Source organism: Dermacentor variabilis, chromosome 6 (assembly GCF_050947875.1).
Source record: "Dermacentor variabilis isolate Ectoservices chromosome 6, ASM5094787v1, whole genome shotgun sequence".
Lineage (NCBI taxonomy): Eukaryota > Metazoa > Arthropoda > Arachnida > Ixodida > Ixodidae > Dermacentor > Dermacentor variabilis.
This window is the reverse complement of record NC_134573.1, coordinates 77,420,805-77,709,162: the sequence shown is the minus strand read 5'-3', so window position 1 is coordinate 77,709,162 and position 288,358 is coordinate 77,420,805. Positions and strand designations below refer to the sequence as shown.

The following is a 288,358-nucleotide window of genomic DNA, read 5'->3' as shown; positions in this document are numbered from 1 at the left end:
GCTTCTCGAGATTCAAGGCATTAAACACACTATGTATGGTGACGATATAACTATGTGGGGCACAGGAGGCAATGATGGTCAGGTTGAAGGAGCCTTACAGGAGGCAATAGACACTATCAAAACCTATCTCGAACCCACCAGTCTCAGATGCTGCCCTTTGAAGTCGGAACTCTTACTGTATAGTCCCAAGAAACGCAATCCGAGGCCAAAGGGGTGGTCATCGTTAGAAGACAGACACATTAACCTATATACAAGAAACGGTTGCCGCATACCTAGAGTTGATTCAGTCAAAGTCTTGGGCATGATCGTTGAGTCAGGGGGTACAAATGGCAAGACTATCCTCAAGCTAATTGCTAAAACTGAAAGTGCTGTTTGTTTAGCTAGGAAGGTACCAAATCGGCATCATGGACTCAAGGATGATAATCTCATTCGACTACTGCATGCCTTCGTTCTGTGCCACTTTACATACGTGGCAGCCATGCATCCGTGGAAACGGGCAGAGGGGATAAATTGAATGCACAGCTTAGGAAGGTTGCTAAGTGGTTTCTCGGGTTACCCGTATACACTTGTACAGAGCGCTTAATGCAGCTTGGCATTCATAGTACTCTTGACGAGATTGCAGAGGCCCAGGAGCGCGCACAGCTAACTCGCCTCATGCACTACAACGAAAGCAGGGAGGTCCATATTGCAGGAACTTGGATTTCACCCCGATATAGAGTCGCGGAGGAGTTCTCTGACGTTCCTCCGTCGATTCGTGAGAACATTACGGTCGCGCCCATACCTAGGAACATGCACCCTGATCCTAATCGCGGTAGAAGGAGGGCAATGGCGGCCAACCTCCTTTGGCAAATACACAGTGATCAGTGACAGGTAAGCTTTGTGGATGCCGCTTCTTGTAAGGGACGTCGGGCGTTCACCATCATCACTGTCGGCAAGGAATCACCAATGCTGCCTCGGTTCGGACAAGGGACTCCGAAATTGCTGAACAAATCGCTATTGCACTAGCCCTGCTGGATAGCTCACGGGATGTCATCTATGATGATTCAAGGTCTGTTGTCAGAGCATTTGAAAAAGGCACCGTTTCCAAATAGGCCCTCAGACTTCTTGGGGGCATGGCAATTGCGCACCACTTCATTTATTGGTCTCCCGCACATCAGGGTCAGATAAGGGGTGGTCCTCCCAACCTCAACGAGTCGGCTCACGGGACTGCGCGCTAACTTGCCCACCGTGCTACCCCTGACCAATCGGAAGTCGACTCCCCAGAGAACAGGGACACGCCCTCCACCTACAATGAGCTTACAGCATTACTATCTCAGCCATACAACCTACTTCGTTCTTCATCCGCGGCTCAATAGAGCTCAAGCACTAACGCTCCGTCTACTACAAACGAACACGTATACCAATCCGTCGCTAATACATAAAATATATCCGGATACTTACACCGATTGTACATGCCGCCATTGTGGAGAAATATCCACGTTAGAAAACGGTGTGCCCGGTCAAGCTCTATCATCGATAACAGTTCGGCCCGATGGGAGGCGGTTCTCCGCAGCCCTCTTCTGGCGGACCAACTCTGGGCTGTCCAGCCGGCCTACGATGCGGCGGAGAGGCTCAGCCTTCAGTTTCCCACGCGGGAGCAGCCCGCATCGTGAAGACTCACGATCTGCAGGATTTCAATTAAGTTTTACCGTGCCATACAACATCCGAGTAGAACCACCTACCAACATCATTGGCGCTTACTAACACTTTCGAAGAATTTAAGAAACGGTTAGAGAATCTGTATTCTGTTAGTTAAATTGTGTATTGAAGCTGTTGTTTGTTATGTTGTTTATAAACGTCGATATTACGTTGTGTTATGCATTGTTGCTGCAGTACCTTTGTAACTGGTTTTTCACAATTACTTGATCGTTCGTGACGTATACCGAATCATTTTCATGTCGTTACTTGTATATCTTTGAGTATGTGTATGCACGTGTTCCGAAGTTTTATATTCCTCTTTTTTGTACTGTACCACACCCCTCAATAATTCTCCTGTGACCGTGAGGGTGCCTGGAATAAATAAATAAATAAATAAATAAATGTGCAACAACTTTCCAAAGACAATTATTCTGCTGTGGACATATATATTGGCTGACGGCGACAAACATTTGACAAAGTTAACGGCGTCTTGACAAATAATTAAGGCAGTATTTGTAAGCGGAATGACAGTGATCGTCCAAATATTATAAATATGGAACACATAATTTTCCAACATGTTAGCTGAGGGTCCTCCTGTCGACAAGCTAGGACAACGAACAGCTTGAATGTGCCTGTAGACCCTCATACGGCAGCAGTCAATCTAATGTTGGCATACAGCATAAAGAACACTTCCTAATACTCGTACAGTTACGATACTTGTATAAAAAAGCAATACAGAATCAATTAGCATGCTTAAGAAGCAATCATAAGTATTTTTCTCGTTCCACTGAACCAGAAAAATGCAGTGTCAATACAACTGACAGACAGCAAATAATCTGAAAAGGGGAACTAAATTTATATATTTATTCTTACATACAGAATATGCTCCATTTTGTTTATATGTACTGTCTGGTACTTAGTTAAAAGTGAAATAAACGTGGATTTCATTGACTTGATGTGGTCATCAGTACGCCTGTACGGTACGAACCACGTGTCCTGGCTCTGCATACGTACGTCACCTTGCTGTCCTTCTTCCGTTAAGCCATGCATCCTAAACATTAAAGCAATGACTTCCTTCAATCCTCGTTGCGAAGGCGTCCTGTCCACCTACGCGCTATGCTGCTATTCTTTTCGAAAAGCTTCGCGAACTGGTTCGAACTGATTCGAGCGCCTTCGCGGCTACTGCGAGCCACAGCTACGCACTGCTGTCTCACAGCTTTGTCTGCCAAGCATGCGATGCCGCGCCTACTCACGTCCCTCCAGCTTCCTGGAAGCGACAAAATATTGCACCGCGGCTCGTCTCTCGGTTGTGTTATTCTTCGCCTCCGCAAATGCTTCTGGCCCGACGGCGTTGAACGCTCGGACGCGTCCTGGACAGCACTTCCCCCTTGCTCTCATTGTTACCGTGCAGAGCTCCCCAATCTGCACCTTTCACCTTCTACCTCGCCGCGAAACACCCGAAACTTTGAACAACAGAGAATGCGGCGTCTGCAATAGGGTCGTCCGCTTTTCTCAAAGCCAGCACTTCTTTCTTTCTTTGTCACCCCTGCACCGTCTCAAGCACTAAAGACGCGCGACTCTGCTCCATTAGGGAGCGTTCACGGCCAATTTTCGGCTTTTGGGCTACCGCGGGCACCGCGTCAATCTTGTCTTTAGAGGCCTGCCCCAAGCCGCAGATCCTCGCTGTGCATGTTGACCGCCCCAAGAAGGACGGTACAAAGTTATGCACCGGGCGTTCCGCACAACAACGGGTTCTGGCCCGCCAAGCCCTTTTAGGACGAATGGAGATGCGATCAAAAGTTGCGGGGTTTGCCAGAACGTAAGCCGTAAATTGTCCGTCTCTCCGGCTACCAGTCCGCCAATTGTATATCTATGTCGCCGTAAGAGAGCGGTGAGCGGGAGATCTACAGTGGGACTGAAAAAAGTATTGAGAATGCTCAAAATAATTGGACTTGGTAAGCGTGCTTCGCCTAGGCAACCAGCACATTTTGAGAACTCACGAACAATACGGACCCAGTTTGTTACGCAATATCATGACCGGCGAAATAACAACGCCTAAATATATACTCTAACCAGTGAAAAATGTGTCACAAGAAGAAGAAGGTTCGAAGTGCTACAAACAGGGGGTGAACAAGGGAGACCTTGAACGTTACTTCCTGACAAAGACTAGTCACGTGCTCGAAACGTGACCGCCAGGATGCTGCTTCGCTTGTTCGCGCAATGTTGGTAAGTTAAATACCGAACAGGCGCGTGGGAAGACTAAGTACGCAACACAAAGGAACCGCAAATAACGTTAAAAGAAAGCACGATGTGCTCAAGAGATCGTCGCCTGGCATGATTCCTTGTAAGTGTTTGCGGGATTTCGATACCAGATTGCATGTGTTAATAATATTGTACAGCCAGCCAATTGGAAGGTGACACGTGGCACTTACATCAAAAGACTACAAGAGCAAAAGGCGAGCAGCGCTATCTTGGCCAAGGTTCGCCCAATAGAAAGCACTTTAGCCCACATTTTATCTCAATAGGAATACTTGTTTCAATCTGTCGCAATTTCTAAAAGTATGCTGAAGAGCTTATTAGTGAGCCATCTGAATGCATCAAAGCTCATGTTCTAAAAAGATATTGTGGCAAAACTCATCTCACGATCACTGTCTACGGTAATGCTAATAGCAGTCGAGCAATGTAGTGACAGGCCATATTTCTGAAGTAACATTTATTTAAGATGCTTGGTAATCTGACCCTTTTGCTGTAAGTACTCAGATATCATCTTCTTTTGATATATGGCACTGGCTGACCAAGGTCGCCCGTGAGCATGGAAGCATGATGACTACTGTATACCGATGCAGTGACGATGGAATGACGTAGGAATCAGATCGATGGAACGACAAATGCTTATAACGACGACGGCATGGCAGCAGTGAGAGGTCGATTTTTCAATTACGACGATGGTATAATGACGGCATAGTGACGAAGCTGACACGAGGATAATGAGATCGCCCTGGCTGCATGACAACGACGGCGTTTAGATGGTGGTATGACGATAACCGGACGAAGCGTGAATGACGAAAGACTTTATGCGATAACGGTGTGAAAACGGGTGCACGATAGCACGTGTGTGACGAGGACTCAACGATGACGTTGACTTGAGAAAGGTGACATAATCACGACTGAATGACGACAGCATGATTGCGGTAGAATGACGAAGAAGGAATGACGTCGATGTATCGACGAAGATGGTATGACGACAACGGCATGACGACATAGGGATGACGTTATTGAAATGATAACGATGTTGAAACGACAGCTTGACGACGATGGCGTGATGAGAGTCAGATGTCAAAGTTACAATGATCACCATGGGACGACCGCGACGATGGTATGGCCACGAATGCACGATGACGATACAGTGACGACGATGGAATAATTACATGAAGACAATAGGATGACGACGAGTGTATGATGACAATGAAATGACGATGACTGCATCATGAACCCTGTATGACAATGATGGTGTGTTGACGACGGCATAACGAGAGTTGGTTGAACAAGGTTGGAGTGACGATGATGTCATCACCACCAGGGCATTCTGAAAATGGTAGTAATAGCGACTGTCTGACGATGACAGCTTGACAAGGGCGGCATTATCACGAATGAATGACGAAAGTATAATTACAATACAATGGCGAAGAAAAGTTGCCATCGATAGAACGACGACGATGGTATGACGACAATTGAGGGGAGAGCGTTACTGAACTGATGACAATGATAAATTGACATTGTGACAATGGTTACATGACGACGGCTGTGTGGCGACGATGGCTTGATTACAACGGCACGACGAGAGTCGGATGACAAAGCTGGAATGACGACGATGCAATGACCACGATGGCATCAAAATCCCGAATACGCACCTATAGTGGCCCAAGCTATTAGACATTATGCACCACTGGGTAGGAGTAGAAGGCGTGACGACATGTCGAAAGTGAGATCATGAAGCTGGAATGACGACAACAGAACGATTATGACGGCATCTCGACTAGAACTACCTACATATTGTTACGCTAAAGCTACAGGAAGAACGGTGGAAGAGGAGAACGAAGTGCGCTTGTCTTTGCAGCGGCTCGGTGTCGGCGCGGCCCCTTTTCCTCAATTCATCTTTAAAGAAACGCACCCCATCGTAACAGCTTTGGTGGAGGTGCTGGGTAAAACAAAGGCGCCCCCGAAGAACGACGACGAACCGCCCGCAGAAGCGCAATCCGTGGAGCTCCGCCGAAGCCGCCGAATTGCCGGTCTGCCATCACAGATGGCTTCCGACGGCGACAACCCGCCACCTTATTCCAGCTACCCATGGCAGCCCTACATCGAATCACGAACCTTCGCCAGAAAAGCCGGGGAAGACGTGGACGGGTGGTTCAGGTTTTACCAACGCGCAAGTCGGTTCAATGGCTGGAATGCCACCGCCCAGCTTAACAACGTTGCCTTCTTCCTCAAGGGAACCTCGTCTGTGTGGCTTGAAAACCACGATGAAAGCATGACGACGTGAGAAAACTTCGTAGACGATATCAGGGAGTGCTTTGGAGATCCGGCAGCTAAATATAAGCGTATAGAGCAAACCCTAACGCAGCGATCCCAAGTTCCCGGTGAAACCTGCACGACGTACGTCCAGGAAGTGCCGAAGTTGTGCAATGCCCTGGACCCTGAGGTGACAGAAGAGCACAAAGTTGGTCATCTTTTAGAAGGGATCGCCGAAAACGTGTACCAGTTCCTCATCGGAAAAGACAGTCTGGACTCCGTAAATGACGTCATTCGGCACTATAGCTGTCGTACATTTGAAGTCTTGAAAGCTCGGCGTATCGCACCAAGGTTCGGCCGCCTTGCCAACGTAACTAATGACGGCAGTGTTGACGGGGTCCCAGCTCCTACGACGTTATGTCAGTTATTCGGGAAGTGGTGCGCGAAGAGCTTGACCGACGTGAGGCGGCTTCCCGCTCGACTCGGCGGGCTCGAGCGCCCTTTTCTCACAGCGACTTCCGTGAGACGTCTATCAACGCCGCCTCCGTAGACGCCCACAACTTCGCTCCTTGTCCAAGGGCGCCAAACCTTCTATCAACGGGCATCCCAGTTATCAGTTGTACGACGGTTACTCACCTAGACCACCTGCAGTTTCTCAAGAGTGGGACGGCCGTGCCAGTTATCCTGCTACTGATAATTTCGGTGCGTCCCGAGAGCGCCCCATCTGCTTCCAATGCGATATTCGTGGTCATGTCGCCAGATTTTGTCCTCATCGCCGTCGCACGTCACCACCGTCCCATGAGCGACCACGCACTTTTTACCGGCGTAGCAATCGGCACGGTGACGGGACACGCTGGCCTTCTGACTCCGAAAGCAAGACAAACCACCACGCGAATTACCGTAGCAACTCACCAGCTTCTGTGCGGAGCTTGACGCCGCAACCTTCACGCTAGTGCAGGTCTCCATTTCCACGACGACGTCTCCCGCCACCGCCGCCGGGAAACTAGGCGGCGCGACCAGTGGATGTGAGGTCGCCAGTCATCATCAACTACACGCCCCTATGCCTCTGCCAGTCACCACGTGTCATAACAAGATTCGTGTTTCAGTGTACAATGTTGTACAATCCCGAAAACACGGGGCTGACGACGGTGTCCCTGAAGACTCGTCGCCTTTTTTAAAAATGATCAACAAGTCACTGTCTTCAGAGAAGCGTCAAGTCCTGGTCTGCGTCCTTAGCAAACATGCGTCATTATTTGATTTCACGCAGAACGCTAACAAAGTTCGCGTTCCAACTACGTGGGCTCGCCACAGAATCGACACGAGGTCCGCGCATCCCATCAGGCAAAAGCCTCACCGCATGTCTGCGTCAGAGCGCAAGATCATCGCTCAACAAGTCGACGACATGCTAGCCAAGGGCGCTATCCAAGATACCTCTAGCCCTTGGGCTGCGCCGCTCATCCTCGTGAAGGAGAAAGATGGGTCCTGGAGGTCTTGTGGCGACTACCGGCGTCTAAATTCTGTGACGAAAAAGGATGTGTATCCACTTCCCCGGATCGATGACGTTATCGACTTCCTTCATTCCGCATCTTACTTTTCATCTCTAGACCTGCGATCGGGCTACTGGTAGATACCCATGCATTCGACTGACAAAGAGAGCCGCTTTGTGACCCCATACGGCTTGTTTGAATTCAACGTCCTGCCGTTTGGTTTGTGCAAAGCGCTTGCAACATTTTAAAGGTTTATGGACACGGTACTGCGCGGCCTGAAAGGGGAGGTTTGTTTGTGTTATCTAGGCGACGTCGTCATTTTTAGCCGCACTTTTGCAGAGCACAACCATTGACAGGACGTTGTTCTGACGTGCCTTGAACAAGCTTCCATTACCCTCAACTCCAAGAAATGCCACTTTGGCCAACGAGAGGCGCTAGTACTTGGACATCTAGTGTACAAGCAGGGGGTGCGCCCAGACCCACAGAAGGTAGCTGCAGTTAGCGGCTTTAAACAACCGCAGTCACAACGCGAGCTGAGGAGCTTCTTGGGTCGTTGCTCGTACTTCTGACGTATTGTGCCGAACTTTGCCGATATTTGACTTCATTGCTGTGCAAGCATAACCCTTTCACCTGCACAAAAGATGACGATTCCTCGTTTCGTCAACTGATGTTCCTGCTCTCTTCCGGACCAATACTTCGCCATTTTGACCCCTCTCCCACAACAGAATTGCACACGAACGCCAGTGGAATCGGCCTCGGCGCTGTCTTCGTCCAGCGTTTTGGTGACGCCGAGCATGTCATTGCCTATGCCAGCCGTTCGTTGAGCAAGGCCGAACAGAATTACACCGTCACTGAGCCACAGTGTCTCGCTGTCGTCTTTGCAGTCCAGAAGTTCCGCCAATATCTCTACGGGCGCCACTTCATGATCGTTACTGATCACCATTTACTATGTTGGTTGGTTGGTCTCCGCTACCAGTCTGGCCGCGCCTTGCTCGATGGGCGCTACGTTTGCAAGAATTTGACTTCGCAGTCCGTTACAAGAGTGGCAGACATCATGCGGACGCCGACTGTCTTTCCAGGCTCCCTCTACCAACAGTGCATGTGACGCCGACAGTTTCAGTGAGTTTCTGGCCCCAATCGACAACATTCTTTTTCCCGACCTGGCCACTTTCCGGTAAGAGCAGCGTGATGACCGCAGCCTGGATCCTCAGCTGCTCAACCAATAGGTAAAAATAGCTTTGCCATTCAAGATGGCCTGCTCTACAAGAATAATTATGCGGCTGATGGCGCCCGCCTCCTCTTAGTGGTCCGTAAGCATTTGAGAAACCACGTGCTCCGTGCTATGCACGACGACTCGACCGCCGGGCACCTAGGTTTTACCAGAACATACCACCGCATTCAGGGCCGATTCTACTGGACTAGTATGCGACGGGATATAGAAAAGTATGTGGTCAGTTGCAGCAAGTGCCAGCAGTTAAAGTTCCTTAATACTGCTTCGGTCGGACTCCTTCACCCTGTAGCGCCACCACCATCTCCTTTCGAAATGGTAGGAGTGGACCTTCTCGGCCCGTTCCCGCGCTCAACATATATATAGTCTCAACGTATATAGTCTGCGTCGAGCATCTGACGCGTTATGCTGAAACAGCAGTGATGCCAACGGCCACGGCTCTTGATGTTTCGAGCTTCCTCCTGTCCTCCGTTATACTGCGTCATGGACCCCCTCGAGTTATTGTGAGCGATTGTGGTCGCCAGTTCGTGGCCGACGTAGTCGAAGGGCTGTTGCGTCTCTGTGCTTGCCAATTTTGCCACGCGACCCCGTATCACTCGCAGACAAATGGTCTCGTCGAACGCACTCACAGAACTTTGACCAACATGCTTTAAATCTACGTCGATTCCAGGCACAAGAAATGGGTTGATATCTTGCATTTTATCACATGTGCCTACAAAACTGCAATGCATGAAAATACCGGCTTCAGTCCTTTCTTCTTTATGTCAGACTACCCCGCAGCTTCCCTGACACCATCCCACTTTTTACTCCTCATGCGGACTCTTCTATTGCCCAGATTTTCTGCCGCGCTGAGGAAGCACGCCGCATAGCTCCGTACGTTGGCATCCCAGGACCGCTCCAAGATCAGCTATGATTCATGACATAAGAATGTGTCGTACGACAAAGGGGACATAGTATGGCTTTGGACGCCACTTCGCAAGCGCGGCCTGTGCCAGAAGTTTCTGGCTCGTTACACCGGGTCTTTCGTCACACCAATCGCCCAAGTGATGTGACCTATTCGATTGCTCGTCTCGTTTCTAATGGCTACCGGTCTAAGAAGCCGCAGCTTGCTGACGTCACCCGCCTGAAACGCTGTCATTCCCGTGACTCCGAGTGGACGTAACAGTTACTCGCCCTGTGGGCTTCGTCTGTGAAGGGAGGAGTGTTACGCTAAAGCTACAGGGAGAACGGAAGAAGAGAGAAGCGAAGTGCGCTTGTCTTTGCCGCGGTTCGGTGTCGGCGCAGCCCCTTTTCATCATTCATCTTTGAATAAATGTACCCCTCGTAACAATATAGTGACCCAATCAGGTAGACAACTTCGACCACTGGGTTGGCGTAAGAGGATGGACGGACGGACGAATGGATGGATGGATGGATAGACCTTTGCACTTAAAAACATATGGCGTGGTTTTGCTAATTCGTGGCAGCACAGTGAAGTTTGCTGTTCATCCATCACGGGACAATACAGGCGATTGTGGCATTTTAGAGTTCTGGATAGCCACACGAAGACGATGCCCGAACCTCCGCACACTCGGCCGAATCGCAAATACGCCAGAAATCACATTCTGGGGTATTAAGTGCCAAAACCACAATTTATTTATGAGGCACGTATCTACGCCGTAGAAAACAAAACGAACACATGCAAGGTTGCCAGATAAAACTTGAATGCGCCCCTCTTGTCGTAAAATACCTTACGGTTGTCTTTTTTTTTCTTTTTTAGCCTTCAACTTTGTTGCTGGATACCCGCGTGCAGAGGTGCGGTCGTCACCACATTAGAGTGATTAATTCTCTTTCCCCCATTCTCATTTCAACAAAAGCGATAAAAATAAAAAAGCAAGAGCTCTCCGGCATCGAAAGGGCGTACGCACACGTGTAAGCGCCCAACGGGAAAAGTAAGCCTCAGAAAAGAGCGGCGGCAAGCGGGACAAATGACTCGACAAATCTGCGGCTCCGCCAATGGCATGGCGAACAACGCCCGGGGAGTGTGGACATCGCCGCTGTGCCCCAGTGGAGACGAACGACACAAAAGGGTGTCGGTCAGTCTCGACTCGTTGCCCACGGGGGTCGCGCGGATCCCCCAAACCAGACAAAGAAAGAGAGAGAGAGCGAAGAATTCAAAAGAACGGGTCCCCTCGCGTGAGTTTTGTGGACCGTTTCCTCCCTCTCTCTCTCTCTCTCTCTCTCTCTCTCTCTCTCTCTCTCTTTCGTATGCCGTGAAAAAAAAAGGAATGAGAGTCCTCCCACAAGGCACGGATCTGCAGCAAGCCGCGCTAAATCGGGGCGGGATAAAATGGAGCTGCATGAGGCGATGAAAAGGCAAATGGAGCTTGGAACGCCGGTCGAATGAAGCTGCGTGACCGAGGAGAAGGAAAAAAATCGGGGCCCAGCAGCAGCTCCTCATGGCGAGGACTTCGTCTGTGTTAAGTCCCAAAGGCAAGCCCCGGAGTCTATTGACGGTGTCCCCTTTCACAACTCCGAAGCCGCCGCCCGCCGTCTGGCACCGGGTGCCGCATATATACGCTCGGCTTGGCTCGACAGTTGCCCTGGCTTTATGCTGCTACTGGCTGGCTTTGAGAGGCGCGAGCAGGGTGAAGCTATATCGTCGTGTGCGTTGAGGAGAGCGATGGCGTTGCCTCGCGAAGCGCGGGAAAGCGGCAACAACAGAAGCCACTCGACGACAATAGTGTGCCGCATATCGAGAGAGACAGAGGGAAGCAAACGATAACCAGTAGAAAAAAAGAGGGTGAAACGCACGAAACGAGACGAGAAATTAAAGAAAAAAGAAAACGTAGGAAATACGGCTGTTGCCGTTTAAGGAGACGTGTGGTACTTGGTGAAGCAACTTAGGGTCTCTGTTGAAGATTTCTTGTTTTATTATTTTTTTTTCGGCAAATGCCTATAAACCACGAGTGGGGCATTCGATGACTGCCCTAACTTATAGCTTCCATTGCCACACTTTCTACGGCATTTATTTTTTCTCGCATGCCACAGAAACGCCAGCTATGGGCAGACAGCCACTCGTTGCTGTGGGTGTCGTGCAAGACTGTGACGACGGATCTCCTCGGTATCTGTGGGCTCTGGAATGGACTGCGCGCCCACACAAATTAGGAAGCGTTTCTAGGTCGCACGCTATCAAATTAGTTGTCACCGGAGCGCTATAGATGTTAACCTACTTCCTAACCTATGAAATTCGCCTATGAAATTGTTTGCTCGCGATAGTACAAAACGTCAAAGAATTTGTTGTAAAGTATTGCGACCCTATTATGTGGTAGAGTGCCATTCACGCTATTTGACGCTGGTGCTCTCACTTGATATTCCACTGAAGAAGTGAAATCATTTGCGTGAGCTAGTTGATATTTGGTGAGGAGCCAGATGAATTCACAGAGCTCGCATAACGACAGTTTATTGGAAGTAAAGCTATTGACTAACGAAGCCTAATGTAGAAAAGCTAAAATCACACGCGCTTCCCGACTGTGATGTTGCATTCGTTCTCCTGCTGACTACGGCCTTGCCAACAAACCCGAGCGAGCCGTCACTCCTAGCAACTACCTCAGTATCCCTTGAAAATCCCAAATCTACCGTGTATTCTGGGGACAAACAGTACTTTAATGTACACTCCCAGAAAGAAAAGGTCGTATTAATTACTACTTAGTTATTGCACTATTTTCTGCCTTGGTACAACTGCACTTGGTAACGGCAGACTGAATAACATTACTGACGAAAAAAAGGTAGTCGGTGTTTCTAATGGCCTCAGCCACCATTTTCAAACGCAGTTAGCGCCACCGGATATGAAGTTTCAAGCATATATAACACATACACCGGACCCCCTCTGGCATACTGCGGAGTGGGTCCGGTAAACGAGCTGCTCCATCAGCTGTCCGAATTTCCCGTCCGTGTTGACCATCTGCAGAGCGTTTGTTGACCTTCATTTCATACCATTTTTTTACTCACACTCATCCGTATATAATGATGACTGAGGAAGACTGAAACTTCCTCGCTGCTTTCATCAATATCATTTTTGACGTCCGTGAAGAAATTCAGAGTTGACGCCAAAACATATAACTTCTTTCGATATTCACCCGGGTTGCTACGCGGCATAATGTGCAACTGAAGTTATATCTGAGCTCGGAGGGCCCGTTTAATTCAGATATACTGCAAGAGGGAGTTGCGAAACGCATTTTCCATGAGCTCGCGAGGCGTCAGGCTCGTAACTTCCCGGGTATATTTTCCCGGATTGTATTTGACACAGGGCGTGTCTAAAGTAGATGATAGGCGTCGGCTGCAGGCTCGAGAGCGGAGAATTTCGGACACTGCACGTTTCTTTTTTAGGGTGATAAACCCAGGCCCAAATGATGGCTGCGGAAGGACCACCCCTCCGTGAAATTTCCGCGAGGCGCCTTTTCTGCACCCGCAAAAGAGCTATATCTGTTCTTGCAGTTCTTCTATACGTAAAGCTCTCGGGTAAGCTATGGCATAAAATTAGGTAAACATGAGGCAAATTGTGATCGCGTACACTAACGCTGTCGTTCTCTATGCATCCATTCCGAACTATACGGCTTTTGCAGCAACCACCGATAAGATCTTTTTTATCCGCCATGCGGCAGCAGTGTGTTCTTGAGCCCACAAAATTTCCGGTCACGCACTTTTGGCAGTCAAGTTAGCGAAGGAAAAAGAGTTATTTTGTTCCATAGTATACTACAGGCCCATGTCCTGGATCAGCTCATACATCAGGAACGTCGATATCATCTATGCAGCTCTCGTATTGCACTTAGCTGTAAAATTCACTCATAAATCATTCACCGAGCGCTAGCTGGAGAGCCCTATATATTTATAAGCTATTGTAGCTTGGGTTAATTCGAAGGCCTTAATCGCAAGTTTTTCGGAAACTCTGTAAACATGAAAAGGGTCGCTGTATTGTATTCCGCGCGCACGTCCTCAGGTGCGGCCTCAGTGTCACCACTTCCAAGCATGCTAGTCAATGAAGCGGATCTAGTTAGTTTTCTCATTAGTTTTTTTTTTTCATGTATAAAAAACGAATGAATTAACATTGCGGATATTTCCGTATACGCTTATGTCATGTGGTTCCGCTGTGTGTTTGTGCTGGCGGCACGTTCAAGCAGACAATCGATAATTATTTGATACGTTCACGTAAGATGACAGAAAGAACATGTACAGGTGCGGTCATGGACTAACAATTTCAATTCAACGCTTATATCACACAAGCTCATACAGCCCGGTAAACTATCTATCTGTAGCAGCAAGGACCGTAGCTTGAACCCTGGGAACGTGCAATAGATTTTTATTCGCGAAGGTTCTTCATTGGCCTCTCAGACGCCCTTCTTAGGCGTGAATCAGTTTATATCGCTGGCTTCGCCGTTGTTATCAGACTCATTATTATCGCAACACTAAGCATGTTTTTCTTTTTTTTTTTTGCGTGCCTACAACCTCCTAACCCTCTCTGTTTCGTCCCGTGTATAGAGCGTATTGGTTCGTGCTTCGCTCACAATTCAAAGCAAAGCCTCTATAGCAAAAAAAAAGGGAAAAGAAAGAAGAAAAAGAAAATAAAGAGCGCAGAGAAAACCAGCATGCGGAGGTGAGCAAGATGGCCAGATACGATAGAGAGTCGGTACGAATAGAGATTCCCGGAACGATATAAACAGCTGTCGCGCGCTCTCGGTGCATAAGCCAGTGTGCGCGGCTAAAGAGAACGATCAGGTTTCCCGACCCTGCGCGCCCACCACGCGACCGAATCGCTCGTTTCAGGCTCTGTGATGTCGCCGACAGCAACACGAACGTCGACGTGCGACAAAGTTGCGGAGTCGTCGTGTTATCCCTCCATATGTGAACGCGAAAAGTGTGGCGAGGTTAGTTGCCGTTGGGAAGTGATAACATCAGTTTTCTTACTTCCTCTCCCACTGCCTTTTGTTGCACTGCACTGGCTTATTTTTTTGTTTTATTTTTTTTTTAGATGCTGTACTTCCCATTGTGTATCCCGCGGTTGCTCCTTCTACTGCGTGCGCTTATCAGTGCTTTCTTTTTTTCGTATTTTAATTTCTACATTGACTAGAGCTGGCGGCTTGGACGCCCGTCTTCTGAAAACGACCTCCGCAGGAAGCCCCTCTGTAAGCGTGAAGCGCAGTTCTGGCCCTGGACTTGAGAAGGCGCTGGGCCTGAATCATTCAGCCAATCAGCGGGTCAATCAATTTTTATCGTAAATACTGCAGTAGTGGTACATTGATGAACATCCCAGGAGGAGATGCCTGGTAAACAAACACCCCAGAAAAAACCTCTTGTATGAAAACAATAAAGAAAAGCAATATAGCAAACAAGTCAGTTATTTTAGCCAGCTGTTAGCAGTTGCAAAAACAGACTCAAAATTTGAGTGCCTATACCATGTAAATCTTCATGAAACGCAGAGCTATACAAAAAATATTTATGGGGTTTTAAGGTTCGAAACGGCAATCTGATTATGAGGCACGCCGTGCTGAGCGATTTCGGATTAATTTCGACCACCTGGCGTTCTTCAACGTGCCGGTAAAGAAGACGGTGGGACGCAGCAGCTAACTAATGAACAAAATCAATTTTACGTAAAGTTTAAATACTTGAACATGGATTATTTCTTTATTTTCTTACTAATCGCGAACTAGTTCACTGTTGTTGCTAACTTTGCCTCTGCACTGTCTGACGTCACCCCCGGTGTACCTCAAGGCAGTGTACTCGGACCTCTTCTCTTTTTAATTTACGTTAACGACTTACCGAACAATATATCATCTTCTGTACGAATATTTGCTGACGACTGCATGCATACCGTTCGATTAACTGTTCCGCTGACCACGCGGCACTCCAAAATAAGCTTGCACTTATCAGTGATTGGTGTGCTACGTGGATCATGTCCCTAAACGTGTGGAAGTGCAAAGTAGCTTCCTTTTCTCAAAAAACTGCTAACTCTCACTTTTCTTATCATTTGGGTTCTAACATAGTTGACCGCACCACAGAACATAAGTACTATGGAGTGCTCCTTACGCACAATCTTTCAAGGACTAAACACATCACCTCCATTTCAGCTAACACTTCCAGATCATTAGGATTTCTGCGCCGCAACTGAAGAACTACACCTTCACCACTAAGAAAATTAGCGTACATAACAATTTTTTTATTGAAATGAATATTAGGAGAGGTTGGCGCCTTTATGGTGGCACCGGCTACTCCTTGTCACTTGGCAAAGGAAACAAATTTGCGTAAAAAGGGAGAATAGCGACACGAAATATGGCACTCACTAGAACACTGGATGAGTAAAAAATATACAGTCCAACAGTACATCAGTCGCAAAGTTCTGCGCATTAGTTCAGTCCACGTACGCATATATGAAGTCAGATATTTTGTACAGCCAAAACACGCAACACATGTAATGCACTGCAAGTACAGAACAGAATTATACATATTGCGTAAAAGTTGCGATCACAACATAAACCAATCATGAACCACGAACAACGTTTGTGTTACTCATTTAGCATATTCGGATCATCTGATACCTAATATTTTCCCAAAATGTTGGTATCCTCTAAAAACTTTTTTCGGAGCAAGAAGCGCTCTTTTTTGAAGGCCCGCAGTTGGCCATGGGCCAAGTATCTTTTTTAGAGAGAATGGTCTTCTGTCTAATATCAACAAATTTGCTTGTAGTACTCTTCTTTGTGGATCGTATTTCGTGCACTCGAGGAGAAGGTGATGCACATCTTCGTCTGGATGGCCACAAGAACACTGCGGACTAGAGACACGTTTTATCCTGTACAAGAAGTGTTTTGTAAATGCAGTACCAAAACGCAGGCGGTGTGCCAATGTTTCAAATTTTCTGTTGTCTCTTAGATTTTCCGGCATTGATAAGTTTATACATGGGTCTATTAAGTATAACTCCGAGTTTTTAGTTTGCTGATCAAACCAGGTAGCTTTGCTAAGGCGACAAGAAATCTGTCTCAGGAGCAGACGGACTTCACTACGCAATAGGGGAAGATTGGTTGTCTCCGCGTTATTGTGCGCCCGATTGGCAGCTGCGTCCACTGCAGTATTACCAGGTATATTGCAGTGCCCAGGTATCCACTGGAATGCAATTACGTGGTTCATTGCCCTTGCTTTTGTAAGTTCTTTGAGTGTCTCATACAATAGCAAAGTGTTCAAAGAATTTTTCTTATTTCTCTGTAGTAATGCGAGAGCGGCTTGCGAATCGCTAAAGATAACCCATTTTTTGCGAATGTTTTTCTGATGTTATGAAACGCAAAGCACACAGGATTGCAAACAGTTCTGCCACGGTGGAAGATGTCTCTCGGGATAATTTAAATGTTCGCTCTAGCGCTAAATATGGAAGGACGAATGCTGAAGTCGAGGAAATTTTATTACACGAACCATCTGTATAAACGTGGATGTATACTGGGGATATAAGGAGCTAATTTGGAAGAGTGCCAGTTGTTGTGCGGCTACTATGAACATGTCTCTTTTAGATATAATCCCGTCGACCGATAATTCTATTTTAGGACATGTTAACATCCAGGGAGGGTAACAAACATCCACTTTGCATATTTCAAATCTTGGTAATAATGCTTTATGTTCACCAACATCGTGAATATTGCTTTTGTTTCCTTCGGTAAGCGCGAGCTTTAATGGATGCTTCTCGTGTTGGGTTAAGATGCGATAAATATGTCGGCATGTTTCAACAGTTTGTATGACTGGAAATGGTGGGTGGCGAGCTTCAGGTAGCCTGCAGAACCCCAAGACACACTCGCAGCCCTCTTGCCAGTAAACGATGAAGACGTTCCTCAGAAGTTTTCGATAAACCATGGAGAATGGGTGCCGAGTAAGCGATTCTTTCTTTTAAGTATAAACCCCGTGCAAGCGATCTTGCACGCGACAGCGACAAGCGACGCGATGGAGATGGCTGTCGCGTTCGCTCGTCGCCTACAAGTTGCACCCCATGCGAGCGATGACTTCAAGCGACGTCTCCCCAGTGTTGCCGGTATGAGGGCAGCAATATAGGCGCCGAAACTAGCGTGACGCGTGCTTTTTTAAACTTAAGTTGGTGTATTTTACTGTAAAAAGCAGCATTAATATTTCTGAAAGTCTTGCAGTAGGTTCTTATCCTTGCACGTATAAATATTCAATCGTTTGCTCGTTCCGTGCGACAATCGGAAGTACTGGAGTTATGTATATCCAGTTCCGGCTTTGCGCTATTGGCTAGTCGGTCATAGCACTTCCGGGCGACGAGCGACGAATTCTAGATTTGCAGAACCGAGCGATCGCGCGACAAGACCAAGCGATCTGTTCACGCGACGGCCCGATCCGTCGCTCGAAGCCGTCGCTCGTCGCTGTCGCGCACAAAATCGCGCTCATGGGGTTTAGGGTTTATGAGTGCGTTATGAACTTGTAGTAGGGAAGAGACTGATCCCCCCCACGTTGTGCCAGCGAGTCGCCGAAGTACGTTTATTATGCATTAGTCTGCTTTTCAATTGCGCGGATGTGTGAAGCCCATGTTAGCTGGCGGTCAAGAATAACTCCAAGAAAGTTATGCTCTTTCACAAATATCGAAGTTTGCCCATTAAGCGTAAGTTGGAAATTATTCAGCTGTCGTCTAGTGAAAGGAAGTACGGCTGTCTTTGCGTATGAAAGACTCATGCCTCTTTCTTTTAAAAAGGTGTCGATACTATCAAGACCCTCTTGCAGCGTTGTTTGAATGTCTCGTATATGTGATCCAGAGGCCCATATGCAGATGTCATCTGCGTGCAGCGAATACTGTAGACCAGACGGGAGTTTCTGTGGCAAGGCTGCCATGACACAGTTGAATAAAAACGGACTGAGAACACTACCCTGCGGAACGCCCTGCGTGATGCTGTGATAATTACTCCCTCCTTCCATTGTTTCCACAAATATTTTTCTGTCTTTCAAGAAATTTGATACCCATCGCAGTGCTCGACCGTGTAAGCCAAGCTCTAACATACCAGCAAGGATGTGTAGTGACTTACAGTGTCGAATGCTCTTTGAATGTCTAAAAATACTGCTACTGTCACGTTTCTGCAACTACGTTCATGTTCGACGCATGTGGCAATGTCCAATACTGAATCCATTGTACACCGATTTTGTCGAAAACCGGTCATGTAATTGGAAAACACGTTTGTTTGTTCACACCACGATTGCAGTCGACTGTCTATCATCTTCTCCATTAGTTTGGAAAAACAGCTTGTGAGACTGACGGGTCGGTAGGAGCCAAGACAAAGGGGAGTCTTTCCTGGTTTTAGTACTGGAATTACCCGGGCTAATTTCCATGAATCTGGAAGAGTCTCTCTTATCCAGATATCATAAAATATCTCCAAAAGAGCCATTCTTCCTACTGGACCTAGGTTCTTTAACATCATATACGTGACACCATCTGGGCCTGCGGTTGTCTTTGTACGGCATGACGAAAGAGCACATTTCAATTCATTTAGACTAAACTCACAGTCAAGTTGAGGATGTTGGGACATAAAGCACGCCCGAACTTTCTGTTCTGCTAGTGTTGTCGAACTTGTAAATTGTAGGCAAGTAAACGGAATTCCTGGCCTGGTTATAAGTTGACAGAATTCGTCAGCAACAGATGTTTCCGGAGTGCTTCGAGCTACGGCAAGGGCTCGGAAGGGATAGCTCTGGGTAACTGGACCACTAAAAGATCGGGCAACTGACCATATTCTGGGAACTGGAGTAAACGGAGACAACGACGCGCAGCATTCTCGCCACCTTCTCGTACCTAATTTTTGTAAGCGTCTGCGCGAAGTTGACCGAACTTTCTGTGCCATCTTGTAGTCATCCAGCTTTCCACTGCGGCATAAAGCCCGCTCTGCGCGTCTTCTAATTGCTCATATTCGTGACATTCATATTCCCCGTCGACTGCAGCGTATTCATTTGGAACAATGACTTGCTTTGTGCAGATCTCGTAAGACTCACACAATATATTTGCAAAACTTTGAAAGCTTGGATTTTCGCCCAATTAGTTACTTAAATGGTGACGAAAACTTTGCCAATTAGTATATTTTGAGTAGCGCCGGGTCCCCTCACTCCGTATGAGGCGATGTTTTACCAGGATCGGAAAATGATCACTACCGTGCGTTTCTATGTGCGTTGACCATTCAACGCCATCAAGAAGGTCTTGTGAGCAAAGTGTAAGATCTACACAGCTTGAGTAACTAAACCCCCGCAAGAACGTTGGATAGCTGTCATTTAACACGATCAGATTACCTTTTTATGCGGCAGACTCTATAATGCTTCTACGGGAATCGTTATAGTCACTGCCCCAGATGACTTTGTGTGCGTTGAAGTCCCCAGAAACCAGCACATGTGAGTTTGCGATACCAAAGACATTCATCAAGCTGTCTACTGATATTTTGCTAGCACATTGTAGATAAACACTGATCGATCACTGTTATGCTTGTATTTCTAAAAGATATCTTGCATGCTACGAACTCCGGTATATTTAATTCGCTCGACTGTATTAAATAGGAGGGCAGGTCCTTTCTCACGCATAACATCGCTCTGCTACTTGCAGCAATGCGCGATGATTTGTATATAACATAGTTCGAAAGACGAAAGTCATCTCTTACGCCTGCCTCCTGTATGCATAAAACAGGAAAGTTATTGTTGAACTAGTAGTTTGCGAAAATCAGCTGACTTATTTCGAAGGCTATTAGCATTCCACTGAAATACGAAAACATTGTTGTAACGATTATTCATTGTAAGCCTGCCGTGGAGCTGTTAATGGTTGTGGAAGCACCAACGATTCCATAGAAAGCAGTGCTTTTACCTCTGGTAGGTTGTTTGCTTGTGGAGTGGCACTTATAATTGCACGCAGAGCTGTGAATAGCATGGGCAGGGTCATCTGGTCTACGGGTAAAGACGCGTAATCACCAAACGACGCGGAAGCTCCATGCGAGCTCGAAGCAGGTCGCTGAATAGTTGACTGAGATGGTCGCTGGGATTACTGGTGTGGTTGAGGCGAATGCTGAGGTAGTCGCTCAGATGTTTGATGAGGTTGCTGTGTCAGTGGCTGAGGGCGTTGCTGAGAAGGTCGGCGAATTTCACTCGAAGCCTGGGCAAGATGAGTAGCATTCTCTGAAGGTGCATCATGCCGCTCGCTGTGAGAACGTTGTCGACCTGAGCGCTTTAGAGCTGCAGAATAGTTCATATGGACCCCTTGCTCTTTTTCTTTGTTAGGAGTTTGAGGCGCGTATCTTACATCATCAAGGTTGGGTGGGGGCGCGTTACGAGGAGGCATCCTTCCGTCTTTTAACTCATGTCTGCGTAACCTTGAGGCAGCTCTGCTCTGGGGGCAACTGGAGTAGGAAGCTGTATGGTTTCCGCCACAGTTGGCACACTTTGGCTGACACACAGACTTGCACCCTGAATGGTTGTGGTCTTCTGAGCATATCTTGCAGCGACGCTGACTGCGGCAGTTCTTCGATAGATGTCCAAATCTCTGGCAGTTGTAGCATCTTAGAGCTGGACCATGATATTCTTCTACGGGGTGACTCGTGAAACCTAAATGCACTCGTTGCGGCATTGGTTTGTCTTCTCTGAAATGGAGGATGGCGGTTCTCAGAGGGCGTGATTCAACCGCTCCGTCTTCTTGGCGATTGTAGCGTGCCTTACGACGGGCAGATGTTACGCCAAAGTCCTTCAGGAAGTCAACCAGTTCTTTCGTATACTCAACCGGCACATGATGTATCTTGCCAACATTCTTGGTATAAGACGCCGGAATGAATGGCTTGACTTCCAAACTAGCCACTTCGCTCATCGACAGTAGATGTCTTGCAGATGAGACTGAAGTAACGTTGACAGAGAAACTTCCATCTCTTCACGCGGGAAGACTGCACTTTTTCCTTTGCCGCGGAGACAATTTTCGACGCAGCGCGGTTTGCATTCACTTGCCAGAAGTTGCGTCCTTCCTGTGAGGGTCGAAAAACAACTGGAATTCCCTCAGGCCGCTTCTTTTTATATGTTACCAAGGAGAACGGCGTTTCATCGCAGTCTATGTCTTCATCTTCACTTAGATCATAGGTAGATGTTTTGTCGTCGTCAACCCGTGGTTTCCCGGCTTCACTTTCGCTTGTCTCAGCCATATTCCCTGAAGGTGCGCTGGAAGGTAGGGCAGCGTTGAAAACTAGCGTTGCCGGCTTGATGACATTAGGCGCGTGTTGTGGCACTTCCGAGTGCGGCGCCGATTCCGCGGCACTCATGCGCCTATAGGAACGCGCTATCGGACATATGGCTCGTGCCGGAGTTCTTTGCTGCCTAGCGCCGTGGTATACGCGTAGATGCGCTGCGGAGCGCAGCCAAACCACGCGATATTGTGCGTGATCTTCAGCACACAGGAATCCCGCGGGATGTCTGTTCTCCCTGGACAACAATGAACTCTCAATACAGCACCGATTCTTCGAAGAAAACGGAAAATAATATCTCACCGAAGAAGCAGCGGCCGCTCGGAGGGACTATTGTACGGCCACAAATTGAGTACGTCTCTTGTATATGGTCTTCTCATCCAAAATAACTCATCAAACTCCTGGAGAGCATCCAGAATAGAGCGAGCCGTTTCACTAAAAAAAATTATAGTAACCAGTCAAGTGTAACCCAAATAAAAGTTTATCTTTCGCTGCAACCACTAACTACTCGTCGTTATATTGCCCTTCTATTACTGTTTCATAGATTCATCCACACAGTTGGCCTAACCTTACCAAACCTGAAGAAAGCATCCTCGACGTCACAAAGACTAAACAGTTCAGCTACATCCGAATCTATGGCAACACACACGCTTTTAATTTTTCAGCTTTGCCCCGTGCGGTCCGTTTATGGAACGTTCTACCAGATAACATCGCTTGCCAATCTAAACACAGTGCATTTCGCAATCTACTAATCGATCAATATACCGTTTCAACTGTCTAAACACGTCTTGCCTTTTATTAATGTCTTTCCTGCATTTTTCTACAAGTTAATAAAAGAACTTCAGTGGTCCTAACTTTTTACTATATTTACTACTGTATAAGATGCAAAAACATTTATATTCTTATTATGGTATTATGTTATTGTTTACCGCTTATTGTTATTGAACTACATATTGTATTTGCGAATGAATTATTTTCCATGTTGTGTGCATATTCCTTTCATTATAGATGTTTCTTTTTTCCCGATTCCATACTAATATGTTACCGTATTTCCCCCCTTACGCAATGCCTTCTCGAAGGCCTGTAAGGTACATGTAGATAAACAAATAAATAAATAATTAAATAAATAAATAAATAAATAAATAAATTTCTAGCGTAGGAAAACTGTAACAAAATTTCAAAAAAATACTGCACTTTCTTTAATTTCTTTTCATGTTTTGGATGTTTACAGGAGTACCGGAAGAAAAGTTCTTCACGCCACATACGCCAGAGCAGCGGGGCAGAGCAACAGCAACGCGGTAGCAACGGTGATTGATTCGAACCTACGCGAGATCACCAGCGCGTCACTACAAGGCCGTACGATAGTCGAGGCTGAAGAAGAGGCCATCGCTCTAGCGGCAGCGGAGGGATATCAGTCTAAACGGTCTCTAACAATCCTTACAGACTCACAAGCGGCGTGCCGCAACTACCTACGCGGCAGAATAGGGCACGGAGCGCTCCGCACACTCCGCTCCGGAGACCGCATAACACAACGACAACCAAAAGAAGAACCAATTAGGCATACGATATTATGGACGCCGGAACACACGGAAGTGGCAGGGAACCAGGAGGCGGACAGTATAGCTCGAGGGTACACTTATTACCTAGCATCCAACGTAGGCGACCTCGAGGGGACCGAACCTGTACCCCAAGACCATTCGGCGATACTAAATTACTACAAGGGCTGCAGAAAGCGGTATCCATCGCCGCACAACTCCCTTAGCAGAGAGGACTCTGTCGCGTGGAGGCAGCTACAAACGGGCTCGTACCAGAACCTAAACGTACTCAACAAAATGCATCCCACACTGTATCACATAACGTGGGCATGCCAGAAGATAGACGTGGTATCCGTTATACCAAACCCGAGTGCGGAGCAATGGAATGGAGTGCTCTCCAGCGATCGCCGGGTCGACCAAGAAGGTCTCATTCGGCGAGCACAACTGGCAGCAGCATCCAGCGGAGCCCTGGACTAGGGGCAACCGACCGTTGTGCAAGAAGATGGACGAAGCCATCTGAAGACCGCAGAAGACCAGCGAATCTAGAGCTAATAAAACTTTTCACTCACTCACTCACGTGCATTAAACAATCACTAGTAGGCGAGTACACAAAAAAATAGAAAGGACTACGAAAAGTGAAATATAGTACAATAATCCGCTGAGGCAGGCACAGTGGGTGCCCAGTGGGCACTGGCATGGGCAACATTGCATGCGAAGAGAAAGCTTCAAATCGAATGCCAAAACGAGGGAATTGCGGTTCAGACGTGTTAAATGAAACCCGTGCGACGCAATACAGGCTTGCCATTCGTGATGGGCAAGTGCACGGACATAATTTCTCCTCCTCAAACCAAAGTGCTGTTTTCAATTCGCACGTCCTCGCATTTGTACACGTTCCCGCCATATTTCCCTTTTCCAACATAGTAGCTGGGACTAAGACATTCAACAAACTTTACCAAAAACACTGAAATCAACCAAAGAGTTTATATGCAGCTCTTAATCTAAAACAGCTTTGTCATGCTGAGGCCATCTGTTTCCGAACGAGTTAAGACAAAACACACAAAAAAGTTCAGCACACAAAAGAAGATATCTTGAAAGTACGTTATTTCTCGCGCTGCCTTGTAACAAGCCGCAAGGTTAAGCCAGGCTAATGAGTAGAGCTGCATGTATAGGCTATTCATACATGTGCACTCCCAGAACAGCAATACAAGTTGTTGTAAAGATGTGACATTAACAAGAATAAAATATTCGTACTAAACAGAATATTTTCAAAAGTCATAGACCTGCGCGGCACAAGCAGCACAGTGACAGTGTAACCTGGAGGAACGCCTGCATAGGAGTTCCATTTTCGGCAGCACGCACTATAGAGGGCTCGTACCTTGCGGGGAGGCGCCGTAACGTGTAGCGAAGAGAACACACAGGCATCGAGACAAGGCGGCTCACATGTCACATACCTTGACCCCTACTTTGCGATACGATGCTGCTGCTGTTGCTGCTGATGATTTACCTTCATTTGCATCCTCTTTGAAACGAGGTGGTGACTAATAGTCACCTAGCCTGCTGAGTTGACCAAGTCCAGCTAAATGCAACATGCAACTGCTATACATGCGGGGATACTTGGCAGAATAAAACGCAACCGAAATGCAATATTTGCACGCATCGATGCTACGCGGTGCGCAGGTCATGTTGTGACAAGTGATGCTGCCACCGCTGCTGCTGCTGCTGATGATTTAATGGCATCCCCTTTGACACGGCCGTTGACAAGCTGCCACCCAGCCTGGATGATTTATTCAGCTATGCTATTCAGGGGTGGAACTGCCCAAAGTCATCTTGTAGCAATTTTTGGAACAAGTAAAGTTGCATGTTGGAGCAGTTTGGAGCAGACAAAATTGCATATTGGAGCAATTCAGAGCGGATAAAATTTCATTTTGAAGGAATTCGGAGCAGGCCAATCTGAATTTCGGTTGAGTAATGGAATATGGCAGCGTACTTCGAAACCATGACGGAACACGGAATAAACCAACACGAACGCTGTATTGCAACTGCCTTAAGCAACGCGTTGAGCTGAATTTTGTAGCAGATTACCCTGATGCTCAAACCATCTACTGCATGCAAATTTGGTAATAGTGCCCGTAGATTTTTAATTAGTAGTAGCAATCACAAAAAACATGCATTCTGCGATAGCGAGTTCAAAATTTCCAAAAATAACTCAAGTCATTTTTATAAATATATCCTTCCTTAATATCTAGACAGTGTGGCTGGAGGGCCTGGGAATGAGCTTCACCAACAGACCGTACGGAAAAGCCAGATTTATGAACTGCTGTGGGTTTACAAAAATATATTTCTGCATAAGAGAAATAGTTTCGCCTTGACGCGAGCCAATCAGAACGCGGGGCAGTAGAAGTGCACTTTGTAGCTATAATGTACTAGTGTACTAGAATATGGAAGAGTGGGTCGACCGGTGGCGCGGCGCATGCTTTCCCGTAAAGCCGAAAACATCCGTGGCATTGCGATCTAACTATATATTCCCGCGCCGATGCTCATGATGATAGCGGGAAATGTTCTCAGAGTATGCAGTCCAGTCTACGCGGTAACAATTTCTAGGTCACCATATGCGTCACCGCAGACCCAGAGAGCTACAATCGACTCTGGGCCGGCATGACGTAAAATTCCAATCTGTTTTTATTGCAAGTCCACCATTAGCCCTTCGTGATAGGTCAAAATGACCCAGGCCTCATCCCTATGCGCGCAAACAAACAAACAAAAAACAGGCTGGAATATTTTTGCGTTACACCGGCCCTGGGGACAGAGACGCCCACCCGCTGAACCCGATGCAGCACACGCCTCCATAAAGCAGGATACTTTTGCATTGCACGAAATGAAAGCTTTGGCCGGCATTTCAATTCCATAATTTAATCAGTGCTACACCTTTGTATGTAAGCAGATGTACCACCACGAACAAACGAAATGTGAATAAAAAAATCGCAAAGTGGAACACGTTTCATAAGTATTAACTTGTTGGCGTGATCTCACGCCGCTACTTATCCGGCCGGTCGACAAAGGTGGCATAAGCTTGAAGCAAAAATTATGCCGAAATTACATATTGGCTAATACAGATACGAAAGAATACGTTCTAGCTAGCCCCAACTTGTTTAACTACCATATAGCCCCATACTTTATCATTCTCTTTCTAGGTATGGGTTTATGAGGTCGTTTCACTCTACGGTAGAAATAATTGTACGAGGGCACTATCAGCATAAATTAAAACGCAAACCATTCCGAGACTGTTCCAAGGCGTTATTTCGTTTACAGTTTAGGTGAAACTGAGAACATTTGTAATAGTGGCTTAATTCAGACTTCGAAACGTATACGTGGCACTGCTCCACGTTTGGAAACTAGCTATCCGTGAACGTGAATTCCTTTTCGAGCTCACTATAGGGCAGCAAAAACGTCCCAAAAAATTTTTTTCTGATGTTTTCGGTGCTTTATAGTGAGTCTGAAAAAAATAAATGCACGTGCTTCACTGCCCCAAAAGCTGAAATCGCTGCAGGCACGCCGAAAATAGCTCTGAAGACCTACCAGTACACTTATTAGGCGTATTGCAGCTCCTACTTCGACAGGAGATGGCGGGTGCCTGCGTGTGCAATGAAGGCATACATACCGTGTCCTTTGACAGTTGCCCCTTTACACTCCTGGTATGCTTCACCGCCATACATTGCACATGCTTGACCGCGTTACATTTCTGTAATGCGGCGAAGCTGACTTCCTAAAATGGGGATTATTCAACATGGCAGGCTTTCTGCGCTTCGAAGGTATCGGTGGGGATAACAAAGATGGAGTCGGCGCCACTGCTGACAGCGGCACATTCTTTCAATGAAAACAAATGCAGCGAACAACGAGAAGCTTAGTAGCGAACGTCTGAAGCAGCTAGGCCTACTAGCGTTCCCGCGATGGTGGCTGCCAGCGAATCGGCGTGCGAGCAACTGCCGCATAATCCAAACGTCAGTGGCTTCGAGTATAACTGTTTCTGACTTGCAGTCACGGCGAAACAGTTGGGAAAATCAGACGGCGAAAAGTTTTCCGTCCGAAATTCCAGACGTTCGCACACATTGACTCTATGGGGCAGGTGGCGGTTCCGCGAAGGCGTCCGAATTATCGGGTATGTTTTCTAAAAAGAAAAATTGGTCGTTGACTGTAATTATACATAAAATGCGGTCGTTACGACTAGTGTTTCTATTCACGCTAACGGCACAAGAGCAAAACCAGAAGTCACAGTGCCAACAAGATAATGAAGCGCTGCCAACAAGATAATGAAGCACTGGACGTGAGGGGAAAACAGTTTTAAAATGTACTAGCTCGCTCGCAGCGCCCTGAGTACATACTTTTCGTTGTTTCGCGCCTTAGCTAGGGAGCGCCTCATCCCTAGCTCCGGCCCGACAGCAGTTCCGACTAGCAGTTCAGCTAGTTCCGACAGCAGCGACGACAGACTATAGCGTGGCCGCGTGCGCGCCGGTCAACTTGACGGCAGCGCCGAAAGGTCCAGTGTCATGAGCGCGAAAATTAGGAGAAATTGTGCCGGAGGCGCCGTCGCACGGTGGGCGGGGAGGTAAAAGGCTACACCCATGCTCTCGCTGTTCCGCTGCCACTGTCGGAGCATACATGGCGAAGCCGTTCTGGCGCAACCGTGACGCAATTATTTCGGTCAAATTTCTCTGTTTACATGCGGAGTTTGCCGCAGGAATTGGCGTTTGTATAAAAAATAGCGCAGTTGGCGCAGGAGTCTCGCCCCTATATTGCATCGATGTCGTTTCAGGAGACATTTTCGGTCCGTGGCACTTCCCTCGGTTAAGCAGTGCTCATAAATGTTTGGTCGCTATTTAGAGTAATTATTCATCGCACTAGAGTCTCTCCACTTAGCCTGTTTCTAATAGTTTAAAGAGTTATACGGATAGTGTTCGCATGAACGTTCTGCTTCTCTTTCTTTCTTCTTCGGCACTGCAGTAGGAAGCGCTGCACAACTGGCTGGAATACACGTCAAGTGTCCTTCGCCAATGGTCACGTGCCCCCAAACGACGCCGCGCCAAATCGCGGCTGCTTTCGTCGGCGCATGAAGCTTTCCCGTGCACAGAAATTCCGTGACTACACGAACAAGAAAATATTTAAGAACTCTTGTAGAAACCTGCGCTGGCTCCGCTACCGAGCCGATTGAGGATGTGTCCGCTTGGCTTCTGTTTTCTTTTTTCTTTTTTTTTCAGTTTTGCAGCCAAGCTGACAGCGCGTCGCTCATCTGTGAGAGGTGCACTTATCGAAAATGCCAAATCAACGCAGTTCTCTATAGTGACTACATCAGCCTGTGAAAATTAAGCGGAGAGGATCGTAAGTGACACTTGTTGGCTAAAACTACGTAACGTGCACATCTGTTCAAATCATGCTTTTCCTTCTCCCCCAACGGCCGGGAAACGCGACGTTATAACGCAGAAGAACTTTATTGCTAGGCCTTCAGGCCGTGGGATAAAAGTTCTCTTCAGGGTTCAGTTCTCTTTGGGTTCTCTTCGGCAGGCATACGAGAACCACTTCCAACTGCTCCAAAATTCATGTCGTCGGGAACTCACACCGGACAACGTAGCTCGGCCGAGTTTGCTGCTAAGTCGACGCCATGTGTCCAACCAAAAATCTACGCCGGAGCCGTAGCAGAGCGACGATCTTCAAGCGGGATAAACAAAGAACTCATTGCCATTGCAGACGGTGCCGCCGCAGGCTTACAAGTCGTCGCAACAGCCATTGAAGAGACACTACAGAGAACAATGTGTTGAGCTGTAACAATAATCTACGTCTCTACAATAGCCAACATACTCTTGCCGAAACAGGAGACTTGGAAAGGCAAGAAAAGAATGAAAGACTGGTGACGCCGCCGCCTTCAAGTAAACGCGTTTGTTGCAGTCGTTTTTATTTCGATAGCAATTATATAGACACTCCAGGCGCATTTCTGCCGTCGCCACCGGCGTCGCCGTGAGGTTCCGTATAAGTGATAGCTTGCGAGGGTGAGCCGGCGAACGCACTTCAATCACGCGTTGGCGAGCGAGGAATGCGGCCCGGATGCGTACCCTCTCCTGTGGCGCGCGAGACAGAGGTGCGAGACGAGGGAGGAGGGAGCGTTCTTCTCCGGTGGCTGTTACGGTGCCTCGATGCCCTCCTCGTCCGCCGCTCCGTACGGAGTGGACACAACCGCGGCGTCTACTACGGCGTTGACACGCGAATCGCGGACGGCGTAGTAGACGCCTTTGGCAGACGCCGTAGGGACGCGTCGCCGGCGCTCGTGTATCTTGAAAGCGGTCTGGGACGTCGCTAAAGTGCGCGCTCGCGCGGGCCTCATCTTCAAAGCGATCTGCGATGTCTGCATAGTGCGCGTAGTGCCGGTAGCTTCGTATGCCCTGTGCATTCGACGGTTCGTACGCGAAGAGACATGCACAGAGATCAATTGGCTCGCGGTCACTACCGCGATTCCTAACTCCAGCGTTTCCACAGACAGTTTCCGCTGTCATCGAGCGATGTGTGTTCTTGTTTACCTGAGCGCGTGTGACACCGTGCTGGTTAATTTAGTCAAAACATGTTGAAGGGCTAGTTGGTCTGAATACATGATAGAATGTGTAAGCGCGACTGAACAAGGACGTACAAAGAAGCAGACACACAAAAAAAGCGCTGTATCCGTGTGTCTGTTTCTACGTCCTCGTAGAGTGAACGTTACACATTCTATCAGTGTTAATTTCGTTAGTAATGGATTGTTTACAAGTTTATACGGCCGATAAGATTTCTTACTTCATGCAGCTATCTACTAATCTGATATCGCAATCGGTACTTCGCCTTTCCAGCGGAACTGCAAATTTATTTATTTATTATTTTTCTGGATGAGGATGGGCTACACTCTCTTCCAAATGAGTCATAGACTCAACCTGGCGAGTTTCGAAAAGTAATGCCGAAACCGCTTCCATTCTGCTTCAAGTGTGCCCAGCAAGCCTCGACAGAGGTCCCCGTTCAGGCTGCCCCGCCGCAGACGCCGATTTGCCGGGTGCCGCCGTCGGCATCAGCCCGGACGGTTGTGGTGCATGGCGACCACCGCTCCAGCTCGGACCCACCACCGGGCAGCGCATCGCAAACCGACACCATCGGCTCCACCATAGCAGCAGCAGGTCACCGCTGCTACTTTCACACGGCACACTACGCCAGCTAAGCTTCTGCGACGAAAACCCGACGAGGCTAGAAGCCGCACCATCTCGCCGCTGGCGCTGCACCCGAGAAGGTTGTGGCAGATTGCCTCGCAACCTGCCCCGCTGTAGCATCAGACACCACACCATCAATTCCACAGACCATGACCACTTTCCGTCCTCAGCAGTCGTTCATGTGGCCTAATCGCTCTCAAATTATTAGGCACAGTGAGGAACCGGCTGCTCTCACTCTAAACCTTCTACCACTCCAGACTTCCGACGGGTCCGCGGTCCACGGTAACGAGATACTTACTGACCTTCCGTTGCCACATCTGCGGTTCTCAGGGCAGCCATTGACCGGAGGCACGGTCCTTCGCGCCATGCTCAGCGACATCTTGCTCAAAGAAGCCGAACCGACCAACATAGCAAAGATGCTTATCGAAGATCTTGTCGTGCGGCCTAAGTTTATACATACCCATCAGACACGCGGGAGACAGGTTTCTGCGCAGATGCAGCTGTGCCCTGTTTGGAACATTTAACAACACAATTTAAGATTAAGAATTTTAAGCAGCTCACAGCCCGAAGGAGCGCAGGGGTTCTATGACGAATCCCACGTAGTTGTAAGCTTCGATTTAATTTCGAGATCATTCGGCACCAGCAATTAGGGTGGGGAAGCCCTACCATTACTTGTAAAAATAATCTTCTAATATTGCAGAAAGCTGCGATGAGAACTATAATTAACGTACCTTTTACATCACACATGAGTTCTCTTTTCTCAAAATGCGATATCATGGAAGTAGAAAAAATATATGAGTTTCGTATTCTTAAGTCCTATAAAATTCAGGTAAAACAAAGCAATATCTTGCTTAGACACATCGCAAAACTACATGGAAATCCCGCAAATTACCCGACACCATGCCCTGAACATTGGCACGTTCCACACCCGCGCAGAAATTATGGATTTCAAGCACTTAGTCACGCGTTACCACATATTTTAAATAAGTTTAAAATCACGCAACAAAATATAAGCACCTTTTTTTTTTTTCTTGTAAAAGCATGCGAGAACTTTTTTCTTCTGATGCAATATAGTATTGCTTGAGAAAGTGCCATTTTAACAAAGCTAAAATTGTACTAATAATAAATGCCTCGTATTGTTGTATTATCACTTTTGTTACCACACTGTACTACTTTTTACTGATTTTTCTAACGTCACTGTAATTATTTGTTGTCCAATCAGTGCACTTTGTGTTTTTTGCCCTGCGCTGCCAAGTACTCAAGGGCTATGGGAGCTTTGTCAAGCTGCTATTTAGCGGCTTTTACTCCCATATGCTTGAAACATGCTTGTTGGAAATCAGTTCAAATTAAAAAAAAAATCAAATGCATGGTGTTTTTTTTTTTTTTGCGTCCTCACAATCATGAGGCCGCAGCAGTAGGGTTTTGAACCTGTAACCTAGTGGAACTTTTAAACGTTTGTCTCTCAACAAAATTAATTGTTACAGGCACATTATTGGCCTTCTGGAAAATTGCGACTGCAGCAATAGCATACGGGGCGCTTTCCCATTTAAAAGGGGAAAAATAATATTTGTCTCCCATTGTGCTTATAAAGGAAAAATGAGGCAATATCCATTGGCTTCACTGATAGCTAGAATATTATAATTTGCGCGAGCGAGCTATTGACTGACCTTCAACTGGGAAACGACTAGGCAAACTACAAAACGGCCAATCTGATACCTTCCGATAATTCCGAATGCAACTAGCCCATGGGCGTGATTCAGTAGCGACGCCTTCCACTCGATTCTATGCTATTTTATCATCCACCGCTCACAGCTGGCTAATTTCATTGATGACGCGGGCGGAGCGTCGCTCTGACCACTGAAGAAGCGCGAAAGGAATAGAATCGACAAGGGCATCATTACAAATCGCGCCAAGTATCCATATGTCTTCTTGCGATGAGCTGTAACCGCGTTCTGCGGATATAACTGTCTGGTACCGTGAATGCACCAATCAAAGTCCGCCCAACGCGCGATCATGTCACGGTAGGTTTTAGCGTCTACCACACCCGCGCTCAAGCAGTTTGTCGGAAGAAAACGAGCGCAGAGTCATTGGCAGAGCACCCGAATAATAGCGCAACGAGATTAAAGCATACGTAGAACCAAATGCCGGACTATAGTCGAGGGCCGCCGAGACTCAGAGGTAACGTCCGTGACGTGTTGGGCCAATTTCGAAGGCAAGGAACAGAGAAAGAGCCATGGAAGAAGTAAAGAACTAGAAGGGAGTGGGACGCGATAAAATTGAACCAATAGAGAGTCCGCACAACACTTCGTCGTTGAACGTGGCTGCTACGCTATACATAGCCGCATTCAACGCATGCTTCTTCGAAAAGACGCGTGCCACAGCAACGCGGCTGTCGCACTCGCATGCTGCGACGAAGGGGATGCATTCATACGTCTCAATAAACCTCCCGCAAGTTGCACAAGCCTATCGGGAGAAAATGTGCGCGGAGCGGTTGGCAAAGCACCCGAAAAAGAGGGCGCGACGATTAACACAATAGTCCGGAAACCGAGGGCCGAATCCTTTGAGCCATGCGTTGAGCGTGGAGTCGACTTTTCGAGGGAGAAAAAAGCGAAGGCTGCGTTAGCGAGGCAGTCGCGCCATATACTTCGCTCCGTTTTGCAACGTGCCGCACGAGACAGATTGTCCGCGCCAGCTGATATGTCACGAAATAATAACCCGTATAGAGCTCCGCTCAAATTTCTCATTAGGGAGTATCGTAATCGTAGGTGAATTTTTAGCGCTGGCCTCAAAGCAACATGTAGTTATGTGTATAGTTCAACTTAATCTTTTTCTATATCATGTCACGGCTAAGAAAGTGAAAAGTATTATTCGTTAGGAAAAAGAAAATAATTTTGTGCTGCAGTGCTTCCAAGTATGCGGCATAAACTATTTCTTTTGTAATTTCTCTGCTTTTGAATGCAAGCTCTTTTTTTTTTACTATGTTCTGCTTATTGTTTCTTTCAGTGTATCCTATGGGCTCTCGGTATTCAGTATTTTCGGATGAAGACTTTCAAGTGGTGAAGACTGCTGGCTTTATCACGCTTCTTTCAACTTTTCTTGTCAGTGTGGCGTGCGCCGTTGTTAAGTTAAATGAATAAAATGACTTTGTATCTATCACTATGCCTCTGCGTTTTCATTTGGTATGGCCATTTACTGAGCCCTCTGGACCAAGGTTCAAGAGTATGCTCTGTGAAGCAGGAAGTGCATGCTGTAGTTTTAACCCTGAATTTTTAACTTTGTGGGTGAAAAACATGTCGCTTCAGTTAATAAATAAAGTATTTTCACTGGGCGCAACGAACGCCTAGGTCTTTAAAATGTCCCGAACGCGCACTCAAAAGATCCTCGAATGCTCTTGTGAGGACGTGCTGGGGCCGGAGAAATGGACTTGATAGGAAAGTTTTGAGCTTCACGTGGGGACGTCCTAAGGATGTCCAAACGTACTCGCTTGAACGTCCTTAGGATGTCCTGAGAATGTCATTGGGTAGTCTGGGTAACCTGGAGATCGCGAAAGGTAGTGCGTGGGTGACGCGTGGGCGCTGTTCCCAGCAGCCGCCACATACAGAGCTTCCAGACGACGCGCGCTACTCTGGCGCCATCTCGTAGCCATCGTCGCCGCACTACGCTTTTCTTCTCATGTTTTCGTCATACTTTCTTCCTCCGCTTTCCTCCTCGCGTCTTTCATCTTCCACAGCACTCCGCGTTCGCTCTCTCTATCATTCGCTGTGCTCGTTCTCTCGGTTACGCCGACACCGACGCTCGACGCAGGAACGGGCGCCTACATAGAGGCCAAACTACACACGCGCGCGAGTGTGCGCGAAAGCTAGCGCCCGCGCATGTGCAAATGGTACAGAACAGATTGTGCGCGTCGAAGCTCGGCGCTAGCACAGCTATCTAATAATCTACACAAGCTATGAAATAGCGTTGTCCAACGGCGGCACCCATGGCTCCCGCTTCAGTTTGAATTCTCGTGGTGGCTATGTTCTCACTTGCGTTGATTGCTAGTAACTATTGAAATGAGATCCCGCTTTCTCTAAACTCATCTGAAAAGCCAGTTATGAGCACATGGCGCGTCCAATTTCTGAGATCGTTCTGTGATTCCGGCGCCCGTAGGCTTAGCGAGACGCGTCCGCATAGCAACAGAATGGTTGCTAATGAATTGTCTTGGCTTGGGCATTTTTGGCACGAGGCACCAGATGGCGCCCTGTCTTCTAACGTCTTCCTTGCATTTGTGTTCCCGTGCGTTAAAGTCTTCAAGGGACGCACACGGTAACTTCCCGCAAATGTGCTTGCGTTTAACGTAGCATCGTGAGCAATATGAGCGGAAACACGCGAACGCGTGGCAAATAGCCTCGAAACCGAATCAGAGCGATACGCGGATGGCGCTGCCGAAAACAGAGGGGAAAGGGGTACGCTCTTCCGCTGTTGGCACTCCCACCGCGCCTGCGTTTGTCGAAAACGGCAGCTTACGGCATTTCACTGGTCGCCGATAGCCGATAATACGGTTACGTGCACAGGGCCCTATAACGTAAAACTATTCCAATGTGTTTTTTATTCCAATCTCCTGACGACAAATTTGCGTAACCGCCGACGCAAGCACCGGGCGGTCACCTGCCGGGTTCTCTGAACAGACCAATCAAACGCTCTCCTCGTTCATGGGAGGTCACTTTTGTTTGCTTGAAAAACGGAATAACGTTGCCTACACTGAGCGGCTTTTCTTATCTAATTAGCTCACAAGAGGCGAGGAGCACGCTCAAGTGGAGAGGTCTTCAATAGGGCGAGCCACTGCACTGAAAATCGATAACCGGATGAAGAGGGTGGTGCCGGCGTCTGCGATTGGTCCGATTTCCCTTACTTAGCTTGCGGTGGCTCGTCGACAATCGCGGCGGCATGCAACGGAAGCTTAAAAATGACGCTAAAACGTATATTTTCAGCAAAGGAGAGTTGGCAGAACGAGGTCGTAAACGGGCCGAAAGTGCTAGAAAATGTTACACGGCCACGTAGAAAGTTTTATTACACGCAAATAAACCCATGCTCTTCGACAGGTGCGAGTGTGCCTGAGCGATCGGCGGCAGCCGTCTTCTATTCCTTTCGGAACGGGGCAGCCTGCGGCTATTCAGAAGAAAATTCAGTTTTGTTCGGCATATTAATGTATCTTTATCCCGTACACGTCACTTTGCCGCGGTGAGTTTTTGCGGTTTTGCGACGTCGCGTGAGAGGCAGGTGAAGTGGGCGCAGCCCGAAAACCTTTGGCCAATGGCCGAGGGCTAATGGCGAAGAGGCGTCGAATCAGAAATAACAATTTTTCTTTCGTTCGGTCAAATCATGCATAATCCGTGTGTACACGTTATATCAGACGGGGAGCTATCGCGGTTTTCGTGACGTCGCGTGACAGACAGGTGAAAGGGCGGTGGTCCAAAAAGTTTTTGAACAATCGCGCAAGGCTGATTGCAAAATTGGAATAGAAAAGTTTGGAATAGTTTTACGTTATAGCGCCCCAGTAACTTAAAGTGGGGCCTTTTTTTCAGTCATGTTTCTCTTTGTTTTTTTAAAGCTCTTAGGCGCCCGTTCCTGCATTTAGCGTAAGGTATTTTCAGATATACCCCTATAGGACCCGATGGATATCTCATGGAGCGCATCGTGTCACGCATTCCAGACAGACGGTCAAATTTCCCAGGGAAGTAGCCCTCGAAAGTTTACGCCTCGAAACAGTGCTGCTATTGGACACCCTTCGGTGCACAATATTACCAGTAACCACAATATCAAACAACTTTATCACTGTGCGCTGGCGATGCGAAGTTCTGCACTTTGTATATGGAGACGCATGGTGGGAGTGCAAATAGTTATTAGAACAGCGTCCTCCTTTTATTGTGAAAGCAACACTGCTCGCACTTTCGGCCCATCGGTGGTCGTGGCGCCTCCTTACACAGCTGCGCGTCACGTGACCATGTGACGTCACGCCAGACCGAGAGACGGGGCCCCAGCTCGCGGAATCGATGGTGGACGCGAAGCCTTGCGCGCCGCTGCTGCGGCGCTACCGAGAGAGGGCGCTCGCTGGTGTGACGTCACGCCAGACCGAGAGACGGGGCCCCAGCTCGCGGCATCGATGGTGGAGGCGAAGCCTTGCGCGCCGCTGCTGCGGCGCTACCGAGAGAGGGCGCTTGCTTGTGTGACGTCACGCTAGGAGGATAAATGGGGCTACAGCTCGGCTCCTCGCAGTGGTCGGCGCGCTGCCTTGCGCTATGTCGGATGATGTATAGCCATAAGTTTAACAACGGGCAACCGTGTCCACACCATCAGCCGAACCAAGGCGCAGCCAAGGGTATTGCTTTCGCAATCTTAACCAAGCTAAGCCTTCAGCCAATTTTTTCACTTTGTTTCCGATGGCGGCCGCCACGTATAGCCCACTGCAGTGTTCGAGGCTATATGACACGCGCTCCTTTGTTCCCGCTCACATTGCTCACTATAGTACGTGTAGTTTAGCCTTAAGAGCTGTGCTCTAAAATGCTGGATTTCTTGGGCGTTTGCAACAGCGCTTTTTTTAATAAAAACAACGCTGAAAGGCACTTGCGGTATAGCGAAAAGGTTAAGATCAACGTTGCAGTGGCGTTAAGCCATCGAGAAACGATGACCAGAAACGTTGAAATCGTCACGTTGAAACTGTGCACTTTCGCGGCCAGTCCCAAAAATGTCACAAACCTGTGGAGAGCAGCTTAGGTGGCATTACTCTGCTGTCGCAGAGATGCCGTGGGTGCCAGCACCCGTTCCATAACCGGCACAAACAGCTCCGCGGCAAAGTCGCGCGAAGCTGTTGGATTCAGTGTGTAATTAATGCAGATTCTGTGCACGCTTTTCGCTAAGTGAAAACATGTACTAAGGCGTCTATTTCTTTCCCGTACAAACTTGCGTTCTACTTTCTACCATCCTGAGAAAAACAAGAGCGGCTTACCCGCTGTCCGCTGCAATGTTTTTTCTTCAAAGCTGCACTCAATTGGCTGGGACTGGCTTGGTTTGACCTTTCAAATCAAGATTGCCAGTGTGCAAGACTGGGAAGAAAATGGGCGCTTGGTCGCCCTAGCTTGGTCGTTGACATCGCTGGATACTTTGTTGGTGCACTCTTTCATTGCCTACCACAACGCGGGCACTCACAATAATACAAGTCACAAAAAATGGTTCAAGCATAATGAGAAGGAATCAAGACCAGTTGATCAGAGTTCAACCCCAAGTATAAAAAAACATCATAAGCTCCATGGCCTAGCCACTACGTGACATAAAGCACATAACCTAATTTTTTGTTCATCAACCGAAACAACCGTAAAATTTCAATTCCATCGTCTCTTATAACTGAACACTAAATGTCCTCAAAGCGTCTTCTAGTGGACGTACTTTGAACAATCAGACATCCTTAATAGTCCCGCAAAGAGGCTTTCGGGATGAACCGGTGAATGTTGTCTTGAGGACGTACCGAGAGAGTAAAACATCTTTATTAATAATATTTGAATGGCGAGAGCAGTGTGGGAGGAACCCTCAGTCCAGGGTCCCTAAGATGATTCCGGCGATGTTTCGAGCCCGTTGTATCACAGCTCGGAGGACCTCGGGAGGTCCGAGCACATCGTAAAAACTGTAAGGACGCTTGTACTATTTGAGGACGTCGAGTATTGTCCGGGTGCCTTGGCTAACATTTCAGCAAATTGAAGTGCTTAATGCGAAAAGAACAATTATGTAAGAATTGATATCTCGTCCCACCTTATAGGGTATTTTAGGTATATTAGTTTATCAAAATCCCTGTGACCTGATAGAGCTTCGAACTTTGACAGAGTAAGAGTATTACGGTTCTATAGCAACTGCAGTTTTTGTGCATATTTCTGCGCACTTACTGATATCGGCAAAAGAATCTGGGCGTATGCGGTTTGAAGGAGAGGGCATATGGTACTCTAATTATGGCCGCAAGAGCGACGCTAAAAAGAGGGATTAAGAGGAAGCTTTAGCTAGGAGTGAACTCCGATGCTGCTTGTTCAAATATATGTAAAACACAGAAATGCTTTCATGAGAAAACCCTAAAACTGATATGAATGAAATTTGTTGGATTTGAGGAAAGAACTGGAATTCTAGTGATTCTAAGAAGCGCAATTTTTATTTGGGGTGTGGAATCTTTTACGAAAATTCTCAAAAATTGCTAGGCTAAGAAAAATTGAAGCACGAAGTTTATAAATCCGTAACTAATAGTAAAAAACAAATATCGCAGTTCTGTAAACTGCATCTGATAGAGCATCGCAAGCAGACCGATAGATATGTGAATTTACAGATTACATAAAACTGTCACAATGTTTAGAAGTGGTTTTGCAAAATTCCTACTGACATACTATTGGAAAATTTCACGGCGATGTTCCATATGTCAAGTTTGTCCACTTTAGATTTATTATTAGGTGAAGTGTAAAGAAATGTGCAATCTGAAATGTGCAATCGTTATTTATTGAGTTAGACGTGTAAGCTTAATAGCCTCGTTTAAATTGTCTTTCCATTTTCAATTTCTTTACGGCAAATCTGACGGCCCCAATAAAAATCGGCTTGTTACAGTCACTAGGATATCACTTTTTTTTGTTTTAAATACAAGAAACCGCGTCGAAATCGGGGCACTTGGTTACCGAGAAACCCAATTTCCGCGTTGTCATGCATATTGATTTAAGACAAACATTCTACTGGCGACACGGTAGCCGTGTTATACATACATACATACATACATACATACATACATACATACATACATACATACATACATACATACATACATACATACATACATACATACATACATACATACATACATACATACATACATACATACATACATACATACATACATACATACATACATACATACATACATACATACATACATACATACATACATACATACATACATACATACATACACACACGGGGGGGGGTCGGTAAGCTGGTCGAGCCTCAGCCTTCCCTCGCCCCCCGGCCAGTGGAAAAAAAGAAAAATTTCCGCCTCTGCATACCACAGTCAACATCCCTTTCTGCGTGAAACAGAAAATACAGAGGATCATACCTCATCCATAAGTTCAAGGCATTGTAACCAACAGCCTTTAACGTTTCAAAGGGAGCTTTAGGATGTATTCGCTATACCAAATTTCAAACTATAGGTAGCAACACATAGTTATTTTTCACTGGGTTGCGTACTCTTTATTTTTTTTATTGGGTTGTCAATTATATTCCAGCCTCCCCTTTCTCCCACTCATTCCTTTCGTTCTTTATTTATATATTTATTCTTTTTTCTCACGAGCACCATTTTCTGCCGCTACTTTTATTCTCTTTTTTCAGAGAGACGATCCTTCACTGAATTCCAGTGGAGCAAGTATTCGCTTCTCGGTCGTCCAGGCCCCTTCCACGAAATGAGGAACCCACAGTTACACGTCAACCGGCTGACACACGGCGCTACCTCACAATCCTCCACCGACGTTCAGTAGCACAACGTTCTTTTCAATTCTATTTCAACACACCCTCGGTCATCGCATCACGCCCCCCGTCTTACCCTCTCCCACCTTTAGAAGAACCGTATATCTATACATATATACTGTGCCGAGGATGCATATGTCGAATTGAAAAAGACAAGTGCGCTTGTTGGAACGTTGGCTCCTGCTTTCACCTTTTCCCCGTTGTGCTCCATCGTCTTGAATTCCCATCTCCCGCATTTCCCGTGTTACTCAACACATAGTCTCACGCAAAAAATTGACAGTCACTTTAGCCTACGCCAAAGAAGGTGAATGCGAAAGCCGGCGCACCCAAGAGACATTCATTCGATTACTTGCCATTCTCATTCGAATGCGCGATTACTTCTTATTACTTGTTTTCTCCCCCCAAAGGTTGTGGGACCGAGTTCTGTAATTAGCTGTGCCTTAATAAACTTCGCCCTAATTACCACAAAGGACGTGGGTTCAAGTGCCTGAATTAAGTCTATCTTAATTATTTGCTTTTACGTGCAAGCGTGAGTGGCTAGCCCGTAAAATAGGTGGTGTTAACGCGATGGCGTTAAGGGCCCCGTTTCGCAGAAGACCCGGCGACGGCGTCCAACGTCGTTCCGGAACAAATAATTTCGGACCACGCATATTCAACCACGCAGGCCCTTCATGTAGCGCAATGAAGTTGCTGAATTAATTGAATTTCTCAAGGTAAAACACGTCAGAAAAATCGTAAAGTACGACTCGCACAGAACCTACCGACATGATAGCGTCGAATTGTAATTTGAACATACAAGAAAACATAATTCCGTTACACGGAAACTCAAAACACAAACCGCTTTTCCAGCTTTCATACCTTTCATAGAGCGGCCATGGCCTCCGAGATCTTCGCGCGCCGGCGTGCGCAAATCTCAAAGGCCATAACGCGGCGAGCCCGGTTCCTTGCAAGATGACGCTCGCCTCCGCCGAGCCGTGGTCCAAGAAATACTCAAGAAAGTGGATGGGGAAACGGCGCCTCGGTTAGAGCATCGCACGCGTAATGCGAAGACGTGGGATTGTTCTCCACCAGCGGCAAGTTGCTTTTTCATTCACTTTCGTTGCCATTAATTTATCATTTCTTTAACTCAATTAGTAAGTAGAAGTAATTTCCCCTACGTTGTTCTTGGTGTCTTTGTTTACTTCTCATGATACGATTAATAAAAGAATCGGCTCCTTGGTTAACCCCCTTTGTTCTCGTTCTTACATAACGAGGGCCTCGAGATGCCTTCACGTAGCATGTGCGGGTTTATTGACCAGTTGCCTTCACCCAGAAAGATTACGTATACGTTACGCCTGCGGCAAAAAGGATTTTCCACATCCGCCGCCAAAGTTTGTGAGTGGTGGCGCTGGCTAACACTCCCAAGGTTAGTTCTTGTAGTAACACATAAATACCCAAGAAAGTGGATGAGGAAACGGTGCCGCGGTAGCTCAGTTGGCCAGAGCATCTCACGCTTTAATACGAAAATGTGGGATCGTTCCCCACCTGCGGCAAGGTGTTTTTTTCATCCACCTTCATTGTCATTAATTTATCATCTCTTTAATTCAGTTAGTAAGTACAAGTAATTTCCGCTATGTTGTTCTTAATGTCCTTGTTTGTTGGCATCTCATGACCAGAAAGGAAAGGGCTACTTTTGAACCAAAAACTACCTTTTGTCATGCCTTACTTGCATTGTCTATCCCAAACCATTAAGAAGGCTGCAGAAATATGTGGGAGTCGCGTCGTTTTTTCAGCGCCTTGCAAACTTAAGAAAGTGTGTCCACTACTGACTAATGCAAAAAATGAGTGTAGCTCATGCAAGAAGAACCATCATGCAAGAAGAACCATCACTAAATGCATCTCTAATGTTATCTACGAGCTGCTTCTGTTGTGCGGCCGGTCCTACATGGGTCAAACTGCCCGCTGTTTCAATGAGCGTGCACAGGAACGTGAGCCTTCCATGCGCACCGGCACAGGCAGTAATCTTCCCTTGCAATGCAAGAGACTCGTCAGCAAAAGCTGTTTGCCGTACGGTATCTGGAACACATTAAATTCCTTTCAAAGGCAAAATTAAAAACAGAAAGAGAAGTCATCGAGGCATTCCACATCGCTAGGGGTGACAACTGCATTAGCTCACCTTCTATATCACTATCAAGGAAGGAAATGAAATTTTCAGATTAAGACTACCCCACGCTCTTAAAGCACACGTGGCCTTGCTATTTTTCATCACTGCCTCGTGCACCACTTCACCACGATTGTTCCTTGATTTTCTATTTTGTGGAACCTTATAGATTCCCTTCCTTCACGAAATAAAGCCAGTTCGAAGTCTGCGCTTTGTGTGTCCGTCTATGTTTTTCTTCACGTCCTGTCTTCTTCGCACAGTTTCAAATTTTGTTGGATCTACGAACCGACTAGCCCATCAACATGCCTTACTTTAATTAGCACTAGGGGCAACGACAACGCAATAATTTGAGGATAAAGATCGTCGAGCGTCCTTCATAGTCTTTAAACTAACACTTTGAACACAAAGTCCGACACGCATATGCCTGAAATTGCGCTACTGAAATGTTTGCTATTAATGGATAACGAAAGAATGTATGAAAAATCACCCCCGCTTACTATTCAAGAATACGTTGGGTATGCATTGGGATGTGGTTATTTGCGGCACTATATTGCACTCTGTTAAAGAGAGTGCTTCTCCTTACCACCGTGCCTTAACCGTACGCGGAAGCAAACCGGCACTTCGAGCGCCTCTTCCTCAAGCAACGCGTTCGGAACCCCGTGCAGAGCCTGCCGCCGCCTCTGATGGCAGACGCAGCGACCAGAGGCGCAGCGTTCCCTTTACCACCACGCCATCATGCGGTACTGAACGGTACTACTTCGTCGGCGGTACTACCATACGGTCCGACGGCGCGTTTGCGCGCGGGCTTTATCTTGAAAGCGATCTGCTTTCGGGGAACAGTATAATAATAATAATATATGGGGTTTTACGTGCCAAAACCACTTTCTGATTATGAGGCACGCCGTAGTGGGGGACTCCGGAAATTTTGACCACCTGGGGTTCTTTAACCTGCACCTAAATCTAAGTACACGGGTGTTTTCGCATTTCGCCCCCATCGAAATGCGGCCGCCGTGGCCGGGATTCGATCCCGCGACCTCGTGCTCAGCAGCCTAACACCATAGCCACTGAGCAACCACGGCGGGTAGGGAACAGTATAGGAGGGCACACGGCTCGTATAGCTTTGCATGCGCTTCCTCACCACTCAGTTTGCGTTGAAGCGATAGACAGCACGAAGATCACTTCGCTCGCTGCTGCTGCCGAGATTCCTCACGCGAGCGTTTTGACAGCGAGTGTCCGTGGACATCGAGTGTGAAGTGTTCTGGTTTGCCTGTGCGCGCTGACGTTATGTTACCTAACATAGATAGTAAAGGAATGTGTTCTACAGCGGCTGCTGCTGCGTGTAGCGCGGCTGCGCGAGCCCTGTCTTGAACATCTTCTGCAATGCGGACAGCGTAGGCGTCTAGGCGCACCGAGGACCGATAGCAACGTGCGCGCTATATCTAGCACCCATACGCTAGCGCGTCACTGAAATGTCACTGTAATTTTTTGCAAGAAAACGTAACTGGCCAGCTCTTTGAATCGGCGATGTTTGTCTGAGGCCGTGAAACATTGCATACGGCACTAAAGTTGTTCTTCTATCACCATAGTTGCTCATAATTTGCCTGCATTCTTTACAAAGTTATTCGTCGGAATTTTGAGAATGACTGATATCATGAAACAAAACACCGACATGTATTTTATGTTAAATCTTCTCAAACTGAAATTTTAAAAGTACGAAACAAAAGTCATTGCCCAAACAATCCGCATACAGAGGGTTAACCAGAGAAGCTGAAACGTGCGGCCCCGGTGTCTATCACTGGGTTAATCCCAACGGTTCCTTAAATGACGGCTTGGTAGGCTGCCGGATCTTCGCTACGCAGTTGTCCGGGCTGCAGCATCACCATAGCGTCGGCGAACTCGTTCCCCGTTCTGCTCGCGGCGTCGCTGGTCGAAAGCTGCCTGTTTTAAGGAGCACGTATGACGCGTGGCCTACCCATTTCGGAGCCGGAGAGAAACTTCTGCACGTGTGCTCAGGTTAGAAGAAGGGCCACGACGTCACAACTAGCGCAGCTAATCCAGCACCATGGACCTAGATAGCACAAGGCCTTTTCACTCCGATCCATGACATTATGTTATCTGGCCCGACTGTCACAGTTTATATAATGGAGCTGCTCCCTAGTGGGGAAGTGTGATTTTGACATCGCCGCTTTCATCACGCCAGCGTTGTCAATGGAAATTTCGGGCGAGGTGGTGTGGCACCATGAATCGGAGTAAATAGGCCTGTGCTATCGGTGGCTAGTCGCACGCCTCTCTTTCTCTCTCTCTCTCTCTCTCTCTCTCTCTCTCTCTGTTTTCGCGCACACGCATGAGGTTGCGCCGGAGTTTTCGGCGTATAGGCGGCCAACAGACGGACAGACAAATAGGCTAGCCATATACAGCTTCGCCATGGCTTAGCTGTGATAACAGAAGAGCGGCCCACGAAAGATGCCGCGTTTCTACCAATAAGCTCGCCTTCGTGCATAGCGTTCGCCGCCAGCGTTTCCCAGCAAATAACACGGTTACATAGGCGATTCCTCAAGCCAGCCTTTTCATAGCGAGTGTCCGCGGTCATCGCGTGTGAAGCGTTCATGTTTGCCTGTGCGTGCTCACACCATGGTATGTAATCTAGGTAGTAAGTGAATGTATAGAACAGGGTGCCCTATATACTCCGGCGGCTCCTGCACATGGCGCGGCTGCACGAGCCTTACCCTAAATACAATCTGCTATGCGAACAGTGCAGCCATCTAGGCACACCGAAGCTCGATAGTGTCGTGTGCGCTATATCAACCACGCGCTTGCGCGTTGCCCGCGTTCGCGAAGTAAAACGTCACTGTACTTTTTTTTTTTGCATGATGAGCGGGATCGGAGCCAGCTTTGGAAGAAGACGACGACGAACGCGCGAGCAGGGGCACGAGCGCGTGTCTGCGTGAGGCGAGCCCACGTGACTTTCTGTACCGCATACCGAGTTTTCCAGACGATCGGGGGCTTTCGCGTAAGGCTTTCGTCTTAATAATTACTAAAGAGAACCATGGCGCTAGTGCCTACGGGAGCTGCTATCGGGGCGGTTCAGCCAGCGTGGAAGTTGTGGGAAGTACATGAATTTGCCTAAACAGCATTCTTCTTGCTTTAAATGTATCTTCGAATTTGTAAATTCGTCGTTTTCAACAAAGTATACTGTATAATAAATAATTAAGCAACCATTATTAAAATGATCCGCAGGCAGGATTCGAGCACAGGTCCTCTAGCACAGAGCCCCGACATTGAAACCATTACGCCACGGACGCAAGCATCGAAAAACGGCATAGAACGCCATACCGAATTGTTTGCGGGCAACCCAGCGCCTTGAGACGCTTGGCGCGTTTTAATTTGGACACTTCGTGCAACAGGTTGAGGCGCTATTAGTAGCGATTGTGCGTGTTCGCAGAGTATTCTACAGACGTGGAAGGAAAAGGCCCCCAAATAAGTAAACTTTTACACTCAGTGGTGTGCTTCAGTTGTCTTCTTTAAAGCTCGCCTGGTAGCCCACATTCATATTTTTACAGCGAAGCTGTTAATGGCTAGGTTCTGGGAAAGTTGCGTACATCTATCGAGCCGTGTAGAACGCGCCTTTAGAGTTTATAGTACGGCGTTATCGGCGCGCGAGCGATCGTCGCTTGACGCCGGGCGCGTCGGAGTAAAGCGCAATATTGTATCCATCAATAGTTGCGCTTCTTTCTGTCCTGTCATTTCTGTAACGACGTTATCAGTTGTACTTTGGCCGCACCATGGGCAGGACACGTATTGTTCTCTCCGAAGAAAAACAGCGTGCCCTGAAGGAACGGCAATCAGCTCTAACAGAAGCGTGAATGGGCCGGTGGTTCGCGCCCACCGAGTATCTGTTCCCTCACGGAGAAAGAACAGCGTGCCCGTCTAGACTGTCGGCGGCAGCAACAGCGGGAATATGTGCGGCGACGGCCGGACAGAATGACTGACGACGAGCGGGTCGCCGACGCCAAACTAATGCGGTGCGCTCGCCGGCATAGAGTTTCATACAAAATTAATATAGGGAACTCTGGCGCTAGTGTCTTACGGGAGCTGGAGAGTGGTTGTACCGGCATGGGAATTACGGGAAGTACATGGATTTGCCTAAACTTCGCCCTTCTGATTTCAAACGGCTTTGTGACTTTGTAAACTCGTCATCTTAAACAATTTACTGCGTAATAAATAATTAAATAAATATAATTAAAGTTGTCCGACGGCAGGATTCGAGCACAGGGAACTCTAGCACAGAAGCCTGATATTGAAACCATGAAGTCACAGACGAATGTATCGACAAGCGAACGAGACGCCCTAATGAAATTACCGCGGGCATTCCAGTGCCTTGGTAGCCTTGAGATGCTTGGCGCGTTTCGATTTGGCTGCTTCGACAAGTTTAATGGTTGCAATTAGTTGCGATTGTGCGTGTTCGCAGCGTGCTCTGCACTTCGAAGAGTATAGATTGCTCCGAAATATACGATAATGAAGCCATATAAAGCGTAACAAACAAAGCCGCAAGAACTTCCGAATCCACAAGCACGAAGATGAGACAAATCCATGTACTTCCCATCATTCCCATGGTGGTACAACGAGCATACCGCGCCAGAGTTCCCTCTAGTAATTATTGTATGAAACTCTATGCACGCCGGGACCCAGAATACCGTGAGGCCGATAACGCCCGCCACCGACGTGGCTACAATCCAGCCGAACGTTTCCCGTGAGCCTCGTCACCTTCCGAGGCTCAACATCGGCGACTGGTCGCGCCTCGCCTTCGCTTTATGTGCATATGGCGTTTGACGCACGGCAATGAACAGTTCGTCATGAAGGGACCCACATAGACAGCTTAGCTGGTCATCCACCTTGACAGAGTGGAATGGCAATGAATTCTTTTTACAGCTCTGCTGGTGGCCCATGTTCGCACAGGGGAACGGCTGTTTGTAAGCACTAGAGTGAAGAAGAAGAAAAAGAAGCAATCAAACGCGCACGCCAAGGCAGCGGATGATTATCACTTACCTTACCACTTCCAGTGCCTCGCTACCTATCGTAAACTGCTGTTCTCTTCCGAGACTGTTAAACATTACTTTAGTTTTCTGCAGATTAATTTTTAGACCCACACTTCTGTTTTGCCTGCCCAGGTCAGTGAGCATCCATTGGGATTGGTCGCCTGTGTTACTAAGCAAGGCGATATCATCATCGAATTGCAAGTTATTAAGGTATTCTCCATTAATTCTTATCCCCAATTCTTCCCAATCCAGGTCTCTGAATACCTCCTGTAAACATGCTGTGAAAAGCTTTGGAGAGATCGTATCTCCCTGCCTGACGCCTTTCTTTATTGGGATTTCGTTGCTTTCTTTATGGAGGACTATACGGTGGCTGTGGAGCCGCTGTAGATATCTATCAGTATGTTTACGTACGGCTCGTCTACACCCTGATTCCGTAATGCCTCCATGACTGCTGAGGTTTCGACTGAATCAAACGCTTTCTCGTAATCAATGAAAGCTGTATATAAGGATTGGTTATATTCCACACATTTCTCTATGACCTGATTGATAGTGTGAATATGGTCTATTGTTGAGTAGCCTTTATGGAATCCTGCCTGCCTCTTTGGTTGACAGAAGACTAAGGTGTTCCTGATTCTATTTGCGATTGTCTTAGTAAATACTTTGTAGACAACGGTTAGAAATGTAGTGGTTTATGTAGTATAATGTAGTAGTAGTAATAGTGGTGGTTTATTGTGGGAAATGGCGCCTATTCCTGCCGGCCAATAGGGAACACGGTGAAGCGTCAGGGAAGGCGAAGTGGGAAATAAAGATGAGAGGAAGGGTAGCAAAGGAGGAGCAGCAGGAATCTCGTCCGTTCACGGAGGTGGCCGGCGGGGTGCGGGAGCTCATGGGTAGGTGCGATCCCGATCGCCTCCACAACCTCCAAGAGGCTGTGGTGGGCTCGTAGGTGGGGAGGTGACGGGAACAGCGACGCATGCATATTTAAACGCGGAATAAAACGCCTTTAGGAATTTACCTCGTGCAAGCCAGCCCTTTGAGATGTTAATTTGGCGCGGATAGTCGCGAATTGTAGCAAAAATTATTAAAAGTGAGCGCGTTCTTTTATCTGATGATGGCACTGGACGGCCAGACGCGTTCGTCGCCTAAATTTACGTCCACACTAGCGACAAAAACGCTCGCGACACGCCGCGCGCGGCTGTTGCGAACGACAAGATTCTCGAAAAGCGGCAGCAAGGCGCGGCAACTGCTCCAATGGGTGTCACATTGTTCGCGGCAGCCGCAAAGCGAGCCCCAATCCGAAGCAGTTGTTATTATTATTATTATTATTATTATTATTATTATTATTATTATTATTATTATTATTATTATTATTATTATTATTATTATTATTATTATTATTATTATTATTATTATTATTTAATGGTATCTCCTTTGAAACGGGCGGTGACAAATAGCCACCTATAGCCTGCTTGATTTATTCAGGTATGTTATATACATGTTTTTGTCTAGCATGTTTGTATAGATCTTAATTTTCTCTTTCCCCATTCAAAATATACATTGCACCTCTACCCATGACTGCAAGAGATCAGGTCGTATCCATTTCTTTCCTGTTTTTTTTTTACATATACTCTAAACGTCTCTTGCTTAGCTCGACTGATGACCGGTTGACGCTTCCGTCAACTTTAAACCCAAACGCTTCTGAAAGGTGCACGTTACCTGCGGTACTATCTGGGTGAATCTCTTCATATTCCATTAGGATGTGCTGAGTGGTCTCCGCATTTTTGCTGCAGCATGCACATACCTCATCTATTTCCGAATATTTGCTCCAGTATGTTTTTGTCCTCAGGCAACCGGCTCTAACCTCAAATAGCAAGGCGCTTCCATTTCTGTTATGGCACAGATTTTCCCTTCTAATTTCTTTCTTCTCATTCTTGTAAACCTCCATGCTCATTTTTCTTTCTATGTTGGGCATCCAATTATTAGTCTCCGTTCCTCTCGCTTTCTTTCTGATGGTTCCTGCTTCTCTAGTTACCATTTCAATTACCTTGTGCTTGGTTGCCAATTTTCTTGACGTCTGCGCCCATTCTGTGTCCACGCTTTTCAAGTACAGATACTTCTGCACTTTAGGTGCCCATTCATTTTGATCCATGTTCCTGAACCTTTCTTGAAAACTCATTTTGCTCTGTGCTTCTCTGACTTCAAAAGAGGCCCACCCCTCGTCACTCTGCTCTGCCTCATTTGTGGTTTTACTGTGGGCTCCCGAAGAAAGCCGGCCTACCGATCTTTGGTTAACTTCCAGCTCCGACAAGCTATCGGATTTTAAGCATGGAATAGCGTTTGCGAACATTAGCGCTGACACCATGATTCCTTTCCAGATCTCACACAATATTTCCTTATTGTGGCCCCACAGTACTCTGTGTTTCATTATTTCTGCATTCCGCCTCCCCTTGTATTTTCATATTATCTGGGTAGGTGCTTGAGTAAGTCTTTCGTTCGTTTATGTATAGGCCAAGGTATTATTTATATTACTTGACTATGGCTATGACTTCCTGTTGAATTAGCACCACGTAATTACCGATTTCTATGTGCTAAACTTGAGGCCAAGATTTGTCTCTGCATTGCCACAGGTATTCGCAGGTGTATGTAAATCACTTTTTTTTGTCCGCTAGTAGCACTATGTCATCCGCATACATCAGTTCAGGGAGCTCCTGTTGCACCTTTTGTCCCTTACGCATGTAGGATAAATCAAACCCTAATTCGCTGCTTTCCAGTTGTCTTTCTATGCCCTCAAGATAAAGCGTGAACAACAATGAAGACAGAGGACATCCTTGCCTCACTCCTTGGTGAATTCCCATCACTTCATTACCTTTTGGACCGTCCTATACAACTTGTACTCGTTTGTCTATATATGTCTCCCTTAGCATCTCCACGAAATCGTCCTCTATCTCTTCGTGCTTAAGAATATCCCATAACAATTCCCTGTCTACGTTGTGATAGGCTCCTTTACTATCTAGAAATGCTATCGACAAAGGTATATTCTGAGCTACTTAAATCTCTATGCACCCTGTTAGTACAAACATATGATCCTCTAAGCGTCTGCCTGGCCTGAACCTATTCTGCAGTTTCCCTAGCGCATCATTTCTCTCCACTCACTTCGACAGTTCCAATCTTATGGCTTGTATTGCCATTCTATATATCACAGACGTTATACTGTAACTGGCCTGTACGAGCTCGTCTTACGCTTATAAGCCTTTGCCTTCGTAGATAACGTTCATCTTCCATTCACGCCATCCAACCGGAATTTTCTTCGTTATAATCACTTGCTCTATGACATCGTATATAGATTGCCTTGCTCTGTGGACCGATGTTTTTTGATTAGCTGTATTGGGATTTCATCGGGTCCAACTGCCGTGTTATTAGGGAAATTTTCTTTTTTTTTCAGTAAAAGCTTTCTATGTTAAATTTCGGTCTCTCATGCTTCTCTGCTGTTGCTGGATCTGTTTGAGACTGAACAAGGCTTTTTTCCGTGCCGAAGTTATACCAAATAACGTCTGTGATATACCGCAGTGCATCGTCTCCTTCCCAGGTGTTACCATCTTAATCCCTTATAGCCGCTTATGAGTTTTTAGTTGGAGCTGCGAGTGTTCTTACAGGGTTCCAGAATCTTTTTGGGTCACCTTTGTTTCTTTTTCGAATCTTATGCACCCAACGATCACTTGCGCCTTTAATTTTCTCTTGTACGAGCCCACTCACCACCACGCAGTTGTGCCGCGCAGTTGTGGCATCACCTGCCTCGCAAGCAAGAAATCATAAAGTATGGCCTCTGAGATCGAGCAGCGACACGCACGCCGTAAAATCTCAGAGGCCGTGTCCAGCCAATAAGGCCATATTTGTTAAGCCTTCCCATACCGCTGTCGAGACGCCGAGAAAGAAGTGGCTTCGCAACGGAACCTTTTTTGTAGACAGTCCGCGCGTGTGCCTGTTTGTATGACAAATGCAACGCCGATTTCAAGGACGAGGAACTGCACGCAAAACAAGGAGCTGTGCGCCTGGCCCTCAATGTCCTTTTACCGCCAGATCGGACGCACCCAAAACCTTTTCGTTCGCTGTCTGGCACATCGGCGTCGAACAAGTAAAGAACAAATTATTATTACGCAGTCTTAACAGTATTACGCAGTCTAACAGTATTAAACATTAGTATTAGTTCTTCGTCCCCAGTAGCTCTCCTCGTCCGTATCCGACATGCCTGAGCGTGGCCGGCAGTGGCGAAAAAATGCACAGACACCTCCGATGAAGACGAAATCGGCTGAACGGAACGCGCGCTTTCACGAGAAATAACGAATGGAACGAGACTACTCGGGACGCCAAGCGTCGCTGCCGCGTCCTGGAAAACGCGATTGTGAACTTGGCTGCGCACAGCTGCCACGCAGACGCTCTGTCGCGCAAGATCTTGTCGCTAGTGCGGACGTTCGCTGTGCGTCTAGAGTCGTGTACTGCGGCGCTGTGGCGCGTTTCTACAATAGGTCGAGGAGGTCGTGTCTTGTGATTCAACGTTTACAATGCTTAGCCAAAGTTATTTCTCTGCCCAGCGGGCCATAGTGGCTTAGGGACACGTTCTTAAATAAAATCTGCTTTCTTATCGCATAGCACCATTATGAATCTTTCTTTTTTTGCCACGTGAAAGCTTCGTGTACTACGATCCTCACAGTGCGTGTGATCTCCGCAGTTTTAAAATGATAAGCATTTCTTTGCCTAGTCAGTACCTATAGGTAAAACGCGAGGCCGTGCAAGGTCGTGCAAATTTGACGTCACCGATGCGTGCTCACCCCCATGCGCCCGCTCGCACACCACTACTGGCTTGGCGCCTCTTCTCCTAGCTCCACTCGTCGATATGGGCGTGCGCGTCACAAATGGATGCGGCTCGGTTGCGCTAGCTGCGCTATGTCTCGTGTAGCCCTCCACTTGCAGATACAGCAATTGGCCCACGAGAGTATCGAGCTCTAAAAGCTCTGCACAGACTACAGAGGTATTCGATGCATACCAACGTGGCAAGGCAGGAGGCGAAGTGACGGGCCAGCGAGATAACCGCGGCCGTGGAGCGTGAGCACGAATAGAAGCAACGTGCGACCGAAGAACAGCGGCACGCCAAAAGAACAGCCGCTGAACAGGCCGCCGAGACCGAACGGAGTGGAGCACCTCCTCTTGCGGGGCGCAGACGCCCGCTTTCAAAGGAACTTCGTCGAAGAAGAATTTGGTGTGGCACGTAAGTGACTGCGACCGCCTCTGGTTCTGACCGTACGTTGTCAGGATGTTTCAGTCCGCGGATTTGGCGGTCTTCGAGCGAGATTTTCCCTGGGAGGACGCGAATTCGTTCGGGATTTACGCCACGTGCAAGCAAGAAATCTTTCGCATTGACTTAGTTAATGGTAAAGGATAGTTTCTGACGTGTTTTCTTTTTCATGCGAGGCATTCGTTAGCCTCATTCTTGGCACCTTGCAGCAGGTAAGTAGCTATAGGCAAGTTCCTGTCTCGCCTCGCTTTTATAAAACGAAAGTAATGTTGGACTGGCGGTGGAATCGAGTCTCTGCCGTCGAGCACAGCAGCCCAATCCCATAACCATTAGACCGCGATCGTGCAAATTCTTCTCTCTTTCCAGAGCCAGCCAGCTTTTTGAAACGCTTGGCGCGCCTTGGGTATGTGGAAGTGGGCATGTAGCTGGAAGTGAGAACATTCTTGGCCAATCCTGCAGAGGGGTTATGTGCCACTGGTAGGTGTCAAGATAGATAAGCAGTACAAGAGGAGACACGTGTAGAAGTCGGGAGTGGCGGTGGTAACAAATCTATTTGCTTTTAAGAATACGATCACCCCTTGACCGAAGTCATTAGGACGAAAGGGAAAGGGGTGAAGAGGCGTAGGGTAAAAAATAAGGTATCCGAGATTGCTTTCCCGAATGTAACGGCAACGAGAGCAGCGGAGTCTGGAGAGTGAAGTAGAGAGCAAAACGAGACAAGAGCATGCATTGAGCGAGGAGGGACGAGCTAGATACAAGTAAAAAAAAAAAAGAAGCATACGTGAGGATATTTCAGTAACCACCAGAAAAAGCTTCGCTTAATCGCCGGGTCCCGAATATGAGTGGAATACGCTGTTATTTCTTTATTTTTTACTAGGAAAGGTACATAAATAACACTTTACGAACACACATCGTTCATCGGCGAGTTCTCCGCCATGGTTACATGTGCTCTGCGTGAAGATGTCGAAGAGAAAGAAGCGCCAGCGAAGCTCGTGCAGCCAGAGCGCGCGTGCTCGTCGGAAACCGCCAGGAAGAACGTCCCAGCCGAAGCCTCCGTCGGCCTGGGCGATCGGCACCCGACTGCTTCCCTCTCGGAAAACGGTAAGTGCTTCGACTCTCGTTGAGACAAGCAGTGCATTGACGCTCTGGCGTTGGGCCTTCGGCGTCGTCAAGCTGCACAGCAGCCAGCGTAGCTCCAATATCTACTGCACGCGAGTGCCAGCCCGATCACGCATCATTCGGCGCAGGCCAAACACCTAACAGCGCCCGTGCCTCAGCTGGAATGTTCGCGCGTGTACCATTCCATCGGTCGCGGCTCTAAGGACAGCCTGTAATCCAAACCACGCGAGCGCTCTCTCGCGGTTTTCATTGCGGGCGAACGTTAGACCTTGCGTCAGGCCCCGACGAACGCTTCCTTGTAGCGAGCCGCAGTTAGCCCTTCTATTTTCCCACTTCTCTTAACAGGCACCGAACGATAATTTAAGCAATTCTGATTTCATCGTAGCTTCTCGCTATTGGTCCAAGAATGGCGACAGCCTAAGGATTCGTACAGAGCTCCGCCCTTAAAATCGAACTGCGGCTCCGCGTTCCAAAACAATGTTCCCGAGAGACGTCTACGGCTGCTGAAACATGCTCGCCTCCGCCATGGCCCCGTGGGAAAAGGTGAACGTAACTGTAATGCAATGTTTTTTATTTCCGCCACATCACATGATTGTTGGGGCCCGGAGTAAAATCTGTCGTAATGGCAGGTTGACGAAGCAAGGGTATAGGCCGATTCTGACATGATTTTGATATTCTCTCTCAATTGGAGAACGGTCAAGTTGCCGCTGCATACTTTGGCTTCCCCCGAATATATAGTGCGCTTACAACTTAATCGCGCCTGCGCAATCACTTGCATGCGTGGCTGCTTGTGGCCAAGGAGAGCTAACTTCGAGCTTGTTTACTCGCAGTTTTACGCTACAAATAGTTTGGTATACCGCCCTGAACGTAGCACAAAACGTCAGATTAAGCCCAAACCGTTCAACAGAAAAATAAACTTCGCGTCTGCAGGAAACAAAAGCGTATGTTTTTTTTTTTAATTCATAGATCGAACCCGATGCCACCAACTTTGTAGTGCTGCAACTCTCACACAAGGCAGATAACTATGCAAAGACACTTGCCCAGGGACCACCGATAATCGGTAAATTCAGCGACACGAGAGGGACTCTTTGTTGGTCTAGATTGTACTGCGTCACCTTGCGAAAATTGGCGCCGCAAAAGGCGAGGCATAATCCTTTTGTTCTGGCTTTTTTGAGGGTGTGTGTTCTTCAAATATGAGAGACAAGATTTCGAAACTGCATTAGAACGGAGTACTCAACGCAGGGCGCAGCTATAAACCGTGCTTTCTGGTTGCGCGTGACATTATGTAGGACTCATTTCTCTGAGAAGCCCCAACTCTTGTTTCTGGATGTACGTGCACAAACCTTGAGAGTACAGAGACGAGAATGACAGCTTACCGCATTAAAACTAAACGCCAACTCGAGGTGGTCACCGTGTCCACTCTTTTCGTCAAGTTCACCTTTAAAGAAAAAAAAAGAAAGATCGAGTCGCCACAGTTAGTTCTGCCTATTTCAATGAATGTGGTTTCCTCTATTAACTTACGGTGAACATCCGTTGAACGGCATTACCTTGCGGCTCTTTTTCAGTCCGCTTCTTGCCGAGCACCATTCTTCGCGGTTTTCAAGTACATTATAAAAAAACGTTTACTCCCTGTGAGGCGTGTCTTGCCTACAAACAATATGATCATCGTCGGTATTTCTTGTGTTTCTTTTTTTTTTTAACTCTGCGATCGCTACTTTCATGTCAAGAATATGGCACGGTGACGACGCGCGTGATGTCTGTGACCTGGAACTGCATGGCGATCAGGCTTAACGAAGGGAAAAACGCAGTCAAGATAGATGACGGGTATTGTTTGGGGACAAAATAAGCTCGCTAAGGCTTCATTTTTTTAGCCTCTAGGGCACTGTAACCATACTAAGGTGACTTATCTCCATGCTTCGGCCTTTCTGGTCTCAGTCAGTCGACGTCATAGCCTTGCCTGGGGTGGTATCCTGGACATTGCCGCATTTTTGCCATACTTTCGAATTCTCCATCTCTGGTCGGGTCGGCCCATAGGGCCGTAGACGGTCTGTCTGATTGGCTCACAACACCGCCGTCGCGGAACCCGTTGGTTTCCGCTTATCAATCTTCTGGTTCTTTAACGAGCGCCTTTCTCCTTCGCGGCATAGCGCACTGACAGCGAGAGCCGGCGCGAAGCACGTTCATTCAACCCTAGCAATCCTTAAACCGCGCCGAAAGCCTTTGCTTCCTGATGTGCGCGTCCTTCAGTGAAGCCATGGAAATCTGCTAGATTACAAACGGTGGACGCAGTAGAAGTTAGACATGGAGTTATGGCTAGAGTGCGCAGCTCGAGACGCGTAAACGCTGCCGCTATTTATTTCCTTCACCATGGCGCAACCTCTTTGTGAGAATCAGTCGACGTCCTTGCGAACGCGCAGACATTATCAGCCCATTCCCTAATTCTTAAGTTTTCACAGTAAAAAAGAAAGAAAACGGCGCACACAGCACAAGCGCACCCATTGTGTCCCCTATTTTAACGCAAAAAAAGTAGTCGATCACCACGCAGCGCTTACAAGTGCGTGAATGTGTCGTTCTCTGTAATACGAGCGAATGCCAAACCAGCTTTTAATCCACTGTGCTTGCGCATAAGGTGGGGCGTTATCAACATGACGCCCTGCCCATTAACATGATTCACCGAATGGACTTACGGGCTATAGCAAACCGATGGGCTAATGAGGTGCCGTACCTCTGTCTTCTGTCGTTTCGCGAGCTGTAGTTGCGAGCAAGAAATGTTTGCTATCCCTCAGTACTTTCATTACTGAGGGTCTCTCTCTCCTTCTTTTCTGTGCCAGAGCCCTACTCCAGCGGGTTCCGATGGACTACAAACCGGAATCTGCGCTGGTAAACAACGGCCCTTCGACAGTGCGGAGGATCCGCTCCATGCCATCGCTCCACCTTCCTTGCACGCGGAGCGAAGATAATCCCATTTGCATGTTGGTGCGTAGGATCGGCTCGTACAACGAAGCCCTGTGGTACGCGGGACTCGAGCTGAAGGAGGAAAAAGACAAAGGTGTGGGCGAGCTGACGCTCGGTGTCGCCGAAGATAGCCAGCACGAGCTGCCGTGGAAATCGTCAGGCATCCAGAGCGAGACCATCGCGGTCAGCGTACTCGCCAACCTGCTTTCCCTCCACAGATGCATAGTGGCCGTCGATCTCAACCACGTCATAGCGAAACGACCATTTCTGCTCAACTGGCTGCAGTACGGGCGCGGTGTGAGGAGCCTGACCGTCCGAGGAACGCCGCAGTACGACGAGAATGTGATAAAGGCCGTGGTGAACGTCCTCAACCCCCTGGACCGGCACATGACGCCGCTTTTCGAGCAGTATTACACCTACTCCGTGCGGAGGCCCACGCTCGTAGTGCCGCCGCCGCAAAATGGCCGCGCCACACTGACCACCTTGGACGTTGCGGACCTGGACATGAGCGGTCCCCGCGCCAGTCAATTCATCATCATGCTCCGTGACAACAGGACCATCACCGAACTGGCAGTGGGAGCCTGTGCGTTCACCTATGGCGGAACTGACCTGTCCGACGGATTTCGCAAGTACTTGGCACAGGAAGACTCGGTGCTTAAGAAGCTCACCATCAGAACGACCGATATCAGCAAGCAAGCGCTGCGGTCACTGGTGAAAGCCATCGCCGCCATGACCAGCCTGGAGGAGCTGGTCGCCGACATGGACCTCTACAACGTCGAGGACAAGTCGCTCTTCGCCGATATCGTGGCTCGGAACAAGACGTTGCGCGCGTTGAGCATCATCTGGTTCAGGCCTTGCGTCGTGACAAGCATTCTGCACGATGTAGAGCTCCCCGTTGGCAACGCCGGCAAAAGGATCAAGCCCTGGCTCATAACGCTGCCCGAAATCACGACACTGTCGTCGCTCACCATTGACCTCCTCGGCTTCACTGAGTACGAGTGCTGTGCATTCTTTCGAGCTCTCGCGCGCAACACGTCACTGAGGAGGGTCACCGTGGGACACCTTCCTGCACGAGGTTCCCTCAAGAAGATCTGCCGCACGATCAGGGAGTCCAGAATGGCTGATAGAGTGATCATCGTAGACGTCCACTTGACCTTCGAGAACCTCGCCATGCTTCCAGAATGCCCGGAGGTCAAGTCGGTGAAAGTCAGCTCTCTCCATCTGATCGAGCGGGACCACTTCTACAGGGCCTTCAACGACGTCCTGGTAGCCTGCCGCACACTAATGACGCTTCATGTGTGCGTGCACTCCCACTTCTTCGACCACGCTCTCCAAACAGCGATGGCCGCTTACGTCGCCGGTGCGACCGCCCTCCGAGACTTCGAGCTCCACGTCTATGCAGACACGCAGGAACGGGAGCTGGAAGACCTGCACGTTTCCGAGGGCCCCGAAAGCCCGCTTGCGAAGGCCCTTTCGGCACACCCCAGCCTTGTGAGAATAGTGTTGAGGGAAGTGCGCCTGAACGAGCACGACTCTCGGTCGTTCGCCGAGGCAGTCCTCGGCAGCACGAGCCTCACTAAAGTGACGTTCGCGGCGCTCGGCGACAGAGGCAACGAGGCCTTCCTAAGCTTTGTGATGCCGCGCATCGAGAGAAACTACAACCTGCTGCAGCTGAGCCTTCCCGGATGCGCAGATCGCGACGGCGAGCTCATGTTCATCCGAAACATCACGAGGCGCAATTACAGTCTCGTAACAAGGGCAGCCCGTTTCGTGATGGGCGAGCAGGACGTCTACTGCGCACGCGCCGTCGAGCTGGTGTCGGGCCACGCGTCGCTCGTGGATATGGTTAGCGAAAGGGCGGCCGTCGAAGCCGTCGAAGCGGCGGCGATGATTAGACGAGCCCTGGGCCTGCCGTGCCTGACGAGCCTGAGCGGCTTCATGAAGATGGCCGGGGTTGTCAGGCACCGCGTCGAGTGCTTCGGCGGACGGGGCCGCACGCTGGACCAACTGAACGAGGACTGCTGGCTGCACATCAGGAAGTATCTAAAGGTGGTTGACATCGTGCACAGGAAGCGGTGAGCAAGGAGAGGCTTGGACAAAAAAAAAGAGGTGACGGGCCAAGTCCTTGCTCCTTTTATATTGCCGGCACCTACAGCATGGAGCCTATTTCTATGCTATAGGGCCCGGCAGGTGTTGCAAAACATAAGGCGCAAATAAACATGTGCTGCTTTGTTGAAAAGCTTTGATTCTCGTTAGATAAATGAATATTCCGGCTAAGAGCGTTTGGGCAACGTGCAAGTGCGTATGTAACTGTAAACAGCGACGTGCACGGGACCACCGGCCATGTGCGGCTGAGTAAAGGAAGTGACAAGTCGTATCCATTATACGGCGCGATACATAGCTATTTTGCTGGCGTGCTCACACGGTACCAGCGGCTCTGGTAACCCTCTTTTCTGCCTCCGATCATCGCCAAGCTCCGATTGCATCTTGTCGCTGGCGAGGAAGGCCTGCAACTAAGGCACTGGCATGCAAGCACAGTGGCGTAGCAATGCGGGGGGGGGGGGGGGGGGGGGCGTGGGCCCCGGGTGCAAGGGGCCAGTGGGGGGTGTCTATGTCTGAAGACACCCGGAAATTGTCGATATCCTCGCCTCCCTCGACTACACCCAAGGGGGGGGGAGGGTGACACAAGACCAATGGGCCCCGGGTGCCATGACGACGTAGCTATGCCACTGTGCAAGCATCAGCGATATGCCTTTTAAATTCTCGTTGCACGCTGGCATGTGCTTCCAGAATTTGCACAAATCCTGCTCGCCTACAATTTGAAATCCTACAAGTAACGCCGGAAGAAGTAAAGAAAGTCTTGGGATCTGTGCAAAGGGGGAAGGCAGCTGGGGAGGATCAGGTAACAGCAGATTTATTGAATGATGGTGGGCAGATTGTTCTAGAAAAACTGGCCACCCTGTATACGCAATGACTCATGACTTCGAGCGAACCGGAATCTTGGAAGTACGCTAACATAATCCTAATCCATAAGAAAGGGGACGCCAAAGACTTGACAAATTATAGACCGATCAGCTTAATGTCCGTTGCCTACAAAGTATTTACGAAGGTAGTCACAAATAGAATCAGGAACACCTTAGTCTTCTGTCAACCAAAGGCTACTCAACAATAGACCATATTCACACTATCAATCAGGTCATAGAGAAATGTGCGGAATATAACCAACCCTTATATATAGCTTTCATTGATTACGAGAAAGCGTTTGATTCAGTCGAAACTTCAGCAGTCATGAAGGCATTACGAAATCAGGGTGATGAGCCATATGTAAAAATACTGGAAGATATCTATAGCGGCTCCACAGCCACCGTAGTCCTCCATAAAGAAAGCAACAAAATCCCAATAAAGAAAGGCGTCAGACAGGGAGATACGATCTCTCCAATGCTATTCACAGCATGTTTATAGGAGGTATTCAGAGACCTGGAGTTGGAAGGATTGGGGATAAAAGTTGATGGAGAATACCTTAGTAACTTGCGATTCCCTGATGGTATTGCTTTGCTTAGTAACACAGGCGACCTATTTCAATGCATGCTCACTGACCTGGAGAGGCAAAGCAGAAGGGTGGGTCTAAAAATTAATCTGCAGAAAACTAAAGTAACGTTTAACAGTCTCGGAAGAGAACAGCAGCTTACGATAAGTAGTGAGGCACTGGAAGTGGTAAGGGAATACATCTACTTAGAACAGGTACTGACCGCGGATCCGGATCATGAGACTGAAATAATCAGAAGAATAAGAATGGGCTGGGGTGCATTTGGCAAGCATTCTCAGATCATGAACAGCAGGTTGCCATTATCCCTCAAGAGAAAAGTGTATAACAGCTGTGTCTTACCAGTACTCACGTACGGGGCAGAAACCTGGAGGCTTACGAAAAGGGTTCTGCTTAAATTGAAGACGACGCAACGAGCTATGGAAAGAATTATAGGTGTAACGTTAAGGGATAAGAAAGGATCAGATTGTTTGAGGGAACAAACGCGAATTGATGACATCTTATTTGAAATCAAGAAAAAGAAATGGGCATGGGCAGGACATGTAATGAGGAGGGAAAATAACCGATGGTCATTAAGGGTTACGGACTGTATTCCAAGGAAAGGGAAGCGTAGCAGGGAGCGGCAGAAAGTTAAGTGGGTGGATGAGATTAAGAAGTTTGCAGGTACAACATGGCCACAATTAGTATATGACCGCGGTAGTTGGAGAAGTGGGCGTAACCAGGATGATGATGATGATTGTGATGATGATGATGATGCACGCCTACTTAGAAGGGCCGGGCCCAGAAGGAGTGCTATGAAAGGAGGATAAAACGCAAGGAATAAATTGCTAAGGAAAATAGAAGACTGCAGTCGAGGTGTACAGGACAAGACAAGGTCGTCCGCATCCGATTGTTCAAAGGATACCACTTCTTAGTTTCTGCTTTTCTAGGTTTCACGGCACGACACCCCCCCCCCCCCCTTAGTGGTTATGCGCCATATGCGAGGTTATCACCATCGTCATCATCATCAAAGTTCCTCACGCTGCCCATGCGCTGCTAACGCAAAGGTGTGGCCTTAGGTTGGTTGATTTGTCCTAAGCGAAAGAAGAAATTGAACACGGTGTGGAAGCCGTGTCCGCTTCTACAGTCTCCCGGGTCGTGAAAAAGCTGACAAGTGTCGAGACTAGAAAGCTTGCGACTGCAAACAGCAATCCAACTAGCCATGTAAAGAAACAATGTAGTGAAGAAAGAGGCACAGAGAAGCGGGCGCATGCGGCTTAAGTCATCATGAGGACTACAAAAGGACGGAGAGCAAGCTATTGAAAATTTCAGAATTGGCTTCACCAAGATGCACTGCCACTAAGGAATAGGACCTTTCTTTCCTACTGATTATACAGAGTCCGACGATAGCGCATTTAATAAGAACTGTTGTGCATTTGCCCGCGCTTCCTCTATTAGCGACATGGCAGCATCCGTAAGCCACCGCAGGGAACAGGAACTGATTCACCTTGAACCAGTTCACGAAGTTCATGACGAACTGAACAGCCTTGTGGCATTTTTGATCTACGCTGGGTGTCTTAACTGTGATGTTGAATGCAGCTCCTCGAATGTGATGGATGCATTTAACGTGGTTCATTTAGTAATAACAATAGGGGAGATTCGAAATTCATAGCGATCTGGCAACACTGGTCACGTCCGCCATTTCTTCGGAGGCGTATATCTGCAAGCATGGAGAGAGAGGGGGGGGGGACATAAATATGGAGGTAAGAAATAAACTTTAGGAGAGAGCACGTCACGCTACCAGCCTTAGCAAGCGACGGCTCCGCGAAGATATGCTTCTCGCTTTTTCGCTCGAAGTATCGGCCCAACACGTGACCACTGAGAGACAGCGTATTGGACGAGAACGTTTGCTTCCCGGTAGTTTTTATTCGACGCGCACTTGTTCGGTTGCGCTACCGTAGCTCTATACTCGCAGAGCGGCAGCACTACAACCTGCCGCGTGCTCATCAAGCCCTTCTTCCCAACTGGTATTGCTATTTCGCTCTGTAGAGCAAACACAGGTTTAACGATTATTGAAGGGGACCTGCCAGCACCTAAAAAACTCGCCGTAAAGAAAGCTGGCACAGATGTCGGCCTTGGCTATAATGCTCTATTGTTTCACGTTGACCACATTCAGCACTGGCCTTGCACTATCGGAGCGCACGCAGCGGGCCTGCATACTGTAGCTATAAAATAATTTCTTTCTTTCTTTACTTTTTTTTATATCCAGCGAAAATTGACAAAGAGCTGCAGTAGTGCTGTCTCTGTATGCCGCAGTATATCAGCCGCATCGGAGGAAGCGCAAAAGTAAAATGTCATTCTTGAATGCCAACACTTTTTTGAAAAAGAAAGGCGACATTGGAACTCTCGTTTGGGTGCGAAAAAATATCTTATTATTAAGGCGAAAGCCTTAAGCGACTCATACCCCGATGGTCTTTTTACGTAATTTCCCCTCTTTGACTGCTGCAGTACGTGTTCTTTTTTACCCTGTTCTTCACCACCAGGCTTCACACGGTAGGTTCCTGTGAAGGAACCTTCCGTGTATACATGGTATATATGGGCTCGCTGTGCGTATGCTCCTCCCAGCCGTGAACATAAACTTTAGTACACCTGCAATCGGATATTTTACAATAAAACGAATTCGCGGTAACAATGTGTCATCATTTATTGGTCTTCGACTGCTCTGCATAAACTTAACCTGATGCCTGCAGATGTCCCCACAAGCACATTAATTAATTAATTAATTAATGAACGAATTTGTTATCACCAACCAACGAACGCCCCCAGCTATCAAAGAGACACGAAACTAAGCATCTGGCTGACTCACAAAGCCGTGCACATAAAGAAAACGTTCTCTCCGTAACTTGTGTTCGTGCATGGCTCTCAGCTCATTTCTACGCCACCTTGATCTTACGGTTCGAACAATAGGCTCACGATTTTCTAAGCGAACGAGCCCCGGATCTCGCAAAACCACACGAACGCTGCATTCATTAAACGGGTCAGGAACCTACGTTAAAGGAAGAAAGCACTATAAATCGAGATTAATTTACTTTGCCGTACCGAAAGCATTAGAAAATAAGAAAGACAATAGCGCAAGGTGTACACCTCCTAGCGGTTAATTCTCCCTTCAAGTATACACACGCTCTTCAATACGCGCCAGACCTGTTCGACAATGCAGAATCCCAATTGTCTGCGTTAAACCGCACACTTTAATAAAAGGTTACCCGAGGATACATTTAAACTCGGCGTCACCATTCCTTCTCTCGCAACACCCGAAAAATATGCGTATAACGCTCATGTAACTTCAAAAATAATCCACGCGTACACATTGAACGTACCACGAAGATCGTGCAGGCATGACGTGCCCGGCACGATATTGCCATAGAAAAGTCAGTGCCCTTTCACTTTGTGAAGAAGAATGACCAGCGAAGCTGTGTATGTGGGCCCCTTAATGGAGAACTGCATCTCCGCCGCGGGTCGACCCCGCATTGCACTATTTTCGGGCTCGGCCCACGAATGGGAAGTTTTGTGTCTATAGATGAACGCGATCCTGGGGGAACTAGCGCCTAACAGCAGCGCTGTAATTCGCTTTAAAATTCGTTACGTGTTTGTGATAATTAATTAATGATCAATAATTAATTATTACGACGACGAACGCGAGAGCACTAGCACGAGCGCGTTCGCGCGGTAGCGCCAAGGTGCGCCAACGAACCAGCTGTGGAAGACGACGCTGGAGCCAATCGTGATGATGACAATAGCTTTGCGTTAACACACGGATACGATCCTGGAGAGAGTGGCCCTTAACAGCTACGCTGTGAAAATGAGAACGGGAGCGTGACGACTGGATGCATGGGCGCACGCATGCAACAAAGCCAGCTTCGAACTTCTGAGCGAACCTCGGCGGCACAAAGAAAAGCTGGTAGACTCGGATGACCTATTTCAACCCTTAACTCAATTACTCCAAACACTATCGTTAGGACGCAGTTTTCTTTCTCTTTCTTTTCTTTTTTTTCCTCCATTTTCTTTTTCGCGTCCCCTACCCAGCTGGACTTGCCTTGAATGTTGCGTTGACCCAACACGCCGCTCCCGCGCATGTTTAGGACACCGTCTGAAGAGTCCAAGACGAATGCTAAACCTCGCTATCACCGCGCAGTCTCTCGGGACATTGGGGGAAATTAAGGGGAAGCTTTAGCTCGAGCCCAACTCTGACGCGGCCTATTCAGATACATGTAAAACGCAGAAACGCTTTTCTGAGATAAACCCCGGACCGATTTTAATGAAATGTGTTACATTTGCGAGAGAAAGTTAAATTACAGAGACTGTTGAAAGCGGAATTCCTATTTAGAACTGAATGTTGTTAAAATAATTTTCGAAAATACGAAAGATCGAAAAAAAAAAATAGAAGCACGAAGTCCACAAATCGATAGCTCTGCATCAAGAACAGATATCGCGATTCTGTGAGCGGCATCCATAAGATCATTCAAAGCGGGCAAATTCTATATGTCATTTTATATGTTACGTGGATTCGTTACGCTTTGTACTAAGGTGCTGCAAAAACTGTATTTTCATAATATTAAATTTTTGGAGGTTCGATCATGTCTGGCATATCAATTTTGTCCGCTTTAGATGTACGATTAGTTGAAATTCACAGAATTGTGGTATCAGTTTTCATTGCTGAGTTACAGAAGCGTAAACCTGATAGTTTCGTTTTCTGAAAGCTTTCGAGATTTGTCAATTCTTAACAAATAATTCACGGCATAAATAAAATATTCGAAACCAACGGTCACTATATTTAACTTTTTCTTTTAAATGCAACAAACCTTGTCAAATTTGGTGCAGTGGTTGCCGAGAAAAACGAATTCTCATTTTACATGTATTTCGATAGGCCCACCCGAGCTAAGGCTTCCTCTTAAAGGATCTCTCTTTCGCTCTGGTGCGAAGTAAAACAAAAAACATGCAGACATTTGGTTTGTTAGCTTTAATTCGTCTTTTCAAGCAACATACTACACATATAGCAGATGTTGCATTGAACAATTCTCTAAGCCACGTGTCCCCCCGAGCGACGTCACATTACAAACACGTGTACGTAGGCGCACTAGCACGTGTCGGTGGTGGTGGTGGTGGTGGTAGTGGTAAAAACTTTAATTCGTCAACGTAAAATTATTTGAGATTACACGTGGGAAGTCTTGATGGCTTCGTGAAGTGGCCGTGAGACCGGGTCTTACGGCAACTTCTAAAGCCAGGGTCACGGCTCATTCTCCGGCTTGGAGCGCGGTGGCCGCGAGGAGAAGGGAAAACGGCGTTCGGTTTGAAATTTCAGCCCTCTCTCTTTTAATCCCATCTACCGCACCCTGCTGGCGCTGAGCCCTGCTCCCACATGGGTTGCAGAAATACTGCTAGCCTTTCCTCATTCCCCACAAGAACCACTTCTCTCAGCTCTTTCCGCGCCGTGTAGCGATGCAACACTTTGCAGACGCGATCGTTATCGCGCAATGCGTGCTCTGCGCTTGTCAGCTCAGCATTGCCAGACCTGGTGAAGGGCCCTTTAAGGATAATGGCTGCATAACGCTTTCGAGCGCTTGCTTAAGGAATTTTCGCGAGGGCAGTACTTTTTCAACGCACATTTACCTACGTACGGTGGACATCAGTCTTCTTGTTTTTTTTTTTCGTTTTCGCAGAGTTTCACCGCAGTGACTTTTGTACAGTACAGTTTTCGTATGACAGCAGGCTTGACTCTCCGATTTCGGTAAAATTCTTGCAACGCTCGCGAGCACGTTCTCGAACTGACGGGGCTCTGCTCCGCATGAACTTCATTTGCACTTCGCTTCTCCAGGAAGCGCAGGACGTGTTTCGAATGATGTTCTAAATAACACTTTGCAATGCGGTGAACGCGGTTTAAATCGTGGATCTTGGGACCTAGAAGAGGTTCGACGTAATGCCCACGCATTTATTTCACATTTAACGCTAAATCACCGCAGGATTTTTTTTTTCTTTATCACATGGTGAGGCTGAAGCTCAGGAAAAGGAGGTCATCACGACGATAACGGAAGCGTGACGACAACTTCCGACGTAGCAGCAAGGAGGGACGTCTGCGACAAGCCCACTTTCGAACTTTTTCGAAAGCAAATCTGATTGTGTGCACACGTAGTGTGTTGTGTGGCGTAAAGAAAATCTGGCAGACTGCATGCAGCCCGTTAAATCAATTACTGAGAACAGTATTGTTAGGAGGCATTTCCTCGCGACCTCTATTCCTTTCCCTGCCTTCTTCTTTCTAGCTGCTGCACCATCAACTGCAGCATCTGCTGCCCGACTCTTTCGAAGAGTATACGCATCCGAACCTGCTTGTCGGGCGTTTGTCTTTTCGGCCCTCGGGGTGCTATACTGTCAGAGTCTGCCGTAGTGCCTAATTCGCAGTCTTCTAGTATACTTATTGGCCCCTAAGGCTACTACGGCCTACGGCGTTTCCGATTGGCTCAAAACGCCAAGATGGCGGAATGCGACACCTTCGGTTAGCCGATGCCATGGAAGAAAGCAAAAAAGTTCCGACAAAGCCCATCTCACGATGACTGTCGACGTTAATGTGATAAGAATTCAGTCTATAGCGACACGCCGTGTCCTTGAAGACACCTTTATTTACAATTTCTAGCGGTCGCTCAGACATTATCATCGCTACGACACGCACTGAAGCCACAATCGTCCCATTATGCTATGATACGTGCTCGCGAGGTTCGGCCATGGCCATGGCGACATGCCGACGATGCACTGACGACGATGGAATGACGGCAACGGGGCCACAATTCTGGAACGGTGATGATAGTATAACGACAGCTGCGCGACGATGACGACGATGGCATGAAGACAATGGGATGACGATGACTGTATGACGACGATATGACGGGAATTGGATGACGACGAAGCTGGAATGATGACAATGGAACGACCAGTGCGGCATCAAGACGACGTTTATGACAACGGTGGAACGAACAACGAATGAGGTTAAGGTGGTAAATGTAGAGGGGGCGGGGACGGGGGCAATGGGGGCAGCACAGAAGGAATTTCGGGGGGAAGGGCAGTACCCATTCGCCCCTCGTAGGGCCGCCTCTAAGGGACATCGTATTTAGATAACACATGCCCCCCTCCCCGCCCCCTCTGCATTTACCACCTTAATGTAACCAGTCATAAGATATCTTCCCGCATCTACAACTAAAATGGAGAATGCGGGCCTCTTCTAAGTAAATACTCAGGACTTGGAAGAACGATGCCCAGTAGGGAAGAAAGGATTCGTACAATGTTGGTGTGGGACGAGAAAAGAAGAAAAAAAAATTCGGCTGTGCGCTGATGCTCGTTGTCAATGCGGTGTGCTGCCACACACACAAAAGAAAAACCTTGCCATCGGATCGGGAGATGGAGCGCCGCAGGCATGCAGGAATTCCTGCATGCAGCAGCCCGGGAAGTAGAAAAGTATTTACTCTCTCTTTTATTGCAATTACAATTATAATGGACACCACGCGCATTCCTGATGTCTTCGTCGGCGTCGCCATGAGGTTCCGTATAAAATTCAAGGGCGATAAAATCGTCACCGCGTGCCGTATGCTGTATGCACGATTGAACACGTGCAAGGGCGAGCCGGCGATCGCGGCTAAATCTCACTCATGCTAGCGAGGAAAGCGGGGAGGAAGCGCGCTGTCTTCCGTCGCGCGCAAAGCTCGGCGGGGAGGATAGGGATTGGGGGCGCCTTCTACCCCGGGCTGCCCGAGCAGCCGTGCGCGCCTGCCAGGGCCGCTGTATCTTGATTAATTCTTGAAGACCATCTGCAACAGGGACAGAGCGCGCCGCGCTGTGGTTTCGCGGCTTAGTTCGTGTTGATGCGAGTCGCAGCACGATGGTCAATTCGCTCGCTGCTGCTGCTGCGCTTCCTCACTCCAGCGTTTTGACAGCAAGTTTCCGCGGTCATCGAATGATATGTGTTCACGTTTGCTTGTGTGCGCACGACAGCGAGCTTGTTCAGTTAGTATACCTGTGTTTAGAAGTTTATACGGTCGATAAAACCCCCATCCTTATGTCGCATGGCTAGCTGTCCACTAATTTGCTTAAAAATTTATAAATAATTTTAAATAACCAATGAACGAAATACGAAAACCAAAACAGGTAGCTCCGCTCCGAGTGGCCCCGCTAAGCCGAAGCGGAGCGCGGGCGATTTTCCCGTTTTAGTTATACTGCAGTGTACTAGAATCTAGTACACTGTAGTGTACTAGATTCTTGTGCCGATGCTGTAGCCCGGGCACAAGAACAGACTCGTGCAGCCGAGCGCAAGCAGCAACTGCGTACAGAGGATCCGGCAGCCTACCAAGCCGTCCTTTAATGAACTGTTGGGACTAACCAGAGATAAACACCGGGGCCACAGTTTTCAGCTTCGCTGCAGGTTAACCATATCTGTACGGAGTGCTTGAGCGGTGATTTTTCTTACATGCGATTGGTTTCCGAAGCCTTCCCGCTTAACTGACCGACCTGCGAGTGATGACAATGGCCACCACAACATCAATAATAATAATAATAATAATAATAATAATAATAATAATAATAATAATAATAATAATAATAATAATAATAATAATAATAATAATAATAATAATAATAATAATAATAACATATACTCTATCTATTTTGTGTGCCTAAGAAAAACCGGAGGTCTGGATACTGGCGCAAAGATAAAAAAATATGAAAAGGTAGAACCACGGCCAAACGCTAAGGATAAAAAGTGGAATAGAAAACACACAAAAAAAGATCAAGATAAGCAGGTACGCGCATACGGTACAACAATCAAGCATTACTTGAAAATTACATTAAATGCAATAAAAGAACAAGGACAATATTGGTAAATAATAATAATGTTTCAAAACTGGCATAAATCCACTGTGGGCACCTATTACTCGACGCTATACATTTTTTTCGTTTCTTTCTTCTTTTTATTTCTGCGTGATGGCAACAAAATTGCAAACCGGTTTTCTGCCGCGCCTTAGTGAAGGACGACGTTCGCCAAGGGCTCGACCAGACACACGTGCATCAGCAACGCGGTTTCACGTGACGCATATGAATAGCAACGGCCGCATTTGTAGCGCGAAACGTTCAGCAGAGTGGCGCAGTGGAAGCGTGCTGGGCCCATAACCCAGAGGTCCGTGGATCGAAACCACGCTCTGCTAAATTTTTTTTTCTTCGCTAATTTTTTTCCTTTTTTTTCTTAATCTTATCGCATCAAGAACCGATGCATTTCTGATGTCTTTGGTATTGCGCAGCAAATTTAACACACTGCGACCCTTGGCGCACGCGCGATAGCGTATACCGCAATTTGTTTTTTTCGAAAGCCCCCAGTGTCCAATACGTTGCAAACATATTTAATTTCATTTAGTTGCGCCGGAAGCTGCTTTACACCTGCGTCCACCTCGTGTTGTGGTTGAAGGACTGTTGAGGGCGTAATAAGATAACATTTGGGAACGACACGGGCCTGTGTGACAGACGTTGCCGTTCCGAAACGTTGTTCTGTTGCGTGCAGCGTGCAACCGAGCCTTCACGATGCATCCATGCAGGTTCAGTTATTTAAACGAACTGTTTTTCACGGGGAACCTTAACCGCGGTCATCGTGAAACGCGGTTAGCGCGGTTGCACGGCAGGCCAAACTGCGGTTAGGCCGCTAACCGCGGTTGACCGTCAACCGAGCTTGGCAACCTCGGTTTAGTGTAACCGACATTACAGTGAAGTATTCTAGTACACTGTACCGACGTTTCGGAAACTGGCAAAATGGCGGACGGTACTTCTCCCGAGCGCTGCGCTGGCGCTTCCCAGATGTCTTTCCAAAGAGCGTATCATTTGGCCTGACGCGGCAACTGAGGCAGTGATACGCATTTGGCAAGATAATCTGGCCGCTCTGCGCTCAAGTGTAGTCGAAACGCGCGCCCCTAACAGAGATGACGGCTACGGACGAATTTCAATATTTAGGAACAGCGCAATAAAACTGGACAAGTGAGACACACACAAACGCTGTGCATGTGTTTGTGTGCGTCTCACTTTCTTGTCCAGTTTGATGGCGCTGCTTTTAAAGTTACAACTTCAGTATTTTTAACATGTACTTTTTTGTGATAATTTGTGCAACGTGAAATCGCAGTGTACTTGCATTATCACCTGAAAGCACTGCTTTTCTTGCTTTGTATACCTTTTTTTTTTTTGCAAATGCAAGCGTATAGTTCCAGAGTGCATGCGCGTAAAGTTGTACTCCCTTTAATTATGTAAGCAATGTTTGTTTTGAAACATTCACTTCTTCATTAAGATTCTTTTTTTTACCTTTTCGTTCAGTGGACTTAATTTCATTTTATATTTACCCATTTGTGACCCTTAATTCTGACTTTTTATATAGTTGTCTGTAAACTGAGAGCACGAGTATGCAAGAAACTGAGAGCACGAGTATCGAAAATAACCTACATGTGCAAAACGCTGTTACGGTTTTTAGAGCCAAGCTCTAAGCGCGACTATAAGTTCGGAAACGTTATATAATGTTTGCTCTCACAGTTCTTTTGGAATAAAAATTTATCACGCAATGTGAGAAACGTTTGGACTGATGTGCAAATATATTCTGGAGCCTCCGGGTTATTTGGGAGATAAATTAAAATTTCGGCCGGCTTAAAGGCGGTACATGAAACACTTAAAAAGTTGCCGCTTTCATGGAAGGACCAAAGACGGCAGCAATTTCATACTTGGAGAAAACAAGAACCATGCTATATATAAGTGTCGGTACCAAAAGTTTGAAGTGCGTAAATTAATTATGTTCCTTGAGGGTAATTACTGAATACTCGTTTTCTCAAAATTTTCACGTGTTGTACGAGGCGCATAGTGAATTGTGTTATAGGTTCTCTGATCTGACCAAGCACTCGTGCGCACAGGCTCTGTGACGTCATTGAGAAAAAGGGGCAAAAAACGGCTGTGTAAGAAACACGGGGCTTTTTGGCTAAGTGGCTACATCGGAGTGGCGTCGGTCTTTCGCTCGCATCACCGCTCGCAGCGGACACGACATGTAGTTCACTTTCCTGGTATTTTCGGTGAACTATGCTAGGCACGTTGTTTCATTTTGTTGAAATGGGAATCATGTTGTGCGTTACGAGAGATAAGTGTTTAATATGAGTACCTTAATCACAGTCTTTGTAGAAGATAACCTGTTAGCGTTCCATAGTGTCACACAGCCGTTATCCCCGATATATCCGAGAGTCCCAAGAGAACTGTACAGGGCGTTTCGTCTAAGGCGGGCCAAACATAAAAGAATCCACGAGTGAGTTACGATAATGCTCGTATTATCATTGTTCATGGAGCCCTTGTGCAAGTCAATGTACTTTCTTTTTGTATGAGCTTAGGTAATTAACGATAATTAATTAAATACTTTTTGAAGTATTGATTCAAATGCAAAATCTTTAACACAGAAGTTGTAGAACATATTGAGAAATATCGAAGTAATTTCCTGCCGTGCTGATAGCTGCTGTGGTTTTAATTTGTTCAAGGCTGCAAGAAGAAGCGCGCGATATTTGAAAAGAAATACCACGTGACTAGCGCAAAGACATTAGTGCCTTCAAACACGCTATCAACAAAGTATCGACTCAACACGTAGAACCGGATGCATGAATAGGTCGCAAGCAAAAAAAAAAAAAAAAAGAACTGATAGGCGAAGGTCCCACCTGTCGCTTAAGAGGAAGCTTTAGCTCGGGTGCTCCTATCTAGATACATGTAAAAGGAGAATTCGTTTTTCTCGGCAACCACTGCACCAAATTTGACAAGTTTTGCTGCATTTAAAAGAAAAACTTAATATCTAGTGACTGTTGGTTTCGAATTTTTGAGTTAGGTCATCAATTTTTTATTAAAAATTGGCAAAAATTGAAAATTTACAAAAAACGAAACTATCAAGTTTACAACTCTGTAACTCAACAACAAAAATGATTATATAATTACTCGATTGCATTTAATAGTACATCTAAAGCGGACAAAATTGATATGTCACTCATGAATCTAGAAAAATTTAGTAATATGGAAACACAGCTTTTGCAGAACCCTTGTAACCAACGTAACAAATTCAACTATGATGTAAAATTACATATCAAATTTGTCCGCTTTGAAAGATCTATTGGATGCCGTTTACAGAACTGCGATATCTATTTTAGATGCAGAGCTATGAATTTGTAAACAACATATTCTATTTTTTTTTTCAAACTGTCGAATATATAAAAATCATTTTAACAAATTTCAAGCCCTAAATCGACATTCGGCTTCCAACAGTCACTAGAATTTAACTTTCTCTCTCAAATGCAACAAATTTCATTAAAATCGGTCCAAGGGTTGTCTCAGAAAAACGTTTTTGCGTTTTACATGTATTTGAATAGGCGGCATTGGAGTTGGACCCGAGCTAAAGCTTCCTCTTAAGCAAAATTACACCCTTTTGCCACACAACGATAATCGTCGTCTGTCTTCTCCGCGTTTCCTTTCTTTAACGCGGCGAGCCCGGTACTTCCAAGTGACGAAAGGCATGCCCGTTATCAGCAAGACAGAGCATTCTCCACAGGAAAGTAGCGAGCGCAACATTTTCAAGGAAGTAAACGCAAGCAAGACAGATGACGATTATCGTTGTGTGGCAAATATACACCCCAAAGGGTCCACATTATTGTTGTGGAACAAGATAAACCCCAAAGGGTGCAAATGTTTCTAAGAGTGTAAGAACAGTTTACACCCTCTGGCGTGCCCCTGCTGCCACACAACGATAATCGTCATGTGCCTTGATGCGTTTCCTTCCTTTAACGCTGCGAGCCCGGAACTTTCCAGTAACGAACGGCACGCGCGTTATCAGAAGGGGCACTCCAAAGGGTGTAAACTGTTCTTAGAGTGCGTTCTGCTTATGCAGCCCCCCAAAATTGACGTCCCAGCAGTTACCATCACGAAAAATATTTATTTAGACATTTCTTAAGGCTTTAAATCTTGTACATTTCATATTTCGCGTTTAAATTATTACCTTAAAGTTGATTAATTAATTACTGTTAAATAATTACTTAAGCTCATAGTAAAATATACCCTGAGTTGCTCAACAGGACAGCGAACACTACTATGTTGGTTGTATTTTCGTAACTCATACGCGGATTTTTTTTTTTTTAAGTTTTGCTCGACTTAGCTGTAGTACCCTGTATATATGATACTCAGCTCAAATTCGGTGAAAATGAAGGAGTAGGGGGTATTTTAAGTGTCATGTGTGACAAAACTTTAACTTTACTGGCTTAGCTATACTTTACTCAGTTCAGTTACTGAGCTCAGTTACTTTACTGGATTCACTGCAAATCTTTACTGAACTTTAATGGTATTTTCGTGCATTACACGAGTTTGGTAGTTGCCTCCTCCGTGTCAATCCCCGGTGAAATAAGCGAGCCACCTATTAATGTGTCTGCAAAAAAAAAAGTTCAGCATGTCTGGGTTCACCGCGGCTTTTTTCCAATGCATTATCTATTCAAGTGCTTCGGAGCGTAATAAAAAGGTATGCTTTACGACAGACAAAATTTTGCCCACGGCCAGCATAATTGCCGGGATAAGACTTAAAATGGGGCAGATACGTGTGCATCAGATGCAGTCTTTGAAAAAAGATGTCCGATATGGGGCTGACGGGCTGGAGTTTCGAACGCCCCGTGGCGCGACCTGGAGGCGGTCTACGAAGTTTATTTATTTATTTTGCAACGGGGGTGTTCGCCTAATAGCACTAGCTCCAGGTTGCAGCGGTAGGCTTAAAACAGGTGGCAAGCAAGCACTCCTCGTCGTCTTCTTCTCATCCACTAGCACCATGCCCAGTGCCCAGTGCCTTCAGTACAATTTATTTAAGTTTGCTGGGTAGTACGGAAAATACCCCGTCCTGTAGAGCAGCACGGGTCTCGCGCGTTTTGTGCTTTATATCGAGTTTTGTGCGTCGCTCTCGCACTCGAAAAGTGTTCGACACGTACGTGTGGCGTAGTGCGCTGCCGAATGCAGCACAGGTCGTGGAATGCGGGCACTTTTTGTCCGACAAACCGCGCGGACCCGGCGAGTTGGTGGCAAACTCTAGGCGAGACACTAGGGGGAGCAGCGCGCGGTCCCCAAGCATGTAATGGTGCGTGATGAATTGTCACGAGGGTAATATGGGCCTGGCACGCTGGAATGTTCAACACACTGTGCGACGAGTCGGTGGCCAGCGACAGAATTGGCTCGGTAGTCTGCAAGTCTCAGCTCTCCGCTTTGAGTTACGCTGTCACCGCGCTCTATACAGCCGGTTTCGCTTGCTTTGTGTGTGTGTGTTCAGGGTTAATTTCCTGTTTTATTTTGGTGTTCAGCTATCGGAAAAGGCAATTGCGTTCGCTGAGAGTAGTCTGTGGATCATCTCGTCGAGAGTGCGCCCTATGTTAGCTTAACCATGAAAATATGCAGTCGTCCCTTAAGGTGGATGCGGATGATATTTTGATTAGAAAACTACCACGCACAATAATTTACAGGACCTAAAGAAATTTCTAATGGTGAAGCGGCCCACCCAATCAAGTGAACGTTCATATAGTGTGGCTGAAAACGCGCTGCTGAGAGAACAATTAAGCGAAAGAAAATCGATGCACTGACTTGGCGCAGGGAGTCAGTTGCGGCAATAAGATGAGGAATCAACTGTACATAAAGAGCGGTGTTTAAACAGCCGTTTAAAGAGTGGTGTTTAAACAGTAACATATAAAACATTATATGTTACTGTAAACAAATGAATGACAATAAACTGTCAACGAAAGTGGTGCTGCGTCATCGTTCTTTCTCCGAAACAAAAAAAAAAAAAAAACTACTGCGCGCCAGCGCTAAGGCTACACACACTAATTCACAGTACTTACTGATCGCCATGTCTGGAAATGCGCGTTTGCTGCATGAGCATGCATGTGGGCGGCAGTCTCAGCATCAGCACACGCCAGAGCCGGTCACGCTAAGTCACGGTGCTGACGCCAGGAGCCTATTAATTTCATTAGTTCACTAATTCATTGGTATTACACCACGGTTCTGAGTTGGCACGCGCTTAAAAGAAACTACACAAAGAAATTGAACGGAGGGATTAGCAGCCAGCGTATGTCTGCCGCTCTCCCGTGCTTACTGATGGCGGCGTGGCGATGCCAGTCACCTAATTAGGCCGGCAATGGTGCTGTCGCTCTTCGCACACTGCAGCGGTCTGCCGTTGCAGCTCGGCATCGCGCTATGCTTGATCGGCACACGCATTTAAAGCGGCCGCGCACCGAAACGGCGTCTGCGACTTCTCGTGCGCAGTGTTTGGATTCGGCACATCGCTTTGCTTCCTTGGTGACCGAAGACATGCTACAAAGCCTCCCATATGCACGAAATTCTCTGAAATTCCTAACGCAGCGCAGCTTACGCGAACAGATATATCGCGGCGCCATGTGTGCTCACCAGCAGGGGACCGCGTTTTGCATACTATCACTCTAAGAAAAGTTTGCACCATGTTTGCACCCTTTGGAGTGTATCTCTGCCACACAACGATAATCGTCATCAGCCTTGATGCGTTTCCTTTCTTGAAAACGCCGCGCCCGCTACTTTCCTGTCGGGAGTGCTATGTCATGCTGATAACGCGCATGCCGTTCGTTACCGTTACTGGAAAGTGCCGGGCTCGCAGCGTTAAAGATAGGAAACGCGTCGAGGCAGATGGCGATTATTGTTGTGTGGCAGATATACACCCCAAAGGGTGCAACGTTTTTTTAGAGTGTACCCGAAAACGTATAAGCGCGGCATGGAGCGCTCTGTTCACGCATGGATGGATGTTATAAGCGTCCCCTATGGAACAGGGCGGTGGGTTACGCCACCAAGCTCTTGCTATTATACTACTTAATGTCATACCTGGTTTAAAAAAGAAACAGTGGACTTTCAGCGGAGTTTCCGCAGCGGCGAGTAGGCAACTTGCTATAGGCCCATCAGCATGGCCCTTAATGTCCCGATCGAACTCTACACTAACTTTATATAAGGCAGCGACAGGAAGCTTAACGAGTGCACTATGCAGCCCGAAATCTTAACGTCTCTGGTTTAATTAGGAGCACTGATAATAATAAAATAGGCTGATAATGATAATTACTTAACCCTTGTTTTTTTTTTTTTCACCTTACTGTACGTCACACCAAGCTTGACTGGCTAACAAGCACTTTCGCCGAAGTGACTGTAGAAACGAAATACGTTTTTTCATGTTGACATATAGCTGCTTTCATATTAGTGATTTGATATTTTTTTATCACATTGTACAATATGTACATACCGTAGTTTCCTTCGTCCTATTCTATCTTCTCTTCTTATACTGTGGCCGTCCTATATTCCAGCGCAGTTAGGAGCATTGAAAATAATTACTGAACCTTCTCCTTTTCCTTAATTTGATGTATTATAAGAAATTCATACTAGGCATTTTCAGTGAACTCAGTGAGGCAGCTTACTCATTTTTTTAAAATGGTGTCATTCATTCGTGACATGCAAGAAAAGTTTGTGGGTTAATAATGGCTTTTGTCATAACTTAAGTATGCAAGCACTCTGAGGCTTATATAAGTGGGTCGTACGTACAGCGTAGAATTTAGCCCGCTGCCCTTGGAGTACTGTGCATGTCACTGAGATGAAATTTAGTAAAAATTTGGATGAAATTACAGCCAATGTTTGCAAAGTAAAATGTGTGCGGAAAAATTACTGCCTCTGCAAAAAAAGAATTTGTTAACTGCTCGAAAGCATTATATACGGGCAAGGTTTCAAACGGGCGAGTCATATGCCGCGAATTCGGGTAACGCTTTCAAGTGGGTGGTTTGATGAAATAGAATTACATCAAACCAAATACAAACCAAAAACAAATACAAAAGCTTTGCTGGAAATTGACTTGAGATTCTGCAAGGTTGCAGAGGCCTATGTACTTTTGCGTAAGTGTTTGCATTAATGTGTCTATCACATTACGGGCTTCTCGCACCATTTTGTAGTTAGCTGCATGGTGGATGGAGATGAATAATTTTATGGCCATAAGGCACTTAACCCAAGGACAGAATGTCTGTTTCTCCCAGTTCTCTTATTTCATAAAGTTAAGCCAACCTACACCAATCACCTGGTATCACTCCAAGTAAAGCTGTACCAAGTAGATCCAGCTTACCATAATAAGAACTCCATGGAGCTTTAACTATATATATTCATTTATTAACCATGTGTGTATTTAGTCTGTAGATTCAACAGAGGGCTTTCCATACCTATTTCTCGTGCAATCATTGCCATATGTATCATTAACGTTACATGCACACAATCGCAATGAAAGCCACGAGTTTTAACGCTTTCTCTGTAGTGTGGCTCTTTGACCATTTCAATGAGGAGTTTGGATTGAAGACGAGAACTCTGGAGTTGGTTTGGGCATCTCTGTGCAAGGACACACATACCTAGAGATCTCACAAGTATAAATGGGTTACAACAGCAGCACACCTACCGTGCATAGCATTAAGACAGAATAAAAAGTTGAGCAGGATTGTTGCAGTCCCTTTATGCTAGGTGTACAAAGTGCCCGCATTCTTATCACATAAAATGCTGCCTATCACATAAAACTTAAAAAATAACTCTGCCATCAGACCCGCCGCGGTGGCTTAGCGGCTATGGTGTTGCCCTGCTAAGCACGAGGTAGTCGGATCATGTTCCGACTTGTCTCAGCTAACATTAGCCAAGCCATTAAAAATTCTGTGACATGAGTGAATGGTGCTCGATCATGTCTTCAACTGTAAGGATAATTTTTATGTATCTTTTGCTAACTGTATAAAATCATTTTGACAAGTTATTAACTTTTGTTTAATTAAGGGCATGAGTTCCCATGGGAAATCTGTTATTGCATCCTGAAATGTCCCATTCAGCCATTTTCAGTGTCCTATGTCCTGTGTAATAATTCCCTCTGCAATGCCATATCAGCGTTGCAGGCACTGTAGTGCTTTTTTAAGGACCCTATTGCATCTTCGTGCAAGAAATTGCAGAGCTTCTCAACAGTGCCCAGTGAAGAGACCATATTCATCATATTTCAATGGCTGTCTGGTAACTGTGGAATGGTTGGCAATGAACTCGCTGACAGTGAGACAAGATCAGCCTTCGAATTTTATCCAATTAGGCAGATAGCTATTACATAAAAATTACTGGGGAGGCGGATGGATATTGATGATCCAGCACTGTTGGTCCCATAACTGTATAGTATTTGGTGTCAGTGCAAGTTCTTTTTTTATTTTTTGGTTCAAAGCTTGGCTAACGTTAGCTCGGGCCACAGCCTTAACTGGGACACCCTGTGTATGCAGTGCCGATAGTCAGCAGCAATCAGCAGTGAAGCAGGACATGATCACAACATTTTATTGAATACTTAGCAAACGCTTAACTGAAGAAAAAATGCACATGACAGAAAAATGAACAAGCAGGTGAGGGAATAACAGTTCTGATACAGAACAGCTGCACATACCAGCAGCCCTTTTATTTTTATGGCTGCAACAAGCAATAAGCGACTTTGGTAGAACCCTTGTACAACATCCATATAGCCCTGTATTATGCACAAAGTCTTTACACATACACTAGAAAGCTGTAGAGCTATATTGTGGGGACTTTCTTTCTAAACTCTACCGCCTTGCCTTTTTGCTCCTTACCACTTGCTTCTTGAACAGAGTAAGATGAACGTAAAAGGACCTCGAAAATCTGTTAGTTTAGATTGCCACATTTGCACTGAATTTATAGCAAAATACATGTACATGTGCATGTACATACGTGTACATGTACATACTCGTGTACATGTATACAACAGTGGTCCATTTGCTGACGCTTACCGATCAATCCTTCTGCTCATTCAGGAGGTAAATGGTGAACGAAGTAAGGGACTTTCTCAACTTGTATAATACTGCGTTTGTAAGTTGCCCCCTGTGCTTCCTACTCAATAAGCTTCATCACAGCTATTCATTACAGATCCTAGAAGCATTTTTCGGGACAGTTCTAGCCCAATATAGTTATTTAGTTGTTGAAGTGCAATGTCACAGTGCTGTACACTGTTTTAAATGGGTGCAAACATGCCAGGACTGTGGCCAAATAATGAAATGCTTTGGCTAAATTTAGACAAAAAATTTATAGGCTGTCTAAAGGCAAAACACTGTTATTGAATGACGGAGCATTATTCAGCCTAAGTTATCTACACTGTAAGTGAGCTCAGGGAACTGGATGCCCTTGTGCAACATCTGCAACTCTCCTGCTGCAGAATAATTCGGAAGAACCCAATTTTGCATTGGGAATTCTTTCACGAAATTTCGTGAAGTCTTGCTATCCCTCATATCTGAACAGAAATTAATATTTGACAATCTCGAACAGTGAAATCACAAATCCAATAGGAAGGACTTTCCAATTCATATTTGAAATTTCATATATTTGCACACCCTTATTGTAAATTTTTAATGTGCACTCTTTTTTTTTTACAATATTCAGCAATTTTCGTAAGGTATTACTGGCCTAAATTAAACATACGCTCTAAAACTTCAGCCTAACTTTTTTTCTTCTTATAGGTAGTAAAATAAAATGGCCTTCATTAAAATTGGTTCAGCGGATGATAAACAAAATTATTACTCAGTTCCTATGCATTTAGATAAGAACTCATAGGCTAAAGGGTCCCAATACTTGGGCATGCTAGACGGTTGTGTGAAAGGACAGAGAATGATCAGCAGTGTGTAATTGGCAAATCTTTCTTGTTTCCTCTCTAAAACGAACAGCCAATTTTCTTTCTTGATTGGCTCATATGAGACGTAGCTTTTGCTACATCGTTTACAGCTGGCAAGACACTTCTAAGTTATACAATGCAGCTAGCCTCTTTATTAAAGGGCAAGCGCAGAGAAGACAACCCAACTGCTCACAAATCAAAATCACAATTAGTTACCCGACAGTACTCCGAGAAGTAGTAACGTACATCCTGCAAAGCTGTTTGCACACTTTCACTGTTATTGACTCGCAACAAACTTGCAACTAAATTTTCCATTATGCACGTGACATCGAATTGCCCTGGTAGAGCAAAATCAACTTCACCTTTCGTGCCTCTCGGCTACCACGTATTCATCTAAGTAGGCTTCTTGGCAAGAGTGTAATTGGAAGCAACAGAAACGTAGCGGCAGACAGCAACGGTAAACATGGAAAGCAATGCACACAATACAGCAACCCAATAATGTGTACCCTTTCCTCTTCTTGCCCCTTGGGTGAGAGGGATGGCATTTATGGCAACCAATTTCAAGAAATTCGACAAGTTCTGGGAACTACAGACATCTGCATTCAATATTGTCGAATACTTGTCTTCAAAGGATTTTACAAACGATGAAATGCACATCCGAGGCCCCAATTAGAATGTGCTCACATCTGGCCAGCCCTGCTACGGCTGTTGCTGCTTAACAAGTTATTTAAACCTAGAGAACCAAACCCACTGTCATCTTAACATGCCGACGACGCAGTATTATGATACCCTGTGATGGCATGTAAGGCAACATTTGCTGAGAGCTCAGTGAAGAGAAATTGAGGTATATCACTTCACAGATAATGTGTGCCTTCTTTTTTGAGCAAGCGAGAGGCCGTTGTCCCTTCTGTCATTTTGGGTTTGTGATGTGGTTCTCACTCAATTTCAATACAGTTTATCAAAAACTGTTTTGGGCCGAAAAGAAAGGCATGACACAGGTGCACCCTTTGTCTTCGATAAGAAATAGTCGCAAAGGCACGAGACGGCCAGAAGAAACCTCTAAACAAATTCAGCGAACTAAAGAACAAACGTGAAAGCTTCGTGCATCACGGCTGTAACGATGACAGCAGTGCGGTAGCAGTACATGAGGTACAGACGGTACCAAAAGTTTGTGCACTGCAGAATCTGAGAAAAAGCCTAATATTTCTGCAGCCCTAATTCCAGCTTGTACTAGAAAATGTGAAAAATCTTGGTTTAGCACAAGTTTACATGCTACGCCCACAAACCACTCCCAAATTCAATGTGTTGTCCCATATTCTGTAAGCTTTCGCTGTTGACTGTATACCTGACAGACCACGGCAGTTTGTAGTGTCACAATGAAAACAGCGCCTAAAAAGAATGAGGATCGAAGAAGAGGAAGAGAGGACCCATAAGCCTACAGACAACTGAATGTACGAGTTCGACCTTTTCTTGTCTTAGACCCCCGTTTGCTTAGTGTGCCCATGTTCATTATTAAATAGTACCAGCTGTATCAAGTCACCAGGCTTCTTAAGTTTGTTTGTATAGGGTATCTTGCTGTGCTTTAATGTACTACACATTTCAGAAAGCCTGTGTGCAATAAATAATCATGACTGCTCCTTCAAGCGTTTGCAAGATGCTAGCGCTAACTACGCAAAATGACACAGCATGATGCAGGTGTTTAACTAAACCATGAGGATTGGCACTGACGAATGCCTGTGCCTCAGCTAGTCATAAAGGAGTAGAACTTAAACATGCAAAGGCCAGCAAAGCTGATGACCATGTAGAGGACCACAAGCATCATTAGGCGACTGAAAGCGGTGTCATCAGGGTTCAGAAGAAATGAAGAGAATGGTGTACAGATGGGATTTGAGTAGTACGGTACTGGCAATGTGTCTGTGTTGTATTCTAGTAGCCTTGTTTTGGGGCTCATGGCATTTATTGTGTGTGCCGTGTAAGGCGTGTATCGGCCCACCCAACAACTTGACACTTTGGGAAGTTGAGGATCAACCGCACCAAAATAAAACCGTGATAAGTGGGATTATCTTGGCAAGTGGATGTGTTTATTTTTCTCTTTGACTCTGCCGCTTCGCTATAATGCTTTAGCAGTGAAGCAGTGTACTAACATTCCAGGAATGACTCAAAGGTCTGACCAGGTCAACAATCAGGTGACCACTTAGAAAGCATAATCAGACTATAGTTCAAAGTTTGACGAAAGCTCGTCAGGCGAGGTGATACGTTGTCATATAAACTGGAACTCGCCTAAGGTTCAAAAGGAAATCAAACAAAAAATGACGTTTCGAGACCGCCACGGGTCCCTTGTTCACAATGGAGATAAGCGCAAGAGGGGGCGATTATTTGTGTGTTAGGTGGCGTAGAGTGCACATGTATATCTCGGGGAGATTACCCCGTGCCCGTTTACTGTATTTACTTGCATAATGATCGCACCGCTGAATTTCGTCGTCAAAATTTGATTTTTAAAAATTTTCCCATGTAATTATCACATCCCAAACTTGCTGCAGCAACATGTTGTGTGCCAAGTCTAGCTAATAATGATCGCGCTTACCAACTGTCGAATGCTACGCAAACGACTCTTCAAGACAAACCAGGCGGTCTGCACGCACCAAACATTCTTAAGCAGATGCCCCACTTCATTCCTTTCATCCCTTTCCGCACTTCCATGAGAAAAAAAAAAAAAAAGCTACGACCAAACTTGCCTTTATTATGTGTAGGCTTTATAATGGTTGTGGTCAACAACAAAAAAGGCGCCTTTCAATTCTTCTCATCTGCAATTGTCTGCATTCATGGGCACGCAACAAATCGCGAGCAGCAACGATAGTAGCCACATTTACACTGATAAATTAGAAGTGTACCCTATTTATACGCCAACGCTTGTAACACAGCTAAGATATTCGCCCACCCTTAGTGGAAACGTGCTGCATTAGGATAGTAGTGAAGACAAATGCCACAGTTTCTGCAGCATGCCCGCCATGTGTTTCTATGTCACTGGCACCTAAGCATGCCCACCTGTTTCTGTCCCCTCAAAGTGGACATGGCTACGCTATTGCTGCAAACTTGTCGATATTAACAATATTATTAATTACTGATATGGAAGAAACTGTTTCAATGCACGTAATGTAATCACGAGAAGAAAAATATCGCGTTCGGCGCGTTCAGCTTGCTCCGCCGACAGCCATCTTTGTTTTGGTGTCCCACACTACATACAACGGCAGTCGTTGACCAGGTGTCATCCCGCAGAAAACACGGAAGTGAAAAAAAAGCATTTTTTTTCTTCTTGTGGAAAATTTAACCGGCATAATGATCGCACCCCTGAATTTGCGTCAATTTTTTTTACAGAAAAGTGCGATCATTATACGAATAAATATGGTAATCGCTTTTCTAGACGTTTGAATATGTAAAAATTAGAAGAGTAATCTTGAAGATAGGCACATCTCTATCGTGATTATGCTCAATATTACAATTTACAAACCGTTGATTGCACCAGCAATCTACGGTTTGCCGAAAGTTCACAAACCCGAGGTCCCCTTCAGGCCAATAGTTGACTTCACATGCTCTCCATTATATGAATTATCCGGCTATCTGCCCGATGTCCTACACCCCTTTGTAGGATGCACACCCACTTAAGTCAAGGATTCCGCACATTTCTTTGAACTTGTAAGAGCTTGCAAGAACTTGTTGAACTGTCGATGACGATGATTTGATGGTCTCTTTTGATGTAAAGTCAATGTTTGCTTGCGTGCTAGTCGATTATGTAGTCCAAGGTTGCAAGGAACTTCTCGGGAAGGACGCTTCACTACCTCGACGAACGCCATTTGAAGCGCAAGACTTACGCCGCCTCCTGGATTTCTGCATCAACCACACATATTTTGTGTTTAATGAAGAATTTTACAAGCGGCAGTTCGGAACAGAAATGGGAGCTTCCATTTCTGTCGCCTGTGCAAACATTGCCCTAGAGCCACTTTAAGATATTGCGATGACCTCCTATAAGACAGCTCCAAAATTTTTGCCCGATACATAGATGACTGCTTTTGTGTAATTCGCCGCCAAGACGTGCTACTTTTCCTTGAGCATCTGAACTTTTTGAACCAAGTATCCAGTTCCCCATAGAAGAAGAAAAAAATGGACAGATTGCCTTTTTCGATGTCCTCATACCACGTTCAGCCAAGGGCATTACAACCAGTGTGTATTGGAAGCTGACTCGCATGGGGAAATACCCGAGGTTTGACTCTGCGCAGCCTATAGGACAGAAACACTCCATTACAGGTTCACTCTTCTCTCGCGCATAGCGCATCTGCTCCAAGCTTGGACCGCACAAGCGAGAGCTAGCCGTGGTAAGGAAGGACCTCTCCAATAGCTACCCAGCACAGCTCCTGAGGACTCAAGAATTGCGGTCTTCAGTTGCTAACCATGCAAGGGTACAAGAAAAAGAGAAGCAGAAACAGGCGGCTGGATGGATGGATGGAAACAACTTTATTCTGAATCCGGCAAATTTGATGACCCGGGCTCAGGTCTCCCATGAGGGGACTTCGAGGCCTTGCCTCGTCGCCGCCTCTCGGGCTTGCTGGACAGCCCACTCTTGTGTCTTGAGGTTGGAGCTGCGCAGAGCGGCGGCCCACTTCGACGCAAGAGCCTCCGGAGCTACTGCCATTGTAGCTGATGTAACCCGACACTCCCACAACATGTGTGACAGCGTCGCTCTAGTGTCCTGACATAATTTGCAAAGAGCATTCGGGTATTGCGCGGGGAAAATGTGCTGCAATCGCACCGGACTGGGGAATGTTTGTGTTTGCAATTGTCGCCAGATGACTGCCTGGCGACGTAGGGGCTGTCCCCTACGTGCAAGGCATCAGTGAGGCACTGGCAAGAGTTTTTGGCACATACAGCATAAAAATCGCACTTGTGCCAACAAACAAGGTTAGACAGAAGCTCGTACATGTAAAAGACTTTTTGGAAAGGTTGAGATTTCCAGGGGTAATCTACAAGATTACGTGCAGGAGTTGCGATGCATCCTACATAGGTGAAACTGGGAATTTTAAGATGATTCAGCAGCACCAGAACGATGTCAGGAAGGGCAATGCAAGTTCAATCGCCTTGGCAGATCATTACATGAATCCTAACCACATCATCGATTTGGATGCTGCGAGCATAATCGCAACAGAGGAGCGCCTATCTTCAAGACTACTCTTAGAATCTTTACATACTCAAACGACTGACATGGGGTAATCTCCCCGAGATATACATGTGCACTCTGTGCCACCTAACACATAAATCTTCAACACACTCATCTTCTTTGTGAACAAGGGACCCGTAGCAGTCTCAAAACTTCATTTTATGTTTTATTTCCTTTTGAACCTTAGGCGAGTGCCATTTTATTTGGCAAAAATAATCGCACAATAAAACACACTCATCTTCTTTGTGAACAAGGGACCCGTAGCAGTCTCAAAACTTCATTTTATGTTTTATTTCCTTTTGAACCTTAGGCGAGTGCCATTTTATTTGGCAAAAATAATCGGACTATACATGCACAGTTAAGCAGTAATTCGTTAAAATCTCGTTAGATTGGTGTCCCTGCAGATTGCTATTACTGGTAGGTGCCAAAGGATCTGTGGACATGAGAACACACAAATAGCTTTATTACCCCCTTGCACATTACAATTATTATAATTACAGACCATCTATTTTTTTTTTTTGCCAAGAGTGACAAAAAAAGAACTGAAAAAGGCAAGCTAATTTTTTTTCATGTTCAGCTTTAAGCACACAGGTAGGGGGGAGAAAAAAAGTCTATGTTTGGCTTTTCACTTTTATGGAGTGCTTAGGCCTTCCTTAACAATAATAAGTGGCCCACATGTTTTTCTGCATTTCGATTGAGCCAAAAGGACCAGATTTTTTTGAAACCAGGTGACAAGCAGCAACACCCTCTTTCTTTAGACTTTGCACAACCTGGCAATCATTCATATTTCTTCCATGCGTAAATCATTTCCAAAACTGAAACTGGCAATTCCTCATTTCTCTGAGCTTAGCAGGTTTTCAAAAAGTCGTCTGGCAACCTAAAGGCACACATTGCGGTTTACTGAATACGGCTGGCTGGAGCGCACTGAAAACTGTGTTCCTTGGAATGGAGATGCTCAAAACGGCCACCTTTCATTGCTCTCATTCAACGAAGGCTGCATGATCGGAGTTAACATCCAGAAGGCATTTGGCATGATGCCAGGGTACAACACTGTGATGTGGTTGGGTGAGATGGACTGTCGCCGACTGTATTTTGCCATGAGAGAGGCAGAGGGCTTGACAGAACAAGCCAGGTAAATGAGAAGACAAGCAAGGAAATGCAAAGCAGACTCTGGCAATGACTATATGACTGGTGGCTATTAGGCGAATGGTTCAGTGCATTTCATTAAAAAAAAAAAAAAAATTAGGTCAACCTGTTTTTTTTTTGTCTTTGAGCCTCAATATTTCGAAATGATTTTTTTTTTTACATTTGCCCCATTATTATAAAAACTAAAAATGACAGAAGGCTGATATTTAACCAGCACAAAGTAGGCAGCAATGCACAGCTGCTGAACTAGAATGGTCCATTTATATTCAACAGTTCATTTTTCCTGAACTGTTTTCGCTGGAAAAAACGACAAAAGCTTACTGTGTTTGTAAGAAATTGGGAAACTTTTAATCTTTGACAAATAATCTTAGTTCTAGTTCTACTGCAAAAAGACATAATCGCGAATAAAATGAAACAAACACGAATAACTATATGCAATAGTTACTGAGAAAATGGGTCTTAAATAAGGCTCAAAATACATGGGAGGTATAGGGCCTACCCTGTGCCCTTAAATAAAAATTTTGGTAGGTATACAAATGAAACTTAGGAAGCGACTGTAAATGCAAATATATACAATTGTAGTCGGTGATTACACACACTTGAGGTTGTATCACATGCAAGCATCATGTTTTTACTGCTGGATTGGCATCGGTGAGACTAAAACATCAAACTTGCTTCTGTGTATAGTAAATACTGCGGCCCTACTTAAATTGACCACAGCACAACCCCAGCTATGCATTTAGGGCATGTTGGGACTGAAGCCACAGTTGAAGCCAGAGCTGAAGCCACAGCCGGAGCCACAACTGATGCAGCAGCCAGTGCCACAGCTGGAGCCCCAGTCACATCAAAGGAAACAGCACAACATGGTACTGTGAACACTGCTGACTCCTGATAAATTGCCAGAAGAAGACCGGCAAGTGGTTGTGGTGTTTCGGTCCCTCAAAAATACCCTTCGTATACTCTAAAGGAAGTTGCATATTCCGTCAGGATGAAGTGAAGTACCAGTGCTGCATGCTCTTAATCCAGTGCTTGCAAGTCACAAGTGAGCCCCCATGACTCACCCGCAACCTCTTATTCCACTATGACCACTGGCCTTCGGGCCTTCCCAGATGTATTCAACGCACATCCCCAGTTATGGGATTTTGGTGTTCCTTTCTCTTTTCCCCTTTCTGTTCCTCCTTTCCCTTACCCCCCAGCATAGGTAGCAAACCGGACGCTCGTCTGGTTGACCTCCCTGCCTTTCCTCTCTTTGTCATCTCTCTCTCTTAGGGCATGTTTATAGACAATAATTCTTTAATAGTAAAAACAAACAACTGGCAGTAGTGAGACACTAGTGAGACAGTAGTGAGACTGGGAAATCAATGACAGTCATGTAATTAGTCACTGAAAGACACAGGCAACCTTTTGCATGTACGAAATCCATAAAGAAAAGAAAGGAAGGACCGAAATTAAGTCTTTTAATAAAAACCAACAGAAGTGAGCTGAACTCTTAAAACCAAAATTAAAATTCAGACCTGTAAACCTTATTTATAGACAGCAATAAAGATTCGACATCAGTAAATGTTACAGGAATGAAATAGACTAGCGCCAGCTGCCTACTACCTAACAATACTACTAATAATAATTGCATAATAGCTAACAAAGAAACCGTCCGGAGCTCTCTGTAGGCAATGACTGCTATCCTGCTTGCCGACTCTTCAAGCAAAGCAAAAAAAGAAAAATGCATCTATGCATATATTTCTGTTAGTGAGACATGGCACTGCCCAGGTATTACTGGGAAATCAATGACAGTCATGTAATTAGTCACTGAAATACATAGGCAACCTTTTGCATGTACAAAATGAATAAAAAAAAAGAAAGCTCCAAAATTAAGTCTTAATAAAAACCAACAAAAGTGAGCTTAATTCTCAAAAACAAAATTAAAATTCGGACCTGTGCCCTCTTAAAAAGTTTACACCCGTTGAGTCGTATCTTGTCCCACAACAATAATTGGCATCTGTCTTGCCTGCATGTCCTTTCTTTAATGCTGCGAGCACGGCACTTCCAAGTTGCGAACGGAATGCACATTATCAGCTTGACACAGCGTTTTCGAGACAGGGAAGTAGCGAGCACCGAGTATTCAAGAAAGGAAATGCAAGCAAGGCAGATGACGATTATTGTTGTGGGACAAGATAAGCCCCAAAGGGTGTGAACTTTTTTTATGAGTGTAAACCTTATTCATAGACAGCTATAAAAAGATGACATCAGCAATTGTGACAGGAATAAAATAGACTAGCACCAGTTGCCAAATAGCTAATAAATGCTACTAATAATAGTTGCGTAATAGCTAACACAAATACCGCCCAGAGCTCTCTGTAGGCAATGGCTGCTACCCTGCTTGCTGGTCTTTCAAGCAAAGCAAAAAAAAAAAAAAAGCATCTATGCATATTTCTCTGTGGAGACGATGGGGGAGCCACTTAAGCAGTAGAGTGGGATAAGAAGTTGCAAGGAGTAGACAATATAATGAGTAGATGAATACATAGGGAGTTGATAAGGTTAACAAACATGGAGCCTAATTGATTACTCTAAATGCTGCAGGTTTTTCAGGAAAAAATAGGCAAATATAGAGATAAGAGAACAGGGCCTAAAAGTTCATGCACATTGGGGATGCAAATGAACTGAAACGTCCAGTGCTCTGCTTCCGTAGTCTCCCAGTTCACTTGACTATGAAAACGGCAGTGATCTTAGAGGCTGTGTAGTCAATGTAGCCAAAGCTATGTGGCCAATGATGTACAACTCAGTTGCTCCTGATTTATCATACATTCCTGAGCTGCTGGAACACATGTACGAGACCAAGTTGGCAATGTTCTACATTAACATGTGCAGCAGTGCAGCTTTTGTAAACATGAAGAAATGAATGTGCGCCTTCCAGATTGCTATAGATGCTGCAACTGCTCACTTTTTCCTTAATATGCGAAGGCTGGACAGCATGGAAAATTCAAGCAAAGAGGAAAATGAGCAATGTCCTATTCACCACGAAAGCTAGGTGAAAGCTTTTTAAGAGTGCACACTCTAATATGCTTGCTTTTATGGATAGCTACACATAAATCTTTGTCTCACTAAATCACTTCGGAAACCAGCATGCAGGTTGGTAGCAACTGCCTACAAAGTTTGCTAGGCCAAGTTCTGAAAAAAGCATGGGCAACAGTCTTTACCTAATCGTCATGTCAGCAGCATTTTCACAACACTGGCTTCCTGTGTGGTCACATGACTGCAAGTGCTTTCAAACTGCCATAGCATGTCTAACCATGTCTATTGCTAACCGTACCTAACCATGTCAGGTCATTTTTTTTCTTGGTGAAAATTAGGTGCACTGGAATGTGGCAGCAAACACTATCGACATTGCAAATGCATCCAGTGGGATGTGGATCTGCTCATTTCACGCACTGTCCCCGAGCAGGGAAGAGCTGCATGTTGTCTCGGCAAAGAGCATAAGGTGCCATCTGCAATCTTTTTGGAAGCCTCGTGCAATTCAAGAAGCCTCCAAATGCAAAAGTCCCGAGCTGCAGAGAGCGCACATAAAAAAAAAAAAAGCACACGAATGCAGGAACTCTAAACGTACAAGTACACAACACTTGGTGCACTGTTTTAAAGACACAGTATACCATTCATAGCTCTTCTGATGACTCTGTACACACCAAGGTTGCTTGTAGCAAGCTTCCTTTGACTGGTCGCAAAGCACGCAAACTTGGGAACCATTAGCGTCTACACTTGCGAAGACACGGCGGTGACTCATCCCTTGGACAGTAGGCGCAGCCCTATGCGGCGGCGATCTCTCTCAATGTTGAGGACACGCACAGTGACACGGTCACCCAGAGCGACCGTGTGGCCGTTCATCTGGCTGACGTGGATGAGTCCATCGGTGCCTACACCAATGTCAACGAAGGCGCCAAAGTTGGTGCAGTTCTTGACCTTTCCTGTGAGCTCGAGGCCTGCATGCACTTCGTCAAGGGAGAGGACCCCGCTCTTGAACAGCGGTTGATGTTGCTCTGTCCACACAAGGGAAGAACAAGGTCAGAGAGAGGTCAGAGGTCCACAAGGTCAGAGAGAGAGAGAGAGAGAGAGAGAGAGGAAGACACGCATAAGGAAAAGCAGAGAAGTCAGCCTGAGGTAAAATTCCTCTAGCCTGCAGCTCTGCTCACAAGGAAGGGGAGAAAAAAAGGACGCATGAGGAAGCGATGATGAGAAGAGACAATAGGGTGCAATTATATACACGCTCATCTCTGAAGGGCCCATTCAGAGCCTTGAAGCTAAACCCATATTACTAAAGAATTGGGTTCAGTTACACATCACTGAACGATGTGTTATCAACGGGTGCTAACAACGATGCCAATGATTGCCGTTCACAGTGATACTGGGGACAAGCAACAAGTGTGTCCTTCACTGCCTTAGTCACTTTGTATAAACTACATTTTCCTAAGTCTGTGAGTTGGATGCGATAAATATACAGTCAACTTCCGTTAAATTCAATACTGATGGGAGCAACGAAATTGATAGAGTTATCCGGTGGGCCAAATTAAACAAGGGGCCTAAGAAACACCAAAACACACCGCTGATTCATTTGGCAGTATTTGCCCAATTCTAACACACCTCTGAATCAAACGCACACCAGCTTTCTATGTGTCCAAAGTAAAAAATAATGTAGAAGTAACATTAAAGTAGCTAAACAAATTAGAAATCTAATGTGCACTTGATATATTTAGCAAGAAAAATGGGGAAGAGTCTAATATGTGTTGCACAATGGTAGACAGCTTACGTAAATATCTCGAAAAATATCTACAGAGATTTCATAGCTATCCTAATCCTGCACAAGAAAAGTAGGAAGATACCTATAAAGAAAGTGGTCAGACAAGGAGACACAATCTCTCTAATGCTATTCACTGCATGGTTGGAAGAAGTCTTCAAGCTATTAAACTGGAAAGGCTTAGGAGTAAGGATCGACGGCGAATATCTCAGCAACCTTCGGTTTGCTGATGACATTGTTCTATTCAGCAACAATGCAGACGAGTTACATCAAATGATTGAGGACCTTAATAGAGAGAGTGTAAGAGTGGGGTTGAAGATTGTTATGCAGAAGACAAAGATAACGTGAATAGCCAGGCAAGGGAACAAGAGTTCAGGATCGCCAGTCAACCTCTAGAACCTGTGAAGGGGTATGTTTACCTAGGTCATTTAATCACAGGGAACCCTGATCATGAGCAGGAAATTCATAGAAGAATAAAAATGGCTTGAATCACATAGAGCAGACATTGTCAGCTCCTGACTGGAAACTTACCATTATCATTCAAAAGGAAGGTGTACAATCAGTGCATTTTACCGGTGCTGACATATGGGGCACAGACGTGGAGTTTGACAAAGAACCTTAAACACAAGTTAAAGACCGTGCAAAGAGTGACGGAACGAAGAATACTAGGCATTACGTTAAGAGACAAAAAGAGAGCGGTTTGGAGCAGAAAGCAAACGAGTATTGCTGATATTCTAATTGACATTAAGAGACAAAAATGGAGCTGGGCAGGTCACACAAAGCACAAGATAGATAACTGGTGGACCATGAGGGTTACAGAATGGGTGCCAAGAGAAGGGAAGCGCAGTCGAGAACGGCAGAAGACTAGGTGGGGCGATGAAATTAGAAAATTCGTGGGCGCTAGTTGGAATCTGTTGGCGCAGGACAGGGGCAACTGGAGATCGCAGGGAGAAGCCTTCGTCCTGCAGTGGACATAAAATAGGCTGATGGTGATGACGAACCAGTCTTTCTAAAATCAGCTTCGCCGCAACACAGTTGTGTTATGCAGTAAAGTAGACAAAGACCACATGCTGCTTGGTTTTGGTTTTGTATCGGAGCAGCACTGCGCAAGCAATTCTCAGTGAATCTTTTTTTTTTTTTTTTAAAGAGGAAGGTGTGCATTAAAATCGGGTAAATACAGTCAAATGCCTTTATAACGAAGTGCTCAGGACCTTCAAAATCCTTTGCTATACAGGTAATTTCATTGTATAGGGAGCACATCACATTGTTCCGCTCACAATAAAGCAGGCTAAGCACCTTCATCTGAATATGAATTCAGGAGTGACTTCTTGAAACAAGTTGCCAAGTTTTTTATGCACACATTGTGCGACAGAATGCGCGACTTCTGCCAAACTTCTTGCATTAAGGTTCGCAGCATGCTCTGCACTGAAACGCAGGAGCTAGACAAAGTAAATCTGCCAATCCTCAAAACGTTGCTGTCGCCTCCCTCACCGCCAAAATTTTTTGCTCATTTACAGAATCTTCATCACTGTGCCTTCGTTGACATTCATGTTCTTTCCGCCACAGATGGCTTGAAGACATTGGCAGTCGTCAAGCATGATTACATAATTAGTGTGGTACCATGGAGAAATATTAAACAGGCTTCTTTCTATCTGTAAGGGACTGCAATGCAAGGGGAGGGGATTGAAAGCAGCTAGACTGGGAGTGTGAAAACAAACACTGCCTATCGTCTTGCTGGCATGCAATTTTGCGGGTGGCACGGGATCAGACATTGCAGGAATATCATGTAGCTATTGTTACCAGTGACATTAGTTAAAATTTAAAGTGAAATTCTAGGGTTTTACGTGTCAAAACCATGACCTGATTATGAGGCATGCCGAAGTGGGGGATGCCGGATAAAAACTTCATCACTTGCTTCGTCACGTGCATGTAAATCTAAGCACAGGAGTGTTGCTCATCAAAATTCTGCCACCGGGACCAGTATCGAACCCTCGACCTCAAGCTAAGCAGTGCAAGGCCATAGTTAACATCCAGAATATGCTGTGTCAAGATGTTCTTGCTGAAAATTCTATTGTTTTTTTGTTACCAGTCTACATACTTGAGCTGCAAGTGGAGAAATATTAGCTTCGGTGTAACTGATATTATCTTGAATCCGGCATTTTCGGTTTCAGTATAGCAGTAGAATACTCATTTAATAAAGCATCACAAATGTAATTTTATATTTACTTCATTATATCAGTGTTCATTGTAAACACACACCAGGCCTCTGCAATATACCAACTAGGCCTGCATGATTCACTTAGGCTTCCACAATGTTCTGATCACAATAACTAAGAATGTCCTGCTTTTTGTTCTCGTATCTGTGTTTGCTAGTTGTGCCTCCTCCATGAGTGCTTACAAATTTCCCCGTATTTGTATCATGTCAGCATCATCTAGCACCCCTCTTTTTTCTTCAGGTCATTAACTTTCTATTTAGCTTACTGCACGAAGATGAACTAAGTGATGTTCATCAGCTGGTAACTATCCTACGATCAGCTGGTGCAAGGACATAAGGTCTTTTTCAGCACCCTTTGAACATACCAGGAAGTCAACAGGTGTCAAAATGATTCAGAAGCTCCCCCTGTTCTGCAATACTGAATGTGACTTAAGGCTTGCAGACTCACCATTGTAGCCACAGAGTGCAGTTACACACTTCATAACTGCGGCTTCAACTTACATCACAACTCACCTGAGCGGATGTCGTACTCAACGCTGTGTTGTAATGCATCCACGATAAGCTGCATGGTGGCTATGCTCCCGCCAAGGAGGTTGACGAAGTGGTTGACGCCTGTGCAAAGAAAAAAAACAACAACAACAGATATAACTGGACCGGCATCTGGTTAACGGGCAGCTGTGAAGGCATGCTGTTCAACACTTGACTGTTTGACGTCAGTAAAAAAATATGTAGAGGCCCATGCAAAGGAGGGCTTCAGCTGCTATCAAAATTATGATAGCTGGCCTGAAGGTTATGATGATGACAACAATGATGACAATGGCAGCAACGATGACTGCACCCTCTTGAGTCAACAATGAGCCCATAACAGTTGATTGACTGATTCAAAAAGTAAGACGTGGGGCCATAGGAGACGTCACAGCAGAGGGTTCCAGATTAATTTTGACCCCATGAGTTTCTTTAACATGCACCTAAATCTAAGTACACAAGCATTTCAGTATTTCACCTGTCAAAATGCAGGCATCTTGGCCAGAGATTAAACCTGTAACTTCCTGACCAATAAAAGTGAGTACTGAGGTTTTCGACTAAACTGTTGTGATGGATATGATATTACAACACTCAGTCACACCGACTGACACTTGGCCTCGCCAACTATTAGTGCCACTTCATCCCTCACTGCGCCAATATACTGCAGCCTCTCTATGGCCTCAAGACACCCAATACTCCCGTGGCTTGGAACGACACCGCTGACTGCGCGTTAAGAGGCATCAAAGGCAGTGTGACGCTCCTCGTGCACCCCAAATGCGACGCCCCAACATCTGTCATGGTTGACGCATCGGATACTGCTGTCGGCACAGTCTTGCAGCAGTTTGTTGCTGGTGCTTGGCAGCCGATCACTTTCTTTTCCAAGGACTTTGTGCCCCCTGAGCACCGCTACAGTAGCTTCAGCCGAGAGCTGCTCGCCATCTATTTGGCTGTGAAGCACTTTCAATATTTTCTTGAGGGACATTATTTCCATGTCCTTACCAACCATAAACCACTGACTTCTGCACTAGTGTCCAGCAGCACCTCCCATGCACCCCGCAAAATCAGACCAGCTCACCTATACTTCTGAATACACCAGCAACATTTGTCGCGTCAACGGAAAATCCAACGCCATTGCCAATGCGCTTTCTGGTGCCACCAACCATGCAACGGATCACGGCCAACTGGTCATTGACTTCACAGCCACGGCTGCCGCCCAGAGTGTCAATGACGAGCTCCAGCTGCTTCGCACAAGCAGTACTTCTCTGGTGTTTGAAGATATCTTGCTTCCTCACTGTGACATGCCCTCGTTTGTGATACATTCAGTGGACGTCCTCATCCCTGTGTGCCTCACCCATACCGCCACGCCATCTGTGATTCCCTCCATTGTTTGGCTCATCCTGGCATTTGAGCAACACAGCGACTCATCCTTTCTCGTCATGTGTGGCACAATAACAACGTAGACGTTCGTTGCTGGTCGTGCCCCTGCCTCAACTGCCAACAGTCTAAAGTGCATCACAACACTGCGACTCCTCTTGGCACATTCCTGTCCGCAGACACCCACTTCAGCCATTTGCACACCAATATTGACAGGTTCACCAGATGGCCTGAAGCGATGCCCCTCCTGGAAATAACGGTGAAGTGGATAGCTCGAGCACTCATCATGCTCAGCTACTACGGTGTCCCTTCCACCATTACGACTGACCGTGGTCGTCAATTCGACTCAACATTGTTCGCTAATCTCCCTTGGCTACTTGGCATCAATCACATCAAGACTACCTCTTACCACCTGATATCCAATGGGATCATCGAACACTTTCACTGCCAATTGAAGGCTTCACTCACTGCTTCGGCTTTTCTTTCATCATGGACCAAGCGCCTTCCTTTCGTTATGCTTTGCATCTTCATCGCTCTTCGCAGTGACTCTTCCACCAGCGTCTCTGAGCTTACGTTTGGTACCACTCCGCGCCCCTGGCGAATTCTTCAACGACTCGCCTACTGTACCTGCAAACGTTTTCGACTCTGCCTACCGTCTATGCAGCACGATACGTACTGTTGTTCTCGCCCCCAACAATGAAGTTCTTCTCGGCGTGTATACTTCAACCCTGGCCTGAACAACTGCACACGTCTTTGTGCACCACAACGTTTTGTGCACCACGACGCTTTGTGTCCTCCCTTATGGCCCCCGTATGACGGTCTGCTCAAAGTACTCAAGCGTGCACCTAAACACTTTCTATTGCTCACCAACGGCCGGGAAGATACAGTCTCCATTGACCATCTGAACCCTGCCTACTTGGACTCTGATGATTTAGCCAATCCTGGTGTCACATTCCCTCCTGACCAGGCCAGTCCTACTCGCCACGCGCATTTCGCACCATCACCATCCACCCTTCACCATTTGTGCAGCTCACGGCTTCCTCGCTAGAAGGGGGGCCCTGTAGCGAACTACTATGTGCCACAATCGTTCAGTCACAAAAGATGACGAGGACACGCCCAGCACGCTGCCGGTGCGCGAGCAGTGGAACCGGCGGGATCAGGCTTCCATCCGATTGAGTGGGCTTGGCTAAAAATATAATTTGTGGACACCAGGCACCAGCGTCTCTCTGGTTTTTCTTCACCCACAACGGGCATCATGTGAGCATGCAAAACAAAGCGTACTCACCATGTTTGGTTGTCTCTTGCCGGACTTTCTCGATGAAGTGTGGCTTCCCTATGGCCTCCTTGTTGAGCCCCAAATGGGAGATGAAGCTGGGTGAGGGGAGGAAATCAAAGAGAGCGGGAAGCATAAGTGGTGCGGTTGTATCCAGTCACGATGCAACAGTGGTCCACAGGCACATGCAGCACTTGGCAAGTGCAAAGCATGTAAAACTGCATACTGGGGCAAGCTTGTCGTGCTCCCCAAACAGTAAAAGAACTTAGCAACAATTAAAGGTAATTGATTAGTGGGATCCAATGTCCTGGAGTAAATACGAGCTTTGAGACATATCGTAGTGAAGGCTGCAGATCCATTTTGACCTCCTAGCGTATTTAAGTGCATCTAAATCCAAGTACACAAGCATTCTTGCATTTCACCAGCACAGAAATGTGACTGCCATGGCTGGGAATTCAACTCATGACCTCATGCTTGACGCTCAGAGCCACAGCCAATAAGCCAAGTGAGTGGGTTGGTGATGAAGAGAAGGAGCATGGTGACTATCATATCCAAAGCTGCCCGCTAAATTAACATTTTACTGCAAAGAAAGGAAACGTAGGTGAGTTGTCAAGTAATCTATCTATTTCTTGAGTGATTGGCACCCTGACTTTCCTGCTGCATACCCATGTTGATGGGGCAATGGCGCCCTCTCTCTGCGTTCCTCATAACTAGGGAGGGAGTTACTCCTATGGCCCTCAGCGTCGCCATCACACAATGCTTTCACTGCTTGACATGATCAACACACACCGGGATACAAATGCAATAAGCCATCACATCACCAGTTTCAAACTACACTTTTGCATCTATTACCAAATCCAGGTTACTATTCTTTCTACTGAAGACTGTAGTTCAGGCAAACAACTACACCACAAACACTGAATAACAACTAAATGCTGTTACAGAAAGCTGTAGCCATTTCATAAAGGCCAGCTGCGACAATATTCACTTTCACTTCAATTGTTTATGAATTCCACTACTATCTATGGTACATACTATCAAAGCAATTTTTGGCAAAGCTGCAGGGTTGGCAATTGTCATTGTTCTTACCAACAGCCTTTAAATAGCAACTTAACAGATGACACTTGCTCCTGGTGGCTAATGGTGTGGTCTCCGCCTCATGGTGCTCCACAGGGAGTCACCTAGACCGCCACACAGGTCCAAGGATCTGAGCTCCTCAGAGGGGACGAACAGCTCAGCTGCATATGTTACATGTGCCCGAAACATACGCACGTTCGGTCTTCTTTGGGAGTGAATCAAAGCACCACAAGGAGAAAGCCCAGAGTACAAGGAAGGCATTTATTAGATGACTACCTTGGCGTTGACTAACTGTTACACCCTATTGGCATGGTGTGTGTGAGCCGGAGCTCCTACAAATCAAGGGTGGCACAACAGTATCAGAGAACGCTGTAACATGCCACTATATGGGAGGTTGGCTCCCGATGACCGTGCTACCAGGGCAATGTTCCTTGAGCTCGGTATAGCCTCCAAGGGCGACCCACCGCAGTATGACCCTGCATGTGAAGCAAGCCATCTCTCTTTGGCCTAGCCTCCAGAACAGGAGCAGTGAATAGATGTGCATCAGCATCGCGTCCAGGGCCTTCGCCAAGGTCGGCTAACAAAAGGCAGACCAATTGCGTGAGCCCCTGGTCCATTTGGTGGGGGCAGACAGCAGCAAGTGTTTTACGGTCCTCCAGCTGTATGGCACCCTCCGAGGAAAAAGAGAGTGACAGCGGTGGCCTGCGCGTGCAAAGTTCGAAAGAGACTTTGCCGCGACACCACCCCTATGCCCAAAACATGCTGGGCTATGGCGCCGCAACGAAATGGACAAGTGCAATCCCCACGCTTTCTCCTCCTAAAATGCCCCCCCTACTGGTGTGACATAGGCAGACCAGCTGGCCACATGCAAACCTCAGCTCAGCCCAAATTAATGGTTAATAATTCTCTTTAAACACTGTCACGCATGTTCAAAACAAACCATGGAAAAATAACCACCGATGCATAAAAACATGACAAGGAGTCATTTCATAACACTGCATCAAACACAATATTCTTATTGCGTCCCAAATCAAGTATACACAAAAGAAAAAAAAAAGTAATACAGAAACGGCAGAGACGACAATAATGCTCATCCCCTACAATAAAACAGTGAATACTACCTATGGCTACACACACACACACAAACGCGCACAAGTTTTAGGGGTTACTCCTCAGAAAAAGTAAATAAAACAAAAGTTAGGAAGCTCTCCCGGAGGTCCGGCATCGTTATAAGTAAACTACAGATAATGAGTACATCTCAGATGAGTGCAATTGATAAGGTCAAAAAAAAAAAAAAAAGAAAAAATGAAGCAAAGAGCACAAAAAACAATACTCACGGGAGGGAGTCCCGTATGGTTATGTCCGCGCAAGCGCTCCCCCACCCCCTCCTTTCGTGCAACACCCAGTCATGGCCACGAGAGTACCCCCGAAAAGCGCATTAGTTCCTCAGTATGGCGTTGTGGTTCAGGAGACTCTCCGCAGCACATCAGTTCCGCCTCGATGCATGGCGCTGCACTCCCTCTGACAGCCAGGGTCGATGCACCAACCATAGCAGCGAACGCGTGATTTTCCTGTATATGCCATTTGCACAGGGCCACCAAATCGGAGTCCGCCAGACAAGCGCGCTTTGGGGCCGGATCTTTTTTGCCAGTAGCAGCCTCAAAAAGGGCTCTTTGCCAAGCCTGGTGCACAGATCCTGCGTAGCTTGATGTAAACCGGCATGCCACGAATTCAACATCAGCGGACACCGTCTAGAAGCAGAAACTGTGTCGCTGCCAAGCCGTTCCCTTTGGTTACTGTGTGCCTGCGGAATGGATGGGGTGCCAGGCTCATCACATCACGATCCCGGCCAACTCGCCTCTGCATGTACTCTTCATGGCATGCTGCATGCAGAAGGCAAAGGCTGGCGCCCCATCTCGCTCGCAGGTCCAAGTTGCTACGCTTCTTAAATCCTCACCGAGTGCTCGTCTTGTCCGGCTGGTGGTTGTTTCTAGATGACTGCTTTTGCCGAGCTGCCGGGCCAACATCCACCAGGTCCTGGTGCGGGCCAAGCTTCTCCTTCTTCACAGTTTTTGGATGCTGTAAAGCGGGAGTCGCCGTGCGGTAGCCGTTCGCGTCCAGCCATGGATGCTCGTGATCTTTGCCCCACAAAGCCGGGGAACAAGTCCGCGCTTACAACGCACAAGAGTAGCGGCAGGGCGACTTCCCAAAAAACTTGGGAAGCTTCCCCTTCACCTGTACCCCTCGGCGGCCTCGGCTTCCGCCCCCGGAGTGCACACTACATACACCGCAAAACACGCACACAAACTGTGGTCCGAAGTCCCGCTTGAAGGAACTGGCCCAAAACAGCCGGCACAGGCTTATCCCGTTGCTCGCTGACATCATGAAGCAGTAGCACATCCCCAGTTCTCAAAATCCCTTCATCAAGCTTCTCCCTCACTGCGCGCATGGTATCGCCTTCCCCTAACTGGCACCAGCTAGGCGCGTCAGAGCACACGGAGCGGGCCGGAGGAGGCGCGGACGTGGCACTCTGTATGCATGGCGGCTCGGAGTGCTCGGAACCACGATCTGCCGCGGTGGTCATCAGGCATGCGCAATCAGCAGGGGATAATGAGCATGGCGTGCACCGAGGACCTTGTGCACGGTGCACATGCCGTGAGCGTAACATGAGACCACAAAGTAGGGGGCGCAGTGGTCCTCTGGCGTGCGCAAAGAAAGAGAGGTGGTCTGTGCGCACAGAGTTCGAAAGCGACTTCGCCGCGTTGCGGCCCCTATACCCAAAACATGCTGCGCTGTGGCACCACAACGAAATAAATGGACAAACGCAAATCTCACGGTGGATATAACATTTATCCGAGAATGTCTCCTGCTCTGGCACTGCCCAATCTCAGAGGTCGTATCCGGGCGCCGCTGCCATTCTGGTTCCGCACAATTCCCAGCGAGAGCTAATGGGGCCACTGCCTTTTTGAGTTTTTCTGGTACCCAGCAAATATATTCGTGTGAGTTTTAGTGAAAGTCACTCCTATATTAAATGTAAAAAACTGCACAAAGGCCAGTCCATATGTACACTATTAGAGTGAGTGATGAAATGTTTTTATTAAATAAATGTAAATTAATAAAGAATGAAAGAGAATATGTACCTATAGAATGACAAAGTTTGTTTATAAGTGGCCCCAAGGCTTAGGCAATAAATGAATTTATAAAGCTCGTTGCCCCTTTTAAAACTAAGGAAGCTCGTGCAGATGGACTCAGTGTTTGACGTACATCTTTCTTTATAGATATTGCTGCACGATAGAGGCACGGTACCTGGAGGGCATGCCGCCACGGGCAGCCAATGCTTGGCCCTGCCACCAAATGTACTACTTCAACTGTGGCACAGTTTGAAGGCCACATGTGGGACACATTGGCTGTTTTATCGCTGCTAAAGCTAGGCTTCCTGAATGGCCTGCAATTTAGTTGCTGTTGGTTTCTAATCAAGGTGGCTGCGCTATAAATGAAGCTAGTTTTTCTTTTTAACTGAGGTAGACCACAATGAGAAACTGGATCAGCCATAGTTAGTGTGTAACTATGGTATCACATGAGGGCAGCGAAACTCACTGTTCAGCAAGTGTGTATGATTCCGGATGAATGACAGTCATGTCGAGCGGATTGAAAGAGCCGCCGCCGCCGCCTTTCGCGGACTTGGAAGACTGTGCCGTCGTCTCTTGACTGCTGCGAGAAGGACGAAAAAGCACATTTGAAACCATGGTGATTACTGCATCCATACATATTTTCACTTTTACTAGGACGAGAAGGCTCATTACAGGTTCTGGCATGAGCTGCGTCAAAAGTGCAGTCAAGCCTGCATGAAACGCAGCCCCAACTGAATAATGCAAGAGTGCAATGCATATGTAAAACAATAAAGAGAAATAAAAGGTTAAATAAAATAAAAGTAAAAATAAAAGTAAAAGTAGAAAGCGCTGACTGGTCAAGTTCGAATTATCCAGTAAAAGTCAACTTTAGAATTGAAATAATGAGCACGAGGTCGCGGGATCGAATCCCGGCCACGGCGGCCGCATTTCGATGGGGGCGAAATGCGAAAACACCCGTGTGCTTAGATTTAGGTGCATGTTAAAGAACCCCAGGTGGTCAAAATTTCCGGAGTCCTCCACTACGGCGTGCCTCATAATCAGGAAGTAGTTTTGGCACGTAAAACCCCAAATATTATTATTATTATTTAGAATTGAAATAATGAAAGTTTGGGCCCAGAGAGATGCATGGACTCCAACTAGGACCTTCAGCTATGATCGAATTAACCAAAAAGCTAATTAACAGGAGTCGAATTAACAGAAGTCTACTGTGTAACGATGACCGAAATTTTGGACAACTTACAGCCAGTCGTTCAATAAATCAGACTCTGCCTGCATGAGTTGAGCAGAAATGACGACATTTTGGATCTGAAATGGCACCGGCTTAGCCGCAGCATGGTTATCGGCCATGTTTCTGGTGCCTCCTTAAAACCGAAAGTAACGAAACCTAGTTGATTTAGCTCTGACAGTGCCCAAACCGTAAGACAAGCCACGCCTGGCAGGCTTAACTGTAAAGCTGCATTGTCATGCCAGTTCAACTGATGCTGCTTCCACGCATCTAGCATTTGTTCACTCACATTACAGTAAAACCTCATTAATGCATACCTGGTGGAAGCGTGGCATAACTACGCACTAAAAGGCAGTACATAACCTCCAAGTACAAATTTACATCTTTTGATGTTTGGTGCACCAGTACCAATGAAGAAATAAATTCGATGCCACAGTAAATCTTGCCAAAATATTCACTAAAGTGGACTCTCTTTAAACGGAACCTCAAAGGACCAGGGAAATTGATGCCATTTATCAGGAGCTCCATTTACTGAGAGACAAAGGTGAATACAAATGCATGAATACAAAATGAACCAGCTATGAGGATGGTGTTCCGTTTAAGCGGCAATTCCGATTAAGCAATTTCCGTTTATCGAGATTCTGCTGCATATGAGGTGTTTTTTTCCTTCTTTCCACAGCGCTGAAAAATTCTACCTTTCTTGCATGACCATGTGATAGCGCGAAGGCGAGCAGCATTTCGAAAATTCAACGGGAATGTGGAACGCAGTGGCAAAGTGGACGACTTGTCCGGCTTTCGCCAAAGCGCTTGTGCGTGTTTGCACTAAAACGATCTGCTATTCAGCGAAAACGGCGCTGCTTCATTGAAGTGTGGCAACTGCTGCTACGTGGTGCCAGTCATCCCATGTAACTGACGTGCATTGCATTTCCTACTAAGTGAACGCCGTCATGGAAGTATGCTTGCTGTATTGCACGCGCATGTTTGCCGGCAGACCGCAGCATCTGTGCAGTCATCTGTCTTCGTGCTTGCACCACTCCTGGCCTAGTACCCGTGCAAAGTGTATCTTGCTAAGCCAACGCTGCAGCAGGCTGCTTTCATTTCTGCAAGCAACACGCGTCTGAAGTGGTCCCGCGCATAGAGGCGGTTGAGAACGGCAGCATGTTTGGGTTATCACCTATCAAAAGCCTGCAATACATTTATCACGGCGCTATATACTACACCACATATGCTGCCAAGCAGATCGATAAAAATGCTTATCACGATAGCATTGGCAGTGATAAGTCATACTGGTGCTTATATTCTTTGGCGAGGCCACCATCACTGCCATTGCGCTGAAGCCGGAGTTATCAGGGTGGACCGGTCCCTACACTTTCCAAAAAGGCAGATCATCTTTCACGGCACAGCATGGCGCACTTTTTCTTGCTAACTACTTGTGGAATAAAGCCACTTGTTCTCTGATATTCTGGACTCACGATTCTTCAGACCTTTAGGTGGTCCCAGTCGAGTCAAAGTTATCGGTCAGTGACTGCATTACAAAACATGACCTCATAACAAAGAATGTAACGTCCTTGCACTCAACTGCAATACCATTTGCATTCTGTTGACGTAAACACAAACAGGAAAAATCAATGGCTGTGTGCACAGATGATTGCTTTTAAAGAGCTGGTTCTCGCTGGTGCAGTACCACTGCACCAGTCAGAATGTTACTAGCTACAGTTTCAGTGCAGCAATAGTTATATGCTCAAAACTGTGTTTGCAGAGTCCGTATGTCTGTATCCTTTCCGTTATGCCATTGCTCTTGTGCTAGTATTGCTATCGTCATCGTGTTGTCGTCATCAGACTATCTCCTCAGCTTCATCTTCAGAATGTGGTAAAGAACAAAACTTAATGACCATCGCCAGCGGGAATCGAACTCACACTCCTGCAGCAATGTGCACGTGAAAGCCCTGTGTGCCAACCACTGAGTTAAAAGGCAACGTTCACATTTCGTAGTTTATGCAAAATATTGTAGACCGACCAAGAATTTAAATTTTTTTAAATTATGGTGTTTTACGTGCCAAAACCACTTTCTGATTATCAGGCACGCCGTAGCAGGGGACTCTGGAAATTTGGATCACCTGGGGTTCTTTAACATGCATTTAAATCTAAGTACACGGGTGCTTTCATGTTTCGCCCCCATCGAAATGTGGCCGCCGTGGCCGGGATTCGATCCTGCGACCTCATGCTTAGCAGCCCAACACCATAGCCACTAAGCAACGACAGCGGGTGACCAAGAATTGTGGTATCTATGTGTGCTTTTTTCGAGGCAACAGCAGATAACGCTGTAGTGTAGCGAACGAAGATAACGATCTGCGCATCGCAATGTATATGTTTTCTTCATGAGATGATGCCAGTGCCTGCTGTGACAACCTGCTACTGTTGCAGTGAGCGAGTTTCAGGGTGAAGGAACTGCTGAAGTCTGTAGATTTTCTTTTCCTTTTTTTTTTACTGTGCAATCAAACAAATATTAATGGAAACATTTAGAGAACGACTCCTCCAATTTTTCTTTTTCTTTTGTACGTCTGACATCTGGACAAATGCCAGATGCAAGCATAATACCGTATTTACTCGCATATAACCCGCACCAAAAATTGAAAAAATGTGTTTAAAAAGTGGGGGTGCGGGTAATACGCGAATATTCCGGAGAAGGGGGGCTCGGCGGGTCGGCTTCACGGCAACGCGCGGCCTGCCGTGCAGAGTCCGCATCCCCATCGACATCAACGTGTGTTGCAGTGCATATTAATATTGCACCAACCTTTTGACCACCGAAGGCCAGTATGGACTGAAAGAAGACCACGTGGAAGCGGAGACCATGGAGCATATCGTTTTGCGGTGCAGAACACTTCGTCCGGACATTGCCGAAGACGCGGCGATAGATATAGAGGGTGCCCTGGGATTTGCAGGGGAGGACGGACGTGTGGATGAGAGAAGGGTAGTGGTGACAAAGAGTAGGTTGGAAGATTGGTGCAAAAGGGGCTAGGGACGAGTGAGTCTATAAAAGAGGGACAAATTACAGTTCACAATACGAACAAAATTACGGGGGAAAAAAAAGGGGGGAATCCTAGGCTAGGGGGCGCAAGCCACCACCGTTACAAAGGGCCACGCGTTTCGCATGCTTTGCATACGCTTTGTTCAGACGTTGATGGGCCTTGAGTAAGGTGCCGTTTCTTGTACGCCCAGTTTGCACAGTTCGCCAGCCTTGTCTAGGCATCATGAGTGTGTCTTGGCGGCAATCATTCACGGCGAAGGAGAAACTCAGGATCGTCGCCGCTGCTGAACAAATCGGCAACAGAGCTGCTGCGAGAAAGAACGATGTCGACGAATCTTGCATTCGCGACTGGCGGAAGAAAAAAGACTCTCTCGAAGCTGCGAACAAGGACAGGCGAGCGTTTCGCGGCCCGAAGACTGGCGCGTACCCTCACCTCGAGACGCAGCTTGCAAAATTCATCGAGGAGCAGAGGAGTCGTGGCCACGCTGTGTCTACAGAGATGGCGCAGATGCAAGCCCTGAAGCTGGCCCGGGAAATGCACATTCCACGCGAGTTTCATGCGAGCCGCGGATGGCTGCAGCGCTTTATGGCCAGGCATGGATTTTCGATGCGGCGGCGAACTACCATGTGCCAGCGGCTTCCCAACGCTTACGAGGAGAAGCTGCTCAACTTTCAACGTTACGTCATCGGACTGAGGAAAGAGCGCAACTACTTGCTATCTCAGCTGGGAAATGCTGACCAAACGCCAGTATATTTCGAGATGCCTATGGACACGACCCTGGAAAAAAAGGGCGCAAAATCTGTTAGTGTGCTGACTGGCGGCAACACCAAGCTGCGCTGCACAGTGATGTTGTGTGCTTTGGCCGACGGCACCAAACTGCGCCCGTATGTAATATTCAAGCGCAAGACTCTACCGAGTACACCACTTCCCCCAGGAATTGTTGTGCGAGTGGAAGATAACTCGTGGATGAACAGTGACCTCGTCATTGACTGGATTCAAGCAATCTGGGAAAAAAGACCAGGTGCCTTGTTGGCACGCCGTTCGATGCTGGTGCTGGATTCGTTCCGAGGCCACTGCACTGACGCGGTGAAAGCTCGCCTCGCTGACAACGGCACAGACCTTGTCGTAATACCTGGCGGCATGACTTCCATGCTCCAACCACTCGACGTGTGCATCAATAAGCCTTTCAAGGCTCACGTGAAGCGGCTATATGCCCAGTGGATGGCCGATGGCCTTTACGCCCTTACGCCGACGGGACGCGTGCGAAGGCCAGATATTGCACTGCTGTGCCAGTGGATCGTAGATGCATGGGGGATGATCCCGGCCGACATGGTACGCAAGAGTTTCAAGAAGTGTGCCATAAGCAACAGCCTAGATGGTACCGAAGATGATTACGTCTTTGAGAGCGGCGATGAAGCCTCAGACGGCAGCAGTGAGAGTGGCGACGATTGACAATTGAACGACAGCACTGACAACGTTGCGGCAGTCGTTTTCAAATATATTTGTTTTGAAAACTAAAATGGTGACTGTTTGCTCAGTTGTAACTTCCTAGTCCTCATTTTTTCAGGTAAGTGTGCGGGTTATACGCGAGGATATTTTTTTTTATTTCATGGGGTTCAAAGTTAGGGGTGCGGGTTATATGCAAGGGCGGGTTATACGCGAGTAAATACGGTATTTGAAGAAGAAAAAAAAAAACGCACTACGTGAACAACACTGGAATTGGATACAGGATCCCTGTGCAACAGTCACAAGCACAGGCACAGAACGAGAAAACAACCGCACCACTCCTACCCTCAAGCAAACTAGAGCTTTGACATGCTTGGCATTCGCGTCGCGTCACATAGCAAAAATTTGCTCATAAAAGTGAAAGCACGGCAGTTTCTTTTATCATTCCCTGTGGCTGCTAGGGCTTTGAGACACCCTGTGACACCACTTTACGAATTGCCCCAGGCCGGCGGCAGAAAGAATGCGCTTGGCACTACCCATTACATAACACTGCTGTAGACCACAAAAGCGAGACACACGGTTACGATAATCCATGATCGCATCGATATCCACTATGGTTCTGGCAAACAGTAGTTTTGTTTTGACTCGGTGTGTGTGTCAACCGTTTGCTTTCTAAACTGTGTAGTCGCCATCCACAACCACGTCGACAGAGACTGTGCTTTCTTCCACACTTGTTGCAGTAAACAGTATAGTTTCGTTTTGACTATGTGTGTGTGTTGACCTTCAGAACCGCAAAGTTGCCGTCTATGATCACGTCAATAGCGGCCACGGTTTTGTCCGCAGTGATTGCGGCAAACCGTAGTTTCATTTTGACTCAGTGCAAAGCTGTCGAGAATGAAGAGCACAGGCTATATCGCAATGAGCGGATGAAATGTTGGCGACCAGCTCACTAGAGAAGAAATAATTTGGATGTGCGCATGGTAGTGAAAAGTGTATAAGGAAGTTGCGAGGCCTTCGCCACTGAGAGTTCTAATCAGTCACGAGATGATGAGAATTGCAGCTTCCGCACTGCTTTTGTGCTGAATAAAAACAGAATTTGCTGATTCATTCATTAAATAAAAGCGTGTTGACATAGTAAGCATTTATTTGTTCGTTTGATGCCTTCGATTATTCGACATTTGGCTAATTCAGACATCTTTTGCAGATCCATGACATCTAAATGAACAAGGCTTTACTGCAGTACTATCTCTTTCTTATAAAGATGTACATCTTCTTTGTCTCACTTTGTTGGAGATAAGTGATTAACAGTGGTAGAACAAAGATTGTACGTGAAGCCAACGTTTTGCTGAAATCGTCTGAAGCCTAGTATAATGGTAAGTTGCAAGAGCACTGAAGAGATGCACTCACTTTAGTAATGGCAATTAACTGTTAAAGAGATGCTTAACATTTTGAGCTGTTTTTTTATATATTCAAGCCTGCTCAACACAGTTTTTTCATCTTACGAACGAAATTGTGTAGCTAATCTTTGCTAGCTCTGATCGATGGAGAACTTCATTTTTAATGATTTAATTACCCGTGAAAGTGATTTGCATGCAATATTGCATTACACTGACAGCCACTGCACAGACTGGCTTTTAGATATCTTTTGTTGCAAGATACGTATACAGGCTGCGCGAGGAATTTGAAAACATGCCTTTGAATTGCTATAGACACTAACATCCTAACTCTACCTGCTTATGTGCCAACTTCGTTTCCGCTAACCCCTCCGTCAGTATCTAGCACATCTATATCAGGCTGGCAGCTTCCAGTCTGACACAAGCTGCATACATTTCAGGGTGCTTGCCATACATGTATGTCACTGCTTATACGTCCCACATAGTTTCTGATGTACGATACATCTACGGTATCAACATTTATGTTTGCTATTTTGCACATATTTGACACCGCTGATTGTTGAGAGTTGCTGCCATACCTAAGCAGTTGGCCAAAGTCGTGTGAAATTGCGTTTCCACTCACCTGCACGCGCAACGCTATCCAACAGCATATAACGCTCAGAAAACTCGTTCACGTGGGCATGCGCATGTCAACTGTTAACTCCAAGGCAAGCATGGAAGAGTTGCTATTGTTTTTTTATGGCTGCTGCTATCATGTTTTCGGTAGCTTGGATACTAATAGCTTTGCGGGCAGATGAAATTCAGAGATACTAATAATTTCATTTTCTTTCTTTGCCCTTGGTTGCGGTTTGCATATTTTCCGCACACTGTGGTGTGCGCAGTTGCGATTTCGGTAAGGCCACGCATGGTGCCTCTGTCCACAGAGACTGCTCAAGTGTTTCTTCTTCCGACTCATTTATGATGCATTTGTTCTTCTGATGAAACATGTTTTTGCGGCAACCACTGGATAGTTATAAATTTTGCTAGACATTTCGCCAGACCTTTCACTGTAGAGCATACTTATAATATGTTTCCAATATTTCCCTCTAATATGTTTTCCAAGGGACTTTAAGAAAAAGCTCAACACCTGGGAAATGCATGGCACTAACATGTTAAAATCATGTGAATGTGTGAATGAAAATCATGTGAACATTCAAACAAAAACATTATGCATGGCTCAGCCTCCGAAGGATTTACCTTCTCAAAATGTGGACTCGACGGAGACCGCCTAAAAGTCTGAAATATTGGAGTCAGCAGAGAACGAGGGATTTATTCCTGAAGTGGCCGGGAAAGGTTTGTTGTATTTTCAGATCATCACATTCAGGCATACCTAATCTTTCACAAGATTTAGTGTGGCTAGCATTGCTGGCACAGTGCCAAGCACATTGCCTTATGAGTGCCAGGATCGCTGGCGCTCGTCGACGGGTTCGATACTATGAAGCTGATCACGGAGGCTTTACTTTTGACACACATGGCAGCTGCATGGCCACCATTATCCACCATGCTGGCTCTCTGATAGGCTGCTAAGAGGTCACGTATGTTGAAATTTATGCTGGGAAGGGGAATATTGCAAAACACAATTTTGCATTTTCATCAAGATGATGAAACGTGAGGTGAGGCTGCACACTTTTTCAAATAATACTTTCTGGTCCTTAGTAGCTATATATATTGTAATGTTAGCATTTTAAAAAAGGAAGTGTGAACGGTAGCATGCAGAAGCCTGTGCAATGCATCTGCGATTCTGCGAATATGTGGTGGTGGTCCACGAGGGCAGCAATGTCAGCTTGTAGGTTGGCTAAAGGAATGTCACTTGCTCTGCCACAATTTGCAGTGTGACGAGTTGCACAAGATATGCTAATGAGTCGGTCGCCATAGGCAATGGTGGCTAAGAGACACTGTATCGCCACACCTTTCCTGTCGTTTTTGGCAGCAAGAACATTTTTGATAAAAATTTGTGCTCATAGCGTTTGCACTGCTCTTGGGTGGTGTTGGCATTTGTGTACTGAGCCCTCCCTTCTTTAAAGACATGTTTAGTTGAAAAATCCTGGTTTAAAATTACAAACCTTCTGCAACTTTTGGCACTTTTCACTGCTGCATTTCTATTCAAATCAAGATTAATGACTTTTCACATCACCAGAGGTTATGACAACTGCTTTTAATTTATTAAAGAAAAAAAAATGTTCGCAAAGCGGTGCCTTGGAATTTCCTCCCGCGGTTAAGGCGGTGCAAGTAAGCAGTGAAGTGAGTGAGAGATGGCAGCACTGATGCTTGCATCGTGCAAGCAGATACCTGTTGTACGCGCATCGCTATCAATGATAATCCACTACTTCTCAAACAGCAAAGTCGGGCTGAGTCACTCATGTTTCACGAGAGAGCGATAACGCAGACATGCACTCATCACCACTGACCTGTCGCCTATGCTGATGCAAGGTAGAAAACGAGAGCGTTGGTGCCACTTATGATGACTCAATGCGTTTCTCGGAGACAGACATCATGGCTAATGAAGCAGATGACGGAAGCGAGAGCCACTTTTGACGGACTGATTGTGCGCTGTGAGCTAGCTGCTTTATTTTTACTGAAGCAAAAAACTGTTTTGCTTTATCAAGAATGTTACTTTCATTGCCTCCATTTCAATTTCTTGGGCAAAACGTCAAGTTTGTGTCACATTACGAAGCAAATCAGAGCCATGAGTGCCTTTTGAAGTGCGCTGCCCATACGACAAGCCTCGAAGAAAATGACGGAATGCCCAAAATAAAGCCTTGGTATCTTTGAAAGTGATTGTCTCATAATACTGTTCAACTTTGTCAACGCGTTGCTGTGCCCAAATATGCTTGCCTATGACCGAGTCGGTCACAACCATTGTGACGCTGTCACTCCATATAGATGAAAGTAAAGTCAATGCATACACCAAATCTGCATCCTCTGGCAACATAACTGAACAGGACCGTGTTGCGATAGCGAAGTGATTGTGGGTGTCTTGCAACAGTGATTGTCTGGCTCCTCCCTCACGTAATCGCTGCCCTCGCTGGTGCTGACATCGAGGGTGGAGTTGGCACCACTTGAAACTGCTTGAAGAAGTCACCCACAATCGTGTTATTTAACATGCAAATGAAACACGCTCGATGCACAGAACTCGCACAACAAATGGAGAATGTAGCCGATGCAGCCTTTCAACACTTAGTGGCCAGGCTTGACTTGTCCTGCCCCGTTTGGGTGCATTCAACGACTACTGGATCGACTAGGCTTAGCTAGTTGCAATTTCAAGGAGGAGCTGGTGACATGGCTGGCAAACATGCTGGCGATGCATTAAAACTAAAACCCAGCATTTTTTTATTGCTTCTGTGGCCAAATTGGCACACCATCGGGCAGATGGAGTCCTAATATTGTGCTGTATGCTGTAAGGTGTCAAAATTTAGGAAATTTACACCGAGAACACACCTGCCATGACCGTGGTGTGCTAAAAGTGCACATTGATGGTGGTCGGACGTGCACAGCTACAGCCTACGCTCGTTACAACAGACCCGCATATAACAGACGTCTGGATATAACACACCACATTTCAGCCTTAGTTTGTTCTACCTATTTTATTAATGCAACGAAGTTCGCTTTTAACAGACTGCGCTACAACGGAGTATCGGTTACAGTGGATGAAATAAGCAGCAATTTTTGTCAAAATCGGGTGTACACGACGGACTTTTGCCGTGTTCACACGGGCTAGCAACTGACTTGCGAGGGTCAGCCGACGATCGCCGCTCAATATCTTGTGCGCAAGGGAAGGAGGAAAGCGAGGCGGAAGCACGCCGTCCCTTGCGCGCTAGGCACGAGGGGGAGGCGAGGGTAAGAGGGGGGTTATACTCCGGTGGCAGCTGTTAAAGCACGGCAGCACGGGTGCCGTATGTTGAAAGCAATCTGCTGGATGGATGGATGTTATGAACATCTCCTTTGGAATTAGGCGGTGGGTCGCGCCATCAAGCTCTTGTTATTTTATTGCCTAATGTCCTATCTATGTAAAAAGAAAAAAGAAAAGGAAAAACGATATAGACAAAGTGTATGCCCAAGCGGGCGCCATATCTTGAAAGCGATCTGCGATGTGGACAAAGTGCGTCCAGTGCCAGTAGCTTCGTATGTGCTGTGTTTTCGACGTTTGGTTCGCGTTGAAACGAGAGCCAGCACGAAGGTCAAATAGTTCGCTGCTGCTGACGCACTTATCTTGCTTAATTTGCTATCGCAATCGATGCTTGGCCTTTCGGATGAAACAAACTTTTTTGTTTCTTTTTTACTTTGTACGTTCGCAATTCACTCTTTGCAATAAAGTTGTTAGACATTGCGACGAAAGTTTCGGAAGTGAGGTGTCTTGAATATTACGGACTTTGGATAAAACGAACGTTTCTTGTCAGATCATCAGGGTCCGTTATAACGAGAGACGACTGTATAGGGTGTCTAGTGTGCTTGACGATTTTCTTCCAGATTTTTTTACATTAAAGATGGTACAATTGTCATTTCTTTTGCAATTATGCACCAAAGTCGCAATGTATTACGCGGGAATCTTGTAGGAACGACAACTTATCAAAGAGGATTCAAATACATAGGTGCCTATGAGCTCCTTTTCCCGGGCCCGTGCTTTAGCGACATTATACCTGGGAAAACGTATGTACAAGGAATATATCAGCGGAGTTCTGCTGCATACTGGTGGTGTGAGTAAAGCGTTTCTTTTTTAAAGAAAAAATTGCTTGAAATAAATTTATTCGGTAATAATGAGTTTTCAATCGTTTCTTATTAGTAGAAACTGCAATAAGAAATTCACCAACAATTACGATACTCCCTAATGCTAATTTTGAGTGCAGCTGTTTAGGCGTTTTGAATTCGGAGCATCTTGTGGCAAGGAATTTGAATCTGAATGACAGCGTCCTCTCAGGGGCGGCGCTGAGCCTCTGCTTGGGCCGCTTGTTTAGTAGCGGCAACGGATGAAGCATTTCCACCGACTGTGTTGCTCATTCAGACAGAAAGCGTCAATACAGGAACACGTAGCTCGCATGGAGCGCATTCTCTAATGGCGCCGCTGCAGGCAAAATAGTGGATGCACAAGGGGTGCAAAGCCCACACCAGCGCTTTGCTTCCATGCTTGCTGCATGCCTAATCGCCGCCAGCACTCCGTTTTCGTCCTCACCTTTGCTCTCTTCCTCTGCTTCCCTCTTCATGCTTCAGCTGCACCCTCCTCCTCTGCTTTCTTCCTTTCACTCTCTTTATTATCGTAGTCTTTCATCTGCGTTCACTCTTTTATCCTTTGTTGTGGTCGTTCACTCGGCTACGAGGAATGCCAACGCTCTATGCAGAAATGGCTGCTTAAGAGCTTGCTCTCTAAAAACTGACAGCGAGGGCACGGTCCTTGCAGTAACAGTCGACGCTCGAAGGGCTAAGCTTTAACTTTCTGTGTCTAATTTTCTCATAATTCGCCTTATTTTCTTCATTGAATTCAATATTTAAATCAAAATTTACAAGTACTTGATCTTCGCACATCTCTACGCTTTTGTTGTCCCTCGTCAGCTGCAATATAGCTACAATATATGGTAAATTGCCGCCATTTTCAATAGATAGAGTGTTCCACATTGGAACCCCAGCGAAGCCTCTCTCAGGGTAATGAGATGCCTAAAGCAATCGTAAGCGTCGGAAAAATGTAATAGCCAGCATGTTTTGGACACTGCCTGTTACTGTTGTGAGGACTGATACTGTGTTCATAGCGGCAGCACCAATTGTGTCTTATGCTTAAGCTATTTCCTTGAACACAAAGACTCCGTGCTAGGGTGGAAAAAAAAAAAAGCCTAGACACTTTAAAGCATTATTCTATCACTCTAGACTGACCCAACATTGGCGTTTAGTGCCTCCTTTAAGAGAACTTGAGACATGGCTTACGTGGTGCCTCCGCCAGCTGCTTTTTCTGCCGACGCTGTCTCGGGGAAGACTTTGACAAATCCTGCACACTGCTCGAAGGCCTTGTTGCCCAGCCGTTTGACTTTGAGCAGCTGCTGCCGATTCCGGAAGGGACCATTGGTCGTCCGCCACTCGACAATGTTGCGGGCCGTACCCGCATTCAGCCCCGACACTTTCCTGCAAGAGGCAATAACAGGGTCGGTCTGTACTGGTGGTACTTCTGCAATTTTGAAATCTCTTGCTCAGTACGATCAGTGTTTTGTACAACTAGAACATTGCTGTGTGCGTTTTACCTGCCACTACCATCAGAATGTAGCTGCCATTGCCAGGAATAAGACCTGCAGCCTAGCGCTAAGCAGCAAAATGCTATCACCACAGAATCACTGCAGCAGGTGTATGTTGTTGTGGGTCTTTCAAGAAATTTGGCACATATCATACTTATACTATTCTAACACTCTAACACACACTCAATTTTCACAGGCATAAAGGTAGAAAACTAATGTGGACCTGAATGTTATATACACCCAATTTGTATGTGTGTGTGTGTGTTTGCGTATCTATATATATATATATATATATATATATATATATATATATATATATATATATATATATATATATATATATATATACACATATTGGAATCAGAACCTGGCAACGTTTAACGTTAGAATGCTATCTAGTGAGGCGAGTCTAGCAGTGTTATTGGAGGAATTAGAGGGTAGTAAATGGGATATAATAGGGCTCAGTGAGGTTAGGAGGACAAAAGAAGCATATACAGTGCTAAAAAGCGGGCATGTACTGTGTTACCAGGGCTTAGCGGAGAGACGAGAACTAGGAGTCGGATTCCTGATTAATAAGGAAATAGCTGGTAACATACAGGAATTCTATAGCATTAACGAGAGGGTGGCAGGTCTTGTTGTGAAACTTAATAAGAGGTACAAATTGAAGGTGGTACAAGTCTATGCCCCTACATGCAGTCATGATGACCAGGAAGTCGAAAGCTTTTATGAAGACGTGGAATCGGCGATGGGTAAAGTCAAAACAAAATACACTATACTAATGGGCGACTTCAATGCCAGGGTAGGCAAGAAGCAGGCTGGAGACAAGTCAGTGGGGGAATATGGCATAGGCTCTAGGAATAGCAGAGGAGAATTATTAGTAGAGTTTGCAGAACAGAATAATATGCGGATAATGAACACCTTTTTCCGCAAGCGGGTTAGTCTAAAGTGGACGTGGAGGAGCCCGAATGGTGAGACTAGAAATGAAATCGACTTCATACTCTGCGCGAACCCTGGCATCATACAAGATGTAGACGTACTCGGCAAGGTACGCTGCAGTGACCATAGGATGGTAAGAACTCGAATTAGCCTAGACTTGAGGAGGGAACCGAAGAAACTGGTACACAAGAAGCCAATCAATGAGTTAGCGGTAAGAGGGAAACTAGAGGAATTCCGGATCAAGCTACAGAACAGGTATTCGGCTTTAACTCAGGAAGAGGACCTTAGTGTTGAAGCAATGAACGACTATCTCATGGGAACCATTAAGGAGTGCGCAATAGAAGTCGGTGGTAACTCCGTTAGACAGGAAACCAGTAAGCTATCGCAGGAGACGAAAGATCTGATCAAGAAACGCCAATGTATGAAAGCCTCTAACCCTACAGCTAGAATAGAACTGGCAGAACTTTCTAAGTTAATCAACAAGCGTAAGACAGCGGACATCAGGAACTATAATATGGATAGAATTGAACAGGCTCTCAGGAACGGAGGAAGCCTAAAAACAGTGAAGAAGAAACTAGGAATAGGCAAGAATCAGATGTGTGCGTTAAGAGACAAAGCCGGCAATATCGTTACTAATATGGATGAGATAGTTCAAGTGGCTGAGGAGTTCTATAGAGATTTATACAGTACCAGTGGCACCCACGACGATAGTGGAAGAGAGAATAGCCTAGAGGAATTCGAAATCCCACAGGTAACGCCAGAAGAAGTAGAGAAAGCCTTAGGAGCTATGCAAAGGGGGAAGGCAGCTGGGGAGGATCAGGTAACAGCAGATTTGTTGAAGGATGGTGGTCAGATTGTTCTAGAGAAACTGGCCACCCTGTATACGCAATGCCTCATAACCTCGAGCGTACCGGAATCTTGGAAGAACGCTAACATAATCCTAATCCATAAGAAAGGGGACGCCAAAGACTTGAAAAATTATAGACCGATCAGCTTACTGTCCGTTGCCTACAAAGTATTTACTAAGGTAATCGCAAATAGAATCAGGAACACCTTAGACTTCTGTCAACCAAAGGACCAGGCAGGATTTCGTAAAGGCTACTCAACAATAGACCATATTCACACTATCAATCAAGTGATAGAGAAATGTGCAGAATATAACCAACCGTTATATATAGCTTTCATTGATTAGGAGAAAGCGTTTGATTCAGTCGAAACCTCAGCAGTCATGGAGGCATTACGGAATCAGGGTGTAGATGAGCCATATGTAAAGATACTGGAAGATATCTATAGCGGCTCCACAGCCACCGTAGTCCTCCACAAAGAAAGCAACAAAATCCCTATAAAGAAAGGCGTCAGACAGGGAGATACGATATCTCCAATGCTATTCACAGCATGTTTACAGGAGGTATTCAGAGGCCTGGAGTGGGAAGAATTGGGGATAAAAGTTGATGGAGAATACCTTAGCAACTTGCGATTCGCTGATGATATTGCCTTGCTTAGTAACTCAGGAGACCAATTGCAATGCATGCTCACTGACCTGGAGAGGCAAAGCAGAAGGTTGGGTCTGAAAATTAATCTGCAGAAAACTAAAGTAATGTTTAACAGGCTCGGAAGAGAACAGCAGTTTACGATAGGTAGCGAAGCACTGGAAGGGGTAAGGGACTACATCTACTTAGGGCAGGTAGTGACCACGGATCCGGATCATGAGACTGAAATAACCAGAAGAATAAGAATGGGCTGGGGTGCGTTTGGCAGGCATTCTCAAATCATGAACAGCAGGTTGCCACTATCCCTCAAAAGGAAAGTGTATAACAGCTGTGTGTTACCAGTACTCACATATGGGGCAGAAACCTGGAGACTTACGAAAAGGGTTCTGCTGAAATTGAGGACGACGCAACGAGCTATGGAAAGAAGAATGATGGGTGTGACGTTAAGGGATAAGAAAAGAGCAGATTGGGTGAGGCAACAAATGCGGGTAAACGACATCTTAGTTGAAATCAAGAAAAAGAAATGGGCATGGGCCGGACATGTAATGAGGAGGGAAGATAACCGATGGTCACTAAGGGTTACGAACTGGATTCCAAGGGAAGGGATGCGTAGCAGGGGGCGGCAGAAAGTTAGGTGGGCAGATGACATTAAGACGTTTGCAGGGACAACATGGCCACAATTAGTACATGACCGGGGTAGTTGGAGAAGTATGGGAGAGGCCTTTGCCCTGCAGTGGGCGTAACTAGGCTGATGATGATGATGATGATGATATAATAAAGCACATCCCCACATTTGTAGTCAGAAAAAAATGAGGCTTGGAAAATTTACTTTCACAGAAGGCAAACTTCTTTTTAAAGAGCTTTCATAATGAAAGCAGGGCGTTGTCATGCCATTTGCGCTTAACTGGCCATGGATACCAAGCATGCAAGGCAGTATTCTCGAGCGATCACTTTCATGATATTCTTATCACAAAACTTTATGTGACCGCATCGGACTTGTTTAAGTATATGGCCAAGAGCGTTTTTGGCACTCTGCGCAGATAGTGAGCATGGCACAAGACCAGAAAACTGGTGACAGTGTATGCCATCACATCTCGTGCCAAATATCATCATATCTCGCTAAAGTCACAGTATTGCTGAAGGTGATCATAGCAGAGCATGAAATGAACTCACTGCAACATTCAAGAAAATGTGTTCTGCTGCCATCTCGTGATAGCAACGCTGCATCTGATGCTAGGCTGTTGCCAATGTGGTTTTGGTGTTGTATTTGATCGTAATGTGCAGGCAATTTTCAGGCCCACTTTATCAGAAAAAAAAATGTGTCTTATATTTGTGTAAATAAGGTACCTACGAGGAAGCGAGTTGGCCAGGGTTCGCCATAAACACCACATAAAATGGTTTCATGTCCATGCTAACGCGATGGCAAAAGTACCGATATTGGTCGCAGAATTTACCAAATACACTACCAAAGAATATAGACATCACCATCAGCTTATTCATGCTCACTATAGAACGGAGGCCTCTCCCAGCGATCTCCAATTACCCCTGCTCTGCACCAGCTCATTCCATATTTTGCCTGCAAATTTCCTAACTTCATCACGGCACCTAATTATCTGCCATGTCTGACTGCCTTCTTGTGGCAGCCATTCTGTCAGTGTAATATAGACCACCAGTCATCTGCCCTATACATACATGACCTGCCCAGCTCTGTTTCTTTCTCTTAATGTCAACTACAATATCGGCAACCCTTTTCACTTTCTAATCCACACTACTGTCTTCCTATCATTATGTTACGCCTATCATCATTCATTTCATCACTTCTTCTCTTCTTCTCAAGCTTCTTTGTTTGCCTGCAAGTCTCTGGCCCATAAGTTTGTACCGGTAGAACGCAATAATTTTACACTTTTCTTTTCCAGTATAGCGGTAAGCTGCTGGTCACGTTTTATGGTCACAGCTGAATCAGTGGCCTATAATGAATGAGCCTTTCCCACCAGCCCCTCTCCTCCTGATAGCACGCAGCCGGCTGTCATTACTGATTGGCTGACACGCACCTTAGCTTTCACTGCACCACATGGACTCGGAAAGTATTGAAGGACGAGAACATGGGTGCTTCAACTCAAGTCGCTATGAATCTGGTCAGGCTGTAGCCAATTTGCTCAGCAATGATTCTTCCCAATGCCTGGAGATGCTTTGATTTCAAGGTGCCTCGAATGGTACACTAAGTAGTGCTACACCAGGGCCTGTGCAACATGACAATGTCTTTTCTTTCACAGTGCCTTTACCATAGGGGTGCACACATACACGCACCTGAGCGTCAACTCGGGGCAAACATTGATGTCGACCCCAACAAAGCTGACGCACTCCACGACGACTCCCTCCAAGGCACTCTTCAGTAGCGATTCGGTCACATCATGCTGTAAGAGAAAATAATATGTCATGCAGCACAAACACAATTTTTACAGAGTTCTTGAAATTTACCTGCATCGCTCTTTCATTCTTTTTATTGTTCCTTTTTATTTTGCATACCATCAAATTCCGACTAAGTGCCCTTACCTTTGCAAGCGCAGCCCCCACCCCCCTTCACTTTCGAGTGATTTGAAATTGGCACCAACTACCGAGCAAGCGTCCCTTCCTTTCGTCATTCTGTTCACCGCTTTATGCATTTTCACTGGACCGCTTGGCTACACTTCTATAGCGTACCTTGCTTTCTTTTAGGCCCGAGAGAGAGTTGTGGTAACCTGTGCAAGGCTGGATGTGCATATTCAGCACACATTTTGTCCAACGTCTACAAAACAATGGTGACGTCATACTTGCCACAGCGCAGTGGCCACAAGCTGACGCACATGGCGAAGGTTGAGGTGACGCGTTTAATTGTAGCACAGCAGTATGGGTTGGGATCATTTTGGTGTCTCCCACGATGTACTGCCTCCTCCTCCACTCCCGTAATCAAGCTGCTACATTGTCAAACGCTGAGTCGGAGACATCAATTACGGAACGATGGCATCCTGTGCGAGGCCATCTTGTCTTCCCTTCATTTCACGCGTGTTGGGAGCCGCGGCAAAAAGCAGTCACATCACCGAGGCTGCTGTCACCTCATCCATGGCACCAACACGAAACGATGTTGAAACAATGCAAGAGCCACGGTTATACCTGCGGTGAGCGCGTTGTGAGCTGGTTGTACCGTTGCTCTCTACAGTAGGTGGCAGTAGCCGAAAAAATTCGAAAGCGATGAGAGAGAGAGTGCCTAAGAAGGCTGCGAGACCATCGAGAGTGTTGTCAGAGAGAGAAGTTGTTGTTGCGCACAGTTGAAGGTTGGTGCTAGTTGTTTTCCTTGCCGAGGAAGTGCCAAAGCAATTGAAATGCTCTTGCTCGCTCGTCAGCACATTGGTAGCATCTGCTAGGAAATAGGCAAAAACTTCTCCGCTAGGCCTCATGGTGGTGCTAGTAGTACCAGCACACGAGGCGAATAGGCCCAGCTTGCTGACCACCGGATCTAGGGCCCACAGCCCTTTACCATCTTTACCATTATCTTTCACCATAGGGTTGGGGGGGGGGGGGAGCGCTGGTTGCTTAGAAGTCTATGGTAATTAAAAATATTCAGTTAGTGAGAGGAATAATAAAAAATGGGCAGCTTAATTTGTTGTTAGTTACAACCATATGAAGCACACAGACAATGAGCCAGTGAAAAGACAGGGAAAATTAACCGATCTCTTTAATTAAGATATATAGGTAAAAAGGAAAAGAAAAATGAAAATAGATCAAAAGACAACTTGCTAACTTGGCGGGATCTGATCTTTGATGTTCAGTGCTACACATCCTACACTTTACTATTCAGCTACCATGGTGCCCGTCGTCCTGTCTGCTTTCCTGGGTATTTGTGCATCAGTAGCAATAGATTAAGTCCTGGGAGCGTTAGCCAGCACCCCTCACACACACGGAGGCATAAGTGGGACATTCTTTCAATCGTTGGTGTCACATAGCATGAGAACGTAGGAGCAGTCTTGATGAAAGTCAAGGGAATGTACATGGTGCATGACTGCCATTGTAGCTGAATTGCAAAGCATTGTATGAGTAACGCGTAAGATGTCAGTTTGGCTCGCACCTGTGTCTGTTTGTCCGCTTTCATTTCTGTTTTTCTTATATATTCCAGTTAAATGTAATAGTTACTGTATTTTTTCAATAATAAGGCGGCCATGATTAATACATAGTCTGCCAGCGGAGGGACCCGAGAAAACTAACTTAAGTAAGCGCAAGGATGGATAGGTGGCCTAGTTGGTAACGCATATTAATAAAAACTTGGAGTGCTAAAAACACGAAAGCGCGTGTGGTGTGTGTTTCATTCTCTACGTCTTTAGTGTTTTTAACGTTCTAAGTTTTTATTAAGTAAGCAGACTACTAGTATAAGCCAATACAGAGTAGCCGATGGATTATTCAGACTCGGTGGGGATTGCCCGAAATGCTGAATAATTGTAAGCCCTCGGAATAATTGGTGCATGTTACATGCGAATTTCGCGCTAAGGTGCAACTTCACGGTAGTGTGCACTTTGCTGCCGTGAAGCCACACCTCAAAGCAAAACCTGCATGTAACCTTCATGTAACCATTACAGTTATATTTTTTGAATTCTCAGTGTGGGTTATACGCGTAAAAATACAGTAGTGTCTCCCCATGCTAAAGTTCATTGCTACAATCCGCGCTGCCATCTGGAATGCCAGAAATGTGGTGTTGCTGACACCATATAGAAACTGCAAAAGCAACTGAATATGGCAGCCTTGCATATAAGGTAGGGGGGGGGGGGTTGTCTTCGATGCTAAGGATTTTGGGAAACAACCTCGCTTTATATTCAGACAAATACAGTAATTTCCTCTATGTTTTCCCTGACTTCACTGTCTGCTGGCTTCATGAGGTTGTAATGAAGATTGTCCAAGGAAGTGCGCAAACAACGCTGGACAATGTAAAGAGAAATGTGGCTGTGGCTGCTGAGGATCGAACCAGAGACCTTGGTGGAAAATGACCAAAAGAAGTGCGAAGTGCTTGCGTGTGCCTGGCCAAGCACCTCCGTGTATGCCATGGATCTAACCCTCCAGGTTTTACTGTCACCTTCATCATAATCATCATCAGCCTAATCAGGCCTACTGTGTGACAAAAGATTTTCCCAGGTACTCATCTAAATATACTCCTGGCCTGCTTTGATAATACCCGCACAGTACTCGCAAGTTTCTCAGTCTCAGTAAACAATAAAAAATAAAGTTACAGAAATGTGGCAAGGAAGAAAGATGTACATAGTGGTTTATTGTGACAATACTGAAAGTCATTTCAAAGTGAAGCTTTCTTTGCCTCCTCCTTTGACTTTTCCACTGCTGCTGCTGCTGTCCCTGTCTTGCACGCTGCATCGGGAGGTGGTTCAAAACGTGTAGGAGAGCGGCAGAGAGAAAAGGCATTCTGAAAAACTCGCTTGGAGCTTTCCATTGCATCGCCAGAATGCCTTCTGGAGCGCCCTGGGCGTCTCCACACTACATTTTTGACTGCTGTGATTATACGTGACACCCAGGAAAAGCATTGCAGAATTGCAGCCCTTACATTTGTGCTAACGAACAACAGTCCATAGCAGAGGTAGATATAATGGTAGAGAGGAAGTAAGGAGAAGAGGTAGAGAACAGCTAGCACCAACACAGCCGTTAAATGAGTGAATAACAGTCTTGCCACTCTTCGATAGCAGCTCACATACGTGGGGGGAGGGCAACAGAGAGAGAAACGGTGACGTAAGAAGGCAAGGAAACACTACTTTGAGGCACGGCAGCAGTTACGGACAAACTGTATAAATTTAAATTCAAAGTACACTATGGTACGTTTCTACTATTTCTAAAATATAAACTATGCAAATTGACCAAGTGGACAACTGATGCAGGGCCTGCAGATGCAAAGCCACATTGAAGCACCACAGCATCTAGATGACACTACACCAATGGCTGCCAATTAAGTCAACGCTCCTGCACCCGCCACACTAATTTTATGGCAATGGCATTGCTTGAGGTTGTGGGATCGATCCTGACAATGGGAGCCGCATTTCGACGAGGGAGAAATGCAAAAACGCTCGTGTAATCAGATTTAGCTGAACGTTAAACCATCCCAGGCGATTAAAATTAAAACGGAGTGCCCCACTGCTGCCTGCCTCATAATCAGATTGTGGGCTTGGCATGTAAAGCTCCACAATTAATGTAAGTTTAACACTTCTGCCACGATGTGCTGTGCGGTGTGAGGCAAAGACAGTGCTAACCTTCTCGCAAGCTATAAACAATGTCGCACAAAACCTCAAGCAAACATGTCTCGCTGTGTGTTCTGTGTAGACAAACGCAAGTGGTACGCGCAAGTAACGCTTAAGAGGAAGCTTTAGCTCAGGCGCTCCTATCTGAATACATGTAGTAAAAGGATTATTAATTTTTCTCGCCAACCACTGCATCAAATTTGGCGAGTTTTGTTGCATTTAAAAGAAAAATATTAAATATAGTGACTGTTGGTTTCAAATTTTTTATTTTGGTCGTAAATTTTTTCTTAAAAATTGGCAAAAATTGAAAATTTGCAGAAAACGAAACTATCATGTTTACAGCTTTAACTCGGAAACGAAAACTGATATCACAATTCTGTGAATTGCACCTAATAGTACATCTAAAGTGGGCAAAATTGATATGTCACACACGAAGATAAAAAAAAGTAGTAATATAAAAATACAGCTTTTGCGGAACTCTTGTACACAATGTAACCAATTCACGTAAGATATAAAATGACATACCGAATTTGTCCGCTTTCAATGGTCTAATGGGTGCCGTTTACAGAAGCGCGATATCTGTTCTTGATGCAGAGCTATTCATTTATAAACTTTGTGCTTCTACATTTTTCAAACCTCTGAATTTTATGAAAAATCTTTAAAGAATATTCAAGCCCTTAATCGAAATTCCGCTTCAACAGTCACTAGAACTTAACCTTTTCTCTCAAATACAGTGAATTTCATTAAAATCGGTCCAGGGGTTATCTCAGAAAAATGTTTTTGCATTTTATATGTATTTGAATAGGCCGCGTCGGAATAGGGCCCAAGCTAAAGCTTCCTCTTAAGAGGAAGCTTTAGCTTGGGTGCTCCTATTTAATACATGTAAAAGGAGAATTCGTTTTTCTCAGCAATCACTGCACCAAATTTGACGAGGTTTGTTGCATTTAAAAGAAAAAACTTAAGATCTAGTGACTGTTTATTTTGAATTCTTTATTTTGGTCATCAATATTTTCTTAAAGATTGGCAAAAATCACAAGTTTTCAGAAAATAGAATTCGCAAGTTTACAATTTTGTAGCACAGCAATAAAAAAATGATATCACAATTGTGTGAATTGCATTTCATAGTCCACCTGAAGCGGACAAAATTAATATGGTACACATGAATCTGAAAAAATTTGGTAATATGGAAATAAAGCTTTTGCAGTACCCTTGTACACAACGTAACAAATTCATGTAAGATATAAATTGACATATAAAATTTGTCCATTTTGAATGATCCAATGGATGCCGTTTAAAGAACTGCAATATCTGTTCTTGATGCGGAGCTATTAATTTGTAAACATCGAGCTTCTATATTTTTCTAACTTTCAAATTTGAAAAATTCTTTTAACAAAATTCAGGCCTTAAATCAAAATTCCACTTCCACCAGTCATTAGAACTTAACTTTCTCTCTCAAATGCAACAAATTTCATTAAAATCGGTCCAGGGGTTATTTCAGAAAAGAGCTTCTGCGTTTTAGTACATGTATTTGAATAGGCCACGTCGGAGTTGGAACTAAAGCTTTCTTTATCACTCCATTAGCATCCTATTACTGCACTAAACGCTGCTAAACTTAAACTTTTGCCGTAAGCATCACCACCAATTATCATCGAGGAATACAAACAGTACAGAAAGCTTTGCTTACACTGATTTCCACAGTACATGGGATCTGCATAATTTTTTCTGTTTAGTGACTACTATTTACTAAGTGGCCCAACAACAAACTCATCAATCCTTCTGTTTCCTCTGCCCCCCTCAAAACTACACCTTTCCCCTTTGTAGCATCCACTCTAGTGCTCTCGTTGACCACTGGTCATCTGTTCTGCACATAGCATTAAATGCCAAACTCCACTAGACCACTGGTCACCTGTTCTGCACGTTATAGATGAAATGGCAAACTCCACTTCTCTTTGTGTATCTCAACTTCAATTTTACTATCTACTACTTATCAACATTGTATGTGTCAATCTGCTTGTACCCAATTTCTAACCCTCCCGATAACTGCAGCAACTCCATACGATACCACATGCATGTATTTGCAATGACAAGATGGGAGGCACAGCCGCAGACTTCAGAAAAATGGCCCCTTCACTGAGAAACATGCCATAGCCCTTTGAGAGCTAAAGCATTTCCAGTGTAACGGCCGAGCCGAAACGGCCGTACGCGCTCACCTGGTACATACCAACTCCGAGGTGCTTGGGTTCAACTTTCACGTACTCCAGCAGGGGGTCCTGCAACCTTCGTGCAATGCCCACTGCAAACACAATTTCAAAAGTGGCAGCATCATGCCACTTTAAAGGCCAACTGCAATGAAATTTCACTTTTGCTTAATTGGTCATAAATGAGCAGTAGATGCTTCTAAAACAATCTCTGCAAAGCTGTGGGGCTGGTAATTGTCCGATTTTGTTATTAGCAGCCTTTAAATAGCACCTAAGCAAACAACGAGCTGGTGGTTGGCGGGTATGATGCAATCCCAGCGCATTGCCTCCGAGTTATTTCAGCGCAACTCTGGATGCCGCAGGTAGCGCTAATCTGAGAGGTCATGGTGAGGAGCTGCATGCTGTTAGCCATGTGCCACTTCCTGCAAGCAGTAATGGCGGCATCTTTAAAAACTGCGGCATCGAAAACGCCTACTTATGCAAGCCTTTTGCGATGCGTCTACTTGAATTGCAAACAAAATTTTGCACGGAGGCTGCTCTGTACCTGAGCAATCTGAAACTATGCTTTTTTTTTTGTGCAGCTAAAAATTTCATTGCGGTTGGCCTTTAAGTGTCATAAAAAGCCAGCTCAACATGCTACCTTAAATATTGTTGATACACGGCGAGAGTGAGAGACACCATAGGAAAGAGAATAAAGGTTCGTTAATTGATTAATTGACAGATTTAAGAGATTTACCTCAATAAAGCAACACTTGGGCTGTGAAGAATGCCTAGTAGTACAGAGAGGAAAATGAGGGGACGGGGCAGGGGTGCTCAAGATTACTTTCGATTTACTGTGGTTCTTTACAAGCACACAAAAGCATAGGGCAGCGAGGTCAATCAGAGGGCATTCCGTTTGACTGGAGAAGGTTGTAGTAAATTAAGTATTGCATTTGCTGGGAGCAGAATCTCAATAAAGTACCATGAAGAGCTGCTTCAACTGAAGGTAATGAACAATGTATCCATCAGCATGGCATACTGAGACTTGGACATGGGAGCAGCAATCGATGAGTGAATACGATTGGTCTTGTTTCATTTGAATGAACCTTCTGCCTGTGATGGGACACTGGTACGAATGGCAGCTACAGATTGTCGCAAGGAAAGTTGCCTTCTTGTTAAACAGTCTCATGTGTTATTTCTAGAAAATTCACTTCAATGAGACTACATAGAGCCAATGATGAAGCAGTCAAGGACGTGAAGGAGACACTAGACTGATTAATGCTTGCAGAGATGAAAAGAAACAAAAATTATGCAGAAACCATCGACGATGATTGTCAATATAAGTGAATAGCTCGAATGAACGGACAAATGATCAAGCAAGCGACAATACCCCCCCCCCCTTTTTTTTTCCCAGCAACTCTGTTATCCGAGAGCACGCACCATTTCCCTCAGCACCTTTCCTCCCCTTTCCTGAGTTCCTTTGAGACAGCCGTGAAGAGCGAATGTGCCCACTTCCTGCTCTCCCTGGTGTGTCGGTGTAAACACTGTCAGTGTTCAACAGAACACTTGCATGGGTCTGCAGTGTATATGTACTTCGTGGTCAAGAATCCATCACAGATTCTCATCTGCCGCATCGTCCACGATGGGCTGGCCACCGCCAGGTGGCCAGCAAAACATACAACGAATGAGCAAGTGACAGCCTCCTCTCCTCCTTCCTATGGCTCATCCTCGACACTCACTTCCCCAAGAGCATGCATCCTTTCCCTGGGAGTGTTTCTTTGCCTTGTCGCATGCAAGTCTAACCTACCATCCTTGTACCACCGGCCACAAAAACAGCCGAAAGAGCCAAAGAAAGCTATTGGGTTTAAAGGATAACACTGTGAGTGTAACACTCAGCTAACACTGTTCCACGGCGTGGAAAAAGGAAGGCTCACATTGAACTGAAAGTGTGGAATGACGTTGATTCCGCTGGGCGCTTACAGAGGGTGACTTGTACCTAGAACTATGCACGTGATCTGAACGTTCCTTACGGAGCGTGACACTACACGTCCGTGACAGCAAGTGGTATTAGCGACATTAAAAGATACATCAAAGCTGCCATTAATTAACACTAGATTGTGCCTCCAGTTCTGCACTGGCACTCTGTTGCAAGCGCCATTTATCTTCGTGTCATCCCCTGTGTCCACTGTTTTGCTATGCATTTTTTTTTTCAACAGCATCAAACTGTGAGGCCTTTAAGGTGTTTACTGTGGCAAACAATCACCGCACAATGTACGTGTTATGTGCACTACAACTGTTCATATCGATTACTTGAATTTTTTTTTTTTCAAATACTGTTGGCCGTCTTGGCTGTAACAGGGTGGGTACAGCTGGTATGCACATGGCGTAAAAAATGTAAACACTTTACAAACGAAAATAGGACATGAAGCAATGAATGTTGGAAATACAATGCGAAACAAATAATGAAATACAAATACAATAGTTTGGCTAAGAAATACATGTTTCTAACATTGTGACAGTGATATTGGAAGCAGCATAAAAGAAAGATTATTGTATGTATTTCTAGAATAGTGTGACAATGTTTGCATGGCACCACTAAGATTAAATTTCATAAAAGGTTTTTAACGTGTTCCTCGAAGATTTTAATGCTACTCGGCTGCAAAACAGACGCCGGCAAACTGTTCCATTCCTTAATCGTTCGCGGAAAAAATGAATAAGCGTACATGTCCAGATATGCTTTTGGAATTGAGACATGATTGCTTGATCTGACGTGTGTAGCCTGCCTGGGAGCAAGATAGGGCGTGGTTTCAATATTGAAGTGGCCTTTTGATAACAAAAAAAGAAATTTAAGTCTAGCTAACTTCCGCCGTTGAGCCAGTGGAGGCAGATCAAGCAACCGAAGCATTTCGGAAACAGAGTCAGTACGATAATACCGGGAAAGAATGAACCTTGCAGATTTTCTCTGTATCTTCTCAATGCGGTTTATAATTTCGGATTGAAACGGATCCCAAGTGACACTGGCATACTCTAACGTTGGTCTAATGTAATTTAAATATGCAATTGGCTTACATGAAGCTCCATGGATGAGACATCTCTAGTGTGCCTCTTTCTAATCTGCTTAGGTGATATGGTTCTGTGTTGCCAGTCTCATGTCAGCTTACTTACCGAGTCCTTTCCCTCCATGCAGATATGTGCACATCCTCTATGCGCCATGACTATAGTGCTTAACATTCTGCCAAGCAGCTGGTGTTTTAACCAACAAGTATTTAACAAAAGTGTGAACCTTAAGTTCACCATCACGCCTTACTCATACACTGGCTCAATCTGCACCACTGTAACAAGCCAAAAAAAAAAAAAAAGAGCTATGAGCTCACCAGCGCTGCGAATGTTTGGGTCAAGGCCTGGAAGCTCTGCTTCTGCGTCCTTGGTCACTGAGTACACGGACACTCCGCTCTCTTCGACTGTGCTGCATCAACGTTGGTTTCATTTGCACACTTGTAGACAAGTTATGGGGGTTTTCATTCTTTCTTGAGTGCATGGTGCAAAAAGCATGCAAAATTCAATGGTCATCACTTCGACCCCGACTCAAATGCTCTAAAAAAAAAAAAAAATCCCACCTCCCTGCTTCTTCAACCCCAAGCTGTTCTCACACACTCTTTTCGCCAACCCATCTCCCCCCCATCCAACTCCCTGTCCCACTTTTTCCTATGTGTACTTTGACGTGCACAAAATAAAACTAGTGTCATCTATTTTCTTTTCTCGCACTGTTAAGCACTATATAAAATGCAATGTTGTTGTGCCATATGAGTGAAAACAAAGCAGCAGTAATGCAGAAGATTTTTTTTAAGTTAAAAAAAATGGAGCAAGTCACAGTATATAGTCTACACTCATTACAACAGACCCGTGTGCAACAGACTTTCGGATATAACGGACTACATTTCAGCCTTAGTTCGTTTTACCTATTTTATTAATGCAACAAAGTTTGCTTTTAGCGGACCACACTACAACGGACTAGTAGCTACAGCGGATGAAATTAGTGGCAATTTTTTTCAAAATCGGGCGTATAAAACGTACTTTTGTCACATCGACACAGGCTGACAACTGGCTTGCAAGGGTCAACCGACGATCACAGCTCAATATATCGCACATGCAAGAGAGGAAGAGGGGCGGAAACATGCTGAAAACAGGCACGAAGTGGGGGGGGGGAGGGGGAGACAGGGTTCTACCCTGGCGGCTGCTGCTTATGGCGCAGCTGTCGTATCTTGAAAGTGATCTACCATGTGGACAAAGTGCGGCCAGTGCCAGTAGCTTCGTACGAACTGTGCTTTCGACGTTTGGTTTGCATTGAAGCGAGAGACAGCACGAAAATAAATTTGCTCGCTGCTGCTGCTGTGCTTATCTTGCTTAGTTTGCTACCGAAATCTATACTTCGCCCTTCGGGCAAAACTGCAGCTTGTTTTATTTGTCTTTTTTTACTTTCGATGTTCGTCACTCACTCTCTATGCAATAAAGTTATTAGACATCGCGACAAGTTTCAGAAGTGAGGCATTTCGGATGTTACGGACTTCAGATAAAATGGAAGTTTTTTGTCGGATTATCAGGGTCCGCTGTAAGGAGAGTCGACTGTAGTACAACAGCATTGTCTGGCGATAACTGTCATTGCTGGTGAACTTGATGAATCATACACACATACACAGTGACAACCAAGCCTGGCTTATTACCGACGGCAGCTTTCATGTGTTGCTATACCATACAAGTACTATTGGCCGTGAGATTGGGCTTTTAGGTGAAAGCACCAACGCAGGCCTGGTGCGGATGGGCAGTCGACGGCACGCTTTGAAATTTACACAGCAGCGCTTTGCTGTGAGCGATTTGATGATGATGATGTGTGGAGTTTTATGGCGCAAGGGCCAGGTGTGGCCAAAGAGCGCCATGTCTGTGGTAATGAGTTTGCGGTGTAATTATGATTGCTATGAAGTTGGTGTGAGGTGGCTGTAAAGAGGCCTTAAAATATACGCGCTAAAGTGCGTAAAATCTGTATGATAAAATTATGGCGATGACGTATGACTTGTTCTATGAAAATTTAGATGCATATAAAAAGAATGATACGATAAGTAAAATATATCACGATTATAAGAAATGCCAGAGCACTACTGCCTCCTTGGAGCCCTTGAAACACAAGGGTCTGGAGGCATGTGCTATACCGTACAACTATCCCAGCGGCGTCCTCTAAAGAGAGGAAGCGCTAGGAATGCATGGGGCTAATAACATGTAGGACCACATCTCTCAGAAAACCTAGGACTGTGTCTGTGTTAAAAAGCGGTTCTGGACCGAGGAACATTACTGGATGGAGAGGGATGTGCTGTCTGTAAGCTAAGGAAAAATGTTTCGTTCTTTCAGATTCGGCTTCGCGACATTCCAGAAGGACGTGGAGCACGGTCAGCCTCTCCCCGCATCTACCACAGGTTGGAGGCACACTTCCGGTTAGTAGAAAATTATGGGTGCCAAACGTGTGTCCTATTCTGAGCCGACAGAATAGGACATCTGTTCGGCGCGATTTTGTAGTAGAGGGCCAGAATCCTAACTGTGGTTTTATCAGGTGGAGCTTATTATTCGTTTCCGCGTCCCACATGCGTTGCCAGTGGTCCCGCAATCTCCTTCGCAAGAAAGGCCTCAGATCTGTGACAGGCACCGCAGCGGTAGGGTTAACAGTTTGCGATGCGATTGACGTGGCCATCTCGTCCGCCAGAACGTTACCCTCAATGCTCCTGTGGCCAGGCACCCAGCATATAATGATACGCTGGTTAGATATGTACGCTTTACACAAGACGGTGTAGAGTTCACTAAGTACAGGATTTTTGTGTGTATAGACTGACATCAAGGCCTTCACGACGCTTAGGGAGTCTGTATAGATCGCTGCTTTTGAAAGTTTTGATCTTCTTATATGTTTCACGGCAGAGAGTAATGCGTAGGCCTCGGCCGTAAAGATGCTTGTTTCGGGATGCAGTACGTCGGATTGCGAGAAGGATGGGCCGACTGCTGCATAGGATACCCCGGCATTTGACTTCGAAGCGTCTGTGTAGAAATCTGCACAGGAGTGCTTGTGCTGTAGTTCTAGGAAATGCATTCTGATTTCAGCCTCAGGAGCGTGCTTTGTAACTTTTATAAAGGATATGTCACATTGTATCACCTGCCACTCCCAGGGAGGTAAGAGCTTGATTGTGTGCATTAGGCGATGCTCGAGGAGTGGGACATGCATTTCATTGCTAAGCTCCTTCACACGCAGCGAAAAAGGGTGTCTTATGGAGGGACGGTTGCTGAAAAGTGTAGCGCACGTCATATCGGTAACGGTATCAAAACATGGATGTTCAGGATTAGAGCGTACTTTGAGGAAATATATAAAGCTGTTGTATGATCTCTGTAGGTGGAGAGACCATTCATTCGATTCGGCATATAAGCTTTCAATTGGGCTTGTTCTGAAAGCGCCCGTGGCTAAACGGATGCCTAGATGGTGAACCGGGTCTAGCATCTTTAGCGCGCTTGGGGCGGCAGAGTTATATACCACGGCACCATAATCTAATCGTGACCGGATGAGGCTCTTATACAGATTCATTAGGCACTTCCTGTCACTACCCCACGTAGTCTGGGATAGAAGTTTCATTAGGTTCATTGTTTTCAGACACTTTTCTTTGAGTTGTTTAATGTGTGGGACGAAAGTGAGTCTATTGTCGAGTATAATACCTAGAAATTTGTGCTCTTTGTTTACAGGAATCTGTTGTCCACACATTTGTAAGCAAGGATCCGGAACTAGGCCTCTCTTCCTTGTAAACAGCACACAAGAACTTTTTTGAGGATTGATTTTAAAACCATTTTTCTCTGCCCACCCTGACACCTTGTTCAAGCCATGCTGTACCTGTCTCTCGCATACTGCGAGGTTACAGGATTTGAAGCCTATTTGAATGTCGTCCACATAGACGGGATACAAGATGGCTGGTGGTAAGGACGCACGAAGCGTTGTCATTTTAACAATAAAAAGTGTGCAACTGAGCACGCCTCCCTGGGGTACACCAGTTTCTTGTATAAAAGGACGTGACAGCACATTGCCGACTTTCACCCGGAAGGTACGACTGGACAAGTAGCTTTTTATTACGTTTAGCATTTTACCATGAATGCCCATTTCTGACAAATCTCTCAAGATTCCGTAGCGCCAGGTCGTATCGTACGCCTTCTCCATATCGAGGAATATCGATACGAAGAACTGTTTGTGTACAAGCGCGTCACGAATATGTCCTTCAATACGTACAAGATGGTCGGTTGTGCAGCGCCCTTCTCGGAAGCCACACTGAAAGGGATCAAGCATTTTGTTTTGTTCAAGAAAATGGATGAGTCGCCGATTTATCATTTTTTCAAATACCTTACACATGCAGCTTGTGAGGGCTATCGGGCGGTAACTTGCCACTGAAGAAGGGTCTTTCCCTTCTTTCAAAACAGGGACCACAATGGCTTCTTTCCATGCCGTTGGAAGGTACCCTGCGTCCCAGATAGTGTTGAAAAGTGTAAGTAGTGTTACTTGCGTGTCATTGTGTAAGTGTTTGAGCATTTCATACATGATTCTATCGGATCCCGGTGCAGAGCTCTTGCATGCGCTCAAGGCAGCTTTCAACTCAGCAGCACTAAAAGGGCAATTGTACGCTTCATTCTGTCGGCATTTATTGACGAGTGGCTTGCATTCTTCTATTTGTTTATATTTTAGGAAGGATTGCGAATAATGTTTTGAGCTTGATACACTCTCAAAGTGCTCCCCAAGTGAGTCGGCCTGATCTTTCAGTGTACCGCCCTGTGTATTTACTAGAGGGAGTGAATAAGTTTGTCGTCCTTTTATCCTGTTAACCCTGTTCCAGACTTTCCCCTCCTCAGTATAAGAGTTGATACCCGATAAAAACTTCTGCCAGCTCTCTCTTCTGGCCTGTCGGCGCGTTCTCCTTCCTTCAGATTTTGCTTTTTTAAAGTTAATAAGATTCTCCGCAGTGGGAGAGGTGCGTAGCAACCCCCACGCTTTGTTTTGTTTCTTACGGGCGGTCCTACACTCGTCGTTCCACCACGGGACGCGCCGTTTGCATGCGAAACCACTTACTCCAGATATGCATTTAGACGCGGCACCTATAATGAAGGCTGTAAAATACTGAACGGCAGCATCAATTTCTAAAGAGGACATGTCATCCCATGAGATCCTGGTGAGAGTTCGGAATTTCTCCCAGTCGGCTGTATCGATTTTCCACCTGGGAGCGTGTGGTAGACATTCGCGTTCTTTATATTTTCTTAGAAGTATAGGGAAGTGGTCGCTTCCGTAAGGATTGTCGTTTACTTCCCATTCAAGTTCAGACAGTAGTGACGGGGAGACTAGGCTAAGATCTATTGAAGAAAATGTTTTGTTTGCGAGAGAATAGTATGTCGCTTCCTTCGTATTCAGAAGACAAGCACCAGAAGAGAAAAGGAACTGTTCAACGAGACGACCTCGCGCGTCTGTACGAGAGTCGCCCCACAGGCAGCTGTGCGCATTGAAATCGCCAAGAACAACATAAGGTTCTGGCAATTCGTCTATAAATGACTGGAATTCATGTTTGTTTAATTTGTAGTGTGGGGGTACGTAAAGCGAGCTAATGGTGATGAGTTTGTTTAGGAGGACAGCTCGGACTGCCACTGCTTCAAGAGGCGTTTGGAGCTGTAAATGTTGACACGCAATGCTTTTGTGGATAACTATAGCTACACCTCCCGATGATGCGATAGCATCATCGCGATCTTTGCGAAAAGTTATATACTGTCGGAGAAAGTTTGTGTGTTTTGATTTTAGGTGTGTTTCCTGTAAACACAGCACTTTTGGATTGTGTTTGTGTATGAGCTCTTGTACGTCATCAAGGTTTCTAAGGAGACCTCTGACGTTCCATTGTATGATTTGTGTATCCATATTTAATGTAAATTAGTGCTGTGTCTACGGAAACGGAAAGATGCCTTAGATTACAGAGCCCTTTCGAGGCCCTGTAATAGGTGTTTTGTTCTTTTTGAAGCGTTCGAGCGATTCTCGACGCTCCTTAGGCGCCTGGTGCGCCTTGAGGATAGGTGTGGTGTCCATTGCCTCTTGTGAGGCGCCGGACACGTGCTCTTGCGAGCGGGAAGTTTTCAGAGGGAGTCCCGCCTTGGAGGGCAAGACCCCTGCGCCCACCAGCCCGGAGGTCGATGGGGCTCCCAGAGGGATTTGGCTGCGCTGGCCGTTGCCAGCGCTGGAAGGGGCCTCGGAGGCTGGGGCAGCCTCGGCTGCGTCCACCTTCGGGGTCGATGGCCCCGTCTGCTGGGTAGACGGAGCAGCGCTAGCTGCAACCGCCGCGGGGGCAGATGGCGTAACTGCCCACTCACTGCCTGTGGGTCGGGCAGCCGCTGGAGGCCGTTGTGGCGCTGCCCCCTTACGCGCCACATCGGCAAAGCTACTCTTTGACAGGTATGACACCCGCCTACGTGCCTCCTTGAAAGATATGTTTTCTTTGACTTTGATTGTCACAATCTCTTTTTCTCTTTTCCAGGACGGGCAGGCGCGCGAGTATGCGGCGTGCTCGCCATCACAGTTGACACAGTGTGGAGTCTTCTGGCATGTTTCAGAGGAATGTTCAGTGTCACTACACTTGGCACATGTCAGCCGGCCTCGACAGTTCTGTGAACTGTGGCCGAACCTTTGGCACTTAAAACATCTGAGGGGATTGGGCACGTACGGCCTAACACGAAGTTTGATGTAACCGGCCTCGATGGACTCGGGGAGGACACTTGAGCTAAAAGTGAGTATCAGGTGTTTTGTTTGGATTTCTTTTCCATCTCGCCTAATCTTGATTCTTTTGACATTTATGACATTTTGTTCGCTGAAGCCCTCCAAGAGTTCAGCCTCAGTGAGCTCCAGCAAATCATCGTCCGAGACAACGCCTCGGCTGGTATTCATCGTGCGGTGCGGGGTTACTACTACATGGGTCTCTCCAAATGATACTAGTTTAGGCAGTTTCTCAAATTGTTTCTGATCGCGGAGCTCCAAGAGGAGGTCACCGCTGGCCATCCTCGACGCCTTATAACCTGGGCCAAAAACTTCGGTAAGGGTCTTAGATACCAGGAACGGGGAGATCGTTCGGACTTGTTTCGCTGGTTTTTCTGTGTGGATCACATGAAAACGAGGGAAGGATTCTTTTTGTCGACCAAAAAACTGGAATAAATCATCGGTGCGCCCTCTTTTCTGAGGGCGATCAGGAAGTGGAGGGAAGGATGTTGCCATAAAGGAATTGAATTTTCGGCAATAACGCCAGCCACCCACCATGGAGTCCTACAAGGGGACGCTACAGAGACTGTAAGAACAGGTCCTGTAAACGCCAGCTGTACGTCATCACTATAACCAAATATGAAATAACCTAGGTTGGTTAATCACACAAGGTTAACCCTTGCTGCCTGGAAACTATGGAAGTAAGCGGAAGGAAGGAGAAGACAGGAAAGATGAAAAGTGAGAGAAAGACGAAGGCTGGAGGGAGAGAGAGACAGGAAAAGGCAACTACCGATTTCCCCCGGGTGGGTCAGTCCGGGGGGGCCGTCTATGTGAAGCAGAGGCCAAAGGGGTGTGTTGCGTCCGCCGGGGGGCCTTAAAGGTCCAGACACCCAGCATCGGCTCAACCCCCAGGATCCCCCTTTCCCCAGACACGGCTAAGCCGCGCACGGCTACACGCGGGAGGGTCCAACCCTCGTGTGCTCGGGTACGTGGTGTCGCAACACACCAAACGCCTGCTTGCGCAGACGCCCCTGCGGGGTGTGAGCGATTTGGGACAGCGATTTAAGCCAATTTTTTGGTAATAAAATGTGCCGATTGCAGTGAACTGATGATATGGTGACCTCCAGTTCCACATTTTTGCACGACACGCGCTGAGCGTTCCTACCATGAATGAAAGGCGTTGCAAAACGCAGTTCCTGCTCTTGCACATCCATAGTGCTTCTTATTTGTGTTCGGCTTGCGTTCACCCTATTCTGCTGGCGCTGCTGTTGTGAAATTGAACTTTCTGCTATTCTTTAACTGGTCATAAAAATGCCTGTATATTACTGCACAATGAAGTTAAAGCAGCTAGTTATTGCGACTCTACTTAGCTGCTTCTCCAAATACATAGCTACCTTTTACTTCTTTTTCGATACTTTGGCTAATACTACAAGATAATTAAGTTAAGTAAGGTACTACTATGGAGTTAGTATGAGTAAAAGCGCAGTGGCAGGATGGCCATGTTACTTTGTACACATTTGTTTTTTGTTTCTTTTTTTTCCCCACTTAGCAGCCCTAAACAATGTCAAGTGTTTTTTGTGAAGTGCTTGGATCACAATCACAATAAAATTTGAGTTATTGTGACGAACGGAGGATGCGTGACGAACGGATTGCGTGCAGTCACTGGTTTTATTGCAGCGCAATCCCTACTGTGTAAAGCAAAATTGGTCTCTACATCAACTGTGCTACAACCACGCAACAAACAGACTCTAAGGGATACATGCGCTGTGCGCGCACATCTGAACAAGTAGTAGCTAGCAGATGATGCTACGTGCCATCTATACTATCGTGGTTCAGCCAGTGTCTGCCAGATAGCGAGTATGCTCGATCTCATGGCCAATAGCTAGCTCTACTAACAATATGTAGGGTGTATGCTACAGCATTAACAACAGTGGTTGTGAGGTCTTCACACAATCGTTTGAAGGGAGCCTCAACAGAAACATTACATTATTAGGCAAGACTGGCAAATTACATTTCTGTCACACCAAACAGGCAACTGTTACCACAAAAGAAAGCTTGTTACACCAGAAACTATGCAGAAACAGAACATGCTTGACAACACCACCTTGAAATTTTTGTGTCAGCTATCCCAGCCATCACACAGATTTCAACAGTGCCTTCAACAAACTAATAGCTAATCAAGAAAACAACAAAAACACAAAAAACAAACTACACTGTGTTCCTAGAATGTGCAAGGACTCCAGCTGGCATCTTTTGTGACTTTCCCTACACAAAAAATAGTAACTGTAAAATTGGTAATGTCACAATGAAAACACCACCACCACTGTTCGAGCGTTATTTCAAAATCTATGGTCTTTCCCCTCGTTTTGAATTCTTTTTCCATCACTGAAATATAGATATACCTTTTTAAAGAATTTTCTACCTGTCAAAGTTGATGTAGCATTTCCTCTTGGTGACCCCATCAATGACTCCAGTCAAACCTATTCCGTGCAGAGGCACCATTAGCACTGTTATGCTAAAAAACACATTGATTGAAAAAGCATGCAGCAAGCAACCTTCAAAAATTGGTCTAGTTGAGTCTGCAAGATTCAAAGTATAAAAGCGTGACTTCCATGGGATAACCACAGAACAGACAAGGACAATTGCTGGTACATACAATGCCATAACATCAGCATGGCACACGCCAACAGCAATAATTATGCAGGTGTCTTGGCATTTTGCCAGTGTTTGCCATTGCCTGTACTGTGGTTTTGTCCTTGTTCGAAAAGGTGTGCTGCTAGATCGAAGCAAGCCGACATGTTGCATGCTCACCAGTACTTGAGCTTGATCGGCTCAAAGCAGCCTTGGGAGATGAGCTCCGAGAGGAAGGCCTCCGTCTCCCGGCAGGCCGTGCCATTGCCCAAGGCCACCAGGTCGCAGCTGCACCGTGCACTCAAAGCATAAAATGCCTGCAGGCAGTTTCAACCGTGCTTCACTCAAGCACTACCAGAAAGTGCATCACACAGCGCAAGGCAGTATGCGGGTGGACAAACTGAAGACAGTGACAACCTGAGAATACACTGTGACAGACACACAGCTACTCACATCATTTGGGAAAATCAGTCTTATATACAATAGAAACCTGTTCATATACGTTTTGGAAAAAAAAAACATGAGAAAAAAACGTACTAACTGGGAAAACGTACGGGCCCAAGTCTATAAAAAATTTGACCCCCCCCCCCCCCCCCAGACTCAGCTGCAGTTAACACCTACATAATGTGAAACGCTTTGGAAATCATTGCAGCACAGGTGTTTTCATTTTTGCGGCTCTGGCAAGCTTACGTTTGCATTCCATAAGTTTGACCTGGGCCGGCACCTCCTCCAAGCAGTGCATTTGGTGTAAACGTTTTACGTGCCTGTTTGGCGCGAATCATTGCAGCACATGACGCAGACATGCGCCGAACTGGCGGGGCCCGAGAGACCAGAGACACGCATTGTTGTCTTTTTATGGTGTAGTGTTTTAAAACCAGGAAGGGAAACCGAAACAAAATTAAGCTGTTGGGTGACAATGGAATACAATGCCTACGATGAGGCCACAGCGAAACATGACACTCCCTTTGCACCTCCTGCAGCAGTAAACGGCGGCGTGTATGGTTTATCAGCTATTAAAAGCATGCAGTAGGCTTCAAAAGACGCACACCTCACATGCTATGAAACAGATAGGTGTGGACACTTAGCACAATAGGGTAGGAAGCAATCACTATGAATGTGTTTTTGCAATGACGCAGGAGGTGCTTTGCTGGTAGCGCAATAGGAAACTGAATACGCGTCAGTGCTTTCATGCGAGACAGACGTGCAAGTATTGTGGGAAAGCTGCTGTAGCAGGCGGCCACTTTTCTCAATCACACTTGCCCCTGGCTTTTTATTGCTTACATGGAATCTAGTTGCAGCAAAACGTATTATATAACTGCTGTTTGATGTACTGAACGTTGGTGCGGAAAGATAGTATTTTTCAACAACATATGAACCGGTAAAGAAGAAGTGCAACTGTATTGGGTCATTTTTTGCATTCTCAATCACAAATGTTGGTACTAGGAAATCGTACATAACAGGATCATATCAAAGACGTTTTACTGTAAAGCTACAAGATGCACAATGTTTCCCGACAGGGAAAATTGTCATGCACCTGAGATGACCTTAAAGCTAAGAATGAAACCTATATTCACAAACTTATATCCCGTATTTGCTATGTTTCGTATGCGTGTACTAGGGCATGTATACGAGCTAGTTGGTACGGTAAAAGTACAGGTATCCCTGTACTTTGAGTTGTCAATTAATTCAGTCTCACTTAGCAATACTCTACGCTCCTGGTTAGCCAAGATGGTAGAGCCACTTCCCTGGGATCGCACTGGTCTTAGACATGGGTTGGCTAGCTCACTCATGAGTCAATTCACTCAGACCAACCCGTGAGTCTGAGTTTGAGTGAGCGCAAAGCAAACAATATATTTTCTAAGCGAGTTCAAGTGAATTTCATTGATTTCAGCGACCTGTGGTCCTGGGTTTGATACCCATGCCTAGGACTAACTTTTCTTCAACTGAAAAGCTTTCCAAGAAACCCACATTGGGTTCCTTTTATAGCTTCGTGTTACAGTCGTTTGACGACAAGTTTCCTTTTCATCAAAGAGAACTTGCATAGATGCACCAGCCAATTACAATTGCTCCATTCTGTGACATCAGGTCAGATGTGCATTTTGTTTTCCTTATCAGGGTCCCTTGGAATGAAAATTGTGCATACCTGCCAACCTATGAACTTAAAAATTTGTAAAAATCCTCCAGACATGAAACTAGAGGGCGGGGGGGGGGGGGAACAGAAATATCATGCCTTTCTTTTTGTAAAGCTTGGCTCGAGCACACACCTTAAGCGTGATACATACGAGACTCACTGTATTCTCTTTATACTAGGGGAGTGCGAACACTTAATTATTACCAAATAATTTGATTCTTGAATCGAATATCTACTATTCAACCTTTCAAGCATTCAATATACCGTACAAACTCGTGTAAAGGTCGCACCCGTTTAAGGGCCATGCCCTGACCTTGGCAGCCCAAAATTTGGGAAAGAATTTCAGTGGAGAAGTAATTGCATTTGGTACCCCAATGCCGTGCACGCATATAGGGAAGTTTTCGCTTGCTGCGTACTTCTGCATGCAGCTACTGGATGGCAAGAGCTGCATGTTGACCGCTTGATGAAACAGTACGTCCGGGCATCCGGGGAGTGAACAGACTAAAGCCGCACCGGCACCATTTGGACGACACGGTTCAGCCCCGTGTAAGGGCCGCACCTCCCAGCGGACTGCCGCTGCGAGCGCTCCCTGACGTTGACCCGATTCCGGGACCGGTGCCGCATCCGCTGGGTACGCCTTTGTCTGTGCTAAAGCCCCTCCATCCACGCGCCACCGCCGACCAGGTTAAGTATCGCCAACCTACCTTCCTCCTCCACGCTCCTCTCCCACTCACCCCCTTAGCTTCCGGCATCAAGTGGAACTTGCATAGCTGCAGCTTCCTGTGCCGAGTGGAAGTAACGCTATGTTTTTTTAGCGTTGTTTACTTTCGCGTCGATTGAGAGGCTTTGATTGCACCAGCTGCGGTTTAAACTGTGAATGCGATTTCATCCAAGAACCACCGCCTATTGTAATCAGCGATCTGGTCGTGTTCGCTGCTTCGCGTCAACCTGCGACGCGTTGTGCCACGAGAGACAACGCACAGTGGAAACGGCAGTGGTCTCCAAGTGCCTGGGCACTTGGAGACCACTGCCGTTTTTTGTGCATTTGGAAAACAGCGACCACGAACAACTACTTCAGCGGAACACAACGGCTTGTCCCCTTTGCATTCTTCTTATGGCGACTGCCACAGCTCTGCTAAGCACGCGCGGGCGTCTCAACATTGTCTAACAGCAGTCAAAGCGGAAATTCCCGCAGCGCAACTCCAGGAAGCAGAAACACTGGAACCGGAAATTTTGAAACCCGAAATGCCGGAACCGGATTTGGTGTGAGGGGGAAAGGCGGCGCACAACAAAGGTTGTCGCTACTTAAGAAAGCGACGGTGGTGCATGGATGGAGGGGCTTTAGTCTGTACAAGGTCCAAGTTGACAGGACCGATCGAAATGACAATGAGACGCAGACAGAGGGGACGACAACAACAGTGGCGCGCATTTCGTAAAGTGTGAAGCTCGGGCCGATTAGCCACTGATAGGCACGCAGACTGTGTTGGATACGTGTACGTGGCGACGAACTACATGCTGCTTCAACACCCGTCTACCTAACTGACACGCACGATCTTGGGACAGATAACCGATAAGCCCCCCCACACGAACATATTGGCAGCAAGCATTTTGCGATCACTTGCAGCCTGTTACTACATCGGCCAGCGGCAAATTTTCGTCACGGCTCCACTTCCTAGGCCACTAGGCCTAATCGGCACTGCTTTACCGGCCACCGGCAACTAAAGTCATGGTTTGGTCCCGAATCGATGCAGATCTATTCGCAGCAGCCGTGCGGCACTTGGAAAGCTGACAAACGACCTCACAAACTAAAGCAAGTGAACGGGATGCCAGCAAAGTTGCACACGGACGCAATCCTTGCAACAAACCGTACGGTGGCCTCTTGTTCCAGAAGCCGATTGTAGACGCACATCGGTCTCTTTTTGTAGCTTCAAGCAACCCGTCACAAGACTAGCTTGGCATTTACTTCGCGGGCGCAAAAGTGTCATGGCCAGCACCATACTTCCTGGCACACCCTCACAAGCTTTTGCTTGCACCTACAGCATAAGGCGCGCGGCCACAATATTATCGCACTTGGACTGCATAAAGAACATTACAACAATGGCGGACATATCACGTTGTGTGTCCCTATAATTGCTATTGCAATAAAATCAGGAACCTTGAGACCTCGTACACATGCTCTATTGTTGCTCACATACGGGATGTTCTTTTTCTTTTTTTTAAGGGGGGATGCGGGGCTAAAATACTGATTTCGGTGAAAAAGCTTGTTTTTTATTCTGAGTTGTTCTGAATTGCTTGTTTAGCAAAGAATCTTCTCACCAAGTTTTGTAGTTATCTGAGCAGTACAAAGGAAGAAAATGAATTTTTTTCACAAGTTGGTGGCGCGCATTTCCCGTCGAACGCGACTCTGAACGCTGTTTTTCCAGACGCGGCCACATAGTGGGCAAGAAACGAAACGCAAATTTAATGCCCACGTTAGGAAGTTTGTTTTTCGCGCTTTTTAGAGAAATTGAGAAACTAAAGAAAACGACGAAAGGTCTAGGAGGCAAGGGGAAGCTGACACAAAGTGTTGTAAAAAAAGTCACTGCTTATTATGCATTTGCTCTGAAAGACAATGCTCCAGATGTAAAAAAAAAAAAACTGCAATGAGGAGTATTTGCGACGCTTTTTCACTCCTACTCAGCAGCTGAAGTCCCGCGACATGACGCTAGCCCAGTTGGTGAAGACTCTTGGTGTCACTGCAATCGCCACAGAGCCCTAATTGCAGCGGAAAAGCCATCAGTGCCAAGATCCCATTGTCCAGCTTTCAGCAGAGACATTGCCAAAAAGCTGGTGCCTCTCTACAACAGGCTTAGTAAGCCAGAGCTTCTTGCGCGATGTTCAAGGATGCAGACAAAGAATGCAAAAGAGTCCTTAAATGCTCCTGTATGGAAGAGGTGCCCAAAGACATAATTTGCATCAATGGGAACAGTGGAGACTGCAGCAGCTCTGGCTGTGCTAGAATTCAATGAAGGAGCACGTGGCATCAAGAGAGTTCTCGACAAGCTGGAACTTGAACATGGAGTCCAGACGAATAAGCATGCTCAGGAAGCAACGAAGCGAGTCATTCCACGAGCGCAGGCAAGAGCGATGGATAGCTCTAAACTGAAAAAAAAAAAGAGACGACGCCTTGAAGCGATCGCCGCAGAGCAGCATCGTGTTGAAGTGGAGAGCCCGACATATGCAGCAGGGCACTTTGATTTTTTTTCTGATCATGAGAATAAATGCCATGCTCTGAAATCTTTGAACTGATTTTTCTCAGTTTGCACTTTTTTGCAAAAAAGAGCTTTAGGAAAAGTATCATTTCCAAATTGCTTTGCCGAATTCTGCTTCCAACGTTTTTTCTAGATTGAAATTTTGTGAGGAACAAGATAAAGTACTTTTCAGATGCATAAATTTTTTCCAACATATAATATTTAGCAGATCTTGGACATGTAATGACAGTGAAAAAAACAAACTTCATTTTCAGAGTGATGGCATTTTTACAGAAATGACTTTAAAGAGGTGCAACTGACCTTATCCTGCACTATAAACCATCTAGATGGAGTCTAATCACAAATAATTTGTATATTTTTATTATTTTGTAAATGATAGTTTTCCTAAGTTCACACACAAGATTGCTAAATTTCATAACTTTTTGTCTCATTGTGCTAGGGTGCTGATATTTGGCAGATATTCTAATGACAACAACGTCAACTACCCCTGAAAATTTCATAAAAATTGGTTAAGCGCTTCAAAAGTTGACCCTTCAGCCTAGCATCCCCCCTTAACTACACAGAATTTTTGCAAATTGCGTGCTGCGGATAGCATAATTGTAGTCCTTGAGCTGGATTACTAAAAGCGGCAGACATTACTTGCACAAGTTGAGATGCTTAATCAATGAATGAGAAAAAGAAATACTAATTAACTTTTAAATGAATTACTTTACACCACATATAGCAATGCACGAACTGTAGGCGGCAAATGTGTAAGGCATATTCACTTGAAACAAATTCTGAGCGTGGCACAGGTTTGCACCATCAAACTTGTGGTAAAAAAGTGCTCTCATTCCACTTACCTTTTTAACTAGACACCATTTTATACAATGAAGGGCAGAAATAACGGGAACACCCATGTAATATTTCGTCGCACACTTTGGGAATGAACACGTAAAAACTGGTGTCATCCAGAAAATTTGTCCCAAGTGAATAAGCCTCATAAACTCACTGGCTACAATTCCTAAATTGCAATATATGCTGTGCAGTATTTAATTAAATATTTTATCAGAGCACTTTTGTTGATCAGTAGATTATGAACTTTGATTTACCATGCAAGTAATGTCTGGCTCTTTTAGTAATCCAACTATCTGCTATACACCACAGGCGATTTTTAAAAATTCTGTATATATATGTATACTAAAAAAAATGCCCGGTATTGTTCAAATCATTTCGAACAGTCCTTTTCCAGAATCACAACTTGCCTTGGGGACATGAGATTTGTGAATAAATCAAATTATCGGGTTTAGCGTCTCAAAGCAACAAACGAGGTACGAGGGGACAATGTAGTGGGGGGAGCTTCGGATTAATCTTGACCAAATGCAGCTCATTACGTGCACCTAAATACGAGTGATAATACCCACGGAATGAAAAGCAACAGGAAAATTTTAAAGTAGAACACTGCATAAGCGCAACTATTCGAGAGTGAAATGTCACGTCACTATGCAGGCAGTCGCTAAGGGCAGTACGAACTCTGCCCTATGTATAAGAGCCACAATTGCGCCTATGTAACACGAACACAAGATGGAAGAAACAAGGGTATGCGTAACGCAGGGGGACACACTCTCCCTTTTTGTGCCTTTGAGTGGTGAATAGACTCGGCTTTCGCTAACATGGCTTCAGTGTGTACTATACGTGTAATAATAATAATAATATTTGGGGTTTTACGTGCCAAAACCACTTTCTGATTATGAGGCACGCCGTAGTGGAGGACTCCGGAAATTTTGACCACCTGGGGTTCTTTAACGTGCACCTAAATCTAAGCACACGGGTGTTTTCGCATTTCGCCCCCATCGAAATGCGGCCGCCGTGGCCGGGATTCGATCCCGCGGCCTTGTGCTCAGCAGCCCAACACCATAGCCACTGAGCAACCACGGCGGGTGTACTATACGTGTCAGTGATATCAGGTGTCACAAGACTCCCACAACAGGTTTTGATGGTTTACAGAGTCTCCTTTCTCACGTCTGAAGCCGTGCTGTACTTGGCCCAGGTTTTGAACTCGTCGAGTTAGGCGGCGTTTTGACACACTCTCGGGGAATTGAGGCTCCATAGCATAGTTACTGGATCAATGGCTGTCAAGTAAAGAAATAAAATTAATACAAATATCTAGTGTCAGCCACTCCCTTAAGCTTGTGACTGGCAGCCCAAGTGACTTACTGGTGTGCGAGGACCATCTGCCTCAGGATATTCGCAGCTGGGCCCTTACTGCCACTGTGAGGGTAGATGACAGCGTGCTGAAGAAGACTTCCTGTATGGGGCCAGGGACAGGGAGCCACAAAAGAAACTAAATTAGGACGAGACAGGAAGACAGCGGATGAAGAAATCTATGACACAGACACAAACACACACACAAAAAATATTTTAATGAGCAAGTGTTGCTGGTGATGCGCACTTAAACCGTTCGCTTCTGCAGCCGGTGCAGAGCCGGCCGGAACAGGGTAGGACGCAGTGCAGGTGGTAGGTTCTTGCCGGCCACCATTAGAGCAGATGCTCTTGCCAGTATTCCATAGGTGGCAGCATATTGCAAGTTCTTTTCGACTTGTTTTGGGTTTCGAACGCTGGATGGACGTACTTGTCCACACTTTTAGCACGAGGTAATAGCAAAGCAACCAAAAGCTTGCCACTCGCCAGACTCCACTCTGTGCTTGCAGCCGTTGCAGTCTGAGTACTGGGCTCAACAAAAGCCATTGCTTCCAGCATCACCAATGCCTGCTTCAGAGTACGGTCATTTTTTTTTTCATTTTTTTTTGGCACACACCACTGAGCATTGCGTAGCGGGCCAAGGTAAAAAGTCCAAGAGGCATTCTGAATGCAAGAAACCCTGCATGCTTTACGCCTTTTCATACCCACCAATTATTTTTAATGCACCGGATGTAAACACCTTTTGTGAACAAAATGAACCAGAAATTTCTAATACAGTCGAACCCACTTATAACCACCCCAGACATAACGATTTGACGGTTATAACGACCACATTTCAGTGCATTTATAATTTTCCGACCCTGCCTATTGGCAACTTCAGAATCTTCTACTTGGGCTGGCAACACTGTCCAAATAGAGATAGCCACGACATCCAGGTTCATGGTGGCTCCTTCGCTTGAAACTGTGGCCACGTTTCTCTTTTGTGATGTTGAATCGAAGTGTTTTGTCGAAGTCAAACGGTCCATGCTGCCGATTACCTTATTTTGATCGGTCTCAAGGATTTCAGTGACAAAACCGAGCAAATCATTGCGCTGTGCATGCCAATGTCCGGCCTGCCTAGCAAGATGCATCAGATCTTATATTTTTAGGACAAAGAGCCTTTCAAGCGAGTTGGAGGCTTAAAAAAACGAAGGTGTTTGTGTGTAGCGGATGTCCGAAAGGCGCAAGTGCTTGTTCGCGGCGTTGCTCCACTGGTACAGGTACGGTCCTTGATGGTTTTCAACCTTCGTAGGCAACTCTGCACTGAAACTCCTGTTGTAGTATCATATCTACTCGCATAATGATCACACTTTCTTGTAAAAAAAAATTGCCATAAATTCAGGGGTGCGATCATTATGCAGGTTAAATTTCCCGCAAAAATTTTTTTTTTTAATCCAACATTTGCTGCAGGATGACAACAGGTCAGCAAACAGGCAGCTGCTGCTGTAACAGTGCGGGACACCAAAGCAAAAATGGCGGCCGGCAGAGCAAGCCGAATGCGCCGAACGCGATTGTTTTCTTTTCATGAGTACATTACGCGCATTGAAACAGTTTCTTCCATATCAGTAATGAATAATATTGTTAATATCGGCAAGTATGCGGCAATAACGTAGCCATGTCCACTTTGGTACATGGCATGGCAGGTATGGCAGATATGCTGTGGAAACTGTGGCATTTGTCTTCACTACTATCCTAATACGGCACGTTTCCGCTACGGGTGGGTGAATATCTTAGCTGTGTTACAAGCGTCGGCATATGAATAGGGTACACTTCTAACATATCAGTGTAAACGTGGCTACTATCGTTGCCACTCGCGATTTGTTGCGTGCCCACGAGTGCAGACAAGAATCGAAAGACGCCTTTTTTGTTGTAGCTGACCACAACCATTAAAAAGCCTACAAATAATAATAACAAAAGCCCACAAGTTTGGTTGTAGCTTTTTTTTTTTTTCACGGAAGTGTGGAAAGTGATGAAAGGAATAAAATTGGCATCTGCTTAAGAATGTTTGATGTGTGCAGACCGCTTGGTATGTCTTGAAGAGTCGTTCGAGTCGCATTCGACAGCATTCGACAGATGGTAAGTACAATCATCATTAGTTAAACTTGGCACACGACATATCGCTGCGGAAAGTTCGGGATGCGATCATTACACGGGGAAAAAGAAAATCAAATTTTGACGACAAAATTCAGGAGTGCGATCATTATGCAAGTAAATATGGTATACCACACATATAGCATCTCACAATAAATGTGGACTAATGTCTGTCTTGCTTTCAGAAGCTAACTACAGATATTCTGCGGTGAAGCTGAAAACTGTAACGTTACTTGGTTAGTGTGTCTTGGGATAAAAAACAAATGAGAGTTCCGTTCGCGAGTCGTGGTGTGCCTTTCTCTTTATAGTCAGCTGATACCTGCGATAAGGTAATCCGTGTCTGCTTACTCGCACTTGTTTGTGCTCGCAGTACGCAGTGTTCGAGGCTTGGGAGCACAGCAGACGCCCGCCGCCTGTAGGAATTCTCAAGCACTAGTGAAACGTGACAATAAAATAACAACCAATCAGACCAAGTTGCGCTTCTTCAGACGGGTGTCCGAAATTTGACGAGGGTTTTCTTTTAAGCAATGTCACTACAGTCGAACCCGGCTATATCGAACTCGCAAAAAAACCCCTGTCAGTTCGATATAGAGCATAATTCGATATAAGCCTGCTAAATAATTGGATGTCATAAAAGCACATACCATTTATAAAATCACTTTATTGATGGAATTAGTTTAGTTTCGCATGAAATAGACCTACATTTTCTTCTGCTTGGGCAATTTCGCTGCCTGTGACGCACACACTTCTCTACATTGTCTAAGGATTTGGAGCAGCTGAGGCCGCAACCTTCCGCATTCGCGCAGAAGCACCGGACTAGTGCGAGCGCACCAATCACTGCGGAGGACGTGGGCAAAAAAATCATTGCTTTCCTCATTGTGCACAATTTCACTTGTGCTCGGTACGATGTCGGCAATGTAGTCTTCGTTTTCGGGCTCTGTCGTGGTCGCGACACCATCATTTGCACTCACGAAATTGTCCACCGTTGATTCATAAACAGCTCCCGGAAGTTCTGACAGCTCGCTCCAAACTTCGGCAACACCGGCAACGGCTTCGTTGTATTCATCAGAATTTACCGTCATCACCGAGCATGCGGAAGCCTGCACGGCTGAAGCAATTTCGGATGAACCACTTGTACACGGCCGTGCATACGCGTCGGGCGTCAGGGGTACCGCGTCGTGAGTTTGGCCACTTTAGCCCTAATCTCCCCCTTATTCTTCAAGATCGTGCTAAGAGTGCTCCTTGGAATCTTGCACGCTGTGGGGACATCCTACTTGCCACCGCGCTTGACCCGATTTATGATTTCGAGCTTCACGACGAAAGGCGAATTCTGCCACTTCATCACGGCAACAATGCGGGACAAGGCCCACAAGACGCATGCACAATGAACCAGAAAAGCAGCGAGACAACTCGCACTTTAGCCATCTTTCACGATGAGGGCACAAGAGCCTCTGATTGGCTGTCTGAGCAAGCGCTGCGGGTGGGCCAGGATCACTTTTTGCAGGGGAGAGCGGTTGGATGGAGCCGCGCCGCCGAGTTTCCCCATCACCACGAGGGAAAGCCAACTTCTGGGGGCATTTTCTCGCCGTTTGACATTCGATATATCATGAGTCGCTGCTATTTTTGTTCGACGTAAACGGAACTTTTGCTATATATACTCATTGTAACTATAGCTTGACCAGAAATTGTTCGATATATAGGCTAATTCGATGTAAAATGGGTTCGATATAGTCGGGTTCGACTGTACTTGTATTAGTGTAACTGCATGACTTGGAAATTAATCTAACCACTTGTAATGGAATTCAACTCTGTGCAGAGTCTGAAAGCAAACTAGCAGCGCTGTGACCAGGCCGAATGCTTAAAATCTGGAATGAGCACTTGTTGCAGGAGGCTCTAAATTTGTTGCGAGCAAATAAAATTGCCAATTCTTTACACTAACCGAGAAAACGGCACCTTCTGCTTACAAAGCTCAATTAAACCATGCCATCAAAACAACATGTCGCCCTGTGCCATGACATGTCATGACCAACTTCAGAGCTCCCGAGCTAGTTGTCATTCCTGCTACCGATGCCTTTCTCCGTGCGGCACCGCATGCCCTATGGCTGTTTGGACGATTAGGACCAATTCGGACAAATGGCCGCTCAAGCATTGCTAGTTTATCGTTGCTGGCCCGAGTCAGCATGAACGCAGTATAACATGCCACTGTTATGCAAAGCTGCAAAGAGTCAGCGGGCGTTACTAGGCAATTATTGGGAGATCGCGGTTCGTCAACGGTCATTGCTGATAAACTTTGCAATGGCGTTCTACCTTTTAAACTTCATACTTTTCTGGCTGAAACGACAAAAATGAGACAGCCTAGTTTAGCCGTCCAGTGGTGGAGTATACTTAATGTGCTAAGTTCCGCCAGCAGCCACTAAATTACCACAAAATTATTCACAAATCGGCCACATATTATTAGATTATAATGAAATAAATACAAAGAACCCTATTATCTCAAGCACTGCCAGCAATATACTTGGTTTGTTTAAAGTATTGCTATTCTACCAAAAAAAAATTTTTAAATCTTTCTAATACAGTCACTGTCCGATTTTCCGGACTCCTGATTATTCAAACATGCCCCATAATTCGGATAACTCTGACCCTGAGGATGAGAAGCCAGAGCCTGCACAGCCGACGAGCTCCGAGTTGACCTGAGCACTTATGATGCTGTCATCTGTGTACAGCGATGATATGGCCCTGGCTGAACTTGAAGCAAACATAATCGCGTGCAAGTGGAACACCATCCAAAATAGGATCAATGATTTTTTGCATCGCTAAGGCAGTAACAGGCAGCATCGACCCAGCTCAAGATAGCACCGGTGACGCTGGTGGTACCTGCTGTCGGATTTTAATTTCTTTATTTTTATGACCGGCGCTTTTCAAAGTCACCGCACTGATGCATTGGCAGACTTGTGCAAGGTGATACTCTGTCCTTGACCATCTCCATCTGAGAAATACCTATAAAATGGCGTGTTTTCTGCATGCATTTGATATTGCGGACTGTCAAATTTGTTTGATGTTTTCACGGTCCATTCGGAGTCTGAAGACGTGGACGTTGACTGTATTTAGTTTTCAAATTCAACCTGAATAGTGAGAACGTTATTTGACAGCATTAAAATTTATGATATTAGCACCCTCCTACTTTACGCACATTTAAATGCGATAACCATTGACAAGATTTCTTAAGACATCATGATGAAGCCGTGCTTCAAGAAAAAGCAACAACAGAGAAATCTTGTGAGAGGTGCCAATGTACTACCACTGCATTGCATGGCTGGCAAGATGAGGCAGTCAATGATGGGTCACGATTAAGAGTCTTGAGGTCAAGGCAATATACACAAGCTCAGCCTTATGATGGGCAGAGCACGGAGGGAATCGTCTGGGATGGTTTTTTGGCAGCACAGCTTCAAATACAGAATGACGAAAACGAGGAAGAACATAGAAGTGCGTGCAATCGGCAGCATTTGATTGCTGCTACCTCTGTTCATATGACGCATATTTAAAATCTTCTTGCAAATTAAACACTTCATGACATAGGTGTGTCACGGCTACCTAATGTGTTCCTCAAGCATGTTGTTGAACGTTTACCACGATATCAACTCAAGAGAAATACAAAGCATGTGAGCCTTTGTGGCACATTCTAGAGGGCATACGCAGAATTTGCAAGACCCTATGTTCCGAGTGGTGAAGGCAGGTTTTGGTCTTCAAGGGCACTTTTTTGTTTGTGTGGCCTATGACGTAATCTATGGCACCCATTCTAAAGATAATTAAGAACAAAACATTAAAGAAAAATAGCACCTTCAGCAGTACCTTTTCTCTAAAGAAGAAAAACGTGTCTGGAGGTGTTTCCTTTTTCTATTAAGTGTGTTCTTTTTTTTTTTTCAGATTGTCACAAAAAAGTAAAGCACAATCTTAGTTGTGATTCCAGCAGGGTGTCCTATTTCCTGCACAAGTAACGTTTTCCCAAAAATTAAGTTTTAAAACGTCACAGTTTCGCCTGAAAGGCGAAGCATCGATTTTGATAGCAAATCAGAAGGCAGCTATATGATGTGAAGACAGTAGTTTCATCGGCTGTATAAACTTGTAAACATTTGCTTACTAACTGAATTAATAAGTGCGGTGTCACACACGCACAGGTAAACATGAACACATTTTGCTCGATGACTGGGGAAACTCGCTGTCAAAACGCTGGAGTGAGGAATCACGGCAGCAACAGCGAGCAAATTGATCTTCGGGCTGTCCCTCGCTTCAACGTGAATGAAACGCCGAAAGCACAACGCATGCGAAACTGCCAGCACTAGGTGCACTTTGCCAACATCGCAGATCGCTTTGAAAACCAGGCGCGCGCGGGCACGCACTTTGCTCATGTCGCAGATCGCCTTCAATATACAGCACCCGCAAAGCTGCGCCATAAACCACATCCGCCAGAGTGAAATGAGACCCCTCTTCCTCCCTCCCTCACCTTACCCCCGAGCCAGGCATGCAAGAGAAGAGGGTATGCTTCCGCCCCGCCTTTCTCCCTTGCGTGAACAAGACTGAGTCGCGATCGTGGGCTGGCCCTCCCAAGCTTTCACTCACACATACAACATATGGCGCCCGGGGACAAGGTTAGTGTGTTTGGACTTTACGCAGAACATCACGGCGATGACAGAAATGCGCTTGGAGTGTCCATGTAATTGCTATTACAATTTAAAAAATACGAATAGCTAGCCCAAGGGAGTTGATAATAACCTCTCAGTACGCTAAGATGTCTGTGACAAGTAGGTACATCATTGAGAAACCCTTCCCTAGAAAATAAACGCAACAGTTGCAGTCCTGTGAACACAGCGGTGTGGGCGTGTGCAGGAGACCCACCATTAGCCGAGACTGCAGCCAGCTTGCAGCCGTGCTTGAACCCGGGGTCGATTCCTAGCACAGCATGACCCCTGACCGGAGGGGTGAGCAGCAGCTGGCGAAGGTTGCAGCGAAATACACTCACAGACTCCTTCTCGGCCTCTTTGGTAAGCTGCGACCTGCGCAGAGACATACGTGTACACTATGCTGAGCTAAGTGGATGAGCACGTTAGGCAAGGTGTACAGTCGAACTCCCTTATAACGATTCCAGATATAACAATTTATAGGTTATAACAACCACATTTCAATGCATTTATGATTTTTTGACCCTGCCTATCGAAACTGCGTCCAGAGACAACAAGCATTCTTAACAGTGCTGTACTGTTACAACAAACACTTCAAACCTGGTCGCAGTACAAAGAGGGCGCACTTGAAGTTCCGAAGCACGAAAGCCCGACCGATTGAACACACATATCACGGCTTCCCCTTCAGTCCAACCACAATGAAGACACGACTGCTGAAATGAGCAATTCCAAAAGCCACAAGGAAAGTCACTCCCTCTCAACCATGCTAGGGTATGGAACTATGCTAAGGTATGGCATGCTAAGGCATGGTTCCAGCGTGCATCAGGGCAAGGCCGTACAGCACAAGGTGGCCGTGGCCTCCGAAATAGCACCGGTGTGATCACTGGTGGCGAGTCAGAGGCCATGAGGGCGGCACTGGCTTTTGAGCAGTTCTTCGAGCAACACTGCATGAAATCTTGAGGGCCACAATGACAGTACCGTTTTTGAGCAGTTCTCCATGCTGCACCACATGCCCTATGGCTACTTGGACAATTCGGCCTAATTTGTAACAACGGCTGCTCAAGTGTTGCCATCTTATCACTGCTGTCAATATTCACAAGGCTCTAGTTGGCGCGAATGCGGCCCGACGTGCCACTATCACGCAATGTTAGAAAGAGTAGGCAGTTACACCATTATCAGAAGATTGCAGTTTGTTGACGTTTCAGTTACGTCGCTGCTGATAACGGTTCGTGATGCCATTCCCCCTTTCGAACTTCACACTTTTTCTGTAGAAGCAACATAGAAAGCGTAAAATCTCGGCACGCATGTGGACAATGCTGCAGCCATAGTGGCACCTTTGCAAAAGTGCTTGCATGTTACAGTAGTTTCCGCTTCCAGCCAACTGGAATGCTTTGTTACCACAAGTGACATACAGTAGAACCCCGCTGTTACGTTCCTCACTGCTGCGTTTTCCCGGCTGCTACGTCGTTTTCATCCGGTCCCGGCATAGCTTCCATAGGATCCAATGTATAAGGAACCCCGCTGTTACGTCGTAGCTGTGAAAACGTTCCCGCATGATACGTCGCAACTTAGCCCCCCGAACCCGCCTGGGCTAAAGTAGGCAACGCGCTCCAACCGCCATTTTGGCTTTTGACGAGTTTTGGCCGGGCTTGGCTATGGAACTGGCTGCAAGAAGCCGCACGCCAGTTCGAGAGGCCGCCATCGAATTGGCGTGCGGCTTCTTGCAGCCAGCTCCATAGCCAAGCCCGGCCAAAACTCGCCAAAAGCCAAAATGGCGGTCACATACGACGACTACGTCGCCGTGGATGTTGTTGTCGGGACGTCAGAGTGTCAGAGCATCGCCGAGATCGTTGGGATCTCGGTCGCGAGTGAAGTCGCAGACTGCGATGCAAGAGCCGCATGATGCCGGGGAGTTGCCAAATCGTAGCTTTCGAAAAGCCGTTGCGGCTCTGGACCTCCTCCGCAGGTACGTCGCACCTCACAGCGACGCTGACAGCAATGCGGCCTTCCAGGCTATTGAGAAACGTGTGGTGATTTCTAGCGAGCGAAAGAAACGGCAAGCCACAATTCTGGACTTTTTTTTAGGTCCTAAGCGCACTCTGTGGAAATAAATTGTCTATAGTTGAAGCTGCACTTTTTTTCATTCATTTTCGGAGCTTTCCTCACTGTTGCGTTTTCCCGGCTGTTACGTTTTTTTTCCCCGGTCCGGTGAAAAACGTATGAACGGGGTTCCACTGTATTTATCACAAGCTCTTGAAGATAAAATTTCGGCAGTGTGCTCGTGGTTTCGAAACTGCAGGTTAATGAAACTGGTTGGGCGCCATTTTGAAATAGCTATGATGCTGCATTTCATTTCTTATATTACATTTTTAATGTAAACCTGTCGATGTGGGAAAGTGCTGGAAACAAAAATGATGATATTGAAAATCTGATTGTTCAGACCAGAGTAGTGTCAAATCGCAGCTGCTGACACCAGCCTAAGCGTTGTTGATTTTTGTGAGTTTTCAAGGGCGAGTTGACATGATAATGAACTACTGATATGACAACCACTTTTCGCAATACTATCGAGTTCATTATACATGGGTTCTATTGTATACCAACTTTGAAACTTTCAAAGCAGGCATTTTGTGGTGTGTAGGATAAAAGGTACCAGTCTTGCTCAAAGGGCAAAGCACCAAAAGGAACATCAAGGTACAGTAGAACCTCGTTCACACATTTTAGAAAAAGAATACGAGAAAAATGTACTAAGCGGGAAGATGTACGATCTGAAGTAACTAAACAAATGGTGACAGACTCAATTGTTGTTAACATCTACTTAATGCAAAGCGTCACGTGGATCGTTGCTGCACGAGACACCGAAGACACGTTCTGTTGTATTCCTATGAGTGGTGTTTTAAGAGGGCGACGAGAAATCAAAACGAAATCAAGCTGGAGGGTGACGCCTGATGCCACTGAAGTGAAAAGTGATACTTTCTCAGGACACTGAATGAACTGATAATGAATTTTTTGTTCAGAGTTATTACTGTGTGCTAGTAGGATAGACTTGTTCTGGTTTCCTGTGTGCTTTGCTGTATAATGTACATTTTTATTTTTCCTACCAAAACGGCTTCGTGTTCTGACATCGCACTCAGGCTATGCCTAAGTAGCGACATCTATAACTAAAGAACCTCATCACAATTATCAGTGATTAAACAAGGGACGCCCCAAGTTAGAGTCAATACTTCAACAAAGATATTAGTCTTCATTGGGCAGCAAAATAAGTTTCCTTGTCAAAAGCCTGATACTACCATATTATTGCTTGTGCGACCACTATGCTGAACACCTCTGCCTTCTCTGTATGTATATACAGTCGAACCCGGCTATATAGAACTTGCCAAAAAATGCCTATCAGTTCGATATATAGCATAATTCAATATAAGCCTGCTAAAGAATCGGACGTCATAAATGCACATACCATTTGTAAAATCACTTTATTGATGAAACTAGCTTAGTTTTGCATAAGATAGTCCTGTATTTTCTTCTGCTTGGGCAATTTCGTTGCCTGTGACACACGCACTTCTCCACATTGTCTAAAGAGTCGGAGCAGCTGAGGCCGCAACCTTCCACATTTGCGCAGAAGTACCGGAAAAGTGCAAGCGCACCAAACACCTCGGAGGATGTGGGCAAAGGATCGTCGTTGCTTTGCTCATTCCACCCGTTTTCACTTTTGCTCGGTATGATGTCGGCAATGTAGCCTTCGTTTTCAGGCTCTCCCGTGGTCACGACACCATCATCCGCACCTACAAACTCGTCGACCGTTCATCTGTCAACGGCTTCCGGAAATTCTCACATCTCGCTCCAAAACTTCGGCAACATTAGCAATGGCAGTCTCAGAATTTTTATATACCTCACTGGGCAAGCAGAGGCCGGCACATATGAAGCAATTTTAGACGAACCACTTGTATACAGTCGCCTCAATGTCTTATATACATGGCCGTGCATACGTGTTGGGTGCCACGGGCACCAGGCCTTTTGTCCGCTTTAGCCCCGATTCCCCCTTATTCTTCAAGATGGTGCTGAGAGTGCTCCTTAGAATCTTGTATGCTGTGGCAGCATCTGACTTGTCATCGCACCCAACTCAATTTATGATTTCAAGCTTCATGGCAAAAGGCAAATTCAGTCACTTCGTGCTAGCCATCACGGCAACACTGTGTGAGAAGGCCCACAAGGTGCAAACATAATGAACGAGAAAAGCGGCGAGACAACTTGTAGTTGCATGACGAGGGCACAAGAGCCTCTGATTGGCTGTCTGAGCAAGCGCTGCAGGCAGGCCAGTATCATTTTTTACAAGGATGTGTTGACGGCTCGCCCGACAAGGTGCGGTCACGGAAGGAAAAGCGGGTGAATGGAGCCGCGCTGCCAGGCTAGACTACTTTTGGGATGTGCCGGCGGGTTTCCCTGCCGTTACAAGGGAAGCCAACTTCTGGAGGCACTTTTGTGCCACTTTACATACGATACATTGGGAGTCGCTGCTATTTTTGTTGAACGTAAGCATAACTTTTGCTATATATATTCAATGTAACTACAGTTAAACCTGGATATACTGAAATTGACAAATGCTAGAAAATTTTCATTACAAAGAGGTCTTCGTTATATGCAGTTTCAGCATGAATTTATTTACTGACAAAAAACTTATTTTGCTCTGTTGCTTATTCGTGTGGGATGGCAACAATGAATGCCCGTAAAACCTCAAGGAGCACAATGTTGCTCCATCATTGTCTAGCAAACCGAGATGCGGCGCGAAATGTCAATGGCATCCAGCCCTTCCTTTGCAGAAGGCAAAGCATGTGATGAATCGACCTCCGAAGATCTGTCATTGTCACTATGATATCGGACACTTTCCACCAGCGCCTCATCCGACATCTCTTCGATAGTGACACAGAAGCCAACTCACACGCTTGCACGGCATCAAAAATGAGGCGCTAACGGCATGATGGCAAAGATACAAATAGACACCACTACTTATAAGTTGCGGAAAGTACAGCACAGAACACTCATGCTACAGTTCCTTTTCTACTAGTTGTGTCACCTGGTCTCAGCTCAACAAGGTGAAGTGTAGAGACTCCTGCAGCAACCAAGAAGTGGTGCTGCCGGCGCGCCGCCGCAGCCACCAGGAATTAACAAGCAGCAGCAACCTTACTTAGAATTAGCAGCAGGATGAGGTTTGAAGGGACGAAGAAAGAAGGACGCGGCCGCAGCGGTAAGAATCGCATTGCCGGCTCGAGAAACGCAGGGGGTGCCTCAATGCGCACGCAGACCAGCGTCGTCCGCGTCGTCCCTCCCTGTTCTCTGCGCCAGTGGCGCAGCACTCTGTGGAAGCCTCACTGTCGCCGGGGCTACATGCGCGCTAAGCGCAATGACACCATATGCACTCCCTCATCGGCGAGGCAACTGCAGGAGATGCATGCGGCTGCTGCTCGTGCTAAAATAAAATTTGGGGCAAAATCACTAGATGGTCAGCTGGGGGAGTTCGTTATTTCCAGGGTGTCTCCCGCCGCCACTTTGTTACATAGAGTTTACAATTACATGTGCTTCTATGGAGTAACGGCGACGAATAAAAAAACTTCAGAATATCGAGGAATTCATTCATATCGAGGTTTGTTATAGGCTGGATTGACTGCACACAATGTTCAGAAATTGTCTGATATAGAGGGCAATTAGATGTAAATGGGTTCAACCTAGTCAGGTTCGACTGTAATGCCTAATTATCGTGACAGCCATGCAGGAAGAGTTGTAACCATAGATACAATTCCACAAACAAGCTGAACGGCCTTGTCAAATGGCATGCCAACGTTTGCTACGTAATGTCAATACCCTGTTGCCACTGCTTGCCGCAGTTCTACGTTATGGGAGAGTGAAATGTGGAACCCAGACCTGCAAGCGTTTAAGTCAAAGGTAACTTGCATTTTGCTGGCATTTCAGGGTTTCTGCGACAAATAATTTGAGTTTGCATGCATTAATTATCAGATTTCATTTTAATCTTACTTCTCTGACATGCTCAGGATAGATACATATAGCAAAAATGGCAGCCTTAAGAAGTGGTGCAAGTTCCACTTAAGGACACACTAAAGAGAAACAATAAATATGTTTAGATTGATAAAGTATTCTTTCAAAACTCTATTTTCGGTAATTTTCTGTACTAGCTAGGTTGATTATTACAAAAGAAAATTACACTTCATGAAATACACACTGAGACACCAGTGTGAGTACATCAGTGTGCTGTCACAAATTTCCTGGTAATATTTTTTTCTTGTATTTGGGTTGTTGTACCTGCGTAAACTAGAACCCCTTGATGCATTCTCATTACGTTTTTCTGGTGCCAACGTTTGCAATTGAGAACACAAAACATGACCAATTGAGTTCCGTTAATTTTTTTCTGGTTCATACGTTCCCAGAACACAATTTTTTGGCATCAACGTACAGTACGCTGCCAAACTGCAATTGTATGATGCGTTCTCCAGCTACTAGAGCCATGTAAACAACAAAATGCGCAAGGGGCGCGCATTTGAGAACAGTATGTAGCTGCTCGTCACGGCAGCTTCACCGCAATGCTTGCCCGCCTGTCTCACATGAAAGTGCTAGTGTGCACTCAGTTTCTCATTTCGGCATTAACAAACCCTTTGCGGGATCGTCGCACGCGGCATTCACAGCTATCACTGCCAAACTTAGTGCGATAAGCACCTTCGCCTATCTGTCTTGCAGCGTGTGGTGCCGTCGGAAGCGTAGCGCATGCTTTTAATAGGTGATAACCGAAACGCACCACCGTTTCCTGCTGCAGACTGCGATCGTATACGCTTTCCGGCCGCTATATCCCACGTCAACAAGAAAGGGTGCAGGGTGCATGTGATCGAGAAGAGTATATAGCCGCCCGTCTCACGTGAAAATGCCAGCGCACACAGTTTCTTATTCCGGCACCAGCAAATCGTGGCCCGGGACGTTGCACGCCGCATTCACAGCAAATGTCACCTATCTGTTTTACAGCGTGTGTTGCATAGTGCCGTTAATAGCGTACTGCACACTTTTAGTAGGCGACAATCCAAACATGCCGCCGTTACCTGCTACAGGCAGCTCAGTGTGGTCATCACACTTTGCTTCAGTCACCCACCAGCTCGATTTCGTTTCGGTTTCCCGTTGCCCTCTCAAAACACCACGCAATAGCAAAACAACAAAACGAGTCTCAGGCCATCGGAGCATCACCAGCTCAATGTGCACCGGCGTCTCATGCTGCAACGATCCACACGAACCTTCGCATACGTAGATGTCAACAATAGTTGTGTCCGTCAAATTTTTAAATTACTTTCGATCATACGTTTTCCCAGTTAGTATGTTTTTTCTAGCAACTTTTTAGAAAACGTATGAACGAGGTTCTACTATATATCTTCTCAAACTTGCGAAATTAGTTGTTTGTTGTTTTAGAATTGTAATGCAATTTATCTTTACCAATAGGAAAAGATTAACTACAGCGAAGCAGACCTTTCAAAATCTACGATGCCACAACGAGCTGATGCGAGAACTTCAAGGTGGGAACGCGACTCGCCTTTTGCTTTTGTGTCTAGTCTCGTTTACTTTATTGAATTCTGGGGTTTTACAAGCCAGAACCACGCTATGACTATGAGCCACGCCGTAGTGAGCCACTATGGAACAGTTTCGACCACCCGGGGGTTCTCTAACGTGCACCGAATGCACAGGCGTTCTTGCACGTCACCCCCATCGAAATGCGGCTACCGCAGTTGGGATTTGATCTCGTGCTCTCGGGCTTAGCAGCGTCACGTCAAAGCCACTACGCCTGCACAGTAGCAGGTATGTCTGATTTACCAAGATTCCTCTCAAGATTTGCATTTTTGGTATTGCGAAAGGGTAGCGCACTAATACAGCTGAAACAATTTTGTTTCTTTAGTGCCTCCAATATTTTTTTTTTTTTGAGTGGCTCTTTAATTAATTAGCGATCATTTGCCCCTCTCTACGGTACTCGCTCACTTGCTGTGTGAAGTCAGAGTCGCTGTGACCCACCTTATGCTGCGGAGGAGATGGGGCTCCAACAACCGATTGTAGGCATCCTCGATGGAGTCTTTGACCAGCTGCACCGTCTGGCCCTGCATTTTCACGCCCATGTTGCAGAGGCGCGACTCACAGAAGCGCTTCAGCCCTGGTGCTAGCTGCGGCGGCAGCACCAGTTTCACTGTCAGCACTTTCTGGGACTCCCCGCGGTTGATGGCCAGCACCTGGCACCAGGAGAAGATAAATCATTAGCTGATTGACTTATCAAATAACTGAATGACTAATTCATTAATTAGCTTATTAATCGGTTGATTAAATGAACATTTATTTAGGTGATTGAATTCAAAATTGAATTATTAGAGAATTAAATGGTTAAAGTGATAAACTAATTAACTTATTAATGAGCCCACTGTCATTTATTCAGTTCTTTATTAATTAGTTTGTTAATTAATGTACTGATTGAATCTATGATTAGTTTATGGATAAATTGAGTCATTGATTGCTTCTGTAACATCCAAAGTAACACACTGCCTATGAGAGACGCTGTAGTGGTCGAGGTTCCAAATTAATCTTGAGCAGATGTGGTTGCTTAACAAGCATGCAAAGTATGATAAATGTATTTGCATTCTACCACTGTCAAAATGTGTCTGCCTCATTCGGTGATTGATCCCGCGACCTCATGCTAGCAGCAGAATGCCATAGCAGTAAGACGCCAGGGCATGCAAGAAGAGGGAAAAAAATCTAGTGAGGCTCAAATGAAATAAAACGTGAATGCCTCAAAAGTCCTACCACAAGACTATGCCACATATTTTTTTATGGACGGATGGACGGACAGATTGATGGAGGGACGAACAGACAGATAGATAATATTTGATAATTTGATCATTTCATCAATCCCATCAAGGTCGAATTAACGGAAGTTGGCTGTATGCACTAGTCATTTACAGTTGAACCTTGTTGACATGCTCCTGTTCTGTTTCACTTATGCTCGGAAGCACTAGGTCCATTTAGTATCCATACGGTCATATGTATTAGCTTCCCACTTGATGCATTGCTCTTTGTGGTTGCTAGGTCCAAAAAGCTGTGACGGTGCACTACTGAAGTGGCATTGTCCATCGGTGGCATTTACATATGTCGACCCCTGCATGCCGCCGCTGAAAACAGTTACATTGCAGGACCTGCCATGTGGCGCAAAAAGGATTGCCATCACAGTGTTCAAATCGCTGCCAGTCGCTGATTTCGACACAGCTCATGAAGCCGAAAGCCAAGAGGAAGTAGACAAAGGCACACTCATGTTCGAGGACGCTGATTTGTGATGTATCGATACCTTGTGAGGTTATTTCAATATGTAGAAGGCTGGTGCGAAAACTGATTGAAGGCTGCGAGTCCCCCAAAAAGAGGCCATTATCAAAGTTTTGGCCTATGTGCCAGACGAAAATAACACATGTTGTTACTGTGATTCATGGCTACAACTACTCCAGTACAGTGTTTGACATTTGATCTAACCACCAGACAGTAATTGCTGTCTTTACAGAGCGGGTTTTTAGTAGTTTGTTGACTTCCTATTTAACTGCAAATACGGTGTTGTGTGAGAATATGTTTTTGTCTCATCAGTAGTGCGGCCCTAAAAGTTATTGCATGTTGCATATCTCTGGATCATACATTACTTTCAGTGGACTTTTGCAGTAGTACTGTTTAACGAATTTAGCCAAGGTGAAACTTCACTGCAGGCTTGCCCAAGCCTGCCTGAAGAAAGACAAAACAGGGCTTTTCCTTCTGGAAAACTTGCTGACGGTGCACAAGAACAAAACTTGAGATTCAATGCATTCTGTAAAGTTGCCACCACGTACCTGGTGAGGCTGCACCGACCGCACGTCCCTGGAGAAGTTGGCATAGTTGTCGTACTTCTTGTCACAGATTCCTGGCGTGCCATCGGCAAAGGCTTGCCGTTCCAGCTTGGCTGCTGAGGCGCTCTTGCTGGCCGTCAAGAGGATGCCAGGAGACTTAGCCCTGGTTTCGTGAAAGTCGCGTGAAGAGGGAGAGAAAAAAGAAAAAGTACTGTAGTAATCGTCACTCGTCAGCGCAACCAATATGTGCTGGCGATAGGCGATGGTGCACTTGTGAGCGCATTATGTAGGTATGATTTAAGAGGTTTACACTCTGTTCGGTTCACTATGCAATGTCATTTGAGTTGGAAATGATTTATCATGGTAATGAACTAATTTGCAACACTGCAGTAGTTACACATGTAGTGCGGTCACAGAAGCCTCACTCTGTGTTTCACAGTGGAGTTGCTTGTGATCTGCGGCTTCAGTACGGAATAACTACTACATTTATTACAACTATAATGTGTGGACCCGAGGTTACATTAAATTATGTAGCATTTGTGTACCATTATGCCGCCAATATGCATACCGTGGACACTGGTCAAAGAATCGTGCCACTCTGCTCGCTCAGTGATAAATAGGTTCATATCTGCGATGCTTTCCATGCCATTATTAATGTGATAGCGTTGTCCCACGTCGCAGCAAATCCGGCGGCACCTAGCGGTCGTATCCCGCGTCAGCGGCCAGCGTCGAAAGTCTTTTCGACAAAAAGATTTTCAAACCACGCATACCCAGGCCCTCCATATGGAGCGAGGAAGTTACTGATCTAATTGAATTTCACAAGCTAAAATACGTAGAAAACTTGTAAAGTACGACTTATACACAACCTACACACACGATAGCATCAGATTGTAATTTGAATACACGAAAAAACATAATTCTGTTATGCAAAAACAACAAACGTTCATCGCCAGCATTTCCCAGTAAAGATTATGGTTACATATGCTGCAGTTGCTGGGAAACGTGAGAAGCAGTCGGGGATCTTTGAATTCTATCGCGTTCCACTCTTAAAGGCAAAGCTTAAGTGTCCTCCAAATTTTGTGTCTTGCTTTGCGATATGAAAGTATTACACAATATTACATCAAAGTATTCTACTTCATTGAATTCTGTTTTTCTAAAGAACCACAAATTGTTAATTTTCTCTCTTAATATCAGAACCTGGTAAGGAAACAATCGAGGGCATTCAATTCCGCAGTATCGAAATTATGAAAATCAGGGTGCACATTATATTCTAGAGCAGTGCATGTTCTATTTCGCCCCCCCCCCCCAAAAAAAATGGGTGAATGTTGCAATGGAGGGCTCATTACAAGAGAGTAAATACAGCATTTTTCAGGTATTATTCTTGTCTTTTGAACCCCAAAGTCCAAACATCATTTCACAAGAGGGAGAATTAGGACGACTTTATCAACTATGACATGCTATTTGAATTGGAAATTATTTATTATGGTAAATAACTAATTTACAACTGACTTGCTGAGCTATCCACAACTGAAACTTTGTTCCATCGTGTTTGTCTTAGTTTTTTCACATTTAAACCAGCATTATGAAGCATCACTCATTGCATACGAAATTATATGTTGCGCTTTACTGGGGTTAAACACAGCCGGTTTAAAATACAGGTCAAATGAACCAATGTCCAATTTACGGCCGTCAAATTAGTAAATAAATACAAGTGTGAAAAAGGATGCACTCCTTACATGTTGGCCAGGTAGTCAAGGACCATCCTGTCCTTGGAGAGGACATCAGCCAGAATGTGTTGCCAACCCAGCATGACCTCTTTTGCCGACTGTAGCCCTGGAATAAATGACAGTGCCATGTAGATTAGTGGTTACTGATGCCCCAAACCCTGTAATGAGTGAGAAAATCTTATCAAAGGTATCAATCTTTGTCACGATGATAGCTCATACGTCCACTGTTCGTGAGCACACTATGATCACTGTGTTCCATGTGGCCAGGTGTGGCATTCACAAAGAGCTATTCATTTCTTGTTTGACCTTTGTGCAATACTTGTGGGTGTGAGGAGTTCTATTGAGAATCTCCTATGCATCGGTCTCTGCTATGATCATCGGTCTCTGCTATGAGAATCTCCATGCATCGGTCTCTTCTCGGTATCTGCTATGAGGGATTAAAGACCATTCACAATGACAAAAGTACCTGGACCGTGACCCTGAAACACACAGCGCAACACGTGCGTTACTGCAGCTCCTGAAGTCAACAGACCTCAGTGAGTGACAGCATTTCGATGTGCTCTTCCCGACAAAGCGACAGCCTCAGTAGTTTCTCACCTTGCTTTTTTTTTACCATCCCCAAATACCTTTTACCTTGCTTAGGGTAGCAAATCAAAGAGGCATCTGGTTCTACTCCCTACATTTCCTGTCTCTTATATCTTTCTCTTTGGCAATCATACCAGCATTGACAAGCTTCATGACGGCATGCCCAGCAGAGATGCTCATCTAGTCACTGTGGTTCAATGGCTATGACATTTCACTACAAGGTATTCAATTCATGGCAGTGGCACTTCTATTCCGATGCCGGTGGCAAGCAGAAATGCCGATGCGCTTAGATTTCACTGGCATTGCAGAAACTTAGGTGGACAAGAATAATATAAATAAACAATTATGTATAACTATCTGAAGCAATGACACATTGCTTTATGCTCGGCCTCGAGCAACCAGCCTCTTCTTGGAGGCAATCTGGTATCCACGAGGAATGCGAGAAGTGCAAGTTGGGAATGGTCCAGCAGCACAAAAGACATGGAAGGAAGACACAGGGCACACAGGCGCCGACTAACTACTCCACTTCCCAGAAAATTAATATTGTCCGTGCATTAGTGCAAACATGGCAAGTAAAGGCTTTTCTCTAGCTCATTATTTCAAGAATGCAAGAAGAAGCTTTCCCAACCTTTCACGTCAGCTTTCACAAGGCTCTCGGGGTTGATGGAGTCGACCGTGGCCTCTCCCTGAAGAATCTGCTGGGCCGTCTCTTCGAGGCCCAGATTCTTGGCCCTCTGAGCCAGGGAGCGACCCTTGGACTCCTTGTATGGGGCAAACTACGAGAAAGGAGCAAATAACAATGAGAATGACTCGCTAGACGAGTCTGCAGAGGCCCACACAAGCAGCATATTAGTGCATGTCAAAATGCTTGTTCCAAGCAGATCGTCCAATACATGGAGCGGTGTGTGCAGAGTTACAAACATGTAACTCGCAGCATACGTGAGATGAAAGCAGCGGACAAGCTGACGTGCCGACTCTCTTGTTTGAAGGCCTCGTCCGTTCCCCATTAAAAAGTCTGCTCTTTCCACTCAGAAGGCCCGCACCTTTACAGTGCAGTCCACTTACAATACAGTCTCAAGACAGTCAAACACATTTACAATGATGCCTGTTTTAACAATATATTGGATATAACAATGAATAGTCGATGCACAGCCAACTATTGTATTTGTTGTATGGTAAAATAAACCACTTACTACAATGCTTCTATGCACATTATGAGTTATAAAAATTAAATCTGGCTACTGGGTATGTGCGCCGAAAGAAAAAGATACAAAATCCTCAAAAAAAAAAGTGCGAGCCACTTCGCTCACCCACTTTGTGCCATGCACTTCGTGCTTCATCGCATTGCCTCAACAAAAAAAAAAAGGGGGGGGGGGGGGAGGGGGAGGGCTCCGACATATAAAGAAGAAAATTACCCCCAGCTTCTTTACCAGACCTGCCCTTGTGCCAAACATCCCAAACGTGCCGGCATGCCTTCGTGCATTTCATCGCAAGCTTCGTGCACCCCTCTGCTGTCTTCCTTTGCCTTCTCGCCAATGCCGGAGAGGTAGTAGCCAAGTAGACAGATTTAATTGTTATAGCCAGTAACGCAACATTGGAACAATGTAGTAAGGAGTTTATTTTACCAAAGAACGCATAAAAAAGTTCACAGTTCAGCAGCTGCCCACTGGTACACATGAGTACTGTTAAGACCAGTTGAACCCCGCAATAACAAAACCGGCAGGGAGAGCGAAAAAATTACCTTTCCCAAGAATTTCGTTGTTGCAAAATGAGGTAGCACCGATAGGTAATGTGTTGCAAAATAAACATTACTGTCAAAACTCCGTTAATCTTCTTCACATGTCAGTAGAGACATGCAGCCACATGTTTCGAGCACACGCAATTGCTTCTGCCGTTTGGTTGTTTTTATAAAGAAATATGGCGGGGCCGAGGCAAGCATAATGTGGTGGTATTTTACATAATTTAAATGCACAGCAAAGGCATTTGGGCAATTTTTGGGATCTGCTAGTCCTGCGCAAGTAGGTAATCTGTGGGTTAACGTTTCAGCAAATTTCATTGATGTAGGACTACAGTTCAGCGGCATTTTGTTGTTCAGAGATAGCACTGAATCCCGTGGGCGTTCGCTGGGGATACGAAAATATTTCGTCGACAATTTCGTTGTTGTGAGATTTCGCTATCGCTGATTTCGACTGTAATGCTATAGCGGGTTTGAATGCACTTCTTTCTAATTAAAATGCTCAAATGCTTGCCCCCTTTGCGTTTTTTATACAACCCAGTTACAACAATTACTGGTTATAACAATGGGATTTTCTTAGAACTTGGACATTGCTATAAGTAGGTTCGACTGTACTACAATTGACTTCCGTTAATTCGATCTCGACGGGACTAACAAAATAGATCGAATTATCTGGGCAGTCGAATTAAACAAAATGCAGAACAAAATGCCAAAAACACACTGCTGATTGATTCGGTAATATTTTCTCGATTCTAACATGCCTTTGCATCATACATGCGACTGCATTCAATGTGTTCAAAAAAGAAAACTAATGTAGAGAGCATTAGAGCTTGTGGCATTATAGCTCTTAAACAAAGTAGAAATCTGACGCTCACCCGAGTTTTTAGCCAGAAATATGGGCAAGAATTTATGTGCTGGACAATGGCAGCCAATTTCCTAAAGTCAGCTTTGCTGCAATGTATCGTGCGATGTTATGAAACAAAGATATTTGCAGCTGTAAGATGGCATCAGCTGGCACAAGACAGGGGTAACTGGAGATCGTTGGGAGAGCCCTTCGTCCCGCAGCAGACAAACAGGCTGACATTGATGATGATGATGGTAATCCTGCCACCCGTGGCATGAACTCACCAGATGATCGAGCTCAACGCTGCTTTTTGCCGTGATGATGAGCTTGCGTACACTAGGGTCCCCCTTGTTCTCCTTGGTCAGTGTATCCAGTATGGTGCGCGCTTTCTTTTTCACCTGCCTACAGATAACACAACACAACACTGCATATTCCCTGTTCACACTTTTTTAGCTGATTGAAGTATACAACACACGAGGTCAGCAGTATTGTAACTTTACGTACACCCACACAGATGTAATACAGTCAAACCTCGATATAACACACATGAATAGAGTCAAACGTAATTATAACAAAGTTGAATTCGACACGAAAATATCTTCACTATACCTGCTATTTGTTAATCCCCCATGCTGATCATACACTGTAATCAGTGAAACATTTTAGATGTACTATGTGTTATCAGATGTATCATTATTAGAGGTGTGCGAATAATGAAAAGTAGATATTGAATCAAATCAAGAAAAAAAAAGCCGTATATTGAATCGAATATCGAACATGAGAAAATTTAACCCAAACTTTTATGCTTCCAAATTTTGTGCATGGAACACAGTGCTGCACTCGCTCAGGAGGCTAAAAACATTCCTCGACAAGAATCTTGCTAGCTATCAGTAATTTATGTACCTACGAATCGAGATCCGTAGTATGCTCTGCTCTTGTTAAAGGGAACACCAAATTAGTTTGTCTGCATTGATAACAACTCAGTACGTATACGAAGGTCTGGAAAATATTTTTTATCAATGAAATAATGGAATGGGACAATGGATACGACGAAGAAGAGTTTAGCATTATCGTTGCTCTATGCTTGTTGGCTCAGCCATTAAAAGCCATCTGTAAATAGACGCACGCTTCTTCCTTCCCATAACATCCTGTTAAATAGAATTAAGTGCTTTTTCTCCCTCTCAAGCTGAAGAAATACCAAAATTGTCCTGAATACCAATGGGGATCACCCGACATCACCCGAGATCGCTCCATGCGGTCATCGGTACCGCACGTGTCAACAACAATCAGTGTCGACGGTAGAGAGTTCTCAAATTGGGAGGTTCACGGCAAGTTTGTGCAACATCCCCTCAGCACCCCCCCCCCCTTTTTTGTCTGCATCAAGCGTGGGGTCAGTGCACTGTCACGATATTTTCGAGTCCTCCGCGTAAATCTAAAGCTGTCCTTGTGGCTGGTCACTCAAAGGTACGAAAAGAGAATGTTGCACTCCTGTGAGCCACCCAAGAACAGCATTCGGAACGAGAAGCCACTGCACGGTATTGCGCAAATATGTTGGCGTTGAGCATGCAGCGATCATCCCATATATTCGCTTTGGTTAGTGGGGCAGTTTATCGGCTTTCTGTGGGTCGTGCGACCCCTGTCAACAGATATGCATCCATTACGTAGCCGTAACTTTAGTTGCTGGTATTTCACGACCCTCTGATTAGGCCTAACGGGTAAGACAGCGTGGCTAATGGTGTGGCCGTGATGAAAATTTGCCACCTGCCGATGTGATAATGAGGGCCCCAAACCGTCACGGAAAGGGTTGTCGCTAAAATATTCTATGTATGGCCCATCAGTGATTGGTTGAGAAATCACATGTACAGGTTAGACTGATGGCCGTTGAGGCGGCATTCAGGTCCGTTGTCAACCGGCCGGTAACTTCCGCAAGCACACGTACCAAGTTTTTCTGTGTGCTCGCGTGTGGGCAGAGAGCTCCCAACAGCGCAAATCTGTGTGCACGAAGAGTGAACTCCCACATTCGATGCAATCAGCACACCTTTCCAGTGGCTAATCAGACCCATCTTCAAACATGCTCTCATGCTTTCTATACGCACTCGTGTTGTACTTCCCTCCATTCTCGTTGCATTAATCCTTTCGATCATTATCTCCGACCTGGATGAATCTTGTGCCTTGTTCAATAGAGATTGTGCACTATGGGAACGCTGCACATGTCAAGGCACCACCCATGGCCGGGTCATTCACTGAAGGTATGGATATTCGAGAAGTCGAATATTCAAGAAATAGTATATTACATACTGAATTCACATACCGAATTATTCGAATGTTCACTATCCGATTCGAAATAAAATATTCGAGTATTCACACAACCCTAATCTTTATCGACGTTTGAGTGCATAATGAATTGTTGGATATAACTAACTAAATCTATAGTTTCTTGTCAAAATAGGTGTGTAACGAATGTGTGCTCATAATATTAGATGTGACAAAGATATTTTCATGCTGGATGTGACTTCATTATACTAATGGGATTCGAATGTACAGAGTGGTCTGCTGTTAAAGGGAACACTTGAATGCAGAATCAAGTCACGTGATGTGGGGTCTTTTCGTCTGTCGTGCAGACTGGGCCTATGATAAGCCCCTTGCCGTAAAATTGGGTAGCCCTATTGCATGCTGGAGAAAATCAAGAAAGCAGAACTTTCGATGCAATGAATAAATGACTGCCACACAAATAGGTCCAATATTAAACTGAGAACGTCATTGGTATTCAGTACAACAGAATGTCACTAATTCATTGGTTTCAGAGGAAAAAAAAGCTCCTGATTACATGCAACAGAAATTTTATTGACAAAAATGAATTGAGCTGTAATCAGTGCTGGCATACTAATTTGGTGGTCTCTTTAATAAAAGTATACCGTACTGTATATCTGGATTATTATGTACCTATCTTACAGATAGCGTGTTACATTATTTTTATGCTATGCTAGGAGACTCCCAAGCATGTACAGCCCCGTATTTTCTTTCCCAAAATTTGTAAGCATTAAATTTGGGGGAAAAATTCTCTGACGTTCAATTCAATATTTCTCTTTTGTTTCTTGATTCGATTCGACATTCGATTCAAAATCTACTATTCAGTACTCCCACACCACTACTTTTGGGAAAAAAAACACTTTCATGAGATTTTGTGTAATGCGGCACCGGACGAGACAGCATTTAGGGGAAACAGCGGTCACTGGAAAAGCGCTGTTGTGTGCGTTGAAAGCTGTTGGTCACAGATGTCAATGTCCGATGCCGACTTACTCGAAATCTCGTGAGAGTGATCATATCTCCCAAAAGTTGCCAGCCGCGAATACCACTCCATGGCAGTGCTCCAATCGCTGACCGACACACTGGGCGCATTTCGTGCTGTCAGCAGTATAGGCTCATGCCTCATGCATCGCCTCATGCAGGGCTCACCAAAGTAGGCTAACGGAGTTTTGACATGCTCTATCTTGTGCTGCATTATCCAGAATGCTCCGCGTGCATGATCGGCCACCTTTGCCGACTGCATAGTGCGAATGGACCTACAACAGCGGAAGCAACAGCTGCACTCGTGCAACGCATGATGGTACGTAAAACAAACTAGATAGGCCCGACAATTTCAGAGGCCACACATAGCATCTGTCGATTCATCACTGCATCATTGCATTCGGTTTGTCAGGTCTCAGACATGCTCTTGGGACACATGAACAACACAGCAGTGCAAACAATCACAAGGACATGTATTGCGCCTTATATATACCAATCTAGCCATCTGAATTATTACCAATAGAACATGTTGATGGATGCATCACAAATCGAGGAAGTCCAACACACCACGACCGGATGGCAAGAATAGGTTTGCCTCGATGTTGGACACAAACGCCTAATTGTTTGAGTGTATGGCCCCGCGAACGGTGGCACGTTTGAACCATCGCGTTCGTCCATTCCACTGTCTCGCTCCTAAGCCTTTTGCAGGATGGCGCGCAAAACATCCACACAGCTATCCGACCCCAAACCAAAGAGAAACAGGCTCCCTTTTTGCGCCCGAGTAACTCTGCCGTTATGTGGCAATAGCAGTGTAACACTCGCGCCACCTCTCATACTAATCTGCAAATGCACCGACCGCCGACGGCACCCTGCTAGGCGGGCAAGCTGGATTACAGGAGATGCGAGAACCATGCAGGAAAAACAACATCAGGGGATGTGTGCATCCCCACAGGTTGCAGTCAAGTGACACTGGACTGTAGAAACAGATGCATTTCAGCAGCGCATTTGATGTGGCAGACTGAAGAGGAAGCTTTAGCTCGAGGGTTCCTATATAAATACATGGCAAAGGAGAAACCTCCTTTCTCGGCAACCACTGCACCAAATTCGAAGAGGTTTGTTGCATTTAAAACAAAAAAGTCAAGATCTAGTGACTGTTGGTAGCAGATTTTCAAATTAGGCTGTGTAGGTTTTAATAGAAATTGTTAAAAATCGCACATTTTCAGAAAATGAAATTATAAAGTTTAGAACTCTCTAAGTCAGCAATGAAAAATGATATAACAATTCTGTAAATTGCATCTAATAGTACATCTAAAGCGGATAAAATTGATGTGTTACACATGGCTTTCAAATTTATAACTACTACATGAGTAGGACTTTTGCAAAGCTCTTGTAGACAATCTAGACAAAAACTGACAGATCAAATTTGTCCATTTTGAATGCTATAATGGATGCAGTTTACACAACTGCAACATCTGTTCTAGGTGCACAGCTCTGCATTTGTAGACTTCGTGCTTCTATTTTTTCAACCTTACCAATTTTTAAAAATTCCTTTAAGAAAATTCAGGCCCTAAATCGAAATTCCACTTCCAACAGTCACTAGAATCAACTTTCTCTCACAAATGCAACAAGTTTCACTAAAATTGGCCTACTGATTACCTCAGAAAGATGTTTCTGCATTTTACGTGTATTTGAATAGGCGCCATCAGAGCTGGGCCCAAGCTAAAGCTTCCTCTGAAAGCATTCACTGTCACGCTGACTAGGTTGGACCATGAACAAGCGTTAAGTTTGTGTATAGGTGAATAGAGTACTCACAGAAGGCTGGCATACGTGTCTTGGATGTCTTGCAGCCCATCTGCCTGAAGGCCACCCGTCTGCTCGCGACGGTAGCGTGCGATGAATGGAATGGTGCAGTCGTTGGTCAGCATGTTCACCACGTTGCGAACCACATCCACCTGCACGCCCACTGTCGAGGCAACCGCCTCCTCCACACGCCAGCCATAGCGGGCTTCCCACTCCGCTTCCACGTCGATTGCAGCATCAGCCGTTGAGCCAGCTGCCGGGTCCTTGGCTGCCGAGAGCACCGACAACGCAGCCTTCTGCAGTGAGGCAAGGGGGCACAAGGGCAGATGAAGCCTAAAGCCCTGAGCCATAGGTTGGCACACTCACTCTCAAGTGCATTGACTTATATTTGCTCCACACTCATTTCATACGTGTATTTGTGAGTGAGAGAGAGAGAGAGAGAGAGAGCTTTGTTGAGCACGTGGGTGAATGCAAGTATAAACGGAAGTGAGTGCCGGCGAGTAGGTGGCATGAAGAGGAGTGCCCGTATACGTGAGTGTGAGAAAGTCTGTGATGGTGATCTTGAGTGGAAATAAGTATGAACAAGAGTGACTGCTATCGATTGCAAGTGCCGGTAAGTGAGAATTGATGCGAGTGTGAGCAAGAGTGGGTGCTGGCAAGTGTGGAGGTAAGTGACTATGAATGTGAGTAAGAGAGGGCTGACGAGTGCGAGTGCATGTGAGCGTGAGTGAGTACATGGCCTGCAAGAACATTGGTGAGTGAGTAACTCAAACGGTGGCAGTGCGATCTAGGAGGCTACGCCCAGCTGCCAGTGCACACGACGTGCCGCAGGGAGAAGTGAATGCACAGCTTGGGCATGACCCCCGAAATTGCACCGGGGAGATCTCGGAGGCCAGGTGCAGCTGCAGCTGTCTGCGCGGTGCGTCAGATGGAAAGAGAGAAGTGAATACACTAATCCTTTGCACCACCGCGCTTAGCCAGACAAAATGGCACGACTTGCGCAGGATTCCGCGTGACCCCCAAGATTACGCTGGGGAGATCTCGAAGGTGACGCCCAGCAGCACCGTGCTGTAGAAGCGAATGCGCCAATCTTTTGCACAGCCACGCGGCGTGGTGCTGCTCACACAGCCAGGCACATGCAACAGAGAGAGGTCAATCGAGAAGTGCAATAGTGAGTCAGTGCCTGTGCACAGCTACGCACAGAGGTGAGAAAGACCTGTGTTGCTCGACAGTGTACTCGACGTGGGGATGCAGGAGTTTTCAACTGCTGTGGTGAATTAGTGCCAAACCCAGCATAAAGCGATGCATTTGGCACACTACAGTCGAGTATTTTTTGGTTTTGGAGAAACTTAGTTCGTTCTATCCATCAGTAGGACAATTTCACTTTGTTAAAAGGAGGTTTTAAATACATGGATCGCTATTGAGATTTCAAGTGGAAATTTGTTTACTTTGTTATATCCATTATTTCATTACATCCTGTTTCATTCTATTGAGGTTCGAGGGTATCTGCTTATTCTGCCGACCTATGCCTGGAACTGAGAGGTGTGTTGCAGTCTTTGTTTTGAGACCATTCCTTTGCCATGTCAATGATGAAAGGCGTGTAAATCTTAATTGGGCTTACTGAAAATGCACTAAGGTGCCTCTGCTTTTAACAATTTTCGCCCAAACACACATGCCCATGTGTGTGTGTCTACATATCTGGTCTAGATGTATGGCATAATGATGACAAATGGTATGTATATACATACAGAGAAGGCAGAGGTTCACAAGAAGATGGAAACATGAAGTAATAAACAGTGGTCAAACAAGCAATAATATAGTAGTATCCGGCTTTTGACAAGGAAACTTGTTTTGCTGCCCTAATGAAGACAAGTCTCCTTGTTGAAGCGTTGACTCCAACTTGAGGTGCCCCTTGTTCAATCACTGATGGTTGTGATGAGGCTCTTTGGCTATGGGTGTCGCTACTTAGGCATAGCCCGAGTGCGATATCAGAACACGAAGCCTCTCTGTCCTCTCGCCAACCTGGCGCCTCCTGTTCCAAATCTTCTTTCTTCTCTTCCTTGTAAGAGACAGTGTCAGTCTATAATCATTGTAGTGTTCTTGTTATTCTGCACCTTCGCTTGCTCGTGCCGCAACAGAATATTTGTCGTCTTCCTCATTCAGCCATACCTTTGCACTCTAAGCGGGTGTCCATTGTCTTTCTTTTGCTTTCTCCACCAACTAGAATCTGACGCAATGTTTTTGCACTTCACCCACGACAAATAAATATAGCGCATAGGTAATACAGATAAACCTCGATATAATAAAATTGTTAACATCGTCAATTTGCTTTGCTAAGTGACATTTTGTCATACTGAAATATAAACTTTTATGCAAGCAAGTACAGACACCAATGAATTTTGCTTACATGGAAGGAGCCACAAAATTTTCCGAATTATCAGGCAATCGGAAAAAGCAAAACTGTATGAGAAAAAAATTCATTTTGTTGAACTTGAGAGTCGACAACGAAAGATACGGTATCACGTCATGTAGAAGCGAAGCCACGCTTTTGCACCCATTCCTCCCTTGCGGCTGATGGTGTCATTCGCAGTTGGACGATGCTACTGACACATGAACTTGTTTATCTTTTACGGATGAGCGCTCTTCACCATCTAACAAATGTTATCGCTCAGCGCGGGACGCGCCCGCATGTATGGGAAGTTTCTTGAATGTTATCGATGGTTCTGTTGCCACCGAAGCTTGTGTAATCTGATTGCATGTGTGACGCGAATTGTGTAGAACTTTCCCGAAGAAACGTGGGCACCACCGATTACTCTGGAACCTTCGATGACTCGTGTATAAAACCCAACGCGCTAGACTGGCAGATCAGATTTTCGCCAATCACCAACTGTGTTTGTCGCTACCTTTGTGCTTTGAGTGTAGCCTGTTTTTAAGGGCACAGGTTTGCCCAATAAAACACTAGTTTCGCCATTCCCAGCTTTGCTGCTTTCTTCAACATCACTACCATGTGAAACTATCGTGAAAAGCACCAGCAGCCGGGATCGAATGGTTCATCTGTGTCGCACTTCAACGTGTCTCCGAAACCAGAGTTTACACAACCTCCAGTACTAAACACGCGGGAAGACAGCGCACGGTGACACACTGTCTCTGCTCATCCAGTCTTTGCACGCTTGGCAGACTACCTCTAAAATGATGCACGTGGGCTGTGTACATATACCCTCGGCCACATGCGGCCGTGACCCCGCCAGAAAAGCACACACATGTGCTTGATCGCATTACGGCAAGTGTGCTACGCTCACCCCTTTCCCCTTGCCTGTGCGGTAAGACAGAAGACAGTGCTCATCAAGCCCCCATCCACCATTGTTATTGGCTCACCCTCACACGCTTTCACTCGCACCCAAAGCATATAGCGTGTGGGGGCAATAGGATCTTATCGCACTTGGACTTCATGATGAAGATCATGCTGCTAAGCTTTGGCAGTCGCTCCTCATCGCGTGGCACGTGATTTGAGGGGTGCGTTCACAAGTAACCGCTTGTAATTCAACCATTTGACTAACTGCATCCACGGCAGTATCCATTTATTGTCTTGGTAGTCCTTTGCGGCGGCAGTGAAAGTTCGTTATATTGAAATAGCGAATAACAGACTGCATTATATTGAGGTTTTAAACACGTGGTGTTCCAGAGGCAAGAAATTATAAAAAGTTATATACTTCATTATAGAGAAAATTTAATTATATTTCAGTTCATTATATTGTTTAACCGTGTATAGTGTTGTATTTGCTCGTGCAAGGCCCGCACCCATGCTTCAGAGCGCGAAAATTTTGAAAAAGGATTTTATAAAGCGGCATGCACACACCCACATGTAGGTTAACACTTTCCTGTCTGCATCTATACCCATCGATAGCCCATTATCGATGGTTTCAACTTCAAATTTCGCTGCACTTTGGGCGCTTTCGGACAACTAGCGTCATCCACCCCATAAAAGAGGTACAATTTTTCTAGTTTTGCTTTTGTGTTCCATTTTTTTTTACCGTGGGGGGATTTTTAAAGAGCCTTTTAGTCAGGTGTGACAAGCGCTTGCAGCTTCCGACATGGCACCGACGTGAAGCACAGATGCCCTTCGTAAACGGGAAATTTCAACGGATCCCGACGAGTCTGCACCATAATGTTTTGAGGATAGCAGCACGGACTCTGAAGATAATTTTGATTCATTAGGCGGCGAAAGTGCATCAAATAGCCCCAGAATGTCAACAGGTATCCACTGGCAGGTTTCGTTTTCTACTCCAAATCGTTTCATCACTGCCACCCTCAGATCAAAAGATATCCGGCGTTGTTTAAAGGTCACAGTTCTCATGTGCAGAGTGCCAACATCGTTTTTAGCAGGGCTACTTGCTGGAGGAAGCACAAAGAGTGTAGTTTTGCACAAGAAGGCGGCCGGGAGTGGACCTCAGCACTGCGTAATTATTGAGCTCCGCAGTTCTGCAAGATCCTAAGATCCACCACACGAACACAGTAGCCACTAGGGCTAACATTTTCCTTTGTATATAAAGGACTTCTAAAGACAGAAAGCTTATATATATGCAGGAACATTGTATGTAGCCTTTTTGTTCAATATGTATATCTTGATATATTTTTATGTTCTTTTGGTGCAAAACAGCACCAATGTTTTTGCAAAGTTTTCTTATTTTCGTAACAAATTGTTATATTAAAATAACTTGGTTCAAAGGATTGTTAATGAATGTATGCTTGAATATAATACGATTAGAAAGCACATTCCTTCTTCTGCAGTTTCATACCATACATTCTAATATCAAGCATTTGCTGTAGCAGTAAAAAAAATTGTTTAGTAGACAACTCAAAAACTGCCTATATTCCTGTGGACAGGAAAGTGCTAATTTCCGCAAGCCCCTACTAGATGACCCTAGTTGTTGTGCCAACAATGGCATTATCACCATGACTATGCATCTCGCACTCAGCACCAAACTGCAACTTTGTAGCCAAATCTGACGAAACGATCCTGGTTAAGCCCAGCTGGTTGCTAGCTGGCAGATGCGGCAGCTAGCAACATGTTGCAGCAAGTTCACAATTAAAATGTCTGCACCTGCAGATGCATCGACGATCAGGTGTGAGATCACATGCAAGGGCTGGACCGATGGCCACATGAGTGAAGTGCAACCTGGGTCAGTAGGCAATCAACCGGCAACAACCTCGAACATTTACCACGTTCGTGTGTGCTGTTGCTGGACGGAGCAAGGTAAGATCGAGGAACATCAAGCCTGTGAAGCTCCAAACTGATTTTGTACAGCACAGCCTAACCTAAGTGCCACGGAGTCAAGGCCGCGTGCGCGGTATCTGCACATGACAACCAGCGAAGCACATTGAGTTGCGTGATGGGTGAACGCTAAACGTACCCACACTTTTAGCCATCATGAAATTCAAAGTAGATTTTTTACTTTAATAGAGCACTACACTGAGAAAAAGTCTGTAAACAAATTTTCTGCTGTGCTGACGCTCTAAGAAAAAAAAATTTGGCTGTCACAATCAGTCTTTTTCGGACTGACAGATTATTAAGATATTTTTGCAGCATTTCCCTGCGTCTAAAAAAAAAAAAAAAATTGCTCGGCGATTGCAAAATGTATTCGTAGTTGGCCACTATGGTTGTTCTGCATGGCAGTCCAAGGCTTCAGCGAGTAGCCATAAGACTGCCCCCCCCTCCCCCCCATTACAGCCCGCACCCTGAAAAAATAATTGCAGGCTTTACATAAGTAAATACAGTAGGTTATTCTAACTTGACTTAATATGTTCATTTAAAGACTCTGTAAGCAAAATGACTTTCCGAATGCTGAAACTCAAAGTTAATATGTATCCTGCATTAGAGTCCTGAAGCAGCGGTCATATGACCAGGGCGTCAGTGAAAATGCACAGCTGGATGCCAGTAAGTGGCAGGTAACAGCTCTAAAGCTACTCTCAACTGTTTTTCATTTCATTTCATTTATAATACTTCAAAAGGCCTGGAGATTGAGTATTATATTTGGCATGGACTGAGTTTAACAAAACAGTGATTCGAGAACAGCCTTGAACTGATGCGCATAGGAGTGGTGCGTGGCATTGGCAGACAGACCATTCCAATCGCCTGCGGTCTACTTGTCGCCGTCAAGCCCTTCACAGTTTTCAATGGGCTCCATTCGCCATCAGTTGTGACCCCTCTTGTGGTTCACAGCGAGCCCATCCCATTGCAAAATTTTTTGCGCCATATGCACGGGTTGTAAGAGCGCAGCATTCATACTTATGATTCCTTTCTTTTTCTTTTTTTGAGGGCATAAGCAGGTGTGTAGAAAAAAATATATATAGAAAAAAAAATGGAAACCAAATTACTCTCTTTTGTTCTTGGGGAAAAATGTAACACGTTAAGGGTTTAACTAGACAAGCTAGTCGAGTGTAACGAGACAAAGACGTACAGTCGGCTACAAACGTTTCTGGGAGATCGGCTCCACGACAAATGTTAGTTTCTGATCTGCTAAGGCATGACAATTATGATTTCGTAGGTCACTGCGTAAGCCACAAAAACTACTACAGAATGTAATTTAGAATTTGAGGCTATGTAACTAGACTTTGCAGGAATTCAAACATTTTCACAAATCCTGTATCTCATAAGATTCAGTGGCCGACTCGTACAAACTGACACACACAACAGCTGCAAAAACCGCACATGAAAAAACACAATTAACAAAGATACGAAGGCCACACAGAAAAAAAAAGCACTTCTTGATGACCCCTTTTGTAACCTTCGTCACGTCGCACATTTAAATATTACGATGTTTTCAAGTCTGCCGCAAAGATTCCCCATCAACTCCCCAAGACAGTAGTAAGCCACAGCTTGCCTAAAATTGTCTAGGGCGCATAAGAACAATTTGAAAGAAAAACAAAAAACAAAAGACCTGTGGACACCACTGCATCCTGCCCAGCTCCTACCTGCAACTTTGGCTTCTTGGGTAAGGTCGCCGCAGGCTTGCGAGGACGAGGTTTTACCATGGGCTTCTTCGGTGGTACAGGGGGCGCCGGCTGCGCACAAATGGCTCAGTTTACGTCTTCACGTTTTTCACCGCTGTTGAACATGCACACTGTCCTGCATTTTTGTACACATAATCCACACCAGCGATGACACAGCGGAGGTGTCCACATTAATTTTGACACCCTCAGGTTTGTTAACATGTAGACGGAACAAGCAATGGGAGCCCTGTCACAATGTGCACACAGTGATAATGTCATTTCCAAAGAAGATTAAAGAAGCAAACTTGTGTTCAGCAATGCAGAAATTAAACAAAATTGTATGCTGCAACTCTCTATGCATATGCCACTACTGATTTACACATGCTTTGAATTTGTTTAAAAACTGCTTGAAGATACATAGTTGGACTTAAGTTATGCTCAAATCATCAACAATACTGGTTATAATTGAGCTTGCTGGGAAAGTCTCTGCACCACATTGTTTAGCTGATTTTTATCAGTTTGGCTTAGGTCGCAACTGATTAATAAAGCAAGGTGTTTGCCTGCATATTTCATGTATTTCATACGTAACAGGCAATGCTGTGCTGCATGACCATGACTGCATTACGTAGGTGTTGCATCATGCAATTCTCATCCACTCATTTCACAGTGCAGTAGTTTTTGGATCTCGGATGCTTTCTACGGAGTAACTGTCACACATTACAACTCCAACTTGTGGACGGAAGGTTACGTCAGATCATGCGTTATTTGTGCAACTTCTTGCTTTCGGTGTGCGACATACTATGCTTTGATTGTGAGCACAAGTGCTGGATTGGGGCCGCTGGTCACAGAAACACATCGCTGCACTCGATGGGTGGTAAATAGGTCCAGCTCTCTGAAACGCTCCCTATAATAAATAGGTTACATTTTGCAACATAAAAAGTGCGACGCTTCATTCACATTGAAATACATGACACATACCTAATAAGTTCTATCCCTTGTGACATGTTATTTCTTGGTCGCAAAAGCGAGCAGCGAGAGAATTTCTAGACTTCATAGCATTGCCTGCTCTGTGAGAAACAGAGTATTGGTACATGTTATAAAGATTGTGCGTAGAGTTACTGTATATGACTGCCTTTAGGGAGCCAGTGTTGACACTGTTTTCCATTGGCCACTTGCACCCCCATTCATCAAACGTCCCGAAAGTCCCAAGAGTAACTGTGTAACGCAGACAAGCTGCCACTAAGGCATTGATAAACAAAGCTAGTGATGGCAGAGCTACCATGCTACCAGTGTGGCACTTTCTTCCATGACCATTGTCCAGACTACTGCTTCTGGGATTAGTCTGTATCGTTTCCTTTTTTTGATTTTTTTTTAGAGGGGCAATTATATGTTAAACCCCCCCTTTTTTTTTGCATTTTGAGCTTGCTCAGGGCTGCTGGTCGGCACGCATTTCCTCAGATGGTGCCACCAGGCCTTCGCAATGAAAGATTCCAGCAGTAGGCAATATCCAAACCCCTCCAATGCAATATTTCTATTCGTTCAGAAAAGAAATCAAACAACTACCACAGCTAACATGTGCAAGCTTGTAACTAAGAAGCCCTCGATCATCCCGGATAAAGCAGGCAAGCACAACGGTTCATGTCGCAACGAGCTTGGCTCTTGTGAATGTGATGTGTGGCTTTCCCACAAGAACTTGGTTCGCAAGATGGCAGAGACCTTTGTGCCATATGTGCTCCCGTAAAGAGCACATTTAGCAAATATAAACGCACATGTATCTGGCTCCCGTCTTGTGGACATTGCAGCTATCAGTGCCTGCAGAAGTGCTGTCGACGCACTACGCAAGTACTGAGAGCAGATGCCAGTTACAATTTCCATGTGTCATCTGCCACAAAGCTCGATGTTTTCGAACTTGCCGTAAAGATAAACTCACTCATGCTCTGCTAATGTGCATTCCCTTTAAAGGCACACTAAAGAGAAATACAAAATCAGTGTAGACTGATAAAGTCTTTCAAAACATTATTTGAAAAATTGTTTTCGCTTAATTCCACGTTAACGGTTGATTACTGGAAGAGAAAAAGGCCTAACGTTAATGTTACAATATTCACACAGGAACTTCAGTGCTGGTATCAGTAGGATGTCATGGATTTCAAAGTATCTCTCTTTGCATTTGGGCTGTTGTGGTGCAGTAAAAATACTGGAAGCTCGCCAAGTGTTTGGCTCCTTTAGAATACAGTGTAGTCTATCTGTGCCAATAATCAATTAGGCCAGAGCAGATGTCAAAATCCATGATGCTGTGACAAGCTTTGTGGTGCCTGTCACCAGCTGTTTCTCGTTAAAAAAAAAAAAAAAATTCTAGGTGGCTTTTTTGGTATTGTAGAAGTGTAATTCAGTTACGCAACTCATTTTATCTTTAGCACCCCTTTCACAATGAACCTACCTGCATATGCTTTGCAACCAATATGAACTCAATAAGTTCTTGCTCACCCTCATTGGGCCTTCCAAAGGTATGTATTCCGGCAAGACTGTTCGAGCCCGTTTTACCGGCTTGGCTTCAGCACCAGCTTCTTCCTTGACAAGCTGATCCCCGCCGTTGGAAGCTTGCGACTTCGGTGTGGATGCACCAAGTTTTCGCTTCCTGCCAGTTGGTGCTGTCACTTTCACATCGGAAGCCTGCAGGTTTTGCACATTGTTTCACCAAGATGGTAAGAATGAAGCAATGAAGCAGCAAAAGTCCTTGTTTCTTGTTTATTTCTTTACTGAAAAACATGTTTCAGAGCCATGCCAACTTGGATGACGAGACTAATGGAAGGTTTACCGTGCCCAATAAAGTGCCCCAACACCCTGAGATCTCCAAAAATCAAAAGGTGACGTGGAGATGAATAAAGCAAATTTATGAACTTTGCTTAAGGCATATTAATTTATTCTTGGTCACTGAGAGCATGACTTTGCTTCAGAATCAATCTAAGTAAATGCAGAGGGGCTGCTGCTAACAAGCCCTTGTAAGATGGTTCAAGGTAATATGAGTGTACTGAGCGAAGAGGTAATGATGATTCAAGTACATTCTAGTGGCATAATTACGGATGGATGGTAGTCACTGTGAATGTATGGCTTCCCACTTTGTCTGTCGCAACTTCTTTTAAGATATTTATGGTGCATCAACTTAAGCCGACTGTCTACTGTTTTAACGCGACAGTATTAAGGGCCCCGTATCACAGAAGACCCGGTCTTGGCAGAGTAGTCAGTGAGAGGAAATTGCTGTATATATTTAGGTATATATGTATATGCCACGCCTTACTATACGACATGCAATATATATGAGTTATATTGTCACACTATTGTATTACTAAAGTTGCTCATACCTTGCCTTGCATTCTTGACAAATTCATTTCTCAAAATTTTGAGAATGACATCCCGCAAAAGATGTCATAAAACAAAACACCAACAGCGCATGCCCTTTATCTTAAATCTTCTCAGCCTTAAATGTTAAAACTGCGATACAATAACAGAAACCTGAAAATCATGTAGTTATTCTGGTGCGGCTATGCACAACCTCCAGGATTGGCTCAAGGAAGAGGCCGAATTTCCACCAGAAAGCTTGCCTTCGCGCATAGCGTTTGCTGCCAGTGTTTCCCGGTAAACATTACGATCACATAAGCTACAGCTGCCGGGAAGCACAAGAAGCCATCAGGGATCTCAGAATGTTATCCCATTTCTCTCTTAAAGGAAGCTTCTTCCAAAATTTCTAAGGACCTCCTAATTTGTAGTGCAACAGAAAGTCTAATATCTAAAATTTACAGTGTTTTCTTAGGAAAGCGAGTAAAAATTTCTAAACGCAGAATTTTTCTATCTGCGCATCTCTTTTTAAAACAGTGCACGGACACCTGCAACACTGGTTAGTGGATGCAATATTAATGCCTTTCCAGTAAATGTGAGAAACTAGGATTGCATAGGATTTTTGCAAGCATTATTACTTTAGGTTAAACACGGAAATTATGACCATAATAACCGTCCTCAAAAGGTAAACAGTTGCATAAGTCATTAGTTTCTTTTTGGTAATATCACAAGAAGCCAACAAACACTGACACCAAGGACAACATAGGCAAAACTACTTGTGCTTATTAAGTGAAATAAATAAACAATAAATTAATTGAAATGAAAGTGGATGAGAAAACAACTTGCCGCAGGTGGGGAGCGATCCCACAACCTTAGCATATGACATAAACTAATATGACTAATATGAGTAATAAAAATCGGGCTCCTCAGTTAACCCCCCTTCTTCTCGTTTACTACACAATGAGGGTCTCGAATCCGGCAACATTGATGTTTTCAAGTAGCATGTATGGGTTTATTGGCCGGTTGCCTTCACCCAAAAAGATCACATTCTAGTGACTCCTGCGGCAGAATCGACGTTCCACATCCGCCGCCAAGGTCTGTGAGTGGCGGCTCTGGCTAACACTCCCAGGGTTCTACTAGGAAACATAAATACCTAAGAAAGTGGATGGGTAAACCGCGCCATGGTAGCTCAATTGGTAGAGCATTGCATGCGAAATGTGAAGGTTGTGATGTCGTTCCCCACCTGCGGCAAGTTGTTTTTTCATCCACTTTCATTTCCATTAATTTATTGTTTCTTCATTTTATTTATTAAGCACAACTAATTTCCCCTATGTTGTCCTTGGTGTCAGTGTTTGTTGGCGTCTTATGATATGACTAATAAATATCAGGCCCTCGGTTAACCCCTGTTACGGTTGACGTGTAACGACCCGGGCAAAAGGGATGTACAAAGACCATGCCTAATCAAAACAGAGGATGGATTCCTAATTTGCTATGGTTGTCTCGAGTGATTGCCAGTCTGGTGGGCACCCCGCAGTGATGACAGGCCCCTTTGTGTGTGCGACCAAGGGGAGAACCCTTTCTGCGAACTGTCCATCTCTAGGGGAGAACGCTTTCCACAAACCAAAGACCCACGAGTTGCCACTAGAGGAGGCAAGCCTGTGCAAACTCACCTGGGAGAAGGGATCTGCTACCTATCCCCAACCAGACTCTGTGGGTTGCCGCCAGAGGAGGCAAGCCCGTGCAAACTCACCTGGGAGAAGGGATCCATCGCCTATCCCCGACCAGACTCCGTGGGTTGCCGCCAGAGGAGGCAAGCCTGTGCAAACTCACCTGGGAGAAGGGATCCGTCTCCTATCCCCGACCAGACTCCATGGGTCGCCACCAGAGTAGGCAAGCTCATGCAAACTCACCTGGGAGAAAGGATCCGCCGCCTGTCCCTGACCAGACTTCGTGGGTCGCCGCCAGAGGAGGCAAGCTCATGCAAACTCACCTGGGAGCAGGGATCAGCCACCTATCCTCGACCAGACTCAGTGCATGTCACGTGATGTTGACGTGAGCAAGATCCCGCCTACAATTTTAGCGGGCCTATTTAAGGGGCCCTGCAATGTACTTTTTTCAATTTATTCATTCTCTTCTTCTTATCCTTCACCAACCATTGAATAAACAGTGCAAGTTTCACACTAGAAATCGTCTCGTCCCTGCCTTGTCGCCATGGTCTACCGGAGGCCTGCAGCCTGCTGACAACGCCACGCTACCCGATAGTAACGTCAGTCGAGGTACGATAAACAGCGTCGCAACAACTGGTTGGCATTGGAGGGATACGCTACCCTGGAGACCCCAACTTTGGACGACATCTAAAAGATCGTCTCCTCTTCTTCCTGGTAACTACGTTCGGAAAGAAGGTGTCAGGATTCATAACTGCATATATGGTGAGTGCACGGCTTTTATTCACTCAGATATCACTTGGCTTTATGTATTTTTTGGGAAGCACAGAGCAGCGATTTTTTTTAACCATTGACGGAAGTTTTGAGTACGTCGATGTTGTTACAGAGTGAAGAGTTGGCAGCATAAAGGGCAGCCATGAACTTGAAGGCGCTAAAGAAGCTTGAGTTGTTTAATTTGGCCAGAGAATTGGGTCTCCAAATTGCCAAATCAAAGAGAAAGCCGGAGATAGTTGAGGCGATCGAAGCGAGTGGGGCAGACGACGAAATGAAGGAGTGCCTAAAGAGCATTGCGGATAAGGAGGAAGAGCATAAGCGCCTAGAAGAAAAAGAAGAGCGCAAGCGGGCAGCACGTGAGACAAAAGAAGAGCGCGACCTCGAAATAAGGTGCCTAGATATTGAGTTTCTGAAGGCTCAAAATACTGAAAGACTACTAGAGGCACGAGAAAGCAAATGCAGAATGACAGACTTGATGGCACCCTACGCAGTAGGAGGGGACATAGGTCTTTTCTGGTGCTGTTTGAGTGCATGTGTGAGAAGGGAAAATTCGCGAGAAATGCGTGGCCTCAACGCTTGCTTACGTTACTGCTATGCGAGGTCGCTGATATCATTGCCTGCATGGGGAACGAAGAAGCAGAGGACTTCTATAAAGCCAAAGTGAATCTGCTTAAAAAGTATAGATTATCAGCAGGAGCATTCAGGCAAAAATTCAGGGAGGTCGAGAAGACCAAAAGTGAGCCATACTCAAATTTCGCATACACCTTGGAAGTAAACCTGAAAGAATGGCTCAGAGAAGAGGGTGCACTCGGCGACGCCGAAAAGACACTCCAGTGCGTTGCTTTAGAACAGTTCTACCACCGGCTGCCAGTAAATATCAAGTATTGGGTTCAGGATAGACCAGGCATAGACACTATCACGAGAGCGGCAAATCTCACTGAGGAGTATGCAGCTCGCCGTGCGTTCGAAGGCAATGAAGCTCCTAAGAAAGAGATGAATAAATGCAGACCCGGCAAGCCAGAGCGATGGTCAAAGTCGAGTCAGTATAAATCCAAGGAAAGATCAGATTTGGTGAAAATTAGCAATGAGAACAGGAAGGCAGAGGAGGAGCCACCCGAACAGAGGGCAGAAAGGCAAAAGAAAAAAGCTTTCGAAGCAAAGAAACCAGTAGTTTGTTACAACTGCCAGCAAACGGGGCATATCTCCGTGGGGTGCAAAAATCCCAAACTAGTGTTGACGTCACTAACTAGTCACAAGGAAAATCTGAAATTTCTAGAAATGTACATTCGAGACCTCATGGTAAACCGTGTTGGGTGCTTTGTGACTCGGCAGCCACAATGGACGTGGCGCACCCGTCATATGTGGAGGAAGGTCAGTTCACTGGAGAATGTGCATGGATAAGGCAAGCCGCACAGGCCTCCATCCAGTGTTTGTCTCCCTGTGGCAAAGATTCGCATCGAACGCTCTTTTGGAGTACTGGACACTGAAGCCACCGTCTCGGCACATCTCCCGCCTCAGTATCCATATTTGTTTTCAAACAAATCTGAGGATTTGCTGCGACGCAGGGGAATTGGTTTTAGTGAGGGAATAGTGCAAGCTCTAACTCGGTCCTAGGCAAGGAAGCTCACGGCCAAGGTAGTGTACGAATGTCCAGTGGTGGAGAAAACAGGTTTGACGGAGGATTCGTCAATCAGCACTAAAGAGGACAGCCTTATAGGGGATATTGCGGAAAGTATACTAGCTAATGAAGAGATCTGGAACGCACTGTGGCCTGAAATGTCTCGAGAGGCAGAATGCCGAAGAAAGTTATTGAGTGTAAGCCCTGCCACATTGATTGCGGAGCAGGAAAAAGATTCCACCTTGCGTAACCTAAGGCCAAGACGTGAAAGAAGGTGTGGCCAAACAGAATGCAAAGTTCCTCAAGAGGGCAGGCGTCCTCTATAAAAAGTAAAACAGTCGAAAGGGAGTGCAATTCGACCAACTCGTGGTGCCGCATCCCTATAGAGAGCAGCTCCTGCACCTGGTTTGCAGGGGCTTTTTGACAGGGAATCTGGGCATTTGGAAAACTAAGGACCACTTACTGCAGGAATTTTACTCTCCCAGCTGCTTTTGAGAACTGGAAGCATTCGTAAGAGCCTGCGACACATGTTAACGCATAGGCAAGCCCGGAGATAAGGCTACGGCGCAAATGAAACTTGTTCCCATTATCACGGAGCCGTTTTGCAGGCTCATAATAGACACAGTGGGACCACTTCCTGCAACGCAGTATGGCTATCGGCATATTCTCACTGTACTATGCCCCGCAGCGATATTCCCAGAGGCGGTGCCCCTCAAAGAACTAAGCTCGGTGGAGATTGTCAACGCACTTTTGTCTATATTCGCACGAGTGGGGTTTCCCGCAGACATCCAGTCAGATCAAGGATCTGTCTTTACGAGCGCTAAGACCTCGACATTTCTGGAAATGTGCGGTATTAAAATCATTCATAGCTCAGTGTACTACCTGCAGTCAAACGCGGTAGAGAAAGTCCACTCAGTCATGATGAAAGGGCTTTTGCGAGCCCTTTGTTATGAGCACAAAACCGACTGGGAGGTTTGCTTGCCTGCAGCAATGTTCGCGTTTCGAACTGCACCACACGAGTGAACAGGGTTTTCACCTTCAGAGCTCGTTTACGGTCGTTGCCTTCGGTCCCCTCTTTGCATTGTTTGAGAAGCCTGGGAAGGCTGGATGGACAACTCTTCAGTTGTGGCATACGTGCTAGAGCTGTTAGACCGACTGCACACATCTCAAGAATTAGCAGGGAAGGAAATGTGCAGGGCCCAAAGCAATGCTAAGTGATACTATGACAGGACAGCTCAAACGCAACGCACTGAAGTTGAAGAAAAGGTAATGATTCTAAAACCCTTATTGAAAAACAAACTACAGGTTCAATGGGAAGGACCGGATGACATAATTCAGAAATTATCTGAAACAAACTATGTAATTACGGTACCAGGAAATTAAAGGACATCACAAGTCTACCACAGCAATCTACTTAAACCCTACGGCAGAGGGAGGCCATTGTGAACATGTCCCTTAACCAACCTGAGGAGATGCCTGTCGACCTTCCGGAGTTAACAACAATAACGGGAGCAAATGACATTCACCAGACCATTGACAAGCTAGTAGAGCAGGCAGAGTTGAATCCCAATTAAAGGGCCAAACTGAGGGAGCTCGTGTTTGAATTTAGAGACATACTTTCAGACACACCGGGCAGGACCACAGCGATCATTCATGATATCGAGTTAACCTCATCAGACCCAGAAAGCTTATTGCGTTTCACCTCGTCAACGTCAAGTCATGGCCGCTGAAGTAAACAAGATGTTAGAGCTAGGTGTAATCAAGCCAGGAGAGAGTGATTATACCTCGCCTCTTATCTTGGGTGAGGTCCCAGGAAAGGAGCCGTGACCGTGTATTGACAACCGCCAGCTCAACTTAATCACGAAGGACCAGACCTACCCAATACTGCATATCGAGACAAGGCTTGAGAGAGTGAGCAGTGCTAATTTCATCTCTACGCTCGATTTAGTCAGAGGGTACTGGCAGGTTCCGTTGACCGAGAGGGCAAGCAGGCTGGCACTGTTTATTTCCCCAATGGGAACCTTTCGGCGGAAAGTCCTGAGCTTTGGATTGAAGAATGCTCCCTATTGTTTCTCTAGCCTTATGGACCAGATGCTATGGGGAACAGAGGACTTTGCACTTCTGTATCTCAATGACATAGCAATCTTTTCTTCATCATGGGCGGACAATATGCAACACCTGCGAACCGTGTTGTGTCATCTATGAGAGGCCAACTTAACTGTCAAGGCTCCCAAATTCCAATTGGGGCACACGGAGGTAGCTTATCTAGGTCGTATAATTAAGGCAAGGCCATCGTCGGCCTTCTGAGGTTAAACTGACTGCAATAGACAACTTCCCGCAACCACGCACCAAGTGGGACATCAGGTCATTCCTTGGCATGGCAGGTTACTACCAAAGATATATACCGCGTTATTCCGAGATCGCAAGTTCTTTAACAGATGCTCACAGAAAAACAGAATCGCAAAGGGTAAAGTGGGATGCCGAAAAAGAAAAGGCTTTTAGTATGCTGAAGAAAGCAGTAACAAGTCAGCCAGTGTTGAAAGCAGTAACAAGTCAGCCAGTGTTGAACGCACCCCATTACTCTAAGCCAGTGTGATGCCAGCGACAGGGGTACGACAGAACAGAGATGACGAAAACGAACACCGCGTACTGTACGCCAGCAGAAAGCTTTCAGTTCGTGAAGAAGCATACAATGCATCAGAAAAGGAATGCACCAGTGTAGTATGGGCAGTGCAGAAGCTAGCTTGCTTTATCGCTGGTTCAAGGTTCACCATAGAGGCTGACCACTGTCCCCTCACATGGCTGCAGTCCATGTCTATGAAAAATGGCCGTCTTTTGCACTGGAGCTTGGCTTTTCAACAGTACACCTTCTATATTTGCTACAAGAAGGTTAAACATAACGGCAATGCCAACGGTCTGAGTCGTTGCCCCAAGAGTAGCGAAAGCCTCATGCTCACTGGTTTTCGTGGCATTTTTACGTTGATATGTTTTTCTTAAGACATTTTTTTATTATCTCGAAGTTGTAGTTGATTGTTAGCTGATTTTTGTAACCACGTCTTAACGCTTTCAAGAAATGGCTGTATTAGCGTTTAGGGGGGGAGTACGTGCGAAAGGGATGGGAAAGCAGTAGCGGGTTTTTCTTCTTTTTTTGTAAAGCCTGGTGTGTCTTGGGGAATTGTGGCCTTGTGCTCGCATATTTTGTGGTTGTGGGTCTGTCACTGTTCTGGAGTGATTGCTTGCCCAAACAGGACATGAAAAGTTACGAGACCGGTTTGCAAGTCCAGTTTAACTGGACCGCACCAGGCAGAAAAAGCACAAGAGCGCCACGAGGACTGATGAACGATTCCCAGGAATCTACCAGCTACGAACCAAGGGTTCGTCACCCCCGAGGGAAATTCTGCTGCTGAAATGCCGATCCCTTGCCCAGTGGTTGTTGGCCCTACGCCTCGGGATCTTGCTCCCACACCGGAGGTGCTGTTACAGTTGATGTGTAACACATCGGGCAAATGGGATGCACAAAGACCCTGCCCAATCAAAACAGAGGAAGGATTCCTAATTTTCTATGGTTGTCTCGAGTGGCTGCCGGTCTGGCAGGCACCCCGCAGTGATGACAGGCCCCTTTGTGTGTGCGACCAAGGGGAGAACCCTTTCCGCAAACTGTCTAATTCCAGGGGAGAACGCTTTCCGTGAACCAAACGAGACCTGCGGGTTGCCGCCAGAGGAGGCAAGCCCATGCAAACTCACCTGGAAGAAGGGATCCACCACTTATCCCTGACCAGACTCCGTGGGTTGCCGCCAGAGGAGGCAAGCCCATGCAAACTCACCTGGGAGCAGGGATCAGCCGCCTGTCCCCGAGCAGACTCCGTGCATGTCACATGACGTTGACGTGAGCAAGATCCTGCCTACAATTTGAGTGGGCCTATTTAAGGGGCCCCATAATGTACTTTTTCAATTCATTTATTCTCTTCTTCTTATCCTTCACCAACCATTGAAGAAACAGGGCAAGTTTTGCACTAGGAATCGTCTCATCCCTGCCTGCTTGCCATGGTCTACTGGACGCCTGCAAGCCCGCTGACAATTCCACGCTACCCAATAGTAACATCAGTCGATGTTCGAGAAACGGCATCGCAACACCCCCTTTTTTCTCGTTTATTACATTACAAGGGTCTCGAATCCGGCTTCAGGTAGCATGTGTGGGTTTATTGACCGGCTGCCTTCACCGAAAAAGATCACGTTCTCGTGACGCCTGCGGCATAAAGGATATTCCACATCCACCGCCAAGGTCTGGGAGTGGTGGCACGGGCTAACATTCTCAGGGATCCACTAGGAAACATAAATACCTAAGAAAGTGGACGGGGAAACGGCGCCGCGGTAGCTCAATTGGTAGAGCATTGCACGCGAAATGCGAAGATTGTGGGATCGATCCCCACCTGCGGCAAGTTGTTTTTTTCATCCACTTTCATTAATTTATCATTTCTTTATTTCATTTATCAAGCACAAGTAATTTCCCTTATGTTGTCCTTGGTGTCAGTGTTTGTTGGTGTCTTATGAAATGACTAATAAAAATTGGGCTCCTCAGTTAACCTCCGTTCTTCTCGTTAGTTTCTTTTTGGGTCATCTATAATCTCTTGTGTTTTCTACAGGCACAGTGTGCTGTGCCTGTAGAAAGGCACTTTATCTTCTTATCATCTTTACAGCTGGCACTGCTGCTGAAATCGAAGCATTTTATGCGACAGTCAAACAGGCTCATTGTGCTGAGGAATGCCTACACTAGCGTTGCGATGATGCTGGCACACCTTAAAAGGGCTACACACTTTTGAAATCCTGAAAAAGACAGCAACCCTCACATCATTCCTACAATGCTACTCACACCGTCAAAGTGATGAGACGTTTAAGCGTTTGCATAGAATGAAGCAATTTTGCATCAAATTCGGGAGCTTAGTTTTTGCAAACGCAGATTTGCTGACGGACACAAAAACCCATGGAACCATAGCCATAAACCACTTTGCTGTAAAAGTTATGGACCACACGAGCGATTGAAATATGTTAGGCGGAGCATTGAGAGACAGGAAGACAGCAGGTTGGATTAGAGCAAACAGGGGGTAGCCAATATTTTAGTTAACATTAACCCTTTGAGGGTCGATGCCGTAAATATACGGCGCCACGAACAGGTCCGAAAACGGCCGATGCGGTATATTTACGGCACCGTCTGTACGTTTAAAAAGCGCGCTAATTTCGTAACTTTTTCTTGCCTGGCATGTGCTGCCACTATGTGGGAATACATGGAATTTTGTTCTCGCGTCTCTCTCTTTCGGTTTTTGTTGTATAGTTTGTTTTTTGCTCTGGTGTGTCTGCTATCGCTCACACATTGGTGCCCTCGCGGGCACGTGGCGGTTAGTTTTGGTTTTGTTCCGCACGTGGTTTCGGCTTCTTTCGCTCGCAAGACTGATGGCTATCTCGTTCTTATCACTCAAAGGGTGACCGCGTGTTACTTGCTCGTTTGTTGCTCACAGGAGTCCCCATACGAAGGATGCCGCCGTGTATGCGTTTCCTTTTTTGGCACTTTATTCAGAAGTTGCCTCCCACGGCTGCTCAGGGAAGCAGCACCCAGAGGAGGTGCCACGTCTGCGCCAACACCACTTGGCAGCAAAAACTTCGCAAGGACACAAGGTACATGTGCGCTGAGTGCAACAAACCGCTCTGTGTAGAACCATGCTTCAAGGACTACCACATGCTGAAGACATATTAGTTCAAGAGGAACATTTGAGACTTGCGAAAAATTTTCGTGTGCGCATTCCTCTTGTTTATTTTTCTCGTGTGGACATTGTGTGTAACAATGCGCCATCTTTTTGTAATTCTTATAACTTTTTGTGCTATTTTTTATTGTTTTTCATAAATAAACAGTACATATATGCCAATGCAAAACATTTTTTCTCACTTTACGGTCACCCTAGAAAAATTACAGTAAATTTTTTGAAAATAGGTTCCTCTGAAGAATTTAAACGTGCAATAAAAAAATCTACCCTGGGTAGCTGGGCAGGCCACGTAATGCATAGGGCACGTATCTAGTGGTCTATTATAGCTACAGAATGGGTGCCAAGGCAAGGGACGGCAGAGACATTGGGTAATCTGATGAGGTTGAGAAATTTGGGTCAGTTGGTGCAAAACAGGGGTAACCGGAGATCGCTGGAGGAAGCTTTCACCCTGCAGTGAATATAAATTGGATGATGATGATGATAATCTAAATAGCAATCAGATTCTTCTTTTAAGAGTGGATGACCCAGTACGCCAAGTTGCCTGAGCTTTGCTACAAGCTGTCAGCCTTGATTTCGAACCAGAACATCAACTACGGAGCTTGTTGTGAACAATAAACCACTAGGATGCGATGCTGCCCTGTACAGCTGCAACAAGACACAAATGAACAATCACGATCACAAACAAGGAATGATGTGCATCATCCTATGCATGCAATCGTCTTTTTTCATTTGTGCCTCTTTAGAACTATGTAGCACAACTTCACATCCATGATCAAGAGCCAACAAGCATGCACATAGCTTTCCATAACATAATAAAGCTGGAAATGAATTTGGTTAGTGCAAAGACATTTAAGAAATTTACTTATTTATTTATTTTACCCTCAGGGCCGAAGCATTACAGAGGGGAATGGGTATAGAATAAACACAGTGCATAGTAACATAATAATAACAAAATAATAATGAACATAATAAACATAATATCACAAAGCATGCTAAGGTATGGTAAATCCTAATTATACAATGTTAGCTAAGGCATGTTTAAATCGGGTATTATCATTAATGGAAACAATGTCGGAAGAAAGGTGATTCCAATCTTGTGAGGTTCGAGGTAAAAAAGAGTAAAGAAAGGTTTTAGTATGACATGGCTCGATACCAACCTTAAAGCGATGGTCAAGACGGTTAGATATATAATGTGGCTGAAGAATGAATTCGTCACGGAGGGTAGGGTGATAGTAAAGCCGATGGAAAAAGTTCAAGCGAAAATTTTTTCGGCGGGATGCTAGGGATCGAAGAGATATATCAGATTTCATAGAAGTTATACTAGCAGTGCGGTTATAACAGGAACAGATGAAGCGAGTAGAGCGATTCTGCACCATTTCTAGTGAGGCAACCAAATTGTTAATGCTTGGATCCCAGACTGGAGTGGCGTATTCTAATTTAGATCGAATGAGTGTTTTATATAATAAGAGCTTTAAAGACGAAGGGGCTGCAGAAAAGTTACGGCGTAAGTAACCTAACATGCGGTTAGCGTTGTTAATTATCTTCTCAATATGCAGAGACCAACTTAGATTAGAAGTGATATGAACGCCTAAATACTTATAGGAGGAAACCGCGGCTAAAGGAGAGTTGTTCAGGTAATATGGACCAGGACTGCTGGATGCGCGAGAGATACGCATCACTTTACATTTGTTAATATTTAATTCCATTAGCCAAGTATTGCACCAGTGAGATATAGAATTTAAATCTGACTGGAGAATGTTAGCATCGTTATCAGTAACTATTTCACGGAAAATAACGCAGTCGTCAGCGAAAAGATGAATATTAGAAGAAACTAAAGAAGGAAGGTCGTTAATGAAAATGAGAAAAAGAAGGGGGCCTAATACTGATCCTTGTGGGACTCCAGATTGAACAGGACATTGGTTAGAAGAAAGTTCGTTGGCTACAACAAATTGGGAACGATTTGAAAGGAAATCTTTGATCCACAAATACAGACTATTATCGATATTAAGTTGACTAAGTTTATGAAAAAGAAGTATGTGGGAGACCTTGTCGAATGCTTTAGAAAAATCTAAGTAAATACAGTCAGCTAACGAAGAACGATCAAGAATACGGTGCAGTTTATGAGTAAATGATATGAGCTGCGTTTCACACGAAAATGATTTCCAGAAGCCATGTTGAGCTGGTGAGAAAAAGGAGTTAGATTCGAGAAAGGCGACAAGGTTCGAGTATATAATATGTTCTAAGAGTTTGCAGCATGTGCTAGTAATGGAAATGGGTCGATAATTACATGGTGAACTTTTGTTGCCTGATTTGAATATTGGAATCACCTTCCCAATTTTCCATTGGGTTGGAAGAGTTGATGTGTCAAGTGATTGCTGAAATATTTTTGTTAGTATGATTGAGCTGTAGACACAAGTATGTTTAAGAAATTTGCAATCAATAGAATCATAACCAGGGGAGGAATGGTGCTCTAAGTTATTGATGAGTTTCGTAAATGCTACACTTTGAACACCACTATACAAAGTGATCGAATTCTGGGGCTTTACACGCCAAAACCACAATTTGATTATGAGGCAGACTATAACGGGGGACTACGGATTAATTTTGACCACCAGGGCGCCCCATGCACAGGACACTGGTGTTCTTTTGCATTTCGCCCTCATCGAAATGTGGCCAGGATTCGATCCCGTGACCTCGTGCTTAGCAGCTAAACACCATAGCTGCTAAGCGATCGCGGCGGGCGACTACACAAAGCATATCATCACCATCATCATCATCATAATCATCATCAGCCTATTTTATGTCCACTGCAGGACAAAGCCCTTTCCCTGCGATCTCCAATTACCCCTGTCCTGCACCAGCAGATTCCAACTAGCACCTGTGAATTTCCTAATTTTATCCCTCCACCTAGCCTTCTGCCGTCCTCGACTGTGCTTCCCTTCTCTTGGCACCCATACTGTAACCCTAATGGTCTACCAGTTATCTAATCTGCGCATTACATGACCTGCCCAGCTGCACTTTTTTCTCTACATGTCAATTAGAATATCGGCTATGCCCATTTGCTCACTGATCCAAACCGCTCTCTTTCTGTCTCTTAACTTTATGCCTAGCATTCTTCATTCCATTGCTCTTTGTGCGGTCCTTAACTTGTTCTCAAGCTTCTTTGTCACTCTCAAGCTTCTGCCCCATATGTCAGCACCCGTAAAATGCACTGATTGATTAGTGACGTGGATCTGATCCATTGTAGAGTATCCTTTCCTGAAGACAGCTTGTTCCCTAGGTTGACTAAAGTCCAGTGTTGCCCTCACTCCGTTCGAGATTATTTTGACGAATATTTTACATAATACTGGGAGTAAGCTAACAGGCTTAAAATTTTTCAATTCCTTAACGTCTCCCCTTTTGTGGATTAGTATAATGTTTGCATTCTTCCAGTTTTTTGGGACCCTTGCATTCGAGAGACACTTCATAGAGAGAGCCGCCAGTTTTTCAAGCAATATGTCTCCTCCATCTTTAATTAAATCGGCTGTAATTCCACCATCTTCTGCCACTTTTCCCCATTTCATGTCTTGTAAGGTCCTTCTGACTGCATCACTAGCTATAGGAGGAGCCTCTGCAACCTGTTCATTACTGCTTCGAATGGAGGTATCGTGGCTCCTCTGGGTACTGTACAGGTCAGTACAGAATTCTTCCGCTGCTTTTACTATACTTTCAAGATTGCTGATGATATTACCCTGCTAATCTTTCAGTGCACACATCTTGGTTTGTGTTAAGCCAAATTTCCTACTTACTGATTTCAGGCTTTGTCCATTTTTTACAGCTTCTTCAGTCTTTCTCACGTTACAATTTCGAATATCCCTTATTTTCGTCTTGTTGATCAGTTTTGACAGTTCTGCGAATTCTATCTTATCTCTTGAGTTGCAAACTTTCATTCTTTGTCATTGCATCACTAGGTCCTTTGTTACTTGGAAGAGCTTGCTTACTGGCTGCTTTGGTGCCTTGCCTCCCACTTCAATTGCTGCTTCTGAAGCTAGCCTGGTTACAGTGTCATTCATTACCTCTATGTCATCTCCATCTCTCTCTTCCACGGCTGCATATTTGTTTGCAAGTACTAGTCTGAATTTGTCTGCTTTTACCCTTACTCCATCTACGTTGGCCTGTTTCTTCTTGACCAATTTCACTCTTTCTCTCTTCAAATTGAGGTGAATCCTAGCCCTATCTAACCTATGATCACTGCCCTTTACCATACCTATCACTTCTACATCCTGCACTATGCTGGGATCGGCAGAAAGTATGAAATCAATTTCATTTATTGTTTCACCATTAGGGCTTTTCCAGGTCCACTTTCTGTTGCTAACGCTTCCTGAAAAAGGTGTTCATTGTTCTCAGCTTATTCCTTTCTGCGAATTCTACCAGCATCTCTCCTATAGCATTCCTAGAATCGAAGCCGCAGTTGCCAATTGCTTGGTCACCAGCCTGTATTTCCCCACTTTTGCATTGAAGTCGCCTAGCACTACAGTATACTGAGTTTGCACTTTTCTCATCGCTAATTCCATATCTTCATAAGACTCATTTACTTCATCATCATTGTGACTGGACATTGGAGCATAGGCTTGCGCTACCTTTAATCTGTACCTTTTATTAAGTTTGATTACGACTACTGCTACCTTCTCATTAATGCTGTAGAGTTCGTCAATGTTGGCTGCCATGTCGTTATGGATTAGGAATCCTACCCGTTTTGCTTCCTATCTGAGAGACCTCTATAGCAGAGGACGTGGCCATTAGTCAGCGCTGTATAAGCCTTACCAGTTCTTCTAATCTCACTAAGGCCGATGATAACCCAAACAATGTCCAATAGTTCCGCAAAGAGTCCTGCTAAGCTAGTCTCATTCGACAGAGTTCGGGTGTTAAAGGTTGCCAAGGTCAGTTTCCATTGGCGGGCTGTCTGGGTCCAGAGATTCTTAGCAGAGTCCGCTGCATTGCAGGTCTGACCGCCATCTTGGTCAGGTGCTCTGCAACTGCTTGCGACTGAGGGCCATGGAATAATTGTAGGGAATCATGAGGGAGGTAGTGGCCGAATACTGCATCAGGGAGGCCAATTCCTTTTATGAGGAGTGTCTTTGTTGAAGCTTAGTGGGTCTTCCTAATTTGGTTGCATGTGGATTAGTAGAGACCCACTGGCTTTCGGCATCTTTTGCCGGTGTCAGGCACCACTCTAAGCCTGGAGATTTAGTTCACTGGAGGAGGTGAAATTCGAGCTCACCATCCTCAGATTAAAAATAAAAGATATTCTTCATACATGGATTCGAACTTCCGGCTATGGCAACCGAGCATCCGGCATAGCTCAGTCAGACAATACCACAGGCTGCGAGGCTACCTTATCGGAGAGAAGTTCAGCCCAGAGGGCCTTACATGCCTAAGAGATCCCTTGATTTATTCACTGCACAATATAGTGTCAATTCTCAGTGGTCCTAACACCGTGGTTCCGCAATAATGAAGTACAAAGTGCTGCTACGAACTGTACATTCTTATCTGTATTTCTTACTTGATATGTATTCGTAGACGCCAAATCGGAACGAAAATATGCACGGTATAAGGATGCCGGCAAAACAGGGCTGAGCCCAAACTGAAAGTTCTTGAGCTATGTCCCAGAGTGCAACCCGTATGCCTAGCTTCTGTTCTTTTCTGCGTGTAGTGTTTGCACTAGTTTTATTCTTCAAATTAACGCGCCCATCTTCCCACGCAGCTCAGAGTGGTAAACGTATGTTATGTCTAGCCATGTGAAACCACTCGACACATCCGAACAACGAAAAGCCGTGTTCTTTTAAGTGGTGCCGTATTTTTCTTTTCCCGGCCAGTCAGAAAACATAGAAAGTTACCAGCTGGTTCTTGGCACGTTGTAGTGTGTGCGTCACCCTAACAACCGGTTGTTACAAATCTTGCGTTCAAAGCTGCGAGTTTACGAGCTGCGAACAGACCACATGTTCAACACAATAGGGCTCTATATATGACAACGTCCTCCGGGTATGCAACTGACTGTTACGAATTAAGGTATCAGATCTGAATCAACAACTCACAAGGAGGGAAAGATGGCAAACATCTGTCATCTAGTGATCGTGTTCCAACGTCACATTACTGCTCACGAGCGTAGCTCCACTGTGTGCTTACCGAGCCCGGGGCAGGCGGCGATACCAGGTCGATTAGCACCGGTGGCTTCTTTCGTGAAGTCGCAGCTTTCTTGCCAACTGCCTTCTTGGCCACCGGCGCACGACTTTTCGTTCCCGCCTTGCGGCCCCGAGCCGCAGTGGGGCTGTAGTCCTCGTCACTATTGTCGTCGGCCTCTGACGACGACGAAGGCGACTCGATCACGCACACGCTGTCGTCAGCCATCGCGAAGCTGATCGTCGAGAGGAAAAAGCAAGCAAGGCTTCTTTGTCGAATAGAGAAACGCGCCAACGAGCAATGCAAACACAACGAGCTGTCGTCTGCAACGCAAACTGATACAAATTGTCGGGCTCACCGTCTTACCGGGACGTTCCGGAGGCTCAGTGAAGTGTTTTCACGTGAGGTAGAAGCAACAAGACGTTACTGGGGTGTTCGCGAATTCAAAACGGTTAATGAAAAAGTGAGACTTCGAATTAAAAAGGGCCAAATGCCGTTACTAGTAGCACTGTGTTCGCCCGTTTAATACCCGCGGCAGCGTCTGTGGACGTGGCCATGGTAGCCAGCCGTTATTTTTTCTACGGCTATAAGCAGAAAAAATATTAAATTTAGCCAGTTGTTAACAACAACTTGCACAAAACAACTCCTACAAATGTTGCAATTTTATTTTTTAAAGGAAAGTATAGGAAATTATACCACAGTATAAGAAAATTTCTTTTTACTTCTTGTTTCGGTTTTGATGCTAATGGTCACGGTGGAAGAATTAATTTTTCCACCGTGCTAATGGTTCATTTTACAGGTTACTTTCGTGCACTTTCGAGCGCCAAAGGGTAATCTAGCATATTGTTTAGCTAGGTCAGGTCGAAATATAGCCTGGTCTCGGAAGAAATTTGTCTGGTTAATTCAGAACACCACACGCCAGCTCAAAGCGCATGGAGACGTTCTCACCTTCGAGCTGGAAGCGCGACCGCGATCCGACCGAGGGTTGTTCTGCATACGCCAAAGCTAACAGAAGAGTTTACGCCCATTAACATCTGCCCTTAAGGATTCGGTTGCACTCAAAAGGCGTCGTACGGCGTTGGAGCCTGCAGCGCCATTTCTTGTAAGCAGGTCCTACCCGGTCAATCGCATACATACTTATGTGCTCCTATAACGGACACAGCCTAGCTTCCCAGCGTGTACACGTACATACATCGGTGCTACTTAACTTGGAGGCACCCTGCCGCGTGGGCTCAAACACGACACACACACGGCACACAGTGATAAAACAAACCAAACGCTTCTTACAACGAAACCGACACAATACACCAAGAAAGTCAGGCAAAAGGAAATGACGCTCTTTCCTCTCGCCTCTTTCTTGGTGTGTTGCACCGTTTTCGTTGTAAGAAGCATGCACCAACTAGCCCAAGAACAAGTGTTATTAAACCCAAACGCTTTATTGTGTCTTGCCCACAAGACAGCAGTCTCAGCACAAATAATAGACAGAACGTTGGCCCGAGGTCCCTGGACGAGCACGGCCCAATGTCGAATGCCAAGCTTGGCGCATATTTGGGAATTGACACTTGTCTATGCTGGTCTGGCGTTGGACGACGTTATGACCACCGTTTAAAAAAATTACCGACGATTACGTTACTTCCTAATGCGAAATTTGAGCGCAGCAAATAAGCTGTTTCACCTTTTCGATAGATTGAGGCAAAGAAATCGAGCAACACATGTATGCGCTATCACAGAATTTTTTTTTTATATTTCCCGTACTCCTGGATCATCTCGACGGCGGCGACGGTAAGCTTCTGCTTCGGCGGCACGCACCTCTGGATTCTGACGGCGACGGCGCTGGGCCTCTGCTCTGGCAGCTCGTTTAGCAGCAGCAGCAGCAGCAGCAGCAGACGAAGGACTTCCATCGGTCGTCTCGCTCATGGCTCAGAAAGAACTGGCAGATAATTTCGCAGTGGCGAACGGCAGCGGCAATTTCGGCTCGGGCGGTGCACATATACAGATCCGCCGCCACCGATGTGGCTCTCTGATTGCCACCGCACAGGGCGAACGGCAGCGGCAATTTCGGCTCGGGCGGTGCACATATACAGATCCGCCGCCACCGATCTGGCTCTCTGATTGCCACCGCACAGGGGTTGCATTGGAGGAGGAGCGAAGAAAGGAATTAAGTTCGAGCCGGCGCTTTGACAACCGGAGACTCGCAGGAAGAGGGGGTAGGGGGGCGGCGTGTACACCCAGCGGCAAACGATGGGGGCAGAAGCGCGCGCAGCAAGCGGACAACACGATAAAGGGAGGAGGGAAGAGATAGCAGCGACTGACTGATGCCGCTGACGCCGATAGTGAGTCAACCCCAGCTGCGGAGTTGGTTTCAGGGACAACGCCGCCGATGCCGACACAAACAATATGATACCCTCGCTTCCGCAGCGCTAAGAACCAGGTCTAGCCGTGGGAAGGTGGTCACATATTCGTCGACGTGCCGGGGCCTACGTGAAATAACCGGGGCGTGGGCAACTGAAGAGCACCCTATCCGCCACACAAGAACAGGGGGGGGGGACCCTTTCCTCCTCTTTCTGCATGGCGGCGACGGTGTTCTATGCAGTCACGTTATCTTGACTCTCTAGCGGCGTCAGCGGCATCCAGCGGTATCAGTCGGTCGCTGCTAGCGCTGGGGGGATGAAAGGGGGGCGGAGCTGGTTACGAGGCCGACGACAACGCCGACGACGACGCGAAACCCAGGAACGGACGCCAAAGAGCTGCGCTCTAAAAGTTTTATAAACGGTGATTATGACCACCGACACTGAGCCGGCCTGCTTCGCTAGGGAGCCTGAATGGTCTCTCTCTCTCCGCCGCTCCGTGAAGTGTGGGGATATAATTTGAAGCCGGGTACTCGCCGCCTCGACCGGGTTTTCCCGACGGCCGCCGCCATTGCGGATCTCACTTCGCAAGGCGACAGGCGCGAGGGAGGAGCTGCGGCCCGCTTGGTCGTTTCCTTTTTCAGTGAAATGACTGGCTGCTGCGTGCCCCTGTGCAAGAACAATTTCAGAAATGGTCGAAAGCTTCACCGTTTTCCGACAGAGCCGAAGAGAAAGCTGCAGTGGATGGTGAAGATTAGGAGGGACTTCGCCGACATGCGGTCAAAAGGCGAACAAGAGCGCGGAGAAACGAAGGCCGATATGTCATGGATGACTATGAAATTTTATTCATCAAAAAACTTGAAACAAATGAATGCAATGTCCTGTTCTGCATCGGCGGTTTTCTTGTAAATGGGATGCTGCCAGCTGTTGCAGGATGTGAGCAGTGTAACTCTGCCTTGTTAGGCTCAGTGCGAGCACGCGCATCTGACCATTCTTAAGGAATACAGATGTGAAGGTGGCAACCTTACATGTCAAAGTGAGAATGTTTGGCTCACGCTGAAATCATGGGAAAAATTTTCAGGAGCATCATAAGTTGGACTGAGAGTTTGCTTCAGTTGAGGTCCCCTGTTAACGCTGTGAGGCCGTGACTGAATATTTGAGAAAAATGGTTTGCTCTTGCGTGAACACCTGCCACGAGCAGAGCGAGTCTGCAGAGAAGCTTCTGATCTCGAGTTATGCAAGGCTGAGGCTTCGCATACATTTGGATACATTTGCATACAGCATGGAAGCGATACATGTGTCAGGGAACTCCAGTGACCGAAAAAAACTGACGCGGCCTCGCGGTAACACGTCTACGGTGTTCGCATATACATGTTTATATTGTCATCGTTTGTTTCAAACAAGAGAGCTGTGCGAATACGTTTGCTTTCACTTCCTCTTCGAAGTTACGCAGCATTCCGAACTTCCACGCAGGGGCGCCTGTTCTGGGCGGAGCTACCCGCCGCTCGCTCGTTAGCACCATGTGTCCCGAATCGCCGCATGCGGCAAGTCGCACACGACGCGCCGTACGACCGATCGCACGGAAAATCGCACCATGTGTCTCACGCTTAGGCGTACGATAAAGTAGGCGGAAAGGTCTATCGTAGGTCGGCCTTAGGGGTGGACGCACGTGGTCAGGCCGAACGTAGACATGGCGGCACGAATCCATATCCTGGCTGACAAATACAGACCGGTGGTACGGGTCTGCAGGAATTACTGGAGCAATACCACAAAACGGGGTGCGCAGCGCCCTGATGTAGGTGGAAGAGTCATGGGTGCAAGGTGGCGACGACGCCGCGAAAAATTCTCCAGGGAGGTCAGCCCATGAGTTAGAACCTAGGTCAGCCTTCAGTGCTGATCGGATGCACTGAAGGCTGGTCCCCCTTCCCTGCGGTGCCCAGAGCACCGAAGTGAAGGTGGACCTTCGGTGCTCTGGGCACCGAAGGTCCAGAGCACCGAAGGCTGTGAGCACATGTGAGCAAGTAAGAGGCCCCATGTGATGACAGGAGAGGGTACACCTTCCCTTCGGTGCTCTGGGCACCGAAGGGAAGGTGGACGAGCCAACCTTCTCTTGGATGATAAGTTGTGAGGGCAGTCTTCAGCTGTCGATAAAGTCGTTACACACAGTGGCGTAGCTAGGTCGTCTTGCACCCGAGGCCCATAGGTCTTCGGTCACCCCCCGCCCCGGGTGTAGCCGGCGGGAAGAGGGGTGTCTTGAGACGTATATGACACCCCCCCCCCCCCTTACTGGTCCCTTGCACCCGGGGCCCACGGCCCCCCGGCCCCCCCTGTTGCTACGCCACTGGTTACACCATGCCATTCGCGGCAGAATGGTAGGCAGTCGTATGGATGTGTCGAACGCCCAGGATGTTGGTAAGCGCGGTGAGTAAGCCGTTTGAAACTGGCGGCCTCGATCGGTGGTGACGACAGATGGGCATGCGAAACGCGACACGCAGCCGCTCATGAAAATCGTAGCAGTTGGCTCTGCCGTACTGTCTGTAATGGGAAACGCCGCTGGCCATTGGGTTAAGTGGTCCACACATGTGAGCAAGTAAGAGGCCCCATGTGATGACAGGAGAGGGCCGACAATGTCGAAGTGGACGTGGCAAAACCTCGTGTCTGGAGGCCGAAATGGGGTATTAGACGTGACGGTATGGCGGTGATCTTTAAAGGGACACTAAAGGTTACTATTAAGTCAACGTGGACTGTTGAAATACCATCACAGAAACCTCGAAACGCTTGTTTCGTACCAAGGAGAGACTTATTTTAAGAGAAAATGCGTTCTGAAGCGTCCGCGTACCTCTAGCGCAGTTCAAATCGCCCGCCCTCCGATCGAGGAGTACTGACATCATGGTCTCATAGTGACGTTGCGCCATCGGTGAGTAGAACGGCGTCCGCAGACGGCGCTACGGCTTTTCTGCGCAAAACGCGGACGCGCGGCCAGAAACAGAGCCAAGACAGAGCCGACAGCAGAGCGAAAGCGGGAGTATGGTGGCTAGCGGAAGGAGAAACGAATTACGTCCCACATTGCGTCCCACGGCACACGGAGAGTCCGTTTTCGTTAAACTATAGGCTGCGGCGAGCTCGCAGCGTGGTCGGCGTGGTCTATGAGAAGCGACGAGCCTTTTCGCACTCGCAACAGGGCATAAAAATGTGCGAATCGACGCAAAACTCGGCCTAGAAACGTGCTTCGCCACAGCCAGGGCTCATACGACCCAAGCTGGCACGACCCAGATGTCGTTTCCCGCACCGCCACCAGGCACCGCTACTATACCTCAAACTCCAGCGCAAGACGCCCATAAGCTGGTACTTCATTCTATGACGCTAACTTCGACGCTCGTCGCAATGGACCCTGACACGGACAGATTGGCTCACGGTGGTGGGCTCAACTTCAGCGATTTGAGCACCGACGAGCGCGACCTGCTGCTGAGGGCTCGCACTGCCGGCGTCGTTGCGTACTACGACGGCGGCCTCGACACTGGCTCTCCGGAGCGAGAAAGCAACGAGGGCTTCCCACGACATCACATGGACGTGGCATTCTCGCTGCTTGTTCCAAATGAAAGTTTCGCGAGCCAGCAGAACCCTCACAGCACGACGCGATAACGAAACTACTGAAACTCCAAAGCGTGCGCGGCGCAGAGTCGAGCGCGCAGAGTCGAGCGAAAACGAAACCTTTCGAACACCCATATTACTGAAGAGCAACGTCAAAATGTCATTTTTTCTTAGAATCGAATAGACGTAGACAAGTCGCATTTTTTTCCGTCTTATAATCGAATGAAATGATATTTTTAATACGAGTAGTTGAGTATTAGTAACACAAATTATGAGGAGTCCTTTCGTCATCGGGCTAGTACCGGAATGTCGCTGGGGGGTCTCAAATCGTGTCATGCATTTACCTCAATTTCTCGGTTACTAAAGCTCTGTTCGCGATTATATTGACGCCTTAGACGTTCTAGAACATTGCTCTACCACTTTAACTTGAGTTTCTGGTAACCTTTAGTGTCCCCTTAACATACTGGCATTGAAGGCAGGTCCGCGGCCAGCGACAGACGTCTGCATTGATGCTTGCCCAAAGGAAACGAGTTCTGACTAGCTTCTGGGTCGCAAGAATTCCAGGATGGCTCATGTTGTGCAGTTGATCAAAAATTGCGCGACGAAAAGCCAAAGGCACGAAGGGTTGAGGAATACCAGTGGATGTCTCGCACGTTATCAACGAAGAAGAAAATCGAAGCGGCCACTAAGCGAAGGACAGGGACACGGATGAGGAACGAAGGTGATGCAGCTCAGAGTCGTTGTACTGGGCAGCTGCTAATTCCTCCCTGACTACTGGTCGTTGGGCTGCCAGGGCATCGACGCGGGAGAGTGCATCAGCGGCAGCATTTTCCGGCCCATGCACGTGACGGAAATCCACTGTGCACTCGGATATAAAGCACAGTTGGCGGATCTCCCGTGCAGTGTAGTTGCTGTGATTTCGATGGAAGGCGAACGTCAGGGGCTTATGGTCTGTGATGACTTGAAAGTTCCGGCCCTCCAAAAAGTGGCGAAAATCCTTAATGGTAAGGTACACCGCAATGTGTTCTCGACCAAATGTGCTGTATTTAGCTTCAGGTGGCTTCAGTCTTTGCGAGAAAAACCAAGAAGCTCCCAACCAGATACGTGTTGCTCTATAACTGCGCCGACGCCATGCTCAATGCATCGGTGATGAGAAAGATTGCGGCATCAGGAATGGGATGTATGAGCATGGTGGCGTCTGCCAGTGCCTTCTTGGCAGTAGCGAAGGCATATGCAGCTTACTCAGTCTCCTCAAGTGGCCCAGCAGGATTTCTTTACAGCCAGTAGGTCGGTCAGAGGCTTCAGGACATTGGCATACTTCGGAAGAAAGCGGCGATGGATGTCAGTAGGCCCAGGAATTCCCTGATTCTTTTTAGTGAAGTCGGTGGTGGAAATTCTTGAATTGCCTTCACTTTGCTGGCGAGAGGCGGGATACCTTGTGGAGTGAAAAGACGTCCTAAGAACTCGATGGTAGCGATGCCGAAGAGGCACTTGTACGGATTAATGACGTGACCGTATTCATCTAGTCGTTGGAAACGGGCCCGCAGGTGAGCTTCATCCTCGGGGCTGGATGAGCTTGAGACGAGGAGATCATCAAGGTAGGCTAACACGAAGTCGACACCTCGCGTGACCTCGTTGATAGTGTGCTAAAAAGTCTGTGCAGCATTGCGCAATCGAAAAGACATTCTCACATACTTGCAGAGGCCGAAAGAGGTGGTAATGGCCGCTCTTCGGAACGTCATGGCGTTCTACAGGAATATGATGATAAGCTTTCACTAAGTCAGCTTTAGAGAAGATGGTGCACCCCGCCAAATTCGATGTGGAGTCTTGTATTTGAGCAAGGGGAAAGTGGTGTGGGGAGGTGTCGGCATTAAGAGCGCGGTAATCCCCACATGGCCTCCAGTCGCCAGGATTTTTCTTTGGCACCATGTGAAGTAGTGATGCCCAGTTGTTTGAGGAAGGTCGCAGGATGCCGAGTTCAAGCATGTGGTCAAACTCGTGGCGAGCGATGGAGAGGTGAGGTCCACACAGTCGGCGGGGCCGAGTGTTTGGACCCCAACATCATGTCCAGTGGTCACAATTTGGGGGGTAATCGAGTGCTTCACTGGTGACTCTCCGGTATGCGGCTTCGTAAGCTTTGGAAAATCAGCCAAGATTTTTCCGTATGGCGAAGCGGGTGCGAGAGCTCGAAGCCTCGTCGGCGAGGCAGTGCAGAGTGCACCGCTGATGCAGTGGCGCATGCTGAGATGACGACGCGACGAGCATGCATGTCTACCGCAAGGTTGAAGAAACTGAGCAAGTCAGCGCCGAGAACAACTTGCTAGACATCAGCAAGAATGAAAATTCTGCGAAACGTACGGCGCAATCCATGCAATGTTAAGTCTGAGAGACCGTTGGCCGTATGTGAGGATGGCGGAGTCGTTTATCGCTTGGAGCTGGCAGGCCTGTTCTTTGCGACGGCAATCTGCACAATAGGCCGGTATAACGCTAACCTGGATTCCTGTGTCGACAAGGAAGCGAGCACCACTGATCTTGTCAGAAACGTAGAATAGGCGGCATGTCCTTCGACAAGTACCACTTGCCGCCGTAATTGGCCGGTCGCAGCATTTCCCACCCAGGATCACGGACGGGTGCACCTGCGAGCAGAGTTTCCGAATACATGGTGGTAGCAGCACACAGCCGAAGACGAGCTGTCGCGTCACGCGTCGCATAGTTGAAACTCGAGAGAACGCGGAGGCACCGGGGAGTGACTGCGGGACCGGAACCTCGACGAAGACCGGCCTGAGAAGTGCGCGAGGTCATAGAGACGGCTGACAAGGGCGTCGAGACAGCTATCTATGTTCGCGAGCGTAGAAGGGGAGGAAGTAGCCGGAGGTGGAGTCGTAACGGCCCTGACTCTAGGGGCCCGCGAGTAGTCCGCAACTCGGTCAGCCAGTTCAGCGAGCTTGTCTTATGACACATCACCTGCAGCCGCGAGAACTGGGACCATGCTCTGCGGAGGAGCTGGGGAAACAACTCCCGCTGCAGTTTGTCCTGTTGAAAGGCGGATACTCCGCCAAGAAGCTGGCGCATGCGTCGAAGGAGCTGTGAAGGGCGATTGCCACCGAGCTCCGTATAGCTGTGAGGAGCTGCTGGAGTCTGCTGTGCTCGGACTCAGACTTGCGGGATATGAGCGCCGCCGACAACATGTGGAAGCGACGGGTAGGGTCCGGCGAGGTGATAACAACCGCTAAGTCCTCGGCGACGTCCGGAGGTAAGGAGGACACCAGATGTAATAACATTGTCTGTTCACTTGTGATATATGCGGGAGGCGGAAGTGCGCCTCGACCTGCAAGAGCCAGATGCTGGGGCTATTGGCTCAAAATGGTGGAGCGCGCCCACCGCAACATCGCTAGGTCAGGCGACGTCCTGGTCGTCATTACGGGCAGCAAGAGCAATAGAGCCGGCAGGATCCATGCCGGAGGGCTGGAGCTGCGTGTTCTTTACCGGGTCACCAAATCCGTCGGAGCTAATGCGAGGAAGACCCAGCTGCGCAGCGTTGGGTTTTAGACTGTTATTTTTTTCTTATATTGCACTGGTGCACACTGCGCAGCGGTGAGCTAACTTCCTCCACCTTGAAGGACACTGCACGCAGAGCGAGTTGTGGCCTGCGGCCCTGGCCTGAGGCAAGAGGCGCTACAGCGTCAAGTGGGTGACGTTGCTGAAGCGATGACAATAATAATTTACTGCGTGGCGACGACGGCAAGACGACAGTGTGACGACGATGGCGTGGCCACAACGGCATGACGAGAGTGGGATGACAAAGCTGGAATGACATCGATGCAACGTCGACGACGCCATCATGACTCTGAACACGCACCTAGTGGTGCCAACTTATCATATATATTGGATCATTGGGTCAGAGCAGAACGCTCGACGACGACAGCATCGCGATAATGGGATCATAAAGCTGGAATGATGATTATTGAACGACGACGCTGGCATCACTATGGCGGTGTGACAACGAATGCGTGACGGCAGTATGAGCACTATGGCGTGACGATGACAGCATGACGAATGTTGAATGACAGCACTTGCATCACGTCGATGGCAACGACCACGACGGCATCACGGCCACGCACCTTTACCTAGTGTCCCACCATATTTGACAACTTCGACTACTGGGTAAAAATAGAAGGCGTAACGACGACGGGATGACGAGATAATATCACGAAGCGGAAATGACGTGTGAACGACCACGGCGGCATCACTCTCTTGGTGCGACAACGAATGCGTGGCGACTGTATGACGACGATAGTAGGACGACGGCATGACAATTGTCGAGCACGAATCAAGTATAAATAGCGGACGCGTTTCAAGCGCAGATCAGACTTCGATGATCTATGTGCCGCTCACTGCTGTCGTGCCCGACTTAAAGGGAAGCTGAAAGTTTTTCCATGAAAAATGAGTGAAGAGCAGTATGTCATGGTTTTCAACACTCTGAATTCGAATATCGCATCGAAATTGAGCGAAATAAAGCGCGAACAGATTTTATTTCGACGAAAAGTGCAGCAGCAGACTCGGGGCAGATCGCGCGCCTCGTTTCCGCCTGTGATTGGTCGGGCGCCTCGTGACGTCAACAATGGCGTTCGTCCGGACCGACTGCTGCCGCTACACACGAAGCACGGTGAAAGGTTGTTTGGTGCTATTTTGATGAGACGGTCATGGACAATTTGGAGAGCTTGCGTTTCTCTGAGGAGTTCGGCGTAAAGTCCAAACCCCACGAGAGCAATGTTGCGCGCGACGGCGGCGGGCGACGGCTTCGAGCGACAGAACAGGCCGTCGCTTGAACAGATCGCTCGGTGTTGTCGCTCGATCTCTCGTTTCTAGAAATTTAGAACGCGTCGCTCGTCGCCCGGAAGTGCTATGAGCGACTAGCCAATAGTGCGAAGCCGGAACTGGATGTACATACCTCAAATACTACTGTTCGTCGCACGGAACGAGCAAACTACTGAATTTTACACGTGCAAGAATAAGAACCTAGTGCAAGACCTTCAGGAATATTTTATGCTCCTTTTTACAGTAAAATACATCAACTTAAATTGATAAAGCATGCGTCACGCTAGTTTTGGAGCGTATATTGCTGCCCTCATACAGGGAAATCGTCGCTCAAAGCCGTCGCTCGCGTGGAGTTCGGCTTGTAGGCGACGAGTGAACGTGACAGCCATCGCCTCGCTGGTCGCTGTCGCTGTCGCGTGCAAGATCACTTGTATGGGGTTTATACTTTACTCCCTACATGTACGAGCCGATTGCGAATAGCCGGCCTCTCAAAGAAGCAAAAAATGCTGGTGGAAGCAGTGCTTTCCACGCGAACGAAGGCGTAGTCTTAGCATCCTGTGTTGGAAATGTTCTTTGGCGAGTATGTTTTTTGCTAAGCTGCATTCAGCGATCCAGTGAGTACGTTTCCGGGCAAACAACTGTATACTGTTATGTTCCTGCATGCCTCCTCGTAGAACGTAAGCGCTGGTGTGATCTTCGGCATTTGTGCGCTGCCTCAAAGCTGTCGGCAATCTATACAGACGGTTTAAACGCGGGAAAGGTTTACCGGCTGTTGTAGCACGTGTAGTATTGAACCTTCGATCATCAGCGCGCCGTCCGCACGCTACTCGTAACCGGCGAATTCCGTCGGCTACGTGAGATGGCCGGTTTCTTTGTTTGCGAGAGAAGGGGGAGCGCAGCGTCCTGGCCTGAGCCGGCTTTCCAACACATGCAAACTTTACACTTGCACGTCATGCATGCATGCTGCATGCATGCATGCATGCATGCAGGCTGTTTCACAACACACGTGTGAATAGAGAATTCGCGGCGCTTGGCGATGAAACCTGCGCCAAGGGTGGGAAATAAACATGCACCTTCCGTTCAGCGTGCTAACACGAAGGAGAACCCAAAGCCCGTATTATTGATAAACTCTGGTAGTAATCGTCGTCACGGAAGTGGTTAGAGCATAGCACTGTTGTTCTTGAGCGCTTGAAGTTGCTTAGCTTCACAACAGCCTCCCATTTAGCTGAAAGTTTCTTGCCTTGCGGGAACTAATGGAACATCGGAACATCGTCGCGGCCGCTGGTGTTCGTGCAACCGTAGGCTGCACAGAACGCCGGCATGATCGGCCTACAAGTTCAATTGATGCTGCGCACGTCAACTACCACTCTATATACAAACAAACAAAGGAATGTAGGATCGAGCGAAGAAGACGCAGAAACAAGCACGGTCAGGCACGGTCTCGGAGACAGCGAAGGAACGGAACACCAGTGCTGATGTCACTACGCCGTGGTTTCCGGTCTCCGCTCGGATCGTCAGCGTCAGCAGCAGCGCGCGGCGCTCGATGGGGGGCGGAGCTACAGCGCAATTTTAACCGACGATTACGCCGCTCCTAAGGAAACTATGCCCCCCAAAATTTTACCTGCATGGTTTATAAGTTTCCCGCATCCGCATATGAGCGTCTTATTGAATTCGACAGACTTTTCAGCTTCCCTTTAAGGGCATAGGTTCTTCGAATAAACAGTTCGTTTTGTCGCATGGAGTTGCTTACAAACAAAGTCGTACCATAATCTTAACGTGCTAAGTAAAATGCACCCTATATAACACTATACTACAGTATAGGACAAATGTCCATGGTGCAAAGAGAAGCCCACATTATACCACATAACATGGACATGTAGACAAACTCACGTATATGGTCCCAATTATGTCACACCCAAGCGCGGAGCAATGGGAGGAACTGCTGTGTAGTGGCCGCTGCGAAGGCCAGCTAGGTCCAGTGCGGCGTGCGCGACGGACAGCAGAAGCCAGCGGACCCCTGGACTGAGGGCAGCGGACCATTGCGATAGAGGACGGACGAAGCAGCGGGTGAAGACCTCCGGGGAAGACACAAGCAGTAAGACTCCCCTGAAGAATCCGCGACAGCCGCAGAAGAACACAATTACTAGAGCTCAATAAAGTTTTCGCTCACTAACTAGTTTTCTGACTCGCTGTTGTACCACGTTCGGTACATTCATCGTCACGACAACGTGAAAATATAATTTTTGGTCAATGAGACGTGAATAGATACGGGCTCGCCAATGCGTACGCAAGCGTTTCCCTCACTAGCAACACTGACATAAGTATTTTCTAAGCTATAGGCAAAGTAGTCGACTTTGTGATGCTATGGATTACACCGCAGCCTCCCACTGGCGTCAGCTATATCACCGCCGCCGCCACTTTGACTTTTCAAAGAGACAAATGCATTTCCAAGCAATGCTACCTCTTGCAGCCATGACAAGGAATCCAGGCTAACTACGCTAATGTGATATTCACAGGAATCGACGACAAATTTAATCGACCACACTGCAACGTATGCGATCGAGCCGACGTTACATGGCGCATGTCCTCCATTATTTCTAACATAACTCAGAACCTCATGGAGTCATTAGTTTTCATGACCGCAGCTACTCCCAGCTCTGTTTCATAGTCCACGATCCAGCTAATGGTGGGGCCGCCTTATCCTATAACCTAAACTTACGTGCTGAACTCAAGCATACTCATGCGAATGTAGCAGCACAATATGCTTGCTACGCAGCGCGAGAGAGCAAAGGCTTCCATTTTTTTTGCTCCCTCAATAGATGCTCATCGATTAAAATGAATTTCGAACAGGATGTCTAGTTAAATTTGCTCTTGCTACGTGTGCGTCATGTCCTAAAGCCACGCATCCGCATTTGACATGACAATATAGAGAGAGAAGGGTAAAATCGGCTTGTAGTATTGCGCGCCATGATTCCGGTGCCCGTGACCCCATTACATGTGCCGTGCTGATTACTGTGAATACATTAGCCTAATATGCGCGACACTAGGGCTGCGCTTAGCGCAATATTTCACAACACCAGCCTGGAGAAATGAGCTGAGAATGCATTCCCACATTTGATAGGTTACAAATGTTAAATTTCTACGCACTGAGATGCTGTCATTTACCGAACATACTATAGCGCACTAATCTTGCGTCTGCCCAGCATATACAATCAATGACCATGGATTTCAGGCTATATACTCGAAGGCAAACACCAAATCCAGACTATTATCGGAGAAGTATGTTAACTGCATGTTAATTTCAGGTGATCCTTACGTAAACTTTGTTACAATATTACTCACATATGTTACAATTATGATCCGATATGCATATATGTGCTGTCAACGTCGTATGCTGCCGATGTAAGGGTCTTCAGGGACTCAGTCAAGCTGCCTAGAGCATCTTTTAACCGTGAAGACCATCTAGAATTTTCGTGTGAAATAAACTTTGATTGATTGATTGATTGAAGTTTGTTTTGCACCCTTGGCCCAGTCCGCCATCTGGTGGCGATCTACCGCAAAAACAATTTGGGGCATGTTCCAAATGTTTCGCTGAACAAATGTCTGAACTGGAGACTTTAGGAAAGCAGCTCTGTTAGCCTGTATCGTAGCGTAACTGTTCACCACACTGTTGTCCTCCAACCCTGTTTCCTTTTCCAAATGTAGAGCAGCAGGCGGTGGCACGCTGTCGCTCTGGCTGGTTACTTTGTATTCCTCCTAATAAATTATTCCTTTTTGCCAAAATGTTCGGTCATTTAGGAATGCAAAGAACAATAATGCACGGCGACTTTAATTTTCACCTAAGCAGTACGACTTAAGTGATACTACCTGCCGTCGTGGCTCAGTGGCTGTGGCGTTGTTTATAAGTATTTTTAATTGTTTGCGGAGCATGAGGGCCTGGGCTTGATTTTTCGCGGCAGTGTCGAATTCGGTGAAAGCGTAACGCAAAATAAACACTCCGTTGCGCCATTATTTGGGTGCGTACTGAAGTGCCCCAGGTGGTGTAAAAAATAATCGGGAGCACTCAACCACGGCGTCCCCAAAGCTAGGTGTGCCACTTCGAGACGTTAGGCCCAGCACTTGAATCTCCCACCCGCAGAGTGAAAACTGTTAGCAGCACAAGGGGTTAAAACAGGCGTTTGGGCGAGTTGGTAAGACATATTCGAAACAGAACAGCGCGGTTTTCACGAGGACAACCAGGGAGGACAGCGCTCGTCCGTGTCTTTTCACCCTGCTTGTCCCTGTGAAAACCGCGCTATTCCGTTTCGAGCACAAGGGGCGCAAGTGGCTTTAGTTATTTTCGCCAGATGCGAGGGTAGCTTTGATGACGAGTGGTGCACCCGTCATGTAGACCGCAATACTTATAGGCGAATGAAGAGCCCGCAGATGCCCCGTTCTGAAGCAAATGACGAAACATGTGAGCTGAATTATAACGACAAAACAAGGCCGATAATTTGTCATCAGCTTGAGATGAGACAAAGCGATGGCTGATTCAACTGTTTATCTTTTGCTTTCACGGCAGAAAGCAACTAGCAAGAGCGAATTTAAACTGAAGCGGGTGGACTGGTGGCTGCGATGTTGTTGCGCACTCATGCTTTCGCCGCGCAGACCCCAGGGCGACAGGCGAAATTTTCTAGCTGGCCAAAAACCGACGACGCCACAAGCGACAGCGACGGATCGCTCTCCCTGACGGCAAAACCTCTTGCCTCTCGCTGTCGCTCGAAAATCGCGTGCATGTGGTTGGGCCTTCAATCCTATACTGTTGAACACAAGGTAGAGGGTTCGATTTCTGGCGAAGCTAACCCCCACATTGCGATCCTGCCAAAAAGAAAATTCTCCAGCACAGAGCTTCAGCTACACGCTGAATGAATGAATGAATGTACTTTATCCCCCTTTCGAGAGGGGGGGAGGGGCCGGGAGGGAGAGAGGGATGTCTAAGTACTCCAATCCCAGCAGGCGTCCGTCACCACATTATGCAGCTAGAAGTCCATCTACCAGTCGTGGTAGGCCTCCGCTACCCCTCTGCCCACCTCAGGACTCTGTCCTGTAGGGTGGGATCGGAGCTGCGCAGGGAAGTCTCCCACAGCTCCTCGCTACTAATTAATGGTTTGAGCGTGCGGAGGGAGTTTTGATGGGAGAGATCTGCTATCGGGACGGGGCAAAAGCGACACTTCGGTGTCGGGTATGTGGCGGGAAGGAATAAGTTCAAAATGCGCGGGGTAAGAAAAGGGCGTGTTTGTAGTTGGCGCCACAGTATTTCTCTCTTGCGCGTTCTAGGTACAGATAGAAGTGGATACATTAGGCGTTGGTGTCTATAATGTGTGTAAATTTCATGGAATGCGACGAGTGTGTCCTTATTGGTGTGTTGTTGGGAGTCATTGGGTTCTAGAGTTAGGCCCATATTTGCGGTTACTCGGTCCGTGAATCTTCGAGCAGCGGCATGAGCCATTTCGTTGCCGTGGGGTCCTTCATGTGCTGGAGTCGATCACACGAGAGCGATGTCGTTTTCTGGTGGGTGACCAACAAGTAGAGAGTGCGCGAGGTTTTTAATGTAACCTTTACTGAAATTCCGGATAGCAGTCTTAGAGTCACTAATGATGACGTCGCAATCGGGTATCCCCGATGCGAGTGCAATGGCGGCCTCTTTCGCGTCGCCCGCCCAGGTGGTCTTGACTGATGCTGAACAAACAGTGTGGCCCTGGTTGTCAACGACCGCTAGATCATAACAATGTCTAGGGTTGTAGGCTGCAGCGTCCACATAGTAGACTCCTTCAGCCTGTCCATAGCTGAGTTGTAGCGCCTTGGCTCAAAGTTTGCGGCGTTTGACGCGAAATTCGGCGTGCATGTTTCTGGGTAGGGGCTGGATGTGGTATTGGCCGTGTGTGTTCGGAGGAAGTTGATGTCGCTTGCTCTCGTTGAATGGTGGAGCATGATGAAGTTGTCTCAGTATCTCACGCCCAGCTTCAGTGGTGGTGAGTCTATGGTATTGCGATGACAGATGGGCTTCGGTTAGTTCTTGAAATGCATTTAGTGTGGCCGTGGCCATCACCCTTTGTGTGGATGCTCTAATTGGAACACCAAGAGCAACATTGTGTATTTTGCGGATCAAGCAATTCACAGTATCCTCTTCCAGCCTAGAGAGTGAGAGATACGGTAGTGCGAAGGTGATTTTGCTTATCAAGGTGAATTAGCTCCTTCTCTCGAAGCCCTCCGTGTTTTTTTAGAGATCCTGCCTATCAGGCGGAGCGTATTATCTACCGTTGTTTGTAGTGCTTGCAAGGTATGTTGATTTGCTCGGTTGCATTGGAGGTGTAATCCTAGGACCCTTATCCTGTCTACTTGGGGTATAGGGTGCCCTACAATTGTGAGTTGGATATTCGGGGGTGAAGTCCTGAAGCGTCTCGTGGGGCGCAGAAGGAGAAGCTGTGATTTGGTGGGGGAACATCTGAGATTGAACTCGTGACCTACTTGTTCGACCTGATCAATTGCTGCTTGGAGGGTGTCTTGGATGTGCCCGTCAGAACCTCTGGTCATCCACAGCGTAATATCGTCCGCGTACAGTGCGAATCGGAGGTCAGGAATCTTCTTGAGAGTGAGCGCTAAAGGTCGCATAGCCAAATTGAAGAGAAGGGGGGAAAGTACTTCCCCTTGGGGCGTGCCAGTGTTTCCTAAACTTATTTGGTCAGATTGTTCGCTGCCTAATTGTAGTATCGCAGTGCATTTTCGTGAAGAAGCTGCGTATATAGCGGTAGATTCGCTCCCCGCAGTTTATACTGCTAAGTTCGCGTAGTATGGCCAAGTGGGACGCGTTATTGAAGGTGCCCTTGAGGTCGAGGCCGAGCAATGCTTGTGTGTCGCGTGCGTCGCTCGGTTCGATAATGCCTTCTTTGAATCTTAGCATGACATCCTGACAAGAAAGAGATTTGCGAAAGCCAGTCATTTCCGAAGGAAAGAAGTGATTATGTTCGATGTATTTGGAGAGGCGTAGGTGGATTACGTGCTCCAAGATCTTCCCTATGCATGAAGTGCGAGAAATTGGACGGTAGTTGAAGAATCCCTGGTGGTGGAAATTGACCCTGAGCCTTCCTTTACTGGCGACTCTCGTAGGCCTATTGTTATCTTAGGCAGGGAAACCCCATGAATCAATTCAGCAATCAATCAAGAAATAAAAAAGATGTGTCCGAAAGGACCCACGCGAGATGGACGTAGGACGAAGGGAATAAAAACGAGTTTGGCTGGCAAAGTTTAAGCGTTTTTCACCTAAAACACGGGATTTTCGCACATTTTTGCATCCAGGAGTCCTCTAGAGTGGCCAAATTTAAATAGTAGCCAGAACTGGACCGTACGTTTAAAATACCCGCATTGTTGTCCTAAACGATCACACCATAGAAAAAGCGACCACTGGCGTTCCCTCAAAATATTTTAGGTCTGTCATTCGTGATGACTGACAATGTCTCCTTGGGTTCCTTATGAAACGATGTCATCCTTAAGGACAAATATAGTGATTCAATGTGACTATTATCGACTCAAACACATGAGGGAGACAGAAGTTGCAATCAATATCTTTGATTAAATATACCGCATGTTCTGGGCTACTTTTGGACTAACCTTGTTGCTTCAATGCGCTTATTATGAAATCTCTAGCCTCTTGCTACTCCAGATTTAACCTACAGGTCAGCATCACACAAATTTGCGGACATAAGAAGGTTGGTTCAGGCTGAACACAGTTGAAACTACGAAAGCAGCAGGACAAAGCGAGGCCAACGACCCTGCGCATTAAAAAGAAAGCAGCGTACTGGAATGCGACATGAAAGACAGACTTCCTCTCTTGTGTCCTTCCTCCAGGCGCCCGTTTTGGCTCTGAGTGACAGGGCACAAATTGGGCAAACAAACAACTTAGCCGAAGACGCAATGCACTTGTCATCACTCTTGTTTTGTCCCGTATTTTGCTTGCTTGCTCTGCTTGCTCACTTGATTGCTTGGTTTGCTCTGCTTGCGTGCTTGATTCATTTCTTTGATTTGCTTCTTTGATTGCTTGCTCACTTGTTCACTTGCCCACTTGCTGTCTTTCTAGCTCACTTGCTTGCTTGCTTGCTCGCTTTCTGGATTGTTCACTCATTCGTTCTTCTGATATTTTATTGTCAGCATTCAGTCAGAGTCGTGAAAGATGCGCAGCAACATTAGTCAACGTGCCACTTTTTCTTTTTTTGAGCACCTGAAATGTATAACCAATCGCGCAGAAAATATATTACTAGAACTGTATTGCTACATTAGTTAAAGTATGGTTGAGTTGACGCGGATCAGCGTGTTTTCTCTTGTGCGACAAAATGAACCAAAATTAACGAACCATCTTGCCGCAGCGTTCTCTTGTCCTTCTGCGGGAATCATGTTCCGCAGCAATTACCTATTCAGACAACACGCAATATTTGTTAAAATTATGAAATGTTCTTGATTAAAAAAAACCTTGCATTTCCTTAAACACCTGTGATACGGATAAGGTAAATTTGCATACAAGTTCCAATCCACTTACCAGTGCTCTCCTTTAGCTGAGGCATCCGCGACGTCCAGTGTTTCTATTTGCAGAGGGAAGCACATGCTAACTCGCTTTTGCCAAAAAAAAAGCGGCAACTTCTTTTTTTACTGAACATTTTTTTACAGTTCTGCGTGAAAATGATGGTATTTATTGAAAACACAGATTAGTGACACCGCTCTTAGAAACGGTACACTGGCATACAGTTTCTTCAGTATATTAACCTGAAACCTACTGATTCCCCGTAAATAATTCTGTGTATTTCCTGAAGATTAAAGCAAAAAGAAAATGTAACGCTGACAATGTCATTGACAGATAATGGGCTACGCGGAACAACATCTTACTCACAATCTAATTGTCACTATAGCACCTCGAGCAATTAGTCGAATGCTTTCCAACTGACAGCTACTTCAAGCACAACCAAGGAACGTACTAACTTTATTTATTTAATTTATTTATTTGATACCTCAAGGTTTTTTATTGGGAACCTTACATGAGGTACATTATTTTAGGGGGGCGGGGGGGGGGGGGAGGCGGAGGAAGTGTACATGGCTGAATGAAGGAATGAGGAGTGTGGTGAAAAAAAAAAGTCATCTCTCCGTCCTCACCAAATCCGAAAAACGATGTGAACTCATTCGCACAATAATTATCTATATCCACCCAGAATCGTATGGACACTTGGAAGTCCGGCTCACACTTGCTCCGCTTTAGTTCGAGTGTATACGAGGCAGGAGCAGCAAACAAACAAAAGAACACGCCGCATGCAAACTTTGTTCAAGAATATTCAGTTATTTGAAGTCTTCTTTTACAAAGTTCCAAATTCTGCTCTCCTAAATGGCTTTCAACCAAGCTCAGCTGGGCTCGACCAGTATGTGTTCCCTCACGCAGGTCCACATGCTCTCAGATTCATTCATGCTTACTAAATGCTGCGGATATTACAGTACGCAAACACATGAGTAATAATTTGCAGAGAGCAGCGATTCGTGACCAATACTGAGCTAATTTAAATAGCCCTCAAGGGATTTGAAAACATACTTAAATTCCGGTTAAAGCCTATTAAAGCAAACGGGTACCATAATCCAGACCATAGGATAATCTAGTTGCTTACCAGGTGCCAGAACTTTGTGCATTGAGCCTGCCAGATCCAAAGATTATGTTACCCGTTGTGTTGCAGAGCTGATAAAAACCAGTGTAACAAAAAGGCGCAGTTTGGCCAGAAAGCGTAGCAACGATTGCAATAGCAAATTAGTAGATAGCTATGCGGAGTAACGGTAGCAGCTTTTTCGGGCATATAAACTCATAAACATTCGCTTATTAACTGAAATAACAAGCATGGCGTCAGCGCGCACAAGTAAGCGGGAACACATCCCACTCGACGAGCGCGGACACTCGCTGCAAAACACTGGAGTAAGGAAAAGTGGCAGCAGCAGCGAGCGAATTGACCTTATTTTATTGATATGATATAAGGAGATGTTGACGCACAATGTAAGGCACCGGCTACTCCTTATCTCTTGAATGGTTCCATCATACAACATACAGGGTACAAGAATACATATGAAATAACCTTTTCACGGAAGCACCAGGACTTATCACACAACGTTTTCACAGAAAGACTATGACATAATAAGCACATGGTACATACAATGTACAAGGTAAATGTCTCCACAGTTATGTAGATAAAAGTCTCAAAAATACAAATGATATTGTCGCCTAATGACACAGACTCTAGTCAGCGGGTGATACATTCTTCGTGCAAACGCACTATCACGTATAGTCACAGCAAAACAGTCAACATAACATAATTCACAAATACATGCATATATGCAGCGAGAATGAAATGAAAGGAACAATTAAAGCGTTAATAACGTCCAACAATGCCGCTGTCTTCAAGAAAAGTCTTTGGTGCTCTTAAAGCGCTCTTCTGCAAAGACGTTGTTGACAAAGGACCCAAGAGTTTCTTTAAACTGAAAGGTCTGCGATCTAATTTAATTAAGCTTGATTTAAGTCGGCATCTTGGTGTGTCGTGACGTGGGCAGTCTAGAAGGAGGTGATATATATCTTCATCTACAAATCCACAATCACATTCGGGGATTTCCGCACGGCCAATTCTATGTAAGAAATGCTTTGTGTAGGCACTGCCTAGCCTTAATCGATGAATAAGAGTTTCTATAGTTCTGTCTAATGATAATGAAAATTTGAATTCAATGAACGGATCAATATGGTATAAGTCCGAGCTCTTGGAATTCTGATCAAACCAAGTGTTTCTACACATGTTAAAAGACGTTGTCCTTATAATGCAACGTAACTCATTTTTCGATATTGGGAGCGGAACCACGTCATCTTCGAGGTGTGCTTGTCGTGCTGCTTCATCAGCGGCTGCTGTGTTGCCAGGAATGTTACAATGCCCTGGTATCCACTGAAATGCTATCGCATGTTTCGCTGCGCTTGCCTTTGTGAGGTTTTTAAGTGTCTCGTATATTATACTATCACTGAATGTTTTCCCTTTTGTGCTGCAGAGTGGTGTTAGAGCCGCCTGTGAATCGCTGAAAATTACCCATTTTTGCGCATCTCTTACTGACAATATAAATTTTATCGCACATAGGATTGCGAACAGTTCGGCCGTTGTCGATGAAGTCGCACGAGATATCTTAAATGATACTGTTTGTTGAGGGGCGGTATAATGAATGATGAAGTTGAAGAGGTTGATGTACTGGAGCCATCTGTATAGACGTGTGTGTATCCTGAATACCGCATATATATCTGGTAAAGTGCTAGCTGTTGAGCAGCTTGAATGAACATGTCTCTTTTTCTGAATATTCCGTCTACTGACAATTCGATTTCTGGAAGTGCAAGCAGCCATGGAGGATATTCGATGTCTGAATTCCAAAATTCATTTCTTGGCAATATGTGAAGATTTCCTCGAATTTCTATATGAACATGACTTTTATCTCGTTTCATTATGTCTAGAGCCAATGGGTGATTTTTATGTTATGTTTGAAGACGAAAATAATGTCGGCATGTTTCTGTAGTTCGCATAACTGGAAATGGTGATTGACGAGCCTCAGCTATTACAATAGAGCTAGAAGTCGCTCGTGGAACTCCTAGACATATGCGTAGTCCTCTAGCTAAAAGTCTTTGAAGTCGCTCTTCTGACGTGTGGGAAAGTCCGTGTAAGATGGGCGCGGAATACGCAATTTTTTGTCGTATTAATACATTGTAAACAGTCAGCATGGACGATACTGATCCGCCCCATGATGTGCCTGCGAGTCTGCGAAGTACAGTCACTATGGAATTGACCTCGTTTTCGAGTTTTTTTTATGTGGGGTGTCCAGGATAACTGCCTATCAAGTATTATGCCAAGAAACCGATGCTGTGTGACAATCATTAGAGGGTGTCCTTCCAGATTCAGGGTGAAATTTTTTAACTGACTCCGAGTGAAGGGCAATACAGCTGTTTTTGCGTGTGATAGAACCATCCCTCTCTGTGTCAAAAATTGGTTAATGATATTTATGCCGTCTTGCAATGCCATCTGAAGTAGTTGAGCATTAGACCAAGATGTCCAAATACACACATCATCTGCATAGAATGAAAACCTTAACTGTGATGGCAGCCTTCTTGCTAAATCAGCCATGACGCAGTTAAAAAGAAAGGGGCTGAGTACGCTTCCCTGTGGTACTCCCTATTTGACAACATGTTCAGCACTCTTTCCTTCGCCCGTCTGAACAAATATTTTGCGACCTGATAAAAATTCAGAAATCCATCGCAAAGATCTGCCAGACAGTCCAAGTTCCAACATACTTAGCAGAACGTGAACGTGACTAACAGTGTCAAATGCCCTCGTGATGTCTAAGAATACTGCTATCGTCATGTTTCCACGTGCACGCTCGTGTTCCACACAGGTTACTATATCTAATATTGCATCCATTGTGCATCTATGTTTCCTAAAACCTACTAAATAGTTGGACAACACTTCCGTTTGATTACACCACCATTGAAGTCGCGCGTCAATCATTTTCTCCATTACTTTGCATAAACAACTTGTCAAGCTAACTGGGCGGAAGGATTCAAGGCACAAGGGCGTCTTTCCCGGTTTTAAAATTGGTATGATTTGAGCCACTTTCCAAGAGTCGGGCACAGTTTCTTCTATCCATAAATTATTATAGATGTCTAAGAGAGCATTTGTACCTGTCGGTCCGAGGTTACTTAGCATATTGTACGTAATGCCGTCCGGCCCAGCAGCAGACTTTTGGCGACATGATTCAATTGCACATTGAAGCTCGCTTAATGTGAAAGTATGATCTAATTGAGGATGTTGGGCCCAGTAGCAAGCAGTAATTTTCTGCTTAGCTAACCCTACTGAAATATCAAATTCTGTACATTGCGATGAAAAAGCAGGCCTGGAAATAAGCTCACAAAATTCATCTGCGACTATTATCTCACACGTGTCCCGAGCTACAGCGAGAGCACGAAATGGGAAGCTCTGTGTTACAGGTCCGCTTAAAGAACGAATTACTAGAAATATTCGTGGGACAGACGTGTGAGGAGACAGTGTGCCGCAGAAATCGCGCCAGCGCCGTTTGCCTAAATTTTCCATGCGTCTGCGCATTACTTTGTGTATTTTCTGAGCGTTTCTGTATGCTTCTAAATTTCCGCTGCGTCGGTACGCTCTTTCGGATCGGCGTCTGATGGCTCTTAGGTGTTCATACTCTCCGTCAACTGCAGCATAATCTTTTGGAATTGAGACCTTCTTTGTGCATATGTTCATGTTATCCTGCAAAAGTTCTGTAAATTTTTCACTGTTGTATGTTGATTAATTTGATCCGTTAGGCGGTACCGGAAAGCTTGCCAGTTGGTTGGGCTGCTGTAACGCCTGATATCATAGTGCATGCTAGGGTGATTTACAAGGATGGGAAAATGATCACTTCCGCGCGTTTCCATATCTATTGTCCATCCCGCACCATTCACTAGATCATGTGAACACAGGGTAACATCTATGCAGCTTGAATAATTATACCCACGACGAAATGTTGGTGACCCATCGTTTAAAACAGTAAAGTTGCATTTATCTATGGCGCACTCAATAACGTTACCACGTGCATCACAATGATCACTGCCCCAGATGATGTTGTGTGCATTGAAGTCGCCACATATAAATACATTAGAATGGGCAATTTTGAAGATATCCACTAGCGCTTCTACTGAAATTCAGTTTGAAGGTTGTAGATATAGATTAATCACTGTTATGCAGAGCTTGCCAAAGGATACTTTTCATGCGATGAATTCCGGGAAATCTGAGTCACTGGACTGAATTTGATAAGATGGTAGGTCTTTTCTGACGCACAGGAGCACTCTGCTAACAGCACCTTCACGAGAAGTCTTGTATATCACATAATTCGAGAGGCGAAAGTCGTCATTGATTCCTGCCTCTTGAACGCAAAGTATTGGAAAGTTGTATTGCACAAGCAGTTTACGAAAGTCAGCACACTTCCTTCGAAGACTGTTGGCATTCCACTGAAATATAGCGACATTTTTGTAGCGGTTATTCATGTAGTGCCTGCCGCAGTTTCGGCCCGGATTGTTGACACAATAGTGCTTCCAGAGGCAACAAGGCTTTCACTTCTGGTAGGTTGTTTGCTTCCGGCAGAGCAGATAGCATTGCCTTAAGCGCCGCGAAAAGCATTGGCAAAATCAGTTGTGTCACCGATGCGGTGGCATGTTCGCTATTAGCTGGCGTTACTCCGGCGGTAGGTGCATAAGGTCGCTGAGAAGAATGTGTGCGAATATTGGAGCTTTCTTGTGTATTACATTCTGCCTGTTGTGGTCTGGGTTTCCGTAGCATTGATGCATAAGACTGGGCGCTTGACTGTGATCCTCTTGATTGGTCTCTTGATTGCACTGTCGCTTGTTCTCTCGAGGAGGAATAGCTTGTTGATTCTCTTGGCTGTGGTGGTTCCGGTGCCCGCTGTGGTGGGTGATCTTGCACTGGATGAACAATCTCAAGGTTTGGGGCGGGTTGGTTGCGTCGCGGTTGTCTTCCATGGATAAGTTCATGTCGACGCATTTGTGCCGCTGCCTTGTTCTGAGGGCAGCCTGAGAAGGAGGCGGCATGGTTCCCCGCAGAGTTCGCACATTTAGGTTGAAGAAGTGACTTGCACTCCTTGTGGTCATGATCTTCTGAGCAGATTTTGCATCGACGTGTGCTGCGGCAGGTTTTCGACATGTGCCCAAATCTCTGGCAATTATAGCAGCGAAGTGCTGGTCCTAGGTATTCCTCGACAGGATGACTGGTGAAGCCCAGGTAAATTCTTCCTGGAACAGGGCGATCGTCTCTGAAAGTCAGAATTACCGTGTGAAGTGGATGGGACTTTACTGCTCCATCCTCTTGGCGGGAATACCTTATCTGTCTGCGTGCCGATGTAACTCCTGCGTCTTTCAAGAAGTCTAGGAGTTGTTCGTCTGTATACTGCAGAGGCACATGTCTTACTTTCCCAACGTTTCGCGTGTATGACTCTGAGATGAAGGGCTTGACTTCCAGGCCGCCTACACTTGAGAGCATCAAAAGGCGTTTTGCGGATGCTAAGGAAGCAACGCTGACATTGAAACTTCCATCTCAGTTGGTCCTGAAAGACTGTACTTTTTCTTTGGCAGCGGAAACTATTTCAGCAGAAACTCGGTTTGGATTTACTTGCCAAAAAGTAGTACCTTCACTTGTTGGGCGAAAGACAACTGGAATGCCTTCTGCTCGCTTTTTCTTGTACGTGACCAAAGTAAATGGTGCATCTTCACCCATCTCTTCTTCATCACTTAGCTCTTAATTCGATGTTGTATCATCCTATTTGCTGTCTTCTAGGCGAGGTTTTTTGGTCTCGGCTTCGCCGTCAGCCATTATTCCTGAATTCGCCGAACTTGATTCCGAGTTGTTCAGGACCACACGTGCCGGCTTTATGAAACTTTGTGACGCTTGCAAGGCCCCAGACTTTTCATTATGGCCTGTAGCCTCATTCATATGGCTTGCTACACTTGGACGAGCATAAGGCTCGTGACGATGTTCTCGGCTTCCGACCACCGTAGTGAAAGGTTAATAGCCAGGTCCTCAAAAATTAAACGTCGTAGCCGTAAGGCGCCTGGCTCACTGAATCTTCGCCCGACGTCTTGTTAGTCAATCGTCGTCGTCAATGATAACCGCAAACGTTCAAAAAACCAGAAAAATCAGGGCACCACACAAAGACACAGCGACGAGAACACGGCGCACATGAAGGTATGAGTCCCCTGCGCACCTAGACTCGCCGATCGCTTTAAAGATAGGGTCAGCGTGGCCGCTGTCACGTATGGCTGCGCGACAGCTCACTTGTGGCATTGATTGTTAATAAAATACAGTGCCCTTAAATACCTTGTCAGAGAAAATCTTAAAATGCATGGTTGCGAAATTACTGCAGCTATCTTACCGGGAAAAGTTAATAAAAAGGTTACTGCGCAAAGTGTATTGTGCAGTGTATACAAATGCTACAGTAATGAAAATATTTAATTTCATTTCATGTATTTCTGAAAGCATTCAAGAACAGCTCTAAGCCTTAGTATAAGTGCACTTGTGTTTCACAAACAACACAACACAGAAAACAAAACCTAAAACCTGAAGTAAGAGTGGTATAAGATGCAAAAAAATCAATTATATCAAGGACAGAAATCAGATAAGGAGCAAATATAAAATCTGCAAATATCAAGACCATAACACAAGGTATGTTTACAAGACGTGATATAGCGCTAGAGGTGCCAGTTGAATTCGCGTAGAAAACGCTGGGATTACGCAAGTTTTGGCGATCTACACAGAATATTACAGCCGACAGTAGCCACCCACAGGAGCAGTTCTGAACTAGTTTATTCAGCAATAAGTAATTTCGTCTTATTTTAAGGTGTCTAATATAAAACATGCGCAGTGAACTTACATAGGCATAAAATACACGGTTTTCCAGAAGTTGATCGTGCAGGATACGAATGAAACATTGCTGAACATATTCATTGTTTGCCACATTGGTCAAATTATTACATTTCTATACTACAGAACTAAACTCTAACTTCCGACGGACAAAAGAATACAAGAGAACAACGCAGTTTACGTTCGTAAACTTTGTTGTCGCTCTTGATATCAGACCTAACTTTATGTAAATGTATCGTGCAGTCTACACAAGGGTGGAACTAATGGATATGCGTAACCCGCCTTGGCCTGTTAAATGTTTTCCTAGCTTTCACAAGCCAACAAATCTTGAACAAAATTTACCGTGACGTTTCACTTCGTGAACGAGGGTGACGCCTAAGCGTATGGACACTAAAGCGCACACGACGCTATCAGCCCTCGGTGCGCCTAGACGCCTACACTGTTCGCATCGCAGATTGTATTCAAGACAGGGCTCGCGAGGCCGCGCCATACACAGCAGCGGCCGGAGAAGAAAGCACCGTTATAAACATTCGCTTACTATCTAAATCACCTAGCATGATGTCATCGGGCATAGGCAAACATGAACACTTCGTACTCGATGACGTCGGACACTCGCTGTCAAAACGACGGCGCCAAGAATAGCTGCAGCAGCAGCTAGCGAAATGACGTTCGTGCTACTTATGGCTTCAACGCAAACTGACTGGCGAGGATACCGCACATGCAAAGCCAAGAGCCGTGGGCCCACCTAGACTGTGACCCCAAAGCAGATTGCTTTCAAGATAAAGCCCGCGCGATTGCGCGCAACAGCGCCGTGGGGCAGAATGGCGGTATCGCCCGCACAGGAATACCGTTCAGTACCGCATGGTGGCACTGAGGTAAGGGGAGCGTTAAAACCCCTTGATAATTTGAAAGTAGCGACACTCTCCTCCTCGCGGCGCTTTCCTCCTCGATTCTCCTCAGCCGCCGGCTGCGCACGGCACGCTTTTCCTCCTGGGCTCCCGCGGACGGGCCGCAGGATTCTATGGAGGCGTGTTCTTTTGGGCCAGTTGCGCGCCCCACTGGGGTTCAAAATTTTGAGAAATGCTAATAACAGCATCGATAATGCTGAAGGCAACGTTTATGAGGAGGTTGGTTTTTTCTTAAAGCCGTACGAACGGGGTATACCGATGTAAAGGGAGCTTTGGGACGAGTTCTATACTCCAGACAATTTTTCTGCCACATGATCAGATACTTTACTTCGTGCGTCTGATCTAGTATTGCTTGTGACACATCCCTCTGTGCGTGGTTTATTAAGCGAACGCCATAGACCTCTGTTTCAAGGTCCCGTTGTGAGCTAAAGAAAATATCACGTGACCGAAGGAAGGCGGAAAGCGAACCAAAGCATGTGCAGCCGCGCATAGGAGATGATTAATGATTAGCAAAGTAATTATTGATTATTGATTGGATTAAGATGAATTCGGGTGTATTAAGGAGCGTTAAGGTGGATTAAAGTTGATGAAAGTGGATTAAGGTGCATAAAGGAGGACAAGGTTGGATTAAGGTCGGTGAAGGTGGATTAGGGTGGATGAAGGTGTGTTGAGGTGAATTAAGGACGATTATAGTGGATTAGGGTGTATTAAAGTGCATGAAGGAGGATGAGGGTGGATTAAGAAGGATTAAGGTGCAGTAAGGAGGATTATGGTGGGCTAAAGTGAATTAAGGGGAATGAAGGAGGATAAGGGTGGATTAAGGAGGATTAGGGTGGACTAAGGTAGATGAATGTGGATTAAGGTGAATTAAGGATGATTATAGTGGATTAGGGTGGATTAAAGTGAATGAGGAAGCAGCAGGGTTGATTAATGAGGATTAAAGAGCACCAAAGAGGGTTAGAGTAGATTAAGGTCGATGAACGTGGATTAGGGTGCATTAAAGAGGACTCTCGTGGATTATGGTGGATTAAAGTGAATGAAGGAGGATTAAGGTCGATGAATGTGGATTCGGTGGATTAATGTGCTTTAGGAGGATTATGGTAGTCTAATCGGTCTTAATACTCAATGAACCCTAATTCACCTTAGTCCACCCTAATCCACCTTAATGTTCCTTCATTCACCTTAATCCAGCTTAGTACTCCCAATCCACCTTTATACAACCTAATCAACGTACATCGCACCTAATGCACCTTAGCCTACTATATACGGTCTTAATTCTCCTCTATCAATCCGCATCCATCATAATCCGCCTTAATCCTCCATCCACCTTAATCCTTATTCATACACGTTAATCCAACGTTATCCTGCCTAATAGTCCCAATCTACCTTAATACACCCTAATCCACCTCTATCAAGCCTAATCCAGCTCCATGTCCCTAATCCACCTTAATCTACACTAATCCACCCTAATCGGTATTAATCCTCCTTTATCAACCCTAATTCATCTTAATCCACATTAATGGACCTTAATCTTACTTTATCCACCTTAATCCTCCCTAATCCTAGTTCATGCACCCTATTCCACCCTAATCAGTCCTAATACCCTTTCATCAACCCTTTACCGTAATCCACCATAATAAGCCTTAATCCTCCTCCACCCACCTTAATCTATATTCATGCATCTTAATCCTTCTTAACGCACTCTAATCCACCTTAATCTTCTTTAATACACTCTAATCAACATTAATCCTCCCTAATCCACCTTATGTCAATCACTAATGATGCATTAATTAACTTGGGCAATCGTTCTCGTATACAGGGGTGGACATGATTTGGGTCACCTCTGGCCTTCCTTGGGTCACGTGATACTTGCAGTTTACAACGCGACCTTGAAACATAGAGATCTAAAGGCTTTCGGCTCAAAACTAAAAAAAAACTCAATGTTGACTAGCTAACGCTTATCGCCTGCAATATACGGGTATATTTGCCACTAATTTTTTCAGGGCGCAAAGCAGAATCTATAATGCTGCACTTCCGACTGAATAACAGCAGTTAGCGACGTGCGAGGGGAATATTAAGCATACTTAGGACAACCGCAACAAAATAATAATATTTGGGGTTTTACGTGCCAAAACCACTTTCTGATTATGAGGCACGCCGTAGTGGAGGACTCCGGAAATTTTGACCACCTGGGGTTCTTTAACGTGCACCTAAATCTAAGCACACGGGTGTTTTCGCATTTCGCCTCCATCGAGATGCGGCCGCCGTGGCCGGGATTCAATCCCGCGACCTCGTGCTCAGCAGCCCAACACCATAGCCACTGAGCAACTACGGCGGGTCAACCGCAACAAAAGCGCTGGTGAGCAGGCCGGAAGAATAAAAAAAATGCAGCATTACGGGATGCTTTGCTACAGCTTTAAGAAAGACGCCTCAGCTCGCAAACAACGCTGTTCTTTGTCGGAACAAAGTTCTTTCGGCCAATGTCACGCAGCCACTGCTTCCTGCGCAAGCCGTCACGCTTTCCTTGTGGTATCATAAAAACGCCATAACCATCTTGAGGCTTCTTGCTGCGGTTATATGCACAACAGCCCGGCATAGCGCTAGCACAGAGAGCAGGAAACACGGCTTACAACGTTCGCTACGCGGAGCTAAAGCGCCGAGCCAGCCGTGCTCAGAAGGAAAATGGCGCGAACGAAAAAGAAAAACACAAGTAAAACTCAAGATCCGCGCGTTTCCGAGGGCAACGGCAGGGAGACCAATCGGCGTGCAGAAAAACGGGGGCAAAACTGGTTACCGCGGGGGTAACGCACAAGGGACGAGGAGGAGGCGAGGAGGTCGCGCGGCGGCGGCAGAGTTCAAAGAGTGTCGTTACTTTCAAATTATCAAGGGACTTTAGGGAGCGTGAGCGTCTAACCAGCGGTTGATTTAGGCACCACTGGCCTCCTTGAAGCCCTTGGGTTCAGCGGGAGCGGTGGAACAGATAACATGTCCGCAATACGCATTAGTAAGAGGCGATTGGAGGATTGGTGGATGAAAAGTAGGGAAACGACAAAAAACGGAGACGTACAAAAGCACAGTTGGCAATAGGGGATCAGAAAATTTGGGTGCGGGAGTTCATAGTGTTTATTTTTTATTTTTATTGTTTAACTTAGGTAGGACATTAGGCAGTATAATAGCAAGAGCTTGGTGGCGCAACCCACCGCCCCGTTCCAAAGGGGACGCTCATAACATCCATCCATCCCTCCGTGAGCGTGAGCACGCTGGATGAAGTAGCTGGTAAATGGAGGAAATATACAGGGAGGAAAAATCTTTGGTTTAAATACAGGTGCAAGCAAAGATAAAAAGGTGAAAGTGAACGTTGGTTGTCAGAAATACGTAAGAAAAAGAAAGCCGCGCCTAGAATATTTAGGAGCCACATAAAATTATTAGGCAGGAAGTCAACAACAATACAACATATCACAAAAGAAGATGGCAACAAACTGGAAGGGGGAACGGTAATGAATTACATCCGAATCTTTCCAAGGCCATGACGAGGTTGCATTTGAAGAAAAAAAAGAGCATGAAAGAGAACCAGGTGCAAAGGAGCTGGTGCTGACCAATTTAAACTGGAATAATGCCGAAGAGAAAATTTTTAAGCGCACAGCCACAGGTCTAGACGAGGTTCCCGTTAGGCTGAATAATGAACTAGGACCAAGAAGTAGGGAAGCTCCGGTGAAAACAGTGGAACAAACGTTAAAAGATAGACGAGTTCGCTACAAAGTAGAATGAGTTCAATTTATAAAGGTAAGGGGGAGAAAGCACTCGTATAGACCGTTGACCATTAGATCGGTATTATACAAGCTAGCAATGCAGGCAATCAAATTAAACCTGAAAGCATGGGCAGAGTATAATGCCATTTTAGGAGAACACCAGAATGGCTTCAGAATAGGTAGGCGTTTGGGTGATAACTTATTTGTTCTTACTCAGTGTATTGAAGTATCAAGAGTAGAAAGGAGAGAGTTATATGTGGCCATTTTAGACACAACAGCAGCCTATAACAACGTACCCCGTAACATTTTGTGGGATATTATGGAAGGGTAAAGCTTAGGTGACGATTGTCTACAGTTTTTTAGGTATATTTACCTAGAAAACACCATCTGCATTCAATAGGAAAGGATGAGGATCGAGGAGAAAGTTGTTATCAACAAGGTACTGAGGCAGGGGTGCCCTTTATCCCCCCCCTGCTGTTTAGGATGTACGTACATGGTGAGGAGGGAGAGGACGCTAGAAGGATGTAATATCGGGTTTAATCTCTCATACAAACAGGCGGGTGCAGTATAGTAGGGCAGCAGCTTCCAGGTTTATTTTACGTGGATGACAATGTGTTTCAAGCAAACAAGAAAAGTGATTTGAAACGTCTGGCTAATAGCTGTGGACAGGAAGGCGACAATTTAGGATTGAAATTTAGTGTTGGAAAGTCAGGTCTTATGGTATTCAATGAAAGCCGTGAACAGGCAGTGACAATAGGACCAGGAAATACCTCCGGTAAGATAATATATATATATTGGTATATGTATAAATGAGGGCAATAGATATATGGAAACACAGGGAAAAAATGGCAGTGGCTTAGCTCGGTCGGCTATGCCAGGATATACGTAGCGAAAGCTAAGGCGTAGCATGGTTAGCCTTGGTTAATCTTGATTGCAAGTCCAGGTTAGTCTGGTTGTCTAGCTATGTCGCGGCGTTTAGCCAGTCGTTCGGCGTGCTGTTCGCCTGTTTCCTGGGCGATTCGTTTCCTCGTCATCTCGTTTTGATGTTGATTCCAGGCATCCTCTTGGTTATCAGAACTGTCGCCATCCATACTGCCGCTTCAACTGTGGTTGCTGCGCACGCCAGCTCTCCTTTTCAATTCTCCGACAAGCGACATGTTATCAGGCATGCGACGCAGCTCGCGAAGCGGAGGCGAGCGCAACGACGAGTAACGCGGTGTGACGTCATACCAAACGGCCGCGGCGGAAAGGCGCGGCGCTGTGCAGCGGCGGAACGCCTGTGGCTCGGTGCTACTAGTGGCGCACCGAGCCACAGGCGCAGCAGTGAACATTGATTCGCAGTGGAGGAAAAGAACTAGAAAGCTTACCAACAAGTATGCGGCCTGTAGGGTGAGCAACAAAGAACGTCAAGCGGAAAGCCAGAGAGGCTGAAATAATCTCATGGGTGGCGGCAATGGAAAAGAAATCTACCAGGAGTAACTACTCAAGAGGCAAGAACGGAATCAGGAAAGAAGCAATTTATGATAACTTAAAGGGAAGCTCATTACATTTAGAAGCGAGATCAGGATGCCTTAGAACACGCACGTATGAAGCGAGATATAAGAAGGGAGAAGAAGCATGTGCTTGCTGAATTAAAGCAAGGGAAACGATGGAGCATATTTTATTAGAATGTGAAGACATCTGCCCAGCGGTCGATTTAGGCACCCCTGGCCTCCTTCAAGCCCCTGGGTTCAACAAAAACGGCTCATCTTTAAGAGAGGCCAAAGAAAAATACTACTCTCAAGATCTACCTTCACTACTTAAAAACAACCCCCCAAAATTCTGGCAGGCGATTTCACCTAACAGTGGCATCACATTTCACTAAGTGATGGTAATCAAGCTCCAATCAGTGACAAGGACTGCCCAGTCATCTTTAATTCATTTTTTCATCCATATTCACAATAGAAGACCATTCAAATCTGCCTGAAGTCACCGATCTAGATTACCAGTACATGCAATCCATCGATGTAACAGAGGATGGCATCACAGGTCTCATAAACAACCTTAAGTTGACTACTTCTTCTGTTATCAATAATATTAACTCAATATTTTAAAGAATACAGTCACGCTATCTAGCAAATTTTTATGCATTATTTCCCGCCAGTAGTTATCATCAGGCCAGCTTCCCTTAGATTGGAAAACTGCAAAAGCTATGCCAGTACACAAAAGTGGCAGCAAGAATTCCCCAGAAAACCATCGTCCAATATCATTAACAAGTATTTGCTGCAAAATGCTTGAACATTTCATTGCATCTCACATATATCATCATCTGGAATCAAATAATTTTTTCTTTATTAACCAACATGGGGTTTAGGAAAGGCCAGTCATGTGAGACGCAGTTACTAGAATTCACTACAGAAGTGCATTTTAACATAGACCGTAATCATCCAACAGATTGCTTTTTTCTCGACTTCTCCAAAGCCTTCGACCGTGTGGCTAGCCCACTGCCGTTTAATTTCCAAGTTATCCGTTCTCAAATTAGACTACTTAACGCTCTCCTGGATTCGTAACTTCCTAACAAATCGTCAGCAATTTACAGTCGTTAATAATTTTACGTCACCCCTTGCATATGTCCGTTCCGGTGTACCGCAGGGTAGCATACTAGGACCCTTGCTTTTTCTCATTTGCATCAATGATCTGCCCAATAACATCTCATCCTGCATGCGTGTTTTCGCCGATGATTGCATATTATATCGACCAATTCGCCGCCTTGATGACCATCGCATTCTTCAAGAGGACCTTCATCTCGTTACCAAGTGGTGTGAAGACTGGCAAATGAAACTTAACTCATATAAATGCGAACTAATGACATTCACGCGAAAAACATCAATTCATAGCTTTTCCTATTGTATAAACACAAATATAGTATCTCAGGCATCAGCATATAAATATCTAGGTGTAAATCTTACACCGAGCCTTTCCTGGGCCTTTCACATTGTAACCGTATGCGCAAACGCTTCAAAATCTCTTGGGTATCTTCGTCGCAACTTGCCTAATTGCCCGTCTAATATCCATAAATTAGCATTCGTATCATTTGTACACCCCCAGCTTGAGTTCGCGTCCCCTATATGGCCTCCCTACCATGAATACTTAATCCGCATTTTAGAAGCCATCCAAAACCGAGCTAGTCGATTTATTTTCCGAAATTACAGCTACCAGTCAAGCATTACTCAAATAAAACTCGACCTTTCCCTTCAATCACTGAGTAGCCGACGTCTCCATAGATATGTTCACAATATGAAGCCATCAAACTTGCCACTGGAGCGCGCGTTTTGCACATCACGACGACTTTATAATGCCTCACGACTTTATAATGCCTAAAGCCTTACTGGCATTTATGGCAACACAAACGCATTTAACTTCTCGGCTCTACCACGAGCGATTCGGTTATGGAATTTGCTTCCTATCAGCACTGTCGCTCAAATGAGCAATGATAAATTCAGACAACTACTGAACCAACAGCCTTCATCATAACAAATATACTGATCTGTACATAAGTACTATTTTAACAAAAAAATGACGTCCTAAATGAAAAATTTGCAACCAACAGCAACTACATTTAAAGATGTTTTAAAGCAACAAACATCATCAAATTTGGTGCTGCGGTTACCGAAAAATACTATTACTCAACTTCCGTGTATTTAGATAGGAAGGCCGACCTAAAGCTTTCTCGAGGTCGACGAGAGACTCCTTCGTGGACGGCTTTTGATTTTCACCTATTTGTTTCGTTAAGGTACCCCCTATTATCTCCCTAGCAATTTTTCTCTCCGCACTGATCGGCTACCACAGCAGCTGGAAATCGAGACAAGATGTTATGAATTAGGACAAACACATGAACAAGTTGTTTTTTTTTACCTTGAGAGAAAAGGTATGACACAATAATTGTGCAAACTGTTTCTTTGTTGTCGTCCACTAGCATATGGCCAAAGCTGCACAAACTTTCACGTCACATTTTCTGGTCACGGCGCCATGTACACCATTTAGTTGTCAAAGCACTGCCTTGTCACAATTATTCCTGTGCGCGAGAGATTACCGCTATTTCAGATTATTGTACATGTAAGATAATTGTGCACTAATACATGCAGGAGTGAAAAGATTTTGCGCCAAAAAACAACACACACAAGAAAGACGACGACATCACGGGCGCCACGAGCGCCCCTGGTGTCGTCGTCTTTCTTGTGTGAGTTCTTTTTTGGCACAAAATATTTTCAGTATGCAAGATAACCAACTAGCCCAGGAGTTAACTCTTCTAAAATACATGCAGGATTTGTCTTTTCTCCATATTATCTACGACGTTGGCGGTCTGTACTTATGATATAGCCGCAATGCAGACTAGCGGGTATAAAAAGCCAAAGAGGCTTTTCACGTACTCAAAGGCATCGCGCACAACTGTCGAGGACATCATTAAGCAATGTTGGCAGTTCGACGAAGGGGACAGTCGGGGCACAAAGAGACCATTTGTTCGCATCCTCATTGCGCGAAAATCGGTATCGTCCTCCGAAAAATGACACCGTAAAGTGCATTGTAATTAATGTGACGAAGTCCGCGCACCACATTTCAAACCCATGTCTCACCTTGGAAGGACTCACCCTGTAAGACTGGCGACTCAGCCTCTCGCTTATATCTGCAGTCATCCGTTAGTTACCGTGCGTTGGCGTCGGCCATAGGACCTACTGGACCTCTCTTCAATTCTTGCCAACATTCTCGCATTTTTTTCGTACCATCAAGTTCCACCTGAACTCTTTCAACAAAAAACTTACTTTTGCCGAAATTTAGCCCCTGAAAACATATGTTATGGCTTTCTATCTTTAAGTTATCTTTATATTTAAGTAAGTGCTGTTAGTGTTGTTAGTAGTGCAAAGTTAGTTGTTGCTGAATGCTGGTGTTGCCCAAGGATCAGTTTTATCGCAATTATTGTTTAACATCTTCGTTAAGGACTTTTCTTTGGGTATGTTCAAATCTCCGATGTCCCAATATGCTGACGACATAGTGTTACTGCCAAAATATCTTGTTTATAAAATGCCCACTCAAATGTTGCAAAGTCATGCAAATGTTGCAAATGTGCGTGCTCTGGTTTACTAATAAAATTGTTGCCAATACCCAGAAGACACTTGTTTGTTTCCGCTCTCCGCTTAAGACTATTGTAATTAACATGTCTCTCTACTTACATAAGTCGAACTTTGTTTTTTGTAAATGTGCGCGGATTCCATGCTTTTGTTGTGCTAGATGGCTTCAAATATCTTTCGATAGTAAGTTATCGTGGAAATATCAGTTGTAACTTATTTGTTCAAGTGTGAGGTCAGTCGCTTGGCTGTTGCTCAATGTTAAAATTTGGCACTCCTGTGTGAAAAAAATGACTGTGCATGCTTTGGGTTACATTGTGTTGAAATACACCATTACACTCTTCGGATTCTGTTCAGGTGTTGGAGATGAAGAGCAGACAGCATTATAGAAAATATTCTTAAAAGTATTGTCTATAATTCACCAATAGTAACAACTGCAAATATCTTCCTTTAGCTTGGTCTGCCAAATTTTCAAGCATTGCTTATCGAAGCAGTGGTCATCAAACATAATTGGAATCGCGCATTCAAATAAAAAATGCCGCCACGAGAGAACTTCGAGAACACGTCCGTGATGTAGCTCCTCCTTCGGTCAAAAGGTATTGTGCGGCCACACGCTGTGCATATGCGCAAGACATATTTAACAAGTTACCGGATGAAATCTATAAGGCGACTTCGAAAAGCACTCTAGTGAATTATTGAAGAAGCTGTCATGCAATTAGATAACTTTGAGAAAAATTTCGCATCGTAATATTTAATTCTTCAATTTCTTTTGCTGTAAGCAGAAATGTCCAATGTTATCTTGTTCTGCTTTCTTATTTCTTCTAATTTCTTTCTTGCTTTCTTCTACTTGTATCATCGATTTATGTACTTCTGACACCCTGTGTATTATGTTCATTGGCCTGGTCCTATAAACCAAATGAGGCTTAGACGACCGGGCCTTTTCGAGTTGTTTTGCGTTTTTCGGTGGCAATAAACAGTATTATTATTATTATTATTATTATTATTATTATTATTATTATTATTATTATTATTATTATACACGCAAGACACAGATGAGGTGTAAAAAATGCAAATGAACATGCGCTTTAGTTTGACCCTTGATTTTTGATTTTCGCGCCATGTTACTGAGAAAATACTATCAATAAATTTCAAAGATGTTAAAAGTAGAATTATAGGTTTTTAGCCGCAAGGCTTCTGCGTCGGAAGAACTACCTTGTATGTTTTTGTAATTTATTAAAGCGCTTAGTATATTCCGCGAAGCTCTATGCGCATCCAGTGCCACGTGTACGGTCTCACGAAATGGGCTGTCGTCCCGATGGATCACTCTTCATACTTACCTGGTGTCGAGCTTCTGATGATCATTCAGGTCGGGGCTCCGTGCCGAGGCCAGCCATTGCACTACGGTTGGCTGAAGCACGCCACTACCCCAAACCGGGGCAGATGGGGCATGTAATTTTTGGTAGTGGGGCTCGGCGTGCGCGCCAGCCCCGCCATGGTAAAATCTAAAGTAAGAACTTGTTCATCCTGAAGTGACCAGCGAAGCTGTGTTTAGGAGCCACCCACTGCCGTAGGAGCCTCGGAAAACGATGAGTCACCGGGAGATGCATGCCCATTTATTGTTGCAAAACGCGGCACGACACCTTTTACTAACGAATTTCGGCAGGTAGAACGTGGAGATAGGCACCTCACCACACTCCGAGGGCTCCCACTGCTACATCCTAGCCAAGGTGATCATGCGTTAGGCGACATCTCGCAGTGTAGTGAGGTCACTAGAAAACCACAAGCGGTCACATACAACACAGCCCCCACAAAATTGGTTCCTCACAAACTCCCTTGTGAGGAACTCCCTCACAAACTTGGAACCCCCCCCTAAGGTTCCGTCGTCTCCCCCCTTCTCTGCAACCTCACTCTTTTGCCCATGGCACGCGCTCTCGCTACCATTCCTAACCTGTCCCATGCTTTCTACGACGATGATATCACCCTCTCGGTGACCACCGGAAATATTGCAGAGATCGAGGCCATCCTCCAGGTGGGCGCGGACGTGGTTGCCGGTCATGCTCGCGCAGTCGGGCTGGCTCACTCCCAGTCAAAGTCGGAGCTTATTTATTTATTTATTAGATACTGCCAACTGCCTCTTGGCAGTCCAGGAAGGAGTGAGTGAGTACAAAGTCGGCACTGCAAGTCAAAATCACAAGAACATGGGTTACAAGGAACCATGAAGAAAAAAGAATGCTTAAAGATACAGACTATTGCGTCGGGAAAGGCAGCATGTACAAAATTACAAAAACAGGAAAATGGTGACTCTAAAACGAACACGCTTCATTGCAAAGATTGCGCGGCAGGCACAAATGATTCAACCGAGGACATACAAGCGACTTCTTGCGGTAGAGCATTCCACTCTGCTATAGTTCGAGGGAAAAACGAGAAGCGATAAGCGGTAGTTTTAGACTGTGGCATCACAATCGTTTTGCTGCGTTTGCGTCTGGTTTCTCTTGTTTTATTAAAATTGATGTAGATGTCGGGATCCATTCTTGTTTGTTTATTAACGATATTAAACAAAGTTTGTAGCCGATGCAGTCTACGCCGAAATTCTAGCGATGGGAGGCCAGACCGTGTTCTGAGATCAGTGATCGAGACTCGTCTACTATAAATATTATAAATAAATCTAAGGGCTTTCTTTTGCACGCTTTCAATGTTGTTGACACCGGTCTTTGTGTGGGGATCCCACACAGCATCGGCATATTCAAGCAGTAGTCTAATGAGTGTCGTGTAGGCAGCGAGTTTAGTCCTACTAGTGCAATATTGGAGCCGCTTTTTAATTAGCCATAGCTTCCTTAGCGACGCCGAAACGACGTATTGGACATGAGCGTTCCAGGTTAACTTCGAGTCAATGACTACACCTAGATACTTATATTTGTCAACCGTCTGAATTGTTATATTATTTATTTTATATGTATAAATTGATGGTGCTTTCTTTCTGGTAATCATCATTTGAGTAGATTTTGAGGCATTTAAGTTCATACGCCAGGACTGACACCAATTATCGATTGAGTAAGGTAATCCTGTATAGCAGTCTGATCATGGGGTGATTGAATGTTGTGGTACACAATACAATCATCAGCGAAGAACCGACATCGCACCGGGGAATCAAAGGACAAGTCATTCAGGTAAATCAAAAAGAGAAGAGGTCCAAGTACTCAACCTTGCGGTACACCGGAAAGTACGGGAGCAGGTGAAGGAAATGAGTTTCCTACACGGACATATTGTGTTTGATTAGTTAAATAAGAGTCAAGCCAGCGAAGAATTTGTAAATTTTTCAGCGCACATTATAGCTTGAGCTTTAGTCTTTGGTGACAAACACGGTCAAATGCTTTCTGAAAATCAAGGAAAAGCACATTTATTTGCCCGCCGCAGTCCAGCGCTGCCATAACTTCATTGGTGATATGTAGCAGCTGATTAACTGCAGATAGGCCACGCCGAAATCCAAGCTGTTTTTCCGAAAAGAAACTATTGTTTTCCAGAAAGCTGCTCAAGTACTTAAAAACGAAGTGCTCCATCACCTTACTGAAGGTGTAGAGAACCGAGACGGGTCTGCAATTAGTAATATTGAGTTTATCTCCGGACTTATGAATGGGAATTATCTTTGCTCCTTTCCAATCGTTAGGAAGGACACCTTGCTTTAGACTTTCGTTAAATAGTATCAACAGATACTTTGCGCACCACGCCACATATCTAAAAAAAATTATTTGGTATGTCATCAGGACCAGCAGATTTCTTTATATCTATGTTTAATAGGGACAAAAGAATGCCTTTTTCGGAAACAAAAAAGGTCCTGAAGTTCGCAGCCAGAACCTGAAAATTCTAGACTATCGTCTTCAGTACCGGTGAGAAATACCGAAGCAAAGTACTCGTTGAATGCTTCCGCAATATTCTGGTTATCGCTGGTCTCTGTATCATTCAATCTAATTTTGGTGACCGTGTTCTTTTTCTCGGTTATGTGCATCCAAAACATTCTTGGGGCTTTAGATAAAAATAGTGTAGTTTAACATTGAAAAAATGGTACTTTGAGTCTTTTATTTTTTTCCCAAGTTCGGTACGCATTGACGGTAGCACAGAACGATCGACACAACTATTGGTGCGTGACAGGCGTTTTAAGCGGTGCTTTAGCGGCAGTATGTCACAGTATGTCTCCTCTCGGCTCGAGGCGCGGTCCCCACCTCGTCCCCCACACTCGTCAATATTGACGTCTCCTTCTATCTCCTTCTTCGCGTTCTGCTTTTCTCCTTTTCCAATCCAACGGCAAACACGCTGCCGTCCTTTCCCGCCTAACTACCACCGTCCACCAGACCTTCCGACTTATTCGGCGTGTCGCTAACTGGCGCCACGGCATGCGCGAGCACAACCTCCGTCGTCTTGTCCAGGCCTTCGTTCTCAGCCACTTTGTCTACTCCTCCCCTATCGTTTTCTCTCTCGCGCCGAGGAAGACAAGGTGAACTGTCTCATGCGCCAAGCCTACAAGTCGGCCCTTGCGCTCCCGATCTACACCCCACTTCTCGTCTGCGAGCGATGGGCGTCCACAATGCTCTTTCAGAGCTTGTGGAGGCCCATCGTAGGGCACAACTCGACCGCCTTTCTCGCACCCCGCTCTGGTAGAGTCCTCTCTTCCCTCCGCTTGACCTATGTGTCCTCTGCCTGTGTAACACACCCCTTACCCTCCTCTGTATCTTCCATGCTCACTGGCGACCCTCTTCCCAAGAACATGCACCCTGAGCATCACGCCGCCCGCCGCTCTGCCCACGCCCCCACCTTCTGGCGACAGTACGGCACACAGTCAAACACTATGTATGTCGATGCGGCGCCATACAATTCCCACCACACCTACACCCTTGCCACCACTTTCCATACGCTTTCTCCTCTCGCTGTTGCCACTATACCTGCCCCCACCTCCACTGCTGCAGATAAAGCAGCTATTGCGCTCGCCAATGCCACTACCCCGGCGCGTTTCATATTCAGCGACTCCAAAGCTGCAGTTCACAACTGTGCGAAGGGTCGCATCTCCTCCTTTGCGCCCAGAATCCTTGAGCACTCCCCTCCCCCTTGTCGTCTTATCCAACTCCTCTGGTTTCCGGCTCACGCAGGGCACACTGGCAACGAGCCGGCAGATTCCATCGCTCGCGAGATGACAGACCGAGCTGATGCCCTCCACTCTGGGTGGCCACGTGCCACTCCCTCATCACCTTCCATGACGTCACCCTTCATTATCGAAACTCTCGCCTATTCCTCCCTCTCTCTCACTAATCCCTGTCTAAGCTCCAACAGAGCACGGGGCACCATTTACAGGCTCACACTTTCCTCTCTCCTTCCCGACTTGCCTTTATTCACCCCGGTGCCTTCTCACCCGAATGCCCGCTCGGCAAACACCCACGAGCAGACTATGCTCATATCCTCTATTCATGCCCGAAGCACTCTCCCCCTTCCTCTTGGCATGTATGTAGTCCGCAGCTATGGGAGGCTGCTTTGGCCAGCTCGGAGCCGGATGTCCAGCTACGGCTAACGATCTGGGCAGCGGAAGTCGCCGCCAGGCATGATCTGGTGGCCACGACCTGCAGCCTGAAGGCCACCCACCGAACGGCAGCATCTTAATTTTCCTTTCATTTTTGTAGCCTTCACTAAATAAAGTTTGTACCACCACCACCACCACCACCACCACATTCAGCGTTTTCCCGGCGCCTTCTGACGTTTCGTCACGCGGCGTCGCTCGGCGTAAAGTGTCTCAAGGCGCAGAAAGTTACAGTTGGGACGACGCTCACATCATCAATGAACAGGCTGCAGCTTGACAGAAATGATGTGCAATGACATATGCGGGTACTAACAAGGTAAAACGTAATGTAGAAAACGTTACTCTTCGTTTCATTTCTCTTCAGAATGTTCTTTCCATAAAACAACGTATTCGTCACGGTTGACCAGTGACTATGGCGTTATGCTGCTAAACACAAACTCACGGCCTCCCTCCACGGTGACAGCTTCCGCCTTCTGATGTGAGCGTAATTCAGAACTCCTGCGCAACGCACTTTGGGTACGCGTTAAAAAAAACTCGAGATGGTGAAAATTATTCCCTGCCTCTCCACTAGGGCTTCCCTAATAACCCACTGTGCTGTTTCAGAGCGCTAATTCTTGCTTTCCTATTTTAACAGCAAGCGCAACAACGCTACAACACGCATTCCTTAGGAAGGCTATCACAGCAGTGCTTGCAGAGGCCAAAGCGTCACATAGACAGCCTCTCTATCAGAATTACCGCACGTTCCCCGCGCCAGTGAATATTGCGCACTAGCGTTAAGCGACGGCTGAATTCATGAATACGTGTAGCACAGCACGTACTGCACACATACCTGCAATAATGCGGCAGACTGTACTGCATTACTTCACAAAGTAGTGTGCAAATACGATTTATACTAGACAGTGCAGCAAGTCTACTTACACATGAATGCCAGGCAAGAGCAGTTTATGGTAAAGACAGCTGGCGCCGTGCTTCATTGGCCACAGAGAACGAGCGCTTACTGCGTTCATGTTACGGCAACTGTTTCGCGTCATCATTACGCTCACGAACGAAACATTTTACGTGTTCGTCACAAATAAGCAGCCGCCTTCAGGATTCATTTGCTGGCCTGCATGCGGGAACAAGTTTTCAGGAACACCGGAACAATGACGCTTTAATGAGATTATGATCATTCAAGCAAGGCGTAACTGACCGTATGAATATTTTTTGCACGCCTATTCGGGATGTTGGCTACGCGACTCACAATACTTGAAACTGTACACTCATGAACGCCGATAGCATTGCCTGCTGTAATCAAGAAGTTTTAAGTTGCAAAACGCTGCAGGTCTGCGACGACTTGAAGCAGTGGCGGCACGGCCATGCTTCGACGCGTCCGGTGCTCCAAGTCCTGGCGCACCTTTTCGGTGATACGCCTGATGCTGTCGCGTCCGAAGTGGTAACGCCTACGCAGCTGGTGCTCACTCATAACGTCCAAAGGGCTTGTTCGATCGCGGAAACGCGCCGTGTCGCAAAAGCATCCATTCGGTGTACAATTGATAGAGCCGAGAATCGCGCACTCCAGCTTGACCAGCCACGATGAAATGGCTGGTTTGGTTCTAATTGTTCCTAGATTTCCCTCAAGTTCTGGAACATTTTTCTCTGCTCTTCCCCTGCAGAAGTGCAGACTAGGAGTTGTATAGGGAACATTTAAGAAGGAGTTCTTAAATTCTTGAATATATCTGTTAATAAATGTTCGTACAAGCCGCCAGAGGTCTGGTATATTTGTGAATATATATACGGAATTGATATGCGCGCCAAATATAAGTACCATCAAACGAGCTTATATAAGGTTTGTACGCTCTCTGATAAAGTTGTGCAAGTACGCATATTTGTGTTCTGAATAACATAAAGATAAAAATTATCCTTCCTAATACCCCAACAAATAATGTCGTCTCACAGGTATTTCTAAAGCAGGTAGACCTTTTAATTTTAATCCAGTATTAAACGATTTGTTCAATTTCTTTAAATAATAGAGCCGGTATGTACAACTGGGTGTGCGCGCCCTCTTGGCCAGTCCTCTGGGATGTTTATGTGCCACTGCGACCCAAGCGCAGGATCCTTAATTAAATGTGGCTATATATGCGTGGCCCATCCCTGTGCATGCACCTGTAATCGCCATTCTTCCTTCGAGAAGCGTCAAACATCGTCTTCGTCCTCGAGGCATTGCTGCGCAGACATCTTACTGCGCTCATTCGCGTGATTTGTTCTTGTTCTCGTTCCCAAGTGAAATGTCGCAACCCATTCCTGGGGATCGGCCATGAATCGGGCGGTGAAGGAAATGTTTGCATTTTCTTTTCTGAATGAAGTAGGGTGAAATGAAATAAGTATGTTGTAATCGGGATTTAAAGTGTCTACTATTACAGGTATGAATAATTAATTATCTAGATATTTTTGTAATTTTTGTGAACATTAAAATAATTCGGAAGAATTCTAACATGTAATTTATTTTGTCTCACGCAGAAAGATGCAGAGCGCTTCACAAATGTTCCTGTAGCTCTAACCGAGTAAGGTAGCCCCAAAGGAAAGAGTTATAGGAAGAGTCAAATTCAAGCCAAGTTTTGGAAGGGTTCTTCTAAAAATTTTTTCCGTTGAATAATGAAACGGCGACATGCCAAAAGGAAGTGTTACAGGGATTCAATCTCATTGCATAAAGGGCACAAGGGTGATATAGCCAGACGTGGCCTGTGGAGGTAAAAGTTCAGTGGGGGGACTCGGCACTGTAGTCTTGTAATCGTTACTTAAATTTTCCTAGAGGAGCACCATTTCTTATTCCAAGGAAAAACCAAGATGCGGTAAATCAGATGTTGCCAACAATGATTGCGCGAATTTATTTGCAGTATCATATTTTCTGAATCGCGCCGCAGTGATGAAAGCTGACGAAGGGAAGAGAGAGAGAGAGAGAAAAAACAAGGGTAGGAAAGGCAGGGAGGTCAACCAGAACAGCATCCGGTTTGCTACCCTACACTGGGGGCGGGGGAAATGGGAATAGAAAGACGAAGAAAGGGAGAGAGTAAGTACTGAATACGTGTGGGAGGGACACCATACACAAGGACACTATAAACGGTCTGTTAAGCCCGTGCACTTCAAGTACCGCACTAGTGCACGAATCGCTTTTCGAGCCAGTGACGGGTGTGGCCACGGTCCGAGTATCTTTGACTCGGTGAACGGTCTCGAGTCCAGTCTGCGTAAAGTTGCCCGCAGAGAGAGGCGTTGGACATCGTAGCGAAGGCAGGTACACAACAGGTGCTCGATGGTCTCCTCGCACCCACAGGAGTCGCACATCGGGCTCTCGGCCTACCATACGGTAGGAGTATGCGTTCGTGAACGCCACTCCCAGCCACGAGCGACACAACAAGGTTGTTTCGCCGCGGGAAAGGCTAGATGGCAGTTGTAGCCGTAGCGTGGGGTCCAGTTTACGTAATCTGCAATTGAAGCCGCTTGAAATCCAGAGATCTTGGGACTTCTTGCGCGCAAGTAGGCGAAGTTCTCTGGCAGCGTCCGACCTCGGCAAAGGTGTTGGACGCGTCTTGGTATCTTCGTGGGTACACCGGGCAGCCTTTTCAGCTATAAGTTGTTGCCGACGATGCCACAGTGAGCAGGAATCCACTGAAATATAATGTGGTGTCCTCTTTCCAGAGCATGGTGGTGCAGTTCCCTGATTTCAGATGTGATTTGCTCGTAAGCTCTGTGACGTAATGCGGACTTGATGCTGTGAAGGGCTGCCTTAGAGTCACAGAATACGACCCATTTTTATGTTGGCTGTTCGGTGATGTACATCATAGTGGCATGGAGAGCTGTAAGTTCTGCCGATGTAGATGTAGTCGTGTGCGACAATTTGAATTTAACTGTAACGTTCTTGGCTGGAACGACGAATGCGGCAGTTGAGCTGGTAGGTGAGGTCGAACTGTCGGCATATATATGTATGCGGTCATGATACGTCTGGTGCAGTAAAAGGAGCGTAAGTTGCTTCAGAGCCGGCGATGGATGATTGCACTTTTTTGTAATTCCAGGAATAGCAAAATTCACTTGAGGCTGTCGCAGGCGCCACAGGGAAGAGGAAGGCTTCGCCGCCGGTGTAAAAGATGCCGGTATGTACTCTTGATGAGCGCTAATCACTCGTGAAAAGGTCGCTTGAGGTGTCTCGGCTGGTAGGGAAGCCAAATGATGGTCGGGGATTGTTGACAGATGGCGAATGTGCGCTCTGATAGAGTCGACAGCTACATGTGTCTGGATTGTATGGTCTCCTGCGATGGCGATTGTTGCTGCTGTTGAGGTGCACCGAGGCAGCCCTAAACACGTGCGTAGGGCTTGACCTTGTATGCTCTCCAAGGCGCGAAATTTCGTCTTGCATGCATTTGACAACACTGGTAGGCTGTAACGTAGGAGTCCGAGAAACAAAACCCTGTATAGCTGCAACATATTATGGACTGGTGTACCCCAGTTTTTTCCGCATAGAAACTTGAAGACCTGAGCAATGGCGACTAGCTTCTTCTTCAGATAGACGCAGTGAGGGCTCCACGAGAGGTTGCGGTCAATGATGACGCCCAGAAAGCGATGCGTCCTAACATAGAATACAGCTTGACCATTGATGGTAACAGGATACGATGACATTTGTTTCCGCGTAAAACCAAGTAATGCACCCTTTTCAGTAGACACACTGAGGCCTTGTTCTCGAAGATAAGAAGCCCTCATGGTTGCCGCCCGCTGAAGCCTGGCTCTTAGCTGAGGGCAAGTCACCGCAGAGGCCCAAATGCAAATGTCGTCGGCGTATATTGAGACATGTACTGTCTGCGGTAGGTAATCCGCTAGTCCTACCAAGACGAAGTTGAACAAAATAGGGCTCAACACTCCACCCTGCGGCACACCACGGCAGATGTAATGGTCTGAAGTTGGGCCGTCTTCGGTCTGTAAGAAAAAACGCCACTCAGTCAAATAGTCCCAAATCCATTGATACATCCGGCCACCAACTCCAACAGCCTCAAGTGAGTTTAGTATGGCCTCATGGGCGACGTTGTCGTATGCTCCTTTTATATCCAGAAAAAGTGCCGCAGATAGGCGCTTGAGGCTTTTTTTGATTTTGGACCCATGTGACGATGTCAGTGACGTAGTCGATGGACGTGCGACCTCGACGAAAGCCTGTCATGGCATGCGGATAGATGTTGAATCGTTCTAGGTACCATACCAATCGAGCGAGAATCATTCTTTCCATCACTTTGCCGACGCAGCTCGAAAGCGCAATCGGACGATATGATGAGATCTCAAGCGGAGACTTTCCAGGTTTCAGAATGGGGATCAAGCGGCTCGATTTCCATTTTTTAGGAATGACGCCGCTCTGCCAAGACTCATTGTAGTAGTTGAGCAGCTCATCACGTGCGTCATGTCCAAGGTGGCATAGGGCAGCATACGTGATGCCATCAGGTCCTGGTGACGAAGAACGCCTGCAGGTCGCCAACGCAGTATTGAGCTCTTCGAGTGAAAATAACACGTTCATTTCTGGTACACGCGCCTCAGGGATGTCATTCATTGCTGCGTCAGTAATGATGCCCACAGACCCAGCAACCCGTGCACAGAACTCTTCAGCCACTTGGAGTTCCGAGCGGAGTTGGTAGACGGCCAGAGCAGCGAAGGGCTTCCTTTGATGCGGAGATGAGCGAAGACCCCTAACCGTTCTCCATATGTGCGAGAGCGATTTTCGGGGATCAAGCGACTGACAGAATGTTTTCCATCGCTTATCTTCCAATTTATCCATGCGACGCTGGACTTTCTTTTGTATGCGTCGTGAAGCTCTCAGATCAAAGACGGATTTCGTGCGCCGATACCTCCTCTCCGCCTGTCGGCGTGCCGCACGCAGCCTCTCCAGTTCCATGTCCAAGTCTGTTCGCCTTGTTGACCTTGTAAGCGAGCAGACGGATGTTTTCAATGCCTCTGCGATTGCTTCTTCGATAGTGTGTGCGAGGCCTTCCCGACATGTGTCATCCATATCCTTCTTAAATTTTGACCAATCAACTGGACGCAAGACAGTTGGGGAGGGTTGTTCAACTCCTCTAATCTTTATGTATGTTGGAATATGGTCGCTTCCATGTGTTTCAATGTCTGTATACCATTGGACGCTCGAGGCAAAGCGCCGTGACACCAAAGTTAAGTCCAAGCAGCTACTATAGGTGGTGCCTCGCAGAAATGTAGGGCTGCCGTCATTCACACAGCACAAATCATGGTCGGCAGCAAAGGAGGCAAGGCTCCTGCCTTTGGAGTCAATTTTAGTGCTTCCCCATAGCTGGTGATGCGCGTTGAAGACACCTGTGATAACCCAGGGGCCATTGTTGATTAGTAATATTTCCTTAAGTCGTTCGCCGTCAAAGTGACCCGCTGGGGATATGTGGGCTCCAATTGGTGTAAATGACACATTTTTCTTTTGGACATTTAGGCAGACATATTGGTTGTCGTCATGAGGGTCTATCGCGTTAGCGACATATGTTAAGTCCGTGCGGATGTAGATGATCACTTTCGTGCTCGCACTGCATGTGGACGAGACGAAAGATTGATAACCGGACAGTCCGAGTGGAGTTGATGCATTTGGTTCGCAAATGACCAGTATGGGGAAGCGATTTGTAAAAATGAATAGGCGAAAGTCTGATATACGGGTCCTTAGACCCCTCGCATTCCATTGAAAGATCGACGCACTTTTAAGTTCAGTGCGGAAGGGGACTATTGGTCGAGCCATGATGCTTAAACGATGCTAGCAAGCACTGGATTTAGTGCATCCACTATTTGCAGAGCGCTTCGAGCTGCTGGTGTTTGCAACTTGTTTAGTATAATGCGCATTGTATTAATTAGCGATTGCAGCATATCACCCACCTGCCTGTCTTGGTCGCACAAATCGCCGACAGTAGACGTCGGGGTTGTCCAGCGAAAGTTTGCTGTGATTCTGTTGGTGAATGTTGTCGTTTCGGTAGAGCCGACCAAGATTCGGCAGATGTGGTCTTCTCAGTGGACTTGTTCTTCGCGGTCCTTTCCACATTGTCTGGCCTAGGCGGTGGAGGAGGAGGTGGTATTGTAGGAAGTGGCATGTGCCTTCCTTGAGGAGCGCCGGCGACGTGAACGTCGCTTCCTGATTTTTTCGGCGGCTTCGCTGTGAGATGAATGATCTCTCGCCATCTCTTTCAAGATGGCCATTTCCTTCTTAATATGTGGGCATTTCTTCCATGAAGCTTCATGTGATCCTCCGCAGTTTGAACACGTCACTACAGTCGCGCCACATTTATCTGCAGCGTGGGGCTCTCCGCAGCGGGGGCATGCTGCCTGATTTTCGCAGACGCTGCTCACGTGTCCTAGTTTCCTGCATTTGCGGCACTGAAGAGGTTTCGCAATGAAAGGCCGCACTGCATGGCTGAAGTGTCCCACCTTAACATGCGAGGGTATATATTTAACCTTGAATGCTATTTTCACGCAGCGTGAACTGCCTAGCCGCTTAACATCAACGATGACTTCGTCATTGGCTGGCTTGACAAGAATCGGCAAGTCGTTATTAAGGATGGCGACGTCTATGTCGTATATAACGCCGGTGACTACGTCAGATCCCAGAGGGATGCAAGAGCGCACCTGAATGCAATCGAGGCCCGTTACGCTGCGTAGAGTGGTCAAAGCAGCCGCATGCTGGACATCAACCGCCAGAAGATTTTTTCGGGTGTTCACTCGAATGTCCGATATTTTATTTGGCACCAGGGCTTCCAGTGACATCGACACAGATTGCCTGTTAAGTAGCTTCATGTTGACGTTGGGAAGCAGGGGTACAAATATGATAGTATTGGCGTCCGGCCTCCGCGTCTGTCTAACTGTTTGCGTGCTTGACGATGAGGACGTCCTGGTGTTCCTTCTCTTCGCTCTGCGGCTCTGCACAAGCTGGAAGTCGTCATCGGAAGTGTTCTCACTGCTGAGAGAGTAGACATGGGTGTGCTCGCTGTCGGTGTCGCTCTGCTGACCGATCCGCTTCCTCGAGGCGGCCGCCGCTGACGCCGCTGACGCCGCTGACGCCGCTGACGCCGCTGACGCCGCCGTCGCCGGCAGACGTGCGGGGTCGTCCACTTCCATTATGACTGAGCAGGGAGCGAGGACCAGCGGATGAACTTAGGTTTTCACAGAAATGAACCGGAGCTAGAAAGAACAGCGCTGTATCAAAAGACACTTAGGACCATCGTGGGGATGCGATTGCAAGTGTATCTGCAAATTCGTCTAATTGATGCTAAGCCTTTGTGACCTGGCCCCACACTAACTGAACGAAACGCGTCTGGGGAGCCGAGAATAGAAAGCTTTTAATGAATCTGACAATTTGGGTCTTGTTAGTGAAGAACAGACATTTGTGTTTGCCTTGCTACGTAGCTTACCAGTGGTGTAGTGCTACAGATGAAAATTTTATTAGAATAACGTTGTGACCTTCTTGATGAATAAATTAACTATTCTAAATTTTATTGACGATGCAATCAGGATGCGATGAAAGTAAACAAATATGCACGCATCGTTCCTTAGTTAAACGCGATTCAATAAACCGCTTCGCAAAGCTTAGCTTCACATAGTTCCAACATATGAGCTGTATCTGCATACCTTTTGCTGCCAATTCGCTCCGCTAGTGGCAAAGAAAAACTGCGGTAACTGAGCTGCGGTACCGTTCTGATTCCTCAGCTTACCCATTAATACATCAATTTGATTAGCCTGTAGAGACCACGTTACATAGGGCATCCTATGTTTGACGGAATGGCCAGTGTAGTAAAAAAAATTCTGGCATTTTGCGTGCCTAAACCACTATCTGATTATGTGGTGCGCCATAGTGGGGGACTCCTGAATAATTTGGGCCACCTGGGGTTCGTAAACAGACCACGGTTTGCATGTGTATCGCGTGGCGTGGAGAGTGGGAATGGACTTGGGGCAGGGTAGCATTGGTCCTGTTGATGGTGTTTTCTGTTGCTTTATATGCACAGATTCGAGCAGCAGCCTCGTGGCAAGTTCTCTCCCGATGATTCAAGCATTGTCCCATATTATCGTGAGATTGCACTTGTGCACGTGTCTTTTCAAAGTATAACCTGCGAGTTGCACATATCCCGGGAAACAAGCTATGGAACCAAGTCGATTACGTGAAAGACCCCATAGCAGACGACAAATTCCTGGGAGTGGTATACAGAATACCTGGGGTTCTTTAATGTGCAGCTAAACCTAAGTGCACGGGTGTTTTCGTATTTCGCCCCTATTTAAACGCGGCCGCCTTGGCCGGAACTTCGTCGCCCGACATCGTGCTCACAAGCTCCACACCATTGCTTCTAAGCAACCACGGTGGGCGGAATGAGGGAGAGATAAAACTTTGTTATGTCCTTGATGGGGTTCAGGGGTGGCGGGGGTCGGGAGACTAACCCCCAATGAGGGACGTGCCGCGTTCCGCCAGCAATGGTGAATCATTTTTGGCTTCTCGTTGTAGCCTGCAGCCAACAATTGTCTTTTACATATGGACCGTTGAGGCAAACTGCTTTATTAAAAAAAATATGACATTTTTTTTTTGTCGATAAGGAAGAAGTTTAGTTACTTTAATTACCAGGACGCTAAGAGACGGAGTAAAGGTATTTCTAACGTCCTTGTCTTTCAAGGAAGTAAGCAGCACCTTGTAATAAAACTGTTGGACTGGCACACTCCTGGACAGTGCACAGTTAATTTAGACAAAATAGCGAACCGCCTCTGCATGTTTAAATTGTCACGTGAGGCTGCTTCCGAGTTTTTTTTTATTGCCCGTGTACATGAAAAATATATCAACACGTCTAAGCATGTAAAGACAAGTGTATTCAGTACAACGGATTATTCTGGCACTGTTCTCACGTGAATCCGCTTCGAACAGCAAAAATCTGAACGGGCCACACGAGAGATGTCACGTGAAATAGCGGTCGACGTTAGAGTACGTCTGGTTGACCTGTTTAACGACACGTTGAACGCAATACATATAAATAGTTGCGCGCAAGTATTAAGAATCTTACGCAACAGGCATTTCGCATTGTTTTTCAATATCCTTCTGGAACACTTGTCCTAGTCGTGCTTGAAGCTTCTTGAATTGTTGCGTAAAAAGAACTGCTTCCGGGAAAGCGGCAAATCATTCCCCCTCAAGGATTTCTAATGTGCAAAATACTATAAGTGAAGAGGTGTCCAATGCGCAAAATGCTATAAGTGAAGGGGTGTCTTAAAATTTGGTAGAAATCGGAAGCATAGACACCTTTCAAAATTGAAATGCATGCTGAGAAAACCAACGGCTACAAAATATTATCGCACGTGCCTGTCACGGTTCTCTGTATGGGACAACTTTTTAAAAATAAATATTCAGAACTGGCACCAATGGACTCACATTAGACAAAATCCATCGATCGCAGTATTGAACTCATTCTGCCCATTCGTTCGGTCTTCACAGTTCACAGGAAATGGAGCATAAAGGAAAAGATCCTAGAGAAGCAGCCCTGAAATCTCCAGGCTCTCTTGTTGACCCCCACAATTTTCTTGTGGTACCGGTTCTGTGTCACATTTGCAGCTTTAGCATACAAACTTGCAGTGCAATTTCATAACATCAAAGTAAAATAATATCATCATCGTGTGTACTGCGCTAAGCAAAACAAATTTCAGAAAATAATATAGTAAAAAAATTAAACTAAACACAAACTAAACAACATTGAGCCCGTAAGGCACCGTTTTTCGTGCTAAACGTCGTGTGCGAGAATCCCTCAACGCATCTCGTGCGTTCACGACAACGGGCATTTGGGTTCCTGCGTCATTGCCGCCGGGTGCGAACACGAGAAGGCAGCTTCGAACTCGTCGGTCTGTCCGGCAGGAGTGTCGCATCGATGAGGGTCCTTGTCCGTGCACATCATCATACAGGCATCAAGGAACACATTGTGTGCCTCGGCTCTGTGTCTGGGTTTCTCCATGTGGCCTTCGAGAAAAGCACGCACCGCTGCCCGCAGGGCCAACACATCCGCTATCCGTGATGCGTATGCCTGCGTCGAGGATCGGTTCAGCCGGAGACAGCCACCCAAAATATCCAGGTACCCCGGCAACTTGCCCGCATGTTTGGGATCAGGAATCTTCTGGAGACCCGTGAGAACCAAGTTGTGGGCCAGGGACCTCATGAGGGCCACGCCTAGGAATCCGAAGTTGGGGTGCTCGCTGTCTCTGTAACTGAAGAGCGGCGGGACCAGCAGCACGGCAGGGATGTACGCCATGTCGTTACCGGTGAGGACGTTGGGAAACGCCGAGAGCATGGGGAACAGCGAGTCCGACGTGCGCCCCAGCGAGGCGTTCCAGGCGGCGTGCGCGGCCGCGCCAAAGTCACGCGCGAAATCGCCCGACACGGCAGGCAGGTAAGAGTAGTGCTCGTTGAGGAGCGCTATGCCGTTCTTTCGCGCCGGCACCCCACGCGTGAAGTCGAACTTGAAGAGGTGGTCGTTCATCCGCACTTGCTCTGTCGGCGACAACCACTTGGCCTCTCCCACTGCGCTCGCGACGAAAGTCTTCACTTGGGTAAGGAAAATTCTGACCTTGGCCCGGGACTCGTCCTCACTGCTGGTACGCAGAAACGGCGCGTGCGCGGCCAGTCCGGCCACGCGCTCGACGCAGTCGAAGCAGCTGTCGGCGAGCGTCCTCTCCTGGAAGCGGGACGAAGCGAAGCACGCCCGTCGGTGGCGCAGAAACTCCCAGGCGAGGTAGGCTTTGACGTTCTTCAGCGCGAACACCTTGCTCAGGAATGGAAGCAATGCGCTGTTGGCTAACTCGACGATCGTGTTCGATCCGAAAGCCGTGCCGCCGTACCGGTTGAGTTCCGCAACCAGAATCGCCGAGCTCAGTCCGTACTGATCGAGTTCCGCCAATGTGAACACCTCGGGGTTGTAAACCAGTAGGTTTCCCGCTTGCTTCCAGTAGGCGTGCACGTGGTCCATGCCAGTCAAGACGTTGTCCGTCGCGTCGATGTTGTCTAACGAATCGGTGGCACCTTGGTCGTGGGCTGCCGAGTGTCGTCGTCGTCTTCGATGGCGTGCCGACGAATCCCGGTTCTCCGCGTGTCGCGCGAACAGTGCGTTTTCCCTGACGAGTAGGCGCCACTTCGATTCTCCGCGCCGAGCTGCCACCGTATCGAGCCAGAAGAACGCGCCGTCCTGATACCAGGCTGCAAGTCGCGTCGCTAGTTCACCCGCGGTCTCGTTTGTACCGATGAGGGAGCTAAGTTCGCTGGCGCTGACGCTTTCGAGAACGCTCGTTGCCGAGTCGATGTCATCGTTCGCCGCAATTTCACGGCATTCTTTGTACAGATCGGCGGCGCGATCCACGGCGGGCCACTGCGAAGTGCGCTGCGTCCCATGCCACAAGGCGAGAGCGTCTGCGGCTAGAGCCCGCAGGTAGCCCCTGAGAAGGCTCTCGAACGGCCGGCCGTAGCACACTCCCTCGCCACACACAAAGTGGGACAGACCGTCGCAGGGTGAACCTCCACCGTGTCCGGCGCAGGATGCGATGAGCTCCGAGTAGCGCCGGCACAGCGTCGAGTTGCAGGCCACCAAGCTGAGCAGGTGCTCGGCTGGAACCGGAAGCGGAACGTCAGTTTGGTACCGGTCGCTGCCCGTCTGCCGTAACATACTGTCGATGAGGAAGGCGAGGCCCGTGATGAGAGCGAGTATGAGCAGGGCTATGGCCGTGGCGACCACCCAGCGCGTGAACTCGTCGCCGACGCTCTCGACAGTGTTTGACGTCTGCGGAGACCGGACTGCTCCGAGCCGTGTCTGGACATAAGTAGAATGTTGCGTGCATAGAGGTGTAAGCAATAGATTCCCGTAGATAAATTACTAGACAAAAATATGGCTGCAGTGTCTATGCGAACTGTAAGTATGGCGGCTAACTCAGAATGGCAATGACAAGTAGCACGTGGATTATCCAAAATATTGTCTTTTCTTCAGACTGCTTGCACATTTTCCAAATTCGTACTATTCAACGGTACATTGTGCTATAAGTGCAACAATTCGCAGCTAGGCGCCCACCGAAAAACAAGTTATTGCCTTTACACCATTAGGAAAGAAGTGATTTCTAGGAAATTGAGAAATTTAGGGCATAAAAATGCCACAAGAACATTTTGAAGCCACAACCACGATGCTTAGACAAATATTGACACGTTGCGTCTTAAATGCAAGCATTCGCAATTATTATCCATGTGCAAAGAGACTACTGTGTCTATGCGGGCTGAAAAATAAATTCTTGTTGGGCAATTGAGGAAGACAAAGTCTAATAAATAAAGACACAAGAATATGCAAAATTACGAGAACAAAGATTTGACAAATCCATATATACTGCCCATGACCCTTACGGTATACCTGAGTGTTGCTTGTACCGAATTCGCATCTATTTACTGAACATGGTGCAAACAAAGCTTGAACGCTCCAGCGGAACACTTTTTCGTGTTGTGCGGGGTTCTTTCAGGCTGCAAAATTCTTCTAGGTAGGAAGTATTGAGCCACAAGAAGCTGGATCGTAAACTTTTCAGGATGGTCTGCAATTTTCTCATTGATAGTTTAGCTCCGAGAATAACATTTCAGAAGTTTAATAAATAATAATAACTATGTAATTGGGTGAATGGAAGGAATAGTCTGACTAGCCTGAAGCTACGGCAAAAAAAAAAAGAACATTACCATATTTGTGTCCGTCTAAGTGGCACTTCCTTAGATTTTACTTTTGATTTTTGGCACATGTTCCGTGAACCGCATGATTTAAACGTTTCGCTGTAGGCTCGCATTCACAACAATCATCAATCGTTTCTGTAGAATTCTTACCGTGCAATCGATATCAATAAGATTTATTCATGGAGCCACATAAAATATAAAGGTAAATATTGCCGTAAGGTTAACAAAAATTGTGCAATTCTAACGCACAATTCTGAATCTACTTGCAGTGAACTTTTCGTGAAGCGGTAAATAAGTGATATAATAGTTGATATTATAAGTATAACGTAATTATAAGTTATAATTATAAGTGAGTATAACGCGTTTTGCAGCATAATGGCACTGCTTTTCGGCAAACCAAGGCGCAGAAAACCCGACCACGTGACCTACATGATACTGGCAGCCATGCATTACCCGCTATTGATCATGCTATTTGAGAGATCGGGCTGTTTTACTAAGGCACCGTCTCTAGAATCCGCCTTCCTTACAAGGCATAAAGCTGACGGTGCAAATGCACCAAACCGCGTTAACAGCTGACATAGAAAATTGCGCTTAAAGAAAGGACTGCGTGCCTTACGGTGCACATTTCTTTGCAGTGAGGATATCTAGTTATATTTTGTTATTTCACTGCGAATACCGCAACACAACCGGCAAATGCCACATGTGTAGTGGTAGTACAAATGGGTCCACATATAAGCGGATTCTTTATGCTAGGGCTGTCCTGCATGCGGGCTATTTGGGAAGACAGCAGCCATGGCCAGCAAAGTAAGGTGGGCTTCGCCTGAAACATCTGCTTTAAGTTTAAACCAAGCAACACTTGCGAGATGTAAGTTCAGTGAATGAGCAGACTCTGCGCATTGCAATGTGGCGTCCACACTTTGAAAATGAGAAACGCTTTGTGACGTGTTTGTCTGGGGAGACGTGCTGTGCGCCTCGTCTGTCGCGAAGACATCTTGTTGCTCTGGACAGTCTTCCACAGCGAAAGCTGTATATGACTAAGCTTCCGTAGTTTTTTCGGAGTCTGGCAACAGAAATGGGCTTGGCAATTTCTAACAAAACCATACGGGCGCAGTGCGGCGGCGCAGATGTCAAAATGAGAAACGGATTAGAACGCTCGCTGTTAACTGTAGGGTGACGTCAAGGTTATCGCAGTATGTAAGGAGAGGTATCGGGGCTAAAAACAGCTGCGTTATCGATAGGGCGGACACGTATAGTTCGTACACCCTAAGAACAACATGCGTATGGGGAGGGCCAGAGGGAACAGCAAAGAGAATGTGCGAGAAGGCCCCGGCGCGAAACGACCACCGACGAAGAACGTTCCTGCGATGCTGAACGAAACCGACAATCGCGAGCCCGGGTACCTCCGAACGAGCAACCACGCCAGTCTCGCAGTGCAAAAAAAAATGACAACCATTCCACTTTGTGAAGATGGAATGGCAGCGAAATTACTTTGCTTTTCGTTTGAGAGCTTTGACCGTCTTCAGCTTTCGCAGCCATTACATAGTCAGAGTGGAATGGCGGTCATTTTTTTCATATTGGAGCGCCGGTTATTACAGAATTCAATTCTTTTTGATGTGAAATATTAAAATATAGAAGTCGCAGATAGCACAATTTTAGTCCTCGAGTGGCATTTCTCAAGGAGGTCAGCTCTATGTACACGAACATCAAAGCACGTATTCGAAAATATACAAAATTTTGCGAATTGTTTTCTGATTACTTCACAGGAGATATTAAAATTTACGAAATGTACCATTCTACTTGCAAGGCACATCCACTGCGAAAGAATTCTGAGGCAGACACGGGTTTCGAGTAAAACTCTTGCTTGGGCTAGTCGGTTCATGCTTCAATGACTAAAGGCAAGACGCATAGGACCAGGGCTGAAGGAGGACACAAACGACAGGACCGGCGCTGGTCCTGTGGTTTGTGCCCTTCTTCAGTCCTGGTCCTTCACCCCTTGCCTTCACTCCTTCAAGGGTTTCGCGAGATGAGTCATTGCAGCTGCTGTAAATTTGGTTAACTTCCTTCTTGCACGGAACACAGTTTTATACATTCATGGAGGAAAATAATTAGAACGCATTTTCGTTGGTCACTTTGAAGATGGTTTCTCAAATCTAGGGTCATCATGACATTTTGTTCTAAGCAAATTGACCCGCGAACTCACTGGCTGAAATTCATCAATTGAAGCATGTACGTAAAAACACTTTTATTTAAATAAATTTTTTTGCTCGATTCGGACTAAGATAACCCTGCAATTATTATTTTGAACTTCCCGTTCAAGTGGCGTTCCCCTCTTCGAGGAACCGAAGTTAACATGTAGGATTATGCTATTTGTCAAGGGTAATCTTTAGACAGTCTGAGGGGTCTTTAAATAAAGCGCCCGGTATGCGCCAATACCCGTTTGTGATCCGCAGACTAGCTGTTGTCATTAAGTCATGCTTAATATGCAAGCTATAGCTCAGGTTATGAACTTTTCTGAGGAATTAACGCCATCGCCCACCGCCACCAACTGCTGTTTCCTATTAAGGCTGCTTCACTTAGATTGCCGAACTTTAGAATAAAGATCCTTACCACGAGCTGAGGTTCAAGCTTTCAGCATTCTTACTAGCTTCTAAAATGCTTCTTGCATGCGTAGAGCAATTTTCTGTTTACACTGTAGGCTTGTATGAAGCTCTCCTTATAATGAAACTGCCGCCATAGTAAACGTTTTTTAGGCCGCGACTGGTTTAACTCCAACGCAGTATTGTTTCATTATACCGGTTATGAGCAAGCTGAACGCACTCGCTAGCGACAACATTCCAGCTCGGACTGCAGGATGTCTCCTGCAGTGCAGGTGTTCTCAGCTTTGCGCCGTTGTGCTGCAGTCTGGCATTTACCAAGATATTAGAAATAGTAGACGTGATCGTGCTGCTCAACCCAACGTCAGCATTCATGTCCACGACGGCTTACAGACATGGCTGAACGGCACTTGTGATCACACGCTCCTGCATCGCGTCTGGTAGGCCAGTTCGGACTCCTACTGTGAATGTACAGGCTGAGCGATATTTTTACAGCATTCTTACAGCATCCTTGAGGCCATCCCTTCAAAAAAGGCGTTTTCGCTACTACTACTACTACTACTACTACTACTACTACTACTACTACTACTACTACTACTACTACTACTGCTGCTACTACAGTACTATTCACACCGAACGATCCGCAAATCTGCTCTTTGCACTAACCTCCATAGAAGAAACTCTGCTGGCGCGTCGGATGCAACCAAACCCTGTAGATTCTGACCTCGGCGGATCCGAGGAGAGGGCCGCGGTTCGGGGCAGTAGCCGAAGGAAAAACCGAGCACAAGGCTGCAGAGAAGGTCAGGAACGACGTCCTCCACGAGCTCCCTTGGTCTTCTTCTACCACCGCCACGAGCTGCACGCGTCTCATCACGCAGCAGCGCGCCTTCGATGACAACGATGACGATGATAATTAGAGAGATTTCTTTTGTAAAAGGAAGAACGAGGTAGGGTATCTTAGAAAGCTCCGAATTCTTGGCCGATGCCCCACGGTGGGCATGTGCCATTTGTGCAGAGGACCATAGTAATCATCACCATCATCACAAGTAGATCGGCAACATTTGTGCACCTCTCAAAAATGACAATGATGATAATTATGATGATGTTCGTATTGAATGCAGGGGATGTTCAAGAGGCATATATCGGCACCGTGTTTTATATCGTACTCTCTCCAAATATTCGTTGACCCTAGAAAGGGAGTGTAGGAACCAGTTCAGAACATGGATGTTCACCTAATTTCTCGTTTTCACAAGGGCAGCGCGTTATAGGTGTTCTTGGTGCTGCCTTGCGTTTTCAATTTCATTTCAGTTTTTTTACTTCTAGGCACTCGGCATAGGCAGTATGCAGGATTAGACAATTATTGGGTTCTGTCTTTAAGCTTCATAAGAGCTGTCTGGAAATTAAAGAAAGAGTATTCGAAAACGTGAAATAAAATTAAAATGACGAGTAAGAACGTATGTGAAGGGGCAATTCGGAAATTGATCATAATCTTACCCGCTGGCGTAAGACAGAACGTGATAGCTCATCGAAACGTTGAAGATTCGCTGAGAAATGCAAGACATCGTTCAATTCAAGCTTCGTTGGTGAAAGGCATTTCTAACATGTGGCTACAAAATAAGATGAAGTGAACCTTCGTCTCAACGTCATAGCAAAACGAGCACAGTGCTAGAATGTAGCTTTACAAAGAAAAACTCTCAATCGAAATACACGCGAGATCAGTTTCGTGAAGACGACTTGAGGTATTTGTGTGGGATAGAATTTCTAGTGCCGTGGAAATAAGCGATTTCGACGCAGAGCAACATTGGTAATGTTAAAGATGAAGCTGATTAAGATATTGCGATATATACGAGTGGTGCCGGGAAATAAGAAAAAGAATAAAGACGAAGTTATAAAACATGGCGCACTAATCAGCTATACATCATCAAAAAGAGCTAGTATCCATTCTTGATCGTCTGTTTTTCTGGGAGTTGCCGCGACGCGTATGAAGTTAAAAAGCTTAAAAAAGGGGGCTTGAAATAAATGCCTGCAGTCCTGTGTGATAGAAGTACTAGTAGCAAGAGTTAGCTATTTGTTGTCTGTTATCCATTGGGTATAGCGCTCTGGAACTCTAGGATTTCATCATCATCATCATCATCAGCCTGGTTACGCCCACTGCAGGGCAAAGGCCTCTCCCATACTTCTCCAACAACCCCGGTCATGTACTAATTGTGGCCATGCCGTCCCTGCAAACTTCTTAATCTCATCCGCCCACCTGACTTTCTGTCGCCCCCTGCTACGCTTCCCTTCCCTTGGGATCCAGTCCGTAACCCTTAATGACCATCGGTTATCTTTCCTCCTCATTACATGTCCTGCCCATGCCCATTTCTTTTTCTTGATTTCAACTAAGATGTCATTAACTCCCGTTTGTTCCCTCACCCAATCTGCTCTTTTCTTATCCCTTAACGTTACACCTATCATTCTTCTTTCCATAGCTCGTTGTGTCGTCCTCAATTTGAGTAGAACCCTTTTCGTAAGCCTCCAGGTTTCTGCCCCGTAGGTGAGTACTCTAGGATTTAGTATGGCTTAATTGAGCATCTTTTGTATTATGTCTTCAGCACTGGGGCATAACCAGTGCTCAGAAGGAACCGCCGCAGGCAAAGTTGCCGGTCATCGAAGACACGCTGCAGTCTTTTCACTCACTGATCCCCAGGCGCGAATGACAGCACGCGTTCAGGCAACGCCAGCCAGAAGTCCCCGAACACAAATATCCTTTACGCGACTATTTCAGACCCTGTGTCCAAAACTAAGCGCTGACACTCCTTTGTGTGCGATTACGTAATTATTGAGACTTCGTAAATTGGACGCCTCTCATTGCCAGCGCTATACATTCAAGGTTGTACGATAGACTGTTGTATATATGACCATAATTTCTACAGTTTACACGATTTTTGCCGTGAAGTGACAAGCGAACAGCCAAGAAAGGAGCATCGATTGCAGATATGAATTCTGGCGAATGATGACATACTGAATTTTGCGGAGTTCAGACAAAAATAAAAATATCGTAATGCTACCTCACAAACAAATTTAGCTACAATTTCACAGCATTGTATGAAACCTCGCAAGATAATAGTGTACGCCTAGAACTTTCACGTGTACACCCGTGAGCAAAAGTATACGGACCAGGGATTGCGCGATATAACTAATCTTCTCTTTTGTCTGTAAATGCAACTTGAAAGTAAAGATTGCATTCCAAACTTGGAATTACAAATTTTCTAGTGCAATCGTCAGTTTCCTTTTATGCATGTGAATTACGAAGGAATTCAGGTTTTTTTTCGGTGACCCTGTGGTCCGTATACTTTTTCTCACAGGTGTACATTATTTTGCCTCTAAAGAAACAGATTCTTATCCAAAACTTTCGGCTGTCTCGTCCTTAACCATCATTACGACGTCACAATATTGATAAGGGTTTAACACCATGCTAAGCAACATTTCTGGTTCACGTTTAGAGAAACGTAGAAAAATGAAATTCTCTACCCAATCACAGCTGCGTCTGTCAACGTCGGTGTTTGTTCTTGGTCTTAATTATGGATAAGCGTGAAAGAAAAGCTCCTTCTGAAATGAATCCTGGCTGTCTATGGCGAGTCGAAAAAAGGCTCTTACATAACATGTCTCTTCATTGCGATACTGCAACGTGCGCGCAATGAACGGGGACAGAAGGAAAGGGTAACACATGAGCGCTTCCTTCTGTCCTGGTTTGTTGTGTGCCCGCGCAGTATCATAATGAATAACTGCCAACTCGGCCGATTTTCGGTACTTTACATTTAGGCCACTCACTCGACAAACTCGGTCTTGGAGTCGAAACTGAAGCGCTTACTTTCCCGGTGAGAAGAAACCTTTTATCGTCGTCCTCGCCTAAACGCTACATATACAATGCAGCCCGTTGTGGCACCTTATGCAATCTACCAATATCTACTGCGACATTTGTCGTTCTATAGAAACGGTAAAACAGATCACGTTTTTAGTTGCAGCACACAGAAATGAAATAACTTTAGACGAAGGCCAAATAAACAAATTTGTCAGTCACCATGCAGTGACGCTGACAAACACATTTGGTCAGAGGCCTTGGTATCCTAGGCAGCGGCAAGCCTAAACCTTGTTGCTTGCTCATCTTCGGTATATTGGACTGCTTGACAGGCTTTAGAAAATGCGTACATACGTAAACATCGAAATTATCGAACTTCAGCTCCACACTGTCTTCATTTTGGATGCAACACATTGAACATAATTCCATCATTTCACATGAAAAAAAAACCCGCTTGACGTTTTTCAAATGTGTTTCTCTTCTTCCGCCTATTCTCTCCTTTGAGGCCTTTGAATAAGTAGTCCCCTTCCACACGCACGTTATCATGTAGGCGACTTTGCACACTATGGGAAAAATTTCTGCGCTTCACGAAACACATTTATGTCTCTTTCGTCTCTGACCGCTAAAGATTTGCAAATGCCTGCCACAAGCAGTTCGGAAAGTTCAGATTTCGTGACGGATTTAAGATTGGTATGTTCGACACAACCGTAATCTCTTGGTGTGCTACTTAAGTCGCTTTGTGAACTTGCGTGCGCATGCAAAATGAAGCATCGAGTTCGCGTATTTTGAATGAGGGAATGAAGTATTGATTTCGCCATGTGTCCGTAGATGTAAATGTGAGGAAGTAAACGTAGTCTGGGGAGCAAGCGCCTTTAACACGCCGGCCCTTATTTTCTGACGACTCCGCTCGTTTTCAGTTCTTTTGTCCCTTTATCGCTGCGTTAGAAACCGTAGTGCCGCCATTCTCTCCAGGATGAGACATGCGGTGCCAGGAGCGTTATGAAAAGAATTGCGCGAAATGAAGTATGTACATCGTCAAAACATGTAAGCCCGCGCCTATATTTTATTTGGCTTGGGCTGACTATGCCTTCGTCTCAACGACATTTATAAGGCTGAAATTCATTTTTTATTAATCCTATTAAACTTGAACCTAACGTGTTGGGGCTCGTGTTATGTCTATTTGTCCAGTACAATACGCACGTATTGCCTGACAAGTTTTCGGGTCAATTAAATGCAGCAAATACTTTCAAATTAAAGGACCCTGAAACGCTTTTGACGATTTTCTACAAACGTACTGAGTCGTTAGAGTAGGTCTTTCTGATCATTAATTGACACATCTAAGTGCTCTGCGTAAAGCGTGTAATTTATTATAAGGTTTTGAAAATGCACATCGCTGCCGATCGCAGCGCAGTGCTCGGCGGAATTTTAAGCCGCCCCTACCCACATGACCAAAATCACCCATATGACGTCAGTGGGGTGAGCTATCCGATTGGCTGACCAGGGCGCGTGATCGATAATTTTTCCAACTTTATGGTAAACAAATGATCTTCGTAATAGTTGGAATGTTAGTTAATTTGTTTTTATAAAAAGAAAGTAGCAAAAAGAGAATGCACAAGAACAATCTTTCAGTACACTTAAGCACTTCCGGCACACAGCAACTGTCGTCTGCTTGTGTTACAACGTACTCCATTTTGACGAGAGCTCCGCGGTCAGAGTTGGTCTCAGTCTTTTCACGAGCACTATGATTCGACTTTGTTGCCTTGTGGACTGCAAACGTAGCGACTGGCAATATGTCAAGCTGCGACATCGTGTCCCTCTGCAAGGCAGCGTACGAGCGAACTGGCTGCTGCGCATCGGACTGCCGCTTTACGATCGGCGCCAGGATTTGCGTGTATGTGGCCGTCACTTTACACCGGAAGATTACTAACGCAATAGCGTTTCGCGAGTCCCGTATTAGGGCAAACTTAAGCGCAAGGGGACAGGCTCTGGCCGCTTGACTGTGCCGTAACGGGATGAGCCGAGATGAGCAGAAGGGCAAATGTGTATGGTCTAAAGCCCCTCAATTTCCCAAAGTAGCGCCATTCACTTCCCTCCTCCTCCGCTCGGCGCGGCCTCGTCGGTGGCGCCGCCGGTGGTGGGCCTGCCGTAGCAGACGACGGCTAACACGCTACGGGAGGAAATCCGCAGAAAAGTTCGTTCGAGCCCTGCGGAGCAGTTTTTTCAATCGAGATCTTTCTTCGCCAGTCGGTAACTGGCCTTTAGAATTTCGTCTTGGAATTGCGGAAGAAATAGAGAAAATTACCATTATTCAAGGAGTATTTAAGGCGTAAAGCGCGCGACGTTGAGAGTTCGTGTTGCTGAAACACGACGCAAGCACGCGGTGTACTCAAACACGCGCGTAATTACCAAAGTTTCAGGTGTTGACAGCGTGAAGGTATGTGTACGTGGTTTCGTAGGTTCATTCACGTACCTGCAGGACACTTTTGTTCGGTCGGCGCGTGAGAGATTCCGGCTGTGTGCGGTCAGCAATGCCTGGCAACAGGGCCGTTTTTTTCATTGCGGGTTGCTTTGGTAATCGTGACGATATATTATTTTTTTTCACAAGTACTGCTCCAGGAGGGCACATGTAATGGCTAACGGAGGCCTCTGAAGAGCACGTAACATTACACTAATGCAGGCGTCGCAGGGAGTGTTCACATACAAAATTGGCTGTCCGCGATCTTATACCCCCTTGGCATGCACAGGCTTCGGCAAGCCCCATCCAGCCCTGGTTCTAGCTTTGGTGTTCCCGTTGCCGCTTTGGTGCCCTGGAGGCGCCGTCAATAATACGAAATAATGACAAGTTGTTACAACTAGTAAATAAAATTTATTGAAGAAATACAATCGCGCCGAGGCGCCAACTTCTAAAGCAGCGCTAGCGCGCGAGTATTATGAAACGCCAACGAGGAATTTACCGGCCCACGTACGACTCTACGATCAAAGTGCACGTTAAACATCCCCAGGCGAGCTAGATAAAGTTATCCTGAGCCATCCACTACGACCTCTTAGCTTTAGTCGCTTCGGAACGTTAAAAACGTTAATCACCACAAACCAAATCAATGCATGCGGGCGTACATTCGAAGCTTAGACTGCGTCGTAAGTCATAGTGAGCCTTGCAAAAGCGTCGATAATGTGCTAACTTCTGGTGGAGCTCAAAACACACCCTGAATAAAGTCGCTTTTATGTCACAGGCCAGCTGCAGATGCGTGCATCTCACCGCAAGACAAAACTACATGAAACAAAGAGAGCACATTCGAAAAAAGAAGTCAAACAACGCGCTAAAAACCACGCAGAGCATGAACACACACTTTTTCGAAGCGGAAGGCGTGAACTAGGCTCAAAATAAGAGGTTGTGAGTAGCCGTGGCCCTTACTTCACTAAGCCGTGCGTTCTTTGTCACTTCCTCGAAGTCAGCCCGCCCGATCCTGCGTATCCACACTTCTTTTTGTGTAGCGCCCGCCGGACGGCAAAGCAAAAAACTTTTTGCCCTCGCTGTGTCTGTTGCGGCAACCGAAGGCGCAGCAGCATGGCATCGCAATTATGTTCTCGGCCCTGCACATTCTATTACGCTAACGCACTCTGTCAGTCCGCCTGCCGTAGTTTCGTCGCGCAGGCCCAATAATGGAGGTCGGCGCGCGCTGGAAAGAAAAAATATACAAAAGCGCGGCGCCTGCTCCGCGCTGGAAAGAAAAAAATACACAAAAGCGCGGCGCCTGCTTCCACGTGACACAGATTGGCCAATGGGGGAGCGGAGGAGGCTGGGGAGACAGGAGGCGTCGAGGAGGACCCGCCAGGGTGAGCGGGGTGTCGGAAAGATCTAAGAATGGCGCTACTTTTGAAAAATTGAGGGGCTTTAGTATGGTCTGCACGGTGCAGCCACCTGGTGGCAGAGAGCTCAACCATACACAGTAGCAGCAACGAAGCGTATTCTTCTTTGCTGCTGGTGCGTATTTTTCGCAGGAGTGTAATAATCAACACGTTGTTTTTATAAATGTTTAAAATGTTTTACACTTGGTTAGAGCAATATTAGCGCTTTGTTTGGCTGGTTAAGCGCTGCGCCAACAAGTGTCTGGACCGTGCAGACCGATGAGGCCGCTCACGTACGTCTACGCCAAAGTTCCTTCATCAGCTTGAGTTTATGCCTCCAGTGATTTGCCGAAATGACCAGCTTGCCTGTGGTTAACGGAATACCAGACTCGTTCGGCGCTACGACAGAATGCTCGCAACGCACGCTGCTTCGATAGCTCTCGCTTGAGGTCGACAGCCAAGCGGCTAGCGGAGAAGTTTCGCGCGGGCGGGGCGGGCTCCAAAACAACCGGAAGTGGACGATGTGCCGTCGCATCGTGACGCTAAACCAGTGAAGGCGGAGCTTAGCCCCGCTCGCTCGGCGAACGAGTTGAGGAGGAAAAGCGTGGCTGGGGAGGAGGGTAACTTCTAATCGCTTGTAGCTCCATTAATACGTAACGCTTCACTTAAATTGTGGTGCGAATGTTCTACTTAAGCTGTACCCTACGCGTCTACAAAATTTGTCCGAACCGTTTCAGGGGCCCTTTAACTTTACAGCACATAGAATGTCACCATGAGACACGTAAATAAACATATATATAGCAAAAGCTAAATTGCTAGTACCATGAACGCAAGCTCGCTGTCGTCCCACTACCTGTCACATCACAACCACTGTAAGTTTTTCAAGCACGCATTGCGACGAGCGGAGCTTAAAATGAGAGAGGAGAATGTATTACTTTATTACTTAATACGCAAGTTTCCTGTACTGCAATTCGTATCGTACTGCAATCGTACTGCAATTCGCTTCTTAATAAACAACAGCCAAAGATATGAATCAACCACTCGAGATGGTGTACCACGGCATTTCGCCCTGACTGAGAAATTTCATCGACAAGTTCTTGTCATTCGATCACGCAACTCAGTTCAGTACTAATATTGGAACAAGAGGCTTCTAACACGCTAACATCGCTAGCGAGTTGCGTTCAGTCTATGCACTATACCGACATATGCACGGAGAACAATAATTAATGGATATAGAAGGCGCCTGTCGGGACATAAGAGGACAAATATATTGAGTCTCAAATAAATTACAGTTAAATATTTATTAGGTGAGTCAGCATCAAACACGAACAATGTACTGTGAGACGTGGCACAACACAAAAATAAACTGAATCACACGGAGTAAATGTATGTTGTTGCAAAGTGCCCCTCAACTTAATATCGACAACATATCATAGTAAATTATTACACCACTCGTCACCTTCGATTCAGCAAGATAATTGTATAACAACAACGCTGGGTTCAAACTTCGTCACCAGATCTTCAACATGTCCGCCAAACGATAACACTTCGCGACCGATATTCGGCGCCTCAATTCGATGCGCCCCTACTTCGACTGAGGGGCAAAACTTGCAACCCGTTGGGGCCAACTGCGGTGAGTGGCATCTCAGGGAAATAGGCTGCACATGTCGGCGCCGGTGTTCATGTGGGTGCCGGGAGCGCACCCGAAAGTGTGCGCGAATTGGCTTGTCCGCCGCAACATGGCGTCGCAGTGGGGCTCGGCCCCCGGCCACAGATCCGGTACTCCGGCTATGTAGAACGCGGGTGAATGCAGGCCGCCTCCGGGACAGTATGCGTAGCAGGCGGCCACGAACAACAGCTGGGGCAGCGTCAGCACCTCGAGCCCCGCGAGCCGCTTGTCTCCGGCCTCGGCACGCGCCCTGTACGCGTCGAAGAGCACGTTGAACGACAGCACCTGCGTCACGTGTGCAGCAGGTCAAGACGCTTGTCTATGAAATGCACTCCTGACCACAAAGCATCTGCCGAAGCACGAGGAGATCGGCAGGGCGAGAGAAGACGAGGCACCTCATAAATGTAGCAGTGCACGCTTCCCCTGAAACCGGTTCTGCACACGCTATTACCGCTAGACGTGACCGGCGAAGTCCAGAATACGCAGCTCACGCTTTCTAGACAAGTGATTTGACCTCTGTACGAGAGAGCGCACAAAGCCAGACAAGACATTCCAGAGCAGTACGCCCGCTATGGTGACGTGTACACCAGAAACGAGAAGTGCGTTAAAAAAAAAAATAGAACGCTGGATCGAAATCTGGCATCTCATCGAGGTTGGAAGTGCTGTTTTTCGGCCAGCGTATAAATGATAGATAGATAGATAGATAGATAGATAGATAGTAGTAGTAGTAGAAGTAGTAGTATAGGACTGATTATTCAGCCCAAAATTACAGGCCGAGCACATCGACAGCCTGGTTGGCAAGTCGACGATGTTCTTCTTCACCTTCAGCGCCAAGCCAGTCGAGCCAGGTGGTGGTGGAAAGCGAACGGGAGGATATGAACTCGATTGCTGAGCAGCCGGACAGTATAATAGGCAATGGCATTGGTCTGCATAAGTAGAGGGACAGGACGGGTCGGAGAGATAGCGATAGAGAAAGAGGCGGGAAGGGGTAACCACTGCATTCACTTGGATGTGCCGCCGAAGGCGAGCCTCCGGCACAGTGAGTGATGGATGAGGGGGAGGGTAGTGGCGCTTGTCGAGACGGAGCTGGAGGTTAACTTCCTTGGTAGTGCGGCGCAGGGAGAGTCCCCCAGAATCCTCCGAGGGCCCCGACCAGGGGATCAACGGTGCCCTGTTAAAAACGTCATGGGCGAGCTGATGGGCCAGCTCATTGCCGTCAATCCCCGAATGCCCAGGGACCCAGCGGAGGAAAACGGGGGAAGGTTGCAGTGCGGAGACCGCTCGTTCGACCTCTTGTTGGAGCGAATGGGGTAGGGTGCGGTTCTGTATGTGGTGAATGGCGGCTTGGGAGTCGGTGTATATCGTGTACTGTGGGAGCGAGGGAAGGAGGGAAATGATTGTAGGGCATGTACAATGGCAAGGACTTCGAGAGAGAGTGCATCCGGAGGGTGTAGGTACGGCCCACTCGTGCGAGTTTCAGGTGCTGGGAAGTGTGGATGGTAGATAGCGTAGCCGCAGGAACCTCGAGGAGCTATGTAAGAGGCATCCGTGTAGGCTACTCCCTGGGTTGTAAAGAAGGGGAATGATGCTGCGCGGCCGCGTGACAACGGCCGGCATGCAGGACAGGGGACGTATTGGAAGGGAGGGGGAGGATGCGAAGATTGGGTGCCAGGGTGGATTTTGGAGGGGTAAAGGTGGAAACGGGAATGGGAGAGATACCCGCCTGCGCCAGTAACCACTGACCCTGACGGGTAAGAGAAAGCCGGGCAAGCTGGGAGTCACGGTGGAGAGAGAAAAGGGAATGAAGAGGATGGAAGAGGCCTGTGACAAAAAGCTTAGCAGTAGATGTGGTGATAAGGAGGTTGAGAGCTGCCTTGTAGAGGCCCACAAGGGCGGTCTCGAGGGTGTTAAGCTGAGTGTGGGTGAAGGAAACGTAAGGTACAAAGTACAGGAACTCGTTGAGGGCGAGCGCCTGGGCAACTCGGCACGCATGAGCCTCGTGGAGGCCCGAGCGCCGAGTGACCACGTGCCGCAGGAGGGGAGTTACCGAGTTACAAGTCCTGACAGCGTGGTGGAGGGCTTGTACATTCTTGGCTGCATGCAACAGGAAGCCAAGAACTTTGCATTGGGGGACAATAGGAATGGGAGAGCCGGAAAGATGGAGGGATATTAGGGCGTTGTGGGAGCGCTGGTATGAGGAGTAGTTAAGAAGGAGAAACTCGGATTTCTCCGGAACAGGAGACAAGCCAGCAGTGGAGAGAAAGGAGTTGATGAGATTGAGGCCACGTTGAGGGTGTCCTGTACGTGAACGGGAGAACCAGACGAACACCAGTGGGTAATGTCGTCTGCATAGATATGGTGGAGGTCAGGAATTTGGGCTAGTTGGGCGACGAGAGGGGTCATAGCAAGATTAAAAAGGGTAGGAGAGAGAACAGCACCTTGAGGAGTGCCACGGGTGAGCGGGTGGGGGTCGGACAGATGTGTGTCCACTCGGAAGCGAGCCACTCGGTTAGAGTGAAGGGAGCGGAGATAAGAGTACATGGGGTTTCCGCAGTCCAGGGAGGAGAGTTGAGACAGGATGTGGTCGTGGCACACACCGTCGAAGGCCTTGCGGACATCAACAGTCACAAGAGCGTGGATCTGGCTGGGGTTGGGTGAGAGAAAGGTGGGCTGGAGGATTCGGAACATGTCCTGTGCACAGACGCGCCGTCGACAGCCGATAAGGGAATAAGGAAGAACTCTCTAGCCTCAATAAAATCAGAGAGGCGAGTCAAAGCCATTCGCTCAAAGGTCTTGCCAACACACGACGTCAAGGAGATAGGGCGAAGGTTAGAAAGGGAGGGAGGTTTGCCCGGCTTCGGAATCATAGAAATAAGGGAGGATGTCCAAGTGCTCGGCAAGCAGCCGCTGTCCCAGGTATTGTTGAAAGTCTGAAGGAGGAATTCCTTGGAGTGGTCGGGGAGGTTGCGGAGTGTAGTGTATGTGATGGCGACTTAACCGGGAGCCGAGCGAGAAGCATTAGCAGCCAGGGCAGCTTCGAGCTCCCGGAGAGTGAAAGGGCGGTCGAGGTCTGGGTTAGGGTTGCCCGAGTAGGCTGGGTAGGAAGGTGTGAGAGGGGGTGGGAGATACAAAGAAGTGAGCTTGTCAAAGACATCGGAGAAAGTCCCCTGAGTGAGGGCTTTTCTAGAGTGGGAGCAAGGGCAGGCTTCGTATCTAAGAAAGATTTAAAAAGGGACCAGGTGGATCGCGAGTGTAATGCGGAGTCGAGGCCGTCACAAAGCGCATTCCAACGAGAATGCTTGAGGGACGCGCCGTGGGCGACTATCTCGGCCCGCAGAGCAGCAATCCGGGAGCAAAGTTGGGTATTTTGGGGTTCGGAGCGCAAGGAGCGTTGGAAACGTTTCAGCCGACGCCATAAAGGGAGAAAGTGAGGATCCGGGTCTGGGATAGGGTGACGTGAGCGAACGCGACGGCAGCTAAGCGCTGCGGAGATGCGCTACGTCCAGTCATCGTAAGATTCAAAGGAGGCGGAAAGGAGATTAGTGCGAAATGCGTGCGAGTCAGTGTGAGTAGTTGAGTGCGATCGAGGGATGTGGGAAAGAGAGGTGCTAATATGAATGAGGAAATGGTCGCTGAGGAGGGTTTCAGCTGTGACCTGCTAGTGAAAAGAAAGGGAGCCCCGAGAGAAAGAGAGGTCGGGTGTCGTGGAGCGCTGTGAGACAGTGCCCGCTCGAGTAGGGAAGCCAGGAGTATCAAGAAGGGTGAGGTGACGTTCCTGGGCAAGACAGTGGAGAAGGCAGCCGGGCTTTAGGGTCTGGAGGTAGCCCCAGAGCGTGTGAGGGGCGTTAAAATCGCCCCCAAGGTGGAGATGGGTGGTGCCGGGAAGAGAATGAAGGAACTTGCCCAAGGCAGTGAATAAAGAGGATGTGACGGGGGGGATTATAGAAAGACATAAGGACGAGTGAGATGCGCGAAGAAAGTTGGTAATACACCACACCAACTAAATATTTATGGAGGCTGGAGGGGATATCAAGTGGCTCGATGAGGACGTCATTGCGTACATAAATGGACGCAAGCGGCGTGCCCGTCGTGGCATGGTAGGCGCGGTAACTTGGGACGGTGCGGGCCGTCCGCGTCTCCTGGAGAAGGAGAAAATGGGGCTAGGAAGGGCGGTTGAGGAGATACTGGTGGAGGGGGGTCTTACTGTGGCGAAGGTTTTGACAGTTCCACTGCACAATCTCGAGGTCCTGTCCACGAGCCATATTTACGATAAGTTAGAGGTAGAAGAGTTTCTGGGGACACGTTCCTTCTTTTTGGCCGGGGGGAGTGACTCCTGGAGGGAGCCCAACATAGAAGCGAATGATTCCAATTGCTTGAATTGGGTTTGGAAGGTGGTGAGGATCTGTACAATCGAAGTTTCGAGCTGAAGCGAGCGAGTGTGGTGTGCAGTGGTGGTGGTTTCTACCAGGTCAGCCAATGGGGCGATCTAGGCGTTAGGGGACGGGGTGATGAACGAGGCAAGGTGCTCATTTAGCTTGGTAAGCTGGGATGTAAGAGAGGAGGTGGTTGTCTTTAGGGTTTGTGTCAATGCGTAGATTTGCTGTTGTAAATCTCGGGAGATGCGCTGGTGACGCTCCAGCATTGTGAGCCGGAGATCGAAGGAGCGGTTCTGTCAATCAGGGATGGGGAGGGTATAGTAGTGGAAGAAAGGGATGCTTGCACCGATGGCCCTTTCACTGTAGCAGCGTAGGAGCCTGGAGGTGATGGAGCCTGAGTTGAAGGAGATGCATGATTAGTGAAAGAGGCGGAAGAAGGGGTGGGTTGCGTGGCCCTGCGCAAAGCTGTGCGACGGAGAAACGCGGCTTTGGCACACTCGCGTTGCTTAGCAAGGAGGAAGAGGCAGGTGGGGTCGAGAGAGGGATGTGTGTTTACTTGGCAATGAATGCACCACGGTTGGGCACACACGTGAGCGGTAGGATCTGCGGGTGGAGGAGCAGCACAGCGGTGGCACTTGGCCGGAACTTTGTGCTGAGGGCATTGGTGAGCACGGTGTCCCAGATCAAGACAACGGGTGCATGTGGGAGGCTTAGGCTTATGAGAGCGGCATCGAAAAGCGACGCGTTTAAAATATACGAAGTGGGATATGACGCTGCCAGCGAAGGTTATGAGCACTGATTCAGTGCTGCCCATCATACGAGCAGCGAGACTTATCAGTCGTGCATGATTCAAGGTCATGCATGAGCTGAGCAGGAGTAAAGTGACCACCGACGTTATGAATGACGCCGAGGCAGGAAATGGGACGATTGGGGGCATATGCTTTGACGGTGATTGGCTTACCGTGGAGCTGAAGATGCGTGAGAGAGAGTAGGAGTTGGGCGGTGAGAGGGGAGTGTGTTACAAGGCTCTGAGCTGGCTTGGCCTGAAGGGTTATCTCTGCGCTGGTTTTGGAGGAGAGATGTGCGGCGGAGATGATCGCGGCGAGCAAGTCGTAAAGAGGCAACTTGGGAGCGAGGGTACCGGGCGGAAGTTGGATCCCAACTGAGATGAGTTCGGTGCGAGGGCGGGCGGCGGAGGCAGGTTTACGGCTGGTACTGACGGTGCTCCAGCCGCTTTCCAAAGATGGCGTATTGTGTTCGTTGTCCGGGGACGTCGTGAAATCCATCTCCGCCGACGAGTCGTCAGCCGGATACACGGTGGTTAAGGAGGTAGGGTCGACAGAACACAGCTCGAAACATTGGGAATGCCATCGGCGGGCATAGAGTTTTCACTGTCCAGCAAGGCAGAAGCGATGGATCCGGTGGAAGCGGCTGCAACAAGCGTGGTCAGCTGCGATTCTGATGTCTGATTGCAGCTCTTTACAACAGGCGCCAATGTGGCCGGAATAGACGCGGCGGCATCAGCGGTGGCGACGGTGAACGCTGCTGGCTGCGACACGTTTAGTCGTCCGAGACTCTAGCGTCACGTGACAGCGTGGAGCTTGGTCATAGGAGACACTGAGGTGACGAACGCCGACTGCGACGCGGTGCTCGAGTCGGAGCTCTCAGCGTCGCTCACAGCGTTGAATGTGGCCGGAATATGCACGGTGGCGCGCGCGGAGTGCAGGAACGCAGCCGGTTGAGGCAGGGCTGCCGGCTTAGAGTTGTTCACGTCGCTAGTAGCATTCGGCGTTGACAGAGTAGGCACAGTGGCACCGGCGGCGGTAGAAGAGGAGGCCAGCGGGGCATTAGTGGCTGTCGGTTGCAGGGTCTTCGTGAGACGCTGCATTCCAGAGGTGCAGGCGCGGCGAGTTAGGGTTAGCGCGGCGCTGCGCCGCTTCAGAGATTTGGAGGGGCCTGGAGGGCCAGCCTTGCATCGAAACGGGATTCGAATGGTGTCCACTTGTCGCAGAAGTCTTCGTGAAAAGATGAAGAGTAGACCCAAGGGCGGGCACGGGCCCGGGACCGGGCCAGGGGCAGGTGAAAACGGAGCACGATATGCAGCCAGAAAAACAAGGTGGCGCCACCTAGTGGTCCCTGATAGATGGTACATCAATTTGCGCCAACGTCGTCGTTTCTTCCTTGAAATGACTTTGTGACTTTGGAAGTCGATTAAATTGAACGAAGTAATGCGTTACAAATCCCGGAATTTGTAATATATAGGCGCGTGCGCAGTCGTATGCGTTAATGCGATGAATAAGGTCGTTGCTAGCAAATTGACATAAATTATTTATGCGAAAGCATCAAATCGTCCATTGAGCCAAAAAGGCGGCTGCTATCTTGCGGTCAAGCGAAGAGCAGCACCTAAATTCCCATTTGCTGCGACGCCACGTCGCGAGCACTCCATGATGGAGCAGAGCGGGCCAAAGGGGGCACCTGCTGCCGCGATCGCACGCCACGTGTCGCGTGGGGGTAGAAATCATCTCCGCGACGCCACGCCTACCTCGCTCTCGCCCTCAGAAGCCTGTGTTACCTGCGCATTACTTGTCCGCGCAAGCTCTCGCCTGAGATCTAATTGCGCCTCAGTAAGGCCAAATCAAAAGTGTACCGAAATTCCCATTCAAAAGCCCGGCTTGAAGAAAGTGGTGAAGCCCGGCTTGAAGAAAGTTACCATAGCTTAGTCGGTAGTGTCTCCATTAGATTCTATGGCAGTCGGGAAAGGTGGCACGGTGTCACAGGTCAAGGTGAATTGGCCTTGGACAAAGCGTCTCAACGCGCTCGCTTGCCCACGAGGAGTTCATAACTCGAAGGGCCGTTCAGCGGCGTTCAGTTCAACATTATTGCTTTCGCATTCACAACTCGTAAGATGAACTTAGGTGTCCTTGGATTTTCACATATGAGGCTTAATAACTCTGCAATGTCGTCTGCAGCTACAAGTACAAAGATTAAACAAATCTATTTAGCAGCTATTGAGGAAGCTGAAGGACCGCGATGCAGCGTTCCCGCGAATAAGTTTAGTCCGAAACATTATGATAGTTATGCATGCTCTAAGTAAATCTATACCAAATTATGTCATTGCTAATGAGGGCAGCAAATCACGCGAGAAACAGCTTGCAGACAAATGGAAGCTGTACTGAAAGGAGCTTTTGTTTACATCTTAACGCTTCGTTCTGACAAGCTATGAAAATCGATTTAAATTTTATTTTAAAAAATGGTATTGAATCACGCGAAAAGATTTCTTCCCGATATCAAGGAGCTTTCAATCCAATTAACATTTCTTGCCTACTTCGGCTATTTTGAGTCCGTCCGTCTGTCATATTACAGATCCCTTACATATGCATTTTCTATCGTCCCCCTAATAGTTCGTGGGAAACTCTTGACAACCTGGACCAACTTTTACTGCAAGAGAGTTTAGCTTCCTCAAATTTCGTCTTACTGGGTGATTTTAATGCTCCCGGAATCGACTGGATGTCTCTCTCTTCTTTGATCATGGTAATGCATTAAACAGGAAACTTGTTGAATTCTCATTATCTCTTTGCTTAAAGTAGGTCGTTCACAGTCCCACCCGTGCTGACGCAGTACCTGGATTTGATTTTTCTCAGCACTGATTTTGCCAGTATGGGTTACAAGTACGAAATAATTGATGGTATCTCGGATTACAACGCTGTTTTTCTGTCTGTAAACCGGCCGATCCTAACCAAAGTTTTACGCTGTCCACGTTTCGAGACTTTTTCAGAGCTGATGACGTCCGTATCATAGATCTATCTAATAATTTGGACGCATTTTTGAGACTTGGGCTATCTAGTGACGTTGATGCGCTCGTGGCGTGTTTTGAAAGCATTGTAAAATCATGTATATATCGATTCGTTCCTTTGAAAACTAAGAAAAAAAAAACAATAACCTTCCCTGGATGAACCGAGAACTGCTGCACTTATCGCGACGTGCTGGTAGACTTCGCACTAAACGCTCGAACAATCCTCAGGCATGCGTTTTGTACGCTCAGGTAAAAATGAACTCCAGAAAAAAATCACCTCGGCCAAAAATTTCTTCTATAATGTTCAATTGCCGAAACTGCTCAAGTCTAACCACCGTAAATTCTGGTCTTTCATATCTCCTGGCTCTTCTTCTTCCACATCTTTTAAAATCAACAACAGTGTTGTTAACGATCCATTAGAGATTTCAGAAGCGTTTAATACATATCTTCAGTCAGTATTCGCCTCGGGTGATTCCAGTCGTTCAACATTTACAACTACCGATTAATATACAATTGATGATATCAAGATTAGCCTAGAAGGTGTTTTGAATCTCATAGAAAACTCAGATACTAAAAAACCAGCCGGCCCTGATGGAATTCCGAATTCCTTTTTAGTACGATTCTCGCTATGGACATCTAAATATCATTTCATTATATGTCAGAAGTCCCTTAATAGTGGCGTTGTGCCTTCTTCCTGGATAAGAGCTAAAGTACTACCTTTATATAAATCTGGTGAGAGACAGCTGTTATCTAACTATAGGCCTATTTCTTTAACTGCAACCTCATGTAAAATACTAGAAGACATAATCTATAAGCATATAATACTGTTCCTTGAAAATAATAACCTATTGAATAGCTTTCAGCACGGCTTCAGGCGCGGTTTTAGTACTGTAACCCAACTTACTGAGTTCACTCATGACCTTTCCCATTATATCAACTTAGGTAATCAGATTGACACCATTTTCATTGACTTTAGCAACGCTTTCGACACAGCACTACACTCTAAATTGCTTTTAAAGCTCCATAGTATTCTAAATAACCCTCAGTAGGTGTCTTGGATTTCTAGTTTCCTTTCTTTGCGTTCCCAAGTCGTATGCTAAGATTCTGCGGATTCGTCTGTAGTCGACGTCACCTCAGGAGTCCCACAGGGATCTGTAATTGGCCCTATATTATTCTTATTGTTTATTAACGACCTTCCAGATCATGTTACTTCAAAGATACGCCACTATGCAGATTGTGTTCTGTACAGCCCAGTTGACTCACTCGCTGATGATCAGCGCCTTAAAGATGCCTTTGTTTCATTTTGTGACTGGTCTGCTACTTGCAAAATGAGCATAAATTTTGATAAAACTGTTATAATGTCTTTCACTAACAGACACATGCCCGTATGTTATGATTATATATGCAACGGTGTACCACTAACACGAGTTTTTCAATACAAATATTTAGGCGTCATTTTTACACCCACCTTGTCTTGGTCTAAACATATAGATTACATTTGTAGTAAAGCGTTAAAACCTTGAATACATCCGCCGGACGTTGTCTGCTGCTCCGAGGGACACCAAATTAGTAGCATACAAAACACTGATTTGCCCAATTTTAGAATATGCTTCCTCCGTATGGAACACTTATAAACAATGTGAAATTAATTGTATTTAGTCGGTCCAGAGCAAGGCTGTTCCTTTTGTTTACCGTCGCTTCGACCGAGACTTTTCACCGTCAGCTGCTCTTGCGGCATTAAACGTACAGTTTCTTTCTAGATGGCGGAACGTAGAATATCTGAAGATTTTCTATTCTTATAAGAACTCTCTTTGTCACCTATCAGATCCCCCCCTTTTAATGCGTGCTTGCCCGACTTCAACTAGAGCTTATCATGCCTCTAATATCAGACCACGTTATCCACGCACTAACACTTTCAAATACAGTTTTTTCCCCCGCATGATTGTACAGTGGAATTTGTTACCTGCCGAAGTTCGTTTGTTACCCATTTCTCAATTTTTACATGCTATTACTGATGTATAGTTCCTTCACATTTTTATATTTCTTTGTTCTTGTTTCTACGTATCATAATCAGTTTTCCTCGCATGTACACCCACTCCTGCCATAGCCCTAACGGGCTGCAGTATGTAAAAAAATAACAAGAAAACATGAGGCACGCTCGCACGAAATCGGCGCACAGATGCTTTCAGAATGTTTTAGAGCATGCAGACAACACAATGGTGACCGTGCACTTAATATTACACAAATCATGCTAAAGCAGTGGTTGCTGTTGGTGGGAAGGGCCTAGAGGCTGCTATCCCAAATAAGAGATCCACGTGAAAATGTGCGCTGTGAGCCTACCTTTTCGTGTGTAAACCCGTGATATAAACATGTATGTCCGAGGCGGGGGTACATGTACGTCGCCCTAGACTTTATCTACGGTACAACGATAAATTGAGAATAGTTGGACGTCTTATGGCCACTTTAAGTGTGCGTTTGACTAATCGCTTTCTAACACTCTAACGTGTTACCTCGTGGAATTTGTTTTCGCCCCACCTAAAATGTGCCTTGGGAATCGTTTACCTCGGGATATACGTTCCCTTCAATTAAATAATTATTTCACCACACTAGACGATCACCGAACTTGGTTGCTATTTTTGAAAGTTTGTGTAATTTCAGATTTATTTGTTGTAAAATGTGCAGTTTCTCAATGTACTTTTGTAAAACCGCCCACTAATCATGTACAGCAATATGCTTTTCTGCGTTCTTGAAATCAGAAATGAACATTGAGTAGTGAACTTGACGAGCCATAATAATCTCGATGAAAACGTTGTGTCTCAGATTTACGGTGTGTAGCCTCAAGCATTCGCAGCTGCCGAAACACTCGGCCAGTGGTGGCGCCCAGCACTGGCCAACACCGCTCACCTGCATCATTTGACTCTCGTCCTGGCGTGCACTGCCGGCGTCGGGCTGGACGCAGTGCATGAACTCCAGGATTGGCTCCCGTGCTGGTGGCGAGCTGCTCCGGTAGGCCGCCAGGAACAGCTCACCCAGCGCCTGCGCCACCTGCGAAGCCGTAATCCCCGGCATGCCAGGCGTCAATGTGAGCCTGGTGGCAGCTCTAGGCAGCAAATATTATGCAGTGTTCATACCAGTGCTGCAAAACCACCAAAGCCAGTTCTCCCCCTAAATCAAATTTGAAACTCCTATACATTCCACTAGGTCCTTGCAAGATGCGTACGTTAAGTTTGTCATGAAGATTTCTCTAGCTATAATTTATTGGGGTTATGAAAATACGACTGCAAATTTTGCAAATTCATTTCTAAGCTCGTTTTAAAACTTTCAGATATTGAAATCACTGTACAGATGTTCAAATGATGCTCCAGCAATGCAGGTATCTGTGCTCCTCCTGGATGAAGCCGTATTCGCTGAAGAACATATTAGCACATTTATACGCTATTCTACAAAAGAGTTTCGACGACAAAAACTGTCAATATTCACTCGTAGATTTACTCGGAAGATGGACGGCAAACGATATATAATGTATTTGTGTGAAAACAGCGTGCCAAATTGCGCGCCGCTTCACAACACTAGCCTAAAAGATGTGGAATAATTTTTCTTTCCGTGTCCTGTAATGATGTAGAAGACTCGCACTCTTCCGCGCTTGCACGTCTTTGCAACAACGCACCCAGATACGCTTCCGATCTTTTTTCTTTCCTCAATGCGAAACCAGACAAACCCGTGACTACCGGGGCTCTGTCCAGGGTTGTCCTGCCAACAGGCGGTTTCCGGTGTATTTTTGTGCACGCCTGCATAGTCGGCTTATCAGCGCAACTGCCTTGTAGGGTTCGGTTGATCCAGCGGGCAGGCGGAGTGGCGTGAGCTAATGGGGCCCTCAACTAAGGGCTTCACCCTACGAGGTAGGCAGCGTACATCATTAGAAATAAATTCTCTCTCTTTCTCTCTTTCTCAGCACTACGCACCCCAGTGGTTTAGCGGCCATGGTGTAGCGCTGCTAAGCTTGAGGTCGCGGGTTGAAATCCCGGCCGCATATTGGGGATGGCGGCGAAATGCAAGAACACCCGTGTCCCGTGCATGGAGCGCACATTAAAAATCCCTCCATGGTGAAAATTAATCCACAGTTCACCACTACGGCGTGCCTCGTAATGAAATCGTGGTTTTGGAACATCTACATAAAAGCTCAGAATTTCAATTCTCCAGCACTATAGGTATATGTGTCCGCTTACATATTGATTTGCCTGTGCTGTTTTCTTTGGTGTTGCTGCATAGACTTCTTTCGCTTGTTACAGACCATTACTGTTGTGACGTGAATTGCGAGGACGCTCCAGGCTAATTTCCGCCGTCGTCATTGTCGCCGTGATGTTTCGTATCACGTCCAAGTGCGATAACATCGCGGCCGCGCACAGCATGATGTAGGTACGAGGTAAAGCCTACGAGGGTGAGAAGATGGATGGTGCTTGATGCCGCGGTGTCTTCTCACACTCGCAAGGGAAGAAGGCGGGGAGGGTGCGCGCCGTCTTCTCAAGCGTGCAAGGAGGCGGGGTAGGAGTGGGCAAATTAGTGCGCATGCCTTCTACTCCAGCTGCGGCGGCTTAGAGCGACCGGACGCGTCCTATCTATGTATCTGTCTGTCCGACAGACAGACAGACAGACAGACAGACAGACAGACAGACAGACAGACAGACAGACAGACAGACAGACAGACAGACAGACAGACAGACAGACAGACAGACAGACAGACAGACAGACAGACAGACAGACAGACAGACAGACAGACAGACAGACAGACAGACAGACAGACAGACAGACAGACAGACAGACAGACAGACAGACAGACAGACAGACAGACAGAAAGACAGACAGACAGACAGACAGACAGACAGACAGACAGACAGACAGACAGACAGACAGACAGACAGACAGACAGACAGACAGACAGACAGACAGACAGACAGACAGACAGACAGACAGACAGACAGACAGACAGACAGACAGACAGACAGACAGACAGACAGACAGACAGACAGACAGACAGACAGACAGACAGACAGACAGACAGACAGACAGACAGACAGACAGACAGACAGACAGACAGACAGACAGACAGACAGACAGACAGACAGACAGACAGACAGACAGACAGACAGACAGACAGACAGACAGACAGACAGACAGACAGACAGACAGACAGACAGACAGACAGACAGACAGACAGACAGACAGACAGACAGACAGACAGACAGACAGACAGACAGACAGACAGACAGACAGACAGACAGACAGACAGACAGACAGACAGACAGACAGACAGACAGACAGACAGACAGACAGACAGACAGACAGACAGACAGACAGACAGACAGACAGACAGACAGACAGACAGACAGACAGACAGACAGACAGACAGACAGACAGACAGACAGACAGACAGACAGACAGACAGACAGACAGACAGACAGACAGACAGACAGACAGACAGACAGACAGACAGACAGACAGACAGACAGACAGACAGACAGACAGACAGACAGACAGACAGACAGACAGACAGACAGACAGACAGACAGACAGACAGACAGACAGACAGACAGACAGACAGACAGACAGACAGACAGACAGACAGACAGACAGACAGACAGACAGACAGACAGACAGACAGACAGACAGACAGACAGACAGACAGACAGACAGACAGACAGACAGACAGACAGACAGACAGACAGACAGACAGACAGACAGACAGACAGACAGACAGACAGACAGACAGACAGACAGACAGACAGACAGACAGACAGACAGACTGACTGACTGACTGACTGACTGACTGACTGACTGACTGACTGACTGACTGACAGACAGATGGACAGACAGATGGACAGACAACAGGAAATGAAGCAGACACTTGTCCCAGTTGGGGGTGAAAAGGCAATGCATGCCCGAAGAGAGAGAGAGAGAGAATGAAGAGGAAAGGCAGGGAGGTTAACCAGATATGAGTCTCCGGTTTGCTACCCTACACTGGGGATGGGGGATAGGGGTTAGAAAGATGACAGAGAGGAAAACAAAAAATGTAAAAAAAGGAACGCGCACACATGGAGACACACACACAAAAGGCGTTCCAGTTAAAGTCGTTCACACAGGTCCGTAGATCGCAAGAAGCGCAAAAGCGCTCGCACGGCCTTCTTTTGTGAAGGTAGATGCTTTCGATGTTGTAGAATTCTTTTTTCGGATAGCGGTTGGTCGTCCAGTTGGTCAAGTTCGTGGCTAAGGCATGCTCCCTGTGGACTGTACTGCGGGTAGGCGCACAAAATATGGCCAATTGATTCTTCATGGCCGCAGTGGTCACAGGTTGGGGTGTCGGTCATCCCTATGTGGAAGGCATAGGCTTTAGTAGAGGCAACGCCCAACCAAAGTCGATATATAAGCGTGGCGTCTCTACGGCGAAGCTGTGATGGCGCTCGAAGACTTAATGTTGGATCAAGTGAGTACAGTCGCGTATTTCTTAAATGTAGCTCATTCCATTGCGACGCGGTGCACTGCCGAGCAAGTAGGCGAAAAAGTGCCGGATTTGCTTACTACCCTGAACTGGCTTTAGCACAACGCTAGCTGTGGGTGGTTAAAGTAAGTCAAATTAATCCCCGAAGATGCTAACCTCTCTCTCCTTCCTGCCCTTTCTTCTTTCCCCTTTTTATAGAGTGTGCAAACAGTGACCTCACCTGGCTTCCCATACCAGCGTAATTCAGAGCCTGTGCCGCGTCTTCGTCGTACAGAGGGTACGCGAAGGCGTAGGGCAGCAAGAGGAAGTCCTTGCCCAGATTTGCATGGAAGACGAGCGCCTGCATCGACTCCGCCACGGCTGCTCTCTGAGGAGACCGTGACACCACGCGGGCGGCGGCCGCCGCGAGGCGCCAGTTGGTGACCAGCGAGTCGCCCATCGCCACTGGTTGGCCTGACCATACGCCACCATTGCCCACGAAGCCGCGCCCAGATTCGGAACTTGTTCTGTCTACGGCCTGCGAAGAGCGCGCATTCGTTCGCTTTAGCCACACGCGCTGCGGACATCGGCCCTCAGTGTTTAAGCACGACAAAAACAACCGCAAAAACAAGCAAAACAAAAGCAACGATGGCGAAGATGACAAGAAACAAAGTTCAGGATGTTTTCCTTTTTATTCTCTTGTTCTTTTTGCTTTCGAGACATGCCGCTGAAATAAAGTGATTAAGAGTGGCAAAGTGCAATGAGAAACTTGTCATCGAACCTGAAAATAGCAAACGGCTAAATGCATACAAAGTCTCAATAAACTTAATGCCTGTCGAGATCGAGGTCACAAATCTACTACTGACGTTCGTGCATACGTTGGAGCGCCGTGTCATTTCGGCTGAATGGCATTTACTTTATGCGACTTCTTGTAAACTACGTCGGTTTCCGCAGAACATAATTGCTTGGCGAAAGTTCGGGTCTACTTTTGCCACGAATTCTCCAATTAGCCCTGTCTTGCGTTAGCTGATTCCAACGTATCATACTGACCCCAAATAAAGACTGGTAAAGCGGAAGAGAACACAAAAACGACATGGGGGGTAACTTTCAACTGGTTTTTTTCAACACTTCCATTAGGTTGTTTCAATCAGAGATCAATTTTTTTGATAATCGGTTGCCCCGCTTGGCTGATGAGTGTTCTTATAGCTGCGTTCTGCGCATGTTTTAGTTGTCTATATAGTGACACGCGTTGCCGTGAATAAACCAGTTGAAAGTTGCTGCCCGTGTCGCTTTTGTGTTCTCTTCCACAGTCCTCGTCTTCATTTGCGGTCAATATGATATGCAGTAAACACCAACTAGGCCAAACTGAAGTTCTGATTCCAACATGCACTTACAATTTTCCTAATTTCACCACTCAATCTTATGCCCTCCTCAAATGCGCTTCCCTACCCTTGGCACACACTCTGTAACTCTAATGGTCCACCGGATATTTGCCCTACGCACTACATGGCCGGCCTAGCTCAATTTTTAAGGCGGTGCTTCTTTTTGCCTCTTCATTCGACTTTCCCACTGTTGCTGCTGCTGTATGGAACACAGTGTCGGGGAGTGGCTCAAGAGCGTGTGTATACATGACAAGAGCGTTGCACAACGGAAAGGCGACGGGAGCAACTCGTTTGGACCTTTCCGCAGCGTCGAATGCGCACAGTGCCCTCAGGAGCTACCTGGGCGTCCACACATTAGCCTCTTGACAGCTGTAATTATCCGTGACCCCTGAGGAAAAGCATTGCAGAAATTGCAGTTCTTGCCTTTCTAGTCCAGAGGGAAGCTAGGTATAATGGTAGAGAGGAAGCGGAGATGGTTCAGAGGATCAGTAGAACCGACGCGGTCGCCAAATGAGTGAATAATAGACTTGCCTCTCTTCGCTTACACTTCCCATGAGTGTAGGGGATAGGGAAAAGGTGACGTGAGAAGGCATAGACATGCTACTACTAAAAACACGACAGCGGTTGCGGACAAAATTTGAGGACAAAGAGGATAAATTTAAGTTCAAGGTACGGTACAGTTGGTTTCTGCTATTTCTGGAAAAAAGAACACCCTTCAAATTTGTCAAGCGGACAACTTACGCAAGGCGTGCAGAAGCAGAGCCGCATTAAAGCATATTATAGGCTCTTGGCAACACTGCAGAAGCGGTCACACGTCAAATCAACCCTTCTGTTCCCGCCGCGGTAGTTCTTAGGACTATGGCATTGCTCAATTTCGCGGGTTTGATCTCGACTGTGGCATCCACACTTCGACAGCGGTGAAATAAAAGATGCTCGTGCACTTCGACATAGGAACACGTTAAAGCACGCCATGGTGTCAAAATTGATCTCGAGTCCGCCACTACGGCATGCCCATAATTTGATTGTGGTGAAAATTTAACAGTTCTGCCAGGTTGCGATGTGCCATGTGAGGCAATGAATATCATCAACCCTCTCAGAGGTCGTTTAATATGGCTGACAAAAACACCTCTAGCGAACACCTACCGCTGTGTGTTCTGTGTACTCCGCAGACAAACAGCAATGGTGTATGCAAGGTAACGTTTAACAGCTCACCTCTCTCGTGTTGGACAAAACATGGAAGAAATTAAACATTTGCCGCTAACATCACCGCTTAATGTCGTCAATTAAAGCAAACAGTACAGAAAGATTCGCTTATCTTGATTTCCGCAGTGCGCAGGATTAGCATAATTTTTATGTTAATGTCAACTGGTATGACGGCTATGGCCGTTTCCTCAATGATGCACACCGCTCATTTCCTGTCTCTTAACATTACCCCTAACTTTTTTTGTTCCGTCGCTCTTGGTGCGGTCCTTAACTTGTTCTCGAGCGTCATTGTTAACGAAAAAGGGGAAATCGTCGTCCCCCCGAATGTAGCGCGAAACTACAAAGAAAGCCGATACGGGTTTCTCAGAAAGGACGCTTCGCACTTGAGGAAAAATTCGTCCTCGTCCGGGATTCCAACTCGGGACCAGCGCCTTTCCGCGGCCGTCACTCTACCATCTGAGCTAACCAGAAGACTAGCAGATTGCCGCGCGAAGGTGAATAAATAAATAAATAAATAAATAAATAAATAAATAAATAAATAAATAATAGTTAATCTTCATTGCATGCTTCCATGAGGTACTTTGTACTCTGGCACATTCTTTTCGTAACGCGCCAATCATTCTGTTCGGCGATTTCAACTTTCCAACAATAGTATCGTCTGACTTAGCACAAATATTATCGAAGATCAACGCAGAAAGTGAATTTCTTGACACGTGTCTTACGTTTGGCTTGTCCCCGCTCATCTTCAACCCAACAAGCCCTATAAATCAATCGTTCAGCTTGCTCGACCTCTTGTTTGCCACGTATCCTGACAACTTTTCTGAGCTAACATTTTTGCCCGGGCTTAGTGATCATGCTGTAATTCACGCTACTTATCAATTTCATATAGCATATCCCCCCTATATAAGAAAGATGATAACACTCTACGACAGAGGTGATTATGTCGCGTTGAATGAAAAGTTAGCTCAGTTCAGTTAGTCCTTTCTTGAAACGTTTACTTGTCGTTCCGTTGAAAATACCTGGTTAATGTTTAAATCCAAAATGCAGGAACTAACGAAAGCCCATATTCCTACCATCACTGTAACTGAACGGCCCTCATCCCGTCGATTTAATAATGCATTAAAACGCCTGAACCATAAAACGAAAATACTTTATGGAATCGCCAAGCAATCTAACATGACACGTGCATGGGAAAAGTACCACTGCATTGACAAATTGTTTCAGTCACAAGCTAACAAAACTAAGCGACCATTCTTTTCAAACTCACTTCCTGATATGCTATGTAATAACACTCGTCAATTCTGGAAGGTTGTCAATCCATGCCCAAGGAATTCGATAAAATACTTGACCAAAATTGTGTCCCTATCCCTGATACTGAACTTGCAACAACACCTAATTCAACATTCCGTTGAGTTTTTACAAAAGAATCTGAAGGCAATCTTCATTATTTTCCTAACGCTCAATATCCTCTCACGCCAGCCATCACGTTTGAACCTGATGGCATTTGTCGTCTAATAGAATCTTTGAAGCTAACTTCATCGGTGGCATTGACGATATTAACGCAATTCCAACAGTCACTCTCATCTGGAGTGGTGCCGCAGGACTGGAAGACAGGTAAGATCATTCCAGTGCCCAAAATCGCTTCTTCAATGTCATGGCTTGACTACCGGCCAATTTCCATTACCAGTGTTTGTTCCAAACTGATGGAGCATTTCATATTTTCCCAGGTCATAATATTTCTACTTACTGAGAACTTTTTTCATCCATAGCCAGCATAGATTTCTTAAGAATTTATCTTGCGATACACAACTTGCACTCTTTATAAAGGACATCAGTTCCCAAATAGACCTTAGTGTACCCGCAGACTCATTGTTTTTATAGTTCGAGAAAGCTTTTGATAAGGTACCCCACAACCGTCTTTTCTTGAAACTTTCACTCCTGAATCTCAATCCCCTAATTTATAATTGGTTGCGCAGTTTTCTGACCGGCCGCCAACAGTTCGTTTTTGCCAATAACTTTTCATCTCCTCTGTCTCCTGTGCTTTCTGGGCCCCTCAAGCTTCTGCTCCTGACCCCCTTCTCTTGTTAATCTACATTAAAACCTTTCTAATAACACATATTCTAACATACGCCTATTTGCGGACGACTGTGGTATTTACCGACCCATTAACAATAACTCAAATATCCCTGTCCTCCAACGTGACTTACAAACAGTTGAAAAATGAAGACATGGTTAATGTCATTAAATATAAATAAAACCTCATCAATCGCTTTCAATCGTCGGAATTCTTATGTAGCATCTTAAGATCTCTTAGGTAATTCAATAATATCAACTGTGGCGTGTTATAAATACTTAGGGCTTATTTTAACGGAGGATCTTTCATGGTCCTCTCACATCGCTAAAGTAACTAACGAGGCTAATCGCACCTTAGGTTTTCTCCGGCGAAATCTCAAATTTGCCCCTCCTTCGGTAAAAACCCCTCCTTCGGCCCAAACTTGAATACGCATGCTCAGTTTGGGACCCTCATCATACTAATCTTTCTAACTTGCCTAACTTGACTAGTGTCACAGCGCTAAAATCTAATGCAAATCTTTCTAGTCTTGAAACGAGACGTCAAGTGTCCGTGCTCATTCTATATCACAAGTTTTATCATGCCCCGATTGGCAACAGCGTCATATCGCCCGCTCACCGCCATTCATCCTGGACCAATCATTCAAAGTCAGTATACCCGCCGCATGCGCGCACATCATCCAATCTGCATTCGTTTTTTCCACGTACAGCGAGAGAGTGGAATGATCTGCCTGAAGAACCGGCGGACTACTCCACTGCGACTGTGTTCAGATCTGTCATCGAACACATTATTCTTTGAAGCTCCCAACCCCTCATGTAAAACTTCTCTCCAGAGGCATTTGAGGAATAAATTAATAAATAAATAAACAAATAATCGAGAACTCAAAGCACAGGGACAGGCACCTTCTTTGTTAACTTCTAGCTTTTCTTATCAGTGACAGTGATAAGCTTCCAGCCATGACTTGGTATGCCCACAAACTCAGTTTTATTATCTACAATTCGTTCTCATGGTCAGGGTCTGCTGTGAGTAATTGATCAAGATAAACAAACTCCTGCACACACTCTAGACGCTGACTGGTGCTCACAAATTCTGGTTCCCTTGCTACGCGCATTTGAACATTACCTTTGTCTTCTGCATAATATTGAACATCAACCCTACTCTTAAGTTTTCTCACATAAGGTCTTCAATCATCTGTTGCTATTCATCTCCACAAATGATCGAGAACGTTAACCGTGAAAGAGTGATAATAGGGCTGAAGATTCATATGCAAAAGTCAAAGACCGGGCAAGAAAACACGAATTCATGATCGCCACTGAGCCTCCAGAGTCTGTGTAGGAGTGCAACAATATGGAAATATAAAACTAATGCGTAACAGGACAAAATATAGAGATGCAGGCTACCCGCACTAAACCCGCCGTCCCACGCCAGTGAAGGCTGCGCCACTGACCGACATGGTTCAGTCCGTGCTAATCATTGAACCTCCTGGGGCGCTATAACGTAAAGCAATCCCAAACTTTTCTATTCTAATTCTGCAATAACCCCTTCGTGATTGGTGAAAAACTTTTTAGGACTATCCCCACATCGCCTGTCTGTCACGCGACGTCATGAAAACCGCAATGGCGCCACATCTGAAATGACGTGTACACACTGATTATGCATGATTGGACTGAACAAAAGAAAAAGAGTTATTTCAGCTTCGACGCCTTTTCGCCATGAGCGTTTGGTTATTGGTCAAACGCTTTCGGGCTGCACGCACTTACCTACCTTTCGCGCGACGTCACCAAACCGCGAAAGCTTTCCGCGTCAAGGTGACGTGTACGCATTAAACGCGACAGCGTTAAGGAGCTCGTGTCGCAGAAAAGCCGGTGTCGTCGGCTCAGGCGTGCGGCGCTTGCTCAGGCGGACATTTCGTTGTCGCGCCGAACGCTGCGTTGCTCGACGCTCACCGCGTCCGATGCGGGGCGCGTAGTCGCTGCGCCGTAGCAAAGCCACCTAGAAACAGTCTCTGTAGCACGCTGCAACCTTCGCTTCTCATTCCAACGAGCTGCTCTGTCTCCAGGAGGCATCTCACCGCGTGAGTGTCTAGCAGAGGCAAGCGCAGCTGCGTATATACCGCCGCGACGCCGCGAGCGACGGCGCGAGTTGGAGCCCCGTTTCTCCTCTGTCGTGACGTCACGGTGTCACGTGGTCAGCCTTGAAGGCGACGCCGCGAGCGACGGCGCGAGTTGGAGCCCCGTTTCTCCTCTGTGGTGACCTCACGGTGTCACGTGGTATTGAAGGCGACACCGCCGCGCCTGAGGAGCTGGGTTGAGCTCTAGTAATATGCTTCGCATAAAAGTTGCATTCATATACCGAACAAAACTGGATTTTTTTCTGCATAGTAGCAGGTTGGAGGGACGCTGCTAGCGCGCGACGACGTAAGACGTGTGGTGTATCGGCTCCGTCGATTTTCGGCTGGAGTCACGGCTCAATCCTCTGCACCCCAGTAAGACCGAAGTCAATCGACGCAGCAAACCATCTGGACCACGTGGATACTAATCTTCACCAGGTGCGACCACTTTTGAATATTTTACGACCGAATTACACCCGCCTACGTGGGCGACGCCGTTAGGCCACACGGCGACGCCGACGCCCGGCGACGTGGAACCAGCCTCTCGAGGTAAAATGACGGCTCCCGCGTCATTCCTGAAGGGTTACGATCC

At 46.3% G+C, this 288,358-nt stretch overlaps 3 protein-coding genes and 2 non-coding genes across 7 annotated transcripts; 3 read left to right on the top strand and 2 right to left on the bottom strand.

Annotated features, from left to right (window-relative positions):
- The first annotated feature begins 53,826 nt into the window (after window positions 1–53,826).
- Window positions 53,827–59,175, top strand: LOC142584884 (uncharacterized). The gene is made up of 2 exons (XM_075695208.1): window positions 53,827–53,947; window positions 56,797–59,175. The coding sequence occupies exon 2, from the start codon at window positions 56,819–56,821 to the stop codon at window positions 58,997–58,999; it is 2,181 nt and encodes a 726-aa protein (XP_075551323.1). The 5' UTR covers window positions 53,827–53,947; window positions 56,797–56,818; the 3' UTR covers window positions 59,000–59,175.
- Window positions 59,176–69,610: 10,435 nt separating this feature from the next.
- TRNAM-CAU (transfer RNA methionine (anticodon CAU)) lies at window positions 69,611–69,682 on the top strand. The gene has a single exon. It is a non-coding gene; the product is annotated as a tRNA-Met (tRNA).
- Window positions 69,683–87,938: 18,256 nt separating this feature from the next.
- LOC142584882 (S1 RNA-binding domain-containing protein 1) lies at window positions 87,939–198,665 on the bottom strand. 3 transcript variants are annotated; one of them, XM_075695206.1, is made up of 21 exons: window positions 198,476–198,665; window positions 198,124–198,352; window positions 181,298–181,483; window positions 178,796–178,885; window positions 171,836–172,119; window positions 167,020–167,137; window positions 164,785–164,932; window positions 163,581–163,677; window positions 161,848–162,007; window positions 160,010–160,221; window positions 152,178–152,335; window positions 145,170–145,260; window positions 137,772–137,879; window positions 128,545–128,636; window positions 125,204–125,286; window positions 119,038–119,144; window positions 114,003–114,197; window positions 101,426–101,539; window positions 96,764–96,849; window positions 94,093–94,191; window positions 87,939–90,609 (listed from the first exon to the last, which is right to left on the bottom strand). In XM_075695206.1, exons 2-21 carry the CDS (start codon window positions 198,343–198,345, stop codon window positions 90,353–90,355), a joined length of 2,907 nt encoding a protein of 968 aa, XP_075551321.1. In that variant the 5' UTR covers window positions 198,346–198,352; window positions 198,476–198,665; the 3' UTR covers window positions 87,939–90,352. The 3 variants fall into 3 exon arrangements, with proteins under 3 accessions (XP_075551321.1, XP_075551320.1, XP_075551322.1); XM_075695205.1 differs by having other exon boundaries at window positions 198,484–198,665; XM_075695207.1 differs by having other exon boundaries at window positions 101,426–101,536; window positions 198,484–198,665.
- A 37,799-nt stretch (window positions 198,666–236,464) lies between these two features.
- On the top strand, window positions 236,465–236,626 carry LOC142586506 (U1 spliceosomal RNA). The gene has a single exon (XR_012829249.1). It is a non-coding gene; the product is annotated as a U1 spliceosomal RNA (small nuclear RNA).
- A 29,356-nt stretch (window positions 236,627–265,982) lies between these two features.
- Window positions 265,983–281,504, bottom strand: LOC142584237 (uncharacterized). Its single transcript, XM_075694387.1, has 3 exons — window positions 281,242–281,504; window positions 277,433–277,573; window positions 265,983–266,644 (listed from the first exon to the last, which is right to left on the bottom strand). The coding sequence occupies exons 1-3, from the start codon at window positions 281,458–281,460 to the stop codon at window positions 266,336–266,338; spliced, it is 669 nt and encodes a 222-aa protein (XP_075550502.1). The 5' UTR covers window positions 281,461–281,504; the 3' UTR covers window positions 265,983–266,335.
- Between the last annotated feature and the right edge of the window lie 6,854 nt (window positions 281,505–288,358).

Bases quoted from the DNA above. Each gene is read 5' to 3' on its own strand.
- LOC142584884 (XM_075695208.1), top strand. From the start codon at position 56,819: ATGGACTACAAACCGGAATCTGCGCTGGTAAACAACGGCCCTTCGACA.
- LOC142584882 (XM_075695206.1), bottom strand. From the start codon at position 198,345: ATGGCTGACGACAGCGTGTGCGTGATCGAGTCGCCTTCGTCGTCGTCA. The intron at 164,933-167,019 runs GTGAGTTCATGC...CCTTTCTCGTAG, and splicing joins GCGTTGAGCTCGATCATCTG to TTTGCCCCATACAAGGAGTC. The intron at 94,192-96,763 runs GTGAGTACGCTT...TTCTTTGCACAG, and splicing joins GCAAGAGACAACCAAACATG to GCGTCAACCACTTCGTCAAC.
- LOC142584237 (XM_075694387.1), bottom strand. From the start codon at position 281,460: ATGGGCGACTCGCTGGTCACCAACTGGCGCCTCGCGGCGGCCGCCGCC. The intron at 277,574-281,241 runs GTGAGGTCACTG...ACGGCTTCGCAG, and splicing joins ACGCTGGTATGGGAAGCCAG to GTGGCGCAGGCGCTGGGTGA. The intron at 266,645-277,432 runs GTGAGCGGTGTT...CACGTGACGCAG, and splicing joins ACGAGAGTCAAATGATGCAG to GTGCTGTCGTTCAACGTGCT.